A 249,833-nucleotide genomic window follows, 5' to 3' on the forward strand; every position below is an offset into this window, starting at 1 on the left:
CTCCTGAAATCTGGTGCCTTTTAAAATCAACTCCTATTGAAAGTCTTCACTCCCCTAAGAGGAATGGAGGCAAAAAAGGGTCCTGACCCAGTGCTGGGGGCATGCTTATTTCAACCTGCTTTTCTCTTTTTTTTAGTTGCATTGTATTAATTTTTTGTGATTTGCTTTGAATCTCAGTTCTGGGGAGAGTGACAGAATTTAAGACACACAAATAAAATAACAAGAGCATCAGGAGCTGCTGGGCAAAGAGGCTCCTTACTAGGGGTAAAGAACACTAGAAAATGTTCCCATCTTCAACAAGAAAGGTGCTTTGCAACATTGGAACACCTATTTTAAAAATTGTCAATGAATGAAAGATTTTTCACATTTGAGCATGCCTTGTGAAAAATTAGTTTTCTGAAAAAATGTTTTTGCAGGAAAGAAGAGGTATTTTGAACAGAAAAACAAAGACTGGTTTAGCATCTGCACTGCCTCACTCAGATGACAAGTAATATTGGATTTTGGTTTCAGCTGGATGTCATCAGTGTCTAATCTGTTGACCACCTCTTACTACTGTTTCATACAGTTGTTCAAGTGAATGGAAAAACAGATTGGAAGCCTGTGAGGTATTATAGCAATAATTGCCATAAGATCAAGTAGGGTTCCTTCTATGATTCAGGTATGCTAGCAAAAGAAAGAAAGAAAGAAAGAAAGAAAGAAAGACTTAAAACTAAACAGAAGTTGAAATATGAGTTTCTAAATATGTCACCCTAATTCAGTAACAACCAAACTTGCAATATGCCATTTAAAGAACTGAATTTTGAAAGACACAAGTAATTATTACATACAGTGTTGAATTGCAATTCAGATAAAACTCTCTATTCCACAGGGACAAGGCCACAAACAAAAAGGCCCTACATAGTACATCTTGTATCAACTCTATTCAGCTAAACAGGGGATATAGAGGATACTGAAATTAACAAAGGGGAAATAGGACCACAATAGCCAGCCCTGTCTGCTCAGCCTTGATTCCCTCATTGATATTTTTGTACAAAAGGCTGTAAACATACAATCCGAACCATGAATGTGTGGTGGGAGGATTTCTCCTAGAATGAAATGCAAGGCACCTTACAAAATGCTAAAACAGGGTAATATTTTTTTTAAAAAAAAACTGGTAAAAAACACACAAACACCCATCACATTTCAAAAAGTGTAAAGACATTTTTAAAAAATCCAGCACACAGACCTAATAAAAGGACTTCTTGCAACCAATCATTAAATGCCTGTTAGAATCAAAAAAGAATAGAGAAAGGACCAACCTAGCTTCCCATAAAACGGAATTGCACAGATTGGAAGAAGTGAAAGGTCTCTCTCTCTCTCATGTCCTCATCAAATGGGCCTCTGATAGTGGTGAGAGAAAGCTATCCTTCCAGGATTTTAAATCTCTAGCAGGTTAATATAGGGAGATGTGATCTTTTAAATCGTCTGGTTCAAGATTAAAGGCAACCAAATAGATATTACCCAGATGTAGTCTAACAAGTTGGATAGTACTAGTCAGGCATTATGCTCAGCATTTTCCTTGGAATTCTATGCTGTAATCATTACAATATGCAGTCCTCTTCTTAATACAGAGGAACTTTTGGTTATTTCACACTCAGCAGTAATCACTTGTGATTCCTTCCTTTCTTGCTATGTGTAAAAAAAAATTAGTGAGTAGCTCTACACTTATATGTCACATTGCCTGGGTTTGATTCTGAGGGATGGCTATTTTTGTTCAGTAACATCCCACCGACATAGAATTAAGTTGGTTGATATGCAGATCTCATGAAGATTATTTCTTACAATTAAAGCAGAAAACTGGAAAAGAAAATAAAGCTTTGAAGTACCAGCCTCTGTGTATCTACTCACTGAATTAAATTAAGTTTACTTCTAGCTTTGTGGGTATAGAACTGCAGCCACAGGGAAGCATGATAGAATATGTATGCATATATGTATGAACATATAGCTCTCCTTTGTGTTGTCAGATAGAAAGAAATCCAAAATGGCTACCAGTCTCTGAACTTTAAATGCATAAAAAAGCCATAAATCTTGAGAATGCATACTTGGAAACAGCTCCTCTTGGATTCAGTGCCATACAAAGGGGATTTGTAACACATTTAAGTCTAACTGAAAGAGAATAGTTGGTAGCATGAACTTTTACAGACTTGAGCCTATTTTCTCAGATGCACTGAAGTATGGCTCAAGTTTATGAAAGCTCATGCTACCAACTCTGTTTCAGTTAGTCTCAAAGATTGTATTACAAGTTGCATACAAAATTGCATACAATTTTCCAGACTAACACAGGTATGTGTTGGATTCAATGGGTGTTTCTGAGTAACATACATAGACCCTTCCCTCAAAAAAGCGGAAAAGTATACACCTGTATAGTCAAAATCATCTCCAGCTAATTGGAACACCATTTTAAAAATTCTTCCTTTTTCGTTGCTTAAGGTGAAAGCCTTTGGCTTAAGATAACATTTTGCTTCCCTGAAGAAACATTATTGTTATCTTGATTTGGGTTCAGCACTTCCCAGTTCACAAGCCAAAGGCATGGATCTGGGTATAAGGATGTTCCTTATTTCTCTCCTGACCTAGACAGATCACAAGATATGAATCCCAGGCCTATTCTTTTCAAGAGTTCCTCCTAATTCCTTTAAAACAGTGTTCCCAATGATATACACCAGTGTGATGAACATTTTTCATGTATTATTAATACATTTCTTTGTACAGTGTTCCAAAGAGGGAGGTAAAAAAAGTTTTGATTTATTCCATACCTTAAACCCAACGTGACAAAACACTGCGATGACAGCGGGCTGTCTCTTTCTTTTACCAAGATTTGAAAAACTGAACTTAAAAGTCTAGAATTATACTCAGATGCATTTCTCTCTTGTAATATTAACATTTTTTTTATTACCTGAACTATTTCCCCTGTCTCTCTTGACTCCCACAGCAGGGACTCTCATATTATTTCCCGCAGCGTTCCACCTCCACTTTCAGAGACGCGGATTTGAGGAGCTGCCCTACCGTTTATCAAAGCTTTCCCCTTGGTCATCAGAGAGAGAGAGGCTTGTCTAGTTTGGGCTGGTATGAAATTGCCGGCTTCTACTTTTTTCCCCCTGGCTTTTTCTTCTTCCTCTTCTTTGTATTGAGTTATCTGTTCACAGCTGAGTAATCTCACTAGAACTGCTGGGATGATGATCTTCATGCGGCACCTCTGGTAACTAAGCCAAGGGCTTGTAAGAGCAAAGTGTATTTATAGCTAGACACACAAAACTGGGGATGTGGCGGGCAGAGCTACAGGATACGCTGCATTTATCCCACACCTTTGACTGCCACACCTATTCTTTGGCCACCAATGCACCTCTTCCAAGAATAACTACTGTAAGAACTGAAGTTCCTTGTGCTACTTGAGTTTCACATCAACTAAATGCCATCAAATATCCAACATTTTTTTTATTACAGATGCCTAATGGGCCTTTTAAATATAACCCTAGTCATACAAAAGTGGTTTCTCCATGAGAGCTTCCTTACAGAATGGAACAATACTCACTTGGCCCGCCACAGTGCCAGTTCTGCATCTAGGGTCTGGTAGATTCATTCTAGTCCATATGGCTAGATCATTTAGATGTCATCCTTCACTAGCCACATGACAATATACAGTTTCTTCTATGGCGAGAGCAAATGCCTCGATGAATTTTTGTCATTTGCACTATGACTGGTGCAGAACTGCCTGGGAATAAGCCGCATGCAAGTCCATAGAACATATTTCTGGATTTGTACAATTAATTGCTTAATGCATTGATTTATTGTTTAAATTTGTAAGCATTTACAAATGTAAACAAAAATTGTCTTTTGGGAGGAAACACTTATTCATTTTCTATAACACATTCCTGAATCCTACCAATAGTAGCAGAAGCCCTTCTATGAGAGAAAATTAGATCTTCTTCTAGAATATTACCTAACATTCAGTGCATGTTTTGCTAGATTTTACTATGGTGAGTGTCTTCATTTGGGGTTTTGTGCTAGACTGGATTTTTAATTGAATGTTTATTGTACTATTTTTATATGTTTATTCATTCTCTACATTGAACAAAGAACCTGTATAAGCTTTCAGTAAATATAAAATATAAAAATGTAAGCATATCGGATTGGATCCAGACCATAAGAGTTTGAACAGATCCACTGAAATCAACAGATTTAACATTAATCATGACTTTACTATATCTGATCCAGAACATAAGTCTCACGAATGTAAATTCCATTGACTAATGGGACTACTCTAAGTATAGATCCAGCCCATCATAGGTCCTAATTAAGTGGGACAACTTTTAAACTGATCAAAGGGTTTAAAATATGCTAATCTAATTGATCAAAAGACTAGATGTTGCTGCTCTATGTGCAGTGAATAATAGTATTCTTTCTTGTCACACAATTAATTGATCATACCCTGGGGGGAAAGAAGCGTTAGACAGAGGACATTTTGCAATGTTTTACATGAATGAATATGGTGACAAGGCAAACTTAAACAGCAAACTCAAGTTTGTTGTAGGGATATTGGAGCCTTTTGGTAACAGAGATAAATGTTTGGATGGATTTTTTGTCCCCTAACTTTAATAATCTAAAAGTTTACTGTGCAGCACTTCGCTATATAACCCAAAGGCTACAACAATGTACTGAAGGTCACTGTTGCACGTCCTTTCCCTCCCAACACTTCTTCAATAGCCAACAACAAGGTTGGTTCAAGACATTTTGCTGCCTGGGGCACAGAACAAGCTGATACTCCCTACCCATCCCATGTCAGGAAACTGGCTGGATTTGCAGGATGAAAGTCTAGGACGTGTATAGCTCTGTTCTGTAGCACGTACAGCTCTGTTCTGCAGCAGAAAGAAACAGCCATGGAATCCAATAGGAATAACTGGGAGGACTCTGATGCTGGTTCCCAATGTCTGTTGCCTGAAAGGATTGCTTTATTCTGTGTCAATGGCTGAGTTGGCTCTGACTTTTAAAGGGATGTGATAGTAATACCAGTCACAACTATACTGACAGAGGATACAGAATATTGGCTAGTTATGCATCATAGGCACACTTTAGGCAAACATTTAAGAGGATATGTGGTGCAGTGGTTTGAGTATTGGAATATGACTCAGAAAGCATGGTTTGAATCCTCATTCAAACATGAAAACCCACTGGGTGATTTTGGACAAGTCACAAGCTCTCAGCCTCAGAGGATGGCAATGACAAACCCCCTCTGAAGAAACTTGCACAAAAAAACCCCGCTGTAATAGGTTCAGCTTAGAGTCACCATAAGTCAGAAACAACTTGAAGGCACACAACACATACACACATAGATGGTTCCTGGCCCATGTCTAAATCTACTAGCATTTTGATATGGAAGTGAACAATCTTGCTTCTCATCTGACAGACCATATAAAAAGAGTGTGTGTAAATCCCAGCAGCCATTTTGTTCAAGGAATGTTTTTGACAATGTACATTTAGGAGACATTTCCTCTCATACAATCCTCCTTTTTTCAGCTGAGTCCCTAGATCTTAAGCAAACACAGTGGCACATTCTCATAGTCCTTTCATTCAGGTACTCGGAAAAGAACAGTTTATGCAGAGGTGTTTAATAAATCAAAGAGACACTTACAACAATGCGGATTGCTCAGTCTAGGTGATTAGTTTTTTTGTATGCCTCTTTAGTCATTAGAAAAGGAGACCAGAGCATGTGGGCTAGTCTCTGTGTACAAATGACTGATGGAATGGGGAGAGATCAGAAACAATATTGTAGACAACAGATGAACACAGAATATTTAAAAAGCAAGGAGGGAAGAGAGAAGCCCTGCTGAAAGATTAAAGAATAGAAAGAAGTACAAATGAGCAAATCAATTATTGTGTGAAGATTTCTAGGATGTTGTTTAATTCATAGTGGTCTGTGCTATATTAGGTTTCCTCACAGTTTCTTTTTTTATTGATGTTTCTTTTAGCTCCTTCTCTGGCTTCTGATTCTATGGGACTGAGCAATCCTTTGAGGGTAAGTGTTATGAAATGGAGGCCTGATCCTGCCCATCATTTCTGAGAGAATTAACTGGGCTCATTCACATTGTCATATTGATTTCTACAGTGATGAAGAAGTAAGTGATAATAATACAAGAGTTTAGGCATCAGGATGTGGGAGTGAAAGCAGCTGTTCCTCCACAGAGCAGAAACTGAGCAGGGAACCTGAAGTAAACCAAATATACAATTTTGGTTGTAGAGACACCACTACTGGCCCATCTTCCTGTCATTTTATCAGATGCATGCACTGTACAATAAGCACAGTATGGCCCCATGTTCTTGGCTGGGCCGGAGCAAATTTCCGATCTCCGAGGGACCCAAACAAGACAATTCCAGTTCTTTTTTAAAAGAAAACTATAGTGTTTTCAAACCCAGTTTTTGATCCCACTCCTATTGCTTTTGAGAGAATTGTAACAGCCCATCATGTGGCCAAAATCTGAAGTCAGTGTATCGGACAACCTGAATATGGATATCTTTACCATTTAAGTTGTTTTACTTGGTTTTCCAGACATTCTATTCAGTTTAACACTACTTTTCAGTGCAATGCCCATACACATTTGATGGAAAGAACAACCTTTATAAGGGATTGTGGGGAGACATGGCGATAAAACCCTCCTTGATCGGCCCATTCATAAGGTGTGAGGGACATCCCACCTTTACATCCTTTTTGTTTCAGGCTTTTTATTTCTATTTTCCCTTCCATTGGATCTCATGAGTCTGGAGTTTGTCATGATCTACCTCTGACACAGTCAGAAAATGTACTCTTCATACCCATACTGCCATACAGTGTAGCAGCTATGGCAATAGGCTTTCTGCTGCCTATCAGAAGAATACCTCTGCAACACATCTCCCTCTCTGAGGGCAAACATCCCTGCAAATCCTACAGAATCCTACAGCTCCAGAGTCACCATCCCACAATCTGTAAATCCGAATCTTTAACTATTTAGATGCAAAGGGACCTTGCAGCGCCTCTGAAAGACAGCACTAATTGAAAGACAAAAGTTGGTAGCATGAGCTTTCGTAGGTTTAATAATAATAATAATAATAATAATAATAATAAAATTTATTTGTATCCCGCCCCTCTGAAAACAATCAGGGTGGCTAACAAGTTAAAAATACAAAACATATCAAATCCCTAATATCCCCCCCTTAAAAAGGTATTAAATCTAATAGAGAATTAAAATCAGAAGTAGGTTTGAGCCTACTTCTTCTAGTGCATTTGCATACTGATTTTCCAAACAAAGACAACTAACTATTTAGTCACTATGAAGTGACTACAAATCTGATGAACAAACTTACCCACAAAATCCAGTTATTGTAGCAACTTTGGAGATATACATATACATATATATGCTGCCTTTTTGGAACTTGCTCATTGCCATTTCTTTATTAGGGATCAAAAGAATATTCAAAAGCATTTTTAAAATAGTAAAAACAAAACAAAATTATCAAGTACCAGGAAAAACTGAGAAGCAAAATCTCCAATGAGAATCTTTGAAGTTTGGGATTTATTTTGCACTTGGTATTTTTGCACAGGAAGCAGCAAAATGCTATTTTCTGTGCCAAAAAAGTGAGAATTTTGCACAGTAGTTCCAACTACAATATTTTTGGCAAAGAAAACAGCATTTTTCAGCATTTCTGAACAAAAAAAATATGTGAAATAGTTTTTGAAAATGGTGCAGTTTTTGAAAATGTTTTCACAGCGAGATTTCCAAAATTACTCATCACTTCTTTTGGGAATGAAATTTGTGAAGAATTAATTCCCTAATGTTTATGCATTTCTAAAGAAACTGTACATATTGTTACCAGGTCTCTGTCTCTTTGTGTAGTACATATTGTTGTTATTCACAGTTGCACCAAAATCTGCTGAAAGAGTTACTCAGAATCATAATCAAAAAGATACTCTATGATCAGAAAGATTTTTTTCCAATGCAGTAGCAGATATTTTCAAAGGCACCTTGGCAGTTTTGTCATCCAAATCTCATTAAAATTCACTGCATTTCTGTAGGAACTGCTGTAGTCCAATAGCTAGTGCCTATGAAATTGAACAAATCACACACACAAGTATTGAAGTCACTGTTTTGTTTCTCTTTAAGCTTTCTTAGCCACAGGATGTAAATTGAAATATGGCCCTGTCTATCTCTCTGAACTGTTCTGTAACTTACATTCACAAGCAACTGGCTATACATTTGTACCATAGATATTTTTCCAAAGATGCAGGAGCTGTAGTGAGCCATAGGAACTAAATCAAATCAATTAAGATATCAATTTAGTTGTAAAATATCTAATGAAATGGGGCAACTTAATTAAATTCATTTTTAAGATAATTGATTGGTTTGAGTTGTTAATTAAATAAGGATTAATAATTAAATGAGAGACCAACAAATTTTACATTTCCCAGTTGGTTTCTTCATAAATGCAAATGGATATCACACTTTACTTTTCTTCAGGATTTCAATATGGTAGTTTAGCTAATTTCAAGATTAAAAGATCTTGAACCATCTAATAATATGGGCAGATTGGAAGGTGGCAGTTTCTGTGTTCTGTACCTGACACATTAACTGTCCCAGGAAAACGGAGTTTTGAGGCTTTCAACCCTGGGACATTTGCTGGAATAAATACACTAAAAATAAGATCCATTGTGGTGTAGTGGTTTGAATGTTCGACTACAACTCTGGGGACCAGGGTTGGATTCCCTGCTTGGCTGTGGAAATCTACTGGGTGACCTTGGGCACGTAACACACTCTCAGCTCCAAAATATCCCATGATAGGCTTGCCTTAGGGTTGCCCTAGTTGGGAGTGAGTTGAAAGCAGACAACACAACAGCTAATGCTAAAAAATAGGGAGATGAAATTGTAAGAGACAAGAGAGAAAGCAAGCAGATGGTCTTAGATAGGCTGGGTGGGATATGCTAAATTCATTTTGTTATTACCTGTTCTCCCAAGCCCAAGCAGGGATGGTGTGTGTGTGTGATAAATCACAGGTGACATTTTCCAGCTTCATTCTGTTAATGTAGCTATCTAACTTAAAATTAAAGAGAAATTTAAAATCAGCTTAATAGTTAATTAGGCTGCTTAGTAGTTAATAGTTAATATATTTGCATAAGATATTTTAAAGATTTTTTAACTAAGTGCATTAACTTTTTTATACTGATTTATCTATCTGTGGCTGTATATTAAGATAGCAGGCATAGCTTACTCTCGGATTGTTCTGGATCAGGCTGATCAACCACCAAATCTAAAATGTATCTTGTTTATGACAGCCAAACACAGCCTAGATATAAAAATAGATACAAAACCTGTGCTGTGTTATTTGGCCCATAGATCTGAGAAGCTATATTAAAAAATAAATAGACTTCAGCATAACAGATAAAATTTATTAAGAAGTATCTAACTTTTGCAAAGATGTAGCTGAAGTGATGCACAAGGGCATATCTTAATAGAAAGCATAGGAAGTGGCATCACCCAAATATGATCTACATTTCACTTGATCAAAGACTTTGAGAAAAAATAATTAAAAAGTAAAAGCCTTATGCAATGAGATTTCAAATAAAACTTTGGAGGCTGACAAGATGCATCTGGCACAACTTCAAAGTCTTTCAAAGTACATATAATCAATGTTTGTCAATAGCAGTTTTGCATCCTTTAATTTATCTTTCATGGGTATAAAGCATGTTGTTATTAGGATCCAGTCCATACTTTAATTCTGTTTGAGATTTGATGAATCAGGGCGCTATTAAAATTCAGTACACCTCATCTTAGTCAAGGACAGATTACATAAAGTTGTGCTTTGTTACATTCCTTTCATCTTTCTTTCTTTCTAACTAGACAAAGTTACCTTATTTATGGAAACTTCGGTGAGATCGAAAACACAGAAAATTCAATATGGCAGAGAGTACATGTTCCTCTAGGTGAACAAGCCTGTGCTAACAGTTCTATAGACAAGAACTTGGCCATATCTATGCTGGTTTGACTTGATTGATTTACATGACCTTTCTACCACCTTTCTTCCATAGCTAGAGCCCAAAGGAGATCACAACAAGATTTACCGAGTATAGGTAAATATATAAACAGATAAAACTGGACAATATTAGAACATGATTAAACAAAGTAATAATGAATTCATAATATAAAATACCATTGATTTAAAAAATAAAATAAAAATAGAACACTTTTAATAGCAGCCAAATAAAGTTGTTGCCTGCTCCCAGAAGGATAGGCGGTTGCCATCTTAGCATACCTTGAAACAGAGTCTTACAGCCTGGGAGCAGGTTCTCTTTTGTATCCCTTATTGTTCCATTGTCATGCTTTTGACAGTGGCCAGAATGGTATCCTTCCAAAGACATGGTGTCAAAGAGAAAACAATTTTTCTAACAAAATGGCTTTTCAAGATATATAATAGGGAATCCTAGGAATCTTCAGAAGCTTCTTTGAGGGTTCCTTAGTGAAAAGATTAGCAATGTTAAACTAACGTCTCTGGAAATTTGCTTTCCATCCCACCAACCTATCATTTAAAATTTATAGCTACAAGGGATACATTTGAAGTTTTATGAAACAAGGCTGTCCAGTAGACTTGATCAGCACACAGTCTAAATGAAACTGAGGATGCTCTTGAATCTGACAACTTATAGAGATCATAGTAGAGTTATAGAAATGAAAAAGATCTTGGAGGTAAGTGTGTACAAACCTTGCTCAGGTAAGGACTTGCAACCCAAGATGTAACTATACTATCTCTGCCTGTGGCCATCCAGCCTCTAATATCTCTTTTAGGAGGTTCTCTTGCATTTACCTGAAATCTGTTTTCCTCTTATTCAGCCCATTGGTTCCAGACCTGCCCTCTCAAACTGCAGAAAACATCTCTACACCATCTCCTGAATGACAGTGTTTTAGACATTGGAAGACAACAACAATCTCTTCTTTATCTCTCCTTATCTAGGGCAAACATACTTATATGGCCAATAAATCTCTGTCTGCATTGAAATCCCTCAGTACCATCTTACGTGACAACATCTTAGATAGAATATATGCAAATATAGCCAATGAAGCTTTAAAAGCTTGTATAATGAATTTTATACTTTGGAGCTGGCCCAATAAAGATATCACTGTTTGTAGTTTATGAATTTTGTGGTATTTTGCTGCATGGCCAGCAGAGCTACAGCTGAATATATTCAGATCTTTCAATAGTTCTTAGAACTGAGTTTCTGGTTGTCTTACTAATGTGATTGCCCTATTTCCCATTTGTTTATTTAAATATTTATATCTCATTCTATATCACAAGATCTCAGGATAGCCTACAAATAAAATCAATTTACACACACTAAAACAATTTAAACAGATAAAAATAATGTTAAAAGACTTAAGATATTGTTTACTATATCTTAGCTTTACCACCTCAAAAATTTAACAAACATATTTTAAAAATTAAAACAATTTTAACTCATGTGCATTGACTTTTTGGAATAAAGTAATTAGGCCTCAATATTTTAATAAACAGCCATGCTTTTACCTAACTCTGAAATGAAATCAGCATATGCACTCACTGAGCCTACCAAGGCCCCAAACAGACAGGCCAAAATAAAGCTACTTCGGCACACATTGGAGGTATGCTGTTTAATGTTGCATGCATCCTAAGAATCCAGAAGCCACACCAAAGCCACGATCTAGTCCTAAGGACTGGAGTGTAGCTTTGGCGCAGCTTCCGGACTCTTAGGAAGCATGCAACATTTAAACAGCATACCTTCAAAGTGTCCCGAAGCAGCTTTATTTTGGCAGTCTGTATGGGGCCCAAGATACCTTTTTTTTAAAAAGGTGGTACTAAACTGCAGGTCTGCCCTGGAAAAACACAGACTAAAGCAAAACTCTGTGTATAGCCTGGGTTTACTATTGGATCCATCAGTGTGATCTCTATGACATGAAGTGTCTTCTAATCTGATGTATTAGCTAAAATTCTTATCTTGAGAGAGCAGTGATCCATGCTCTGACAGTTGCATATTTTTGACTACTATAACATATTTTACATGGTTCTAAGCATGAGCTTTATAGATTATAGCAAAGCATTTGATTGTACAGATAATTAAAAGTTATGAATGCACTCAAGGACATGGGATGCCAGTAAATCTGATAGTCTTGGTGAGACATTTGTACCAAGGACAAAATGCCACTGTCAGAACTGAATCTGAGAAAAAGAGTGGTTTACAATAGGTAAAGAGGTTAGGCAAAGCTGCATCCTATCAGCATATTTGTTCAACTTATATGCATATGAAAAGCAGAGTTAGAAGCTTATCGCACACAGTATTTTCCCTGTTATGGGAACTGGAAGGGGACTCTCGGGGCTGCACACAACCGGGAGGAAATGGATTTTATTGCACAGCAAATCGTCCTCAAAATGGCCCTCTTCCGTTCCGTGGTTCCAAGCTGTCCCCATTCAGTACTGAGGGGCACCATTTTCCTCAGTCGGAAGACTTCCAACCAGAAAATTTGACACGCCTCAGCACTGAATAGGGACAGCTTGGGGCCAGGGGATGGAACGGGGCCATTTTGAGGAGGATTTGATATGCGATAAATTCCGGTTTTTTCCTGGTCGCATGCAGCCCCGAGAGTCCCCTTCCAGTTCCCATAAGCAGGAAAATACTGTGTGCAATACGCTTCTTAGACTCAGAAGAAGGAGGAGTGAAAATAAGAGGAAAGAACAACAGCAATCTCAGGTATGTGGATGATACTATAGTACTAGTGGAAGACCCTAAAGACCTGAAACAGTTACTGAAGTAGATGAAAGATGAAAGTGCAATGGCAGAATTAATGCTGAAAATAAAGAAAACAAAAATAATGACCACCGAGGGAATACATAAATTCAATCTAGACAATGACAAAATCAAATGGTTAAAGAATTCCCATACCTAGGGTCAAACACTAACCAGAGTGGTGACTGCAGTCAAGGAATGCATAGGGCAGTTATGAAAGAACTAGAGAAGATCCTGAAGAGTAAAGACATATAAATCAGCACTGAAGCCAAAATTGTCCAGGCCATTGTATTCCCTATCACCATGTATGGATGAACAGTAAAGGAAGCAGACGGTAAGGTGTTTTTGTTTGTTTGTTTGTTTGTTTTTTATTTTGTTTTTGTTTGTTTTTTTGAGATGTGGTTCTGGAGAAGAGTGCTTGGGATACTATGGACAGCCAAAAAGACAACAAATGGGTCCTTGAACAGATTAAACCAGAAATCTCCTTGGAAGCCAAATGATCAAACTGAGGCTGTAGTACTTTGGCCACATAATGAGAAAACATGGATCACTAGAAAAAAACAGTAATGCTAAGAAAGCTAGAGGGTAGAAGAAGAAGAGGAAGATCACATGCCAGATGGATGGACTCAATCAGGTGAGTCACAGGCATGGATTTTCAGGATCTGAGCAGAGCAATGGATGATAGGAAATCTTTGAGGTATCTCATCCACAGAGTCATCATGAGTTGGAGTTGACTTAAGGGTAGCTAACACCAACAACAAAAACTTGGAAGACAGTCTGAAAATTACAGTTTATGTGCAATATGGCTTTGATGCCAGCAGGCCTCCCTTTTGGGAGGTCTGTACTGCGCCTGTATTCCACAAGTCACATCTCTGAACCCAGTCCAAGTTTGAGACCATTGGTATATGACGGACCACTTCCACTTCTATGTGTCTGTCCATGTTTTAACATCATTTTTGAGATTCCTCCACCACAAATATCTCCTTAATGTGAAGTTTGCAGAGTATCTGCTAAAAAGACAGCCAGAGTTTCCCCCAACTCCCATTATGGAATGTGCTTCCCAGAAAAATTTGCCACATGCCAACATTGTTTTTGTGCCGTCATCAGTTTAAGAGTTATTCACTTCCCTACACCCAGCCTATTTACATTTGTGCTATTTTAACCCTTATTGCATATTGGTATTTTAATTCCAGCTAGCTAATTTTATAGCTTGGCTGATTTTACATTTTCATTGTTGTATTAGCTTTTAATCATGTTGGCTTTCTATTTTATTTTATCTTTATATCGTTATATAGCTTTGGTATTACGTTTTCAGATCTTGTATCATTGTATCTTTTTAAATTTGCAGAATATCTAGAGGACTTATGTTTTATAAAACACACACACACACACACACACACAATCACTCCTTGAGATCTATTACTGTGCTTCTGTATGTAACTCAAAGGCTGGCTGGAATGTGTTATAATGTGGTGTCAGCTGAACTGGCCCTAACGGAACTAAACTCCCTTATGTCAGTCACTTTGTGCTAGCTGAACCCAGAGAGGACTGAGATCAGCCAGCTGAAGAGCCAAAGAGGAGATGGGAAGGGGGCAGAGTGAGAGAGAAGCCAAGTTAGGCCACATCCAAACCTTGTTCAGTCCCTGTGCCAGCAAATAGTCCAAGATTAGGGTTGGCCTAAGTTATTTCCAACACATGGAAACCAAAGGGAACTGCTTCAGAATCCATGGGTCCCAATTTGTCAGTAAAGCCACACATGAATTTGACTCTATCCTGGAAAGATGGAGGTTTGACTGAGCACAGCTTTAGCCAGCCTATGTTGCCTCAGCCAGCTGTTGGACTTCTTGATGAATTGTACTGATCTAGTTATATCTTCTCTTCTAAGAGTCAGACTAATGAATCTGATAATATACTAAAAACAGGCTGTGCAAATCTGTCGACTTCCAGATGTACTGGACTACAAAGCCACCCACTGTGGCTATATGTCAACAGTTATGGGATTGTGGTACAAGACAGCTGAGGGGAAACAAGCTGGGGAAGGATGATCAAAATGAAAGGAATTACATTTAATATAGATGTAGATGTAGATATAGATGACATAGATCCAAAACACACTTCAGAAATATCCAGTTTGAGACTGCTTTAACTACCCTGGCTCAGTGCTAGGGAATTCTAGTTTATTGTGGCACCAGAGCTCTCTGACAGAGATGGCTAAATGTCTCACAAAACTACAGTTCCCAGAATTCCTTAGCATTGAGCCAGGACAGTTAAAGTGGTCTCAGGCCTCGAACTGACAGGCCTTTCATGATGGCCTCGTCACGTGCTAGGATTACCTCGGGGCAGCGTGCCCGCATGCCCCTCAACCCTAGCACATGACTAGGGCATAACAATGGCAGTGCCCTGTATACATGGGCGCCACCATTGTCATGTAAGCACCACACAGCACCAATGGCACACTTGTTATGCCACCACTGCGGCATAAAAAGAACCCGCTTTTCATGGGTTCTTTTTCTGCTGACAGCAAGCCGCACAGTTTGATAGCTGCGGCTTCCCTCCAGTGGAAAAACAGGTGCTGGCAGGCCGCCCTTTTTGGGTGGTCTGTACAATGCCTACAACTGGATTATTTCTGCAGTATGTTTTGTACCATAGATATAGCTGCAAAAGTCCCTAAATATTTGCCCATGAAAGAGTTATACCCTAGTAGAATTGTCTGACTGAAAACTGAAAGTGTAGTTAATAATTTGCAAGACACAAAACTTTTATTTGACAATATAGGTTGGCTTAACAGAGGAGGGGAAAGGTTTTCACAAAAAGGAAGAAAACCTTGTTAAACCAGGATGGTTAAATGTTTTTTCTGTTTGCCAGTTTTCCCTCTGATTGTTTTTGTGGGGAATACACCTGTTTGTGTAAGTATACTAATTTAACGTAAAAGTTGAAGGTTTTCATGGCTGGCATCCATAGTTTTTTGTGGGTTTTTCGGGCTGTGGCCATGTTCTAAACGAGTTTCTTCCTGACGTTTCGCTAGCATCTGTGGCTGGCATCTTCAGAGAAGATGCCAGCCACAGATGCAAGGTGCCAGCCACAGATGCTAGCGAAACATCAGGAAGAAACTCTTCTAGAACATGGCCACATAGACCGAAAAACCCACAAAAAACCATACCAATTTAAATTTGGTGTTTAAAAGTGGTTGACCATACAATGTCACAGCTGAATCATGTTACTAGCAAGGCTATGCATTGCAATAATCAAGAAGTGTTTTACTTAAAATTTTTACTTTTTGATTTATTTATTGATTGATTTTTTTAATTTCAGTTTTGTGAAAACCTTATTGATTTCAGCCCAGTTTCATCTATACAATAAGAAGAGTAGTTATTTGTTGTTGCTTGTTTAATGAAAGTAAACTAGTTAGAGGTAGAGATATTTTCAAGCCAGACCAAAATGTTGTTCAATTAAATAAGCAATGGTTGGAAGCCAATATTCATGGCAATATTGTAAAAAAATAAATAGAATATACATTTTATACTGACTGAAAATTCATTAGCGTTGCCAATGTGCAAAGTAGTTCTGCTTTCACTAAGAAAGATCACAACAGAATTTGCAGCAGGATATGGATTTTGAGCATTATTAAAGTAATAGGCACTTTTTGGAATAAAAGCTAGGGGGTAAAATGTTGTGATCACTCCATGGCTATATGTTACAAACTGACTATATTTTTGGTCATAACGGTTTGTGCTAAAGAAAAGCACCAGCATAATTCTGATAGTCAAGAGATTTAGCTAAATGAAGTTGTATGAAGAAGATGTTACATGGAGAAACTCAGGATGGCTTTCTTTTCTTTCTTTCTTTTTTTTTTTTTTTTTTTTTTTTTTTTTTTTTTTTTTTGGTGCAGGGGGATAGTTTGTATTTTGCATGTCAAGAGCTTTATGTGAGAAGTCTTGCATCTCTGCCTCTAGCAGAGTTCCAAAGAGTCTTGCCCATTTTTCCTGCTGTTCTGCCAGGACTTTGACCTTAATTGGGATCTCTTGGAGCAAAACCTCCTTCAACAATCCCAATGTAACTGCTATTTCTTTGCGGTGGAGGTCTATTTTAAAATAATACAGAATCCCCAACTGATTCAGAACTAGGTTACTTGTGTTTAGCATGGAGCCAGTCAGATTATATTGCACAAGGGTGGGAATTATGGAGACCTCCAGATGTTTAATTAGCAGCTCTCCGCAGCCCCAAGCAAAACAGCCAAAGGTGAAGAATGTTGGGTGTTGAAGCTCAACAACTTCTGGAGAGCTATACAACTCCAGTGTATTTGTTGCTAGTATGTTTCTGGTTAAATTCTAGGTGCTGGTTTGATTTCAGTGGCTTGCTATCAAAGTGTTTTAATGGACACCAACTCATTGGTTACTCCTGTGAGCCTGCCTGAGAACTCTGTTCCACCTCTGAGGCACCCAGAATCTGGAACAGGTCCAGGGAGGTATGCTGTCCCCATTGTGTGCTTTTAGACAAGTAGCAAAGATTTTTTGATTTCCATGCTATGGATTGTCTTCAAAACATTATTATTGCTGCTTTTAGGCTTCCTGTGAATGGTTTTTAAAACATTTTGGTTAATATATTGTTGTTAGTTACGGTTACCTTGGTTAATTAAAATACACGAATTAGAAATGTCAAAAACGTATAAGCTTTCCCTACTGGTGGCTTCAGTAACCTCTCTCTTGCTTTTGTAACGTGTGCTCTAACATACAGACAAAATGCACAGTTGACATTCTGGTCAGGTGCTGTACTAAGACAATGAACAACTTGATTGTGTTTGTAATATTACTCAGTTTAGAAGCCATTAGCAACTTTTCGTAATACTTTAATATCAGAATAATCATAAAGTTCAGATCTTGAGTCTAAGTAACATGATGGGACTTCTCACAAGCCATTAACATGGCAAGTCCTAGTTAGACCTAGGTACCTGAGTAAGATCCAGGTAGAAATGTGGGATTGGGGCAACAATATCACATATAAAGCAGTGGGATTCTGCCCTTTACATGGTAGGAACAAAATCTAGAACTCATCCCTTCCTTACCACAACGGTTTATCTCATAAGCAATTGTCACTAGCTTTTCTCTTTGTTACATAGTGTAACAATTTAAAGCTACAGTGTAACCCAGGATCATCTGGGCTACCTTTTCTGAATGCTCTTTTTGTGTGTGACAAGTAAGGGGGGTTACATCATCTTCTAATATGAGATAAATCTATATGCACTTCTCAAAGTAATAAGAGAACTGGATCCTTTGATTTTTGCATTTCTCCAAATGTTATGATATAGGTCTCCCAGAAATATATTAAGCAAAATGTATCATCAAAAGGCATATAATGGGTGAAGCCACTTATAAAAACGTGTTGTTAAATTGATTTTGACTTATAAAAACCCTATAAATGAGTGATCACCAAGTCATTATATCATCAACAGCCCTGCTCAGGTCTTGTAAACCAAGAGGCTGTACAGACCAACATTATACGCTGGTCTCAGGGCAGAGTGGGGGTGGGGCATTCACATGACACATGCCCTGATGCTGCCGTGATGCTGCCATCATGCCATGTACCCAGCTGCATGGCAGGCAGCATCACAGAGCTCCTTTGGTGCTGCGGCCAAAAGGAACACCAGAAGGTAGGGCTGCAGCAAAGGCATCCTTTCCATGGTGCAAAAAGGAGTCGCTTTTTGCAGCTCCTTTTTGTACCGCCGAAATGCCAGATTGGGGCCATGGCATGTAGTTGTCATGGCCCCAATCTGGCACTGAAAGGGGCAGTCTGTTTAGCCCCACAGAGCCATGGCTTTCTTGTTTGCATCTGTCCATATGTAATACAGTCTTCCTCTTGCTTTTTCCAATGAGTCAAGTCTTCTCATAATATGTCTGAAGTACGGCAGGCTCCACTAAGTCATTTTGGCTTCTAGGGAGAATTCAGGCTTGATTTGTCTTAGGACCCATTTACTTGTTATTTTAGTAGTCCTTGGTATCTGCAGAACTCTTTTCCAGCACCACAATACAGATGAGTTGATTTTCTTCCTATCAGCCTTCTTCACGGTCTGGCTTCCACAACCATACATAGAAACGGGAAATGTGATGCCATAGGCAATCCTAACTTTAGTTTTCAGTTATATATCTTGACATTTCAGGAACTTGCCTAGTTCTTTCACACATGCCCTTCCAAGTCCTAGTCTTCTTCTGATTTCATGATTGCAGTTTATGTTCTAATTAGTGACTGAACCAAGGTATGGAAAATCCTGAACTCTTTCATGTCTTCATTGTAGATTTTTGCATATACCATACACACACAAAATTCATATGATTTTGTGTGTGTGTGTGTGTGTGTGTGTGTGTTTGTGTGGTATTCAAAGAACATTCACAAACTAACATGAAAATGGAATGGACCAAATTTGAGCTTGACCAAATGAAGCCATTAAAGAAAATGAAACAGACAGTTTTAGTCATTTCTGGAACAGGAGTTCCATTCCCTCCCTTTATATGTCAATGGGAGAGATATGTTTAACATTGCCCTGCATGGATGATTTGACAACAGGTAGTGAGGACTAAATTTGGCCTTACTTCTAAGCATAGTTGCTTAAAAACTGGGCACAAACATTTATGAAACAAATTTGCTCTTAACATTCCATGATCTACCAAGCATGTGTTCTGGGCATGCAAGAAAATATCTTCTGTTGCATTTGCATTGTACTATAAGCCTCCAGAGGAGAAGAGCAAGTTGCCAATTCAGCACTTGCTCATTGATCAAGGGAACCAGATATGCTCTTTTTACAGGATGGGCCTGGGTCTGCCTGAAGCTACAGGATTGCAAAATGTCTTAGCTAGATGCATTAGCAAATGTTACACTGATCTCGTATAGAGGGGAAAATTCTTTCTGACCCCTGAAGGCAATCAGCATATGCCCTGAAGCATGAGAGTTCCCTTACAGCTAAAAAGTCTTAATGGGTTTCCATAAGCTTTAAGTCGAACAGCATAACCTGCACTCTCAGCACAGATAGCAAAATATTTGATGATGCAAAAAGAAAAAAAAAATCTTGTGTCAGGCTCATCGGAAGACTTGCCTTTTACTTCACAAATGAACAGGCTTTGCTAAATGTTTCAGAGTAAAATCTGACCTGTAGAAGAGGCCAAGTACACAGGCTCAGTTTAAACGGTGCAAAGCGTTGTAAGTCTTCACTGTAAAATGAGATAAAATTGTATCCTTTCAGGATGTGGTTCAGAAGCAAAATCTCAGGCATAGCAGCACTACTAGTTCATAAGATTTTCAAAACCATTTTCACTGTACTTTGCACTGCTATGGTCTTATTTAATGCCCTTGTTCTTCCACTAGAAGTCACTACAGGCTTGTTTGCATTGGCCAGGATACTCATGGGGGAGCTGGGAGTATCCTGGCCCTACATCTACCCTAACCTCCCACCATTACTTGGCTCTCTGTTTCCACACCACAGTATCTGTTTGCACAGTCATCCTGCTAAGCTACCTGACACAGCTGCCACAGATTGCTTGCCTCTGAGGTCAGAAAGAGGAGCCCAGAAGTGGTCACATCACTGGACACCTCATTCTGACATTAGAATGAGTGACATGTGGTGGCAGCAGACACACTTGGCAACTCAGCAGAACATCTGTGTAGCCAGCCACTGCAGAACAGAAATGGAGGGCTCCAGATCTTCCCAGAATATCTTTTTTTAAAAAATAAAAATAAATGTATTTTTAGGCTGTTTTACCAGTGTGGTGTAGTGGCTTGAGTGTTGGCCTATGACTCTGGAGACCAGGATTCACTTCCCAGCTCGGCCATGAAACCCACTGGGTGACCTTGGGCAAGTCACACTCTTTCAGTCTTTCAGGCAATGACAAACTTCCTCTGAACAAATTTTGCAAGGAAACCCCCATAATAGGGTTCTCCTTAGGGTTGTCATAAGTCAGAAATGACCTGAAGGCACACAACACACATGCCCTGGTTCTGATGTGGAATGTTCTGGACATCATGCAGCCTACTCGCACTAGAACTGGGTTTGGGACATGTGTTGTTCAAACAGGAAAACCCTAGAACGGGGCAGAAACAGGCCTTTTAGCCCAAGCTGATTCACAATTCAAGTACAAGCCAGACAAAGGAAATACTAGCTCATTCAGAGAGACTCTAAGAGAATAGCTGTGATTGGAGTGTCCAGAACATGATGGGAATGCTACCTTGGCTGGTCTAGCTGTAGAATACGAGGAAGCAACCTACAGGGCATCATGGAGCTGGAGGGCTGGACAGATTAGGAAAAGTCCTGAGTGATGTCGCAAGACTGCTGGTCCTAGAAGTGAGGAAAACCATCACTGGGCAAAAACTCAGCAAAAACTCTTGGGCTGGTGCTGATTTCTGTTTTGTTTCTATGCATTGCATAACTATTATTTGTTATTTGACATTTTTAATTTGTTGCCTGCTTTCTTTATTGTACCCTTTCCTGTATTGTTATGTATTATGTATATGTATTATGGTATTATTTCTTAGATTGTACACCATGGGCAGGTTTACTTTATCTATTTTATTGTTTGTATGTACAGCACTGTATAAATCTACAGCGCTATATAAATAAAGAATAATAATAATAATAATAATAATAATAATAATAATAATAATAATAATAATATGTTTTTGGTTCCCTCTGTGGGCCACTGTGGAACTAACTGGAATTATACTAATATTTATATTGTTGCTGATATAAACCAATTATATTATTCCTGGTTACAGAAATAAATGCAAAAAGATAAAGCTCCTTGGAACTCCTAAATACTATGAATCTACATTTCCCAAAATTTCTAATACTTAACAATAAGCATAAGTGGCAGTTTGTTGACTTGCCTCTTCATGCTGTACTGTGGTCTGCAAACATGAAAGAGCTAATGACCACAAAGGCATAGCCATAAGGACCTCTGAATATATAAAAGTGAATAAATTTATGGCAAGATCTTTCAATATGCTATGCAGAAAATAGAGTGACAACTTCAAGTCTCTTTCACTGGGCAATCCATTTGGCCAAATTCTGGAAGATACAGGGACCACAAAAGGGAATGCCTTAAAAGGGGTAAGCTGGGGGATCATCAGTGTGATTCTACCACTTGAACTGCTAGTAATAAATGCTAGTAATAAAAACACTTCATCACACAGGCACACACATGTGAAGAGAGTAAGAGAGAGTGCCCACTTTCTAATGCTCTGTCACTAGGTTTTGCAAGTTGACATGCTATTAGAAGGGGACGAAACATCCTTTTTTCAAGGATGTTATTTCATCATCATTTATCTTAGTTAAACATTAACATAGTTAGTTGGCCAATGTGCTGGAGAGAGCCCACTGCCAGGAAAAGAGCAGTGTGAAATGCATTGTGAAGATTTAGAAGTTAACAAAAGTTTTTAGATATTTGTTTTGCTTTGTTTAGTTTTCTGTGCCTGCCACACAAAGCACTGGAATGACCTTTCTGAAACTGGGCTGGGTTAATCCCCCCATCAACATCTACCACATTTCCAAATTTTATGTAGATTTGTGGAATAATATAAAAGTTGTAGTGAGTTTTGTTTGTTTTTTTTTCATATACAAATCAATGTGGGAGAATCTGCAATCAGGATTCCAAAATATCAATTTGGCTTTGGGATCTGGATCGGAATAGATTGAGTCCAGATTGATACAGAGTGAATTAGGATAGAAACCAAAGACCCTTGCACAGCTTTACTTTTTATCACATGACCAGGACTGGTTCGATCAAAAATGAGCAAAGACAGCATGCTCAACAACTGTCCTGATTTGCCTTTGCCTCCCTTTCAGGCTGAGAAACTATGACTTGTCCAAGGTCACCCAGTGAATTTCCATGTCTGAGCAGGGATTCAGTCCCTGGTCTCCAGAGTAATAGTTCAATGCTCAAAACACTACACCATGCTGGTATTTGTTCTCCCTAAATTATTTCCCCTAAATTATTGGTTTTGCATTTCAGGATTTGTTGCAAAACATTCACAAAAGGTATTTTGAACATATAATATTTTTGCAATTTTTTTTTTCCTGGCAGGCTGAGAGAAAACATTTTGTATTTTTTCATTATTGTATGCAAGAACTAAATAAGAAAAGATTTATGTCCTTCGGTCAAACATTGCAATCTAAAAATTGGTATTCCTTGCAAGTACTGACCAGGGCTGACTCTGCTTAATTTCCAAGATCAGACAGCCTTTAGGATGTTTAAGCATAGTGATTTTAATCCTGGTGTCATTTGAAGAATGATATAGCTATATAAATTTAAGAAAAGGACCAGTTTAGACTGAATCCACCAAGTGTGCTTTCTCTCTGACCAACTGCCACTTTCAAATTGACAAGTCCCAATTGCAAGTTTGGGGGCACATACCTTTCAGCATTTCACGGGGAACATGTAGCCAAAATATTAATGAGAAAGAAGACACAAGCTAGGAGAGGCTGCTGCATTTTTCTTTTGTCTGGGCCTACTAGGAATGAAAAAAAATCCACCCCTTCCTCTTTACTAACTGAGTGTTAACTGCTTTTGCACTTTGAATTCAACTGGCAGCAGTTGAAGTAAGCTGATGGCAAAATGGAGAAATGGGAGGAGGAAAGAGAATCTGGAACATTTTAAAAGCAGCTGAAAAAGTGGAACGAACGAAGACTGATTAGGACTGTCCCTGCTCAAGTGGGATGATATGGATACATTTACCACCTCGCTGTTTTGGAGTGGTAGGCAGTAGGAAGACAGATGCCAGTGATATCCTACACTACAGGCATAGCAGCCAGGCCAAGCTAAAAGCAAAGTCAGGAATCAGGGCCAAGATCAAAATGTTGTATCTTACAGGAAAGCAAGTCAGTCCAAACAACAGTAACACACAAGATTTTCAGATGGAGGAAAAAATCCAGGAGTAAAAGGTATACTGCCGGCAAAGTCATGCAATCGCACTGAAGGTTTTTAGACACATCACACTTACCCAGGACTTAACCCATGAAGATCCAGAAAGGCTCCAGCAACAAAGTACACGGAGAAGTCCTGGAAATGGTTTCTTGCTGGAGCCTTCCTGGATCTTCAGAAAATCTTCAGTGCAATCACACAATTATCCCAGGAGTATGCATTATTCTTCCCCTTTTCCCCATCTGATAATCTTCACAGAAGCAAGGTCATGCTGTCTGGGGTCAAAGCACAAGCAGAGCAAAGCAATTAACAAACAAAGTTGATCTCATGATGAAAGTAAAACACAGTACAGGGTAATGCACCAGATGTGCAGGCACCACAAATTGCATGGAACTTCAGTCAGGATAAAAATTACTGCTGGCTACTGTGCAGTCCTAAAATTGGAGTTTATATTCCAGAATTACCAGAGCTTCATGAGCATCCAAAGTGAAGATACTGTGGGCTGCCTGACAAATTGAAAGGTTCCTACGGTTGAGAATTGCAACTCGTAGTTCAACATTTTAGTTGGTAGCCTCAAGGCAACCCCATGCTTTCAGTCAGTATCATTCTGGCAGACTATGAGGGGGTCCAGCCTCCTCTTGTGACTGCAGAACTGATCTACCTCTATTTAGAGGTGTAATCTCCAATACTGTTGAAGGCTCAAGTACTTGGAGAGCTGCCACCCTCATGTTCTAGGGGCTCAAATTACTCCTTGCTGGAGAAGTACAAAAATATGACAAAGATATCAATTTCACCACCACTGCCACAATATCACTGTAAGAGGCAGCAAAGAAAATTCAGTGTGTGCCAGTTTTTCCAAGCTGTAATTGTATTTCTTTGTCTGCACTATCCAGACAAAAGTCACCAAATCTCAGAGAATAGAAAGCAATATATATACCAGTGGATGGCTCTAGAGAAAATAGGGCCTGAGCTCTCCCTAGAAGCAAAGATGCCTAAACTCATATCACGAGAGGAAAGGACTCACCAGAAAAGGCTGTAATGCTTGGTAAAGTTGAGGGCAATAGAAAAAGAGAAAAATCACATTCCAGATGGATAGATCAAATCAGAGAAGCCACAGCCATGAATCTGCAAGAGTTCCACAGGGTGCTTGAGGATAGGATGATTTGGAGGTCTCATTCATAGGTTTGCCATGGGTTGAAGTAAACTTAATGGCAGTTAATAACAACAACAGCAACAACAACATGAAAAGGTGAAATTAATATGATTTCAAGTTGCGACATTTTGAAGTAAAACCACTTTTCATATTATATTTTATAATCTCTGCTATAAACAATGTGTTTACTACCCTTACACACACAAATGCACGCACTCATGGAAAACAGCTTCTTCTTGTGTTTTAAATTAAGGATTTTTGTTTTTCATATCTTGGAAAGTAATACATTTTTATAAGTTTCCTCTAAATTTCCTCTAGCTTCAAAATAAAAATTGGCTGCGCTTCTTCTACAGAATTAGCATATTTAACATTTTAGTATTTCGATAACATGGAGCATCCATCCATGGTGGAGAGGACAAACTAGTTTTGTCTAATAAGTGCCAGTACCTTTTCTAGTTCCTTTGATAGACAAGCCCTCCCTCTTCTGGCTATACAGAATATAACAGGCCAGGAGATGGACAAGAAAATTACATGTATCTCACACTTTAAAGCTTGAAGCTTTTTTGTAGCTATGTAGTAGCTTAAAATTTCTCACTATCCATGTTGATATGCTGAATTTATATGCTGGCAATAGCAATAACTGTGCAAAAATCTAAAATAATATATTTTAAAGTGTCAAGAAACAGAAAGTGCACAAAATGATGATGATGACAATGACGACAATGATGATGATATTTATTTCTATCCAGCCTTTTTCCCAGTTCAGGACTCAAAGCAGCTTACAAGTTAAAATTCAAAAGATACAAAAGTTAAAACAAGATTAAACAATTAAAAAAAATGTAAAACATGTATCATTCGACAAACACAATCACACATGTCAGCACAACAATTAGCAGGATCCAGTGCATTGTTTAGGTGAGATGGGCCTTATGTAGGAGATTATTGCACTGCTTTTTTTCCAATCTGGGCAGAGGCTGAGACCAGGCTGGGACCATGTGTTATCACTCAGCTCCATACCCAGATAGGAACCATCCCATACCCAATCAGAACGTCTCCCATTACTTTGCTAAGAATGGAAAAGGAGCATTTTTAGCTAAGTACTGGAGAAATCCCAATCTGGCTAGAGATGGTAACGATCTGGGCATGGAGCTGTGTGATATAACATGGTCCCAGCCTGGATAATTTAAGATCAATTTTCAAAATGGAAATACTTCATTAAAAATAGCAACCTAAACAGCACTTTAATCTGACTTATCTTATTTAGCATTAATACAAGTCCATTTTTCCCCTTTATGCAGCTTTGTGGCATCCTGTCAACATGGTTTGATCAGCTAACTGGTAATCAATATTTCTTCTTCATAACAAGTATTTCATTATATGCACACTGTTTTTTTAGGGAAGCTATACATTAACTGAAAAAGGTGAGCAAAACTAGTGTAATGACACATAAAAATAAGTAGTGTAGGAAATTAAGACTGCAGCCTTGGGGAGTAACTCCCATTGACTTCAAAGGCAATTGCTTTTATGCTAAATTAAAATAAATAAAATAAAATTAGAAATTCTGCATATTTTCTAATGGCATTTTGATGAGACTAACAGAGAAGTGAACTGAAATATTTGTTACTTGTCATAAAAAGGATATCTTTAACTAACATCATCAAAATGTGTTTTTTTAAATGAAAAGTTACTTTTTAATTCAAATCTCAGAATCTTTCGCTCAGCATGGTTACTAATCATGCTGCCTATGGGATATTGGGCATTATATTTCAAAAAAGTAACTTTTCTTTACTTTTGATTTTTTAATATTTTATTTTGCAGTATGTCAAAATATATACAAATATTGGCTACCACTTGACTTGTAAATTAAGATTATGGAGATCCTGGAAATGCTTCTTTTATGGCAGGATATATCTTAAGATGATATAAGGCTCTGCTTTTTTGATTTGTCTATGATTTCATACTATGAATTTCTGTTTTTTTTGGGGGGGGAGGCTAAAAAATAAATGCATGAAGAAAATATGAAACGCAATAATTTTTTAGGTGTTATTGAATAATATTAGAAACTGTTTAGTGATCATTTTTATAACAAAACATTTATAATAGAATTTTTTTATGGATACTTTTTTATTATGTCATTCTTTTTGGATTACTTGCATTTCTTCTCTGCACTTTGTGCTCTCTGCTCTAGTCTATGCAGAAATGTATCACCTATAAATCTTTAACTGTGCCTTCAAACTTTCCACTATGTTTTGGAACTACATTCACTTTAACTCTTCCTTTCTTCACTTTTTGTTGCAATTATGTACTAAATTGCAATGGTGTATATACAGAGGAGGGGGGATATTTTCAAATGTTTCCCTTAATACTGTGGGCCTTATAATGTATTTACAGTGTTAGCCAAGGGACACTCCTGTACTTCCTTCAAGGCCAAGTCAGCAAGGTCAGATAATAGGCTTCTGCAGAAAACTAATCTTGTCAAAGGAAGAGGAAAAATAATAGACATTGTTGAAAGAAGCACTGTATAGCAGAGAAAAAGCAAACATGGGGAAATGTTGGCTTTAACTACAAAAAGAGAAATACATTTGCACAGACTACAGAGAACAGAAACCTGAGGGGAATGTACAGTATAGTGGAAACACTGACAAAACCAAATACTGGATACTGGAAATGATTTCACGGGATAATCTGAACTCAAAAATGAACAGACTGAATAAGAAAACTAACGTAAAAGTAGAACTGATGCCAAAGTGATTGTGGAGGAAAATGAAACTGCTGACATGAATATATAATTAACTAGCCCACAGCTTTATTAAAATGAACAAATCAATAAAATAGCAAGGGCAGGTGTGAAGGCTTGAAATTAACTTATAATACAATCAGCCCTTCTTATACACTGATTTTTTATACACGGATTCAAGCATCCACGGTTTGAAAATATTAAAAAAAAGTATAAATTTCAAATATCAAACGTTGACTTTCCATTTTTTATAAGGACACCATTTTGCTATGTCATTATATTTAATGGGACTTGAGCATACATGGATTTTGTTATACACGGGGGATCTTGGAACCAAACTCCAGAGTATAACAAGGGTCCACTATAAGTACTGTTTGTGGGAGCCAATCTGGCTAGCTACAAACAATATTCATCTGCCACCCCAGCTCAGACCTAAGCTACTAAACTAGCTGTATGCACTGTACTTGTTTAGATAAGAAGCTGAACAAAAGCTGTCAGTCTTTGCAGAGTGACATATGTTCACCAGCTGAGACAGTTCTCCCATTAATAGCAAATGCCCAGCCCTGTAATATGTGCCCATCTCTTGACAATGTTAAGATCATGGACTCTTACCAAGAGGCTCACTCTGTGGTCCATTTCCAGTTGCATGTTGGGCCGCCTGCCAGGAATTGTGACAACCTATATTTACTATCAAATTGGACTGGAATAATTAAATTACAGTACCTGATACCCAAGTAATTTCTTGAAAGAAGAGAAAAAAATGTGTACACTCAGGAATAACATGAAAAGAATCCTTCCTGTGTCCCAAACACTACTACATTAGAGTGACTTTGGGCTTGGCTACATTGTGGATATACACTGAACTCGGCCTGATCTCAGTGCAATCTGTCCAGACAGCATACAGCCAAATCTGTTGAAAAGGTGCTGTTTTAAACTGCTACCCTGTTTTAAGAGAAACTAGTATTTACTCCAGATCAGTTCTCTTGGCTGTCTGGACCCCTGGATCAGATCCAATTGATCCTGCTGAATAGATAGTAAACATGGCACAATATGCCTTACCCTGTGCTGAGCAGGGTAAGGAAGGGATAGTCTTCTTTGAAGCTGCTTTCACTGCTCCCTCATGGGCCAGGCAGCCCTCTGAGGGAGCTTGCCCAACTCTGTCACTTCTGCTGAGGTTAGACTGAAGCATCCATTAATCAACAAGACAGGGAAGAGTGACAGCATTGGCCAGGCTCTCACAGGGAGCTGCTAGGCTAGTGAAGTGGCAGCATCAGTGGGGACAAGGGGACATGCCAGTGGGGTGATGTGGTGTTGGCCTGTCTGGCAAAATAACACAGTATTGCATGGTATTAGATCTGGTGGTGCAATGGCGCAATGGCTAAATGCCTGTACTGCAGCCATTCACATTCAATATCATTGAATATCAAATGTGAGTTCAGTATCAGCCAGGGGCTCCGGGTCAACTCAGCTTGGCATCAATCTGTAGGTCACTAAAATGAGTACCCTGCTTGTTGGGAGCAATTAGCTTACACTTTGTAAACCATTTTTTGCCCCCCTCTGGACATGCTCCATCTTGTCAATATCCCTCCTGAATTGTGGATACAGGTGAGGTCTGACCAAAGCAGAATAGAGTGGTACTATTACTTCCCTCAGTCTAGACACTAAACACCTATTGATGCAACCTAGGATCATATTGGCTCAGTATAAATAATACTGGACTACTTGGATTACTGATCTCAATCTGTTTATCCGGGGAAACTGGATTATCAACTACCGAATAAGACAAACCACTCCACAATTAAAGTTCTAGAGCATTGTTAAAACCTGAATTGCAATACCTCGTTGTAAGAGTTTAAAGACATAACATCAGCACTCTGTGCTTGGGTGGTTATTTCCTCTGGAACCAAGTAGAAAATAAGTGAATGGATCAGAGAATATTGATCAGAAATTTGCTAATTGATTCACAGCTCTCAGCAACATACAAAAATGCAGATGAAAGTATAAGCAGTTTAAAAGATCATCCAAACCTCAAAGCTAATTTCAGGCTTTTAAAGTCAATCTCTGCCTATCAACTATGGGGTAAAGAGAAGGGTCTTTTTTGCACTACACAGAAGAAAGTTACTCTTTGAAAATACATGTAGGATGTCTCATTTAATTTTGTGTAATAGTCACATTCCTGTGACAAATGTCAGATCACTGCATCTTTAAGTGTGTTAAGATTTTTCAGCATTTACAGAGAATGAAGGCTCTGATTCCATAATATGTTAAAATAAGCACATGTATCAGAATTTGTGTGTTAATTATGCACTTAGATTTTTTTTAAAAACGGATGCTTTTACTTTACTAAACCGATGGTTGTTATGAATAATTGAAATGAAAGGAACAGAAGCATTTCTTATATAACAGAAACAAGATCCACAAGGTTATTTAGTGCTAAGGAACTAAATAAAGAGAAGCATTAGAAAAAAAATATAAAGAAAGACTAAGTAATTTTTTACTGGTAACTATACAGATGGAATACATGCATCTGAAAGGAATGTCACCTTTTAGAACACTGAAATATATATATATATATATATATATATATAGAGAGAGAGAGAGAGAGAGAGAGAGAGAGAGAGAGAGAGAGAGAGAAACTCCAGGCTTTTGAGGCCCCTCCCAGCTTAGCAACAGAATCCATACAAAAAGGAAAAAAAACAATATATTAAAGATGTAACTGTAAGCATCTTACTAAAGAGCTAATACCTTAAAAACTCAGACAGACTTACTTCCAAGCAGAAATGCTTAAGAATGCACTGAATCAGCATGTATATGCTGCAGCTGTATCTAGAGTATTCCTCCTGTAAAAAAGGAAAAGGTAACTATCAGGAAAGATCAGTGTTTGTTTTATTTGCTTCCGTCTGAGATAAAATATTAGTTGGAGCTCATAACAACAACAACAGCAGCAGCAGCAGCAGCAGTAAGATTCATATATACTATATACACTCATTTATAAATTTAGAAATGTTAGTAAAAAAATTGAGCCAAAAAACATGAGTTGACTTATCCATGGGTCGATGTAAGTACTGTTCTTTAAAAAAAACATTAAAGGGGCTATCCCATTCTCTGAGTAGAGCAGCAAAATGCAAGAGTTTAATGTGTCCTGGGAGAACCTAAAAGAAGCACTGACCCTCTTTAGGGCCCAAACAGCCAGGCCGAAATAAAGCTGCTTTGGGTCACTTTGGAGGTATGTTTAAATGACGCATGAGTCCTAAGTGGCTGGAAGCTGTGCCAAAGCCAGGCTCCAGTCCTAAGGACTGGAGCACAGATTTGGTGCACCTTTTGGACTCTTAAGATGCATGTGTCATTTAAACAGTATACCTCCAAAATGACCTTAAGCAGTTTTATTTTGGCCTGTCTATTCAGACCCTTTATTTTCTCCACTGTGACACTGCTTCTGGCCTTTTTGAATGCTTGGTGGGAAAATGGTGGCGTTTTGATCCAATCACTTAAGATGTTCCAGGAAGAAAGTTGGTAGTGATATGATAGAATAATCTGATCTATATGGTTACTACATTAAAGGTTGCCACACTGATGCCTAAAGAAGCCTTCACAGTATAAACAGTAGTCATATTTATATATAAAGACTTCACAAGTAAATCACAGCTATCCTAGATCTACCAAATATTAGTAACAGATGAACCTGTTTTTTTCTTGCCAGAAGTAACAAAATTCATGTTTTAATACTAAACACATGCACTGGCACAGTCTAAAGGATTGTGGAAGCTATATCATTCTTTTTGTTAAATGCTTCTGAGGTGGGCAAATAGGCTATATCCACACTGCAGAAACAATCCAGGTTTACCCTGGGAATTGTAGTTTTGTCAGACATTTAGCCTTCTCTGTCAGAGAGCTTTGGTGACACAACAATCTACAATTCCCCGAATTCCATAACATTGAGCCATGGCAGTTAATTTGGTATCAAACTGGATTATTTCTGCAGTGCAGATGCAGCCATACCCATTAAGGCTGAAATCCTATACATATTTGCTCTATAAGGTGAAGTTTGTTGTTGTTGTGTGACTTCGAGTTAGTCCCAATTTATGACAACCCTAAGGCAAACCTATGGTGGGGGTTTCTTGGCAAGATTTGTTCAGAGGGGGTTTGCCATTGCCTTCCCCTGAAGCTGAGCGCATATCACTTGCCCAAGGTCAGCCAGTGGGTTTCATGGCTGAACCAGGAAATGAACCCTGGTCTCCAGAGTCATAACCCAATACTCAAACCGCAATCCCATGCTGATTCTATAAAATGAAGTGGATAGTGACAATTCTTGAACCCAGAGCATTTAACTAGGTAGCAACCAAATATCTGGTCAGCATTCAGACCAGCCAACCAGGCAGCATCTAGACCAGACAACCAACTTGATAGCAGTAATTCCTGCAACTCCAGAAATAAAACAAAATAAGTAGTACTTGGAGCAGAAGGCCTATAGTCTACTTGGGTTATGAGGGAAAGGAGTTGGTGTTAAGGAGTGGCACCAATAAAATAATGTAGCCAAGACATGAGATTGCTTCACTACAATTCATCTGCCCAGGAAGACAGTCTCCTTCTGCCTGCCTGCCTGCCTGCCTGCCTGCCTGCCTGCCTTCCTTCCTTCCTTCCTTCCTTCCTGCCTTCCTTTCTCCCCTCACTTTCTCTCTCTCCCTCCCTCCATCCCTCCCACCCACCCCTATTTTGAATGAAAGAGCTTTCCTACCTTAGATTTGTGAAATCCTCCTGGTTGACCCTTTTTATTAGAACATTTAATGATAATATCAAGGTGTGAATTCTAGATGTGGATCCAAATTAATCAGTTGCAACAACTTACTTCTGTTAAAAACAGCTAATTTAAATGGACTAAATATATTCACCGCTCTCTGATTCTTTAAGCTCTGTGGGTTGAAATCTCACTGATAATTATTGAACAAAAAGACCAAATGAAACAGAAAGAAATGATCAAACACAAATGAACAAAGACCAGCACACTAAAATAGAAGTTCTGACTGGTTTGTGCTATCATGTGGTTAGTTCACATGATGTCACTTCACATTTTATTAGGAACCAATAAAGGCAAGTTAGACCAAAAAAAATCATCATCATTATCAAGGAGAAGTTCTCCAGTGGGGAAGAGACCATAAAGGTGGTCTCAAAGCATCCAAAATCGGATCTATTGTTCAGAAAAGGGAAAGGTCCTGTTTGTTTCATCAGTATGGTAGAATATCTGGATGACATGCAGATGTTAAAAGTACATGTGGAGCCAAAGATATCCTTTACTCATACAAAGTTTAATAAATAAACAGAGGAAAATCTAACTTCTGCACACACACACAAAAAACCCTCCCACACAATGTCAGCTTGAAGTCTGAACTCCAGGCAAACACTCTTTTTGTTTTCCCTATTTCCATTGTATCACATTAAACTTTATTTGCTCAGTGAAGACAATGGCCTTATCTTGGAATGAGATCCTTATTCCTCAGCCCGGCGTGCACTCCTGCAGCACTTTCATATTGCAAAGACTCAACTCTTGTGAAATAATGAGCGAAGAAAAGAAGTCTTGACTTGACATAACGATAAATGAGGTGAAACTTTTTTTTACCGTCAAGAAATCAGGGTTGGCGCATAGAAAAAAAAGAAGGTTCTATTTTAATATGAAATATAAAGCATCCATTGTACAAAAAAGTATATATATATATATATATATATTCATCAGAAGCAAAGGAAGAACAAAGATAAAGGCTGCAACCGAATGAAACAGTTGAGAAAACTAAGATAATGTCGTTGATAATCAGTTCAAGGCAAAGCGTTATCCACCAGGCCATCGGCCCAGCCCTAGGGGAGAGCTTTTAAAAGTGTCCCTGTATGCATTTTCACTCTCCTCATTACCATACCTGCTCTTTGAAACTCACCAGTGGTTCCAACAAACTGCAGTGACACCTGCCGGAAAGAGCAGATGACCCATCTTAATCAACTACTTCTGTGAAAAGTCTATGGAAAGAACTGCCATCCCATCTTCACTTTGCTGTTCTGAAAGGTATTTGTCAATGGGTATCCTGCGCGCCACGAACAAAGATCTGTTTCTGTGCATTGGAAATGTGGAACCATGATCAAAGTTAAGGAGAATCTCCCACTTGTTCCCTTTGTTCATGAATATGTCCCTTCTCTTACAAGGCGACTAAGACTAGAATAATTACCTCTACTTTATCCAGTACTAGTTTTAGTCTACTGATGTTGTTTCTGCAGTGCCCTGAATGGGACTGACATCTTAAAACAGTCTATACACTTTTAGCAGGGCGTTTCCCATGGGAAAAAGGCCATAAGCAAAGTTGCATGCACTTCACAATATTATGTGAACAGTTGGGAGCTATGAACATGATAGTAAATAAGTGTCTTAGAGAAAGTATTCTAAACAATACAGATAAACAGAAGAAAACAGGATTAATTTTTGAAATACAGTCCTAAAGTTCAACTCCAATGTTTCCATTGACTATACTAGAATATAAACTACTCATTAAACTGGAACCTTGCGATTCAGACATGTGTTAGGCAGCCCAGAATATATACTGACACAAAGTAATAGAATAAGTGTAATTTTTAAGCCTAGATTTCAGAATGTCACAATTAAAATTATATAAAAATATTTTTTTAAAATTTATAATATTTTTAGGGGTGAGGCAAAATAAAATTGGTTTTAGCAGATCACGTCCTAAATTCTTATCAAAGTCTTTGTGTGTTGCACATGGGTATTCATGCTCACTTGTTCTCAGCTTCCAATAGAAGTTACCATATCAGTTCTAGACCATAAATATTTCATTATTAATTAGCCTTAGCATGATAAATGATTCACTAGATTGAATAAATATTAGCACTCTACAAATAATTCAAACAAAATATTCAAACAAAGAGAAAGTAGCATGGTAAAAGCGAGTGTATTATAGCATAATTACAAGCATAATTGCAAAGATTAACCTGGAATTTCATTGCTTGCTATGGAATATAGTCAGACACTACCTCTGTGACACTATCTAAAGTAATATGAGTGGGACCTCTAATCTGGTAATCAGTACAATGGCTGTTGCTCACAAATAAGTAACTATAGTACCTCTTATCTGGAATTCTGAAATCCAAAATACTCCAACATCCAAAATTGCCCACATGGATGGCAGAGATAGTGAAACATTTGCTTTTTCACGGTTCAGTTTATACTAATTTTGTTTCATGCACATATTGTTAAAATATTATGTATAAAATTATCTTTAGGCTGTGTGTATATGAAACATACATGAGGTTCATATTAGATTTGAGTCCCATCTCCAACATATCTCATTATGTATACGCAAACATTTCAAATTCCAAAATAATCAAAATACCAAACACTTCTGGTCTCAAGCATTTTAAATAAAGGAAGACTCAACCTGTATAGGATTGCAGCCTTAAAGCTACATTCTTGCTCAATGAGAAACTGATATCGTATAGACAGTATAGAACAACTAATTATTTCTCAGTTTCCTCTATATCATCAGGTTATTATGAAGGTACACATAACTGAGAAAATAGTAATGATTTAATCTAATTCTTCTGAGATGATGGAAACAGATGATTTTATTTTATTTTTTATTTATTTATTTATTTATTTATTTTTATTTATTACCTTTACATCATGCCTTTCCTGCAAGGATCATGAAGTAGTGCAAATGTTATTCTCACAACATTCTTTTGAGGGAACTTAAGTGAAAAGGTAATAATTGGCCCGGGGTGTTTCCAATTCCTTTTCAGTTCTTGTGGATCAGAAATATTTACTGTACAATAATATCTTATAATGGTATCTTATCTTTCATGAAAGGTTCGTCAATAGACTCAGCTGATGATTATTACTATGAATACAGTACTGAAAATGTGCAGACAGAAAGGACTGATTCTGGACTTAGCTTGTATCCTGACTGGTTTCATGAACACTTGAATTATGATGGTATTTTTTGGTCATACTTTTTGGTGGGCAACGGGAAAATCAAACATGGAAGGATACAGGGAAATGGGTCAAGAACTATTTCCAAGGCAAGAGTGCTTTCTGTCCTGTCTCCGTTTGCCATCAACACTATGAAGATTTTCACACCAGCACTTACAATGGGGGAAGCACTGATAAAATGTTGGTAAAACGTCAGGGAAACACATGTGTGTGAAAGCCTGACATGCTTCTGAAACACCAGGGAATCATCCCCTCACCTCTAGCATCCTTGGATCATTCCAACGGAAACTTTGCATTCATAGGAAATTGCTTCTCCGCAAACGAAGAAGTGTGTCAGGCTTTTCACATGTGCACCTCCCTGATGTTTTACTGGCGTTTTATTAGCACTTACCCCACGGTAAGTGCTGATGTGAAAAATTTTTATGTCTACTGGCATTCTTATAGTCTACTGCCAGTTTGGGGAGATAATTACATGAAGCCTATTCTTACTCTCCATATGAGTAGACCCATTGAATCAACGCCCTTTATCTTCGTATTGCCTCAGCATTCAGCAATTGAATCAGTGGTTCCACTTTAGTAGTTACTAAACAATTGGAGTCAGGCCATTGTATTCATTTGTTAAAGAACCTGGACTTCATTTGTATGCGGAACCAGTTCTGGATGTGGAGTTTCTTTGAAGTTGTTGCTGGGGAACAATCCTTGTTTTTTATTAAACAGTTTCATTCATTTCAACTTTCATTCCGTTTAAGGGTCCCTCCTCTCCTTGGAAATGATATGTTTAGGATTAGGATTTTAAACATCTTTTTCTTACATAATCTGAAAATGTAGAAAACTGTTATGCCTTCTAAAATATTTCAGATGTTTTTCAGAGATTATATGGGGCTCAGTCTAGAAATATGGGTACACATGAAGCAGGGGATGCAACAGTAAGAGGCTGATAAAGCTATTATCCACATCTGGATTTAATACCAAGTAGCCATGTATGGCTAAGGGAAATGTGAATAGCACAATCCACTGTGTGATCAATGTTGAGTCCACTAAATTTAGTTTTGAGTGAGTGGAAAAGCTGTTTTTGTCAGGTAAAACTAGGGGAAACTCATCTTTTAGTTAGACTCCATCCCTCATTTTCCAGCCATCAAGCTAGCTATGGCTTATAGGAGCTGTAATTGGATGATACCTTGTGGTCCATATAGGCAAAGATAATTGGATTTGGGTGACAGACTTTAAATTGCCACAGCACATATGCAACAGACTATTTCTAAAATAAACTTCTAATTATAAAAAGCATTTCCTTCTAATAATAAAAGAAAATTATCTCTCTGTATTAGTAAATCCTTGTCAGACTAGGCCGTGCCAGAATAATGGGATTTGTGAAAGGAACAGAAATAGCTATACATGTCACTGTCCTAAACCATATGCAGGATCGAACTGTGAAAAGGGTAAGTGGTATTTTCATAGTGTTTTTTCTATTACATAAATCTGAGTTGTATCTTGTCCTTTACTAACAGGTTCTCTTTAATTATAATTTTTTTACAGTCACATATACACAGCTGTTTAGATTTTAGCAGAATGTAGTAAGTTTTCAGATTAGAAAATTAGTCATTATATTTGAGTTTAATAAATTAATGTGAGTGTTCTTGCAAAGTCAGAATTTCATATTCCTAGATTTTTTTTCAATCATTCTGTAGTCATGGTCACAACTATAGAGTCCTCCACTAGCAATTTACAGAAAAAGAAATCTCTAGAGACCCTATACACATTTCCCCCTGAATTCCTCTCTTTCAGAAATTAGTATTGACAGTACTAAAAGTATACCAGGATTCATAATCTTTGCCTTATATCAGTTTAATGTTTCCAGTACATACTACATGAAGTCAAACCTGAATACTACCAGTACTACTTCCAGTACATACTACATGAAGTCAAACCTGAATTGAACATACAACTATAATATGTACCACACTTCATGACATGAACTTATCAGTTACACAAAATGTTTCTATACCCATGTCAGATATTTTTCTGACATCATTATAGAATCATTCCATAGTCTGGAAGAACTACATGACAAACCTTACTACACAATAGAGCAGAAATATAAAGACACCTGACTATTTCAAGCAGTCCTCATGGGTTAAAGGTAACATAAAGGTAACTTAGAGGGTGTGCAGACCACTCCTAAAGGGCAGCCTGCAGCACAGCGCCTCCAGCTGTGCCAGATCGGGGCACTGGCAACTGCACACCGTGGCCCTGATCTGGCCTTTCCAGGATGCAAAAGGAGCCACAAAAAGTGACTCCTTTTTGCGCCCTGGAAAGGGTGCGATAGCTGCAGTGGCATGGCTTTAACGTGTTCCTTTGGCACTGCATCCTGTGGACGCAGCACCAGAGGAGCGCCGTGACACCATGCACTATGTGGAGTGGCACGTGGCATCACATTACCCTGGGGCAGAGTTGGGGAGTGCATCATGTAACTGCCATGGTTACATCCTATGGAATCCAATGATTTTATTGTACTAGACAAAGGCCATAACAAAGACATTAAAAATATACAAAGTATATGAAATCTAAAAAATTAAGCAAAATGATATTACATACAGTAACAAATATTACTACAGAAAACAGTATAAGATCAAAAATTCAAAATACAGGAGAATTTCTAAAGCAACAAAAGTAAAAGAAAATTAATATTTTGAGTCTCCAAGACAATTTGTGGAGAATTTTAGAGAATATAAGATTATTTCAAATTATGATCAGCTCAAGAAGATAAACTTTAGATAAATTTTCAATGCTCATATGTAACAGGCCAGTGAGGAAATTAGGTGGAATAAAAAAAGCTGAGAAAGAACATGTTCCAGGAATTCCAACTACTTTGCGGCTTCTTTGGTGATTAATTTAGAATTCCTGTTAGAGAAGTCTAATGCTGTGGTTCATAATAAGGGACTATAGTCCAGATTTCCAGAGAGTGCAGCCAGAACAGTTAATGTGGAATAAAGCTGTTATAACTTTCTAGCATAGATGTGATCTAATTCTAATGAACTGGCTAATGTATGCTTAGAACTGACAACATGAAACTTTTTTTCAAGCTACACTATTTAAACTAATATGTAATTTTATATTTATAATGTATTGTGGCTTGTTAGACATTTTAACCTGCTTTCCAGTCAGCTGCCTTTCATTCCAAGCTTGGGAGAAAGGTGGGATGAAAATAAAATGAAATAAGATGGGATAAAATAAAATATCAAATTCTAGTGTATGAATTTGCTCTTAGTCTGTGATTACCACGGGCTAGATCTATATTGTTGAAATGCTGAAATACAGTAATAATAATAATAATAATAATAATAATAATAATAATAATAATAGCAAAAAAATAATAAAATTAAGCCAAAATAAACTTAGTTTTGTTGTTGCATTTACCTGTATCATAGTGAAAAACACATGTGAAAGAATAAAATGCCATAGAGGAGACTGCCTTATAAGCTTAAGAGCTCCTTATTATCGATGCAGTTGCCGACATCCCTACAAAGAACCATTCTGTGACAAAGGTAAGTGCCCAACTGAAAAGAATTGCTATGCTATCAGACACTGGCCATCAGTTCCTAAGGCCTGTTACAGACAGCCAAAATAAAGCTGCTTCGAGTCACTTTGAAGGTATGGTATTTCAATGATATATGCGTCCTAAGAGTCCAAAGGCCGCACCAAAGCCATGCTCCAGTCCTAAGGACTGGAGTGCAGCTTTGGTGAAGCTTCCAGACCCGTAGGGCTCATGCATCATTGAAATACCATACCTCCAAAGTGACTCGAAGCAGCTTTATTTTGGCTGTCTGTAACAGGCCTAAGACAACTTCTGTTAATGCTGTCCTATATTTGTGTTCTAAGAATGTATCAGCCTCTTTGTTCTACCTTAACCTGTTCTGCTTATCATAATTTTTTAAAAAATATTCCTTAAATCTGGCTCTTTCTTTCTCCCTACAGCTTGGGTAGACTTACATGTGTTATACCAATAGGCAGGGAGAACTTAAAGTGACTTTTTCAAAGCCAGCCAGTGAGATTCAGGGCTGATCAGGCATTTGGCCATGCCTTAGCACATGTCGTATCTTTACCTTTTAAGTATCTCTTACTGATTAACTCTTTGTATTGTTCATGCATGCTATAATATCCCTTATATGCCCTATTTTGTTTTATTTTTCTAACCTCTGACAGCACAATCAGCTTGCCAACCAAATCCTTGCAAAAATGGAGGCACCTGTCAGAGGCATCGAATAAGATCCAAGTTCAGTTGTGAATGCCCTGATTCATTCAAAGGAAGGTTTTGTGAAATAGGTAAGGCAATGTGCTGTTTCTTTGTGTGTGTGGTAGGTGGGAGATGGAAGGAGAAAGGGACTGATTCATGCTTTCCCACTGCTAGCAATTTGCCAAGGAAAAGTGGGATATGTGAGTGTTTCTTAGTACTTATGTCACAAAGGCAGAATTTTGTAAAGGTATCTAGTTTTGGGAGCTCCTAAATATCCTAAAGGAACCTGATTCCATCTGCTCTTGGAAGCTAAACAGGGTCAGCCCTGGCTAGCAATTGAATGGCAATCCACCAAATGAATACCAGGGGCTGAAGGCTGTATTTGAGAGAAAGGAACTGGTAAACTGCCTGAGTATTCCCTGCCTAAGAAAACCCTATGAAATGTGTGGGTTTGCCATACATCAGCAAGCAACTTGAAGACCCATACAAACGTGTAGCTTTGGCCACATCTTTGTTGCCACTGACATGGAAGGTTTATTGTAGGGTTTATTACAGCAATTCTTAATGCTAAAAGTCATAACAATTCTCAACAATGCATTGGGTGAAAACAAAGTAGGAAGAGTGGAAGATTTTTGAGAGGTTTTTTTGGTTGTGCAAATTTGGGCAGGATACAGTTCTTTGTGAGAAAATTCATGACGAAATTCCTTTCTCTCTCTCACTATGATGTGAGAGACATAAGAAAAGACTACCAAAACTAAAATTCTGAAAGGAAGATAAATTGGTTAATTTGTTGTAGGACCTGAAGACTGTTTTGAAGAAAATGGGTACACATACAGAGGAAATGTTAGTCAAACAGTGCTCCAGAAAACGTGCCTTCACTGGAATTCTCACCTTCTCTTGGATAGTAATTATAATGCATTTATGGAAGATGCTGACTATCATGACCTTGGTGACCATAACTTCTGCAGGTAATCTGGTGATCATGTGTCTCCTCTCCCACCTTTCATGAATAACACCAGACTGCCATTCATACAGACATTTCTCTCTTCTCACATCATTACTCTCATTAGGAGGTGACCATTGCAAAAATCTTGTTTATTGTCAATACTAATAAGGGTGATGCTCTTGAATGTTACTTCTTTTTGGCATAAACTGACAATATACTGTAATGGATGTGCCAGTGACCTTTGGTTAAAAAAAATGGTCATCTACAATATCATTTAAAATGGCATAGAGCCAGCATGGTATAGTGGTTTAAACATTGGACTAGGATTTTGGGAAACCATGATTTGAATCCAGGTTCAGCCATGAAAACCCATTGGATATCCTGGGCAACTCACACTCTCTCATCCTCAGAATAAGGCAAAGGCAACCCCCTCTGAATAAATCTTGCCAAAAACAAAGCCTGTGACAAGGCACCTTACAGTCACCCGTTATCAAGTCTGGGATTTTATAAAAATACTCACACAAATCCCTAAACCAAAATGCATCTGTGGAGGTAATCAGGTGCCCCTTCTTCCCTAGCATCGCTTGATCATAGAGGCCTTTAAGCAAGTCCTGCATCTATAGTGTGAAGGTATGCCTCCTTATGACCCTAATGGAAAGGCATTATAGGAGATGCCCCTCGGCTGCCATTATCTGAAAGCAGAGAGACCATGTAGGAAGCAAGCCTTAGTTAAGAGTTGCAAACAGGAAGATTCCTTCACACCTATGAGACAGATTTATGACTGGGATATGTTTCACAGATACAAGCCATTCCGGTATCAATAGTTTTCCCATGGCAGAGGATGCCTATGGATCAAGTGATGTGTAAATTTGGTTTTGCTTTGATGTAGGACAACAACCTCCTCTGAATACATGACTAGGAACCTATTTAAGGTTCAGTTTTTCTTTTGTTATGGGTTCCATGTTGGCGGCAGGCAGGCACTCTGTCAGTCTGCTTCTCCTGGCGTAGTTCCACGCACACCTTTCCCTATTTCCCTTCATTGTGTTGCTGCATCAACCTTGATTCCAAGGAAACCATCTCAGGCGAGTATCTACCATTAGAAGGCCTAATGGTCTCTGCCCACTTTTCCTTCCTTTTCTTCTATTAGACTTGAGTAATTGCATGAGTGAATGTGTGTGTGTGTGTGTGTGTGTGTGTGTCCCTGTGCATCAATAAACTAGCTTAAAATTCAAAGACTTTGCTTTTGTGTCAGTTCCTGGAAGCTCTGGTCCGTTTGTATACAGGCTGGGATCCGGTCCCAAAAACGGATTTGTAAGGAACCCGATATTAGTGTGTTGAGCTAATTAATATTCCCCAAAATTTGAGCAATCATGCTTACACACCATAAATTGGAAACTACTTGAAGGTACACAGCAACAATTATTCAGTGGAGGCTGGTGGTTTTGGTGTCAGTGATACAGTGAATCTGCCCCAGATTTAAGTCTGAACTTGAAAAGCGCTATTGACTAGCTGAACACTATTTCTAGATACACTTAGCACTAAAGGCAGGATACAGACCGCCCCTTTCCCCGATGGATCGGGGCCTCAGCTGCCACAGTGGCAGCCCTGGAGGCCCCGATCCACCGCTTTTCCTGGCCTCAGGGAAGTGGCAAAAGCCACTTCCCCAGGGCCTGGAAAGGGGTGTCCTTGAGGCTTCATGTCCCAAGGACACCCCGACAGCGGCGGGGAAAGGGAGAAAAGGGCCACTTGGCCCCTTTCTCTCTGTATAGTTGGTGCGGCCATTTATAGGCCACGCCAGCCATGTGCGCGGCGAAATAGCTCCAAAACGGAGCTCCTTCTGGTGCTGCTGAAAGGGCGCCACAAGTGCCCAGCAGTGGCGCCAAGATGTAAGAGCCGTGCTGTGCCATTTGTACGCAGCGCGGCCGTTGCATCAAAATGGCGGCATCCATGTAGACAGGGTGCCACCATTTTGACATCTTGGTGACATACTAGGGTTGCGGGGCGTATATAAGCAACGCCCCAAGGCAACCCTAGTACGTCACCAGGACGTACTTAAAGGCCCATCTGGACAGGGCCATTGATAGCTTCTTTAAAGTCTGGATTAAAACCTTGAGCAATTCACTGCCACAATGACCTCAGAGTCAGCAACCTCCTCAGCAATTATTGGTTGAGGAAGGGTCTCCTGTGGTTCTGTTTTAGTCTGAACATTCTTCAGTTGTGTTTTCTTTCAGTTCTTCACTTAGTAACTTCTTTTCTTCAATCGTTACACTTTTGTGACTGGTGCATTGGGAAACCTGTCTCCTCCAGGAATCCAGATGGCGATGAAAAGCCTTGGTGCTTTGTCACTGTGAATAACAAATTGAAATGGGACTTCTGTGATATCTCCCTATGCCCAGAATCAGGTAGAGTGGATGTGACACATGTTACAGCTGAAAAATGTAACAGTTATTCAGATCAGCAGTTGTGGATGCCGTGCCATCTACCAACCACTAGAATGCAGCCCACAAAACTGTAGTAACTCTACTAGCATTTTTTAAATAGTGTTATCGAAGCATAGCCCAAGAGTTTAGTGTTACTGTAGAATCTATTATTTGTAAAGCACTTAGAAGTGTGCCAAATAAATAACAGGTCTTGGGATATCTATTGTCAAGAGACATGAGAGAGAATGAAATATGAAACAGTACAGCAGCAAACAAACCATTCACAGAAGGATGGAATAACATTCTACATGAGTCTTTCAGGGATTATACTTGTGCACCGAGAGAACTAGCTTTGATGTTGTAAAGTTCAATTTCTGTTGGGACCTATTTCAGAATTGAAAGGTATCCTTAGGATCATAGAAAGAAGGAATTGGTTCCATTTGAGCTTTCATCACCTGGATACCAGAATATGGTCACGTTTCCTGTAGTTTCTTCCTTCAGTTTTGCTGTTGTCATATCAAAGCCCTATAGCAGGACTAAATGGTGTAAAACCAAAGTCACAGTTGAACAAGGCTGCTAGCACAGTGGAAATTTCATCTCCTTCCCGCCCCTCCTGATCTCCTACAGTTCTCTGTGTTACATGAATGCTACCTCTTTCCAAACCCTCCAGAGGAAATGGCAGAGGGGAAGCTCCCAAGGAGATTACACTGGGAATGGGGAATTCGCTCCTCTCCTCCCGCATGCATTGACAGGAGATCTCAGTAGAGCCACCCCTTGTGATTTGGGCCAATGATCTCTTAAGATTTTTTTTAAAAAAAATTAAATAGCTTTTCTGGATAATCATCTTTCCCATTGATGTTTCAAGTTCATGTTTTATATTTATATTTTAAGTGGGTTGCTTGTGTCACAGCATTGTTCAAAGCATGTCTTAATTATCTCTTAGGCAGTTCAGATGCTTTATCTAACTTATCTTTCCAAACTCATCCAATAAACAAATTTGGAAATCAAGGAGGAACAGATGGGATTAGGAAGGAACTACTAATGGGTAGGGAGCCAGTGTGATGTAGTGGTTTGGATGTTGGGTTAGGACACTGGGAGACCAGGGTTCAAATCCCCCTCAGCCATGAAATCCACTGGGCAACCATGGCCAAGTCACACTCTCTCAGCCTCAGAGAAAGGCAAGTGCAAACCCCCTCTGAAAAAATTCTGCCTAGAAAACCAAATAATAGATTCACTTTAAGGTCACCATAAGTAAGAAGGGCTTAAAGACACACAACAAACTAATGAGTTCTTGGCTTACGTATGTGTAAATGGGGTGAGATACTGTATAAGGTCTGAGAATGCCATTATAACATTTTCAGATCTTTTTATCACCTTTGTATTCCAGCAGAGTTCCCTAAGAATGCAGTCATGTCTTCCAAGAATCCTACAGTGCATAATATACCCAGAACATGTGGAAAACCAGAGACAGGAGGTCCATTAAAGAGAATCTATGGTGGTTCCAAGACAACATCTGGCAAGCATCCATGGCAAGCTTCTCTTCAGAGGAAATTTTCACTAAACCCTTTTTGGCAAAAGGGACACTTCTGTGGAGGAACATTGATAGAGCCATGCTGGGTTCTGACTGCTGCACATTGTATTCTGTAAGCATACACACTATTGACTAGTGATTTGTTTTCCAATGGTACGTTATAATAAGAAAAAAAAATAACTTGCACAAGTCACCAATATCTGAAATGATTAAATGATTCATTTTTAACCCACAAATGAAAATGTGTACATTCTTTATGGATTTGCATTATGCAGACAAGTTCCCACTAGGCAGGCACTTCACCCTAAACAGACACTGCTATAAATGCAGTGCTTGAGAAACCAACCTGACTTTGAGCCTATTGGCTCATCAAGAGATCCAAGATTCAAAGTTCATGCAAAAGCAAACCAATATCATCCTGGAACAGTGGAAATGTATGGAAATAGTTACAACCACTTTATAAAAATGCTTAGAAATATATAATATTTGTATTGTTGTTTAGTGCCTTCAAGTCATTTCCAACTTATGGTGACCCCATCAATGGTCCCCACAATTTTTCTGGGCAAGACTTGTTCAGAGAGGATTTGCATTTGCCTTTCTCTGAAGCTAAAAGAGTGGACCTTGCCTAAGGCCACACAGTGGGTTTTCATAGCTGAGTAGGAATCTGAACTCCTGGTCTCCACAGTCATAGTCCAACACTGAAATCATTACACCACACTGGCTCCCTAATGTATGTGCGTGTGTGCGTGTATACTGCATTCCCAGGGTGGGTCTTGTTCTATTTATCCAATAATTTTACCCACCACTGATTTTCCATGATAAATGATTCATATGTCTCAATGCATAAAAATGATGATTCAGTATGCCTTGTTAAGCGGGGCCAGTTCTACCATAAGACCAAGTGAGTGTTATTCTTAAATGTCAGATGCCTGGAAAAGAGAAGTGGAAGTTGGTGGAAAGACAGAGCTGTGTTTATTTTACACTGTGCCCTCTAAACTAGCTTGCTGATCCTAAGGGGCATGGAGAATGCTGTTTCATTGCCAGTGTGGAAAGTATGATTCAGCTGCCAGCTCAGTCAGTTTTTAGAAGCCACCATATTGTCCTTCCTCTTAGTGGCAAAATTTCTAGGGCCACCTTGATATGTCTTGTATTTTTAACTTGTTAGCCGCCCCGATTGTTCTCAGAGGGGCGGGATACAAATAAATTTTATTTATTTATTTATTTATTTATTTATTATTATTATTTTATATTGTTTTATAGTTTAGGGATAGTCAGATTGTATGCTCTTAATGCTATGTGCTTGTGGTAATTATAAGTGAAGCAAATAGATTGTTTGGCATCTTACAGATTGGTCTAAAGAAACATATGATCTCTCAGTATAAATCCTTAGGGTTGCCACTTGTTTCACATCCAAGCCAACTTGTTCCATTCTTTTGTACCAATTTCTTGCATCTTCAACAGGGCTCTTCCAAAGCTGGCTTCCACTATAGCCATCATGATATTTAGTGGCCTCAGTGTTGGGACTAGGAATCTGGGAGACTGGAATTCAAATCCCTGCTCAGAGACTGAAACACACCAAGTGACCTTGAGCAAGCCATACTCTCTCAGCCGAAATGGAAGGCAATGACAAATCTCTGAAGAAATCTTGCCAAGAAAATCCAAAGATAACCTTAAATTGAACTCATAGATAAGAAACAACAGGTAGATAACAACAGCAATGGTTTGCTGACACAAAGTGCATCTCTGCTGCAGGTTAATTAAGGCACTTTAACACCACTTTAACTGCCATGACTCAATGCTATAGAATTCTGGGATCTGTAGTTTTGTAAGACATTTGGTCAGCTCTCACAGAGAGGTCTGGTGCCCAACAAACTACAAAGCCCAGTATTCCATAGGATGGAACCATGATAGTTAAAGCAGTATTAAACCACATTAATTATGTAGCATAGCAGTTCCCATGATCCCGTAGTCTGATGGGCAAATTTCCCTCTATATTTCAAAAGTGACATTTCATTGATATGCTGGGGCACTATAGCAGTGTAAGTCTAAAAATATTTTTTTAAAAATAGAGAAAGGAGTAAAAGAAGAGATGTTTTTGTACCTATATGAACTTTATGGCACCTATTTTTTTCAGTGTTAAGGGTATGGAAAGAGGACGCTCGTGTGCGTGCGCAACAGCCCAGAAATGGATTTTACTGCACGTCAAAGCATCCCCCAAAAGGCCTCATTTCATTCCGTTGCCCCAACCCGTCCTCCTCCAGTGCTGAGGTGCATGAAATGTTCTGGTCAGAAGTCTTCCGACTGAGCAAAAGGGCACCCATCAGCACTGAAGGAGGACGGCTTGGCACAATGAAACAGAACGGGGCCTTTTGGGGGACGCTTTGACGTGTGGTAAAACCTGTTTCTGGTTGGCCGCGCATGCACACGAGTGTCCTCTTCCCATACCCTTAACACTGAAAAAAATGGGTGCAATAAAGTCCTATGTCTTAGAGTTAAAAATAAACCTATCGGTGAACAGGAATAAAATGTTGAAGCTGGTAGTGGAAATTGCCAAGTCTCAGACAATAGAGATGTTGTTTCAATATTTTAAAAGAACTACAGAAACAAATACTACAAGCCTCTGACACATTTGCACTATGTGAAAGTGTCCCACAAAATAGGAATGTTTTCATGACAGCCAGTTCCAGTAGAGGTGTTGAACTATGCAACCTTATCACCTCTTGCTTCTATAATTTTCACCAGCTGTTATAATAATTATAATATAATAATAAAAAAAATTATTTATATCCCGCCCCTTTGAGGTCATTCGGGGCGGCTAACAGTAATAAAATACAATACATTATACATCAAAATCTACTTCCCTCCTCCCATTAAAAACTTATTAAATCAATTATAATTAAAACCAACAAATTAAAACAACATCAACACATACACATTATTACAAAACAAGACAAGACAAAGCAGTAAACTGCGGTAGCATTCTACTTAAATTATTTGGCTACAGTATGTGTTTTGTATTTTCCTGTTAACAGAACAGAAGCAGGTGTCCTCCACGTGGCCCTTGGAAAACAAGATCTCCACAGCAAAGAGCATCATGAACAGATATTTGATGTAGAAAAGATAATTAAACATGGACACTATACGGAACGGGAGGACATCCCATATAACGACATTGGCAAGTTTCTGATTTCATGGCATGTGTTGTTTAGTCTTCCACACCATTGCCAATGAGGAGGAAAGAACCAAAGGCTAAATTTCAGGGAGAAAATATTGTTGTGTTAGGCAGTGGACAAAGAATTCAAGGAGATGGGAAATGTCATCAAAAGTTTTAACGGATTTGTTTAAAATTTTCTAAAAGCTCATCTTGTTGTTTTTTTTAAAAAACGAAATAATCCAAGTCTTTTAAGGATGATTTTGCTGATTTAAGCATTATCGGTCTTAGAAAAAAATGGTTTGGATATGATCTAGAGAAGCCTACAGAAGTTTAGCTCTAACCCTTTTCAGTCAGTGCAGCTTAACAGAGCTTAGGTTTCATTAAGTGAGCCTCTTCGTATGATAGGCAATATATCTTGTTGGCTGTTGAGTTTACTTAGCTGAGAACATTAGCTAGACTTTTTGTTAATGTTGTGCCTTCTTGCTAGTCAGTTCAGAATAATCTCTTCATCATCATCAGGTACTTTGTCACCAACTCTGTATCTTCACTATGGTTTCCAGGTGTCACATACTCTATTGGACTTCCCCAGTTTAGGGCTTGAAGTCCAGCCCATATTGGGGACACATGAGATGCCCTAAATCCTGTATTTTTGTATATGTTGAGAATGGGTGCCAGTCACACTCGCACCCAGGCCAACTCCTGAACATTTGAGACCCAATAAAATGGTCTTATGTGCCAAATACTGGGGATCCATCTGCTGGGATCTCAGCTGGTGTGGTGCTGCCTTTCTTCCTCCTTCCCAGCCAGAAAAACAGAACAGCCCTAAATTGTCTCAGGTGCTCTTTTCTTAGCCATATGTAGCACCTGGAGTAGGAGGAGTGGGTGCCAGGTGCATTTACAACAGATGGATCCCAGTTTGCGGGCATTTTAGTCTGTACCAAATGCTCTGGGATTGATCTGATATAAACACAGTATGAGCCCGCTTTTGGAAAGATCAGAAGCCAAAGTTGCTCACAGACCATGCATTTAAAATGAAACTAAAAAGCTTAAGACATCATCTATCTGTTCTATTTGTGGCTGGCATCCAGTCTTCCTACTTATTTTAAGTTCTACAGGTTGCTAAGGGAGGAGAATGGAGAATGGCCTATATAAGCCCACCTCATGCCTAAGGAGAGGAGGGCCTCTCACAAGATTTCCAGGCTTCTTGGTGAATTCTCACAAGGGGCCATCTTTTCATAAGATTTGCGATGGGATTTATATAGACCTTCCTCATATGTACTAGCCAGTCTTTGAATCAGAAAACTCTGGTGATCCTATTCACCATCACAGAGGAAAATGTTAGAAATGATATGAGGTATAGAAACAGCATAAAATGAAAGAGTCCAGCTCTCATGTTGTAGCCTTTAGTTGGTTCATTCCCTCAAAATTGACAAAAGCAAGAATCATGGAGTAGTCTATAATGTGCAATTTGCTGGTCTGATTCTGAAAAAGACAAAGAAAAATAAACACCAACCCGTTAAAGAAATGCAGCGGTCTCACATACACAAGTATTCAAATTGCACTTATTGCTTCCCTGATACAATTCAGAATAAATATGTCAATAATACTGCCTCCAAATATTGTCTTCCATTTTGCCTACAGCTTTGCTGAAGCTGAAACCAACAGATGGCCACTGTGCAGTGGAAACAAAATATGTCAAACCAGTATGTTTACCTGATTCAACATTTCCTGACAATACTGAGTGCTACATATCTGGTTGGGGAGAGACAGAAACAAGTGAGTTGCTGATGGGTACTGTGTGGGATTATATTCACTACAATGAACATTTAACCTTGTTAATTTTAGGTGAATATGGTGTTATTTCAATTATGCTTAATAATAATAATAATACTGTTTATTTATAGCCCGCTTTTCCAAGGAGATCAAAGCAGGTTACAACAGCTTAGAACTATTATAGTATCTGGTAAGAGTAGTGTGCTATATTTAATCCAATAATTTAATCATTTTTCTCTAGCATAATTGCTTCATAATATATTTGTCACATCATAAATGACAAATCAATATTTTTGCAGATGTTTCCCCTGAAATCAAAACAAGAGAATCTTTAAAATCTATGTGTTCTACATTAGAATGAAGCAAGATGCAGTTTTTAGGCCGTGCTGGGATTAGCTAGGAATATTTAGCCGAAATATATTTCCTATTTGGTATCTGTATTTGAAGAAACTAATAGCACATACTGGTGTGGACAAGTGCTGTTTAGCCAGAGTGAATCACAAACCTTCTTTCTTCTCCACCCTGTTTCCAGAGCGGGTCTTCAAAAAGTGTTAGAGACCTAATTAAACTTTCAGTTTCTCTACAAAAGAGACAGGCATGGTCATTATCTGTTTGTTCGTTTTATTTATATTTTAAAGCTATCTCTTAAGGATTTTTTTTTTAAAATCCAAATAAGTTCTGTTGTTAAAGAACAAGGCAAACCCACCATCCACCCCCAAATATGGACATGGCACTGTAGCTTAATTATTTCTGGGATCCCTTAGTTAAACCAGTAATGTAGATTTTAGATGGAATTCATCTGGGGACATAAGTCTGTGGGAAGTAGAACTGAGCAGTTTTACAACATCTGTATTCAGCAAGGGGCTGCTGTTACATTACTGCATAGCGGAGCCAGCAAATTTACTTTTGCACATTGAGACCAATGTACAACATGACTGATACACAACAGGACCAATTCACATTGGGACAGTGGCTAGAGAGTGCCAATGCACATTGGTAGAGCCCAATACCTCTTGACAGTGTCCCATTACTCAACTTTGAAATTTACTAAAAGAGATCCTTAGCATCTCTGCAACATAGCTAAGCAAGCATATTGTTACAAAGTGTAGATAGCGATAGAGAATTCCAGCCATTACTTCCACTGTTCATGCTCTTTGCCTTAATTTGCCCTTTAATCTTAGTACTTTATCACATAGCTTTAAAAAGCGACTTACCGCTGCCGAACTGAATTCTAATTCGGGCTACATCCAGATACTATCACACTCGTTTTGCACCAACACCACATGGTGAGTGCAGCCTGAGTAACTTCTTGCCAGAATCTGAGCTCAGCCAACCTCCTTTCAAAGCCAGGAGCTTCCCAGCTTTGCAAATCAGCTGGCTGAGCTTGGATCCTAGCTGGAAGTTATTTGGGCTGCACCTGGCCAGTGGTGTTTGAGGCAAAACACGTGTGGTAGTATCCAGATGCAGCCCAAGTTAGAATTCAATTTGGCAGTGGTAAGTCGCTTTTTAAAGCTGTGCAAGAGCAATAGAGTCCTAGAACATGGTTGGGCATAGTATAATGGCTGACATTGGGCAAGTCACATTCTCTTAGCTTTCCAATAAGGCAATGAAAACATCATATGAATAAATTGTGTCAAGAAAACACCATGATGAGTACACTTTGAGGTTGCTATAAGTCAAAAATAATTTGAAGGCACATAACAACAATAAATGTATACTGGACTTCTCTATCAAGCTCCTTGCATCTGATGAAGTAGCCCATAGTGTATCACACTGCAAGTGTGATTCTTTATGGTGTCACAGGTCTATTTTTCTGGTACACCTGTTTTCACCTAAATTATGATGAGAGTTCTCTGAGAGTAATGTCATAGGATGACGTGCAAGAATATTTTCATCTCAATTAAATACTGCCTTCCTTTAAGGATCTATTCTTCTGGAAGTATAAAGATATCCACTTTAGCCTGTACTCATTTAAAACAAACGACTGATGAAATTTTGCTAGTTTTCGAAATTCCTGGTTGTATGAAATGTGACTAATTTTACAGCTTTTACAGATAAGAAAGGACTGTAAGAACTGGTTTTGAGAACACGGACAGGTGAGGGCAAAGCCAACTACCATTCATTATTTGTGCAGAACAAGTCAATTGGTGGACAGAAGCTGCAGATTACAAAACTCTAAATATATCCCTTACATTTCAAGATGAATGTATTTTACTATATGGATGAGGAGAGGAATAAACTTTGCTGAAAATTTGGATGTGGCAATCTGTTTGAGTAAAAATAAGAAGCAATATTTAGGTCAAATCTTCCTGCAAATTCCTCATCCCTATTTCTGTCACATGCCACTCATCATCTTGATTTAATTCAAAGAATCAAAACAGAGTGAATGAGTCTATATGCTCCCATTTATGGATTCAGAGCCATAACTAGGAAAGAAACCCAGGAACTGTGACAGTATTTTCCAGCCTATTGGTTTGGATAAGTTTTTGATAAGCAGCATCTGGATTTTTGGATGCATATTGAAACTGAACTGCCAAATCTATTCAAGTTCAGCAAAGCCTCTGTGACATACTGTGAGTTCCTTGGAAGGAAGAAATCATTCTTGTGCTTAAAATAAGATAATGAGAGCTTTCTTTTTTTAAAAAATGCATTTTTTCAATTTTGAGTTAATGAGCTGCTGTAAAATTGCAGGTGGACAATACGTCAGTCATGTTCCCAAAAGTACTCTCATGTTTTATGAGCAATATAATCCAATATGAAGTGTATACATCTTTTGATATAATTCATATTGAAAGTAACAAGCATCTGGTATGCAGATTTTGTAGATTATGTGTTGGTAATATGAGTTAATAAAACATAATTCTTGCATGACACAGTCACTTTTTAAAACTAGCACACTCAAACCTACCTATTTTGTCCAAAAGAAAGTGGCTGGTCTGTTTTGATGCTGCAACATTTAAGCATTTTGTTTATCTCCTGCTCTTTTCTCAAGAGTCTGGGGTTAGTTGCAAAACCTCACATACAACACAGGAATTAATTTAAACAGGAAGTTAATATGCCAAAGGCATCCCAGTGAGTTTCATAGCTGATCACAACTTTGAATTTAACAAACATATTGTATCACATTGGCTGTCTGATGCCAAAAAGGGCTGGGTCAACAGTGGGGAAGATCCTAGAAATTCGGAGGGGGGGGGGTAGTAGAAATCATTAATGAAAGGACTCCTTGAAGACACAGAAGGCTTGTTCTTTTGGAGAGATGCTCTTTGGGATTCATCCCATTTCCCTTATATCATAGATCTTGATGCATTTTATGATGGTTCAAGCGACATGGCCTTGGTAGTTTCAGAACCTTTTGAGCCATGCAACACTTACATTGTAACATTTGCATACCACAGATGTAACAAAAATATGTTTCAGTAGATAGGGGTGTGCATCATCTTTAACCCTGTATCCCATCCCATAAAGGCCAAACGAACACCCCTGACGCAACCATCATTCAAAATAGAGCATATTACATTATACATCTTCAGTATATTTAACTGCAATGCCAAACTGCAGCTTTAAAAACTTCCTAGTCATTATTGCTTCCTAGAAATAAAAAATAAATTTAATTGTATATTTTGTTCACCATTCAGCACAGGCATGACTGAAATGCAGATATGAATAATTCTTGTATCATTTGTATATTATTTGGTGCATCCATTCCGCCAGGAGTTTGGATCCAATAATAATATAGGCCGGTTACAGACCGGCACTTTAGTGCGTGACGAGCATGCACTAGGGTTACAAAAGGGCGGTGCTTCCGCACCACCCTAACCCTAGTGCGTGCTCGTCACACACTAAACAGCGGTGGCCCTTCCATACGGCCGCCGCCGTGAGGACGTCACGGCCGCGCCGCCTCTAGACGGGGCAGCGCGGACGTGATGTCCTTGCTCCGCGCCAGGGCGCTTAGTGCGCCCTGAACACAGAGCAGGAAGGAGCTCTGTTTCGGAGCTCTTTCCTGGTTTAGTCCGCTGGGCGCAGCCTTCAAACGGCTGCGGCCAGCGGACTAAAAGAGAAAGGGGCCAAGCGGCCCCTTTCTCTTCTCCCCGCCGCCGCGGGGTGTCCTTGGGGCTTGAAGCCCCAGGGACACCCCTTTTCAGGCTGCGGGGAAGCAGTGTTTTGCTGCTTCCCCGCAGCCTGAAAAGTGGCGGATCGGGGTCTCAGCAGCTGCCGCTCTGCACACTGAGGCCCCGATACTCCGGGGAAAGGGGCGGGTCCAGACCGCCCCAAATGGGCGGTCTATAACCCGCCATAGTCAGATCAGCTTATTTTGCAACAGGAACTTCCAGGTCAATATGGGATAAGTTCATTTCTGGGACAAGGAGATGGCATAGTTTTTCCTGAGTGTCCTCTCCTGGCTGAGGCACTTAAACAGACCTCTTGGAGGAAAACCTGTTAAGAATTCAATTGAATTTGGGCTATGCTGTTGCAGCAATGATGCAAAGAAATAATATTTTATGCCATTTCATCCATATAGTATTTGAACTGTTATGGTTGAACTGTTGTATCAAAGATGGATGAAAATGTGGAAGAGGAACTCAGCTGCTTGTTATGGCACTTTGCTAAACATTGTGGGTAAAGTTCCTCACATCTGCTTTGACTTGGATTCCATGTTCAAAGCAGGATCTAACAAAGAGATATCCAACATTTCATCACACAGTGTGTCCCCCCTCATTTCCATGCATCAGAACATGCGACCACAACAACATAACCTGGTGCATCCATTCTGTCATGAATGTATGTTTGGGTCCAGTAATCATATAGTCACACAATTTGGGCAGCATCTGGTATTGCAGTTCCGCTGCTGACAGATGATATTGCTCTCTCAAATCTCCAGTAAGTATGGTCATACTTGTTGTATAGGTGATATAAGTTCTCTTCTTTTAGATTCACATCTACAGCTGTACACTAAATGGAACTTCCTGCCCTCCACTAGCCACAAAATGGCTATAGGAATACATTCTGGTGCTTAAAGCTTGTCTTTTGGGCTTGGAGAGCATTATGACTTGTAGGATTCCACCTGCATATTCACCAATATCCAAATAAAACGCAACCATTTACTTCTTTACATATACTATCAGAGAGGTTGCTGATATTTTTTAAATTTAACATTAAAAACAACCATACACATATTTATCTATATATCTAACAACGTGTGTACATAAACAATAACAAAACTATAAACATTTTTGTACAATATTCAACTAGAATATTCTCCACCTAAACCAAAGGGTTACCGGTTCTCCCTTCTAAACAGAATACCCTTCAGTTTCAGTTTATCAGTCAGAAAAATGTGGAAGTTGTTGACATTTTGAGCTTGTGCCCAGAGACAATAATGGGGTGGATCAGGACTTTAGCCAAGTCAGATCCAAGTTCTAAAGGGGATGAAGGCAAAATTCTATTGATAAATCTCATTTGTACAAAATTTGTCCTTCACTGATCTAATGAATCAAAAGTATCTCATAATGAATGTAAGGTGACCACAGTCCATTTTGATTCAATATTACTATTGAAAGTCCAACAGGCCAGAATCCTTCTGCATCAATCTGCAGGTTGCAAATCTAACAAAATGCAGATTTTCAACGGCAAAATTTCATTGAGATACCTATGTTGCTAGATTTTCTCCTGTTTATTTCCAAATTCTACTTTTTAATGATTCAGGCAAAACTTTTGTTAAATTTTAAACCTTAAACAGATAATAATATTTTGGGCCCCACAAAAATTCTGTGATCCTGTATATATTGAAAACAAAGGGTTAGCAGTGGGAAGATGAGAAATAAGATTTTCTTTATTTTTCTGGGATTTAACTTGCAGGTGAATCATCTCATCAGCTGTTAGATGCCAGAGTAAAGCTGATTTCCCAGATGCGGTGCAACGCACCAAGTGCATATAATAACAGACTGGATGAAAGCATGCTTTGTGCAGGAAATCTTCAGAGAACAAGAGCTGATACTTGTCAGGTCTGTTGCTTTTTCGGTATTTGAACACTAATTTCTCTTTTAACAAAATGTAAATAGGCTATGCAGAGTAATGTCTGGCAGGGTACTACATATGTATCTGCTTCTTGTATCAGATACATTACAACAACCTCCTTCCTTTCAACATGATGCGAGAGGCATGTCCTTCAAACTAACAGCAGCTCTTCTGGTGACAGGCAAGCCTATGGGGGACTTAGAAGTTGAATTGGTATAAACCATGGAAACATGGGAGAGTTGTCATTCAACAAGGGCTTCTCCTGATATATCTTATTAACATTATCCTCAATCTCCATTTTCCCCCCAAAGCATCCACCTTAATGTTTCTTATCTCCACATGTAGGTTCTTTTCATGTTATGCTGACATAATCTGTATTATTGAATTGGTGCTTTATATCCTTATTGATCAGAACTCTTTATCAAAGTAGTTCAAGGCAGCTTATGAATGAAATCACATAAACCTAGTACACTATAAGATATAAAAAACCATCCCTTTCACTAAATAAATCTGTTGCAGCAAAAACAATAAACGAGTTAGTGCTGTGCTTCTATGCTTCTATGAAAAAAGTTTTGGGTTTTGGATTTCCAGATAAGGAATATTCAACCTGTATGTCTCAAGAAGGTGTTTGGGATGCATTTTGGATTTGGATATTTAAGTTTAACAAGACAGTCAAGGAAGTAAGATTTATTCTTTGAGCAACTTGGAAACTGCTTCCCTTCTTTCCATGTTTCTTGGATGAACATAAACTCATTATACTTCCTACTACTTCCCTGCATTATCTTCTAAAACACGCATACCTGTACTCACGTATCATTATGATGGCTGTCCTCCTCCTACTAAAAACAAGTACTACAATCCTACACATATTCCTCAAAAGTAAATCATATTGCATTCAATTGGGCTTGTGTCTCAAGCAGTTGGATATATAGTAGTGAAGTGGGAATAAAGGGATAAAATGGCAGAAAAAGTGAATGAAGAAGGGAGTTTATTCCACCAATTTCTGGACAGACCACAAATGACTTAGGTGCATTATAGACTGTCCCTTTGGGGCGGCCTGTACCCGCCCCTTTCCCCGACGGTTCGGGGCCTCAGCTGCCACGGCGGCAGCCCTGAAGCCCCGATCCGCCACTTTTCCAGGCTGCGGGAAGCGGCAAAAGGCTTCAAGCCCCAAGGACACTCCAACAGTGGCGGGGAAAGGAGAAAGGGCTGCTCGGCCCCTTTCTCTTTTGTGATGCTGGCGCAGCCGTGTAAAGGCTGCATCAGCACCACAAACCCAGGAAGGAGCTCCGTTTCGGAGCTCCTTCCTGCACGGCGGAAAGGGCGCCACAGGCATCCTTCCGCGGCGCCAGGATGTCACATCTGCGCCACCCCATTTGGAGGCGGTGCAATAGTGATGTCCTAATGGCGGCGCCCATGTAGAATGGGCGCTGCCATTTTGTACGTACTGTGTACGTACTAGGGTCGGGGGCATCTGAAAGAGATGCCCCTGGGCAACCCTAGTACGTACACAATACGTACTAAAAGGCCCTTCTGGAAAGGGTCTTAGTCTCCTTTTTGGTATACTGTAACGTTTTCAGTATTCTTTTATTGTTTTAAATTGCAAATTACCATGGGTGTTTTGACATTGTAAAGGCACATACTAAATCTATCATCTTTCTATTTTATCATGTAAATAAAAAATTATGACTGATTCTAAATCTTCTGACTGAACAATCAGATTTTATTGCTAGTTAAAATTTGTTACTGAAATTAAATGCTTTGTTTTATTTTTACTAGGGAGATTCAGGAGGTCCTCTAACCTGTGTAAAAAATGGATCTTATTATCTCTACGGAATTGTGAGCTGGGGAGACCAATGTGGATTAAAAAACAAACCAGGAGTTTATACCCGTGTGACGAGATTTCTCAATTGGATCCGTACAAAAATTCAACAAGAGTCCAATTAAAAAAAACTTTTTAGAAAAAAAGGAAGGGGAACATGATACATCTTCTGCAAAATATCAGGAATACAAAGGATTTCTCCATACTCTTTTTAAACACCAAAACAGCAATCCTATACTCACTTTGGAATAAGTCCCAATGAACTCAGTAGTATTTATGTCTGGGAAGACATGTAAAGGATTGCACTGTTAGAATGCATTATATCCACTTACCTGAGAGCAATCCTGCTGAATTCAATTGAACTTACAGTTCAGTAAGCATAATAATCTTGTGGTGTAACACAATTTATATAGTTTTTGTGCCTCTTGTATTGTAATTTTACTTTTGCTGTTATATGGCATTTGCCTTTTTACAACATATATACAGTACACCCTGGTGTTCTTTATGAATGAAAGATGGGTTATAAATTTTAAAAATAATTAGAATAAATAAAATTTCCAAAACAGATGCAAAGCACTATAAATTTCAGATTTCACCAAATAATTCAAAATATTCCATGCTTTCCTCAAAATGTAATATCTATTGCCTTGTTTTAGGCTTTAATGTTTTGCCTTAGTTTACACAAGAGCATGTGACCATACTGTCTACATTAGAAGCAATGAAGAAAACACTTGCTTATTTGTTGTTTTTATCTTTTAGTGACAAACTTCACATACATTTTATTCTCCCAAATTAAAAAAAAAGATTAATTCATCTGACAGACTAGCCCACTGTACTCTGAGTGAATTAGCTAAAAATTGAGATTTGAACCTAGATCTTGGCTGGAGGATTCTAAGAGCTGTAGCCCCAAAACTAAGTTGTCTATGTTCTGCCAAAATCTACTGCTTTAGCTACAAAAAACAATATTGTCTCTCTTTCACAGTTTCTCTGACTCAGTCTAATCTGTTTACTCAGTGTCATCCTCTAATGACAGAATACCCTCTTTACAGTCTCACACTCTTTCCTCCACACACACTTACCATAGAATCATAAGAGACCGCAAGGGCCATGCAGTCCATTGTTCCGGGTCCTGTTCCCTGGAGCAGCAGAAAACAAGCTTGTTCCCTCCTCAGTATGACTTCCCTTCAAATATTTAAACAGGGCTATCTTATCACCTCTTAACCTGAAGAACATTTTAAAGAGTCTGATCAACCCTCCCCCCCCCCTTTTTTTGAATGTTCAACTGGAAAGAAATACAGAAAATGAAGGAAAGCTGAAGTTCATCATTTGTTTGTGCCCATAAACGTAGAAACCTTCTGTACATGGAAAGATGCTCCACAGATTTATTTTCAATACAAATAATTTTACTTCAGCAAATCATGATTCATTCATTTTTAGTAAGCTGAGCCTGCCAGTCATCTAATATAAATCTCAATTGCCAATATAATAAATACTAAGTTGCATGATACATACATGTAAAATAACTTACTGTACCCATGCAAAAATACAGAGATCAATATCAAATTACTTGTGTAGGGTTAGTCTCCCCCCCACCTTTTTAATAAGTAAAAGAGACTTTTGATGTCATCCTATATTCTACTGAGGGAGTCCGAACAGCTACATAACCTGCAGAGCAAGCTGAAAAACATATGCGTTTTGCTCTGACAGATGCCTGCGTTTCAGTTCATTTCTTAATTAGTTGCATTTTTCTCCGCTTCACTTGCAGAATCTCTGATGCATCAGGGTTGATTCTGACTTGCTGGGATCTTTCTCTTGTTGTCTGTTCCTGCCAATCAAAATACATTCCAAATATCAGCTATTAATAAATGCTAATGCACAATTCCCATTTACAAAAACTGGGATTAGAAATACTTCACCTGGTATTTTGAACACCAAAAACAAAACCAGCTGACAAAACACTAGTCTAAAGCATTCTTTTTCTGCTTGGTTGCTGTTGACAGATTGTAGTATACTAGGAAAAATCCTGAGTCCTTGAATAAACATTACTAATAATGGTATCTGCATTTTCCTTTATGAGTTTGTGTTTTCCTGAGCTGCCTGTACACTGCTGGCATATATGACATAGTAAGGGCCTCAGGAAGTGTAGAGATAACTACTCCATCATGCATTGAGGTTCTGTATCCTGCATGCTTAAGAAAAAAAGTGATTTCTTCATTCACTTACAGTGTCCAGTTCATACTTGTCCAAAGTTTCTTGAGGTTCCAGCTCCTGGGCATAGCCTAGCTCAGCAGCCCTTCTAGCCATTTCAACTTTGTAAGAACCTGGAGGAGTCCAGCCAATGCCTTTGATCCAGTTCAAATCAGATTTGTACTTGACCTTCAAAACAGATTTAGAATTAACTGCAAAATTCTTTCCAGAATTATATACCTCACACTCTTCAAATCAAATGGAAGACACGTTGTATACAACAGCATCTTGAATTTTTATTTCCCTTGCTGGGAAAAAGATGACTTACTTCTTTCAAAACCTATGGATTCTGTAATACCAGAAGAAAACCATTTCAAAGCAAAATGAATATTCTGAGTATTCTGCATGTTCACTTTTATGTCAATATTTGTTGTTACAAGAAAATAGTCACCAGAATAAAAAGATTGCAGTCCCTTACTAGCATTTTTCACTTTGTTAATGTAAGCCTACACTGTTTCATTCTACCAGCTTTTAAAACCTTTTAATCTTAACACTTTCAGACTAATTTTATGCAAAATTGGTTACTTTGTAGATGTTGTGGGAACAGACTTTGGGTCTGAATATTTTTGATAGAGAGTAAATGCAGCCTTGACTCTAATCCTGGAATGAGGCTCTAGCCTAAAGATGAAAGCTACTTACATCACTCTGCAGTGTGGATGCTTTCTTGGCATGCTTCAGATTCAGTTGATCTGGGTCACAGGTATACTGATGCAGGTGCTGCCTGTAGTTGACATCACTGATCAGCTGCTGACTTTTCTTTGCATGGATAAATCCTGGTTGATCAAGTTGACTTTTGAAATGTGCTCTATTTCTGACAAAATCTCTCTTGTACTGGTTGTCACTCTGGAGGTAGCCCATCTTGAGGAAGTGGGTCATTTTAGGATCATCACTCACATTGCGAAATCCAATTTGGTGACCTCTGTCCCTCAAGAAGGCCTCTTTGTATCTGAACTGTAGAATATTGAGACAAAGGAAGCCTGAGTCCCATATGGAAACATCCCATCCTACTTATTTCATTGTGTATCTATGCACCCACTGCAGTTGATGTGTGCATACTGAACTTTGTGAAACTAAGGTACTGCCTTATATACTCAGGAAGGATAGATTTCTACCTCACAATGAAATAAAATTTCCAGATCTGTAGAATATACATACACCATAACATTGCTGATAGCATACTAAGCACATTATTTTTCTGGACAGGAATCTAGTACTGGCTGAAGGGGAAGTACTCTATAAAGTGTCCAGAGCTCTACTGGCACATAACCAGGACCCATGGGAGATGAGGTTTATCAACGTGTTTTCTCACAACACTTCTTGTTTGTTTGTTTTCTTTAATTTTTCCTCCCATTAAAACAAATGGGAGGAAAGATACTTACAACAGCCCAAGGCCTCAGGGGTGGAGGGCAGATCCAAAACTACTCATGCCTCTCTTTGAAAATGCCCCATTTCAGTATCTACTACTGCCAACAAAACTAACATCCATGGAGCTATTTGTGTATGTGCTTGTAGATTCAAGTATGGATGATATTTCCAGATCAGTGAAGTTACTCTCTGATGATCTTCTACATTATAACAATTTACAAATATTCTCTTAAAAAACTAATGAGGGATGGATGAAAGAATAACAAATTATGTGAAAAAGAGCTCCAGAAATGTTAACTCAGGAAGTGTGAACCATGCCTGAGACCTCATGACATCACTGAAACTGAAGATGCTATTGTGTGGTTCACTGTCACTGATCCCATAATGTTTTGTGTGTGTGGCTAAGTGATTTTGATTTCTGGGTGGCAGGTGGGGGGGGGGGGGGAGGGAGAGGCAGGCCATGTAATACACTGTGAGCAATCTGGAAGAAAGATTGGATACAAATGTAAGGGATAAAAAGAATAACAAATAATAAATAATGTGTCATACATCACTAGCAATTTCTCTGGAAGCTTTAGCTGTTTGGAAAGGTATCGCATCCAATCTCAAATCGTAGCCAGCTGCCCTTGTCTGTTCCCAGGATGTTTTATATAGTTTCTGTATTAAGGGAGGAGAGGAGAGGAGAGGAGAGGAGAGGAGAGGAGAGGAAAGGAAAGGAAAGGAAAGGAAAAGAAGATTGTCATAAATTACTGGTTCTTGAGTCTGTCATGAAGATCTCTGAAATTTGAGTCTAGCCTGGGACTTTCACTTTCACACCTATAAAATATATTAGAACTGAGTCCTAGTGATGAAGAATCCTCAATACCACAATGAGGATTTTGCACTGTATTTCATGCATACATTGATTTGAGTTTATTAGTTTCTGTTAGACACTTTGATGCATCAGCCACATCAATATTGCATTGATATTGCCCCTATTCTGTCTTTTCAAACATCTACTAGTAGCATCTTGGGTTTTGCAGCAAAGGAGTTTCAGTGATACTGTCTCCACAATCTATGACTTCAAACATTTCTAGCTCTAGACCCTCATGGTTTCATTGTATCTAAAATAATGAACTGGTTGATAATATATTAGATATGATTAACGATAGGAACTAGATGCAAATTCAGAAGAGAATACACCAAGTCCCATTTCAATTCCTACATTATAATATCTGAAGTGATTGCGAGCTGTTGCCCATGTAAACACTGCCCTGCCAGAAACAGTTTCTCAGGTTTGGTAATTAGGATTATAATAGGGTTGGGGAGAGTGCATTCGGCAGGCCAAATGCTTTTAGGACCTTGGAACTTAGGAGAGTTCTGATGTCACAAATAGGATCCCATTTATGGCCCCAGAAGCTTTCCCAAGCCTCAAGACTGAAAACAATTTTTCACTGCCAAATGAAGTAGTTTTGCTGCCAAGTGAAGCAGTTTTGTTTCCATAACCTCAAAGCACCTACAACACTGAAAATTCCCAACCCACCAAAAGTTGCTGAAAATGAAACTGGAAGTGACATGATATCACTCCCAGTGGCATTGGGCATAACTATGCAGTTCAGGAGAATCTCCAACTGTCTTAGCTGAATTAATATGGGAGAAAGTTCACAGAGCCATCTAAATAAATAAATAAATAAATAAATAATATGGTCTCTTTAAAATCAACTCCAGACTACTCAATTCTTGAGAATCAACTTATGAGAATTTGGAATTCCAAGCAATTGGAATTTATCATGTGAATAAAGAATCTAGAGGCAGCCATGGTAGCTATAAAATAAAATCCAAAATGCAGGCTCCATATTTGGGTAATATCTACTGTACAACAACCAAAAAGAAAAAGTAAGCACTAGAATTACATGAAAGCTTTCAGGATTGCCAGACTTCTTTATCAGGCAAGATGTTGAAAAAGAACAAACTCAGAGCTTACCGTTGGATTTTATGCTCAAAGTAACTCAGAGCTTACTGTGGGATTTTATGCTCAAAGTAACAGAAGATCAGAAATTTTCTATGCTCTTATTCTCAAGTAACAGCAACTACCCCAGCTCACCCTAACATTAATATTAAGCCATATTAGAGTACCTGATACAATATCTATTGATTCTTCCATTCCACCACATACGGATGTTAAGACCAAGTACTGCAATAGATGCAGGAAATGTATTGGGAGGTTGTGATATTTGTTCCTGTAGTTCTGTGTTTCTGTATTTGTTGTTGTTGTTAAGTGCCCTCAGGTCGACTTTTAATTCTGGCGGCCCTGTGGATGAGGCATCTCCAAGACACCCTATCCTCATCAATTCTGCTCAGTTCCTGCAGATTTAGGGCTGTGCCCTCTTTGACTGAGTCTGTTCATCTGGTGAATGGTCATCCTCTCTTTCTACCACTCTCTATCATTCCAAGCATTATTGTCTTTTCTAGTGAGCCATGTCTTCTCATAAGGCAGGCAAAGGACAACAAAATACAACAGCCTCAATTTAGCATCCAGAGGTAGCCATATTAGTCAGCTTGGCTTCTAGGAAAAGTTCAGATGTGATCATGTAGATTACCACACTATACTCTTCTAGTGCTGCTATTCCACTTTTACTGCTCTGGCTGCTTCCTGTTGCATTCTAAACAATGGCATGAACAATTTTCACTGTAGTGTTCAGTTGTATACTTTTGCACTTTGGAATCTTGTCTAGTTCTTTCAAAGTTGCCCATCCTAATCCTAGGGGGGTTATAGACCGCCGCTTTGAGGTGGTCTGCCACCGCCGCCGTTTGCTCCGTAAGGGAGCCGTCGCAGCCAAACCGTGCGGCTCCGTTATGGAGCAAAAAAGAAGCTCCAAAATGAAGCTTCTTCTTGCGGCGCCCTAATGATGTCGCAAGGCGCCAGGGGCGTATTCGCGACGCCATTAGCGCCGCGACACGTTCGGACGCACAGCGTCCAATACGTAAAGATGGCGGCGCCCGTATGAACAGGGCGCCGCCATCTTGTACGTATTCTATACGTACTAGGGTTAGGGGGGTGCAGAAGCACCGCCCCTTCCTAACCCTAGTACGTATAGAATACGTACTAAATGGCGGTCTGTAACCCGCCCTAGTCTTCAACTGATTTCTTCACTGTAGTTTCTGTTCTAGTCAAGGATTGCTCCAATATATGGGAAGTCTTAGACTATTTCAATGTCCACCTCGTCCATATTGAAGTTGTGAATATCCTCCATGGTCAGTATTTTAGTTTTCTTAATGTTCAATTTTAAATTTCCCTTTGTACTTTCATTTTTGACTTTCCTTAGTTCTTCCACATTTTTGTTATGTTCTCCTAGTATTATGATGCCATCTGCATATCTTAGGTTGTTGATATTCCTTCCTTCAATATTTACCCCTGTTTTTCCTATGATATTTTCTGCATATAAATGGAACAAATCAGGTGCATCCTTGTCTAACTCCATTTCCAACTGGTAACCATTCTGTTTCTCCATATTCTGTTGTAAGTAAAGCCTCTTGTCCTGAGTATAGATTGCACTCCAGGACAATCAAATGTATTTGTACACCCAGATCTCTAAGTACAATCAATAGCTTTTCATGATCTATGCAGTGAAAGGCTTTGTTATAGTCTATAAAGTGCATGTTGTTTTTCTTCTGACATTCTCTGGTGTGCTCCATTATCCATTGTATATTTGCAATTTGATCTTTGTTGCCTCTTTCCTTCCTGAACCCAGCCTGCACCTCTGGAATTTCTCACTCCATATATGGCAGAACTCTTTCTTGAAGAATTGTGAGTATGACCTTGCTTGTGTGTGAAATCAATGCAATGGTCCTGTAGCTGCTCCAAGCTTTTGTGTTACCTTACAGGGGTGTATATTGATCATTTCCAATCTGTGGGTCACTGTTTTGTTTTCCATATTTGCTGGATGTTTAGTTAGAACTAAAGTTGATCCTGTCTCCATAAACTGCAGTTGCTCTATTAGCAGGTTATCTGTTCCTGATGATCTATTCCTCTTAATTGCTCTTAGTGCAACTTTCACTTCACTTTCCAAAATTAAGGGTTCATCTTCATATAATTTTTCTTACAATGTGTTCATCCTTTTATCTCTTTCTGTTACCCCAGACTTTTTGCTATAGTGCAACAATGCATTAGTGACATGATGGCCATAGAAATGACTCTAAGGAAAAAAAATTAAAGGAGAAAATTTGCACTTTAAACTGGGGAAACCATCCCCCAGTTTGTTTGTTTTAAAGTTTGAAGAGTTCTGGTATAGAGCTATGAAACTGCAACAAAATAGCACCTCCAGGATGGAATGAGTGGCAAAAACTGGTGACAAAGTCCCAGAAGCTATACTCCAAAAATGTACATTTCTAGCTTAGAACAATATGAGAGTCTCAAGTCTCATTTCACTGTTTTATCTTTTCTTTTTCTGCCACCCCTTTCTTCCATGTATTTTTACAACACTTGCTTGTTCTGGCAGTCATAAAAACATGCATACATTTTTTTAGCCACTTCCTGAATTTGGAATTTGGATAAAGCTACTAGTCTGGAAATCCACAACTGTACATAACCTGAAATGTGCCACTTTACCATACATAGGCCCCATTCCCACTGGGCATAAAAAGCGGCTTATTTCGCTGCGATTCTGACTCGGATTCTGACCTGAATCTGACCCATCGTTCCCATTAAAAATGGGTGCAAACAGACCCGGGTTTTTTTACCCCTGTTTTTGTTCCCATTGGTATTATCCCTGAGGTAATTTGAAGCGGGTTATTTTGCTCCCCGTTCCCATTGCCCTTTCGGAACCTCTTTTTTTTAAAGCAGCTGTCAATCAAGTGCTTAAGCACTTGACATCACAGCCAATCAGTCGCTGAGGCACTTTTCCCCTCCAGGAAAGAGAGAAGAGGAGCCTCTCTTTGCCCCCAATCCCTTGGCATCCAGCCTCTTCTATGTCTCCCCAGACTCCCTCTGGGAAAGAGAGAAGAGGAGCCTCTCGTTGCCCCCAATCCCTTGGTGTCCAGCCTCTTCTGTGTCTCCCCAGACTCCCTCTGGGAAAGAGAGAAGAGGGGGGCGATCAAGCAGGCATGTACTGCAAAGACCATCTGCTGCTCAGGCGCTCAGGCAGAGGCAAAAAAAATAGTTTAAAATGATGTTCAATGGCTCTCCTCACACATTGGTCTATGAATGTGGAGCAGGGGGGAGGTTGCAGGGGGCGTAATGTGTTTACTGTGTTTGGAGCTCAATGTAGCATGATCGCCTTACTCTGCTTCCCAATCCACCAGGGGAAAGGCTATGCAAATGGGAGAAAATGGCACCAGTAAAGCAGGAAAGAGAACAAGCGGGTGACACCCCCAGGCCAGCCCCTTGAGCATTGCTCCTCCCATCTCCAAGATCCCAAATCACACACCCTTTTGTTCCCATTCATTTGCCCCGAAACAGACTCAGGAGGCACAAGAAAACTCGCTAAAAGCCGCTATTTTTTTTGAACAGGTTTATCAACCAATAATTCGGATTTTTCAGGATAAATCGATTCAGATTTGAATCCCAATGGAAACGATATTGGAGCAATGCAGATCGAATATGCGCTCAAATGGAAACGATGCACCCATGATTCATGTCCTGATCTGCGTTATAAGCCAGTGGGAATGGGGCCATAGCTTTACACATAGCAGCCACTAGCAAGTCCTAGTCATTTCCTCTCTCTCTCTTTCTCTCTCTCTCTCTTTTAAATCTGCCAAAGCCTTTGCCTTGTCATTGAGGATCATTATGCAACATGGGTCCTTTGATTTGAAACGCCATGCATCATTTTACTTTATCACAGTTTGCAGTTTTTGCACTCATCCTCACACATTACATTCATTTGATATACAGCTATCTGTGCAGCTTTCCGAATACCAATGTATGTGTTTTTATGAGCCATAAGGTCAGTCTCTCTCAACAGCTTTCTGTGTGTGGCATCTGATCCAATTGTATATCTACCAAAAACAGTTTCATTTTTAATGAGAGGCCCCCAACTCCTCCATCTCCCCATGCTCTCACTGGCTGTTTCAGTTCAGATACATGCTGATCCATTTGAATGTTTTGTGAAGAAATAGTACATATCAGACTTACAACTGTGACATTCATCTATGTGTGGCAATACAGTTCTAACTGCATGAGCGGTATATCTCACTTATTCTTTTCTTCTAACATGAGAAGAAAGGTTTGTCAAAGTACAATGCAAAATGTACTTCCTGCATCTACTTCTTTTAGAGGCCAGAATCGGCTTTCCAACATTACCCTTTTTTATTTTGAATTCCAGTAATTGATGAAATGCATTGTTTTGGGGGATTTAATGCAGATTAATTTTCTCAAAAAGGACTTTGCTCATCAAATAAATATTAAAATGAATAGGCCTGTTGTGGTTACGTTGTTTGCCAACTAAATATGGGCCATGCAATTATATTATTGGGAAGTGAAGTATGGTCAGAAATATTATAGCATCTGTATTAATGTCTCTCTTCCTTCCTTTCTATTAGATTTACGTACTGCTCCTCATCCCAACAGAACCCAGAAGTGACTAGGGGGACAATCACACTTTAATTCTATTATTGTGTGTGTATAGCTTTGTATGTTTATTTACAAAATAAATTGCCTACAATAAAGAGACATTTTACTTACATCACTAATATGGAGTGCATTAAGACGTGCTCTTATAAAGTCAGGATGGTCAGGAGGAAGAGTATACTTCTGCATGGAGTCCATGTGACCAGCTCGGTATAGCCTCTGTCAAACCAAATAAATAATATTTAACTTACTTTCACAACACCTATAATGATAAAAAAAAATCTATATTTCCGCAAGAATCAAAGTATATGACACATGCAGGACAAAATTATCCCTATACCTATATAGCTGCTCAAAGGGAAAGCATTATCATCACTCAATGTAAAAAAGTAGGATCTATGTCAGTGAAGAAATCTGGAACCTAAATTAGAATTTTTTTTATCCTGAAGGTCATTTGTTCACACAAAATGTAGACAATTTTAGTTTACTGCAAATAGTTCAATGTACTTCTGCAGATCACAAATCTCATGAAATGTCCTGAAAGAACTGTAATGCTCAGATTTCCTCTACAGTGATGCTAACCAAAGTGATGGTCCACAAGTGATTGGCTTCTGGTCCTGGCATGTTTCCCAGAAAGCAACAATTGTAGCCAACAGTCACAAATATGTTACCAGTCCTTGGCACGTTGTTGTTATGTGCCGACAAGTTGCTGTTGTTGTTTGTCTTATGGCAATGCTAAGGCAAATCTATCAGCGGGTTTTCTTGGAAAGATTTGTTTGGAGGGGGCTTGCTACTGACTTCCCCCGAGGCAGTGTGACTTGCCCAAGGTTACTTAAGGTTACCCAGTCCATTGATCACTTCTTCTCCAGATTCCTAGTCCCATACTCAAAGCACTACACTACACACTGGCCCTGGCAAATTAGGGGAAATTCCCAGTTCCTCACAGCAGACAGTTTGAGGTGCACTACTCTATAATAGCTCTAGTTTATACCTTCTGTTTTTATTTAATGAAAGATAAATTCCACTCAGTTCAGAACTGGGTCAGCAATTATAGTCACTCAGTGACTAAAGAATATATATAGGAGATGAGGTGAAATTCTTTGTTTAAAAGCATTCTAAGTGAAGTCATGAAGTTGGTCGCGTACTGAAGTCAGGTCTCAGAGGATCAAAAGTAGAAGAACTTTTGGACATGATTTGCCAACCTCTCAGATTTCTTGGTTCCTTCTGAGCACAGCTGCATTCCTTACAGTAGCTAGAGGGGAAACTGCTAGTACTAGTCTTTTGACTTTGAAAAAGTGCCTTCTTCTACTGCTAAGAAAAGAAACTACTGGAAAGTCTTGAGCTGAAGTATACACAAAAACATAATGCATACACATGATTGCACACATATGCAAAAACAGTTGCATCAACACAGCTGCTTGCAGTTTTGGGCTTTGTTTGGATATGGCTATGGGAAGTGCTCTGATGAGAATACTAGTACTTCACAATTTATCACTACACTAGTGACTGTGACACACAGTCTCAGCATTTCCCTTTTTTGTCCCCATCCAGAAACTAACTAGATAGAACTGTTGTCTTAACTTAGATGGTTAATCAAATGAGTGATTTTTTTAAAGAGTAAGAGGTATTTTAATTAGCATTGTGGCTTTTAAAAAAGAAAAGAAAAAAGGCTGAAATTAATTATCTCCAAAGAGGACCAGTGTGGTGTATTGGTTTGAATGATGGACTACAACTCTGGAAACCAGAGTTTGAAGTGTAACCTTGGGTAAGTCACGCTCTCTCAGCCCCAGAGGAAGGAAAAAGCAACCTCCCTCTGAATAAATCTTGCCAAGAAAAACCTGTGGCAATGTCCCCTTAGGGTCATCATAAGTTGGAAACAACTTGAAGGGACACAAAAATAATGATCTGCAAGTTCAGAAAGTTACCTTTAAAAAGAATTTAATGACATACTGAATCCAGTGGTAATTCAGTAGTAATAGAATGAGTTTCTGGGTTCAGGAGAATCGTTCTACCACTGTTAAGTTATAGATGACTTCATCATGTCATATTCATTTTTCTTAAAATAACTTCCCAAGTTCTGTTGAAGAGATAGGAGCATTTCCATGCAATCCTTTAACTTGTATGCAATTATTAGGACGTTCTCCAGCTTGACTAGTCGAATAGTTATCCAAAGACTCTATGCATTTGCTGTGAGCTCCCCAATTCTCTATTTTCCTGACCTATTTGATTTATGGTGAGGCCAAAGCTTTTACCCTGCACAAGTTTTAGTGTTAAATATAAACCACTGAAACACTAAGGCATATGGGAGGAAAACTTTTAATCTCAGCCTCTGGTTCTAGCTGTAAAGCATCTTCATTCCAGCACTATGAACAAAGTTTATACTACTAAATTTCAAAAACTCTTTCTAGAAATTAGATGCAGTGATATACAGTAGAACACCAACATACTTTGTCAAAATACCAAGGTGTTTTGTCAGGCTATGCATACAAGAGTGTGTGCACATGTGTGTGTGAGAGAGGGAGAGAGACACACAGGGAGAGAAATCCAACTATGCTGACAGCTGAATCTTATTTCAGCAATGGCAATGGACTGTGACCATACCTAAGAGCAGCAAGATATCCTAGGCCCTAGAGGACTGCCAAGTTGGTTGCATAATACACACAGTTAAGTCTCCAAAACTTTGCCATTGCTGCTCACCCTGCCACCCAGCATCCATTACCCAAGACAGTCTCCCAATTCTGCCTAATGATAGGGCCAATATATTTTTGCCAATATTTGTTAGCCACCACATATATGCAAATATTCCATTAAAGCTAAATAATCTTTTCCAGTGCCATTCTTCCAAAAATGATTATACACAGCTGAAAACAATTCATTGATGACTTCCAACATGATTAACCTACCTCATTACACTGAATGTAGCTATTCTTAGCATGAATGAAATCCAAAGAGTCAGTTACTGTGGTGAACCTCAGACTATCTGGTTTCTGTCGGTACTTTGTCTACAAATCCAACAGAAAAGTAAAATATAGGATGCAGTTAAAAACATATCAGGGATTTATATACCAGTACAACAAGCACAGAAACAACATATTTATATATTCACTGTGAGCATATATATAATAGGGGAGTGTGTATGTGGGTAGTTTGCTATGAAACATTTGTGTGTGTGTGTGTGTGTGTGTTCTATACAGAAGTATTTTTGAAATAATTGGGAGAAGCCTTGTATATGTACTCTAAGCTCATGAAATGACTTGTCCAACAGAAATTTAACTTGAACCCAGAGATTCCAGGGGATTTCTTGTTTAAGTAGAATAAGTCAACAGGGAAAAGGCTCCTTTTCGGGGCTTGTATTTTCTGTACAATTGACCAGTATGACTCAAATGTACCATGGCAGTGATGCACACAGAAAATACTTTTTTTCTTTGCCAAATAGACATTTATACTCAAAATATCACTTCTTGTTATATATGGATCTCCAAACTACAGTCACAAGGTTTCTCTATAAGTGATCAGGATAAGCCACTCTCCATACTATTGTCAATTTTCAGTATGCAGTTTTCAAAGCTTAGTATCACCTTCTTAGCATTCCATTGCTGAGTTTGCTGCCTTTATTTATTGCTAGGTGTGTTTGTTGTTTAGAGTCTCCTGATCAGGGTAGAAAATATGCAGCAGGATGTCACAGGTGGACTCCTATCTTGTGTACTGCTCTTTGGTAACACAAGCCCGTTGTATAAACAGGCTCCCACATCAAAAGGAAATGCTAAGCTACATCCATAAGTGTCATGTAACAAGGAGCCTTGATGGTAAACAATTCTTACAGACATTCCATCCCATGAAAGATTTATCAGTACCTCACTGATGAGTTCTCCAGCCTTCTTTACATTTTCTATCTGAGGGGATCTCAGAGCCACCCAGCCAACCCCCTTCATGAAGTTCAGGTCTGATTTGTAGCGAGACTGTGAAATAAAAACAAAACATAAATCCTTAGACTTTATCTCATTTTCCCTTACCTAGATATGACTTCCTGATTTGTATTAACATTTTAATTTTTCTATTTTTCATGCACGCATCAGCTAAACTTCTATGCATTCATCCATTCCTTTCGGAATTAAATAATGGATCATATAAAAGACACAAAGAAAGCTCCCACAACTGAATTAATATAATTGCAAGCAGGAAAATAGTATAACCTCTTAGTGCTGACATTTATTCTATGCTGAAGGCCCAGCTAAGAGATACAAAATATATTTTGTTCAAAATCAATACAAGTATTCAGACTAATTCTGCTTCTTCACTGAATCATCGCATTATCATTTGTTTTTCACAAAAAAACATCCACATTTAATAGCAGACTAAAATATAAAGGGGAGAGCAAGTTAATTCAGCTGCAGTTCAAATGCAATATGATTTGATAGTCATCAGGTACTGGTGAATTTAGAAGAAGCATGAGTCTGAACTAATCGGTCTCTTTGTATGATGAGGATAAGGAACTTTAGGCTATTTCAAACATTTCACAGATACACAGCCAATTTTCCCACTGATCGATATGTCTGGATGATGTTTTCAAAGGTTGGCTTGACACATTTTGGTGCACATCTATAAAAAAATCCTTGGCAAAATTCTAACATATATGTAATTTGTGAAGCAATCCTTAGTTGGAAGGCCAACTGAAACAACAGTTAACATTGTGCTTGTGAACTGAAGATGAAGTCTGCAAGCACTCCAAGATAAACTTGCAGCAGCAGGTCCTTTTAAAATATGCTATCTGGTAGTTAAACATTCAAGTGTAAAACTCTATGTTTCTAGCAAAGCAAAAATGAAAGAAGCATTTTCTTCACACAAAGCTAAGTCCCATATTAATGTATGGCTTCATACTTTGGGATACCCCAGTTTGTGCAACTCACTGCCTTTTTCTCACTGAAGAAAAAGAACAAAGGAATTTGATACATTTGCTCATCTTGGAGGAAGACCCAACAGGGTTTCTTTAGTTTTCTCATTACTTTTCATTGAAGAGATAAAGCATGCAGAGTTCTTTTAAGCAGCATCTTTCAAGTTGCAATGTAGAATTAAGTATGGGATGTTATACCATGGATATGGTACAGGGAAAAAAACTGGATGGAGGCAGGCTTCTGCTTTCATTTAGGTCTGGGATCCAATCAATGATATTTCCTGATATAGTTGTTCTAATAGGCAATCTTCAATTCTAATTTTAATAATATCTTATGGGTTGACTTCTCAATAATATTCTGAGCTCAGAAAAACATCAGAACCCAGAAAACATATGGGGACATGCAAGTCTTGACAGATATATCATTAATTTAAATAGCTGCTGCATCTTATTATTTTATGTTTTTTATATATTTTATATTTTACAATATAATTATCCAGTTCATTGTCGATCAAATGTTACTCAGTGGAATTCTGAATCATCAAGTGATACGGATTTTACACAAGAATGTATAAATCAGTGAGGTACTGTCAGATAATGTGGCATGTTCCAAGTAGTGTCACTTTATGTAACTGTGCTACTGTGATCCTATTTATAACAATTTCATTGAGATGTTAGTTCATTTGGAATTGCTCCCAGAGCACATATAAATACTGGAGCCACATTTTTTTCCTTTTCCTAGAGGCAAACTTCCTTTTTCTCAATTACTGTTATATCTGGTATTTTATGTTCTAGTTCTATGGAAGGGGATTGTGTTGCACCTTTGACTGCTAATGATCTAGGTGTTTGTTTGAATCTTAAAGACTCATTAGATTTTTACTTCAACATTTTTTAAAAATTATTCATAGTTATGTTCCCTCCAGTAGTAGTAACAGCAACAACAGCAGCAAAAATACTAATAATAGTAGGGATAGTGGTGGTGGTAATAATAATAATAATAAGGATTCCATCGACAAGGAGTGCCATATTTATAATACAAACTTTTTTCTCCACCCGTTATTGTTATGAATAATCATTGAACTACATTGCCTTGATTCACTAAAATCCATTACAATGATTTTAGTCACAATAACAATGGTGAATCATCCCATTACCCATGCTACTGCCATTAAGGCTCATGCAGGATCTCTTTTTACCTCACTCTGCAACAAGTGAACTCTCTTTGCCCATTTCATCTTCAAGTCTTCAGGAAGCACTGTGTATTCATGCAGTCTCTTCCTATATTCATGGTCACTCACTAAACTCTGGGCCTTTCGGGCATGTGCTAGGTTGACCATGTCCAAAGGCAGATGGTAATGAGAACTGATATCCCTGGAACCTCTCTTGTACTCCTGTTCACTTTGTAATTTAGCAGCATACAGACAATGTAGAAGATTGGTATCATCCAAAATGCTTTTGGCACCAATGTGCTTCCCTCGCTCCTGAACAAAGTTATGCTTGTATTGAAGCTGTGAAAGAAAGAAAAAAACATTTTCTAGCTTGTAAGTATGCATTTTAGTTCTTGTTAAAAGTAGCTGGAAAAAGCGGGAGAAAATGCAAATCACCAGCACACTTGAGAAAGATAGGAATCCTATTATTAGTAATTTGTTTGTTTGTTTGTTTGCCATTCCATCTTTTCTTTTTATTTTCATGTGCCATTTCATTAATATGGCTGTCAGGCATATTCTAAAAGACAAAGAAGTTTTACTTCATGTACAGCACAACCTTGTGCATGTTGACTCAAAAGTAAACCACACTGAGTTTCAAGAGATATACTCCCAAGTAAACATATCTAGAATTGCAGCCCAAGTGGTCTAAGGCTAGGCAATACATGTTTTTAGATGTTTAGAAAAATAAATAAGGAGTTATGTTATCCTTGTTAGAAGTGCAACCATGCTTAGCATTGAAGAGTCAAGAATGCCTCAGAGAGGGCAATAGCAATAGGGTTAGATAGTCTGAGTGACCCAAAGTGTTCTCCCTTCTATCAATCCTGACATTTCTGTGATGTAAATTGACTCTTAGGGATGCTTTTCCACCTTTTCTCTCCCTATTCACTCTCTCTCAGCTCTTCCCTAGAATAAAGCTAGATTCCTATAATAAAGCCTTTTTCTCTTTGTTTCTCCAAGCCACTGATGTCTTTGATCCTTAACCAGGACTCTAATTGCTGCATGCACACTCTATCAGTCCTTAGATTAAGGGCCAGAAGAAAGGGCCCTTTAAAGCCTTTGTCCAGGCAGCTTGGGAGTGTGGCATTTATACCTCGCACTCTCCCATGCCACCCTGAAGCCACCTGGAAGTTGGGCAGCTGGCCAGACATGGGTGGCTTCAAGACGCTGAAGTAGTGCGGCATTTACATGCACAGCGTTAGCAAAGTACTTCACATATAAAGATTTACATGCCACACATTGTCGCAGCATCTGGAAGCCAGCTTTAGGCTGCAGTGAGGTGGGAAAAGCCGCCCTTTCTCCAGTTGAAAAAGGAGAGGATCTTTTCCGCTCCTTTTTTGGCCAGGAAAAAGGGGGATTAGGACCACAGCATGTGTTCACAGCAGCCTCAATCAGAAGGAATATTTTCAAGCCACCCCTTCTGCTTGTCTGTTCACCCCCAAATCACATATGTATGCTATTCACAGAGACAACATGGAATCATTGTGCAAAGGGATCTTGTAGCACCTTTGAAACTAACTGAAAGAAAGAAGTTTATAGCATTAGCTTTCATAGATTTGAGCCTACTTCCTCAGATTTTCCAGCTAACAAAGACTTCAGCCTACTTCCTCAGATTTTCCAACGAACATGGCTATGTCTTTGAATGGAAACAATGCTTCAAGAATAGCATCCCATCTTCTAGTAAGCACATAACAATATGATACAGCCTGTGCCAAATATATCTAAAACTAGTGCTGTTTCAGCTAAAACCTTCATTCTTTCCAAGGATGGAACAGAAATACTAAGAAAGAAAGAAAGAAAGAAAGAAAGAAAGAAAGAAAGATCAAAGACAAACAAAACAACCTGCACTATTTCACTGATGAGTCAAGAAAAAGAGGCTGTGGTCCTTGATGAATATCCTTTTATTTTTCATTGACTTCATGAACACTGTTGCTGGTCTCAAATCTGGCAACCTTAAACACACTTGCAGCTTCTCATGTTGCTCAGCCTGGACTTAATGCTGGGTATTTTAGGCATTTTATATAAAAGCTGAAAATTCAGTTGTCAGCATTTCTAAATTCACTGGCATAAGGAGTGTCCCCCAAACAATCTAACTGATATAACTGATGTGACCCAAATGGACACATCAGTAATCCAAAGTCTGCACTGTGGTGCATAGTTTAACTTTATGTTTCCTTTAATCATGTCTAGTTGGTATAATATTCAAGGAAATAAAGGAATCAATTATTTGATGGATGGTTATTGTCTTGAATGCTCTGGATAAATTGGAACTGAGTATCTAGAGACATTTTTCTCCACTACAATTCCCGAAGCAAGATCTTCAACATGGCTTGGCTTCTGATTAACAGTGAATCTTTTCTCTCTTTTAAAAAAATTCTCACAAAGACACTCATTCATAAGTAATATATTCTGTCTCACGTCCTTGTCTCACATGATTATGGGGCTGCTTTAATTCAGAAAAATCTGCTTTAGACAATGTATTACATGAAGTTAACAAAAATTAGGCAAGATGGAAGGCTGCATAATTCAACTCACATCGCTGGCAATTTCTCTGGAGGCCTTGGCAGTCTGGAAAGGGATTGCTTCCATTGTCAGTTTGTAGCCTTGAGCACGGAGATTATGCCAAGACTCCCTGTATTTTGCCTAAAGTGGAAATGGCAAGTTTAGATTTCTTGGTTAAAATTTAAAATGTAAGTAAATTAACAAAAGAAAATATCTTTGAGTTACTGCATAGAGTTAGAAAAGCACCTCACATATAAAGATTTTTTTAAATCAGCTGTAGAAAGACCCTATCAAATTCAATGGAATCAAAACAGTGAAATAAAACGTACAACTAAGCCTTTATACAGATAGGGCATGGTCTAATCCTTGCAGAATATGTTTGCTAGGATGAAAGCTCTGGGAGCAGTCATCGATCACATCAGGGCATCTACTAGGGACAGACTTATTTTTGGTCCCTGCAAGTTTGAAATGTATTTAATTCAAAATTCCTATTCATTCCATTTCCTCATCTGATTTTTTATATATAAAGCTGCACAAAAATTACATACCAAATACACATTTTTACTGTACTGCCTTACAAAATCTATGTTTCTAAATATTATTAAATACTAAAATATACATCTTTATTCATAGGCTGGTATATTCTTTGAACTGAGAACTACACTGCAACATTTGGAGAAGTGTAATATTTGAAGATTGATTGTATTCCAGTCCTCAGATTAGACCATGAGGTGTGACTCCGTCCAGTTCACTTTGAAATTTGGACTAACAAAATTCTTGAACGTATTACACATATTTACAAAAATCAGGCCCTTGGCTGTGGCCATGTATTCATTCAGCCAAATCCTGACAAAATAAAGGCAGGATCAGAACTAGAGATAGGGGAACTATGACTAGTTTCCCTCTCTCTACTTCTGATCCTTCCAGTCATTCTGGCTGCACTGATAGCTGTTTTATCTAATGAGATGTAGTCTATGCTCCAGTTTCTCAACGTCCTTTTTGAATTGTGGTGCCTAGAACTGGACACAATATTCCAGTTGGGCCTGACCAAAGCAGAATATAGTGGCACTATTACTTCTCTTGGTCTAGACACTATACTTTTATTGATGCAGCCTAAAATTGCACCGGCCTTTTTAGCTGCCGCATCACACTGTTGGCTCGTGTTCAACTTGTGGTCTTCTTGGACTCCTAGATCCCTTTCACATGTAGTCTCATTCAGCCAGATGTCACCCATCCTATATCTCTGCATTTCATTTTTCCGCCCTAAGTGCAGTACCTTACATTTCTCCCTGTTGAAGTTCATTTGTTAGCTTTGGCTCAGCTTTCTGTTAGCTTTGGCCCAATCATTTTGAATTTTGATCCTGTCCTCTGGAGTATTAGCTACTCCTCCTAATTTGGTGTCATCTACAAATTTGATAAGTATGCCGCAGTTTGATAAGTAAACTGAATCCTGCTGGATTAGGGATGTAAGAATGTGTGTGTGTGTGTGGGGGGGGGGAATCAAAGGTTTCCATATCAACAGGTTAAAATATGAAACTTTTTGTGCATTTATCAAAGATTTTTCCCCCAACATTCCAGTATTTTTCATGAAGACTTTACAAAGGGTTTCATCTATCTATCTATATATGGCAAATTTGGTGTCATCTGCAAATTTGATAAGTATGCTCCCAATTCTTTCATCCAAGTCATTGATAAAGATGTTGAATAGCACTGGGCCCAGGACAGAACCCTGTGGGACCCCAGTGGTCACTTCTCTCCAGAATGAAAAGGAGCCATTGTTGAGCACCCTTTGGGTTCGGCCAGTCAACCAATTGTTGAATTGGAATCAAACTGAGGCATACTTATCAAATTTTCAGATGACATCTGCTTTGGTCAGGCCCCACCTGGAATACTGTGTCCAGTTCTGGGCACCACAACTCAAAAAGGACATTGAGAAACTGGAGCGTGTCCAAAGGAGGGCAATTAAAATGGTGAAGGGTCTGGAAACCACATCCTATGAGGAACGACTTAGGGAGCTGGGGATGTTTAGCCTGGATAAAAAAAGGTTAAGAGGTGATATGATAGCCCTGTTTAAATATTTGAAGGGATGTCATATTGAGGAAGGAACAAGCTTGTTTTCTGCTGCTCCAGAGAACAAGACCCAGAACAATGGATGCAAGCTGCAGGAAAAGAGATTCCACCTCAACATTAGGAGGAACTTCCTGACAGTAAGGGCTGTTCAACAGTGGAACACATTCCCTCGGAGTGTGGTGGAGTCTCCCTCCTTGGAGGTCTTTAAACAGAGGCTGGGTGGCCATCTGTCAGGGATGCTTTGATTGAGATTTCCTGTATGCCAGGGGGTGGGACTGAATGGCCCTTGTGGTCTCTTCCAACTCTATGATTTTATGATTCTATGCCCTGAATATCATCCTATCATAATTAAAATAAAACTGAAGTACTAATCAGAATACTCAATCCACAACTACTTATTACTACACATAAACGGATACACTTTAATGACAGCACTAACTTAAAAAGTCAAAACTAATTTATTTAGCCTGGAAAAATCATCTGCCACACTCAGCAGCAACAATACAAATAAATTAATATACTACTATAATTGGTGCAATAAAGATGTTAAGAAGCACAACTAGAAAGCTAAAAACTCCCAGAGCAGTCAAATATTTTAAATAAATAAATCATCAGTATCCAAATATAAAATGCAATATAAATTTTAAGAGTGTTAGCCAGAGACAAGATGACAGGACAAAACTTTTCAGAGAAATCGGATATTAATAAACTAATAATCAGCAGCCAGCTCCTCAAGAGGGCCAAATATAGAAAACAGCAATCAGATTTCTTATAAGTACCAATTTAAAATGTGCCTGAAGCTAACAGTCCAACTATCCTACATGTGCTAGGAAGCTCTTACGCAATGATTTCACGGTATAAGGAAAACCAAGCACTTACCTCACTGACATTGATTGCATTCATTTTTGCCCTTTCAAATTCAGGATGGCCCAAAATGACTGTGTAATGATGCACAGTGTCCTCTCCTGCTGCTTTGTAGAGACGCTGTCATAGCGTTTTGGGGTTTGTTTGGGTTTTTTGAAGAAGAAGGAGGAGGTGGATGAGGAGGAGAAGGAGAAGTGGTGGTGTAAGAATACATCCCTTCACATTTTGCCAAAATATGCTGAAACACATTTTGTTTAATCAAGATAAATTAAATACATAGCTCTGTAAGTTTTGACACCAAAATGGAAATAATTAGAAAAGTGGAGTGCCTTGGAAGAAAAAAAAATCATCCTGGGATGCATTTCAGAAGGAGCTTTCAGGTACTCTCTAGAAGTTTCAAAATGTTTTTGTTTACTTATGTAAGCCTTATCTGACCTGGTTGTTTCATTTTTCATGTGCATAATGTTAGCTTTGAATAAAAGGTATGCTGAAGGTTGAACTGCTCTCTCTCTCTCTCTATCCTTTCTATGTTATTTCTGCTTCTCGTACCAAAGTTCCTATTAAAGATGTGAAGCCCAGAAACACATCTAATTTGTTAATTCTATAGGTTGAATCTTCCTTATCTGAAATGCTTGGACCAGAAGTGTTTTGGATTTTCCCCCCGATTTTGGAATATTTGGAAGATATATACATGAGATTTGAGTGGACTCAAATCTAAACATGAAATTTGTTTATGTTTCATATACACCTTATACACATAACCTGAAGGAAATTTTATACATAATATTTTTAATAATTTTGTGCATGAAACAAAGTTTGCATACACTGAACCATCAGAAAGCAAAGATGTTACTATTTCTGGCACCCATGTCAACAATTTCAGATTTTGTAGTATTTCAAAATTCCAGAGAAGGGGTATTCAACCTGTATAAACAAGGTTGAATGTATTCTCTCCCCACCACCTCAAAAATTTGTCTTAAAGAATTCAAGGGTTTACACTGAAATGGTTTGGGGAAAAGGCCTACCTAGCCTTCCACATTAATCTCTTCAGAAATTAAACCATTCATCTAAGGCTCTGTTATAATGTATTACCTCCTAAAGAGGGGAGGTTGAAGGGAACTTACTTGAGATGGAGTGTTCTGTGCAACAGTTGTGTAACTTCCCAGGGATGTTGGTTGTATAACTAGCTATGCCACTTCCAGGGAAGTTATGTTGCCTCCCTCAGTCAGGACTTGAAATCACACAGTCCATAAACTGGACCTTTAAGTCTATTTTTTGTACCTTGTAGCATTCAGAGGCTCTCCCTTTTCTGTATAAATCCAGAGTATCATGCTTCCAGAAAGCTCCAGGGAACATAGTTCTCCTCTAAAACAAGGTGTCTCTCTGCACCTAATTTTAGCAAACACTTCTTTTAAAAAATACTTTAAGTGAACTTCTACACTCTTTGTTTTCTTCAACAAGGGCCTACGTAACCCATAGAGGGTTAAGTAGGTGATAAAAATGACCCCCAGACATTCCTATATTGTCTAAACTGATCTTTAGATATCACATTAAAACTGTACTGTTCCATTGAGCTTTCCATTATAAATCCTGTTCCTCGATATCAAAACCTTCCCTGTGAAACATGTATTCTATCAATTTACTTTTTGCTTTGTTTTCTTTTTTGAGGGGGGGGGTGTTAATGACTGCATTACAATTCTCCTTCAGCATTCACTGAGTGAGGAGAGAAACAATTCAGAAGCACATTTCATAAAATCACATAAAGCGTGTGTGTATAAATCTAAACCAAAGCAGAGAAATCCTAATCTCTCTCTCTCTCTCTCTCTCTCTCTCTCTCTCTGTGTGTGTGTGTGTGTGTGAGAGAGAGAGAGAGAGAGAGAGAGAGAGAGAGAAATAACAGATGATCTGTCACTTTCAAACTTCTGCCAGCTCACAGTGGCTAGGACAAGAGATGAAAAGACAGCATTCTCCCAAAACAGGCATAGCAAACCTTTATTTTTCCAAATCATGACTCCAATCTGGAGGGAAATTAGTTTCTTCTCTCATCTGTTATTGATAATGGGGCTGATCACCAGGCCTCTCAAGGCCTTGAAGGGGGCACAGATCAAAGGCTTCTGCTAACCCATCCCTAAGGAGGCCCATTTTGGAAACCTGGAAAATTGCCAGTGGCATATCTACACCTGCAGAGCATTTGGAAGTATTTTAATTGATTAATTTAATTAAGGTTTGTTGTCAAAGGGGGAAAAAAAGGTCTATATTATAAATATACCTCTAGAAGTACTACTTATCTCAGCCTCGGATTCTGAACAGGCAATAATAATAAATATAAGTTCTTGTAAGGGGGGTGCTACAGAAACAGGTCCAGGTCTGATCCCTGGTTTCCTAAGAGCCTCATTTGATGACATCTCTAGGAACATTCAATGTAATTCTAAAAAATGACATGTGCACTTTTTAAAAAAGGAAGTTTCCAGTCTAGCATATGACAGCTCCCAGATGTGGTCTTGATTTTTATTTTTATTTTAATGGTGTCATGTATTTCCAAGGGCCACCTGTATGTTTTTGAAAAATGAGAAGCAAGATTCTTGGCCTCAGGTGCATTAAGTGGGTTCCTGAACAAATTATTCAGCACCATATATGTTAACCATCACTACGACTGTCCTCCTAGTATGCTCCTTCTTTGCATTTCTTTGCATTATGACTGCTTTCAAGTATAAAAAGAAAGCCCCATTGCATGAATTCATATCAAAAAGCTGTTCTGATTTTTGTCGGGCTGTTATTTAGTTTTAAAGAAGAAATATGATTGACAAAATGATACTAAATGTTTGTCCGGGAATAATAATAATAAAGGATCTAACTATGCTAAAGGATAAGTTGACGATGCCTTTCCCCCCCTTTGATGTATTATATTTTTCAGAGCTTGCTTCTCTCCTCCCTCCCTAGCTCATTGCATTTTAAACAGCATATTTTCTGATCCACGTTAGGAGAGAGAAAGCCTACCTCATTAGCAATCATATTGCTGAATTTTGCATGAAGGAGGCCAGGAGAGTCTGTCACCGATGTGTACTTGAAGGAATTCGGTTGCTGGCGGTATTTACTCTGAATTCGCAGACAAAGAAAAAGGAATAAAAGAGCAAAGCTGTGTTGTAAGATAAGGACACTGTATTTCAACTTATATTGGTGATTTTAGCTCCCAGTTTACAATGGGGCCAACCCTAAAGTCTGTTGACCAATATGCCATTGGCCCCATTGGCTATTTAATAAAATCAGCAAAGACCCCATAAAAATAAACACTAGTTGTTATTACCCTTTTTCAAATGTGTCCATGAGCTGTCTTTTAAATGTGGCAGAGGTGACATATGCATCCAGACATTTTTACCTATACCGATGTGGATCAAACATAATACATATCAAGGTGCAAAAGGCAAGCCAGAGCTGAGTTTTAGTGTGAGAAACAGGTTTTAGGTTAGACATCTTTTTTTAGTTTCAATGGCCTTTCATACTACACAATTATAGCACCACAAATGCAATTTAACTGTCATGGCAACATCCAGTGGAATCCAGGGAGTTGTAATTTTAGGGAGGGATGTTTAGAATTCTCAGTCATAAAGTTGTAGTGTCTCAAACCCATAGGATGGACACTCCATAGGATGTTTCTATAACAGTTACACTGGAATCATAGCTCTAGAATCTCTAGAATCTTAAGACCTTTTTCTTTTGCCAAGCTTTCCCCCCATGAGATGTGATATCATGTCCTTTCCCCCTATTTTGTAATTGACTTTTGTAAGGTTTTACAGTTCCTCAACTCAGCTGGCTATGTAATTGTTTTTAACATTATATTTTTATATATTGTTTTTATTGCTATGTATGTACTTTGATGTTGGAATTTTAATCTGTACGCCGCTTTGATCATTACAGAAAAGCGGGATAAAAATAAAATCTATTATTATTATTATTATTATTATTATTATTATTATAACTGTGCGATGTGAAAAGACCACTCTGTGGCCTGAGTATTGCATGTGGTCCCCCATTGGGAATCATACACACTCCACTGTTAATTATCTGTCAGTCTAATACAGTTTACTCATTCTCTGTTGCTACTGCTATGGTAGCAAAGAAAATGCAATCTGAGGCGCGTTACAGACCGCCTAAAAGCGGCGGTGTGCCGGGGCGCCAGTTGCTGCGTCCGGAAACCGCAGCGGCCAAACCACACGATTCCCGGGCACAGCCAAAAAGAAGCGCCAAAATGGCACTTCTTTTTGCGCCCCAGAAGTGGCGCTACGAGGCGCTAGTCGCACACTTGAAGCGTCACTTCTGCCGCGCTACGTCCGGACGCTGTGCATCCGCAACGTCAACATGGCGGGCCCTGTGTGGAACGGGCACCACCATTTTGTGCGCGCTCCACGCGTACTAGGGTTAGGGGCATCAGGAAGTAACGCCCCTTCCTAACCCTAGTACGCGCAGAGCGTGTACTTTATGCCTGTCCGGAACGGGCCCCTGTTAGATGGATGCTTTCTCTATAGGAAAAGATATAAAAACAAAACAAAGACATGTGGTATTGTTGTTGTGTGCCTTCAACCCTAAGGTGACCTATTCATCTGTTTTTGGCAAGTTTCTTCAGAGGGGCCTTGCCTCTGAGTCTGAGTCTGATTACACAAGATCACCCAGTGGGTTTCCATGGCTGAGCCAGGATTCAAATCCTAGTCTCCAATGTGCAACACTCAAACCACTACATGATACTGACTATGAGATGTGTACAAAGCCAAAATTTGTTTCTGTATAAAGTGTCCTCAGAGCTAAAAAAAAATCAATGTAATAAATTGAACAGCTACTTGTACCTGTAAACATGGGAAATTTGCAAACGGAACCAGGCCAAATTAGATAACAGTAGACAGGTATGCATTGCCACACACTGAGATAAAGCAAGATATGTCCCCTGAAAGACATAGTGGTGAAGGTGAAGATCAAGCCTTTCCTGCTTTCCCCAGCACTTTTAAAATAGGAATGTGTGAAAAATCCACTGGTGGATTTATAAAGACATATCCCAGGAGAAATTCCCTAGTCTTAACTCAGACCAGATGTATTTTGCATTCCGTTACCCTAATTGGACGAGATCTCATCTGATCTTGGAAAACTAAGCAGGATCAGCCTTCATTAGAGCTTGGATAAGAGACTGCCAATGAATTCCTCATGCTTAGGCTCAGGGTGACCAGATGTCCTAACCACAAAGGAAGACAAGGTACCACAAAATGTAGGACATTCAAGAAAAAGGTAAAACATTATCAAGTAAAAGCTCAAAACAATAATCTAAATTCATGCTTTTTATTCATGCTGAAAATGGAGGATGTTTTGAAATTCTTCCTAGACAAAAGGTTGAAATGAAGGAGGACATCAGGTCACCCTGCGTAGCATATGTTTCAGAGGAATAAACTGGCAAAACTACCTCTGAGGATTCTCTGCCTAAGAAACCCTATAAAATGCATGGGGTCACCATAAGTCAACAGGTGACTTGAAGGTGCTTACCCACACAAATCTACACATCACCAGCTAAATATTTGATTTTCAAATGTATGTAAAAAGATAACACAAAAGAACAGAATCAATGATGCAGGGAGGCACAGGGGCAACATGCATACAAGCAATGCTTGCAATCTGAAAGACAAACAGGCTTAAAAGTTCTCACATTTTCAACAAATGCACAAAATAAAACAAAAAAGGAATGGATTTTGTCATGTAAGAAAAAATGGTGAGAGGATGATACATGCTAGATGTGGGGGGTGGGCAAAGAAGGAAGCCCACAAAGTGGATTTGATGCATGCTCAAATCTTCATTCTTTAAGCACTTTTATCCCCACTTCTGACCTCAAAGCCTATCTGTGAGGGGGCGGGGAGTCTAAAACTATGGAAGTAAATGTGCAAGAAAGTGGAAAGCTGTTGAAGAATCAGTGTGAATTTTAAAAGTGTGGCTGCCACCCTGTGTCTAGTTTGGTCTTTATTTTGCTTTATTTCAGATCCATCCTTTCACTCTGGAGAAAAACCTGAGATTGTAAAAATGGGGGAGGGGAGAGACAGGGAGAGGAAGCAATTCTCTCTCCAGGCCGCTTATGTAGAGCCACTTGGGTTTTGAAAAATTGTGATTCTATGCCTAATAACAGAACACAGGCTTCCTTTCATCTGGAAAGGAACATTTCCTACTATAAAGCATCACCCTAATGTACCAACCACTTGGGTCCTGATTACAGAAGAGAAACTTTGTGAAAGTAGTTAGCAAGGTCTGCAAAACCTTGAACTCCATTCAGTTCACCTAGGACATGAATTGAGTGATCAAATAAAAAGGGAGGGTGGGGAAAGGAGCCCACCCTTAATCCAGGGAGTTACTTTGCCAGCCCAGTTTTACAGAGACATCTGGCAAACCCTTGTTTGTAGTGGAGAAATCAAACCCCTCTTTTGTTACCTCACTGATGAGTTCAGAAGCTTTCTTCTTTGCTTCAATCTCTAAGGTGCCTGGTACAATACAACCAACTCCTCTCATAAAGTTCAAGTCAGACCGGTATATATTCTACAGGAAACCAATCAAAATTAATTTACAAGATGGAGTATGAGAGGCACTGTAGTCAACTAAATGCATTCATTAGAAGTAACATCTGTCACATAATACTTTAGTATTATTCAACCATATTCAAATGATATTTGTATGTTTACACACAATACATATCTGATTCTAGAAAGAAGGAAAAAAGAATGAATGCCTACAAAATTAAAATAAGATTGGAACACTGAATAAATATATAGAGGTGATACATGGATAATTATGAAGCATGCAAATCAAGAGCAGCTAATTGCTCAAATTAATATGTGTAATATGTGCTCCATGTCCAGATTACATGAAGAACTTGGAACTTACCTCACTCTGTAATTTATAAGCTTTCTTGGCACACTGCAGCCTAACATCTTCAGGCAGGGAAGTATAACTGTGAAGCAGCTGTCTGTATTCTTGCTCATTCACCAAAGATTGGGCTTTTCTGGCATGTACTAAATTTACCATGTCTAACGGTAGGTGGAACTGGGTCTTCTGATGATCAAGACTTTTCTTGTAATTTACCTGTGTAGGAAATAAAATGGAAGGAATATGATGTGAAATAAGAAGCCATATTCTAGCTTAAATTAAAATTTACTCATGAGAAACAATTTGAGAGTCTATGTAATCTACTGACCTTACAATTTTTCATTTATGTTTTAATTTTATTCTGCTTTTCAATGTGCTGAAAACATTTGTTCCAGAGCAATACATAAATATAAATACATCTGGATAATAATGGTTTAGCATCTTAGAACAAACACTCAAGCCAATTTTGTAAGCCTTCTTAACCATTTCAGAATTGTTCGTTGATAGTAAGTGCCCCACAAAGCTTTTGCTCAGACAGTCGCTCTAATAGGGCGGAAATTCGCTTTTTTCCTGTCAACACATTTCTGATCCAACAGTGATCTTGGATTTTCTCTCTTTCCTTCTATTTTCAGAGTTAACACTGGTCTGGCTTTGCACCACATACATCAGGGTGGGCAAATACCTGGGGTCTAGGGCTCACAACTGTGCCTCACCAGATGTCAAAGGACTGCTTCCTCCTGCTGTACCTTCATCCCCTCCAAATATTTTTTTAAAGTTTAATTTATTTTTCCTCATAATATCCTGCACTCTCTGACAGGCAGGGGAGACAATTAAGTCATGTTTTTGCCCTTTTGATGCATTTTACCGTTTGAGCTATTTTAGCCTTAGGACAGGCTTTCTTTAAAACTGGGAAGGCAACTGGTCCATGGCATGAAGAGAAGACAGGGGCTCTACAGACCGCCCCTTTTTGCACCAGATTGGGGCCGTGGCAACCTCACGCCACAGCCCTGATCCAGCCTTTTGAGGACACAAAAAGGAGCCACAAAAAGCAGCTCTTTTTTGTGCCCTTGAAAGGGCACCATAGCCGCGGTGGTACAGCTATATGGCATCCCTTCAGCTCTGTGTCATCTGGACTCAGCACCAGAGGCGCACCATAATGCCATGCACCGTCTAGAGTGGTAAACGGCATCAGGATACCCTGCAGCCCGACTCTGCCCCCAGGATAGCCTTTCAGGCTGGTCTGTAAAGGTCCACAGTAAGCATTTTGTTTCTTTAATAACTAGGATGGGAGGCCCTTGGGATTCCCCTCCCCCACCCAAAAAAGAGAAAAACCAGTCTGGCATGCCTTTTGTCCTCTTCTCATCTCTAATGTACATGGAACCTCCTGTTCAAACAATTTTATTATTTTATTTATACCCTGTCTTTCTACAATATTGTTGAGGATATACTGAAGAAGTGATAGTCATCTAAACAATGCTTATAAGAAATTTGTCATTACATTTTTCAGCTGCCATGCTTAGGGCTACTTACATCACTGTGTAGCAATGCTGCATGCACTGAATGAGAAATGTTCATATCATCCAAGCCACAGGAGCCTATCATCTGTCCTTTTGTCTTTTCAAATGCCTGCTTGTACTTGTACTGAGGTGGGAAATTAAGCAAAACAAAAATATGAGAAAGGAGAGAGAAATCCTATCCACAATTATTTTACATTTGGTTGTCTTTTCAACAAGTGGGTGATTTCACATAGAAGCAAAAGCAGAAAGAACAGTATTCTTATTTTGAGATCAGACTCTTTGTATTAAAGAAACTTACATCACTTATAATTTCAGTAGATGCCTTTGCTGTCTGGAAAGGAATGGCATCCAGTTTCAGTTTATAACCACCATCTCTCATCTTGCTCCAGGATTCTTTGTAGCGGGTCTGTTTGGAAAGAGTAAAAAGGACCAATACATATTTATTGATATCTGAAGCTCTCTCCCATGTAATGTGCACAAATCTATGCCTAGAATAAATCTGTATTAATGCAATGGCCCAAGAAATTTTATTGTCTGAGGCAAAGTACATAGTGGCACTGCCTATGTTTATTTTGCCCACACCTAATACAGAAGTTTACCAGAGTGATAGATTAATAGTTTTTCAACAATGGAGGGGGCAAGCATTCTTGACCACATCTAACGACAGCAAATTAGGATGTAGGGCATATCGTGTTTCACTGACAGTTCTGTTCTGTTGTACTGACACCATTGACATCTTCTTACTATGCCTGACCCACAGGATCTCCTGTGTGAGATTCACCTCACTTTGCCTAATGGGGACTGGTTCCCCTATTTATATTAATGAGTACAACTTCAAGTCAATCACATTTTAAGATTACAAGGGTAAGTAACCTGATGATGAACTTCATTGCTGACAACAGGTGGATCCTAGCAAAAATCAGCTCTGCTTATTTCTCATTGAAATGAGTGGGGCAAATCAGTTAACTTCAGTCCTACAGAAGTGGACAGAAGCTAAATTCAACTTCAAATCAGGCTGCATCCACACTGCAGAAATAATCCAGTTTGACCCCACTTTAACTGCCTTGGCTCAATCCTTTGGAATTCTGGGAACTGTAGTTTTGTGAGACATTTAGGCCTGTTACAGACAGCCAAAATAAAGCTGCTTCGAGTCACAGTAGAGATATGGTGTTTCAATGATGCATGCGTCCTAAGAGTCCAGAAGTCGCACCAAAGCCACACTCCAGCCCTAAGGACTGGAGCGTGGCTTTGGTGTGGCTTCTGGACTCTTAGGACGCATGCATCATTGAAACACCATACCTCCACTGTGACTCGAAGCAGCTTTATTTTGGCTGTCTGTAACAGGCCTTAGCCTTCTCTGACTGAGAGCTCTGGTGCTATAACAAATTACAATTCCCAGAATTCTACAGAATTGAGCCATAGCAGTTAAAGTAGTGTCAAACTGGATTACTTCTGTAGTAGAAATGTAGCCTCAATTGTAGTCTTGATCCAATCCAGTGAGTTTAAACATACAAGTCAGGGCACAATCTAATGAACAGTAATTTCATGCCACTGTTTGAAGGAAACATAACTTAAAGGCTTTTTTAGCTTTCCAGGGATGTCTTAACTTTCGCAGTGACAGCAGTATCTTTGCTTGTTCTCCTCACTTTCCTTTGCTGCACCAAGATGCTCCCAGCATAATGATGGTAATTTTCTTCACTCTTAATGCCCAAGATGCATCTTCATTCCCAGGAATTGTTGGTTGAGGATGGCAATTACAATGGCAGCTGTTAGTTAGCGGCCTTGAATAATAATGCATCTAGAGCATTCTGAAATTAAAAAATTGGTAATCTGCCACTGTGAGTGTAGGTCTGCTGTGGCTGTTGCCACCAATTATGGTAGCTAAAGCCCCCCCCCCCCCAGAGAGAGAGAGAGAGAGAGAGAGAGAGAGAGATCATGGCTGCACCTTTTGATGCTACTTGTCATTCAGTGTCCCAAATTTTCTCCCTCCTCACATGGACATCACCCAAATTTTAATTTCAGTTATTTTCATCACAGCCCTGCCCTAGTTTCCCAGCAATTTTGTGGCATCCTATAAGTGCTTTTGACAAAGCCACAGAACTCATTAATACAGCTTTGTAATGTCAATGGAAAGTGAAATAGGTATCAAAAGACTCATATATTGGGAAGGTAACGGTGTCCCTCTAAGATGTTCTTTTCTAAGATTTTTTAAAATGGGGCCAGAAAGATCTCGTGTGTGTATGTACGTGCCTTCATGTCACCTGTTAACTTAAATCTTACCTCACTGATATTGAGAGCATTCTGTTTAGCTTGAAACATCTCAGGAAGTTCTGCTGTTTGGGTGTAATGATGCTTGATGTTTTCTCCCTGCTCCTTATATAGACGCTATAAAATAAAGACAAATACCACGTAGCAGGGGACAGAAATGCAGTATTAACCTTATTAAAATTGAATAATTAACTCAATAATTAGTCCCTGGAGGACAAGATGATCAGTGTGAGGCTGTCGTACTTTGGCCACATCATGAGAAGGCACAACTCATTGGAAAAAATAATAATACTGGAAAAGATGGAGGGCAGTAGAAAGAGAGGAAGACCACACATCAGATCTATAGATTCAGTCAGGGAGGCCACAGGCCTGAATCTACACAATCTAAGCAGAGCAGTGGATAATAGAAGAGTTTGAAGATGTCTCATCCAGTTAACAACAACAACAAATGGTTATTAGTAATTTTAGTGGGATTATTTAGTTGGATCTGTAATGGCAGGGGGGATCTCTTTTTTTCCTTTTCATTACATTCAGGGGGAATGGTGAGAGCACTACTGTGAGTTAGTTGTGTGTCTTTCTTTTCCTTTCCTTTCCTGCTTTTTTCTTTTCTTCTTTGCTTTTTTCCCTACTGTTTCTTTATCTTTAATTGTATATTATTTTGATAATAAACTAGACTGTCCATACTGAAAACTACTGTAATAAAAATTAATGTTAAAAAAAGAATCCACCTTCCCCATATGAACCTCACTAAGCATTTAAATTTCTTTCTGGGACCCTTATCTGGATTTTACTATCTTCAGTTTACAGATACAAAAAATATGCTGTTTTGATTTATTTCTGATTCCATCGGAAATATACTTGGTCCTATTGCTGATCACTGTTTGAAAAGGTGTGCATACATACACACAATGTGATTATTAGACTATATAATGAAGTATGGTTTTTAAGATAAGCAAAATGCCATTTACGTAGCAGAAATTAATCATAACATTAGCATTAATGTGGTGATATCCAACACAGTTCAAACCTAAAAGGACATAATCAAACTTCTTAATAAGTTCTAATTCAGCAGACTGCACTTGAGCTGTTCTTCAAAATTTGTTTCTTGGAGAATAGCACTTTTTGATCAGCAGGTCAGGGAAACTGAATTATTTCCCACTGGTTTTTGAATGGTGCAGAAACCAAAAGTTTGTCGGGTCCCAAATTTAGACCTGTTCTAGAGTTGCTAGAGTGAAGATTGGAAAGGGCTCTTCTACCTTTTATGGCTGCGTAAAAGAGGAAATTTCAGCAGGTGTTGCTTGTTACCTACTTGTGTGACAAGGAGCACCTGCTGTGATTGCCTCTCCACACAACCATTCCATGGCACAGGAGCCCTCTCCAGTTTTCACTCTGGCAACTCTAGTTTTTCTGAGATAACAACCAGTATGGTACATAGCTGTGAGGCTGTTAAATGGAACAGCTCACTGAGCTTGATTAACTTTCAATTCATTTTTCAATTAATGATGCTGGTGTTCTTTAAAGACATATATGGACTGTGGCCCAGGTAATTAAAGAAAGACCCCCATATCAATCCACCTAGGTATTAAGGTCATCTGAAGGTGTCATGCAGGGTTCTCCACCATTAGGGAGACTTTGGTGCTTCATCTATGGAGTGCTCTCCCCAGACTTCTCCACTGCCTACTATGTTATTCTTTACACATTAGAACTAAATAAGGCACTTAATTTCCCAAGTATTCGGGAGCATTTAACTCTTACTCTGTTTCATTCACTGTGTAGTAATAGCATTTCTACATTTCTATACTCCTTATCAGTGAACTCAGTACTCTCTAAGCAGTTTACAGTCTGTAAGCTAATTGCCCCCAACAAGCTGGGTACTCATTTTTCTGAGCTATATTTTGTAGGCCAGGATGTCCTTGCATGAAATTGAACTGTGCTTTGCAGGTCAGGAAGTTATTGCACTGGGGCTTACTCACGGGGAAGATATATTAGCTATACTAATCACATTGTGAGAATGTCCAAACTTTTAAATTTCAACTGTCCCCATCTACTCTGCCCTTGACTTCACTGCTGGTCAATGCTGACAGTACATGTGTATGATAAGGCAATAATTTTCAAGTAAATGTGAAGATAACTCATCAAGGGAAATTATCAATAGCAATGCACAAGGGAACCCAGTCTAAAAGTAACATTCATCCACAAGTCTTTTTTTTCTTTTTTTTTTTTTTACCCTTGGTACCTTCCAAAAGAAAAAGAAAAAGTTCTCCATGGCACTGATAGGATTAGACATTTCAGATATTAAATTTAAAATTATGTCAGTCAGGGTGAAAATTCTGCTACAGCTGTATATGTGGGTTTCCCATAGGGCTCAATGGAGAATGGAAGGTTTCCATTCTAACTAAAAGTGGGCTTTGTAAGATTCACATGATTAGAACATAAGTTTTTCAGTTCCTGGGAATGATCTCAGTGACAGGGAATGAGAAAGAAAGCCAGTGCTTCAATCAGGTCGTTCAAAGAGGATACCACTCTTATAATCATAATGTATATACATTATAACTTACATCCACAGCCTGGTTATAACTAATTCTAGCCTGGATCATCTCAGGAGTGTCTTTAATACTGGTAAACTTCAAAGCATATGGATGCTGACGGTACTTCTTCTGTTGAGCAGAAAAAGATCAAAGCTGTGAATTTTGTGCAGCTCTTTCATGCTATTTGAAAGAAAAAAATCATAGGTTGCTTGAGATTAGAGTGAATTTGTGAACATAATTATTATTCCTCTTTCCTCAGTTTTATCTCCTAGGAACTTTCAGATTAATATTTGTTTCCATTTAACAATAACCTTTACTGATGTAATAGCAAAGAACTTTCACTTAAATTTAAGGAAAATATTACAAGCTGATCTTCTGCCTACTAAAACACCCAAGGTCCCATGAGTAGAATATGTTTTCCAAATGGTCTGAAACACAAAACTGCATTTTACATTAAGAAGTCTTTCAAAGCAAAATAAAGGCATTCAATAGTAGAGGCAATATTTTTATATATTATCCTAAATGTTATGTTTTCTTTCAGTGATGTAGACAAAAGCCTTCCTCAAGCTTATATTTCAAGCAGAGCAGTAATAATGCTATCAATAAAATGTTTTAGACATTTCACAATATTGCAATTCCAATAAAAATGGAAGGATTATATTAAGAGGGGAAATATCCCATTTTACAGGTTCCATTCAAGTGCAGGTGGGCAAATGCAATGAGCCCATGAGAGAAGTACTACATCTAGAAGATGCAGCGACAGTCCTTGCATGAAAAACTGAAACCGGAAGGGGGAAAACAATATTTAGGAGAGCTGAACTGAAGCTACATGACAGAGGCACTGACTGCTATGGTAGCTAACATTCATCTCTTTTGTTTCACTATAGTCTCTGGTCAATCAGATTCTGAACCAATAAAATACACTACAGGACCCATGAACAAAATGAAATAAGTGTGCACACCATAGACAATGATGCCTCTCTCATCATATTACCTTCATCTCCTTGCCTAGTTTCAGCCTCAGTACACAGAAAAGTCCTTCAAGGAAAACAAATTAACCTAATTCTCAGGGACTGAAGTGCTGGGATCCCACATATTTTAGCAGTGGATAATTAACTTTAGAATCATCAACAAAATCATAACAAAGATTAATTTTAGAATCATCAACACTTTGGAACCATGAACAAAATGCATTGTTGCTCTGGGTTGAAGAGAGCAAGTGAAAAGGAGGGCTAGTGTAAAAGTAGGTCCTTGGTGCTATGAATATACCTTCTGTGGCTTTCTCTTGATTCACTTCATTTAAAAAATGTAAGCTAGTGGGGTAGCAATTGAGCATTGTTTGATTGTCATTATTATTCATGATATCATTTGTCACCTACTTTGTTTTTGCAAAGGCTATATGGACTCCCACTGTTTTGTGTTTGGTATCTGACTTCCCTCTAATTATGAGTCCTATTCCTGGTTTTGAGAGCTTTCATGTGGGAAGCCTTTTTCTTTCCAGTCTTTGAGTGGAAATTATTTTAATTTTATACAGACATTTTACACGCATTATGCGGCAAGTTTTGTTACGTGCTGTCATGAAATCTCACCTCGCTAATGAGTTCTCCTGCCTTCTTAGCCTGCTTCACATTTAATGACCCAGTGGCGATCCATCCGACGCCTTTCATCCAGTTCAAATCTGCTCTGTATCGGTTCTGACAAAAGGAAAAGAAAATGCCCCATTGTTGCTGCTCACACATTAAAAATGCCACCTAAAGAATTCACACATCAGAACACCAGCTGAGCCAAATTAGTGCCTGCGTTTGTTTTATCCACTTTTTTGCAGTTGTGGGTAGGAATGAGGGCGGGAGGAATTAAGAAAAGAGATGGTGATAATGCTAACACAAAACATTTCTGCTATAAGATTTGAAAGAAATACATTTTAAAAGCCTTCTTTTAAAACTTTCTATTACAGCTTGCTAAATGTCTTCTGTTTAAACCAACACTGTAGAGATGCATAATAGAAAAACAGTGCAGGAATGTTTTGCAAGATTTCTCAGTGTGCTTTCTTCCCTGTCCCATTACCTGTAAGGACAACCCACTGTGTTCAATCAGGATTACTCCTAGCTAAGCATGTACCAGCTAAGCAGCCTTGGGGTGGACATTTGGACATAAAAAGGAATCAGTGAATGTGAATATCTGGTGACTCCCATAGTCACTTTTCACATTTCTTGAGTAATACTGGAGGAAGAATTTGTGCGTTTCTCCGTAGCATGGTGGGGGGGGGGAGAGAGATCACTATTATCTGGTGCCTACACAATTCAACTATGGGAGACAAGCATAACTTTCCACTTCAATCATTATATCAGTGTATAAAGATGTTGCATCTTTACAATTTCCTAAGCTGGCCTCATTCTCAGGTTGAATAGAAAATTACACAAAAATAAAATATACATAGTTCCCAGATTCAGTCACTTTTTTGTGGTCTATAAATGGTGCAGACTGGATAGGGCAGCATATCTGAAGGATGCTGGGAGTTCTGCCACAAGTAACGTTTATCCAGTTTTTGGAGTAGACTGAATACAAGTTATACAGTATAACTTACATCACTCTGCAAGCCATAAGCCCACTTGGCCCATTCCATCTTCATGTCAGTAGGGAGGGCAGTGTAACGGTGTGTGATTGTCTTGTATCCCCTGTCTGTGGCCAGATCCTGAGCTTTCTTGGCATGGACAAGATTAATCATATCCATGGAAACATGATACTGATTCTTTACATCCTCAAATGCCTTTTTATACTCCAGGTCACTCTGCATTTTTGATACATGGAGTGAATGAGCCATTTGTGAGTCTTCACTTGCAAATTTCACCCCAATCAACTGTCCTTTCGTCTTCTCATAATTCTCCTTGTATTTTATCTATAAAGGGGGAAATGGGAAATGGGAAAAATGGATCATTCAGGGAACTGAAATAAATTACAGTAATTGGACCAAAGTAATTCACTGACAATGAACCCTCCCTCCCAAAAAAACCACAAAATAATATGGCTGACATTCTCTCCCTCATAAAAAGTACCTGAATCTGATCCTACACACAATATAGCAATGCATTTAAAGGAATATGGACTACTATAGCTGGTCTAGGGGCCAATTTTCTTCTCTAGAGCTGCCTACACGGCCAAGAACAAACAAAAGGGCTGGATATTATTATTGGTTCAACAATTGAGGAGGGGATTGAACCTATTCAAAAGATCGTTCGACACTAATTTCATGCCCCTTTTTAGTCCAGCATAAAAGGGCAGCTCAGAGCATTTGGAGGAGCTACCATAATTGTTGTTGTAATCCCACCTCGATTCACAGGGAGAAGCGGGAAATATAAATAAATATCATCATCCTTTTGAACACAATGAAATTTAACCAGTGGGTTTCTGTGACTCAAATAGGATTTGAACCCTGGTCTCCTAGAGTCTTCGTTCAGCACTCAAGCCTCTGTACTATACTGGCTCTTACCCCCTCCCATTTATACTTAATTAAATTATTATTAAATTTATATTTATGTATTGATGAAACTTAAATGTATTTAAATTTATTTAAATTAATATGATACATATATAAAAGATATGGGGAGTTCTACACACTCACCAAGAAGTGATTTTATTCCTTTTCCTGCAGTTTTCTTATTATTAAGGTTATACTGTTTTAAATATTTTAATCAAATTTAACTTGAATATTTCATTATTGCTGAATTTGTGTGACAAAGTGCATAGTCACTTTTTTAAAAGTCTGAGCGATATTCTTCAAAAAAGCGGGGGCTTGGCAGCACAACCCACCTGCTCTCCTGAATCTAATGCTCAAGTTTTTTTCATTTTCTCCTGCCCTAGTAGCCTTTACCACTGACCAAAAGCAGATTTGGGGGCTGCACAGAAAAAAGGAGGATTGTTCTCCTCTAGATTCTACTAACAGGAGCAATTATATCTGCAGAAGTCATCTCTTTTGTTCTATTCTTTTTTTATATACCCCATCTTTACTGCAAAGTTAGGACTTAAGTCAGTTTACAAATTTTTTAAAAATCAGCAAAGAAAATCACAAGTAATTAAAAATGTTTTATTTTCCTTCTACAAGAACTATGTGACCAATGTAGTGTATTAGAATCAATACTCACATCACTGGCAAGATCCCTCTTTGCTCTGGCTGCCAGGAATGGTATTGCATCAAAATGAAGTTCAAATCCTTTCTCCTTCTGCTTCTCCCAGCTACTCTTGTAGATTTTCTTTAAAAATATGTCAAAACCTCTATTACATTTTGTTATGTTCTGTAGCATAGACATAACCCATATAGTCCAAAAGGAGTCAGATCTTTGCTGATGCAGGTGATATTTAACTTAAGGCAGTGTAAGAATCCCATCTGCTTAGGAGCCTGATTTCAACTATTTTTATTAGACCGCAATTGATTCAGAGCCAATATAATGTCCTCTTCTGATTCTAAATATGAATCAAGATTTGGACATCTGTATCTTTGGGTTTCCCAATGGTTGGCATTGGGGAACCAAAACATCTATACAAAATTGATTTATTAGACTCTTCAGAACAAATCCTTGAAAAATTGAGCCCTAAGAAGATTCAAGGTTCAAAGTTCAAGTACAGCTACATAGAAGAGCACAGCTAAAGACCTGAAGCAATGGTCAAAAGTGAAGTGTACTGAGAAGCAACATGGTGGGCACTGAGCAGGCAGGCACTTAGGCAGGCAGAGATCTGCTGCTACCAGCTACAAGTAGAAATGGAGCATAAAGCTACAGGCCAGAACATTGGCGCGTTACAGACCGCCCAAAAGAGGCGCCTCCTCGGCGCCTCTCTTTGCTGCACAGCTGTGCCGCAGCATACAAATTGCACAGTGCAGCTGCGCAGCAAAAAAGGAGCGCAAAAAAGTGGCTCCTTCTTGCGGCGCCGGAAAACCCCAAAGACAGTACTGTTACGTCGCAGCTGCGCAGCTCCGTCTGGAAGCTGCGCAGCTGCGACATGACAGATACGCGCGCCGTATGTATGGTGCTGCGCAATTGCGGTGCATGCATGACCTGCTAGGGTTGTGGGGCATGTGCATGCGCCGCCCTGAGGCAACCCTAGCACATCGTGGACGCGCTGCAAAGGGCCCGTCTGTAACGCGCCTAAATTTTATTGTGTAGATTTAAAAGGCATTATTCAAATAACTTTAAGACTTATACCATACAAAGACTTATACAAAGGGTCTACAAAGATTTTTCCCATTTCTAGTCTCCCCAAACATATTGCACTACACCACCTCTCACTCCCAGCCAATGGGACTAAAGACACTATGACAAAAACAGTATTTTAGTATGCATCTACACTGTAGAAATAATGCAATTTGACACCACTTTAAGTGCCGTAGGTCTATCCTAAAGAATTCTGAGTGCTTGTGCCTTACCAAACTACAAATCTCAAGGTTCTGTAAAATGGAGCCATGGCAGTTAAAGTGATGTCAAATTGCATTACTTTTACAGTGTAGATGTACCATTATCTATAGCATAGATGTAAACAAATTTAAGAGGTATTCCTTCTCGCTAAGGAATCCTAGCTTACGTCTGTTGGTTTTCTAGCAAGAGTGTCACCTAAGCTATGTTTCCCAAGATCCCTTGTGAAATGGAAAGATGGTTGGTTTAAAAAAAAAACCCTGATAAAATAACAATAAAGTTTAGTAGTGTGAATGTATCCTAATGTACTTTTGTGAAAGGATCAACAATTATGCATAGAAATATTATTAAACAGCATGCAAGTATGCATCTATACCTCACTAATATTTGCAGCATTTATTCTGGCCTGTATGAAGAGAGGTTCATCTTTGCTGATGGTGTAATTGTGAAGAAAATCCTCTTTTCCTGATCTGTATGCAATCTGTACACAAAAGTAAACAATAGCATTAGGCAGATATCATTTTTTAAATGTTAAATTTTAAAATTTTCCAACATCAAGCATAATAGTTCAGATAGATGTAAATTAAAATCTATCTGACTATTAATCTTGAGGCTGGAAAATAAAAATCAAAGTCCAACCTAAAACTAAGGGTAACAAAACATTTCTCAAATACTCATGATATCTGTCTATCTATACCCTTACTTCAAACTGGAATTCTCATTTGCCAAAAGCTTCAACTATTCTGATATTTTCCACCATCATAACAACAGCAGGGAAAAAACTTCAAGAGGTAGTTGTGTCCAGCTAGTGCATGTGCATTCTGCTAGTACAAGCAAACATCAGATTTAGAATCAGATTTAGAATTCTTTTTAATGCATACAGAATTTAATTGTTATTTTATGGGGAGGGTAGAATTTGGGGTTATTGAGTAGTGATATTTTATTATGTATTAGATTTTTTTTACTGTAAGCCGCCTTTATCCTAATTGGAGTAGGTGGGATACAAATAAAGTTATTGTTGTTGTTGATGATGATGTTGTTGTTAAACACCATGCTGGGAGGTTTATGAATACACTTGTGATACAGCTTGCACAGTGGTTTTATCAATGGATAGGGCCATCGAAATCGCAAGAATCAAAATAGCATGCAGCAGAATGACACCATCAGATACAATTATTTGTTTAAATGTTATAAAAACTGTCGGCAGTCCATATTAGCTTCTCTCATTTTCACTATGTTTCCTTATTATATGGAGGCCAAGCATTAGTGTAAAAGGAATGAAATACACACACATACACACAATGAACATGTACAAGTTAAACAATAAAAAAGGTTTTCAAATTAAATCATCTGATCTAGGTATACTGTAAAAAAGGCAGCACAGTTTTAACATTACTCAGAAGAACCTCACTGAGGAAAGAACAACTACAGAAGTCCATGCAGATGTTCTAAAAGATCCAATTTAATATTTCTCTCTCTAGTTAGGTATATGACCTTTATCACCATAGTATCTGAAACCTGGTCAGCACGTGTCTTGACACCCTTTGGGTTTAAAGGTTTTCTACCTGTGGAAGTACAGGTAGTTCAAAAAAATCTTAGAAGTACACCTCAAACCTATGTAAAGCAATGGCAAATGTTCATGGCTGGATCCTATTGCTTTTTCAGTGGTGGTCCCTGTCCCCAAGAATTACCAGTTTTAATGATAAAAAAAAATCAGTGTGGAGAAAAAGTAAAGTAGGAACTCACATCACTCTGCAGTTCCTGGCTTTTCTTCGCATGTTTGATCTGGGAACTGTCTGCCACACTTGTGAACTTTAGAGCATCAGCCTTTTGTCTGTACTTTTTCTAATTAAAATACATTTTTAAAAGAAAAGAAAAGAAAAGATGAGTCAGATATCGCTGCCATATTCTCAAAGGTTAAAAATGGAGATGTGATGCCTTTCACTTACTACCAGTATAAAGCAATAGCAATTGAAGTTTTTTATATGGGCTCCAACTCAGAAATAAAGCAGTATCAGAGAGACCAAATGTGGGCTGAGTGTGTATAGTAGGAAGATCATTCCATTCCACACATCTTTTAAATAATAATAATAATAATAATAATAAGTCACTAATTAATATAAACACTATTCTGGATACTTTTACCTATGTGGATTGGATACCAACTTGGTTCTATAAGCTTTTCCCCATATATAAATGGGAGAGGTGGGATACAAATAAATAAATATATTATTATTGTTGTTGTTATTATTATTATTACACTATTCTGGAAATGTCCATGTGTTTGCACAATAATAATAATAATAATAATAATATATTTAGTTATTTGTATCCCGCCTCTCCCTTTCAAGGATCAAGGCGGATAACAGCAAACCAAATATAACAATTACATAAATAATAATAAAATATTCCTTAATCTCCTTAACCCTCCCTCCTTTTCTTAAAATTACAAACAAAACATACCAACTTCAGTAACAATTCCGGTACAACAAAGTTCCACCAAGATTGCAGCAAATATTTGGAACAAAAGTTTGCCCGGAGTGACCATCGGGGGGGGGGGGGGTAATAGACATATCAGTAGATCTGATTCTTGTTTCAGAGGTAAGTCTGGGAAAGCCCGCCAGAAGGTATCTGTTTCCATCGCCTTTTATTCAAAGATGTAATATGGCAGATCTCCTCCAGCAGGTCATTCCAAATTTTTGGAGCGCCAGTTGAAAAAGTCCTCTGGGAAGTCACCGCCAGCCTGGTTTTCTTTGGCTGTAGTAGGTTCTTACCAGAGGACCTGAGTGTGTGGGAAGGATTGTATGGGAGGAGGCATTCCCCCAAGTATGCTGGACCCAGGCCATGTAGGGCTTTATAGGTAATAACCAACACCTTGTACTGTGTCTGGAAGCTAATATGCAGCTAGTGTAAAGATTTCAAAATAGGTGTAATATGGTCATATTTAGATTTACCTACAACCAATCTGGCTGCCATATTTTGGACCAGTTGCAGCTTCCGAACGTGGCAAAACGATTGCCCCATGTAGAGCCCATTACAGAAATCAAGACGAGAGGTTACCAGTGAATGTACAACCGTTTCTAGGTCCCCCCATTTCAGGTAGGGTCGCAGCTGGCATATCAGCCAAAGCTGATAACAAGCACTGCTGGCCATCACATCAATCTGAGATGACAGTTGAAGCAACGAATCCAGAAATACCCCCAAGCTGCGAACACAGTCCTTTAAAGGAAGCGTGACCCGTCCAGGACTGGTGAACATATCTTCGTACCTAGTGTACTGATAACACCCCACCCCATGTCTCCAGATGATCTCACCCAGCGGCTTCATGTAAATATTAAGCAGCATGGGAGACAGGATGGCGATCTGAGGGACACATGATGATAGCTCTCTTTGTGTGTGTGCGTGTGTGTGTGTGTATGTGTGCGCAGAGAGAGGCAGGAAATAAAAGCATGTTTATCCAATAATATAAGACTTTGGAAACATGATTGTAATGATACCTTAGATGATTAGATTATACTTTTAGGGACACACCTAGCAGCTCTTTCTTGTTATAGACTAGAATAAGCATGGGCATAAAAGAGGACTATAATTGTTTGCATACTCTGTATTCTCAGTTTGGATTGGAGAGCCTGCATCTGAAAGTTTTATTGGGGAAAAAGTTTTCAAATGAGCAGATAACATTTTGGCAATAAAAAACTGTAGGCACAGGTAGCCAGATCAGAACAAAAATGGGGGAGGGACAGAGAAATAAAATCTCTTTAAACATCCCCTCTTCTTTCCCAGGCTAGGATCTAAATCCCCCTGAAGTATACTAGTCTAGAGTAAGATAAAAAAGATGTAGCTGCTAGTTATAATTTAAAATATTGTCTAGTTTGTCCTGAGTCTGACAAAATGGCAAAGAAAGACACCTGAATTTTCCCAGATAGTAGTTTTAAATATTCCCATGTTAAACAGTGACACACATACCCTCTCCTAGTACCTGCTCTATATGAAGTTTTCAAAACCAAAAAAGCAGCCCTGAGAAGTTGAGAATACGCATTTCTTTACAACATCTGTGAGAAATGCTCAACATAGCTTAATAGCATGAGCTGTTTCTGAACAAGGCCTTCTCTTGAACTTGTTGCTGTCAAAAACACTATAAGAAAAAAAGGATATCACAGCTTTTTCACAGCAAAGTCTGTGGATAAAGGAGAGGCAAACTCTTTTATGTACTTTACTTGATTCTCTTGTGCTAACAACTCCTCAATCGAACGCAGCAATCAACGCCACAGTATGTATTTGTATGTATGCTTCTATGTGGGATTTCTGCCAGGAAATATTCTATTTTAGAGTTTCATTGATAGGCGAACATAGCCCCTCTCACCCTGTGACTTTCTCAGCTGCAGACAAGGCTGAGATTTGTTTATTTTTTATTAGAGTGCATCACACTTCAAAGAGCTGCTTATTGTTCTACATGCAAGACCTGGAGAAGAGGGAAGCATATTAGAAACACATGGTTTGTAAAGATTACATGCAGCCCAATGTGAAGTTTACAATGAGAGCAACAAAATGCCAGTTCTTGGCTGGAAATAAGAACATCCAAGTAGCCTTCAACTGATATGCCTTTTACATAGTTCAGAAATAAAGAATCATTTCAGCCAATCATCACTGCATTCAGTATTTTTGGCAGTGAGTATTTATGGGGCAAACCCCAGCAGTAGATGTCATTTCCCTTCCTTGAATGGTATTAGATCTGAGCACTGCTTTTTCCTTCTGTTTCTCCTTCAGAGTAACAGTGTTGCCAGATGTCAGCATTCTACAACATCAGAATATAATTCTTGATAACTCTAAAATGATCTTAACTAGCTACTCTTCATACTTGGAGTCTTTTGCCATTTCCACTTCTAATTTTCAGTTTTTTTCATACAAACTTGCACAACCTGTGGTCCAACAAGACAATACAAAACAACATGATATAAAACATTTTCCCAGGACTCAGACTCAGATATTACCAGATTGTTAATGTTTTTCACCTTCCGTAAAGATCCTGACAGACTTGATCATGCTAGAGAGCAAAATCTAGAAACTGACCTCACTGGAAAGTTCTCCTGCTTTCTTTGCTTGCTCAATATTGAGACTTCCGTCTGCTATCCATCCAACTCCCTTCATCCAGGTAAGATCTGTCTTGTACTGAAGCTGAAGGGGAAAAAGAAAGCTTTTTACTTGTTACTGAAAACTATGGCTAGATTATTAAAAAATACACAGATGGATTCACTGATATCTCCAAAATAAATGTGAATTTACCAGACAAACAATGGTAAATTGTATCATACCTACAATTTTCTTCCACAGATAATGATAACTGTACTAATGTTTTGGTGGAAGAAATTTTTCTCCCTTCGATGTCCTTCCACTGAAAGTTGATATTTTCTCTTATAAGTAATTTAAAATGAATTAAATTCTGAGTTATCAAAACATTTGAGTTAATGCACACAAAAGAGTTTGGTTACAATAGATCACTGATAAAAATCTGAGTTACTAAAAATAATAATCAACAGATTTTCCCAACATCCCTGCAGTCATCAGCATTCTATAATGAAGAAGAGAATAGCTAGGTTCCTACCTCACTCTGTAACCCATAGGCCTTTTTGGCCCATTGTGTCTTTAGATCTTCTGGAACCACAGTATACTCGTGGATTTTCTTCCTATAGTCAAGGTCACTAGCTAGAGCCTGGGCCTTTTTGGCATGTTGAATGTTGATCATATCCATTGGTAAGTGAAAATGTGTTTTGTTCTTCTCAAAGTCCTTTTTGTATGCAATCTAAGTAATATCAAAATATTGCATTCACCATAATATAAAAGAGTATGGGTAAAAACACAAGACGTATATTAAGACCTACATTTAATCTGTTAACAAAGCCTCTCACAAAGCATTTACTTTCCTCCTCATTATCTGTCTAGCTGGAAGTATTTTAGCAGCATTAGCATTGGAAGGATGGTGAAACAGGGCTGGAGAAATATTTTTGGTGTGAAGTTGCAGCAATATGTCTACAGTAAAGAATGCAATAAAAATTGAACTGCAAAAGAATGGGATTCTACACTAGACTACTATACTGTAGCTCTGTAAGTCTGCCTACAACAGGCAAGGTAAACAGGAGCTGTCCCCTATAGGCCACGTGTGAGTAGCAAAACAGAGAGAAAGGGGGAAAGCAGATAAGCCTGTTTCACTAGTTACCACCAACATGTTTTTTTTAAAAAAAAAACATAAATCTATAGGTATGACAAGCAGAATGGAAATCATAAGAAAGATAAACAGTGGTAAATGAAAAAATCATCTTTGGGTGCATTTTGGAAGAAGCTTTCAAGTGGTCTCTCAAGGTTCAGAATGTTTTTTGTTTATTAATGCAAGGCTTCCCTGACATGGTTGTTTCATTTCATTGGTGCATATTGTTCAGTTTTGAATAAGAAGTCTGCAGAAACATTCTGACCTGCTTTTCTTTTTTGTGGTGGAAGAACCTATTCCCATACTTTCTATGTTACCTCTGCATAAAAAGAAATACCCAGAAATACATCTACTTTGTTAACTGAGGTACATCTCTATAGCTATTGCTTACATTCTCATTTCTTCACATGCAGCTTTTTTCAAAATGCTTGCCTGGTTAAGGGTTAGATTTCTGGTACCTTTAGAATTTGGACTTAGACCACTGGCAGTACAACTCTATAATCATGCTGACAAAAAAGAAAACCCTACTAATTTCAACAAGGTTTACACCTAAAGAAGTATGTATATGAAGAATAAGTGCTTAATAATTAATTTTAAGCACAGATTTCAGTGAAATTTCCCTCAGAAAATAATAATAATAATAATAATAATTTATATTCCGCTTAATCTCAGGGAATCCAAGCGGATTACAACAGTAAAAATCATACAGTTAAAAAGAGATGCATTAAAATTCCAAGATCCCCAATCCTCCCTCCAAACATAAAAACATCATCAAACTCTAAAAAAGGATTAAACCAAAGAAAGTTAAAAGCATTAATATACATATGGTATATAAAAATGGTGTGGTGCATCTGAAAGGAGATTAGGAATGCACATTGAATTCAAGCATACTAGTCCTTTCTTAGCCCTCCCTAATCCAAAATATTTGCCCCTCCTTTTTACTGTATTAACCACATTTCACCAATATCTGCACTGGTGCAAGTTATCAATCTTTCCCAAGTTGCCTTTCACTACAACAATTGACTGTCCAGGTCAGTATCCATACTGAAGAATTATTCCCAAATTGTGAGAATGGAAGTTTTATAATTAAAAATGTGTTTTTAAAATAATGAGGAATAATTTACCTCACTACTCATTTTAGCTACTTGCAAAGAATGCAGAAGTCTTGAATCCTTGTTTGCCAGTGCTTTGCCTTTTGTTTTCTCATATTCTTCTCTGTATTTAATCTTTAAAGATAAAATACGTAATGGTTATTCAAATGAAACACAGCTATAGCATGAGAATGCCATTGTGGAGACTGGTATTTTGAACATTCTGAGTTCTTAACAATATGCTTGATGACACCTAGACATTATATCTTTCATTCACTGTTAGTTGAGCTGAATGATTTCATGCATATCAAACTCTTGATTAACTTAATTTTTATTTCATCTTGAAAATGCTCTTTCTAAAAGAACTCTTTTTTTGTTTTCCTTACTGACATAAACTGCAAGACAACAATTTGAATTATTCTTTCATGTTTTCTGTTCAACAATTCACTTTTTGTTTATATTTTTAACTATGACAAAAAAAAAAAAAATTCCATAGAACTCAAGAAAGACAGAGAGATTACAGTGGAAAACAGGACATTCTTCAACAATTGAAAGGACAATAAATTAATCCAGTATCAACAAAATGCCTTTGAAATACATGTAACTGAAATATACTGTAGAATTAAATGATTTTTAAAAAATATTGTGAAATGGATGGAGACACAAGATTCTATTAAGCATGAAGGTTCGACCTATTTTAATCAGCATTCTGAATTTTCCAGTGGAGAAATATATTCACTGTTTTTATTCTATTTTACTTTTCGAAAGCCACTTTCAAATACCAAGGTTAGTCAGAAGTTTTAAAAAACGCTAGAACAACTCTCCAACAGTTTATCACACATCCTGACAGATAAATTTTAAATGAAATCTGCAATTTAAAACCCCCAAGGCAACATGTTTTCATTTCACTGTATTATTGTTGACTTCTTTTAGTACAATGTCCTAGATAAATAAGTATAACCTACATCACTGGCAAGATCCCTTGAAGCTTTGGCAGCAAGCAAAGACATGGAATCCAACTTCATTTCAAAGCCACGGCCCTTGCTTTTCTGCCAGCCTTCTTTGTACTTAATCTAGGGGGAAAATACAGTAATATATGAATAGCATGAATAGAGATAAGCAAGAAAAAGTAAACTATAACATAAGAAAGTGTAGTATATGTGACCTATAGGTCTGATAAAAATATGGATATTCAAGTATGCTATCCCATGAAAGCCACAGATAAAATACTTAAGTGTGTAGTATCAAAGAACTATAAAGCAGGAAGTGGTTTATAAAACATCTGCAAGAAGAAGATGCTACAAATGTAAAGACAGCATTTCTACCCAATTCAGATTAGTTTTCCATGGTTCATGAAACATAGGGAACAAATTTAGTAAAATGATAGGTGATCAACTGGCAGAAAGGAGGGGGGAGGAGAGGCAGGCATCCAACTAATGCTTGAAACTACCAATGTATTAACTGATGACTACTTTAAAACTGATGACTACTTTAAAACAACTGTATAATGGTGTCATATTCCTTTTCTGGTACACAAGTTTAAAAAATTCAAAATATATTCTATGAGTGAGTTGAAAACTGGGTATCACTGATGTAATTTTTGGTGTGTACAAATCTGTGTCATAAGCTGAAGATACATCTAAAACAACCTTACAGCAGAATGGAATAATATAAAGTTTTCTAACGTAGTCCATGTTAATTAATAATTATTAATTGTTAACAACTCACTAACAAGGTCTATGGGTTTATCTATACTGTAGAAATAATGCAGTTTGACACCACTTTGATGTAGCTCCATTTTATGAAATCTTGGTATTTGTATTTTTAGAAGGTCTTTTGCTGTCTCTGCCAAAGAGTGCTGGTGCCCTGCAAAATTTAAAAAAAACAGGTTTCTGTAGAATGCAGCCACGACAGTTAAAGCGGTATCAAACTGCATTATTTCTACAGTGTAGATGCAACCTATGCATATTTATTTAGAAGCAAATCTCACTGTACTGAGTGGGTCTTACTCGCAGGTAAATATTCACAGAATGGCTGGCTATAATACACAAATGTACATCCTTACATTACTTTTCCTTACCTCACTGTATAATTCTGCATTGGCTTTGGCCTTGACTAATTGTGGTACATCCTGAGGCAAAGTATAGTGTGTTTTGGTTTTTTCATACTGGGCCCGGTAGTTCAGCTGCCAAAGAGTCAAAAACGCATTCATTATATCAAATATAATGATAGTTAAGTACAAGAGGACTGTTTGAACACTTTAATTTGAAGCTTCAACAATTTGTAGGGAGGCCATTCTAATTCTCTTAACGTGGCTCAAGAGATCCCTAAATAGTTTCCATATTATACTAATTGCCATTTTACAAGCTGAAATATATCAATGGAAAATATAATGAACAATTTCAATGAGAAATAATTTTCCATATCTCAGACTGCATTATTGAATAAATAATAGAAAATAATATCAGGTAGGATGGAAAGCAAAGATCACAATAATATCAGGTTTATTCCTTCTATGAGTTTCCAGAGGAATTTGGACAGGATAAATTCCATCAAAATGAATGGTGGTTTAAACTATTAATTGTTTAATTTGCAATTGGGCACAACTATATTTCTTCTGATTAAAATCAATATAAACAAATCACAGAGGGCTTGTTTTTATTTAGTTAGTGATATTAAGTCTGTTGTGAACTGTTTCGCTAAAAAGCCCATGTGATGGACTTCACCTCCATACCCACAGCCCTCCACTCAAAACCCGAAAAACCTCTCCACAGAGGAGGTGAGGATGATTTTTAGGCTACCATCCTACCTAACATGCTAGTTTTCTATATGCAGAGATTTAGGAATTTTGTTTGTATTGTAGGCGGGTGGTGGTGGTGGAGAATGGAGAAATGTTATATGATACTCCAACTATAATCTGAAGTGGTACAGTCAAAAACAGTGACCTCAGTTAAAATTAAGTCTTTGAGTTAATATAAATCTAACACCATCTAATGCTACATGAACTGTGAGTACTGTATTATTTGTCAACGTATTGGCTGCATTAAAAGGAAATTTCCTGCAGGGGTGGTCACCATTTACTTAATTCTTTGAAATATTGGATTTGCACCACTACAAATGTGACTTGGAGTCTAGGGATTTAAGTGATCATGACTGTCAAGACCTGCTAAGGTGTAAAATTGGACTTAAATACTCTTAAACAGGAAAATTAAAGGTGTTGTATGATCTCAGTGCCTCCTTCTTCCTCACTACTATCATTGATCCCTATTCACTGGCCCTGTTTTTTCTGGTTTAACAGGTCTTGACAGTCATGATCACTGCAATCCTTAGACTCCAAGTCACATTTGTTTTGGTGCAAATCGAATATTTCAAAAAATTAAGTAAGTGGTTACCACTCCTGTGGGAAGTTTCCTTTTAAAAGCACAACTCAAGGCTTTCATTAATATGGCTAAATACAGTATAATTGAGAATATTCAAAGCAACTCCTCAGAGGAAGAAGACAAGATGATCCAAGACATCTGCTCCTTTTTCTTGTTCCTGTCAGAAGGAAGAGAAATAGCAGGGGGAAAGAATGGATAGTGATGATAGCAGCTAGGAAGAAGGAAGCATGATCAGGTTTTGGAAAAGCGGGATACAAATAAACTATATTATTATTATTATTATTATTATTATTATTATTATTATTATTATTATTGTATGCCATGTTTACTTTAAGTCCAATGTCAGATCTTTATGTATAAGAACAGAAACTTTTTCATATACTCAAAGAAATGTTTAGCTGTAACATGGAAGCTCTGGGATTTGTGGGGGACTGCTGGTTGGAGGCTCAAATATGCCTAAACTAACCACACAGCACAATATGCCTGTTTGTTATTGTCCTTGTGTGCCTTCATGCCATTTCCGACTTATGGCGACTCTAAGGTGAACCCATCATGGGGTTTCCTTGGCAAGATTTGTTCAGAGACTGTTTGCCATTGCTTTCCCCTGAGGCTGAGAGCATGTGATGTGCCCTAGTGGGTTTCATGGCTAAGCAGGGAATCAAATCCTGATCTTCAGAGTTGCAGTCCAACACTAGGACCACTACAACACACATGTAGTGGTTCAAGTACTGACCAATGGCAAGAAGACTTACATCACTGAGCTGCTGTGCACTGATTTTCGCTTGAATGATCTGAGGTGTGGCAGTAACTGAACTGTATTTAAGTTTGTCTATACTTTGCCGATAGTTTACCTATATTAAAAACAAACACATCACATTACAAAAGCACAACTCAAGGCTATCATTAATATGGCTAAATACACTATAACTGAGAATATCCAAAGCAGTCAACTAGATAAATAAACCAAATAGCTTTTTCTTATTATTTAGTTTCCATGAAGAGGGAGCGGTTTTAATGCAAAATCTTCCACCTTTCCTTCCGTCTCCTGTTAGCTTTTACTTTCAAACACTTTAACTGGGAGAGCCTTATCAACTCTGTTAAAGGTTTTAACATGCAAGCAATATAAAGAAAAAATGAAACAGAAGTTATGTTTGCTGAGTGTCAGAGAAAATATTAATAAGGCAAAAATGTTATTTCAAAGCCAGTAACTGATAAAGTCAGAGCCTACTAACTTGCTGCTCTATGAAGGAAAGAGCAACAAACCTAACCTACACAAAGCAAGATATTAAATCCACATCATGCAAGATAAAATGTTCACATTATGCACATTATTTAAGATAATGCAAGGTTTTCCTTTAAGCCTATTTCTCTGAAAAATCTCCATGTCACTCTACAGGAGACAATTATTATTCTCGGCAGGACTTAATTAACATTCAATCTAGTTAATTACCTCCTTATGAAATGCTACTGCCTAAAAGCAGTTCATTTAGACAGTTTTTGTTCTGAGAGAAGGCAACTATGGGCCTCAAATGGTATCTGATTGGTATAAGTTATCAATATAATTGAAACATTTCATTCAATGCATCTGTTCAGCTATCCAGTTCTTGATTCAGCAATGATCTGGGGGTGTTAAATGAAGGGCTCTCCCTCTCTCTCTCTCTCTCTCTCTCTCTGTATGTATTTTAGTGAAACTCCAGTTTTGTTTTTTTGTCCCATGCAAAAACCTTAGCTAAAGGGCCCGTAAATTTATCTTTTATGAAAAATGATATGCTGAAGACAACCATAACTGCAAAATGATAGGACAATACTTATTGTCCAAGAGAATCATCTTAACACTTCTCTGTTGTGATGGCTTCAGCATACTCTTGTAATCATTATTTTTAAAAATAATATTTCAAGTCACTAGGTGCTAGAACCCATGTTCTGTACGTAAAAGTTCACAACTTTTGTTTCTAAACACCATTATAGTACAATTTACATCATGAATGATGAGAGTAGTAATCTGATACCTTCCAGAGACCTATAATAAATAAATAATAAATTTTATTTCTATACCACTATTCCTCAATGATCACAGCGGTGTACAAGATATATAAAAACAATATAAAACGACAAAAGCCCCTCCAACCCCCCCCCACATATACAATATAAAAACAGTTAAAACATCATAAAAACCCCAATACACATAGCTGACAAGAGAAAATGCATATGTACATCGCTAGAAGGGGAGAAGGATCACAAAAGAGATCATGGGGGAAAAGCCTGGCGAAAAAGGAAGGTCTTCAGAGTCCTATGGCTGGAGAAGGCTGGTGAAGACAATACTGATGCTCTGGAGAGCATGGGGAAGAATTTCACCAAGTTCTTCCTAGCTATTTGTGTGCGTGTGTGTGTGTGTGTGTGTGTGTTTATTTTGCAGTGATGAAGCCCTTGAAGATCCCCATGGTGCCAATGCAGCCCCTGAATCTCTGACAGTTGTTCATCCCTGTATTTAGGAAAGGAATTTAGGCCTTTCCATTATATATCCATTAAGCTAAAATTACCATACTTGTGATGTTTGCATAATTCTACATGAAGACAGGGCATATGTACACTAAAACATAATTTGATTGTACAGTCATGCCTTTAACTTCCCAAGGCCAGTCACACACACACACACAACACCAAATGCAAGTGAGGAAAAGCATGCGCTATGATCAGATGCCTTTTTGTTTGTTTGTTTGAGGAGACATAGCTTCTAAAGGAGTGCTAAGAGTAATGAATGAAATAAATAAACCTTAGCTAAGATTCACCCAGGGCATGATCCTAAGCATCTTTTCTAAACTATGTAGGTCCAACTCTGGCCAATGCCTAATTGGAAGCTTGCCTAAGAATCGCATGTATAACACCCCGAGTTTCATTATGAGGAAAAGAAAGCTACAAACATAATATATAAATAAGGTATTTACTGTAAGAAACATTCATTAAATCAGCTCAAAACTAATGTAACTCTCACCATGTAAATATGCACTTATATTATAGCTGTACAAACCTCTGGATTACAACAAGGAGATCAGGGCAGGACTGACATGAATACATCTTAATATAGCAGGTTCTATATCACATTTCAGTTCCCACGAGAATTTACCAGCCTACCAGTTGAAAAACAAATTTCCCTTCTCTCTTGGGAGCTGTGCTTGTCACTGCGATTAAATTTATACTGTGAATCATACTCCATGCAGGCCTTGAATCATACTCCCTCTTACGGGCATGGTGAACTATGCAAGCAACAAGGGTGAGAATTCAGAAGGCTATTTACATCTTTCAAAGGGACCAGCTTCCTTGTTGTTTGATATGAAGGAGCGAGCGTAGCTGGGTAATTGTAGTCAACATCATCGTGTGTATAATCAGATTTATAGGCTATCTGGAATACAAGAAGAACAAAAAGAATCAACATTTTTTATAAGCTGTCATTTGTTTTGAATAATTATCAGATGAGAAAAAAACCTCATAAAAACAGTAATATTAATATTAAACACAAGCAACAAAGTAAGTTTAGTGTTGTCAGTGCCAAGGAGAAAGAAATTATTTGCATAGTTTAACTGCTAATTGATTCTTTTCCGGCTGTACAATTAATCCACTGCCAACTGTAGAAGCATTAACGTAACTTCCACCTGTGACACATTCCTTTTATCTTTCTGCTTAGTTTTTGAGCTTCTTATAGATCTGTAAATAATGCACTTCAAGACATGGTAAGGAATGAAATGGAATCTTAGTAAACCCAGTAAAAAATAAACCAAGTTTAGTTATTTAAACTGTCCTTGCACAAATGACCTGAGCCTAGAAAGAGTTTTGTAACCTTATCTCTTGTTGAAAAAATAAGGCAGCTATTTCCCAACCACAACCAAAATAATAGACTCAGGAGATTATCACACATAACTATGCCTGACAGGATAAACACAGCTTTAACCCGTCCATGATGGATCTTACTGTATTCCCTGTAGGCAACCTGTGTGCAACCTGGTCTTATCCCATAGCTTTTTAAGAACAGGATTTTCCAGCTCTTGAAAAGTTATGGGATAAGCCTGGGCTGCATACTGGCTGCCTATGGAGAATGCAGTAAGATCTGTCATTGATGGGTTAAACATGTATCTATCCCGTTGGGGATAGTCACATGCAATAATCTCCTTTGTCTTCTTAAGAACCAGGCTCAAGGCATGTTACCACTGTATGGATCAACTGATTGATCAGATTGGCGGGATACAGACGGGCAGGGGAAGACGTCTTGGAGGTGTATTCTGCTGAATACGGAGCCTCCAGACCGCCCGCCCTGGGGGCGTGGCTCAGGAGATGGGGCTTCCACATGGGGGGCAGTGAAGACGCCTCACCTGGGGCCGTTTCTGACCCGCAGTTTCCAAACCGCCACCTTGGAGGACGCTGCAAAGAGAGAGGCAGCTTCCTCACGGGCGGCCAAAAACGGGGCTTTTTTTTTCCTTTGCCGGCTGGCGGATGCGCAGCTGCGCAGCTGCAGCGCTAAGCAGTGGTGGCAGAAAGCCTATGTGCATATTTAAAGTGCCCAAGCCCCTTTAAAACTTTCCCCCCCGCTCTGCCCAAGAACAATGGTGGTCTCCTGCCAGCTGGTGATCAGCTGGTGTTGGCATCCTTGTCCTCTTGCACTTTGCCAGTGTCACCAGCATCATGGATGCCTCCTCTCCTTTGGTCCCCGCGCTCCTGCTGAATCTGCAATGCACAGCCACAGCTGTCTCCGCTGCCACCGCTGTCCCCCTGCCATCCCCCATCACCTCTCTTGTACATATGTAAATATTTAAAGTTTTAGTGGTTTTTATTGTTAGGTGAAAATGGCACAGGAATGTGTGTAGGGGCTCACTTTAAAGTCCAAACTTTCCAAGCAGCGCATGCGTACATGTTGCTCTAGGGTTAGGGTTAGGGATAGGGTTAGGGTTACGAGTCTTAAAATGCGCTGCAGCTGTGCTGCAGCTTCCACACCTTCATGGCAGCTGACGCTGCAATTAAAGCCTGACTGCAAACTGCGCATGTTCCAGGACCCCGACTCATTATGCGATGCAGCTGACTCGGAGCTTTTAAATGGGCAACTTAAATTAGCGGCGTAGCAATTCTGGTGTACCGGTGCAGCAGCTTACAGACGGAGCTGCGCAGCTGCGCATCAAACGGAAAAGAAGCGGAGAAAAGCAGCACCTTTTTAATGCCCCTTCTTCCCGCTTGGGGCGTGCGGGGGGCGTGTTCATGGCGGCATTCAGGTAAGGCCCGTCTGAAGGCTCTACCTTCATGACGTCATGAATACACCCCTTTTTGCCCGTCTGTATCCCGCCTTAGTGAGTGATTATATCCAAAAGGGAAAGCTACCTGCTACAAAAAAATCAGAAGTTACATTACACAATGATCCAGAAACATTATGAAGTCAAGCTGTCCACTCACTGAAAGTTCATTATCAATACACAGAGTGATTCTAAAGGAATGGTGCAAAACAGAGTAAGAACAGCTTGACTTTACTTATTTGTTTTTATGTTGTTCAAAGCTGTTCCAAAATGGATTCTATTTTACCTTCCAGTGTGTGAGAAAAGCAGCATATAAATCCTTGAAATAAATAAATAAATTTCCATCCACCTTTTTATTGTCCCAGTGAACCTAGGTCTATCCTTCATTTAATACTATCAAGAAGGAATATCAATACTATTTAAGCATTTACAACAGTATGAGTTCAAACAACTTACATTGCTTGCCAGACTCCCAACCTTCATGGCATGCAGTGTGCGTCTGTCCATGCCAACTCCTTCATAATGACCTTTCTGGTTCTGGTAATGTTCTCTGTATTTCAACTGCACACAAGAAAAGAGAGAAGAAAAACAATCTGACAAACATAAACTATATATGTACTGAAACAAGTGAGCAAAGAACTAAAATTGTATTATTTTAAAAGTTATGGACATACCCTTGATTTTATTTTAGTGCCAAAGTAATAGATATGTCAATACTCCTGCATTTATTGGGGGGGGGGGGGGCATTGTAGAAAACAATGTAACACTACAAGACTGTATACACAGTAGTTATGATTGACTCCATATGTCTTTTGAAAATATTTTAGCTTTTCTGCATCCAGTACAAAATGACTACATTTGATATTTTTAGTTTCATATTTAATTCTTAGAATCCATTGGTTTTAATAGCATAAGATTTTCTAAACTATATCCAGACCAATGTAGCTATTCTGACATCTTCTGTTCATGGGTTTTGGAATTACACTGCACAATACAACCCACTGTCTAACAAAATGTTATTCATATACCTTCTGTTATAAGCAGATGATTTGGTCTATATCCTGCTCTATAAGGGTACCTAATAGAAGAGGCCATTAAGCAACAGCCATAAGATATGAATTAAATGAGACATGAAATAATTATTTTAAACAATTAACAGGCATTGTTTGATTGGATTAGCAATGAATTGTATGTAATCTCCTTCCCCTGAAAAGATTTTTATATTCTAACTCCCAATGCTGCTTTTACCCAGGCTTCCTTCTCTTATCTGGAATTCACATATGTACAAACTGTGATTCCAGCAGAGACTAAGTTAAGCTTTCACAGAACTGCAAGTAAACAGCTATGGACTTACATCACTGGTGTATTTTGAGATCTTGCTAGCATTCCTGAACTGTGGGGTTTCACAGTAGTTAATGCTGTGTCCTTTGCTGTTCTCCAGATCCTTCTTATATTCCACCTTAAAAATTGTAATTTACAACAGTGAGAAGTAAATATATATTCATTAACTGCAGTAATAGCAAGCAAAAAGAAATAACACTGTGTATTATGAAAATGAGTATAAGTAAGCAGCAAAGCAAAGAAACCAAACATAGACTGTGATGCAATAAGAAGCTATAATAGCTGAGATTATAAATTTATTGTTTTTGAATTTATTTTTATTTTAAAAGCCTTTGTCCTTGTATTTCCTCGGGGGGGGGGGAAACTCTAGGAGGCAAACAGAGAAGATCAGCAATACTTAAAACATTAAAAGCCCAAATTAATATTGAATGAATGTGTAAAAATAATTGTTAACCATCAGGACTAGAAAAGGATAACAACCAAGAGCTATTTAAACTTTTTAACCATTTCCCTCCTTGAGGAGCAACATTTTTATATATTCCTTAAAAGTACCAGATCATTCTATGCTAGCACCAGGCTGCACAAGAAAGGCTCTACAGTGGACAATGTGGCTGCATGCATAACTTTACAAGAAAAAGCACTGCTTCAGATGATGTGGGGGAGGGGGAATATACAGAAGAAAACAGTGCTTATATTTCACAAGCAGTACACTTATGGATATTGCCCAGTTGTCCCAATTGGGTCCTACTGGCACTGGGTGGTGCTAAAGTAACCATAACCTAACAAAAAAGCAAACATTTCTCATGATATTCCAACCAGTACTGTTGCTCCCTTTAAAAAAATCAGAGACAGGAAAACCAATTTTAGGCTCTGGTTTGTTAGGGAAGTAATACACTAAGAGTTCACTCTGGATATAAAAGGAAGCGCTCAGTTTCTGAATATTTTCACTTCATCTGCTATTATCCAATCAGGGGAAATATGTACAAGAACACAGCTGATGGAGATAAGCCAGAGTTCTCAGATAAACAAATTTGAAGTTTGAAGTTTGAACTTTATTATTATCTCTTAATGTGGTCAGTTTGAGTTGGATATTGACTTTGGTCCAAAACACATTGCCGAAATAACCCAATTTGAGATCGCTTTACCTGCCCTGGCTCAATGCTAGAAAATTCTGGAAACTGTAATGTGAGACACTGAGTCTTCTCTGACAGAGAGTCTAGTGCCACAATAAACTACAATTCCCAGGATTCTTTAGCACTAAGCTAGAGCCGATAAAGTGGTCTCAAACTGGATTATTTCTGCAATGTGTTTTGGACCTTACTCATGTACACATTAAATGCCTAGGTGCTTAAATGAGGCATCACAAACTTGTTATTTTGTTTTCAGTGGACCTTTGGTAAGCATGGGAAGTCTGGATCAAATCCTTGGTTGCTCAGCATGCAATCAGGATTAAATTTTCTCTGCATAGCCTCTGTGCAGTAAAGATATGGGGTGCATTTTGCTGCAAGTAAGGCTAGCCTAAGTGTATTGGAAAAATGCCATTTAATTCGAACTGTTAAAGGCTTGTTATCATCCTATATCTACTTCACTGGGCATAAACCCTACTAAATTCAGTAGGATTATTTTTGACTGAATATAGATAGGTTTGCAGTTTAATTTTTGTGGGTTGCAAATTATAAGATTTTTACTTAAGTATGTGTGACACATCAAAGAATCTGTCTCATCAAATTTTACTAGAAGCAAAATTCAAGGTGGATACAGAAGCTAAAGACAAAACATCAAAGATATATCAAAAGAAAATATCTGATAAAATAGCCTTCCAGGGCTCTGGGAAGGTGTGTGAGGAGATCACATCAGTAAGGGTCCCACCAAATGCATATTTTCTGAGATTTAATAACTGAAAACAAGGACATGCTTGGAGCTGCAGTCCAGTTGGAGGGGTACACAGTTCCCATTCCTACTCTGATTATCTAAAAACCAAGATTGTCATTGTTGTGTGCCTTCAAGTAGTTTCCAACTTATGGTGACCCTAAGGCAAACTTATCACAGGGTTTTTCTTGGCAAGATTTGTTCAGGGAGGTTACCTAGTAGGTTTCCATGGCCAAGTGGGAATTCAACCCCTGGTTTCCAGAGTCAATGTCCAATGCTCAAAATAATACAGTTCACTCTAAAGGCCAAGGCACTTTTTATTAATGATATACAAGAGAGAGAAAATTCCTGAAACAGGTTGTGAAGAACATAACTGAGATGTTACTACAATGTACTCAAACAGTAGAAAGTAAATAAATTTTCTGTATATCACAAATCTCACAGCATTTGATTTTCTTACCTCACTATATAGCTTGTTCACATCCTGGGCTTGTTTAAGAACCAAGTTTTCTTGGGCTGAGAGAGAATGATAGTGGGCTGCTCCTTTCATCTGTGAAAAGTCTTTTTTGTATTTTATCTGAAAACAAAAAGAAAGGGTCAGAGCACCATGGAGCAGCTACTGGGTAACTATCTTTCCATTTCCTTGACTGCTTGTCAAAGATCAGTGCAGCCAGAACTTAGAGAAGTTACTTACGTGCTGGCTGGGGGATTTGGGGAGTTTATTATTACATCTCTACTCAGAGTTAGATGTTTACATATAAAAAACTACCCTATGAGAATAGAAAGCCTATATAAAGAGATGCCATAAACAAACAACAATTAAACTTCTTGAAGGACTACGGCAAGAGTGCAAAAAAAGTTACTCTGTTGTCCCATGGGCAAATAAGGTGGAATTTTTTTTTTACTTTTTTACTTTCAGTGAATAACTATTCTGAAGCCCTCAAGAGCCTTATTCTTTTTATAGGATTCCACTGGTTGTTCAAAGAATATGACACAAAAGAACCTATTAAGAAAATTATTGCATCTCGCCCATGTTGACTGATACTTCTTGTTTCATACATACATCACTAGCCAGGTCATTTGCCTTCTTTGCATTTAGATATGCTGGTGTGATCATAGCAGGGAAACTCCCTTTTCCTCTGTGTTCTTCATATTCATCCATATAATCCTGGAAAACATTCAATATTCAATTATTTCTTTGTAACTTTTCTATTTTTTGTTATCTCTGGATTGTTTCCAGTGCTTCTAAACAATATGGTTCACTATTTCCACTTATTGTACTATAATGGAGAAAGCAGGAGAGAATAAGGCTAAGTTAAAAACATGTTAAAATGTAATTCTGTATAATACTATTAAAACGTAAAATACTTGAGAGGTGTACTTCAGAGATGATAGTTCATATTGAACAGAGTGACCTTTCTAAAGCTTTCAGAAATGTTTGTAGATAACACAAATATCTTCAAGTGATCTCTTCTTGTTACATCTAATTTTCATATTTGTGCACTGTAATAAGGTCATTTTGATAGGTTTTTACAATTTTTCTAACAAACAACAAACCTGTAGCTAGAATGGTATGTCTGCTTAGGACACAAACATTAATAATAATAATAATAATAATAATAATAATAATAATAATATGTTTTATTTATATACCACTATTCCAAAGATCATAGCGGTGAACAGCAAGTAAGCTAATTAGCAAGTAAGCTAATTTGCCCCCAACAGTCTGGGTACTCATTTTAGCGACCTCGGAAGGATGGAAGCCTGAGTCGAGCTTGGGCCCTTTTGCTGGTCTTGAACTCGCAACCTTCTGGTTTCGAGTGAATGGCTGCAGTACAGGCATTTAACCACTGCACCACCAGGGCTTAAGTCTTAAGGTGCTTTGTCTAACAACCATGAAGGAACAGTGAATACAAAAGAAATATGAAACTGATTTTGTCTTGTTATAATTGTGGTGAAATACTTATTTCAGAAAAGAGAAATAATGTTTTGGGCACAGAAAAATAGCCCTCATTACTAGGGCTGTCCATGGGGCTCCCAATTCAGTAATTCAGAACTGGGCCTAAGTTTCTCTGGATCACTCCAGATCCAATTAAATCCAGACTGCACAAGCAAATCAAGATTGGGAAACAAATTATTACTTCTTCCTCATTTGTCCTGTGAAACCAAAACTTATTATAACCATTTTTCTTGTTGTTGTTGCCTTTAAGTCATTTCTGACTCATGGTGACCCTAAGGCAAAGCTATCATGGAGTTTTCTAAGCGGAATTTGTTCAGATGGACACTGTCTTTAGCCTCCTCTGAGGCTGAGACAGTGGGATTTGATTAAAGTCACCCAGTAGGTTTCCATGGCTGATCGGGGATCCGAACTCTGGTCTCCCGGTATCCTATTCCAGCACTCAAGCCACTACATTACGCCGGCTCTCAATCTATATTCGATCTACCAACTTAAGGATCTGGGTGATGAACAAGGAATGTTTTATCATCATTCCAAATGATGCAGAAAAATTAGTTGAGCAACTGTGGAAGTTTAGGGGAACACTTTAGCCCAGCCAGGAGATCTTGGAGGGCTGCATCCAGTGCTACACACACTCCCACCAAAAAAATTTTTTTGTTGCCCCCAAATTCCTTCTAGTGGACATGGGGAGCATTTTCATCATGTTTTTGTCCAGGTATAGGAAAGGCCTTTTTTAAAACTTACTTGCTTACTTTTAAAGAAAAGTCATATACTTTTAACTTTCTATTTTTTTAAAAAACAACCTCTCCTAGACCTAAATCCCTCCCCAAAGATAGTGGAAATGCCCCCTACAAACTACTTTGGGAGGAGACAAAAATTGCATTTGGAGACAAAGATTGTTTTTGAAAATTATTGCAAGAGTTTTGTTTGACACATGGGGGGGGGGGGCACAAGGCCTCCAAACCTGGTGAAAATCCCCTACACACTCCTAGCAGACATTTTGGAGAAAAACAATTTTTAAAAAATATTATTATTTTACTTCTGGGGAGCCCTGTGGGCCACAAAAACAGCCCTAGGGGGACGCATGTGGCCTTCAAACTGCATTTTGCCTGCTCTGAATGAATACGAACTACCAATGAATTGTGTTACTCCTCCTAAAGTAGTATGTTGGGTTTTGCTTGCATTGAAAACTTCCCTCTCAGGACCCCCGACGCCCCCTCCCATCTATTCCAGAGCTGCCTAACAAATTAGCAAGAAAGGCAAACAGAAGATTCAACTAGGTTATTCAACAAGACATTCCATGCTACTCTTGGGATACACACTCATAGAGAACCCTTAGAAGCAGCATTTTACAGAAGGAATATAGGGGTATAAAGGAAAGATATTGACAGTGAGTTCTGTTCTGCTAGCAAAACTACACTCATGTTAGTCAGGAGGCAAGTTATTAAGTTTAGAAGTGGTTGGAATGAGAATGAATAGGAGTATATTCTATTGTTTCTTACCTGACCAAACTGATCTATATTTTCTTTTGCGGCACCAACAGTCTGACTTGCTTTCCCTTTCATCTCTTTTTCGTATCTTTGATGATACTTAACCTGAAACCATTGAAGCAAAATAATGAGTTTATTATGCTCATCTCACAACCCAAGATCATGTAGATCTATGGTCGCAAGGACAATATTTTTGAGTTTTAAAAACTTATAGCTCATTCTCCATACAAATTACCCATAGTGAAAAGACATCTGCACTGGTTCCAAATCCCAAGGAGACAAATATGAGAAAAGAAGTTATGGCAAGACCAGCTATACCATTAGACAGAATGAGAAAACAATCTCAAGCAGCAGGTGCTGGGGAAAGCACCAAAACACCTCCTGTCAATAGGAGCAAATGCTGAGATCATCAGTGACACCCTCCACCACCACTACTCTCAGCTGGATATTCTAAGTAAAACAGGTGACCCAGTGATCTGGGCCAGCCTTGGTAAAAAATACAACTCTTAAACCATGAATGTCTTTAAAAAGTTATCATCAGCAATTATTTTTAGGTCCTGAAGCAAACCAGTAACCAATCTACCACTGCCAAAATATATGTTCCATGAATTCTAATCACTACTGGCTATCTGCTATTTGAAAGATGCATTTTGGACCATCTCTATTTTTCAAACTATCTTCAAGATCTACCCCAATCAGAACATATTACAAGGCAAAATGTAACTAGTATGAATCATAGTTGCAAAAGTAGCAATGTCACTCAGATAGTGTGTGCGTTGTGTGCCTTCAAGTCATTACCTCTAAAGTCCAATGCTCAAACCACTATGCCACACGAGCTCTCAAAGTCATTATCCTCCAAGTAAAGGACTACAGGTGTGCCAAATACCACTCGTATTGTTATTGTTATATTTATATTATATTATTTTTTCTAGTCCAGGGTTTCAGTGTTTTTGCTCTTCTCTTATTTCTAAACATCGGTTTTAGCAGTAGTTGTAATTGTTGTCACAGTAATAGTGATAGTCTTGGCTTCACAGTTTATCAGGCATTACTGTACTGACTAAAGTTTGGAGCTGGCATTTATTTATATTCTATCTGTGAATCTGGGAATCAGTCAGGTATTGTCAGATAATATAGCATACTGCAAGTAGTATGAATTTTTTTAACTATGGTATTGCAATCCCATTCTGTTGTTGATGATGATAACAGCAACTACTACAATAACAGCAACAACAGCTTATACAACCCATTGTCACTTATTTTTTGCTGTGGGTTCCATTGTTACAGCAATGCCTGGAATTTAGAAAATGTGGTCTTAATTTTTGCACAATATAGTCCATATTTTGTTCCGTTTATAACAATACAAAAAGAGAGTATTCTTTTAAGTTGAAACTTACATCACTAGCTAGTTCATTGGCTCGTTTAGCAATCTGGTATGCTGGTGTGATCATAGCAGGAAAGCTGCCTTTCCCTCTCTGTTGTTCATACTCTTCTGTGTATTTTAACTGAGAAAAAATGAAAAAAAATTGAATCACATATATAGTCATCTCTGGGGGAGGAAAAGGAGATGAATGCAAGCTAATTTCTTCTTCTGGTCTGCTTACATCACTCATGAGTTGCCCTCCGGACTTAGCATGAAGTATATCTGGAGTATCCACAACACTAGTAAATTTGGAAACACGGTCTTCATGCCCTCGTTTATATTCCACCTAGGGAAAGGAATGAAGACAAAGAATATTTTAAACTATTTAGATTTAGAATAGGTAAAAAAGAGGTAATTCTGCTCCAGGAAGGTAAGGAAAACAAATGTCATTGTCCTAAGCAAGGTTATTTTGACAGACTGATTTAACCTTTTGAGAAAATGGTCAAATACCACAAAAAATTTCACATTTGGGGACTTTTACTAAAAATCTCACACACAAACACTTTTTTTAACTGGGAAAAAAATCAGGGTTTTGTAATTTTTTAAAAAAAAATCAGAAAGTATAGAAATTTTTAAAAAGCATCAGAAATATGCAAGAACTCTTGTTATCTTGCTCAACAGGGAGAAAACATTTGAAATTGTTTGTCCTTGTTGGAGGCGGAGGAGAATTAAGCAAAGATTTGCACCTCTGTTTGTCACACAGCATCGACTTAAGCTGTGAAATTCATGGAGGTTACAGTAATTAATGACTGCTAGACAAGGTAACAGTGTCCACTTCCAGTCTCTATAGTCAGTTGCCAAGGAACATGGGAAGTAGGGTCCATTTTCATTCTAGTTCTTCTGGTGAATATCCCATATGTAACTGGCTGATCACTATATAAACAAAATATTGGACTAGGTGAGCCTGTGGTCTGATCCAGCATGGTTTTTCTTATGTTCATAACTGCTATCATATAGCCCAGTTTGGGAGTCAAATTTCACAAAAGTGAATGCTATTTAAGCAATGCTAATTCTTTTGTCATAATATTTAGCCCTGAATATCAATTACTTGGTTACATATGCAAAAGAAGTAGCACCTTGCATCGATGAAAAGAACCTAGAATTACAACATATCCTGTTATTTTTCAAAATAAATAGCAGTGGAGCAGTAAGTGTATTACATTTCAGTCTAAAAGCCTATTAAAGTCAACTAATGACTTCAAACTCAATGTAAACTTTGATTTTTGAAAAAAAAACTTGGATGAAGACAGCTTTATTTAATACCAGACCTGCATATTTCATCAATTGCAATTTCAGATGCTTTCATTTTCAATTTATGTTGAATAAATTCAACTGCTATGTTTGACTTATTCTTGAAATAAGTTTGGGGACATTCTGTTCTTGTACTGTGAACTGCATGCGTGCCATTAATTATAACAGTATACGTGTTGCAAATGTTTTGTTCTAAGAAGAAAGTGACCAGGTACACAGAAAAAAGAGAACAATTTAAATACATATATCCATGGCTGTTTATCAGGTTTATATAATCATTTCTTCATATCATCAGTATTTTTGGTTGTGAAGCATAAAAAGTAACCCTGAGGTATGTTTCTCTTTCCTGTTTTCTAGTAGCCCTATTTTGGTTCAACACCTTTCAAAACTCAGCCATGAGACTGCTCTTAGCATATAGGATGCTCAAACTAGCAGTGGCTGGCAGATTCCATGTCAGTGGAACAGTGAATGAATTCACTATTAAACATTAAAGGAGCTGTCCAAGGTGCTGAACCTATTACACTTTTAAAGAGAAATTCGCATGCCTACTGACATGGAAACTACCTCTGATTACAACTTGTGCTCAAAAGATGATGATGATAATGATGGCTGCCACAAAGAACTCACATTACTGGATAGCTGAGTTGCCTTCTTGGCCATCTGATAAGCTGGAGTGATCAAAGCAGGAAAGCTTCCCTTCCCCTTCTGCTGCTCACCCTCCTCTGTATATTTCACCTAGGAAAAAAAGTATGCAAGCAGAGGTCACTCCCCTTCTAGGCCATGTGAGGACCAAGGCCAAAGGCCATAATACATTTTCTATATTTTGGCTGTCCAATAAAGGTGTCATCCCCCCCTCCCGATTTTGGATTTTCTTGCATTTTGCTGTATAGATAACATGGCTACCTCTGAATATGTTTCCTCAAGGAAGTTCCAGAAATAACTTCTCTTTGTATCCTCCCCTGCTTTAGTCTTTTGTACCCTAAATAACCTCTCCCGAGGGTAGGGTGAGATGAGGCATAAAAGGATGTTGAGTAAGGAAAGAATTGTCCAAAATCAGACATGAGATTTGCAGTTTTCAAGGATTATCTCATGTCCCACAATCCCATCAAGCCCTTCCCAAATTGTGCAGGACAGGCCATGACACTCTGCAAAGCCTCTCTGTAGGTATAATCTTATAGCTGCTAGGGGAAGGAAGGAACAGGAAACTTTCTTTCCATGCGTTTCCTTAAACTAGCATACATGATATTCAAGCCCAAGCCAATGTATATATCCATATGATTTTCTACCACAAACAGACCTCTTATAAAATGCACTTACATCATGAAGAGTGTTTTGTGCTTGAGCTACTCTCACCATCTCGGAGTCTGAATACCAGGATTTGCCTTCTTCATATAATTCATGGTAGGCTTTCTAAAGATAGCACATTGTATGGTGAGTTATGGACATAATGATAAAAATTATGGACTTCATATTTCTAAAAATATGGGAGTTAGGTCTTTAACTAGGTGGCATTCATAACATTATAGTTTGATGTAACGATATTGCTTTTTCTGCCTATCCCACACCACTCCTGTGGATTTTCTCTACACTTCTGAAGTGCATGTGTAAGTTCAAAAGATGTTTCTGTGGAAAATGTCCAATGAGTCCCTTCATTTTGGTATCTACATGCTACCCATGAAATTCTGGCCTCTAGTCCCAATACTGAAATGTGGAAAGGTAATTTTTTCCAAAGTCAGCTAAACACAGAGAAATGTACTGACACATTTTATTTCAGTTGAATACTTACATTCTAATTAATTTGATTCTGATCAAGCTGTCAGGTTTCAGGGCCAATTGTTGGTCCACCTGAGTAAAGTAGACATTCACTGAATGGGAATGTAGTGAATCAACACTTAAATAAATTTCACTGATTCAGTGGACTAACCATTGGATTTAGTCAGGACTAGTAAATGGTTTTAAACCTGTGAAGGCTTAATCCTTAATCCACCAAATGTCCCAATTTAGCAGAGACAGATCCAATTAATTCTGTTTGGCCCACTTTTTCAACAGACTATGACTCAGTTTCTCTCTTCTGTTCCCATTTTGCTCCCTACTTAAATTGCTCCCATTTGAGTTCCATGTTCAAAAGAATTTGCACTCAATTAATTCAATGGGGAGGGGGGAAGAAAGGGTGAAATTTTGCAGTAGGTTCAGGCAAAAGCAAACTACTGCAGCGTCACCTAGCTTCCATGTTCTTTCTGATTAATAATTTGTATCATTTTGACCACGCATGTCCTGGTTTTCATCTGTGAAATATTTTGAGGACATGGTGTAGCCAGTCTATCAAAGGAATGTAATATGATTGCAGAATAGTTCAATATTTAATTTTTGATGGCACATAAGAACAGCTGGAATTTCTTTCTTTAGTAACTGCACTGCTTTTTTAGTGGTCCATAATCCTTAGATATCAGTCCAACTTCTGGTGGGTTGCTAAATCATTTCACTCTGAAAATAGTGAGGTCACTAACATACCAAGCAAATTTTATGATTGACCAGGGGCTTTATCTCCTTCTCTCCAGTATTTTTAGCATAAGATGAGGACAATTTCTTTCTTTCTCTTGTTTTTCTTTATAGAGCTGTAAATATCTAGCAAATAAATATCTAGCTAAGAAACACTGAAGAGAAATTAGGGCATACATAATGACAGAAATAAGTGCCTTGGTCACAGGCAAATGGGTGAAGGACTGCAAAAGGATATGTGGGGATATATATCATCTAAGATTTTACATGAAGGCATACCAATGTCTCAATCAAAGCGTAAAAAGCATTATCTTGGCGTCATTCTCAAAAAACCAAATGGTTTTACACTGAAAGAGCATTCTGGATCAGCTCACACAGTATCTGAGGAGTCAAAATAATTGGGAATGCATGGTAAAAGCCAAATGAGAACAGGTATGGATTATTTGTGTGATTTAAATAAAGATGCAGTGAAATATAAATTAAGAGTTCACAAAAAGAAGATCATAGGCTGGGTGTTCACAAGTACACATGTTCTTGGTGCAAGTCTCTCACCTGATTATTAAACTGTTGCATTTTATGTTCAGCTTCGATATCTTTGGATTTCACATCCCAGTGAAAAACAGATTTGAACTTTTCGCCCTCTTCTCGATACTTTACCTATACAAAGCCCAAAAAGAAGAAAAACTCCAGTACTAAAAGCACTGTACACTATATACAAGTTAAGGCTATTTTTCAAAGGATAATTGTAGTGTACTCTCAATGAATATTCAGCCACTGACATTAGAAAGTACATATTTAACGATTTGGAAATCTTTTTTTTTTTAAGTCAGGTTTGGGGAGATGTTATGTTGAAATTTATTTCAGAATATTGAGTGCCTATCTTCATATCTAAGGATGGATCTACACTACTAAAAAATAACAACCTGTATTCACCTCAGTTCCATTGTTGTTGGAACACATGATGTATAGTATAACCTTTTTCGCAGTGAAAGCACTTGTTTTAAACTCACTTTTTACTCTCCAGTTTCTCAGGAGGAAAAAATGCATCCTGCTGGTGTGGCATTGGGAGGGGAGTAGTTGGGGAGTGGGAAAAATTGGTGGGTGGCATCCTCCATCCAGCAAATGTTTCATCTTGGGTTTTTTTGTTTGGGTTGTTGTTGTTGTTGTTGTTGTTGTTGTTGTTGTTGTTTGTTTTTGTTTTTTGCTCTTTTGCAATGCTTCCACCCAAGGAACAATTCTAGCCCCTGTTTTCCTACAGGCACAGATTCAAATCAAAAGTTTGTTTCCATCTCACATCAAAGTCTGGGTGTTGATTTCAGAAAGACACATAATCTCAGATACTTGGAGGGGGAAAACATTCCTAATCTAAGTCCCTTGTATACAAAATATGAATGAGAGAACTCATGAACCACTCTTTGGACTTCAGATTTCCTTGTGCAAATGAAAGGATCCAGACATGTTTAGGTGACAAAGAGAGGCAAAAGTGACCTTTGATTTTTCTAGCACACATGCAGAGGCACACATACTCGAAGTAACAAGATCTCCTATTGCAGCCATCAAACAGAAATAGAAATTGTTGCTAATCCCATTCTATATTAGATCTGACACATGTAGTTCAAAAAGGAATATACCTGTTGTAGTTGTTATAGCTTCAGCCAAAGAAACCTCAGTGTTGGGATTTTTATAAGTATTTGAGAAATTCTCAAAAGTTTTCATGTTAAAGTACAATAGAAATAACGGAAGTAAAGACATGAGGACAAGACTTCCCACAATTCATGGAAAATAGAAAGCAAAATAATATTTAAAAATACAATAATCATATCCAGTTCTAATCATTCTTCAGGACTCATCATTCAATGTACAATTACCTAGGAGTAATGTCACTAAATACAGATGCTTTCTGACTTCACATGCATAGGATTTCCTGTGTCTACTTAGAAAACTGGGATGGCATATAAAATGGAAATCCAGAAAGATGGAAAGATGTAGCTGGCAGCAAAGTTACCATTTTTGAAAGTATAGAAGTATTTCAGACAATTTCTTGGAGCTTTAAAGTGGGGGTAAATTCTAGTGGCCCCCTGACATTTCACCAGATTTACTCAGCGTAACCATGTAAAATGAACTTGACTATATTTTTTTAGAAACTCAGATCCAAGTGCTAGGTTCATCAGAGGTTTAAAAAGTCTTTTTTTGTTTAGCGAACCTGGGTTCAGATTCTAATGAATCTGCAGACATTCTGTGGTTTGGTGTCAAAGACTTGACAGTTTCAGATGAGTTTTCCTTTGAGTTTTCTGGTTCATTTGAAATGAAAATTCAAAGGAGGACTTGGACTGTGAAACAAAGCTACAGAAAACGTTTGCATGAACTCCTTCCTGTGAACTTAACATACTTCGCACATCCCAGATCAGCATCCCTCGCAATTTTTTGGTGCAGAAAGATGTGGATTTTCTGTTATATTAGCTGAGGGAGCCACTAAGAGGTCTTTTGATTCTTATTTAGGCAAGACTTTTTAAAACGCATGATCTGAATGTTTTTTAAATGAATAGAAAATAAGGCTGAAGTTCAACTTGGATTTTTCAGTATTGTAACATAAGTAATAATCTCTCAGCTCCAACCATTCCTTAACACTTGCAGGTATAAAGATCCAAATAGTGTGTCTATGTTCAGAAGAGCACTACTACTTGCTTTAATGTTGAGGATTGCTCTGAATGTATAGCCATTTTCTCTGTGTGTGTAATTGTCCCCAGCACTGATATGGGAAGCACTGTGATGCTGCTTTGAATCAGATTGATATTGTTTTATCCTCTGAGTTTACAATACAGTTCCACCATGGGGCCCTGCCTGGAGATTTTCGAGCTTACTATTTGGGTTAGCACAGAATTTCAACTGGTTAAAGCCTGGAAATAGAAACTATATAAGTTCTGATGTGTTTGTCAGTAAATCCCTAGCTATTTCATCCTTGCACATGAGCATGAATAATTACAGTAGTTTTCTCCCCACTGCAAGAGAAAATAAATATCTCTTCATAGTATTCACACTGTGTTCGAACATCCCATCTTCATGTGACCAATAAAACGATTTTATTAAAAAAAATATGTTTTTTCTCTACAAAATGATTTGTCTTCAACACTTTGAATACAAGGGGGAAATTATGCAAAATTCTTGTTGGGCTATTTTTTTCTCTCTTCCCAACAGGTTTTTCCAAGCTGTTGGGAAACCCATTTTTCAACCTGGGAACAAATAATTAAGAATGTCCTGTCCATGCCTATACTTAAATGATGCAGAGCCACCCTAATGTTAGGGGTAGGATTAGAATTAGAGTACTAGAAAACAGAAGAATATGCACCATGTGGATTGCCTGACACATCTGCATCTGACACCATGTGGCTTGCCTGACATTTCTGCATCTGTACTACAGAAATAATCCAATCTGACACGACTAACTATCATAGCTCAATGCTAGGGAATTCTGGGAAATTGTTGTGGCACCAGAGCTCTCCCATAAAGGAGGCTAAATGTCTCCCAAAACTACAATTCCCAGATTTCCACAGCACTTCGCCAAGGCAGTTAAACTCGTATCAAACTGAATTATTTCTGCAGTGTGGCCACAGCCTAAATTAACCCACTGCCTTCATGGGTAATGGAAGATGCTGTCCTATTGCCAAAACAACTGCCATTCCAGCTAGCTTCTGAAATGCATGAAATGCAGAGGGGTCATCTTGTCATTTGCCACAGGCAACAAAATGTCTTTATGTGCATCTTGGGCTTTCACATAATATCTGTGTTATCCAAATTGCCCTTTTCTCTTTAACAACCTTCAAAAAGAAATATGCTGAAGCAAAATTAGGAGCCATAGTGGTGCAGTGGTTAAATGCCAATACTGCAGCCGCTCACTCATCCACAAGGTTGTGAGTTCAATCCCAGCCAGGGGCTCAGGGTCAACTCAGCCTTGCATCCTTGTGTAGGTCGCTAAAATAAATACCTAGCTTGTAGGGGGCAATTAGCTTACACATTGTAAACCACTTAAGGAGTGCTTAAGTGCACTGATAAGCAGTATAGAAATGTATTTGCTATTGCTATTATTAAAAAATGAAGGCTCATCTTCATGAAAATCATAAACACCCAATGCTACAAAAGGGCAGGGCTTGGTGATTAGATTTTTTGGGGACCACTCAATTTCTGAAATTCTTCGATAGTTTGATCTCTGGTTCTGATCATGTACATGGCTATAGGAATCGTTGCCCTCACTGTAAAAGGATTAGTGTGCCTAATTGTGCATATAACTATTTCAAGTAGGGCACAGAGTTATTAGAAATGAAACTGGTAAAAGATGGTGCCTAGATAATAGCAAAAGTGTGAAACAGTAGGTTTGAAAAATTCTACCTAGCCATGAAAAAATGTAGGTCCAAGAGGGACTGATATGGCCTTTAATTACAGTAGTCTCAAAAGAAAATGGCTATTATGTTATTGTTACAGATGAATATAAAACACATTAATTCTTAAAAGATCTTACCTCACTTATAGCTTCAGACTGCTTTTTCACATTTATATTTATTGGTGTCTCGAAAACACTTGTGAATGTATTGTTTTTTGGATTATGTCTATAAAAGAAAGTAGGATCAGTGTTAGAGTAATTTAATAAAAAACACTCAAAATCACTCTTCCATATATATTTAACAAAATCATTTTTTTAGAAATACTAATTCTGAATAAAAACTTTACAGTTTTTAATTAAATTTTTATTTTGAGTAATTGTCTACATAAACAGTAAATAAACTTTAACAATCATCCTGGTAGTATTAGAATTCAAAGACATGACCATCTTAGTGTGGAATATCAGTATGCAAAGGGATCTTGTAGCACCTTTGAGACTAACTAACAGAAAGAAGTTGTAGCATAAGCTTCTATACACTAGTCTACTTCCTCAAATGCATGTGATTTCAATAACAAAAGAAAATAATGATATTGACATACAGAAGATGTATTTAAAAGGAACTGATTATGGCACCTTTAAAAAAAAATTCTCGATAACTTGAAGAGACTATGGGGGGATACAGATGGGCGGCTCCATGCTGCCTGTCTTTACCCCCCATCAGCGCCATGCAAACCATACCACATGGCACCGACGCACTCCCTAAAAAGAAGCTGCCTAGAGTGGCTTCTTTTTAGAAGCGCCATAATGGCACTTGCATGCCTTGACGACAACGCAACCGGCAAGTACCATTTGGGTGTGAGGATGCCCACACATTTTTGTGTGGGCGGGGCCATGGCAAGATGGCGCATGGGAGCCGTTAGTAGGTCTGGGCACATATGGACGCCCAGCCCTACTGAGCCCTAAAATCGCCCCCAACACGGCGCTTTGCACCAGTCTGTATCGGGCCTATATTTTCTTATTTTTCCCCATTTTATCAACTATTCATATATTAACTCTTAATCATTTATAATAGCTAGCACTGAAAATGCAGAAACCATTACTTCAAATTTTGACTATTAAAAATGTAGAAAAACTAAAGTGGTCTAATTTTTTTTAAGGGATTGGCCTCACAAAAATAATTTGGAGAATATCTGCAACCCATTGCCCACCCAGCTGCCATAGCCAAATACTGGGTGCCCATCTTGGGGCCAGGAACAAATTTTTTCATGCCAATAGAAGATTATAGAGATGGTGTGGTGTTTGTTTGTTTTTTAAACTTAACTAGGGTGAAACACATTGATGCATAGATACAGTGTCTCTGGCTGCATCTGCAGTGCAGAAATAACCCAGTTTTACAGCACTTTAACTGGCATGGCTTAATGCTAGGGAATTCTGGAAACTGTAATTTGTAGTGGCAGCAGAGGTCTCTAGCAGAGAAGGTTAAATGTCTCACAAAACTACAATTCCCAGAATTAAACAGCAGAGAGCCATGGCAGTTAAACTGGTGTCACACTGGATTAATTCTGCAGTCCAGATGCAGCCTCTGTCAATATTCTTTTGTTACTGTAAGCGTATACTTTTGTTGTGTATATGCAATACCCTAATGGTGTGTGCATTGGGTGCTCTCATCTATAACACTACATTACTATTATCATGGACTACTGTAGAATACAATTGCTACTCAGCTGTCACAGCTTCATAAGATTACCAAGCAGGTACAATAAGAGAAACAAATTAAGGGCTAGAAATTAGCAAACTGAACTACTCAGAAGACTGGGCAACAATTGGGGTGGATTAACCAGGCCTAATCTGCCAATCCCACTTAAACTGGCAACTGCAATTAGGTAGTACAGCAAGTAACTACCAATGTCAAACACAGGCAGTTGTTTTTTCAGAGCTATAGCATTGGTTTAAGATGTGAGAAAGCCAGGTAAATCCCCTCCAATTTCCAACTATATGGCTTTGGAAGGGTATGATTAAGCATGATGAAGAATATCCATAAATAAGGTCTCCACGGTTTTATTTTAAATCTGAATAGCTGCCACAGAAGGGGGTGATTCATATTGGTGCTGAGACACAGAATATATTCACCCTCTTGCTCATGTTATCATCTGATGAACCAAATTCAAGAAGCTGCTAATTAATTCATATGCACATATGTACTGTAAATGTCACAACTGGAATATGCTCGCCAGTATAATGTAGTGGTTTGAGCACTGGACTATGACTCTGGAAACCAGGGTTCAATAGTGTTGGTACCTTTCTAAAGGATGGTATTCAAAAATCAGGCCACCACAGCAAAGAAAGCCCTTGCCCATATCTTCAAACAATTGTTCCCACTAATGAAAAACAGAGGGTGGATTAGCAGACCTCATTCCTCAGGAAAGTATATACTGGGAGTAGTACTGTCTTACGTATCAAGCTCCCAAGCCATATAGAACTTTCCATGTCATCACAAGCCCACAAAAACTCTACAACTATTTGGGAATCGCTTGGCCCTGTTGTTATTGGACTTCAACTCACAGCAAACTCTGGCCAGGATACGTACTGGTGAACATCATCTGGAAAGACATATAATTCCTACCCATGCTGTACCTCATGGAAGCTAATCTCACAATCCCAGGGTCATTTTTGTTTGCTTACTTGTTCACTTGTATGGCAAATTTTGGGAAGGATATTGTTTTGAACCACACATTAGGAATATGCCAGCAAACACAGATATTGCTTCTAGTAAGCTCATAAGTCTAGAAGTTCCTATAACTCTGTACTCTTTTTGAAAAGGGCAAGAAAACAATGTGAACAGTAAAAACAGTTTAACTAGCATTGAGGGAATAACGACAGCAATCATCTGGACATGTCATTATCAGAATTCAGTCCAGTCAGATCCTGATAATGAATTTTATAGCCATAATAATATTTGTTAGTTATAAGACCAAAGACATACTTACGCTTGACAGTAAGGCCTTTTTTGGTGGCTGACAAAGTTATTTACGGTTAACATCATCTTACAGACCTCACAGTGAAAGCAGGCTTTGTGCCACGTCTGGAAATAGCAAGGACAAGAATACAGTGAAAGTTGCTTCTGTGTCAGATTTCATTAGTCTGCTTTTAAAAAAACTACAAGTGATTATTCTTGGCAGTTCAATAAATAACTATATCAAAAAGCAGATGCCAATGATCTATTTCTCTCATGTAACCTTTAAGAGATATAAAATGTTCTGCCAAATAACAAGGTCAACAAAGTTCAGTTTTGACATCCAAGTCAACCAACATTTATAAAGATTAGGATAGTTTAAGATATTTTCAATTTATTTCAATTTATATAGATACTATTTATCTATTCAAAGAGCACTAATGGGTATATTATATCAGGGTTGTTGTTTTTTTTTTCCATTATGTCCAAGAACAAAAATACTGACCTGATCAATACAGTTAATCTTCTCTGCAGGATAAACCCCATAGCCACATCTGGCACAAGCCTGAATATTCATCTTGAAATTATCCGAGAGATTCTTTAAACAAAAAAATCAAAATTTCAGAAGATACAATAATACAAAAAAGAAAATGCTTTGCTTTGTAAGAAACACACTCCAATCTGCCCACAGTTCAGCCCTGCTGCTTCCCTGTTGCTGTGCTTGTTTCAAACTCAGCTGTTGTCTGGTTTTTAAAGCTGCCACTTACTAAGAGGGGTTATTTTGGCAACTGTGTAAGAGTTCATGGGAGGGAAAGCAACAGGAGAATTCAGTGATACCTTTCTCTAAATAGAAGAGTGAACTCACAGAGAAACATCATGGTCATATGAGTGAGAGCTTCTAATTGTTAATATTTACACTATGGCATTTGAGGCTTAGTTACCAGAACTTCAAGACAAACTTCTAAATATATGTTGCTTCATCTTCAGAATATTATTTATTAGCTGACAGTCACTATTAAGGAAAGAAGAACAATAATAGAATCATAGAGTTGGAAGAAGCCCTGGTCACTGCAGGATCTCCAGCTAGAGCATAGCTGTCCAGCCTCTTACTGAAGACATCCAGAGAAGGAGACCCCACCATCTGTCTAGGCAATTGGTTCCATTGCCAAATCAATCTCACTGGCAAGAAGTTCCTTCTAATGATCCATTGAAATCTACCCTCCTGTAAATTAAAAACATTAGACCTAGTTCTACCCTCTGATGCAGCAAAGAACAAGCCTTCACCATCCTCTCGATGGTTACCCTTGAGGTATTAAAGGTTTGATTATGTCACACCTTAGTCATCTCTTCACTAGCTGAACATGCCCAGCTCCTTCAACCTCTGCTGATATATTTTGTTTTCCTTACTTCATATCAACTTCATTGCCCTTCTCTGAACTTGCTCCAACCTGTCTATATCTTTCTTAAAATGAGGTGCCCAGAACTGTACACAGTACTCTAGATAAGGCCAGACCAACACAGAATATAGAGAGACAGTTATTTCCAACAACTTGGAAACCATGGTTCTATTAATGTAGGCTCAGATAGTATTTCCCTTCTTTGCTGCAGCAATGCACTGGTGCCTTAACTAATGATCAACAATAATCTCAAGGTCCCTTTCACTTGTGGTACTGCTGAGCCAAGCATTCCCCCATCCTGTAGCTGTGCTATAGGTTTTTGTGGCCTAAATGTAGAATTTTGCATTTTCCTGTTTGTAGAAATGGCAGATTTTTTTTTTTAAACATCTTGGGGAATGTGGGCCCTTCCTACTTACAGAAATGTGCGCATCGGGTAATTTATGAATGAGGGTGGTGTTAATGTTAGAAATATATGCATAGCTAAATTAACTGAAATCAATTCTTTCATTTCATATTTAAGTAGAACATATACTGTACTTGTTAATAGCTATTTCTTGATTGTCAACCATGACTGTCATGATTTTTGACTGTCCCTTATTGCTGTTTCGAAAACCTGACAATACTATTCTGAAGTCAGCATGCCACCGTTTCTGGGGTGTATTGAAAGAGATTATCTGTATGGCAGAAGGAATCTAGTGAATTCTGCATACAATGCCCATTCCTTCAGAATATGACTTCAGAAAGAGAAGACTATCCATTGTTATATAGATTAGGAACCAAGCGTAAGAGGACAAAGGAGCTTCAACCTCTCTTCCCCTGCACACACACACACACACCCCGCTACTGCAGAACACCAAGAGCATCGCTCCATTTTTTGTCCTTAGGACATGCAAGATTCTGGAGGCAGTTTTGGGCAGACAATTGTGAGTGTAAGTGGAAGATAGGAAAGACACTACAGTGAGGTTGAATGAATAAAACCACCTTCTAAATAAAACAATGGAGGAGAGATTGTGTGAAATACTCTCAGAGTACAGTGGGTCCTCGGTATCAGCTGGGGTTTAGCTCCAGAATCCCCTGTGGATACCAAAATCCATGGATGCTCAAGTCCAATTAAATACAATGTCCTAGTAAAATGGTATCCCATATTTTTTTTAAAAAATGGCAAAATCAAGGTTTGCTTTTTTGGAATTTATATATTTTTGAATATTTTAAAACGTGGATGTTTGAATCCATGGATAAATAATTCATGGATATGGAGGGCTGACTGTACAAGCTTTAAGACTAGAGAGTGATGAGCTGAATTCCATTCCAGGACTATATCAGACTTAAGAGATTTCTACTCTCTTGTTAATGCTGGTTAACTGATTCTTTGGACTCTGCTCCTATTTTTGTTTGCAGACTCAATAAGTTGTCATCACTTTCTTTTTACAATAATTAAGGTATGTCTATTTTACATTAAAACCAGAAATTTAACAAAGGATGAATTCACTTTTGCAGTGCAATTACACCCCTATTCAGGCATTTGTCAATGTGCATGTATGGCTATGCTGCCCTACCACTTAATATCAGTATCAGATACACCAGCATCATTCCAGATCTTCACAAAGCAGCCACAAAGGTATGTAGTCTCTGTGACTTCCTATTTGAGTTCATGGGTTCCCAGTCAGAACAGCTCTATAACATTCAAACGCAGCTATAAAGGCCCTATGCTCAACACACAAAGGTCTGGCACATGATTTTAGGAGAGGAGTGAACAAAGTAGCATCTGTGGTCCTCACACAGCCCCCAGGGCCATTTTTGTGGGTCCCAGTGCATTCCAGGGGTCAAACATTTGCTCCAAAATGTGGAGGCCATTTCCACCACATTTGGGGCCCCTGGGGCCCCTAGAACAAAAATAATTTTTGCACAAAAAAATTTAACACCCCCCTCTTTTTTTGGCCTCCAAATGTCCCGAGGTGCATTTCCACCACATTTTACTGTCCCTGAGAAATTTTAGGCCCAGAATAAACCTTTTTTTACACCCTGAATTGAACAGACTTTTACTTCCTTCCTATTGTTAAAAAAAAAAGCTTCTCTTCAGTCTAAAATGGGTCGGGAAGGCCCGAAACATGGTGAAAATACCCCAGTGACACTGAGAGGGCATTTGGGGGCAAAAAATATTGTTGTTGTTTGTTGTTATTATTTTGCAGGAGCAAGTGTAGTGGAAGGGGTGCAGCTCCCCAAGGTCTCCTGGGGCTAGCCTTCCACAGTTGCCTACCTCCATTTTAAGATGTAGGGCTTACATGCGAATCCAAGTTCCTTTGCCATCAATCACCTTGCATCTTTGCAATAATATTTATAATTCTGAAAGTGTGGCCTCACCAAATGGTAAGAGAAAGAACTAGACATCCTTCAAGTGCTGGCTCTTGCTATTTTCCAAGCATCTTGCTGCCTCATACTTTTGTGAAGTGTTTTGACACAATTATGAGGAGGATTAGCAAAGCGTCTCCTGTAGTCCAAGCCTGTGGCTTGTAGCATTTGAGTCTATTTTTTACGAGATAAATAAAAGTAATCATTTTTGCTACATTTTTGCTACTATTGACAAACAGGAAAGTTAAAAAAATAACTTTTTTTTTTACCATGTAATGATAATGACAATAAAGTACAGGCCTCCCTCAGTAAACCAAGCAGAGGTATTCCCAGGTGTTACTTCTTTAACAGAAAATTATGGTTCCAGTGGCAGAAATAACAAGGGAAGAGTGGAAATAGGTTCCTATCCTACACAATAACAAAAAAGAAAAGCAGTTCAACCTGTTTCAGTGACCTTTTTATTCATAACTAACAATATGCATGTGTAAACAGAAACAACCTGGCAAGTAAACCTTCCTTGACTAAACAAAACTCATTGAATACTTGGCGGCTTCTTTCAAAACGCATCCAGGCATTTTCTTTCACTGTCCTGCACTTCTCTTATGTTTTCCATTTTGGTGGCTAAATTTGCAGATCTGGCCCCCTTTAAAACCACACATACACACATGCTGCAGGTAGCTGGAGACACAGACTAATCGGGTTTTCCTCGTTGTTTCTGTTTTGCTGTCCATTCATGTTCAGCAAGGGATCCTGCAACAGCTACTATTTATCTTGCCAGTAGTAGGCAGGCACACAGTACAGCTAGTCTTGTAAGCCGCCTTGGGTCCCTTCCTAGGAGAAAGGTGGCACAGAAATGAAATAAATAATAAATACAGTCATATTAGCCAGTATAGAAACCCAGTATTTCCCAGTCCTAGCTTGACTGCATTGTTTATTGTATGCAGACATGCTGCTGCAACCTGACACAGAAAGTCTTGTGTTTTCTCAGCCTTCTTTCACCATCCTCCCAATGTAAATGCTGCTAAAAACATCCAGCTAGACAGAAGATGAGTAGGAAAATGGAGATCTGGGTGGGCATAGATAGACTTTGTAAAATGGAGCTTCTTTGTCAAAGGATTTGTTAGCGAAGGTATGCCTGTACATTGGGGGCCTTGGATCTATAACTGGGATTACTTTCTAAAAATAAATTCTGGTTACATTTTGGTAAGTTTTCTGAATTGTTCTTATGGTTTATTTTCCTGTAACCTATTAAAGAAATTCTTGTAAGAATTTTATTTTTTTACAATGCCATTTTTATTCAGTCTTCAGAGTATCACAGTGGTAGTTTTTGTGGGTTTTTCGGGCTATGTGGCCATGTTCTATAAGAGTTTATTCCTGAGGTTTCTCCAGCATCTTCAGGGAAGGAACACAGTGGTGTTTGTTTGTTTTTCTGGGTAACTTTTTATAAACAGTGCCCAACTATAAACTCATAAACGTGGTTGGTTAGTTGGTTTTTAGAGATGAATGCCCAAAGGCGGCAAACTTCAGCAAATATTAAATTCCAGTACCTAGGCTGCACTGGAGACCAGGGTTCAAATACCCACTTGGTCATGGAAAGCTACTGTCACAGACTCTCAGCCTCAGAAAACCTTGTGATAGGGTCACATTAAATCAGAAAGTCACACACTCTCAGCCTCAGAAAACCTTGTGTTGGGTTTGGTTTAAGTTGACAAGTCACACACTTTCAGCTTCAGAAAACTTCATGATGGGTTCATTTTAAATCAGAAAGTCACACACTCTCAGCCTCAGAAAACCTTGTTTTAGGGTCACTTTAAATCAGAAAGTCACACACTCTCAGCCTCAGAAAACTTCATGATGATGGGTTCACTTTAAATTTCCAAGTCACATGCTCTCAACCCCAAAAAAATCCTCACAATGATGAGTTCATTTTAAATTGGCAAGTCACACACTCTCAGCCCAAGAACAACCCAGGCCTTGTCAACAGTGCAGAAATGACACACTTTGAGACCAGCTCAGATGCCAGGCCTCGAGGCTGTGGCAATCTGGGACCTTTTTGAGACAATCCAGCCTTCTGACAGCCTCCACACACACAAACACACACAGCACTACAAATCCCAGAACTGCATTGCATGGGGCCTTATTTCTGCCCTGGAGGCATAAAGCTGAAGCGCGTGGCAAAGTCAGGCCAGAGGCTTCTCAGAAGGGCCTGTGTTGTGTGACCTAGTAGGCCTCGCATGGTCCCACAAAATGGCACCCGCCCGAGGCGCCTTTAACTTCCTTCGCCTCTGGAGGCGGGAGGCTTCGGGGCAGCCAGGCAGGGAGGGAGGGCAGGGCCAGGGACTAGGCAGCTCCCTTTTGGTTTCGCTTCCCCTTCCCTTCCACGTAACGGAGCCCTGGGGAAGCAGCAGCAGTAGCAGCAGCAGCAGGACCTCCTAGCTGGCGAGGCTTGGAGGCAAGTATTCCCCCGCTACACTAAAGGAGCCTCACAAAACTATCGTCCCCAGGATTCCAGATTGGGACACCAGAGTCTCCTTCTCCAAGTTTGGGAAGTACCAAAAACACGCTACTGCAGAAATAATCCACTTTGAGACCGCTTTAACTGCCCAGGCTCAATGCTAGGGAATCCTGGGAACTGTAGTTTTGGGAGGCATTTGGCCTTCTCTGTCAGAGAGAGCTCTGGTGCCACAATGAACTACAATTCCCAGGATTCCCTGGCATTGAGCCAGTCTCAAACTGCATTACTATAAGTTTTGGATTTATAGTATAAATATAATGCTTTCCAAACCCAGTGAATGAGAGACTGATATCACAATCTTCTTCTTCTTCCTATTATTATTATTGTTATTCTATTGATATTGTGGTTTTATATGGGGAGCTGCTTTCAGCTTTTTGTATGTGTTTATCTCAATCTTGTACTGTCTTAATTTGGTCAGTAATTTCCAATCTCTTACTGTAATTTGTTTTAATTGTCTTGTGAGCTGCCTTGGGTCCCTTTTTGGGGAAAAGGCGGCATAAAACGAAATCAATATAATATATTATTATTATCATCATCATTATTATTTTCCCAGCAGGCAATGGACCGCAAATTATGTCGTTTCTATGCTGGCAGGCTTTCGCATGACAGGGATGCTGTTTGGTTTTTGTTTTTAAAGAGTTTTAAACTTTAAATTTTAATGACGTAATGTTTTTAATCGTTTGAATTGTTTCATTGTATTTTAAAATTGTTTTTTGCATGTTTTTAGTGTTTTAACTTGGACTGTTTTAGATTTGTAAGCCACCTTGAGTCCCTGTACTGGGAGGAAGGTGAGATATAAATAAACATAGTAACAACAACAACAACAATAATAATAAAGCAGACACAAATCCTCCTTGCATATCTTCCCTGAGGCCTTGCCCTTCAACAACAGAACAATACACAGATTAACATGGAAATCAACCCTCCTAACCTAGAGTAACACACACTATATATATATATATATATACACACACACACACACACACACACATTTCCATGCCAGCATTCTCTGAAGATGCCGGTGAAAACGTCAGGAATAAACTCTTCTAGAACATGGCCATATAGCCTGAAAAACCCACAAAAACTATTACTATTATTATTGTTATTATTATTTATCCCAATGTTGTCCACTGCAGCAGCAGCACCTTTCTCCTGTTCTAGACTTGCCATTTTTGCTCTCTGCAAGCAGTGGTAAAAAGCATTGCCTGCTGTCAAACAAAACATTCTCATCTTCTTTTCAGGCTGACCACATGTCCTCACTGCAAAGAAGAATAAGGCACTGCAAAAATGGAGGACCTTCTCGAGCAAAATGGAGGACCTGCCCAAATAAAAGCTCAAAACCTTCCTAGAAATGTAAATTCAAACTACTTTGTCATGCTCAAAAGGGAGGACATTTTGGAATTCCTCCTGGACAGAAGGTGGAAATGGAGGACAGGTCCTGGAAAAGGAGGCTGTGATTCTGTCAGCATTAATGGGGCATCTACACTGTAGAAGTAACACAGTTTGACGCCACTTTAAGTGCTGTCGCTCCATCCTATGAAATCTGGGGATTTGTAGTTTTACGAGGTCGACTTCCTTGCCAAAGTGCTGGTGACTCACAAATCCCAGGATTCTGTAGAATGGAGCAAAGGCAGTTAAAGTGGTATCAAATTGCATTGTTTCTACAGTGCAAATGCACCCTAAATCCAGAGAGACCAGACGTCTTCCTTTTCCAGGACCTGTCCTACATTTCAACCTTCTGTCCTGGAGGAATTCCAAAACATCCTCCATTTTGAGCACAAGTAAGAAGCATGAATTTACATTCTTATGAGTGTTATTAGCTTTTATTTGGTCAGGCCCTACATTTTTCTTGCCTGTCCTACATTTTGCAGTGCCTTGTCCTCCTTTGCAGTTATGACATCTGGTCACGCCGCCTAAATCCCCTCCTAGGAGAACGTAGCTTGGTAAATTTTGGCCTTTGGGCAGCTGCCAGATGGCACAGCTGCAGCTTATCTCATTGCTGGTGTCTGCTGACCTGTGCAGTTTTTTGCCTGTTATGCAGAAGTTTAAAATGCTAGGGAGAAAAAAAAATATTTATTTAATTTTGTACCCCAGTGTTTGTGTTATCTCCTTCCACGTCTGTAGATGACTGCACAAGGAAGAGGGGTTTTGTCTCTCACACTTGCATATCCAGCCCACCTTGTGCATTTTGGAAACTATATTCTAGGGTTTTGATGTATGTAGAGAGATCTTGAAGCATCTTTGAGACCAACTGAAAGAAAGAAGTTGGCCACATGAGCCTTGGTAGACTAAAGTCTACTTCCTTGAATGCATCTCTTTAGTTTTAAATTCAAAAGCAAAATTTGAGCACCTGAAATCAGAGTATAAAATTTTCAGGAACACTGAAATGGTATGAAATTTCTTTCAGTTCTAATATCAAAGTTATTTAATTCTAAATGGGAAAATAGGTGGTTAAAAGCTAATGACATTTTATGAGTGTTGAGTAGGAATGTTGAATTATGTCATTTGTTTATCCAAATAGATGGCAGAAAACATTTCTGATGCTGTGTCACGACAGATGGATGAATACGAAGAAAGAGGCTCTGGTGATGAAGTAGATGCAAAACCGACCAGGGAGGATCGATTCTCAATCTTTCCAAAGTAAAAAAAAAAAGAAAACGTTTATTTTGTCAAACTCCTGTGCATGCTTTTGTCTCATTGCTTTGGCACACTGTGTGTGAATAAACCATTCTTTGGAGGCTAGATTTCATATTTACTCTAGATCCACTGAAAGCATTATAACAGGAAAACATACTTCCAAAAATGTTTTTCATATTTACCCTTAATTTCAAATACAATATAATCTCATTTTTGTGAACTACACAACACATAGGAAAGTTCTATTTACATAGCATTAGATAATCAAAGGACAACATACTGTACTTGGAATGTTGATTAATACAAAATACATGTTGGTGAACACTTTTATTAAGCTCACTGGAAGTTAAATTTTTTAAATTAGTAGCCAGCATTGTGTAGTGGTTTGAGTGTTGGACTAGGATTCTGGAGAACAGGGTTTGAAAGGGTTTTCATGGCTCAGCCGTGAAAACCAACTAGGCAAGTCACATTCTCTCAGCATCAGAGGAAGCCAAAAGCAAACCTCCTCTGAACAAATCGTGCCAAGAAACCCCATGATAGCTTCACCTGAGAGTCGCCATAAATCAGAAATGACTAGAATGCATTACAACAACCAAGTTCCTGTTACAAAGTTCAAATCATATATTGCATTCACACACTGCAACTCCCAACTATCCTAATCTAGCCAGTGATCAGTGATTATGAGAGTTGCAGTTCAATGACATCCACCCCTTTGCATGCCTGCATTACAGCTTCATTAAGAGAATATACTTCTGGAGCTTAAAAGCACATATTTGAAACCTGAGGTTATGAGAATATTTGGATGACTATCTATCTGTTCCTCCCAACTTTTAAAAAACCTTGTGTGTTCTGAAATGACCACTGATTTGCCATTATCTTCATCTGATGTATAGTTGGCCTATTAAAATCAAATTAGATAGCCAGGTACAATGAACAGCTTTTTTCTGTATTGCCTCTATAAATTTAATGGTCTTTCTGAAAAGAGATATATTTAGCTTTTTCCCTGATGGAGTTTTAAATGGCATTCAAAAGCCTTTTGATTTCTTTCTATCTTTGGTTAAAATTATAGGCTGAATTTTTAACTACAGCTGCACTCTGCTTTGAATCCAAACATCTTTTTAGGAAGTTTAAGGGTGGAACAGACTGTCGCAAAAGGGCGGATTCGGGCTGCCCCAGCACTGCTCAGCCTGGTGGCACAGCAACCACATGCCACAGCTCTAATCCGGCCTGGAGCCGGCCCAAATAAAAGCAAAAAGGATCTGCTCCTAAAAATCCACCTTAGGCGGCCCGGCCAAAACCCCAGGGCGGCTTCAAGCTACAGCGTGTGGAGTGTAAACGCTGTGCCCCCAGAGCGTCTTGAAGCCGCTCACGTCTGGTCAGCCAGGGTGGCCTCCAGACATCTTGGGGGCATACGGCATCTAAACGCCATGCCCCCAAGCCACATGGAAGCCAGCGTTACCAGCTGGTTGTTCCAGCCCTTAGTCTGCATTTAAAATTGTTTTATTCTGTTGTTCAAATTTTACAGTTACTGATGTGTTTTTAATAATAATTCTATTAATATTTTTAAAAAAATTAATAATAATAATAATAAACTGTTTATTTATATACCGCTTTTCCTCGAGATCAAAGCGGTTCACATTTGATAAAACTATGACATGTGTCATAATACAATATAAAAACAGTTAAAAACATTCAGTTACAATTACAACTATTCAATAGAATTATCTAAAAACAACAATTTAAATAATCAAAACTGTAAACTATCAAGTATCTTAATCTAATAGGGGAGTACTTTCTCTAAAGAGAGTCGGGGGGTATGCTTGCTGGAAGAGATAGGTTTCCAATGCCTTTTTAAAGGCTTCCAATGTACCGCTAAGGCGTATCTCTTCCAGGAGTGCGTTCCAAAGAGTAGGTGCTGTCGATGTGTAAGCTCTTTGATGGGTTGTTGCCAGTCTCACCCTAGGGTGTTCGAGTAGCAATTTCCCCATTGTTCTAAGGGTGCAGGGCGGATTGTGTAGGGAGAGGCATTCCCTCAAGTAACTCAGGCCCAAGCCATGTAGGGCTTTAAAGGTAATAACCAACACTTTGTACTGGGACCAGAAGCGAATTGGCAGCCAGTGAAGGGATTTTAACACGGGTGTTATATGATCCGACCTAGATGTACCCGTGACCAATCTGGCTGCAGCATTTTGAATCAGCTGAAGCTTTCGAACCTGGTACAAAGGTAGCCCCATGAAAAGCGCATTACAGAAATCCAAACGAGAGGTTACCGGTGCATGTACTACAGTTTCTAGGTCCTTTCGATCCAAAACAATAAAAAGAACATGTATTTAAAATTCCATACATACATATGATCCATACACATCCATTTACATCCATCTTCTATATTATCTAATCCATTTTACTATTTTTTCTTCTGTACAGTCCGTCCTTGCCTTACGTGGGGGATCCATTCCGGATCCCGCCACATAAGGCGAATTCCGCCAATGCTCGAGCCCCATTGGAAATAATGGGGCTCATGCGCGGCGGCGCAGGGGCGCAACGGGCGCACGCGCCCATTCAATTGAATGGGATGCGCCGCCCCTTCTGCCCCGTGTGCGCCCCGCGGCTTGAGCACATGTGCTCAAGGCCCTGTATGGCGTGCCTGCATATGGCGTGGGCGCACTGTACTTAACTTCCCCTACTAGTAGTACTCAATGGTATAACTATTTTTTCTAAACTGGTCTTAAATTGTCATATATAAATTCTAATTCTAACTTAATAAAAGGATTAATACTTTATCATCCTCCTATATATATATAGTCCATTAATTCAGCAAATCATTTTTATGAATAGATCCCATTGATCACTTACATATTCCATTATCTGTTTCCAATTTTTTACATATTTCCCTAATTTTTCATTTCTGATAAGACAAGTCAATTTATCCAATTTTGCCATCTCTACTAGCTTTAATAACCATTCTTCTGTTGGTGGTTCTAAAAATTCTTTCCATTTTTGAGCCATTAGTAACCTACCTACTCCTGTCATATAGTAAATCACTCTAGTATTTTTTTATTAATTTCTTCATCAGTCATTCCTAATAAATATACTTCTAGTTTCATTTGAAACTTGAAATTTAAAATTTTCTCAATTATTTGATGCATGCAGCTCCAAAATACTTATGTATTTTTTAATGGTACTGATTTTAAGATACCTTTGGAAAACTTTTGTTTATAAATCCTTAAAATAAGTACAGTTCGCCCTCTGTATCCACAGATTCTTTATCCACGGATTCAAGCATCCAAGGATTGAAAATATTTTTTAAAAGTATAAATTCCAAATGGCAAACCTTGATTTTGCCATTTTATGTAAGGGACACTATTTTAGTATTGCATTGTATTTAATGGGACTTGAGCATCTCATGGTTTTGGTATCCACGGCAGGGTCCTGGAACCAGCCCCCAGTTGATACTAAGGGCCCATTCTAAATGAAAGGCTTCTACTTTTTAGGTAGATGGGAGACCTAACAATTCTATTGTATACTTTTATTACAAACTAGCTAACATTTTTATTCCGTAGAAGGAGAGGGACAATAAAGCCTTCAGTTGCTATGTAGAAGGAAGAATTATGGACTCTAGTCCTTGCTCTACATGGTAGCTGTTGCTCTTGGCTTATAGACTACCGATGGCTAGCTCATGCCAGCAAACAACCCTTTTCTTATCAATCACATGAGTTTACAGGAACCAGGTGCTTTCCCTACAAATGTGTTTGCTAGCAAGGGAGGAAACAGCTTTGCTACTGTACACAATCTCTTTCTTCGCCTTTTTTTTCTTCTTTAAGGTGATCTGGGAAATTGATAGGAACAAGAGGGATGATGTGTTGATAGTTACATTCTTATACAGTGGGCCCTTGATTTCCACTGGAGTTTGGTTTTAGGACTCCTGTAGATACCAAATGCAGCGGCATAGAAATGGTGTCGCTTTTATAAAATGCATAAATATATACAGCGCGCCCGCTCCATACATGGGTGCGCCATACACGGCTTCCACTTTATGCGGAACCTGCAGTGCAATACAGGTAATGGTGTGTGCGCCTGTGTGCATGCGCCCCACATCACCGCAACCATAAGCCCCATTCTATTGAATCGGGCTTGATTTTACGTGGTATTTGCCTTGCGGGGGGCACGGAACGGATCCCTGCGTAAGGCAAGGCAGCACAGTTTTTAAACCATGAATGGTTGAATCCATAGATAAGGAATCCATGGATATGGAGGGCTGACTGTATTAACCTGATGTTGTATTCAATATATATATATATATATATATATATATATATATATATATATAGGCATCTGTGGTCCTCCTCATGATGCTGAGTTGCAGTTACTAGCATCTCTTGATGCTGGCTATGATGGCTAGGGCTGCTAAGAATTCAAGGCCAATAATATCTGTGTGGCCAGAGCTGCCAACCCTTGGTTTAGAGGTTAAAGTGTTATGGCCTGTATCCTATTTAACTCCCCTTAGAGAAGACTCATTTAATCAACGAATTTAGTGTTATATTTCTCTGGAAATGTAATCAGAAGGTTTTAAACTATTTTTTCAAAAAGAATCACTTACAATAAGCCATCCATAACAACCCCAACTAGATGCTAACAAATGACTTGTACATTGTCCTCGCTTCCCCTGTTTCCTCCCCTTCAGTAGTAACCATCTTTTCCATCCGCTGTGGCAGAAGTGAGCAAAGTGCAAACTCCCAGATAAGGTTGGACTGCAGTTCCCAGAAGTGCTGGCAAGGATTTATGGGAGTTCCAGCGTGGCAGTGTCTGGAGGACTGCACTTTCCCCACCCATGTTCTATGGTTTTATCAAATATGTTTCTTCCGGTAAGCAGTCCTTTTATTTCGGGGGAATAGTGCTTGAAAAAGTTAGAGGTAAGGGAGATGGAGGAGCAAAATCATTATATATCCCTGTTTTTGTCTCTGATATATGTCTCAAGAAAGACATATACAGTGGGCCCTCTCCTTAAACAGGATATCCGTTCTGGATCCCCCTGCGTGAGGGAAAATCCGGCTGTACTTGAGCCCCATAGGAAATAATGGGGCTCATGCATGTGGTGGAGTATGTGCGGCATTGTTTCCCTCCCCAAGTGGCTTCCGTGTAAGCTGCGTAAAATGCATCCGCGCAAGGCATGGGTGCACTGTACAGTCAGCTCTTAGTATCCACAGGGGATCTATTCTGGACCCCCGCGGATACCAAAATCCTGGATGCTCAGATTCCCTTGTCCCCAATGGTGGCACATGCACAACCCTGCACCATCATTGGGGACAAAGGGATGGGTGGGTGGGCTGCGTGGAGGGGGGTCAACATGGGATTCCCAGCATGCCGATGGGAGGGAAGTGGTGAGCATGGGGAAAGGGAGCCCCGACTTCTCTGTTCCCCGGCAGGTGACAGTGCACCCTGTAAGCCACTTGCCTGCTCCTCCTTGCTCTACGGTGGTGGTGACCTCCTGGGTCCCCCTACCAGCAGAGGGCTCCTCGGAAGAGAGGGAGAAAGAGGGAAGGATGGCAGCCCTACCCACTGCAATCAGCACCGCTGCTGCCGCCACCTCCCTTGGCAACCCTCTCCCCCTGCCCGAATGGAAGGAGGCCAGACTCAGAAGAAGAGACCAGCAGGAGGCAGAGAAGGGGGTCACCAAAGGAGGTCGCTGAAGGCAGCAGGCAGGGTTTCCTCCCTTCCAAGGAGTTCTCTACCGGGAGGGAGACCCAGGAGGTCACTGCCGGAGAATGAGGAGGAGCAGGCAAGTGGCTTCCAGGGCACACTGTCGTCCGGAGGGGAGTAGAGAGGTCAGGGCTTTTCTCCCCTCTCTTGCCACTGCTCTCCTGTCAGCCCACTGGAAGTCTTGCATTGACCCCACCCCACAGCCCTCCCGCCCTACCATCCCTTTGTCCCTAATGGTGGCGTAGTCTCATCCATGCGCCACTATTGGGGACAATGCAGGCTTGCTGTCCACGGACACTCAAATCTGCGTATGGCAAGTCTGTGTATACCGAGATTGGACTGTATAGAAATGACAGGCGAGGTCCCTTATTGCATACTATCTTGACCTCTAGAGAGGCTGTAGAATAAAACCAATGAGGACACCGAAACTTCCCAGTACACTGTGTCACTGCCCATAAAGTGGTTCTTGTAGAGCAAAGAAGATAGAAAGGGAGACTAAAGCAAATTAATGCTTCATTAATCAAGAGGTTTGTCACCAGAAGTTTAAATCTAGTTATTGGATTATTATGACAACTATCTGTGTTAATTGGCTTACCCTGTGGCAGGACATATATGTTATCAGCAATAGTCTTGTGACTGGCCAGTGTTAATAATGTAAATGTCCTCATCAGCACTTTCTGCATTTTAATTGCTTCCTGGATTCATTTTTTGCATCTTCCATCTCTGTTAACTAGTAACTGTGTTAATTATTAACTAATACGTGCACACATAACACAGCCACACAAAACTGAAATTACAGATACAGTAATAATCTGTGTATTTGATGAAGTAGTTCATAGTCCACAAATGCTTATTTTATTATTGTTAATCTATATTTTAGTGGAAGAAACAGGCAAAACTACCTCTGAGTATTCTTTCCTTAAGAAAACCCTATGAGGTTCATGGGGTCGCCACAAGTCAATGGAAACTTGAAGGCACATACACACACAGTCTATCTATCGTTCTTGCTTACGAGTATCAAGTAGAATGAAAAATATTAGTGCTCTATTTTTATACCAGTCTTAAAATACTGTGTCATTTCCTTTTAGAACAATAGGCCTGTTACAGACAGCCAAAATAAAGCTGCTTCGAGTCACAGTGGAGGTATGGTGTTTCAATGATGCATGCATCCTAAGAGTCCAGAAGTCGCACCAAAGCCACGCTCCAGACTGGAGCATGGCTTTGGTGTGGCTTCTGGACTCTTAGGATGCATGCATCATTGAAACACCATACCTCCACTGTGACTCGAAGCAGCTTTATTTTGGCTGTCTGTAACAGGCCTTAGTTTTGTTTTTTTCCTAAGGAAATTAATTTTAAGAAACCTATATATGTTATTCCCACTAGATGGCAGACAGAGACAATTTTTGTTTGTTAGATACCCATATAGTGAGCCAAATGATATCTTTGAGATACAATTCCTCTTTACCTGTCACATGTAAACAGTCGTTGCTTGGTCCGGGGATGGAAAAATGTCCCCCAGTTAATGTTAGACCAGGTTACATCAATGCCTTTCTCCCCAGTAGCCAGCAACAAGGAGTTATAGAACAGGTTGCCCACAATACTGAGGTTAGTGTATTACATCTCTTGATATTCTTGAAACGGCAGTGCCCAAAAGATAGTGGTGGTGGTGCTGGTGGAGATGATAGTTAGGAAATGGGGAAGATTACTGTATTAATTCCATTCTTATCTAATTTCAGTACATGTCATAATTACTACATGCTTGAGTATCCCTTATCTGAAATGCTTGGGACCAGAAGTGTTTTGTATTTTGGATTATTTCAGATTTTAGAATATTTGCATATATATAGTGAGATAATTTTAGAGATGAGACCCAAGTCTAAACATGAAATGTATGTATGGTTCGTATAGACATAGCCCGGAGGTAATTTTTACACAATATTCTTAATACTTGTCCACCTGAAGCAAGAGTTTGGGTACACTGAACTATCAGAAAGCAAAGGTGTCACTATCTCAGCCACCCATGTGAACAATTTAGAATTTTTGAGTATTTCAGATGTCCAGATAAGGGATACTCAGCTTGTGCTTTATTTAGAAACCAACAAAACCTTTGTATGTTTTCTGGGACACACAACACAAATATCCTAGCATAATTAAAGATTGAAACAAATGGGCAAAATCCAATTTTAGTCCCATCCAGAGGGAATTCAGTGGGAAGTTAATGGAACATGAATAAATGGTGATTAACAACTCCTGTTCAGTTCAGTAGGTGTATTCTAGCTGGGACAAAAACCAGTGTGTGTTGTGTTGAAGCCTATGAAGAAGAACATTTAGCAAGTCATGAACTTTAGAAATTTTATGTTGTAGGTAAGTTGCATTATTAATCAGACTAGCTTAAGATCATCTTGTTCCAGGCAAAATAGCAGTGGAACAGAGACACGCCATGTTTGTCACAATAATCGGCAGGCCATATGTTGTATGTATCCAAGTATATTTAAATCAATACAATTACATAGGAAGAATTGTCTTTATATTGTGGCCCATATGTTGACTGTGACATATGTTGAGCAACCATTGATATGCCTCATGCTGCCATTCTAAATATACTTAAGAAATAAATTATTTTAAGGCAACAGGACTTTTGCCTCAGTAACGCTGATGTCTTCTTTGCTGTCCTTTTAGCACCAAGATAACATACAATCTACTTTCTCATTTTTGACTGCTGCCTTTTATTTTTCTTACCATTAACTATTTTAGGTGAAGAAGTTAAATGTTTTTTTAAATTTTTTTATTAAATTTTAAAAACACTACACTATCATAAAATACCATAACATACATTACCAAAGGAATTTCCACCACAACATACATCATCTCCTACTTTACATTAACATTCTATCGTTATTTAATCTAATTGATCTATTTGGCGATGATGGCCATCCATTGCTTCCCTCTTTCTATTCCATCAACTCGATACCTTCCCTTATTCCTTTCTCTATTACCTTCCTCCTCAAATACCCACTCTTCCCTTTTCCTCTCTTCCTTTCTTTCCTTCTTCTCTCTCTTCTTCCTCTCTCTCATTCACCCTCAGTTCATTAACTCTTCAACTCTCTTACTCTTCCAAATTCACTTACTCTGACCTTCAATCATTTTCTTATACTCTCTACATTCGTACATTACTTCCTTTCCATCATCTGCCAATTTGTCTTTCCCTCTATTGTTGACTTTCTATCACTAATACGTATTGCAAATTAAATGTTAAATAATTTATTATCTGTATTGTGTAACATTGCCTAGGAATCTGATTGTATTAAGTATAGGCATGAAAATATTTTGTGCAGATAAATAAATTAGGCCCATCTGCGCTTACTGTATATACTCATTTATAAGTATAGAAAAATTGACCCAAAAAACTTGAGTTGATTTATCCACGAGTCAATGGTCAATGTAACTACAGTTGTCCCTCCATATCCACTAGGGTTAGGGGCAGAAGACCCCCGTGAATATGGAAAAACCGCAAATAACAAAAACACCATGTTTTTACTGAGAGGACACGTCTCTAGGTATCTCTGGGTCCTCCAGTGCAACTCTGTGGTTGATGTCTGACAGACACTGACCATAGAACTGCTCTGGAGGAGCTACAAAGGCCTAGTAGAGCATTCTCTCTTTAACTTTTAGTTAAATTTGACCATAGAGTTGCACTGGAGGACCTAGATATTCCTAGAGAGAACATATTAATCAAATCTGTGAATAATCAAAGCTACAAATATCAGTATCAAAGCCGCAAATATGGAGGGATGACTGTACTGTTCTCTCTCTCTCTCTCTCTCTCTCTCACACACACACACACACACACACACACACACATTTATATGTGTGTGTGTGTGTGTCTATACACACACACATAACCATCCCCTAGTAAAAGGCAGCAGTTTAACTCCCTTTTCCTCTCTCATTCATCCAGCCTTTAGTACAAGCACAAGTAGTCATGCCTGCCTGAATTTTTTAAATTCTTAGGCATTGTTTTCCTATGCTTCAGCCTTTATATTCATTACATGCCCTTAAGTTTTACCCTCAATTTATCCACCGGTCATATCAAAATCCATTATTTTGGCTCCAAAACCTGCCCTTGACTTATCTATGAGATCGACTTAAAGTCAAGTATATGTGGTAAGTACACACTAAGCTGGCAATTTTGTTGCACCTGTAGCATGGGCACACATCTCCTTGCATAAATGTACAAAAATCTTAAAAACTGAGAATACATGTGTGGTGTGTCATTCATGTCACACTCTATAGTGGTAGTTCCCAAAGTGTGCTCTTTAAGGGACTTTGGATTTCAGCTCCCAGAACCTCAGACTATTGTCCAACATGACTGAGGCTTCTGGGAGCTGAAGTCCAAAATCTCTTAAAGGGCATAGTTTGGGGACCACTGCTCTATAGGATACTCCCATTTGAAAAATGAGACATGTGCTCCTGCTGCTTCCAAACAGTATACAGAAATCCAAGTTTGATGAGTGTGTGAACCTTAAGCCCATTTATGTCCAGTGAGTTTGCTATATCCAGTTGTATCATTCCACTAGCCCAGAAGATATTTCACTCATGGTATCTAGTTCTGGATCATAAGAAAACAGGGAATCCAGCCAGTTTCTAGCTGTGTTGTCAGTTTCATATGCAGTAGCATGTTTGTTGTTAACTGCCCTCGAGTCCATCCCAACTCATGGTGAACTTTTGTATGAGACATCTCCAAGCCCCTCTGTCCTCCACTGCTCTGCATAGGTCCTACAGATTCAGGTCCAAAGCATTCACTCCAGTTGAGACCACTTTAACTGCCCTGGATCAATGCTAGGGAATTATATGTAGTTTTGTGAGACATTTAGCCTTCTTTGTCAGAGAGCTCTGGTGTCACAATAAATTGCAAGTCCCAGGATTCCCTAGCAGTGTCCCGGGTCAGTTAAAACTGTCTCAAACTGGATTGTTTCTGCAGTGTGTTTTGGGCCTCAGACTTGTAACCTCCCTAACTGAGTCTATGGTGGGATACAAACCGCCATATAGTACGTATCCTATACGTACAAGATGGCGGCGCCCCTTCTACATGGGCGCCGCCATCTTTACATACTGGACGCATAGCGTCCAGACGTGTCGTGGCGCCTATGACGTCGCGAGTCCGCGCCAGGCGCCTCGCGACGTCATAGAGGCGCCGCAAGAAGAAGCTCCGAAATGGAGCTTCTTTTTTGCTCCGCGCGGGAGCCGCGCGGTTTGACTGCTGCAGCTCCCGCGCGGAGCAAACGGCGGCGGCGGGGAAGCGCCGCAAAGCGGCGGTTTGTATCCCGCCCAAATATCTGGCATGCTGCCTTGCACTCTTTCTACTATCCTCTAACTTTCCTATCATTGTATTTTCTAATGAGTCTTCTCATGATGTGGCCATGTTTGTCTTTTTGGTATCCTCAGCATGTTATCCTCCGCACTCTTTTCCAGCATCACATCTCAAACAAATTGATTTTCTTCTTGTCTGCTATTTTTACTTTCCAGCGCCCACATACATACATAGAAATGGGGAATACAATGCCCTGAATGAGTCTAAGTTTAGTGCTCAGTTATATAGCTTGAGGATCTTGTATAATTCTTTCATAGCTGCCCTTCCCATTCCTAGTCTTCTTCTGATTTCTTGATTGTAGTCTCTGTTCTGATTAGTGTTTGGACCTAGGTATGGGAACTATTTAACTAATATAATTTCCTCATTGTCTAAATTGAATTTATGTAGATTCTCTGTGGTCATTATTTTGTTTTCTTTATGATCAGCAGTAAGCCTGTCTTTGCATTTTCTTTGACCTTCTTCAATAATTGCCCAAGTCTGTGATGTTTTCCACTAGTATTACGGTGTCATCTGCATATCTTACATGGTATATGTTCCTCCCTTCTATCTTCACTCCTTCTTCTGAGTGTAAACCTGCCCTTCGTTTGATATTTTCTACATACAACTTGAAAATGTAGGGAGATAAAATGTAGCCTTACCTAACCCATTTGCCAATCGGGAACCTGTTTTTTCTATATTCTGTTTTTTCTATATTCTGTCCTAAGTACAGATTTCTCATCAGTACTATCAGATGTAGGGGCACTCTTATTTCTTTAAGAGCCATTTAGCTTTTCATGATCACAACCAGAAACCAAAAGGACAAATGTGCTATACTGATTGTACAGTTGGGAAAAACAACAGAACACTGTTCACAGCCTTTTTTCTTTACTAATATATTGTACTTTGTCCAGTATCTTTTTGAGTTTCCTGTATTCTGATCCACAACTGCAAGTACATGTTTTAAAGTCCATGTATAACAGACAATAGTTTTGGTCTTTGCTGTTGCTATTCTGGGGCTTTTCTGTCTTTGCAAAGTCTTGAGCCAAATTGCATGACTTGCAGATTGTTCCCGAAGAGAAAGAAGCTAGAAGACCATTCTGTTCCAAGGGCCTGGAATTCTTTTTACAAAGTCTAATAACTGCTTATGATGACAGCTTTTGAGATGTAACGGAAGATAGAAGATACTATGCCAGCTTATTCCTGTTCTTTGTCTGTCTTCCTCCATCTCTTCCTTGGTAGTTAATTCCTCCCACTTTTGATAGCTGGCAAATTCCTGTCATCTCATAGAGAAGCAAAACATTCATAGAAAAAGACTAGGAAGAATTTAGCTAAAAACTAGTGCATATATGCCTCCCCATCTAGATGTGTTCTTCATTTCACATTGTTCTTTACAAAATGAACTCACTGCTAAGGGGTAGCACTACCATTTTTAAACACACAGAATCACTCCAAGGAATCTTTGACCAACTCAGTTTTCTGATACATTCTAATGATTAGAACCCAATGTTGTATGTAGTTCCAAATAAGCTTATTCAGTTAATTGTTCCTGCAAGATTATTTGTATGTATTAAAAGGTGTGGTAAAACATGAGAAAGTCTACATTTAAAAGTGATTTACAGCGTGCTTAACTTCACAATCATTTACATTGTATTATGTGTACAGTATTTTATATGCTGTCTAGTTAAATTTATGTTTCACTTTTTGTCTTGCAAGGTGCACATTTTTATTATATTTTAAAATACATTAATATATTTAAATTTTAACTGGTCTTTCTCCCAATATGAAAGCCAAAAGAGTTTACAGTATTAGTCCAGTTTGAAATGTTTCTCCCCAGACCATAGATGTGATGAAGCAGTTTTATTGTATGTTTCACATAAAGTATTGTGGCTCCCAGTTATTTGTATGAGTATGCCACAGTGTTTGATTAGTAATTCATCCAGTTTACTTACTATATAGTTCAGATTACTTTGTGAAAAATGCCTTATCTAACTGTTCTCCAACTCTCCTATTGGACTTTGAACAGCCAACTTATTTACAAGGATATCTGAGTGGGTAGGGGTTGTATTAGGAGAGGAAAAATGTTTCTGTAATTATATACTCAGATACACACAGTTAGAAAACATCTAAAATGGAATGAACAAAATCAGCTGTAATTAGACAAGACAATATTAATAAACAGAGACACAAGTAAAGATATATTGATTTAAATAGATTGAAAGTGAGTTTTAATAGAAAATTGTTTCAGGATTTTCTGGAAAATTACTTTGATCAATTGTAAGGATATATATCAAAGGTAAGTGATGGCTTTTAAGGATGGTATTGTCCTGTTTCAAAAGCAGATTAGTGCACTTCTCTCTTAGGTGCTTCAGTTTCTGCATTATCACCACACAACAGTAATAGGAACACTGATGCAAAGATATGTTTTCTGCCTGTCAGCAGGAGTGGAAGAGACCTAAATGACCTCAGCTACATGTTAGACCATAGTTAAGAGGTTTCAATGGCTCTATAGAAAAGTCCAGTGTGACCCGTTGCTGACACAGACAAAATCCTTGGGTCTGTGAACACACCATAGCCTGGTTCACTGTCCATTGTAGTACAGTATTAACCGGTGGGATGCTGCCATTATTAGAGAAGATTTAAATCTGTTCATCAAGACAGTGAACGTATCCTTCAGATGCAGAGTGGTGTACCACTTGATGAAGAGCCAAGGTATTGTATCCTCTTTGCCTCTTCTCTGCCCAGTTTGAGAAAACTGAATTTTAACTATTAAGTATAATGAACTAAGAAAATACAAATTCAGTAATTATGTTATAGCAATTTACTGACAATCCCCAGTCATTTTGCAGAATAACATTTTTCAGAAAAGTCTTAAAATAGGTCAGCAGAGCATAGAAAATGTGTTAGCAGGCTAGCAAACACGATAGGTATAGAAGTAAAAATACATATTTCTGCTTCAGTAAGAAAGAGACCCAAAGTATTTTGGGAAGGATGAAGGTCTGTCCCGTTATTTCCTTCACCCCTCCTACGCTGGCTGTCATTTGATTACACTGCAGAAGATGACTGAAGTACTTGTCAAGTTAATGTAGAGCTTTTATGTCAAGATAGCCTTTCATATAGTTAGTAAAAAAGCATTATCAGGCTTCTGTGATGAATCCTAATTAAAGAGGTCTATGAAATATGAGGCCCAAGGCTTAACTAGTACTTTTTGGGCCTTAGGTAAATTGAACATGCATGGCGTAAGATGCCATATTATAGTTAGAGACTATGATGCTTTCATCTAAAAATGATTCTTTAATGGTGCAGTACTTTATGTTTCTATTTGGAAGGATCGTAACAAAGCCAGTACCCATGATTTAGCATGTCTGTCTTGCATATGGATATTGTACAATACATAGATGCATAGGACATGTCAGATACTTATATTTATGTGTGAGTGTGTATGTGTACTTTTTAAGTCACCTGTCAGCATCAGAATAATAGAATCATAGAAGAGACCACGAGAGCCATCCAGTCCTACCCCCTGCAATGCAGGAGTACATAATCAAAGCACTCCTGACAGATAGCCATCCAGCTTCTGCTCAAAAACCTCCAAAGAAGGAGACTTCTCTTAGATGAGGAATATTCGGAAAGGTGTGTGTGTGTGCGTGTGTGTCTTTTAGATACACATTCTCTTCTATGTATTGTACAGTCCTCTCCTTATAGAATGATGAATGGATTAGAATGTTTTGCTTATAATTTTGTTGCACTTTAAAAGTGTCAGTGAATCTGACTGTTGAATGTGGCCCTGACCATGTGGTGGTAGCTGTATTTCTGTTGCATTTAGCTATGCTTTTAGCTCTGCATGTACCCATGTTGCTCATTTTTCTGGCTGTTATTATGAATTTCTGTTGCATAACTTGATGGTTATTTGAGAATAACTCCATTTAATGTCAGCTTGCCTGCTTGTATTTCTATCAGTTATTTTTTACATGTGGAAAAACAAGCAGTATATTCGGCAGTGTTAGGCTCTCCCAGAAAATAAACAGCATATTAAAGTTTCAGGATCTAAAGAGCCAAACATTAATGGGTGAGCAGTAATTAATGTGCCCCATACCTATCACAATGACTGGTAGAAATGTGCATAATTGTTCTAAAATACACACACACAAGCTCTTTCCTTATTACTGCCTGTTCATAAACATATGCAAGTGCCTTCTTGCTTCTCTTATATCAATAATTTTATAGTGTACTTTCTGGCCCTATTTAGCAGAGGGCAAACCATTGTGTTGGCACAGTTGATTGATGAAAATTGCAGTTCTAGAACACTAACAACATGTACAACTTCATGATCAGGCAGTTCTCAGTTGCTGATCTAAACTGTAGATATTTTTTAAATCACAACTAAGGAATCAATTTAGCACCTCACAGTTTCTCAGTCCTTTCTTATTCTTCATTTTATAGCAAGCAAAATCATTTTACTAGTATTCACCATTTGAATGTATGAATGCTTTCTTGGTGTTTTTTTTTTTCTCCTGTCACTAGCCAGAGAGACCAAAATGCAATAGATCTTTCCTATGAGCTTGAAAGGGGTAGGATGTCATCACTTCATTATTTTGCACAAAGGATACTAAAACTTGTGAGTTATATGTAGAGAGAGCAGCTTTAGGCAATACTACACTGCTTCAGATCTGTAATAGGGCCTTTCTTTAGAGAACCTGGAGCTTTGACTGTTTCACCCATTAACTTTAATGCAGAAAACATAGAGGGAAGCATACTAGCCCTTCTAAGAAGTGAAAGAAGCCTGTAAAATTTCAAACACATAGATGTGTAAGGAGAGCCTTTATATATTGGATTCATTTTAAAAAGTTTTTGTTTTACTATTTCAGGGGCGCCCCCAGGCAGTTTAAATTCCCTCTGAAATATTCTATGGATAGTGTGAAAAGTAGGGAGTTGATGATGAACAGCCATTTAAGATCTAGGCCTGTCTTTTGCTCAGAACTGGTGCAAGAATCACAGGTGTGTGCTTGTCCTTGACAAGAATGAATTCTTTCTTGGGAGAATTTACACTATGTAATGCTCGGAAACATACTAAAGAGAGGCTTAGTTTGGGGTGCTTCCCATTTTTTAAAGGAAAATTTGCTATGTTCTTTGTGTGTCTTGTATCTGTAAATACAAACATACACCCCTGCCTCCTGTTAGAATAAAACTTGCTGCAGCTGTAGAACATGCTAACTCCTAAAGCATCTTAAAGAATTACCAGCACCCTGATCTTTAAGCTTGAAAAGTTGGTAAGGGCCCTTTTCCTGACTGTTTAATGCATCGTGGCTTCACTATAAAACAAATGCACTTCTTCAGTACTTTAAAATTCCCCTACTTTACAGCTCTCTGAGTGCTCCCCTCCCACATGATTTCAGACAGAAAGTGCTGGGGTTTTTTTTAATATGAAGTGTTTGTACCTTTTGCCAAAAGTGGTCCCAGAGAGGCTTACAGATAGCTGATTTGATGGTTCTTGCCCTTCTGGGGACAGAGAGGGAGAGTACAGTTCCGCTGCAGCTAAGTCCAAGTACAATAGAGAGGTAGGTGCCTGGCTGCTCTTTTTCTCAGTTGGAAAGCTGGAAAATGCAGCTCTTGGAAGCAGCTGGAGCCCAGGCACTAGTTGTGCCTGGCTGTTCTCCTTCTTCCTTTTTCATGCTAGCATGCCAACTCTTCGGAGAAGGGGTAGCCAAAGTGGAAAGGCCTGTTTATTTTCTCTCCCCACCTCTTGCCTCAGCTAAGTTCCCTGGCTGTTTGCCCCTATTTTAACTTGCTAACAAGCACCACCGTTAGCAAGAACTTGGTGCACTGCCCTCCCTATACCTATGGCTAGGAAGAAAGTATTGGAATAGCTTTGCTCAGGTTGTAAGAATGTGGTAAAACTCCACACACCAAACTGGGCAGCTGGTGTCAGTAGCCATACACTGAGCAGATTATCTCCCAGTTAATGATGGCTTTTAAACTCTTGTTGGAAGCCTTAAGCACTATTGCCGCCCTCACAGCAGGAAAAAAAACCTGTGAAAATGCTGAAATAGCTCCCAATAATGTATGATTCCATATGAGGCCTTTATTCATAAACTGATCTCTTCTACATAGGCTTCAGTCATCAGCGTCATCTGCTTGTAACCATGCTTTGTTTTTCTGCCACTTTCCTCTTTTTTTCTTCCTGTGGACACTGTTAAGCAGGGGAAAATGGAAGAGCTCCACATTGTTTTTGAGTTGTAATGTGAAGAGTCCTTCCTCTGGAATGCCCAAGTACATGCTATATCCTTTCCAAAAACATTGGAATTGAAAGGTGTGTTTGTTTGTTTGGTTGGTTGTTGTGGTTGTTGTTGTTTGCTTTTTAAAAGTTGATTCCTTTAAATTATTGACAGCCCTGAGTAGCTATCACAGAATCTCCTCCACTTGATCTCCACTCTTTGCCTCCTGCTCAGTTTTCATTGCATGGAGAGCTGGAATGGTGAGGCATGATTAGGTTACCTGATGTATATGTGCCCTTCCAAAATGGGTCTTTAGAACAGTTTGCTTTGCTTGAGAAACCTTGAATGCATCACCTTGAATGATAGCCAAAGAGAACCAGTTTAATATTCAGGCTTTGTCCAAAGCAAATGCCCAGCCAAATGTTCTCTGTCAATGACAAGAAAGATTATGTGGCAGAAGTGGGTAGTTCCTTTCCACCATATCCAGACTATTAGCACATGTTTGCATTGGGACTAAACTAAAGCATACATACAGTGGGTCCTTTGTATCAGTAGCGGTTTGATTCTGGGGGCCCACATGGATGCTAAACGCTGACAGTCACACCCTGTATTATTCATTGGCAGTGATGTGAATGCACATGCTTCAGCCTGTGCATATTCATTGAATAATATGGGGCATGGCTGTGTGTAGCTGGTCAAATTTGTGGGTTGGAAGCCCACCAATAGGTAAGACCCACTGCAATATTTTAAATACATATGATATATAAGGAACAGCCTCCTTTATTCCCAGATTTAGGGAAAAGGTGAGGCATAAATAAAGTGAACCGTCAACTGTAAAGTAAAAAAGAAAGAAAAAAGAATGGAACAAAAGAAACAGCCTGCAATCTAGTTAATTGCAGACAGGATTGGAGCCTTTGGAAATACCCAATAACACCAAAAGGCAGTTCCTAAAAAGTAATCTAAGATGTGATTGGTTTATGGAAATATGTTGGAGTGTTTCAGTAATGTTGGAAGAACCAGCAAGAGTTACTTGTAGTTGATGAAGCCCACAGAATTCATAAAAGTTATCTATTGTCATAAACTTCTCCATTTTAGTAAGTAGGAACAAAAACCTGCAAATAGAGTACTTTTTTGCAATTGAAATGTAGTGTATCATCCTCCTTGCTAAATAACATGAAAGTGCTGAACGAAATATCAAAAAAACATACATCAGTGATACATTTTGATTATTTATGAATCGGTTACTTTATAACTTTTGCTGTAATTTCCTGCATGTAAATCAGGAAATTCCAAACCTTGCTGCATGCATTGTAAATTTTCTTCTTTAATATCCTGCCAAGCATTGGACAAGTACCAAATATTTATCACAATTATCTAGGTGCCTCCCAGTAATATGTGTCTGAGTCCTAATGGTTCTTAATGTAGGGACTCTCCAGTACTGTCAGGAAACTTTCCCCAAATCAAGGAAATAAATTTGGGAAAGGTTGAGCATGTGATAAATAATCAAGTGTAGTTGTAAGCAAATAGAGAAGGGAAATAGAAGGAGCAGATCAAAAACTGGAACTTTTTTTACCAGAAACATTTTTAACAGTTGTTCTATTACTTTATTCTGCAACAGTAATGAAATAGATATGTTGTAACTTTAAAAAGTAAGTCAGTGTGGGTAACATGGTTACTTATAATGTGTAACTTTAAATCTGTGCAAAATATTTGTAACCATAGCTCTATTGACATGTTTCTCAAGTACATGTGTGTGTTCAAGTAAGAGTGGGGCCATTCTGCTCCACTAACACAATATCCTTTAGCCAATTTAGACTTCCATGCAATAAGCACAAACGTATGGAAATGAAGATCTGTCCATGAGCAGTTGTTCACGAATTGTGCATTCTTCTCAGATCCCCATGCTCAAGACATCAGAGGCAAGGTATCTAGGCATGTGTTGTCAGCATAATGTCAGCAGTGCAGCCCACTCCTGCTTGAATTCATTAATGCCCTGCATATGAGTAAAGCATAATCTCTGGATTAAAAGAAGCATTCCCGGGTGTTCCTAAGACTTCAGGGTTTTTTTATAGTTTAGCTGGGGCTCTGATTCCTACTAGTCATGGCAGCTCCTGTGAAAAACAGATTTCTTATATCTGAAGATGATAGATAGATAGATAGATAGATAGATAGATAGATAGATAGATAGATAGATAGTATTCCTGAAATGTACATGGGTGATGGTTGCTTGTATTCTAGAGAAGATTGTGTTGTCTTTAGGCATTATAGAATCACCTTTTGAAATACAGTATGTGAGGATTAAGACTGTGGAGGACAAAGAGAATGAAGAAACACACAGGTGCACTGAAAGTTCTCGACTAGCTCCAGTTCTTATCAGTTCTTGTGAGAACTACTGTGTTGGTTAACCATATTAATAAAAAAAATTTCATATTATTAATTTCTATTCTTGCCCAACCAGAGACATTTTCTTGCCTGGAAATCATAGAGACCAGTATTGTGGATCCTTATTTCCTTCTGTTTCTGGAGAGAGTGTGAGTACTGTAACCGCATTAGCATACGTCCTAGTTCACCCTCTAGAACGCTAAAATCCTTACAGCCCAGGCAGCCCTTTAGGGAAAGTATGTGAAGTAAGGAAGGAACAATGGTGAAGACAATTTTTCGGCATTCCCACTCAGAACATGGTTCTCACAGTGGGATCCTTTTCATGAGACGTGGGTAGTATATATAACTCCACCTCCCTATGAAGCTATACTTCAACTTCAGTTATGTACAGTGGTGCACCTAGTGTACTTGACACCCAGCACAGATCATTTTGAATACCGCCTCTTCTGTACAACAACATTATTTTCAGTAATAATCATGATATGAATCAAATAACAGAAAAGAAACTCGGACAGTGAAAATTCTTTCATTGAACTTTGTATATACAACCATGCAAGTAAAAATAAATAGAACTATAACAATGCCTTTGCACTTTATTCCTTGCCTTTCTCCAGTAATAATTCCAAGTCTTTGCTGGGGTTTTTTGTTTGTTTGTTTGTTTTTTATGGTAGTATGGTGTCATTTGCATGCCTTACTTTTCCTTCCTCCAATTTTCATGTCTCTTTCCTTCAAGTCTTATTCAGCTTTCTGTAGGATAAATTTAGTGTATAAATTAGATTGGGTGATAAAATGCAGCCTTTCCTCACCTTCTTGCAGAACAGTGACAAACTGTTCTGTTTTCTCTGTATTCTGACTTGACAGTGACATCTTGTCCTGATTATAAGCTATGCACTAGCACAGTCATTTCTTTAAAATCAATCCATAGCTTTACATGAGCTACATAGTCAAAGGCTTTGCTATAATCTATAAAGCACAATGTGATTTGATTTTCATCTGAAATTCTTTGGTGCAATCCATTATTTAATGTTTGTTTGTAATATTATCTCTTCCTTTCCTCAACCCAGCTTGGACATGTGGCATGACTTCATTGGGTCGGGGTCTTGTGGGGCTTGTTATTTTTATTGTTGTATATTGTATTCACTTTGCTGTTACCCGCCTCGATCCTCAAAGCAGAAGAGGCGGGATATAAATAAATATGTATTATTATTATTATTATTATTATTATTATTATTATTTGGTAAAGGTCTCCGTTTTTAGCATCATTTTTCTTGCATGGGAGATTAATGCAGTGCTTGGTGGTGCAATCCCTGGTGTCACCTATCTTGGGGACTGGAATGTATACTGAGTGTTTCCAGTCTATGGACCATCACTTTGTTTTTCATATTTGTTGGTAGATTTTAGTTAGTTTGAGTGAATTCTGTCTCTGTAGCTTGAAACAGCTCTGTTGGTATGTCATCTGTTCCTAGTGATTTTTTCTCTCTCAAGTGCCTTGAGTGCAGTTCCTAGTTCACTTACTAAATCATGGATTCAACGTCAAATGATTCTTCCTTAAATGAATCTGTCATCCTTTCATCTTTTATATAGTTCTGTATTGTATTGTTTCTATTGTTGCTGTTTTTAATTTCTTCTTGAACATGTAGTGTGTTCTCCTGCTGATGACATAGCATCCCCACTCTTGGTATAAATTTTCCTTTGACTTCTCAGATCTTGCAGAAGAGATATCTTGTTATAACTTCTTTTTCTCTGCAGTGACTGTGTAAACTTTTGCACTGTCCATTGTTTTAACTGTGTTTTGTTTTATCTAAAATTATGATCTGTTTTGAGGCTTGTCTTGTGTAAGGTCACCCAGTGGGTTTTTATGCTCAAGCAGAAAATCGAACTTTGATCTCCAGAGTCATAGTCCAAACCCCCACTACACCATGCTGGCTCTCTAGACAGATGCTAGGTAGTTTAGTCTCAAAAGCCTTTTTAGTTGTTTTGCCTCTGTCAAAGTAAAGTTTTCCCAACAATGTGAGTGCCCAAACTCTGTCTAACCAGAAACGAATGAACAAACCTTGTAAGCTTTTGCTGGCTCTGTTCTTGCTCCGTAGACCAAGATAGATATAAGACCTTTACATAAGGTGTTTTCATTTTCTTTATCATAAATTGATAAAATCAGTAAAGTACAGTGGCCCCTTCATTTGGGATTTGGTTCCAGGACCCACTGTGGATACCAAAATCCATGGATGCTCAGTTCCCATTATATAGAATTACACAGCAAAATTGTGTCCCTTATATAAAATGACAAAATCAAAGTTTAGGGATTTCTAAATTATTTTTTAAAAAAAATATTTTCAAGCTATTGATGGTGGAATCCATGGAGACAGAGGGCCAATTGTACTTTGAAAGCACACATTTTGCTCATTTCGTTAATCCAATCAAGAGCCTCCATGCAAAGTTGAATTCAAGTGAATCTTCTGAATGTAGCCTTACCAAAATGTGCACTAACCATAGGCTAATATTTTGAAATATTTGAATATGAACATTTAGTTACTTTTCCACAGAAAAAAGAAGAATGTACATGAACAACAGCCAGAGTCTAGTAGCCAATATCGAATTGTTACTCCAACATTCCGGTATCTTATGGACTACAAGAAAGTTGGCAAATGCATTATTATAAACAATAAGAACTTTGCAGAAGACACAGGTATGTGCTCTTGTATTGTCTATAATGTAATTCTGTATTGTGATCCTGTATTGTAGATTTAGAGTTTTACTGAATTTTGTGGGGTTTGCTGTCACCTTTTAACTTTAGTAAGGGAAGGTAGGGGTTAAGCAAACAAAAGGCTAAATCTAAATTTGTTCACAATTGCCATGTATCATGGATGCTTCTTCGTTTCCTCTTAAACAGCAGTCAGCAGAGATTTTGATCAGTAAAACAGTGTCTTACCATTACATAGGTCTAAAGCCAGCATTGTTTGGGTTTATGAATACAAAATGAACTATTGTGTGGGTACTACTCAGAATCCCATCTGGATAATAAATAAATAAATAAATTTGTTATTTATAAAATTACTTAATCAAATAAATATTAAATAAATAAATATAAAGTCTCTGTTTTGAAATGTTTTTTTCTTACATTGATCAGTTGGCCATTTGCAACGTTGTAAATACATATACTTCAGATTGTCAGTTCTGGCTATCTTTTTGTCTTATCAGGCATGGGCATACGGAATGGCACCGATAAAGATGCTGGTGACCTGCAAAAATGTTTTCAAAGCATAGGGTTTGATGTTTCTATCCATAATGATCTCAGCTGTGATGATATGGAGAGAATACTTGGTGAAGGTAATAAAAGAAAGAAAGATGATATTGATTTAGACACCATCTTCGCACGTGCCCGTCTACACGGCATGCACCATGATGATGCTTGTCGTGTACAGTGCCTATGGTGCCTCTTTCAGGACACAAAAAGAAGCCCCTTTTCAGGGCTTCTTTTTGCTCCTTCTGGAGATTGCAGTGTGTAATTGTCACGGCCTCAATCAGGGGCGAAAAGGGGCGGCTGCAGGTCGCCCCAAAGAGGAGGTCTGTATAGCCCCTAAGTCTAAAATTATATAGTGACAAAGAAAACTATTTACTTTGGGTGTCTTGGTTTGATATCTTAGCCCTTTGCTGTTTTATTTAAATAGCATTTCATTGGTCACTTGGAAAGCTGAACTCTTTTAGGCTTCTTTTAGACATCCTTTAGACTGCTGCAGTCTTAGGGGCTATACAGACAGGTGGCTAAAAGCTGCCCGTCTTTGCCCCTGGTCGGTACCACAGCAGCCGCATGCTGCGGCACCAACTCATTCCCTTAAAAGAAGCCGCTTCTTTGAAGGGGCGCCATAGGTGTGCTCACATACCATGACACATACCATACCATACCCTTCTGGTCAGCACCATTTGGGCACTCTGATGCCCGTGTGTCATCATGGCATGCCCCATATTTACGGGTGCACGTCAAGATGGCACATGGGCGGCGAAAGTAGGGCTGGATGCGTGTAACCTTTCAGCCCTATCTAGCCCTACTTTCGGGCCCAGGCTGGCACAAAGTGCTGATCTGTTTAGGGCCTTAGTTATAACCAATCAGAATAAGCACCACAGTAGACCACTTCTTGGTTCCAAGTAAGCATGTGTAGAATTGAAATGTGCTCTTCTTTTTAAATGTCTCTTAATTATATAGAAAAAGACAGTCCTGCTCAGACCAGCCATTAAGGCCGGCCTTGGGGCGGAGTCAGGGTGTCACGTCCAGATGACGCACACCCAACTCTGCCGCCCAGGGTGCCATGACACTGTGCGCTGCTCCACACTGCACACGGCGTCGTGACACTCCTCCACCGCTGCATCCATATGACACAGTACTATATAGCCGCAGCTATCATGCTTTTCCCAGGGCACAAAAAGGAGCTGCATTTTTCAGCTCCTTTTCGCACCCTTGAAAGGTTTGATTGGGGCCGCGGCCCCGATCCAGCTGAAGAAGGGGCAGCTGGAGGCCGCTTCTTCGGGACTGTTTGTACAGCCCCATAATTTTTTCTTATGTGGAGTTGAGTGGAATTTCACATTGACAGAAAGTGTGTTTGATTCATAGTTGCACTTGAAAACCATAGCGATGCAGCTTGTTTTGCCTGTATATTACTGAGTCATGGAGAAGAGGGTCTTATCTATGGCACTGATGGAGCGATGGCAATCAAGAATTTGACTGGTCTTTTCAGAGGAGACAAGTGCCAAAGCCTCGTTGGAAAGCCTAAATTATTTTTCATTCAGGTAAGAAGGTTTTCATGCTGGCTGACATATACTAGGTAGAATCTATTCTGAAATGCCACTCCTTTGAGAAACTCCCATCCATCCTGAACTCCCTTCTCTTCTAGTATTCCTGACCATTGGATCACCCCCAGTATTTCCCTAATTTTACTGAAATGAGCTCTCCAGGCTCTTTCTGTTTAGGTTGGGGTTTTGTTTTCAGTAGCATTTGAGCAAAAAAAAATTGTGTGTTATGCCAAAAGAACAAAACAAAAAGGGTGTTCTTGCACAAATACATTTGTTTGCCAAAAAACAGCACAAAATTAATTATTTTGTGGAGGTAGGATAAGTATTTGAAAATTCCTGTTCGTGAGCATCAAATAAAGATTTCTAAGTGTGATCTACTCTAATCACATAAAACCAAAACTGCAATTAATAAGCTAAAACTCAGGTTTTCAAATCTACTTGAACCTAGTCATGAACTTTAAGAGACTAACTGTGCTAATCTCTTTCTGGAAGCTTTGAAAAATCTAAAACTTTCCTTTGTCAGACAAGCACACAGCCGCCAAGCACATTAATGGAGTGCATTCTTCTGGTTCTTCCTTTGTGCTGCTGCCCAAGCTTTGTGCTGTGATGTTTTTTCACCATGTTATCTAGAAGAACTTTATCAAAAGTAGCTAATTTTATTAGTACTATAGATTGGCTGTGGCTTTCCATGCTCTCCCACCAGTCTGAATAATCAATACTAGCCTGGGCAGAGCAATATTCTAACTTAGTGTATGACAGCTTCATAGGTCAACTGCAATAACTATGCAACATGCCTTGATTCTCCAGGCATTTCGTACCTCACAGGTCTCGGTTGTTAACTTGGTACTGTACATACTAATAGAAAGGGTCCCCATCTCCTTAATTGTTATGTGTGTCTGATAACTGGGATGGGAAAGAATATTGTAGAATGTAAAAAGAAAAGTCAATGTATGTGCAACTTTAGCACTTACCTCACTGTTTTGATAGGACTTGTATTTCCTCAGCAACCATGTCTATTCAATTATAAGTCATTAAGGTGCATTATTCAGTTTATAAGGCATAGTTGCAAGTTTTGTTATTACATGAATCTGTCACAGAGCCATCATATAATCCCAGTATGAACATGTCAGAGTCTTAATTTTTTTTCGGGGGGAGGTCTTTTCTCTTAATCCCATCATCCTCATAAATTCATCTAGTGAGGACAAAAGAGAAAGTCTTCTCAGTGGCTGCTCCCAGGCTATGTAATTCCCTTCCATGGGAGACTAAGATGGCCTCCACTCTGCTCTCTTTTCATCGTTTTTATTCAAACAGATGTTTAATGACTAATTAGTTGCAGGGAGTCTTTTCAAAGCAGTGTGTAAACAGCATATTTATCTTTAGTATTACTTTTTAAATGATTTTATACTTTTTAAAATTAAATAGTGTTGCTATATAACTTGTTTAATTGTGATCTGATTTTTTATTATCAAGCTTTTAGATTTTTCTTGCTGTAAGCCATCTTGGGTCCCATTATGGGAAAAAGGTTGGGTATTACATAAATTAATTGATAAATTGCCAGTAAAATATGTGTGATTTATACACACAAACATTATTTTCCCACTGTTAATATTATGGTTTCAGGCATGTCAAGGTTCTGAGTTTGATGCCGGGATTCAGACTGATTCAGGTTGTTCCAATCGCTGTCTGGAAATCGACGCTAATCCAAGATACAAGATTCCAGTGGAGGCAGATTTTTTGTATGCATATTCCACTGTGCCAGGTATGGTTAGAGAATGTAAAAACTTGATATAAAGATGTGCAAGAGGAAAACCCAGTGCTAATTATTGGGGGAAACACAGACATTTGAAAAACTAGAGTTTAAAATATAAGTGGGTAGGTATTTTTTCTTCACATTAAACATTTAGCCAGACTTGTAAATGTGAAGCATTGTAATGGCATTTGTGTGTCTTCTTTTATCGTCCTCTCCTTTTTTCCTTTCTTTTTTTAACCTACTTAAACAAAGAGGCAAAGCCTGGAAGATGCACAAGTGTACTGGAAATAAGTATAATTCACTTGCTGTTTAAAGCAAAATTAAAATATGCAAAATATATCTAATTGAAAAATAGACTTTCACAGACATTGAATGATTCTTAACACACATAAATCTATATATGCTAGGGCTACCTCATACTGATATAGATCAAACATCAGTCAGACTGTGTGGCTAATGTACACACCAGCTTCCAGGGCTAGTCAACACATTCCAAAAATGCCTTTCACACATTCTGTACCTTTTATTCTCTGCCAAACACTCGGATAGGGCTAAGATGTATTTAGGAATATAAATGCATTAGGCCTGACCAATGTGCTCATCAGTGTCTCCTGCAGTGGCCAAACCTGTGTCCTGAGGAAAACCCAGAAGAGAACTTTAGGAAGCCATCTCCTACTACTATGCAAAATGGTTCTTAGCTATCATGGCTGGCAATCATGAGCTGAGCTGTTTTCCAAGGATTTATCTAATCTCCTTGGAACTATCATAAATACTCAACTATAATGCCGTATATAAGTCAAGGGCAGATTTTTGGGGCCAAAATTAGGGATTTTGATGTGACCCAGGGGTAGATCTTAGGGTCTCAGTACCCTTCCTTCTCCTCTGCAGCCTGGCTGTCTCTTCAGGAGAGGAGGAGGGAGTGTAAGTGTTTGCCCCCCAACCTTTCCCCAGCCTGGTTGTGGGGAGACAACCAGGCTGGGGAAGAGACTCAAGGGGTAAGCTTATTACCGTATTGACCTGTGTATAAGTTGAACCAGGTTTTTTTGGGTCAATTTTTTACAAAGGTTTTTTGACATACACAAGTATATACAATATCTATATAGTAATGGCTATTGCCACATTATCTTGCAATCTATTTTATAAGCTCATTGTGCTTTATATAAAAGAACTTGAAAGAGACTGCCAAGGAAGTTTGTTAGATGACACTCATCCATTTTGAAAGTAAATTTCTATCTCAAATCACAGTTCTGTCTTTTTCTCAGGTCTCTTCCTAGTTCTTGTGTTTTTAAGCTAAAAGACCCAAACTCCTAAACAAGAATTTATATGTAATGACAGTGTTCAATGCCAGGATCATTTCACTTGCCACAAGCCAGTAAAAAGCTGCATGATCAAAGGGAGTTTCTCTCCTTTTCCTTCTTCCTCTCCTTCTCCCTCCCCACACATGTCTTGAACAGGTAAGATAGTCATACCATTTCAAGCTTTCCTGTTTAGTAATTTGAAGTCTTCAGCATTTTATATACTTTTTGTACTAGTACTTTGTTATTTTTGCTGGTGATTTTTTTTCTGTAACCCTATTTCACCCTTCATTGCAATAACCAATGTCTGTTGTTTTATCTGTTGTTCTTACTTATAGGTTATTATTCCTGGAGGAATCCTGGGAAAGGTTCCTGGTTTGTGCAGTCTCTTTGCTCAGTTCTGAGTGAGCATGGCAAAGAGCTGGAGATCCTGCAGATTCTGACCATGGTTAACTACAGGGTAGCCAGAAACTATGAATCCCAGTCTGAAGATCCTCGGTTCAGTGAGAAGAAGCAGGTTCCATGTGTAGTCTCCATGCTCACTAAAGAACTTTATTTTTGAAATTTCACCTGTGGAAGCCAATAAAGCACCATTGATGCCTTATGTTCTTTCTTTCTGTGGTGAGAATTGAATGTACAAGGGCACAGCAGTGAACTTTTAAATCAAAGCACTTCAAAGCAAAAGACAACTCTGGATGTAGAGCTTCAATTAGATATGATCCTTTTGAAATACGCAATACCAATATTATCTCAGTTGATTATTACATCTGCAATGTCTTGCTAATGTGTGCATAGGCCAATTTTGATAGACCATGATATTCTCTGTTGTTTCTGTTCACACTGAAATGAACAGTGTTAATACTTCTCTTGCTTGATGTTTGGAGTCTCTTCTTTTGGAAACCTTTCATACCAAACCTGGTATTAATAATTTTTATTTCTGTTTCCATACTGCACTACTACATGGAAATAATAAAGTTTGCTTCTCAAACCAGTATCTAAATGTGAGGGAAAGAGGATGTGATTTATACAAGATCGTGACCAGAGTATGCCTCAATTTTTAGTAAGTAAATGGTGGATAATATAATTAATATTTCGATTATCAGAGGATATTGCCATTCAGCATACCTTGCTTGGTCTCACTATCAGTAAGTTTACTCTAAGTTTGGCAAAGAGAAGTATCTGACCCTCCTGACAAGAACCACTTTATTTATTCATGATATAGAATTCCTATTATTTAAATATGTTTCTACTAGGAAATACTTGAAATACTACTTTTTATCTGATATGGAGAAAAAATCCTTTGGGGACTTACGTAGAGATGAAAGGTGCAGTCTATTCAGTGCATTAACAGTTCAATAGTGAAGGTGGATTCTGTAGTTTATAAATATTACAGGAAATGATGAGGTTGTCAGACTACTTATTCATAATGACTTATGTTGAAATAAGTGAAACTCGCAAACTAGGGGGAAAGTCCAGCAGAGTACCACTTCTAACCTTCTCCCTGCAGCCAAGGACCCCCAAAAACTCTGCTCCTGCATAATGTCCAGCACTTCCATTTTGAGAGGAGGAGAACAAGGGCATAAAAATCCCTCTCCCAATTTGCATTCATGAAAATTGTTTTGTCAGTGGACTAATGTAATAGACTTCACCCTGTGCAATCCTATTTTGTTGCAATTAGTTATAGGGATGCGCAAAGTATAGCCCACATCCTGCATGTGGCCCTCAGTAGCCATCCAACCCTTGCCTTTTCTTTATGGAGCCATTTGAGCAATTTCAACATGTATGGGTGGCCATCTGACTGCTTTTACACTGTGGGAAGCCTTTTCCCAAAACCACAAGTGACTTCCAGTCATTTTCTAGTTGGGCAAAAACATTCAAATATCAAACAGGCCCGGGACAGCCCAGATGTTTGTGATATTTCTTCGCACAGCCTCTGCAAAGCACAGGAGTATACTTTAGCAAAGTAAAAAAGGAGGTGTGGGCCAAGGGAGTAGGTGCATCCTTTGCTGGCCTGGAGGAGGCATGTGGAGCCCTCAGAACCTGAGCTAGTTGCCTACTACTGTACTGCTGTTGAGGAATCAGAATTTTCTCTTCCGAATATTATAGTATTGTTAGAGTTCATTGGAAGACAGAAAGAAATGAGTTTTGATCTTGCTCCCACAAATCAGTTGCTCTTCCACTGGTTCTTTGCTCTCCTGATTTTATAATTAGTGTTATATAATAATTCTGTACAATTCTCCAGAGGTATAGTGGTTGTTGATACCTACATTCCTCTCATATATTAGCCAATGCCATTTTCATTTTATATAGAACACAATCAGGCTCATGTGATTCCCCCAAGACCATTTTTGACACTTCCAGGGTTTTCCCATATCCTCAAATATCTTATTAAACAGAATCATTTTCTTGGTATGTTAGAGATTAGGCTGTTTAAAATAATCTTGGCACACAGTTTCTAGAAATGGGATTTACATCACACAAAATCATGGTTGAAATCTACTCTTTATGTAGTTTTCTACTTCATATGAAGATGTAAATGCTGGTGAAAACTACTTAAGATTTATTAGGGATAAACTAAGCATTTCAGTTCAGATTGGGACTATATCAACCACTGCAAGAAGAGATTCTCACTGAATATCTGTGCCTTTAAAAACTCAATTCCATCATGAAAGGCATGGTTGCCATGCTTTATAGCATGATGCAGAAGTAAAGCAGTAGGCTCCCATGTGTACTGATGACTTCAGAACTTTCTATGCATCAGGAATGTTGTGATTTGTCTGAATGTAGCCTAACAAGGTTTTTTTCTCCCACATTTATGTAAGTGTCTTGAGAATAACTTATTAACTTTTAACACCAGAACAACAGGAATTTTGTCTTGGAATTAGTAGTGAAATGTTCTTTGGTAATCACGACATTATTTTTGACAATTAAGCACTGCAGAATTCTTTGGATTTTATGTAGCCGTCTGATTATCAATAGGCATCGTAATACTGTACTTTTTCTAGCATTTCAAAACATCTGTTTTTCCTTTTTTGCTTTATAAAAAAGTTAGTTTTTATCTTGATCTTCTGGTTAATCAGCTCTATACAAACCACAGTGCTGTGAAAAAGGACCTTTGTTCTTCAGGGAAGAAAATCAGAATTGCAATATCTATATATAATTAGTGAAAATATCGCTATTTATACATTATATTTTTTTACTATTAGAGAGCAACATAGGTTCTCCCAAAATATGGTAGTGAATTCTGTGCAGAAACAGATAATGTAACAAATAAAGATACTTTTCTGACAAATCTGCTTATTTATTTATTTATTTATTTATTTATTTATTTTAATCCTTGGGTAGAGAACACCAAAACTGCAATGAGAGCTCTCATCCACAAAAATTATGGATAGTCCTCTGTCTTGCTTGGTAGAGTAAATCCCCATAGTATTTCTTCCAAAAGTTTCCCTGTTATGTAGTTTTGTGTGTTTCCTTTTAAATATGTTTGCTTCTAGAGCTGTCTTCTCTTTTTACAATGCTCAGAGAGGATCTTGTCTTTGTCAAAGACCGGATATGTTACCTTTTGGATTATGAGTCCCAGGCCTGGGCATGTACATCTGGTGTATTCTTAAGAGTTCTACTCAAAAAAAAAAAAAATGGCTGGCATCTTGTGGTATCTTGTTGATGGGAAATGCTCGCATAACCTGGGGTTATCTTCTTGACATTACATAATGAAGTATTCACTACTTCCTTGACAACAACCAAACACACAGACAGATACACACAAAGGCAGTTTTCAAACAATGGAGGTGCTGTCATGGCCGTTTACTGGCCAAGTAGGAGGAGGCAACTAGGCAGCACCATCCTAGATGTAGTTTTGCAGCTGGTAAGAGCTGACATCTCTCTCCCAGATTTCTAGCAAGGGGCTAGAGATGCAGGAGATTGACCTCAGTTCTCATCCCCCAGCAGCACAACTGCAGCCACATGGTTCCTGGTTACCACTCCCAACTGCAACCAGTAAGCAGGTATCCATCCAGGGGATTTAGCAAATTCAGGCAAGGTGTTACAAACCAAACAGGAGGAAAAAAATGAAGATGTTAGTCATAAGCCTGCATTCTGCTGTTTCTGTTCTTAGTTCAGATGGTGGGGCGCATCTCAACAGGCTAGTAAACAAGCATGGCACTGTCCCAGAGCTTACAAGCTGACTTCTGGTGTTGGGAACAGTACAGAGGTGTGCAAATCATAAAGTTCAAAGGGAAGTCTAATACAAAAACCTATCTGCTCTACCATCCTATTTTGGGCTAGCCAGATAGTTTCAGTAAACTCATAAGCAGGGTATGATCGCAATGGCTGTTAACAAAATCTCAAGGTTTCATTTTGTTGACACCATCTGCTGGACCAATCAACCTTCCATTTGTCATCTGTGTTTTGTATGTTTTCCAGCGATGGAGATGGAAACATCCTATAACATGGGTTGATTCCATCTCTTGCTCCGAAATAGGCAGGAAAAACAGACTTGAAGGAGTCAATGCCACCAGAGGGAGCAACCCCCACCATCCCTCAGTCTTTTTGCTGCCTCGCTCCGAGTAGGCTGTGTTTTTCCTTTTCTCCTCCTTCTTTGTGTTAAAGACTTTAATATTTCTTCTAATATTTCTTCTGTTCTTCTTCTATTCATAATCTGTTCTCTCCTGCCTTGATAACTACCTGCAAAAACAGCTATGTTTTTTTCTTGCTCTATCCCTTTGACTTTCTAACGGCTGAAGCAAAGCCAGGCAGGGAGAGACAGTTCAGAAGCTGCTATGTTGTAAGCCAACTAGGCCCAACTCCAGCATTAAAGAATAAGAAGATAGCCCAGCCACGTCTGGCTGAAGCCAGGTGCGGACGGAGGGGGGAAATTCCTCTGTCCTGGACCAGATGCGCTCCGCTGCAATCTCCAACCCCGGCAAGGGGTCTGCCCAGTGAGATGGACATCCAGAAAGGAATTGGTGCGGTGGAGGAGGGAATATTCCCTGTCCTTAAGCAAAAGGCGCCACACCACAGTCACCAGCCCCAGAAGGGGTTTGGGCGGTGAGATGGACAACCTGAGAGGACCTTGGCGCGGCTGGAGGAGGAAGAACCACCTGTCCTTGGCCAGATTGAGCCCCACTGCAGACATCAAACCCGGCAAGAGGTTTGGGCAGTGAGAGACTACTTCTAATCCTATGTTTGTGGGTTAAGATTTACCCCAGAAGTTTGTTCCTGCCTTGCCTTGCCTTGCCAGTTTTCAAAGAGATTTCAGTTACCTCAAAAGTATGACTGGAGAGTTTGTTTCTGGCTTGCATTGCCAGTTTTAAAAGAGTTTCTGGCTTGTATTGCCAGTTTAAAACAGACCTCAGTTAGCACAAAAGTACAAATGGAGAGTTTGTCTATGGCTTGCATTGCCAGTTTAAAGGAGGCCTCAGTTGCACAGAAGTGCAAATGGACAGTTTCCCTCCAAAACCAACTGCCACCTCCTCCTTCTCTCCTGATCCTCTCGGACTGAAGGGATCAGAGAGGGTTAACAAAAGGATTTTTCAGGTGCATCATCCCCTAGTTGGATGTTTCAGTCACTCCTTTGGGAGAATTTGTCTAAACAATTTATTTATTGTGCTTCCCTTAAAAAAAAAAAAGAGGCAGAGCTACAACTTAAGGTGCAGCAGCCATTTTGATTAAGGACACCAAGTCAAGTCAAAAGAAGGAAGGCCTGCTGCTTCTGCTCCAGTCTGCCGCTCTTAAAACAAAACAAAATATTAAACGGAGTTCGTTCCTCAGAAGAGGAATGTGATCGATCTATCTATCTATCTATCTATCTATCTATCTATCTATCTATCTATCTATAATTATAAATTTAAAAAATACAAATAAAAATGAGGGCCTTTCAGTGGCTCCTGAAAGCTCCTGAAATCTCTTAGACTTTTGGGGTCTGATGATCTTTTATTATTACTGTATTTGTTTTTATGGTATTATTGTATAAGACAATTAATATATTGGAGTTTAATGACACCTCGGTGCAATTAAAGCTGGAGATCCTGATCTTCCTGAAGGGAAGGATGTTCCTCCCCCTCCAATCCTGGGCCTTCAACACCAAATACTCCATTTTCATACAGATTTTATGAAGGTCATAAGGCCTCCATAGCTTGTTATTGTGAGACCAAATCCAATAGCTCTGTGTGTGTGTGTGTGTGTACAGTTACAGCTCACCTCAATTTGTTATGGGAATCAACAGATCCCACTTGTGGTTGCCATAGTTTATGCTCAATGAAACTTGTTTCTCCTGTTGTCATTTTTTCTAGAGCTGTGTGTGGCCTACAGCGCTTGTTAAAAACAAGCAAAAAGCACTTGAGGTCAAAATAAAGTTCTACTAGAACATTAACAAATGGTTTAAGATAGTGGCTATTTCAGGAGACACTAGCCTAAATGTGATTTGATACAATCCAAGACCACAACTGGTTTAGTTCCAGTACAACAACAGATTTGATCAAAGAAATTGACACATAGATGTCCATTACAAACAAAATCTGACATTTCCACCTCTTACTGGGGACAAATTGTTTAGAAGAAAGTCTCTTGGCTAAGGACAACAAAAAGACCTTACCGTCTTTTATTTTTTTAAAAAGGGTTATTTCCTATAATATATTCCTCAAATGAAGAATGAAAGCAAGGCCCTGACTTTCCTGTATTGTCTAAATATGATCATGGAGAGCCTTTAGAGATCAAGATTGCTCTGATGCAGGGACTCCATCTTCTGACTGGCCATTTTGCAGTGTTACTACACAATGGTTAAGATTTTTAAATAACATTTTCGAGGCCACCCCTCCACTCCAATTAATCTACAAGAAACGGTCTTGATTTGCCACAAGGCAAAAGTGACTTTTCTTAGACCAGGGCCTTCAATCCTAGAGACACTCTTCAGAGCTGTCTTCACAAAGGCATCAGGTAAGAGTGGGTTAAATCTGCCACATTACACCTAATTCTGTGTCTGTTAATAAGCTTATCATTTACCCTGACAGGTAATGGCAAAACTGCACTTCTAACCAATGGATGACTCATTATAAGCCCTGGGTTTCTCCCATTTATACTCAAGCTTGACGAGACACACATTCCCTCTCTCTTTCACACACATACATATACAGTATACATGTGTATATGTGTATATATATATATATATATATATATATATATATATACACTGATAAAAGAACAGATAAACAGTCATAAACAGCATCCTCCTTGGCAATTAGGGCTGCTTCAACTGCTTCATTTTCTCAAGGGCTGACCTTATGTGGGCTAAAGATTTTATGAGATCCCTCATAATCAGGTGAACATAAACAAAACTGCTGGCATGTGGATGCCTGTTCTAAACAAATTTGATAATTTGATTGGTGATAAACTCTTTCAACAATCACTGGATACAATATTGATAAAAATTAATGATAAGGGAAAATCATTTGCTTTTTCACATAAAAATAAAAAATGAGGTCCCTTCACCAGGGACAATCCTCCTTTTTTCCCCATAGATACAGTTATGATACTTGTTTTACAAGAGACAATAGGTTTGGCAGACAGTGGCCTGAGCTTAGTTACCAGCCTTACCATCAGTCCCAGGCACTGCTTCACCTGAGCCTACAACAACAATGTAAGTGACAATACCTATCTTGTCAAACAATGACACAAATAGCCTCAGTCCTGGCTGATTGGTGCTAAAGGGTGGGAGGAGGACTGCAGTCTTTCTTTCATCTTTCATAACAAATTCAGCAGACCTATGGGTCCTCTGAACTCTAAAAATTTGCTCACATATATATATATACCATTCTCATCACTATTTCATTGCTTCCTCAAGATACAGGAAAGCAAAGATTCATTGGCTGATACTAAAAGCCACAAGACGTCTGATCAATATTGGGACAATTAAAAAACTATAAAAACAAAGAGGCTTGTTCCAATCTTCTTTAATTCTACATTTAAAACAAAATTTAGAGTGTGGTGCTAGAGCTAAAATGGGTCAATTGGTTTATTTTAAAAAAACAGGTTCAGACTGGAGATTCTCCAGAAAACCCTGGAAGCACTTCAATTCCATGATTTTGTGTGTCCCTGTTCTTAGTTGTAGTTGTTTCTGCATCCCAATCCACCTACCTCATCACAATTATCTACACACTGCTTACCAGGGAAAGCTTTTTCCATACAAGGCTCTACCATTCAGTCTGTTGTTTTCTTCAGTGACACTCACTACACTGATAGGGAAACATTGAAACAGTGAGAACTTCATGTATACCCATAACTTCACAATGTCCTGATCAGATCTGTTTCTCTTCCATAAGACGTAATAGGTGTCGAGTTGTGCTTTCCTTCCTCTCCAGAAATGGTTTTCTGCTAACTCATGAAAAGAACAACCTAGTTCCATTTCAGAAGCTACAACACTTTGGAGTGGTTGTAGATGCGTTGCTGACCAGAATCTACCTGACCAAACTGTCAGGGATTAGAAGGGTTAAAACACAGCACACAGGGAAATGCTTGATGTGTGTGTTTGGCCATGAGAATTCAGCAGAAGGACAAGGCTGAACAACACAGCTGAAGCTCATTGGCTCAAGGACTCTTCAGTGTCCAAGTGCACGTAGCCATGGATGATGAAACATGTGTCTGGATTGCACGGGAGACACATGACATGGTTACACACCTGAACTCACTGGGTTTGGGAGACCACATGGTCTGGAGACTGTATAAACCCAGGGGTTGCAAGGGATAGCTCGTGGGTTTGAAGTAGGAGTTGGATTGGAATGGTTTGGAGTTTTAGAGATCTGGTTTTGTATTATAGCACTGTGAATAAAGAGCACTTTGGAGATTTTGTTTCTCTGGTGGTTTATCAGAAGAAGCTACAGCATCAGTTTGCTGTGTGTCCCCGGAGGTTCCTGCATTGCTGCAGTTCCAGGAAGACATCCAGTTGCTGTCACCCCAATTGGACTTTGGAGCCACGCTTCGGCTTCTGGAAATTGCCAGCTCTGCTCCAAGGGTCTGATTTAACCCCAGGACTCGTTTGAGTTGCTGATAGTGGTTGTTGGACCCCAGCAGTTGCGCTGACACAAACAAAGGGTAAGATCCATGAAGAACACCTTCAAGCAGGTAGGTTGTTCTCAGTTATCTGACCTAGTGTTACTGGCGCACCTACAGTACCTGATCTGCTTCAATTAATAGTTTGTCATGAACACGAGGAGCCTAGAGTGGTTCCTCTAGCTATTTCAAAAATAGATGTCACAGATAAATCACTTGTTCTGACATATACCAAATAAGTTCAAATCCCTTTGAACAGTGGTTGTTGCTGCCAATCGACAAGGATTGTCTGATTTGGCCCCTGATGGAGTTCCAAATAATGGTGGAGGCCAGCTTAGGACAATGCTAATCATTTTGTTACTCCCGATAACCAATATGAATAAATAAAAAAATACGACCAACAATCTCTACTCCACAATATAAATTGGCTTCAATTAAAACCAATAGTGTTTGTTTTCAACCACAACTACTAACAGCTCAATTCTGATTCAAATTGACAAGTTAACATTAAGGGTTCATGTACACCAAATGACTGACCCAATCCAGGTCACTCATGACAAAATCAACATTTCTAATAACTTGATTCAAGAAATGATTTCAACATTTTTAAATGCTCTGCGAGTTTGTTTTCTATCTTCAGCTGTAATAATGACTGAGGGATGGTAGGGGTTGCTCCCTCTGGTGGCGACTCCTTCAAGTCTGTTTTACCTGCCTATTTCGGAGCAAGAGATGGAATCAACCCACGTTATAGGATATTCCCAACTACATCACTGAAAACGAACATCTCACAGGTAAGACCCAATGTTCCTTTTTCATACATCCTCCTGTGAAGGCTCAAGAGACTTTTTTCTTTAAAAACCAGTGACAATCTCTAAATAGCTTTTTAAAAACTCTTTTCTCCCACTAATGCACAATAATTGGCAACAGCATGCATTGTGGTGAGTTAAATATAGGAATAAAAATAGAGGAATGTGTAGGAATGTGTATAATCATTTATAGCATGTAGGTCTCTTACATGTGTATGCATGCACACCCTTATAATGTAGTTCTAAAGAAATTACCAAAATATAACATCTTTTGAAATAAAACAGGTGTTCCATACCAAAAAAAAAGTCCAGCTCAGTGGGAAATGCTGGAAGAACAGAGCCAACTGATTTCTTCCCCCTATGTCATGTCAAATAGGTAATGGAAGGGTGAGAATCATGTTCTTCCAGATGTTTTTGGATGCCAACTCTCACAGTCCTTGATGACAGCCCATGGTGAAGAATACTGGGAATTACAGTCCAATCACATCTGGAGGGACATGATTCCACCTCTGGCCTGTATCAGTATAAATTGTTTCTGTAGAGATAGTCATACATCTGACTTGTAATTTTGCAGTAGCTGGAAGCCAAATGTCAGAGTTTTCAGACTGAGATTTCAATTTCCAACTAAATTTTAGGGACATTTTCATGTGAAGTTGAAAAGCTCTAATGATGATTCTTGGTTTTATCTACTAAGTAACTCAGTTGCAATCTTACTGATGTCTATTGAAAAAGTAAACCCTATTAAATTTAATAAGGCTTATTACCATATGAATGTGTGTATGGGATTGCAGTTTAAATTGATGACTGACAGTTTTATCACTTTGAAATCACCAGGTCAAGAAAGCAAACTGGGACTTTTATTGTTTACACATGAATCTAATAAATTAGTCTGTTTTGCTTATTTAAAAAACATCCTGTTGTGGAGTAGCTAAGCTGATACGCAGCACAGGTTCTCTTTTATTGGTGAAACCTCAGAGCAAGGCACCCAGTTTATGTCCTCATAATCCTTAATCCTGTTTCCTTTCTGTGGTGATTTTCAGAAAATCAAACCAGTCATTTAAGCAGTATTTAAAAAAACATTGCAGAGGGAAAATGAAGGAAATGAAATCCTTCCAAGCTGCATGCTCTGAATTCATTGTATGATTATCACATCTATTTACCAAACTTTTCAAATAGACATTAAAAACATGCTGCCATTTCTTGGGTTTTCCCTCTCTAAACCCTTTCAGCTCAGCCATAATTAAGGGTGCATAACTTGGGTATTTCCTTATGACTCATAGTTATGGGCAGTGTTTTGAGGACTGATGAAACAAGACACTCTGTGCATATGCAGCATTAAATGAAGCAATCCTGTTCTCATGCATTCTACAATATCGTGGTTTAGTTAGACATTGCTCATTTTTCAGCATCGCAATCACCCAGTGCCTGTAAGTATCCTTGCAGACTTTCATATATATTTGTTAAAGTTAGCATGCAAAGTTTTAGAAGAGCTGGGAGTTAGTAGGTGCAATTTAATTTGATCAGGTTGCTTTCTTTAGTGAATTTGCAAGGAGGAGGCTTGTTAGATCTTTTTTGTTTCCAAGAGGCTTAACAAATGCCTTGTTTAAAAGTCTGCGAACAAAGTGAAGGAGACCCAGATACTGTTCTTTAATCTGAGCAAGAGATGTGCCACTGGAGTGCTTTTAAACAAAAAAAATGCATGAAAATGTGTTGGAATTAAACTTCCCACTTCTTCATCAAACTATATTTTGCAGGTAAATACAGTTCATGCTGTAAATTTGTAAGTGTATTTCTGCACATGATGTAAGTGTATTTCTTCCCTTTAAATTTAATTGCTTTCCCCTTGTTGCTATTTATTTTAAAATATTTTAGACTGCCCTATATCTTCTAGGGTCCTGGTATGTTGTACAAAGGGCATTAGTGAAATGAATCAAAATTAAAGCTTCATTTAACACAACTTTGGTTTCATCTTAGATGTAAAGACTTCACAAAGATTTCCAAAGGCAAGTTGTATAACTGTCCAAATCTAAAAGGCAACCTGGAAAGGCATTATGCTTTCTTTAGCTTTTTGAAATATTTGTCTGGCAATCTTAAACTGTACAATAAAATCAAATGTGTTAGTAAAAACATATCCATCATTTGTGCCATGCTTTCTCTAGGGTGTCAGAATCATAGATGTATGGTAAACTACTGGCAGGATGCAGTGAAGGTTTATTCAGAAGAGAGTCCTATTGATTTCAGTGGATCATCTTTCTGTATCAGGTAGGTTGCAGGATTGAAACCTTAGAGACGTCTCATCTAAAAAGATGACTTGGAACAATATTTGTTAGAATCTTGTTACTTAATATAACTTAGTATTGAAGGCTCGGTAGGAAACACAGGACAGTGCAAAAGGAGTGGTATAGACCAGTATTTGAAGTAATTCAGCATGATTGCAAACCAAAGACTTAGATAAACTGAACACATATTCTTGACTGTCAAGGGAAGTAATATACATTTGCCAGATTAGAAAACAACTGAATAAACCTTTGTTGGTTACAAGAAAAGCAGAAGTGCAAAATGAAGCTGGTTTTTCCAGGAACGGAAGGCTGTCTTCACTCCTGGCTCCTGAAAATATGAAATAGCCTGGCTAAAATTCTCTTCTGAAATAGCATTCTCCAGACACATTATTCAGTAGCTACAAAGTGATTAAAACAAGACATGAAGACTGAAAATGTGGTCTGGGGTGGTGTGGTGAGGGGAGAATGAGACTGCAAGTATGTTACTTTGCTGTTATAGCCATTAAAATAGGTGCCTCTATTTTTCCACTTGAAACAAGATCAGCTTGAGTGAGGAAGGAGAATTAAGATTCATAGTGCAACGCAAGAAGAGAAGAGAACATTGTCATCCTTGTCCCCACCACTGCTGCAAAATCAATCAATAGTCAGACACTCCTGACTACTGTTAGCAACTGTGTTTGGAAAACTTTGGTGCTGATTCCTATTATGCTGGGATTTAAATACATGTGGCAAGAATTAAATTTAAGCCCTACAAGATTTGTGATAGCCAGAACTTTCAACCTTCAGTTTGGGATCTAACCTTGAAAACCTTAACTCTATTGCAAGTACCTAAGAGGACCACTGTGATCTTGGCCTGAAATATATGCCACCATTGAACTGAGTTGTAATGGATTTTGTGTTTGTGGAACCCAGAACATAAAAGTCCAGAAGACTACTGATCTCCAAATGTACCTGCTTGTGCACATTTTCTCCAGAGTTTTGATCATGGGACTAGTCTGAAGTGTTATTTTGTTGTTGTTTTTTTTTATAGTAATCTTTATTAAATTATATACAAATTAAAAGAGGAATACAACAATGCTTAATTTTAGTGAACTTAATCCTTCTATTTCACCCTCTATACCCTCCACCCCCCCTTTCTATTACTCCTATTATTATTGTTGCTTTCTTATAGCTATGCTTTCTACATTCCGCTAAAAAATCTTCTAGTTTAATTTCCCTTTATCTCCTTTAAGTCCACCCTCTTTAGCTTATTTACTAAGACTAGACAGTTTAACATACATCTTCAGCTTCTTCTACAGCAACGGGTTAAGTCACCCTTTCCCTATGTTATATCTATGTTCTTCCAAATTTCTATTTCGTATTGTATAATTCCCTCAGATTTGTCCATATTTTATTTTCTTCTTCCAATTCTTCACCCTTTAACTTCATAGTCATGATATCCATTTCAATTACATTTAAACATTTCTCTAACCAGTCCTCTATCTTCAGGGTTTCCTCCTTTCTCCAATATTTTGCTAAAATAATTCTTGCCGATGTTATTAAGTAGAGCAAAGGTTTCAACTTTTGTCTTAATATTTTCCCCTCTACTATGTTTAGCAAATATATTTCTGGTAATAATGGGAAATCCAATTGTTTTTCTTTATCCTCTTGTGCACTTCTATCCAAAATTTCTTTATCTTGGGGCATGTCCACCACACATGAAAAAAACTTCCCACACTTTTTCCACACTTCCAACAATTCGCTTTCTCTCTTTTATATATTTTTGCCAATCTACTGGGGGTTATATACCACCTATATAGCATCTTATAAAAATTTTCTTTTATGTCTGAACATAGTGTAAATCTTAGATCTTTTCCCCACGCTCTTTCCCACATTTCAATTTGAATATTTTTACCTAAATTTTGTGCCCATTGTATCATACAATGTTTTACTCTTTCCTGTTCCAATTCTAATTTTAGTATTAATTTATAAAATTTCGATAATCTTTTCCCTCCTTTGTCTAATATTACTAAGTCTAATTCTGTGTTTTTGTTCGTTATTCCAAATTGTTTCATATCTAATTTATATTTGTTCCTAAGTTGATAATATAAATACCAATTAATTTCATTTCCTTCTTTATTTAATTCTTCCATCGTTTTCATTATTAATTCTCCCTTTTCCTCTTTTAGAATATCCTTGTATCTATACCAATCCCTTCCTTCTATTTTCCCTTTTTTTAATATTGCCTCATGTGGGGAAACCCAATCAGGTAGTACTCTATACATTTTTTCTTTATATAGCATCCATACTTTCCATAGTGTTTTCCTCAATATATGGTCTTTGAACTCTTTGTTGATTTCTGTTTTCCCCCACCACATATATGCGTGCCATCCAAATCGTAGATTAAATCCTTCCAAATTTAGCAAGTATTCGTCTTTTAAATCTATCCAACTATTAACCCAATCTAAGCAACTTGCATAAAAATATAGTTTTAAGTTTGGCATCCCTAAACCCCCTCTTTCTCTAGCATCAATTAGCGTTGTCCATTTTATCCTTGCTTTCCTCCCGGCCCAGATGAATCTTCGAAGGTCTTTCTCCCATGCCGCGAAAATTTTTTCATTGTGTATTATCGGTAAATTTTGGAATAAGAATAAAATTTTGGGTAAAATACACATTTTTACGATTGCAATTTTCCCTAGCAAAGATAGTTGTAGATTGGACCATTTCCTCATATTTTCTTTGATTTCTTGCCAACCTTTTTTATAATTATTATCGAATAATTCATTATTCTTACTTGTTACTTGGATTCCTAAATATTTAACTTTCTTTTGGACTTTAATTCCTATACTTCTTGTAATTTCTCCTGTTTTCTTTTTATCATATTGCATGTTATTATCACTGATTTTTCTTTATTTATTTTAAATCCTGCTTGTTCTCCAAATTCATTTATAATTTTTAGGGTTTTAGACATGTTTTCTAGGGGATTTTCTATAACTAACATGACATCATCTGCATATGCTCTTATCCTAATTTCCCTTCCTTTGATTCTCGTGCCTTGTATTGATTTTTCCTCTCTTATTTTATTACATAATACCTCCAAACACATAATGAATATTAAAGGTGATAAAGGGCAACCTTGCCTTGTTCCTTTTTTTATTTTACATTCTTTGGTTCTTATTCCATTGACTACTATTCTGGCCGATTGTTCCTTATAAATTTCTGTCACCCATTTTAACATGTTTTCTCCTATATTTAATCTCTTAAACAATTTTAACATAAACTCCCAATTTAAATTATCGAAGGCTTTTTCTGCATCGAGAAATAACATTGCTACTTCCTTACCCGGGTTTTTATCATAGTATTCAATTAAATCTATTATAACTCTTATGTTTTGCTTAATTTGTCTGCCTGGTAAAAATCCACATTGATCTTTCTTAATCCAATCTTTTAATACTAATTTTAATCTTTCCGCTAGGATGGTTGCAAATATTTTGTAATCTGTATTCAATAACGATATTGGTCTATAATTATTCGGATAATTTGGATCTTTGCCTTCTTTTGGTATTAGGGATATATTAGCTTCTCTCCATGTATTGGGTATTCCTTCCTCTAATATATTATTGAATACTTTTTCTAAGGGTTCTAATAATTCCTCTTCAAAAATTTTATAATAATCAATCGTGTATCCATCCGGACCTGGGGCTTTCCCTTTTTTCCCCTTCCTTATTGCTTCTTTTATCTCTTCTTTTGTTATCCTTTGATTTATTTTTTCTTTAATATCTGTCTTAATCTTAATTTCATCTATTTTACCTATATATTCTTCTATTTTCCCTTTTCTCCCCTTGGTATTGCCATATAAATCCTTATAGTAATTCAAAAAGATTTCTCTGATTTTTAATTGCTCTGTTGTCACCTTTTGATTATCTATCATAGGCGGGATACAGACGGGCAAAAAGGGGTGTATTCATGACGTCATGAAGGTAGAGCCTTCAGACGGGCTTTACCTGAATGCCGTCATGAACACGCCCCCCGCACGCCCCAAGCGGGAAGAGGCGGCATTAAAAAGGTGCTGCTTTTCCCCGCTTCTTTTTGATTTGCGGCGTACGTGCGCAGCTCCGTATGTAAGCTGCTGCACCGGTACGCCCGAATTGCTACGCCGCAAATATAAGTTGCCTGTTTAAAAGCTCCGTGTCAGCTGCGTCGCATAATGGGTCGGGGTCCGGGACATGCGCGGTTTGCAGTCAAGCTTTAATTGCAACGTCCGCTGCCATGCAGCTGTGGAAGCTGCGGCACAGCTGCGGCGCATTTTAAGGCTCGTAACCCTAACCCTAGAGCCACTTGTGCGCATGCGTTGCTGGAATCGCGGGAAGTTGTAAGTTTTGCCGGCGGATGTTTTGGTTGGAGAAAGTGATAAGGGAAAGTTTGGAATTTAAAGTGACCCCCTACACACATTCCTGCGCCATTTTCACCCGGGAACGGGCACAGTTCCGCTGCTCCTGGCACAGCTGTGCGGCGGCTCCCCTTTGCCACCAGGCAGGATGGCTCAGCCATCCACCAGCACCCCGAAAAAAGGCAGGGGGACGTCTTGGTCTCATGCGGAGACGGCTGACCTCATAGCTATATGGTCCCAGCCAAACATTTTGCAGAAACTGGAGCAGTCCTACCTGAATGCTGACACATATCGAGAAGTGGAAGAAGCCATGAGAGCTGCTGCACCGGTACACCAGAATTGCTACGCCGCTAATTTAAGTTGCCCATTTAAAAGCTCCGTCGCATAATGAGTTGGGGTCTTGGAACATGCGCAGTTTGCAGTCAGGCTTTAATTGCAACGTCCGCTGCCATGCAGGTGTGGAAGCTGCAGCACAGCTGCAGCGCATTTTAAGACTCCTAACCCTAACCCTAACCCTAGAGCAACATGTACGCATGCGCTGCTTGGAAAGTTTGGATTTTAAAGTGCACCCCTACACACATTCCTGTGCCATTTTCACCTAACAATAAAAAACCCCTAAAACTGTAAATATTTACATATGTACAAGGGAGGTGATGGGGGATGGCAGGGGGACAGCGGTGGCAGCGGAGACAGCTGTGGCTGTGCATTGCAGATTCAGCAGGAGCGCGGGGACCAAAGGAGAGGAGGCATCTGTGATGCTGGTGACACTGGCAAAGTGCAAGCGGGCAAGGATGCCAACACCAGCTGATCACCAGCTGGCAGGAGACCACCATTGTTCTTGGGCAGAAAAGTTTTAAAGGGGCCTGGGCACTTTAAATGCGCACATAGGCTTTTTGCCGCCGCTGCTTAGCGCTGTAGCTGCGCAGCTGCGCATCCACCAGCCGGCAAAAGAAAAAAAAAACACACAAATTTTTTTAAAAATAAACTTTTTTATTCACAATAATAACAATAAAAATCTTATTTACAATATTTACAAAGGGAAGGGGGAGGGTGAAGGGGGTGGTGGTGAAGGGGGGATGGCAGAGAGGGCAGGGGAGGGAAGCTGCTTCAGGGAGGGGGAGGAGGCGGTGGGGCGGGCAGCCGGCAGAGGAGTTCCTGCAGGGTCTCTTCGATGGAGGAGACTCTCTCCGCCAGCTTGTCCACCTTCTCCTCCAGGGCAGCGAACCTCCTCTCCATCCGGTTCTCTGTGGGGGGAAAAGAAAGAGGATGGTTAGGGTCAGCCTGTGGAGCCCATCACCCACTCCCACGCGCAGGGTTTCTGGGTGCCCCCTCTCCCTTCCCTGGGTTCACCTCCGCACTTACCTTGCTGCCGGGCTTGGAGGACCCGATCCAGGGTCCTGGCATCGAGGGCCAAGTCCCCTGGCTCCCCTGGCAGGCGGCGGCTCGGGCCAGGCTCCTCGGCGGCGGCAACAGCAGCAAGGACTTCAAGCCCTGCAAAAGAGGAAGGAAAGGCCCAACTTACCATGCTGGCATGGCAGACGAGGGCACAAGTGTCGTGGGGGCTGCAGTCAGGCAACCCCCACCCCTCACCCTAGGGACCTACCTGCCGCCAGAGGAGCCTGCTCTGGCTGCGGAGGGGCCACAGCAGCTGGTCCTGGCTGTGGCCCACCCTCGGGGACATCCTCGTCCCCCGAGGATGGTGGAGAGGGCGACCTGGCACGGTGCCCTCCCTCCCTCCGCCTCCGCCTCGGCCGCACGCCTGCAGAAGGGAAGAGGAGGGATGGCATTGGCACCATGCAGGAAGGAGAGGAGGGCAAGGGAAGGGTCAAGGAGGGGAGGACAGGGCATGGCAAGAGCTCTGGCTTACCTGGAGGACGGCGATCTTCCGGTCTGGGCCGATCTCCCCTGATCCACAGGTCCTTCAGCCGCTCAAAGAATGGTGGCCGCCTGTCAACCGGGGGGTGCTCCCCGAAGTCTTCGAGGGTTTCGAAGAAAGATGCCTTCAGAGTTTTAAACTTTACTCTGCACTGATGCATCTTTCTTCGAAACCCTCGCTCTTCGAGGGCACGGGACGCCTGGAGAAAATACCCCCGGTTCGGCTTGTTGGTGCTGGCCATCACCCTTCGAGCGGCTGCCTGTGGCATCAGGGAGTCCAGGAGGATCCCGACCTCCTCATCGGTCCAGTAGGCCATGCGGATTGGGACCTTCCTGCGTAGCTCTGCCATCTTGATCGCCGTCCTGGGGTCTTGCACAGTTGCGCACGGGTATATATGGGCACCTGTGGCTCAGGGCCGTTAGGCCAAGGTGGTCCTAGGCCAATGAAAGCTTTCAGAGGAGCAGTTTGAATCTGTCCCCCAATAGATGCCCTCTGGGTGCCCTATTGATACATTCAAATGGGCCATTAGGAAAGCTTGAATTTGAGGGGGATTGATACATTGTCAAAGGGGCAATTGGCAGTTGGAGCTGATGTATCTTTTTCACCCAGGAAAACAGGCGCCAGGAGACCTTTTGTGTGTGTGTGTTTGTGTGTGTCCCCCTCAGGCACGTGGCAAAACATGCCCACAGCACAGATCAGGAATGATAGGCAGACTCAAACTGTGGATAATGGGATACATTTATTCATGTGCTTATGCTATTACAGTACAATGCACTCTGACATCACAGATGATGGCACAGGAGCCATCCTTCAGATTCTCCTTGTCAGAAAAAAATCTGCCAGGGCATTCCTCACAGTCTCCCCTGCTTTCTTCTTCTGTTTCTCTTGAGCCTCTGTGATTGGTGCCAGGGTGGGCAGCGCAAAACAGCGCCTATATCGCATGCCCTCATCCAGGACCCTGCCCTTGGTCTCACAGATGTTGTGCAGAATGACACATGATGCCAGGATGGGCACCACGTTCCCCTCTGCCACCTTTGTTCTTGGGCAGAGCGGGGAAAAAAGTTTTAAAGGGGCTTGGGCGCTTTAAATGTGCCCATAGGCTTTCTGCCGCCGCTGCTTAGCGCTGTAGATGCGCAGCTGCGCATCCGCCAGCCGGCAAAAGAAAAAAAAAGCCGCAGCTTGGGCCGCCCGTGCGGAAGCTGCCCCTTTCTTTGCGGCGTCCTCCGAGGCGGCGGTATGGAAGCTACGGGTCCGAAACGGACCCAGGTGAGGCGTCTTCACTGCCCCCCGTGTGGAAGCCCCGACACCTGAAGCACGCCCCCGGGGCGGGCCGTCTGGAAGCTCCGCATTGAGCTAAATACACCTCCAAGACGTCTTCTCCTGCCCGTCTGTAGCCCGCCATAGTTACTATTTGTCTTTCCTCTTTCATTTTCTTAACTTTATAAGCTAAAAACGTCCCTGCCTTATTCGCATGTTCAAAATATCTCTGTTTTGTGAATTTCATTTTCTTCACTACTTCATCTGCCGTTTTTATATTAAATTGGTTTTTTAAAATTTTTAATTCCTTTTCTACTTTCTTATTGTTTGGTTTTTTTATTTTCTCCTTTTCTTTCTCCTGTATTTTTTCTGATAATATTTTAATTTCCATTCTTTTCTTTTTATTCTTCTCCGCTTTTTTCTTTATCAAGTGCCCTCTAATTACTGCCTTGGCTGCATCCCAAATTATGTTTATCTTGGTATCCTTCTCCGTATTTTCTTTAAAAAAGAATTTTATTTGTTTCCTTATTTCCCCTTCTATCTTTTTATCCTTTAATAGTTGCTCATCTAATCTCCATCTATAATCCTTTTCGTTTTGTATTAGTTCCATCCAAATTTGATTATGATCCGAATTTTTATTAATCCTAATTTTAGTTTCTTTTACTTCTTCGACAAATTGTCTCGAAATTATAAACATATCTATTCTAGAAGCCGAATTGTGTGGAATTGAAAAGAAAGTGTAGTCTTTAATTTTCTCATTTTTATGTCTCCATATATCTATCAGCGAAAGAGTGTCTAACATTCCAAAAAAGCTTTCCGGTAATTTCCCTTGTTTTTCCTCAATTTTTTTTTTTTGTGATATTCTATCTAGTTGCGGATTCACTACCCCATTCCAGTCCCCCATTAATATATACGAATCATAATTTAGTTCCTTTATTCTTTTGGACAATCTTTTATAGAATCTTGCTTTCTTTTCGGTGGGACCATAAATTCCTAACACCAGTGTTCTTTTCTCATTAACTGTAATTTCAATCCCGATATATCGTCCTTCCTTATCATTCAAAACTTCTAACACTGGTATCTTATTTTTTACATAAATTGCAACCCCATTCCTTTTCTTTGGTCCTGCCGAAATAAATACCTCCCCCAATTTTGGATTTTTAAAGTATTTTTCCTCTTTCTTTTTTATTTTGGTTTCCTGTATACTACATATTTCCCAATTTTGCTTTTCTAATTCATGATATATTTTTTTCCTTTTATATGGTGAGTTCATTCCTTTTATGTTCCATGATAGGAACTTCATCCTTCACCGATCCTTATGTTTCTTCTTCTCCTTTGTCGATTTCTCCTCCTGCTCCCTCCCAGTCTTTTCTTTCCTCTATTACAATATAAACGTTCTCCTTCAACAATCTGGCTTCTTCTTCCCACTCCAAGTCCACTCCTCCAATTGCTCCTTCCATTTGTTCGTCTTCAGCTGAATCTTTTTCTTTCTCTTGATCTGTTCTTTCTTCTTCTGCTTTCTCTTCCAGGCCTTTCCTTCCTGTTTCTTCTTGTTGTTTCTTTTCCTCTTCCTGTTCCTTTTCTTTCTTCCTTTGTTCTTCTTTCATTTCTCTATCCATCTTCTCTTCTTCTTTAAACCATCTGTTGTAAAAGATTTTTGCTTTCTCTATCGAATCAATCTTGTAATATCTCTGCCTCCATGTGAAGGATATACCTTCCATTGGTTCCCATTTGTACCTTATATTCTTTATCTGTAACATTCTCGTCAGGTTGGCGTAATCTCTTCTTTTCCTTAATATCTCACCAGGTACATCTTTAAAGATTTTGATTTCCGCACCGTCGATTGTAACTCTCTTGGCATAGCTTTCTTGTATCACTCTATCTTTTATCCTTTCTCTCGTGAAATATACAACTATGTCTCTAGGCAAGTTTCGATTCCTTGCAGCAGCCGAATTGACTCTGAAAATCTTATCCACGTCCAGATCTAAATATTCAGGTGTACAGTCTATCAATTTTGCTAATACCGGGACCACTTTCTCATATAAATTTTCATTATACTTCTCTTTTAGACCTCTAATTTTTACACATTTCCTTCTGTCTTTTGCCTCCTTCATCTTACTTATTTCTTTTTCATGTGTTTGTGTTATCATTATTTCCTGTGTCACTCTCTCCAACTCCTCTGTTCTCAATTCTAGCTTATTCGTCTTCTTTTTTACTTCTTTTACGTCCTCTGAGAGACCTTTCATCGTTTCTTTCAATTCCTCCATATCTCTTTTAAAATCTTGTCTTAATTCATCTCTTGAGTCCTTGATTTCCTTACGTATATTTGTTTCAATCTTTTGAATTGCTTCCAGTATCCTCGAATCTGGATCCACTCTTTTTAATTCTAGGGAGGGTCTTCTGACCATGTTTTGTTTCAGTTCTGCTTGCTGTAACATTTTTCTTTCCTTTTCTTTTTCACTTCCTCTTGTTACAATTGTTCTTTGCATTTTATTTATTATTTTTGTATTTATTCCACCTATCCACTAGGCGTCGCTCTATAATTGTTATTTAGCACGTTATTTTCTCTAGTTTCTCTTGCTGTGCCTCCTTTATCTAACTTCCTACTTTGCCTTGCAGTTATACCTCCCGTCCTTTTGGTGGCGTTTAACTTACTTCTTAATATCCTCACTACCCTCTTGCCGTCTCTCTTTGTTTCCCACTCCAATACCTCACTTCCTCTCAAGCTCACTTCCTTCTTTACATGTGGATCCCGACCTTGAAAACGCCGAGCATTCTACCCTGCCATCCCCCAGACCTCTTTGTAAGTCCAGTTTTTCACAGTTTTCTTCTTCCTTCTTTAATTTCTCCTATTTATCTCCTTTGTTCTTCTTCTTCCATCGACTTCTCTTCCTTCTCCGCTGTCGTCTACTTCTCCTCCTCGTCCGCTGTCGTCTACTTCTCCTCCTCGTCCGCTGTCGTCTACTTCTCCTCCTCGTCCGCTGTCGTCTACTTCTCCTCCTCGTCCGCTGTCGTCTACTTCTCCTCCTCGACCGCTGTCGTCTACTTCTCCTCCTCGTCCGCTGTCGTCTACTTCTCCTCCTCGTCCGCTGTCGTCTACTTCTCCTCCTCGTCCGCTGTCGTCTACTTCTCCTCCTCGTCCGCTGTCGTCTACTTCTCCTCCTCGTCCGCTGTCGTCTACTTCTCCTCCTCGTCCGCTATCGTCTACTTCTCCTCCTCGTCCGCTGTCATCTACTTCTCCTCCTCGTCCGCTGTCGTCTACTTCTCCTCCTTGTCCGCTGTCGTCTGAAGTGTTATTTTGGAAACAATGGGGCCCAGATGGTATATGATATATGTGCCTGGCTTTCCTTTTTTACTTATCCTTCTCCATTGACCCACCCACCCCCTGCTATAGTCTTTGTCTTCTATCTCTTCTTTCAGAGCATCCTAGTATATTGAATTATATTTACTTGTCGAAGTTATGCATAAATTGTTAACTCAATTCTTCAATAAAATTCCAGCTGTTCCTCCTTATCGCTCTCCTTTTCTGCGCTATCCCTTCCATAAAGTTAAATTAGAAATTAACAAAGGCTGTCTGTAAAAATATATTATATCCCTTCTGACATAATGTTTCTTCTGTGATCTCTAATATCTCTACTGCCTCTTTTTCTCTGCATATCCTGCTTAATCTGGTTTGAAAGCACAGCTAGCAGTGTTTCTGCAAGTCAGAGATGATCAGCCAATGGCAATAAGGCAGGAGAATCTGAAGGTGCATGGACACCATTTTGTTAACTTAGGGGCTATACAGACGGCCCCAAAGGGGTGGTCTGCCGCCGCCCCTTTACTGGCCGGATCAGGGCCATGGCGACCTCATTCCGCAGCCCCAATCTGGCCTCTGGAGAGCACAAAAAGCTGCTCCTTTTTGCGCCCTCCAAGGGATGCCATAGCCCCGGTGACGCAGCTTTATGACACCCCTTCAGTGCTGCATCATGTGGATGCAACATCTGAGGGACATCATGATGGCGTGCACCATATGGACCAACATGCACCAAAATGGCACCCTGGGGGCAGGGTTAGTGAATCCAGCGTGTGGACACTGCGCCCTAACTCAGCCCACAAGCCGGCACAAAGTGCCAGTCTATAGCAGACCTTTAACAACAGTTTTGAATTGTCACTCAACACATCAGTTGAGAACATTTCAGCTGAAAAACCACTGGCATCAAATAGTTGACACTTCTTTTCTGGTAGCTAACTCTCAAAAGGTCACTGTTGGTGTTGTCTCCAGTGCAAAAGCAGAGAAGAGGGTTTTGTTCCAATTAGCAACCAATTGGAGATAAGCCCTTTCCTATTGCTAGCACTGGAGGGGAAAGGTTGAGCCTGGGAAAGAAACAGGTGGATGCTGGGAAACCTCCTTTGCACGTTAGGATCTTGTCTAGTTCTTTCATAGCTGTCCTTCCCAGTTCTACTCTTCTTCTAATTTCCTGACTGCAATCACTATTCTGATTGATCCAATAAAGTGAAGTGGAAACTGCAATAAGAGATATTGAGAAGAAAAAATCACCAGGATTTATTGATTGTGAAATTAATATTTAATCTGCATTGTTGCTTTAAAAGTTTTAAATATTGCAATAAAATGCTGCATGGGAAAAGGAATTCCAGCAAAATGCCCTTCCCTTTTTGCTACCAAGTGCTCTGAAATTTTAAATGAATACCCTCACAGAGCTTCCAGTTCTACTGGAGTGAGTAGAGACCCAAGAGGAGCCCTCTTGGATCAGGGCACACAGTGGCTAGTCAGATGCCGATAGAAATCTAAAGAGGGTTCTATCATGAATCAAAGTGAGGTAATCACTGGAGGAAGATATTGGAGGAGAAAACCATGTGCTCTGCACTCTGCCTAGAATCCCCAAGCTGAGATGCTGCCCCATTGTCAGTGCTGAAGAAAGATTCCACTGGAATGGAGGGTGCACCATCTTCTTCATGATCTCAGGCAAGAAAATATTCTGGGTTACTTATGTGGGAAGTTGGATATGAGTGCAATAGCACTTTTCTTATGCAGACACTCTACTGGTTTAATGGACCATGTTTGGCTAATGTGTGTGCTGAAAATAATTAGGCACTAAACTCTGAAACCTGCACACCCCTTAACCATAGCTGTTGTTCCTAAGACCATATGTCATACTATTCTCCCACACTTCCTTCCCTTCTATCCAGTTTGGAAATCAAAATCCTTTTCACAGAACAAACAATGTTTAGGAAATGTCTTTATATTTTCAAGGTTCAGTTTTGCTTTTTGGAAGATGAGGGTAAAACCAATCATTTTTTGCAACCAGCATATGATATCATGAAATCTGATTTTTCTGGTCCTATCCAGCACATTAAAAATAGCAACTATTTTTGTAGGATGAGAGTGCTGGAGAAATAAAATTCTGCTGTTGTTAATTGGGTTTATTAATTGTATCCTTTAGCAGAGAAATTTAACAGTTTTTTAAAAGGTTTTGTTATTGTTGTTGGTTTTGTTTACACATGAGGCTGGTCTACATTCATTTTTGGATTTGGGTACGCTAGTTAATGAAGTTAATAGTTAATAAGCATTGGTCATTATTAGCTATGTTGCTTGATTACAGCTTCTGTATATCTCAGAGTGGAAGAAACAGATTTCCGGTCACTTACGGAACAGACAAGGTGTGGCTTATACAAAGTCCTAAATTATGATAGCACCTGAATCAAAATGGTCTTTAACACTCACTATTTGTTTTTTTGTCAGGTTGAAATAACAAGCAAAATGGATTCTCCAAGAACGAACATTATAGGTACAAGACTGAATAATACCAAACCATATATGTTTACGTAGCATTTTCATGTTTGTTGTTAATCAGGATACAGAGAATTCAGGAGTGGGGAGGATGCTGCCTTTGGGAGATTCAGGGGTGAATCTTCTGTAGAACTCTATGTTTTAAAAATAAAATTGAATTCTGTATATTTTTATTTTGTCAGGAAATTATGCTTATGAAGAAGTCTGCAAGCATGGTTTCTTCATAAAATCACCTCCAGTCCATCTTTTCGCTAATCAGGTACAATTAGCAAAATGATAAGCTTACTTCAGCAATGCCATAAACAGTGATCTATTATATTTAACCACCTGCATTTTATCAAAAACATCTTCTTTTTTCTGTCCACAGACTTCCTGGAAAAAGAGATACTTTATCCTTTCCAAGACGATCAAAAATGGTTATGTCCTGAGGTATCTTAAAGGTCAACAACTAAAGGGCTATATTGAAATTAATGAGTATGTATCTGATGAGATCTAACAAGATTTCTTTTAACCAAGTCACTGAGTATTTCAAATATGAACCACCTTATGCCTAAAATGTAATTCTGCCTTCATTTTGCACTAGGTTATTTTGCACTAGGTTATATGATTGATTTAGTAGTTCAATCAGGTTATTTTAGACGCAGAAATTATTGATCTTGCAGAGTTCTTCTCCACTCCCCAACTAGATAGTGAGATTTGCACAAAGTCATTTTCAGATGGCACCAGTGAATGGTCTAGGAGATATCTGCCTTAAAGAATCCCCCATTCTTAAGAGAGGTTCAAACAAATGCACCCATCCACTAGAAGCCCATAAGACTAGATTGCAGGATGCACTATCCCTAATTCCCTCTCATTTGTGCATTTATCGACCAATCAATCAACCATTACAACTCCATAAAGCACATGCTACTAAACCTGTTAAATGTCACTGGTTCATAAGGGTGATATTTACACTGCTTCAAAAAAGAGAAGTACATTCAGCAAAAACTTCAGAAATCAGTTAGCTAATAAGGCTCATTTGTGTTTGGGGAAAAGATGTAGACCCTGTCATGAAAACACACAAATAATTGCCTAAGCCCCCAGTCTAGACAAATGGTGTGTCTACATGGACTAAAGAAAATGGTCTCACCTAATTCTCACAGCAAGCTGTCAAAACAACATACAGGGCAAATGGGACTGAATCTGGACCTCAGGGCTTTAATCTAGAGAAAATAAAATGGGGATTTATCTTGGTTTTGAGCAGAAAATCTGGTTTTTTGCATGTGCATGTGGACTGGATCATAGTGATGTCATTGTGAGGCCGGGGAAAAAGTTCAGAAATACATACATTCACATGGATGCGGGGGGCAGGGGGTGGGGGACCCACAGTGGCCATGGGAATGTGGTTGTATATCCTGCAACCCGGAGTGAGAACTGTGTGGGCAGTTTTTCCAAATTTGCCTCAGTGTGTGTGGTGATCATGTAGACAAGCCCATGGTTACTGCTTATTTGGGTAATCTGAAGGTAAACTGAATTTTCCTGTCATTATATGAGTACCTAAATCTTATTGACACCCCTGGAATATAAATTAGTTGAAATCAGTTGTCACACTAAAACTGAATGATGGGTGGTTTGGGAGATATAAAACAAATCCTTCTTTATACAGAGAGTTATACAAACAGTAGAATTTGCTACCACAAGATGTAGGAAGGGCACAGATGTAGCTGGCTTTCAAGTTGAATTACGCAAATTTATGAAACATAAGTTATTCATCAGCTAGTGATCCTCATGGGATATATTAACTTCAGCATCAGAGGCAATATGCTCCAGTATATCAGTTGCTGGGGAACATGGGCAGTGAACTCATGCCTTGCTCATGGTTTCTCATAGGCAACTGAGCGGCCATGCTTTGAACAGGATGCTGGATTAGAAAGAATGTTGATCTAACCTAACATTACTCTTTCTTATATTCCTTTGTCATATTTTATTGAGATCACAGTATTATAAGCTTTTGGTGCAATTACTTGTTCCATGTTTGTCTCCAGAATTAAATGATACATTGACAATGCAATTAGTTCTTGCCCTTATATTTTGTTTGTTATGTGCCATAAAGTATGGCTTTAGCTCATGGTGACTTTATGAATAAATTACCACATAATTTTTGTTTTATTTTTATTTTCTAAAAAAAATGAATATTTGTTCTAAATATCCAGCATTTGCCATGTATAATAACTTGCAGTACTGCCTGAAATACCATGCACATGCCATTAAAGACTGCCCAAAAGAAAGTGTCAGTGTCTGGTTTCAAACGACAGAAGGAGAGAATGAACCAGGAACAATTCTGTGTGGTACAAATGGCTTCACACATTGACCTGAATCTTGCTGGTTACCAATTGAATCAGTGTTGAATGACTAGTCAACGCATTGGTAAATACTATTGATTCAGTGGGTCTACTCTAATTGAGACTAATAATAGGATTCAGACTCTTGTCTGTCAAGTCCCACAAACAAACAATACATTTTCCATATAAAAGACATAGCATAAAGGACTGCATTGTTTTCAAAGAGATGAAATGCAACAAACCAAACCCAGGCTATGCACATTTAATAGTAACAGCTGCGTGGGAAAGGATGTATGTCACTGGTTAATTTTTATGTGCTCCCTGGCAAAATAAATAAATAAAAATAAGTAGAACCAACTTTCTTGCTTTGTAGGAATATCTCTTATCTGAAATGCTGAAGTATTTTGGATTTTATTTATTTATTTATTTATTTATTTATTTATTTATTTTGGAATACCTGTATATGCATATGTGCACATAATGAGATATCTGGGACCCAATTCTGAACATAGAATTTATTTGTATTTCATGTTACATCTTATCCACATAGCCAAGGAAATTTGTATGCAATATTTTTAATAGTTTTGTGCATGAAACAAAGCTTGTATTCAATGAACCATCAGAAAAAAAGAGTGTCATAATCTAATCCACCCATGAAAAAAAGTTTGGTTTTTGGAGAATTTTGGATTTTGGAATTCTGGATAAAGGAGAATCAACTTGTAATGTAAATTCAATATTATCTTTAAAAAAAAACACCATTCAGAATCTTTATTTCTAAATATTTTTTTAAAATTAAAGAAAAATGTCCATACCAACTTTTATAAATCTGTATCTTTTATATATGTATATGTATGTATTTATGTAACAGGACTTCAAAAATTGAAATTGGCATAGGTGACAGTGAGAAAATGGCAGTGGTGAAGAAGATGTTTAAATGCCAGCCCACAGAAGTCATGACCATCAGAACAGAGAACAGGGATTTCTACCTTATTGGAACAGATAGGTAAGGATACTTTTCTTTTAAGAGATATGGGTAGAATTTTCAAATTTACAAGATAATATTAAATTCTACAATTCTATTAATACAAGGACCTCAAACGTGGTCAAATCAAGAAATAACTGCTGAAGTCTTCACACGTTTTATAAAAAATAAAGATTCATAGAATTATAGAGTTGGAAGAGATCACAAGGGCCATCCAGTCCAACCCTCCTGCCATGCAGGAAATCTCAATCAAAGCATCCCCGACAGATGGCCATCCAGCCCCTGTTTAAAGACCTCCAAGGAGGAAGATTCCACTGCACTCCGAGGGAATGTGTTCCACTGTCGAACAGCCCTTACTGTCAGGAAGTTCCTTCTAATGTTGAGGTGGAGGCTCTTTTCCTGTAACTTGTATCCATTGTTTTGTAAAGTTCAGGGCATAGGACTGGAAAAGGTAAAGAGGATGGGATAGAATATCCTTTATTGCCCTTGGGATGCTAGCCACACTCTCAGTCCAGAATTAGAGCAGTTCAAGCACTGAGAGAGAGGGGGGGGGAGCTTTTCTCACCAAGTCATTTGTAGCAAAAACGGTGATTGTTCAATCCAGTCCAGGGTCATCACAAGGCAGCAGTCAGTCCAGCACAGCAGGTTCAAAGGGAAAATGCAGTGGTTTATTGGTTGGTATTATTCTGTTTAATTTATTGTTGTTTTAACTAGTTATTGTGGTTTTAAATTAGATATGCAGTTTAATAACTTTTTAAGGGGGGAGGGAAATATATTGTTTTTGTGCTGTATGTCATTTTAATGTTGTAAACCGCCCGGATTGGTTCGCCACAGGGCGGTATATAAATAAAAAATTATTATTATTATTATTATTATTATTATTATTAAAATCCAAAAGAGTAATCCAGGTCCAGGTAGAGTTCCAGGCAATCAGCCAACGTACAAGGCAACAGAGAGGCATCTCCCAATCATACTGGACTGAGGGAGATACTGGGCTATTTCTAGCCCATCTGGGTCTCACATGTGCTCCCTGTTAGCAGCTTGCTTCCTATCTCACTGCAGGGAATGCCACTGCATCTCTTTTTCCTAGTGTCTCTCTGTGAGTGTAGGCACTGATAAGTCTAGCTTGGGTAGAGGGAAACTTAGCTTTTGGGACCTCGGTCCTGGCACTGGCTGCAGGCTCACCTCCAGGGCCTGCTGGAGTAACTACAGCCCTGAGTCTCAGCCTCTTCTTCAGATTCAAGAGGACATGCCTGGGCAAGACACTAAAATACATCTGCTTTTATTTAAGCTGCCATTGCAAAGTACTTGGGTGAAGGGGGAGAGAGCTGTCCAAAGCAATATGCTCCAGCTTGGCCTCAGATTGGCCATGATGTTGGGCAAACATACCAAGCTGAACCCAGTGAAATGGTGCAGTGGTGTCTACATGGGCCTGCCAGGCCAACACCACATCAGTCCCCTATGGAGCGGCCACTGCCACTGTCACTTCCTCATTGACAGAAGCTCTGACAGGAGCTCTGTGGATGCTCCAGTCCCATTAAATATAATAGCAGAGCAAAATGGTGTCCCTTATATAAAATGGAAAATCAAGGTTTGCTATCTGGAATTTATACTTTTGGGGAATATTTTCAAGTCGTGGATACTTGAATCCGTGGATAAGGAGGTTGACTGTATAACTGTGAGGGGAATGAAAGCAAGAGGTGTTTTAGCTTGCTGAAACAATTTAGCTGTCCTAAAAGAAGCATTTTTGGCTAAAGAAACAGTTTTCTGAGATAAACAAGAAACCTAAGTCTCTCAAAAACTTTGTTAAAGCATGAGCTTTCATGGACTATAGACCACTTCATCAAAAGCATGAAGAGTTATGCACCATGTCAGTTATGTACTATACAGTTAGATAGAAAGAATGTCCAAACAGTGAGGTCAGGGGGAAGTTCAAGAAGCAAAAAGAGCTGACAGTGAAACTGCTCTTCATAAACAGCCTTTAAGAAACTGTTCCAGGTGTAAAGAAAATTCTACCTTGAGAAGAGAAATATTAGTGTTTTGTTTTCAGTAGAATCAACCACAGCAGAATAACTGATACAACTCCTTGGGAGAAAGACCTTAGGTGTACTTGTACTATTCAGTTATATTTGTTTCTTACCAATATAATTGCCATGGCTCCAATCTAAGGAATCCTGATATTTGTAGTTTGGTGAGGCTTCTCTGCTACATTTCTCTAGTCCAGAGGAATGGACTAAAATCCAAGCACTTTATCAAACTACAAACAACAGGGTTTCGTACTATGGAGCTACAGCAATTAAAAGCACTATCAAACTGATGTAACACTTGTATTTTTAGGAAGACCTTGTAAAATTTGTTTTTGGAAACTGAAAAGTTAGTCTCAAAAAGAAATTTTTCCAAGTTTTGCCCCCAGCCCCTCCCTTACTTTTTATAATCTTGAGAAAGAGAAGACAGCACTGCTTGAAAAAAAGATGATACAAATCCTGTTAAGCATCTTTACTGAAAACTTGTCTCCTTTTCCGGGACACTGAATATCTTCTCCTGCCTCAACAAACAGTGTGACATTGAAACAAAACCAGTCTGGCCTCAAATCAAACAAATGCCCTTTGTGTGATTCTTCCACCCCTTAACTTTGAACTGTGCCAATTTCCTCAATAGTTAATGGAACACATTTTAGAATCTGTTTTATATACAGCGTATTTTAAGTAAGGACTTGTAAACAAATACTAGTTTTAAAAAAAGTTGAAAGTCAGATTAGTTGGCAGAATCCTCCCTCCTCTCTCACTTCAAGAAAGTGACTTATGCCATTCTTCAGAGTATTATGTAAATTTTAATTCTGGCCTATAGACAGAGAAATAAAACTCTCTGAGAGCCTAGCATTTTGCTGCCAACAGCATAAACCTGCACTGGTTCAGAGCTACCTGTTTTAAGAGCAGCGGGTCTGCTCACCAAAATGTAAAGTCACGTCAAGTTTCCTCAGATCCTGCTTCCCACTGATAACACAGAGCAAAATGTAGATGTTGGCACAGAGTTCCATGTTCCATGTTCCCCAAATCCAGTCACACTGCTGATTTCCCCATCCCTGTCATCCCCAACCAGAGATGTATCTACACTGTAGAAATAATGCAGTTTGACATTAGTTTAAGCACTGTAGCTTCATTCAGTGGAATCCTGGGATTTGTAGTTTTACAAGGTCTTTAGCTTTCTCTGCTACCTCTTCATTGACGCCCGCTTGGCGTGGGGGAGAGGCTTGTGCACCCTAATGATGTTGTGAGCTATGCTGGCGGTGGTATAATAGCCACCGGCAAGGCCTCCCATGCCAGACAGGTCACAACCAAAGGGTCTGACCAAGAGCGCCAAAGGGCAGGATGGGCTCTCTAGCCTTATGGCAACCATCCTAGGAGAAGGAAAACTCTAATCCCAAACCCGGGCAGATGGTGTTCGTCTAACCCTGCAAGGTCAACCATCTCAGAGAAGGAAACTCTAATCAAACCTACGACCCGAGGACCTCGCTGCCACTGTCCATGCTTGTCAAGGCCTCAGCAGACAAACCTCTGGTTTAAAGGGTGAGGCCAGTTCTGTGCACGCTGCGCTCCACCAGAAAAATCCATTGCACAGACTCGAAGGACACATCCAATCTCCGAAAAAGCCCTGTAGCGATAGGCGAGGGACGAAACGGCAGGTGTAAAGATGCACTGGAAGCCGCAAACCCAACGCTGCATGCAGGCGGTTCAGGACTTTGGTAGCTCGAGACTGACCGGGGATGATAGTCTTGTTCAGCAGCATCCTGAATGACCAAGCAGCCTTTTTTAAGGAGAGCACTGCTTGCTCCATATGGAGAGGGGCCTAAAGAAAGCTCATCCCCAACAACCCGGTTGGCTAGCCACGGCCAACGGGAATCTTCTGATGCAGTCAAACAAAGACAAAGAGACAAAGGCGCACACCAGCCTCCAAAGGTGCAAACAGACTAACGCTTGCATGCTGGAACATCAGAACCATGCAAGATTCTGCGGACAGTGGAGGTCCTGAGCGTCGTTCTGCTTTGATAGCCCGTGAATTGTCACGACTTAACATCAACATTGCTGCTCTTAGTGAAGTTCATCTCCATGAGAAAGGCAGCTTTAAAGTACACGGTGCCGGCTACACACTCTATTGGTCTGGCAAACCCAAAACTGAAAAACATCTTTCAGGTGTAGGCTTCATGATCAAAAACTCCATCACCCCCAAACTCGAAACCTTGCCAACAGGACACTCTGATCGCATTATCTCCTTACACCTCCCACATGTTGTTCTCTTCAGTATATATGCCCCAACTATGCAAGCCGAACCTGCGGAGAAAGACAAATTCTACTCAGACCTACGCCACCTTATACAAAAAGTCCCTGCAGAAGACAAAATCATTATCCTAGGTGACTTCAGTGCCAGAGTAGGAAAGAACTTTGAAGCCTGGAAAGGTGTTTTAGGCAAGCATGGTGTTGGAAACTGTAACGATAACGGATGTCTCCTGCTAGAATTTTGTGCAGAACAGCAGGGACGTAGCCAAGGGGGGGGGGGGGGTTCTTGGGGTCTGGACCCCCCCCCCTTCCATTAGAAAAATGAATGGTGTGTGCTGCTGCACCACCGCACCCAAGCCCCATTATAATGGTGGCACTTAGTCTGGACCCCCCCCCTTCCTAAAATCCTAGCTCCGTCCCTGAGAACAGCAGCTGACTATTACAAACACCATCTTTCAGCAGAAAGACAGCCTGAAGACAACCTGGATGCACCCCAGATCCAAGCACTGGCACCTCATTGACTACATCCTAGTGCGCCAGAGAAATATTCGCGATGTCCGTCATACCCGAGTGATGCCCAGTGCAGAATGTCAAACAGATCATCGCCTAGTAAGATGTAAACTAAATCTTCATTTTAAGTTTAAACCTAAGAGGGGTGGCATCCTAAAGAGAAGACTCCAAGTCAACAATCTTCAACAAGCTGCCATGAGAGACAACTTTCAGGCAAATCTGCAAACAAAACTTGAAGACCACCCTATAGACTCTTCTCCTACAGTGCTTTGGCAACATATCAAAAACAGCATCCTGCAGTTTGCGGAAGAATCCTTAGGGTTCTCCCTCAAGAAAAACCAAGACTGGTTTGATGAAAACAACCAAGAGATCCAAGAGCTGTTGGCAAAGAAGAGAACTGCCTACCAGGCACACCTCGCCCAGCCATCCTGCCATGTAAGAAAAGCAGCCTTTCGCCTCGAATGTAGTCAACGCCAACACAAACTCAGAGACATTCAGAACAAGTGGTGGATCAATTTAGCAGAAAAGACACAACGTTGTGCAGATCTGGGTGATTCCAGAGGATTTTATGATGCTCTTAAAGCAGTGTTTGGACCTACATATCAGACCCAAAGCTCCCTATACAGTTCAGATGGTCAAACACTAATCACAGATAAAGCTTCCATTCTGGATCGATGGGCTGAACACTTCCAAAGCCTCTTTAGTGCCAACCGAGTAGTCCAAGATTCAGCTATTCAACAGTTGACACAACAACCGATGAAGAAAGAATTGGACATAGCTCCCACTTTGGAAGAAACCGTTAAGGCCATACAGCAGATGAAAAACGGCAAGGCTGCTGGGATTGATGGAATTCCACCTGAAGCTTGGAAACATGGAGGTCATGCACTCCATGTTAAACTCCACAAACTCCTTGTGAGTTGCTGGGGAAAAGGCGAACTGCCATCAGATCTCTGAGATGCAGTCATCATCACCCTGTACAAGAAAAAAGGAGCAAAATCGGATTGCTCGAACTACCGAGGTATAACACTGCTCTCAATTGTTGGAAAAATCCTCGCAAGGATACTGCTGAACAGATTAGTTCCTGCCATTGCTGAAGAACTTCTTCCCGAAAGCCAATGTGGCTTCAGAGCTAATAGGAGCACTACAGACATGGTATTTGCCCTCAGACAACTGCAAGAGAAATGTAGAGAGCAGAACCAAGGACTCTATGTAACATTTGTCGACCTCACCAAAGCCTTCGACACTGTGAGTAGAAAAGGTCTGTGGCAGATCCTGGAACGACTAGGATGCCCCCCCCCCCCCAAATTCCTCCAAATGATCATCCTGCTACATGAAGGCCAGCAAGGTCAAGTCAGATATGGCGATGCTCTCTCGGAGCCCTTTCTAATAACTAATGGTGTAAAACAAGGTTGTATTCGTGCTCCAACTTTATTTACAATCTTCTTCAGCATGATGCTCCAAAGGGCTACGGCAGATCTCAAAGAAGAAGATGGCATTTACATATGCTACCATACTGATGGTAGCCTGTTTAACTTAAGCCGCCTGAGGGCCCACACTAAGACTCTAAACTATCTAGTCCGTGAGCTGCTTTTTGCTGATGATGCTGCCCTCGTTGCCCATACGGAAGCAGCTCTGCAACGCCTAACATCTTGTTTTGCTACAGCTGCAGAACTCTTTGGACTGGAAGTCAGTCTGAAGAAAATGGGAGTTGTCTACCAGCCTGCACCACAGGAAGAACACTACCATCCCCACATCACCGTAGGCACATCTGTGCTTAAGTCTGTCCAGCAGTTCACCTAATTGGGAAGCATCATCTCCTCAGATGCCAAGATTGATAAAGAGATCGATCACAGACTGGCAAACGCATATAGCGCATTCGGAAGGCTTCACAAAAGAGTCTGGCGAAACAAACACTTGAGGCGAAGCACAAAAATCAGTGTGTATAGAGCCATTGTACTGTCTATTCTCCTCTATGGGTCTGAAACATGGGTCACCTATCGCCAACACCTACGACTCCTTGAACACTTTCATCAGCGCTGTCAACGCACAATTCTAAATATACACTGGACTGACTATGTGACAAATGTTGCTGTCCTCGAGCAAGCAGGAATCACCAGCATGGAGCCCTGGTGGCACAGTGGTTAAATGCCTGTACTGCAGCCATTCACTCAAAACCACAAGGTTGCGAGTTCAAGACCAGCAAAAGGGCCCAAGGCTTGCATCTTTCCGAGGTCGCTAAAATGAGTATCCAGGGGGGCAAATTAGCTTACTTGCTAATTAGCTTACTTGCTGTTCACCGCTATGATCTTTGGAATAGCGGTATATAAATAAAACAAATTATTATTATTATTATTATTATTATTATTATTATGCTATTGAGGACACAGCTGCGCTGGGCAGGACACGTTTCTAGGATGAAGGACCATCGCCTCCCCAAAATAGTATTCTACGGTGAACTCGCCACGGGTCAGTGTAAGAAGGGCGCCCCAAAGAAGAGATACAAGGACTCCCTGAAACAACATCTCAGGCTTGGCCAGATAGATCACCAACAATGGTCCTCCCTGGCCTCGCATAGGGAGGCATGGAGACGCACTATCCATGACGCTGCAGCCTTCTTCGAAAGCTCACGCCGAACGAGCCTCGATGAGAAACGACAATGTAGAAAGAACCGCAACCTGGAAACATCACCCAAGGAGACTTTCTGCTGTGCTTTCTGCAACCAGACCTGTTTATCTCAAATTGGCCTTTTTAGTCACCAATGCGCTTGTACAAAGCGCGGGATGAGTCCTTCCTGAATCTTCGTTCGTGAAGCAAAGCCAGAGAGAGAGAGCTTTCTCTGCCAAATAATACTGGCCCCTCACTAAATGCACATCCCAAGATTCTGTAGGATGGAGTTATGGCTGTTAAAGTGGTGTCAAACTGCATTATTTCTAAAGTGCAGAGGCACTCCAGGCCTTCATGCATTCAGCAAAATGCATTGGCACATAACATGCACAGAAGGAAGTGTCTTATTGATTTAATAAATTGCTTAATTAATTAGGTAAGATTTATTTAACTTGATGATTCTATTTAGAAGAAAAGCTGAAGGCTTATAGAATGCTTAATTTTGGGTAACTGGAAAAAAAAATCTTTGCTTTTGTTGTGAAAGATTTATGACTGTGATATTTAGACCAGGGCTGGTAACTCTCCAGATGTCATTGAACTCCAGTTCTCATCAGCTCTGGCTAGGCCGACTATTGATGAGATATGATGGGATCAATCCTACAGGTTGAGTCCAAAATGCTTGGACCAGAAGTGTTTTGGATTTTGGTTTTGTTGTGTTTGTTTGTTTAATTTTGGAATACCTGTATTTGTATATATGTACATAATGAGATATCTTGGAAACAAGCAGTAGCATCACAGGGGAGGGGGTTGCGGACCGCACCAGGTGACACCACTGAAAGAGGGATGACACCACCTCCCTACCATGTGCCACAGCAGGGAGGCATGCAGCAGAGAGGAAGAGGGGCCACCTCCTCCCATTTCCTTGCCCCATGCAGCTTTACTTTAGAGTAAAGCCACGCAAGACTAGGAGGGAGAGGACCCGGCTTCCCCCTGTCCTGTACCACATGGCTTTAATCATGAGTAAAGTCATGTGGGACAGGGTGTTGGGAGTGGGCCCTATTGGCTTCACCTCAAAACCCTGCCCCAAAAGCGCCAACCCCGCACCGACGCCACTGGAGAGAGGACCCAGGTCTAAACACAAAATTCATTTCTTTTGTTTACACCTTGTGCTCATAGCTTGAAGGTAATTTTATGCAATATGTTTAATAATTTTGTGCATGAAACAAAGTTTATGTAACAACAGAAAGCAAAGATTCCAGTATCTCAGCCACCCATGAAATAAGTTTTGGTTTTTGGAGTATTTCGGATTTCAAAATTCCAGAGGGATCTAGAGGGATGAAGGTTCTCCACCCCAACTTTAGATGTTCCGTGAGCAATATCACTTATGGTAAAGCCTGGAAAAGTAACCTTTTTGCACTGCACCTTTCAAGAATTTAAGAGTAATAATTTCCAAAAAGTAACTTTTCCAAATTTTGATTAGGATATAAAGGAGCAGGAACTCTTTAGAAATTCCTGATTATCTTGAAGGTACTCTTTTGTATGAGTGTGCTTAAAAGGTCTGACATTTTTTACAGAGAGAAAAAAATAACTTCATACTTATGTCTTTTTCTGTTCCTGTTTTCTTAAATCACAAACTCATAACTCCAGCAAAAGCACTGAGGATTGGGCCAACTTCCTATTTGCAACTTGCAATGAAAAAGAGGTAAATAAATGCCATGTTATTTTGATTGATGCATATGTGCAATTAGCATTATTAAACTATTATCAGAAATTCTGTTGAAAGTCAATAGAGTAGAAATTTCCACCTATATAAATGAACAGAATTATGGAAAGGAAAAAGTTGGCCAGCCCAGCAGTTCAGAGTGTCCTAAACCTGAGTATCCTGCAAACCTGTCCTCCAACTGCCCCAGTTTATCAGGGACAGTCGCAGTTAATCCTCTGCTGTCCTACTTTCTCAGTTGCTTTTAAAATGTCCCAGTTTCCCTATTAGTCATTGGTTTAACAGCTGCAAACTGAGTTTATATTGGAAAAAAAGTTTGAACTCATCTGAAGGGAGACGAAAGGGAAGGATGGAGTCTTGGCCTGCCCATCAGGCATATTTGATTCCCTCCATTCTTTTTCAGGCTTGTCTAAACTGGCTTGTCTAAACTTGATACATAAGTTCCAGGGATTCTGTGCTTAAAGCTGTAGTTTTTCATGTCATTCTCCATTAGTAACTATTTGTTTGTTTGTTTGTTTGTTTATGGTATTTATACCCCACCCTTCAGCCCTAAAGGCTATCAGAGCGGCTTACAATTATTATTTTTAATTAGACGGTTCCCTGCCCTCAGGTTTACAATCTAAAAGACATGACACAAAAGGAGAAGGGAATGGTGGTGGGAAAGGGGATGAAGTCCAGTGGTTATTCTCTTTCTCTGAGGCCTGGACCAAGGCAGATGGAATGGACCAAGGCAGATGGAACTTTTGCCTTCTTGTTGCCTGGTTGCAGGCATACTCAGGTGATGGTCGGCCACACATGTCCCTGTTTTACATCACTAACATTTGGAAGTTATGTACAAGCCAATAACAGACTGACATGGATCAGAGGAGCAGAGTTACTATCAAGAATTGCTGTACCTCTAGGAAACCATTCCCTACACAAGTCAGGGAAACCTAGCTCAATTAATTAAAACAGACAAACATAAATTACAGTAGACTCATTTTCAATCCTGCTGCTTTAGTGACATTGATTCCATGCATTTTTACTCAATGACACAAGTAACACACAAAATGTGGATGATAATGGAAAGAGCATGCATGCAAGGGAAACGGTGTTGGACGTACAGCAAATACAACATCCAAAATACACATCACATTGACAACTTTAGTAGGCCATCCAAAAGGCACAAAATATGTTATGCTAGCTTCTAAAGCTCACTGGGTTTTTCATCAAAGGTGTTAAAAGTCATAAAGGTGATGGTGTTGGGATCACAGGCCTGCATTCAGATGTTTGTTTAAGGTGGTTTTAAGGTAGTCTTGTGGGATATTTGATACAGATAAAAACCATGCCTCTTCTTGCTAATGAGGGTACTGAGGACAAAGGCAGGAAATGAAAAGCAACAAACCTTAGCAGTCAACAAACTAAATTCCTTGGAGACCTAGGCTGCCACTGTCTTTGCCTCTGTGAGTCTACAAACCACTTTCTAGGCAGCATACAGTGAATTTCTCAAGAACCCTTTGCACTGCCATATCTGGAGATACGTTTGTGCACTGTTACAGTGGGGAAAAAGTTGCCAAGTGGGACCCCAATTCAAATTATTCTACCAGTGTTGAAGTTTAAAAGCCTCAGAGAGTCACATACTACAGTATTTGCTCCTTCTAAGTTAGAATTGTCCTATTGTTGCTAGGTCTGTTATCTTCAGTTCCCTATGTGTGTATTGAGGGAGTGTGGGAAAGACTAGTAAGCAGAATTCATCCATTTTTGCTTCAGCTCTGGGCTCCTAGGTGCGAGCCAGTATGGTGTATTGGTATGAGTTTTTGACTAGGACACTAGGAGACCAGGGTTCAAATCCCTGTCTAGCCATGAAAACCACTGGGTGATCTTGGACAAGTCATTCTCACTCTGAGAGGAAGCAATGGAAAACCCCCTCTGAACAAATATAGCTAAGAAAACCCCACAACAGGGTTGGCATAAGTTTGAAAATTGACTGGAAGGCACACAACACTCATATGCTGGGAAAGCTTGTGAGAGGAGTGAGAGCTTGTGGAAGGTGTGGAACAAATTGCACCATTTTGAACCACTGATAATATGGCCATGAATGTTCCAATAGGATAATGGCCATTGTATTTATTATTTCATTTTTAAAATATTCAATTCAGAACAGAGTTGAATCCCTAGGGCCAAAATTATCAGAATGAAATGGATCTAGATATTTCATTGCCCAGCATTCTGGATTTAAGATATGGATGGATGTTTATTAAGTAGCTGATACATCATCTACATCAGGGGTAGGCAACCTGCGGCCCGCGGGCCGGATGCAGCCCGGCGAGGCCTTGGGACCGGCCCCAGCCCGGTCCTGCCGCCGATTGCCACCGGGGCCTTTGGGGGGCAATTGTCTATAGAAGCCTCAGAAACATGCATTTATATTAACGTTTTTTAAAAAATCAGCAAATTTTTTCGCGTGTCCTCCATTTTTTAAAAAAAAGTGTCTTCCATTTGAAAATTTTGTCCTACATTTGTCCTGGTTTATTTATATATTTAATTTTTTTTAAAAAAAATATTTAATTATTTATTTTTTTGGCTTCAGCCCCCCAGTTGTCTGAGGGACAGCAACCTGGCCCCCGGCTCAAAAAGACTGCCTACCCCTGATCTACATTAACTGTCAGAAGGGATAAAGAGTTGTGTCTATGAGGTGTTTTTATTAATGTCACATGGAAATTGCTATGTTGTTTCAGCTCTTAAGTCAAGAACCCAGAATTCGGTCAAAATCTTCACCTGCATGTCTTGATGAAAAACACATTGCTACTGTTACCCAAGATGACCAGTGCCCTGGCAATCAATGTGTAGTGAGTACGATTTATATTAATTTTTTTAATGTTTGCATCTACTTGATCTGTAGAAACAATTCATAGCACAGGGGCATCTTCAACAAAATGGTGAGTGTGAAAGTTCAGAGTTTCTGTGAGGCAGCCATACCCTTTGCCAGCAACATCTCTCCATTTCTCTTTTCCATTCAGATTTTCCATTCTTTCCTCAACATTGAAGCTTATCGCATCGCGTTCCGAGAACGTTATTGGAACCCGATTGGAACAGAACACTTTTAACTTTACCGCACGTTTATGTCCCCATCGGGTTCCCATCGCGTTCTACATACCCCTCAAAGCGTTCCATATGTGTTCCTCGGAGGGAACGGATGAGAAAGTGATCCAAGCTTGTGGAAACGTTTTTAAAACGGTCCAAGAAATGTGAGAGCGGTAATGTAACCGTTCTTACTTCCGTTCTCATGATCTGCCTTGTTTTGATTGGCTGAACGGACTTCCCTCCCTGCATTCCTCCCCATTCCTAGAGCGTCGGTTTTCTTGCTCTCCCTGGGACTCATCGAGTAAAATAAATAGAGAAAAAAAATCAAGCCCCACCATTTGTGAGGGCTATGTGTAGATAGATGTGTGTATAATTATGGTATTATATATATGTATATGGAAAACTCTCTCTCTCTCTCGCTCTGTCTCTATCTCTATATATATACAAACATATGTATATACAACATATATATATATATATATATATATATATGAAACATGTGAAATATGTAATAAATAGAAAACATGTTTTATACACACACACACATATAAATGACATCTATATAGATTAGTAATATCAATGTTTGTATATATAGATAACTGGCAATATATATGTATATTTATATATTATAGCTATATTACATATATATGTATATGTGTGTATGTGTAATATATATTATATATATATATATATAATATATGTGTGTGTGTAATATATATATTATGTATATATTACATATTTATGTGTGTGTGTGTGTGTGTTTGTCTATATGTGTATATAAAAAATCAAGGCAGTGTTTGAAAACAATTTTTTTCTGGGAAATCCTTTCCTTCTGTGCATGTGGTACTCATGGACAATAATACACTGTATGTCATCTTTATGTATGGTCATAAAGATGATTGTAGTAGTTTTTTTGCATTAATGATTAGTTGTCACAATACATGATGGACGAGATAATAAATAAAACAATGTGGTTGAGGTATCATTTCAGTAATAATGGGCCAAAACTTAGTACTGCAGCAAATAGGTCCAATACGATCAAAAGCTGTATTACTGGTATGTTGTACGTGGTGCGTAAAATATGTAAAGTGTTGATGATTGTTGACTTCTTATCTTGCACCTTTCTTAGATTTTCATGTCATCCATAATATGTAACCTTATCTTAGTAGTTAAAAAGATCCTGACATGGAGCTTTTTTTTAGGAAAGTGAAATTAACTAAATTTATCACAACAATCCTCAAGATGAATTGTGTGTTAATGGATGGTCATGACCACGGTATTCCCTGATGACATGGATCAGAATACTATGCTTTCATTGTAAAAATGGAGTTTTTTGCATGTCGAGGAGGTAATATAATAATGTAAGGTTGAAAAAACATGAGCCAGCAGAGGCTGGTTACAACAAAATTGTATGGGGACGGTATATTTTGTGTCTTTTTAATTCTTTCTTCACATCCATAATGAAGCATTTTCTAGCATCATGGAGTAGGAAGAGTCCACAAGGGCCATCCAGTCCAACACCATGCCATGCAGGAAATCACAATCAAAGCAATCCTGACACATGGCCATCCAGTCTCTGTGGGAAGACAAAAAGAGTTTCTTTGGGCATGCGGAAATTGGATATCCACATTTCATTATCCCAATTTTGGAGGACTTCTGTGCTCCACCAGTTGGAACGCTCGCGGGGTCTCACCCACCAGCGAGGGATGCGAGGCCAGGTGGACATCCATGCGAGACAAGTGGTAATATTTACATTTCCACTGCCAGCTAAAATTAACAATTTTCTTAAAGCAGCTTTTCGTCGCTTCAAGAGAAATAGAGTTTTTGCAGTGTGACTTCTTCTCCTCCGTCTTTGCTCTTCATCAATCTTTATAATACTGCACAGTAGCTCCAAAAACACTTCCTTAGACGCCAACTTTACACCCCACAAAAGGTCACCTGATTCAGTTCCGGGTGAAAAGGAACAGTAGAGTGATTACGTCATCATTACAAGGTCCTCCGAAATAAATACGCATGCGCGAATATTGAAACGTTCTCATACTTATCACGCTTCCTATAAGGACAAATGCGGTAAATTGTGTTCCCGTTACGTTCTCGGAACGCTTTACATTTTCGAATGCGATAATATCCGTTCCCATAACGTTACATCTTGAAATGTTTTCGGAACAGAATAGAAACGTTTCAGGCACTGATGCGATAACCTTCATTCAGTCAGCATTCATTGCCCAATGAAAATATTCATTCCTCCTGAATCTGTTTGGTAGGTTTTTTTTCCCTAAAATCCTTTGGGATATTTTCCTCCTAAATATATTTTGGAACTTTGATCACAGTTCTGTATAAAGATTCATACTTGGAGAATGAGTTTGCTCTTGTCATAGAATTATATAGTGCTGTGCCCAATTTTGCTCCCAAGTCCCCCGATAAATATATAAATTGGGCACAGCACTGGAAAGAGCAGGTGTGTTTTACATGGATGTTTGTCCATGTAATTACATATTTTCCAAATTCTCACAGATGAAAACCAGGACATGTGTGGTCAAGCAACAGAAGAGTTATTAATGAGGAAGAGCACAGTCTATGGGAGGCTGCAGTAATTTGCTTTGTTCTCAGTCTACTGAGAAGGGCAAGATTTCACCTGCTCCTCACTTCTCATTCCTGCTAATTGAGTGTAAACTACTTTTGCACTTTGAACTCAGATTGCAGCAACTGAAGCAAGCTGACTACACAGAGGAAAACTAAGGGAGAAAATAAAAATTACACATTTTAAAAAGAACTGAAAAAGTGAGATGACAGAGGATTAATTGGAACTGTCCCTGCCAGATGAAGACAGTTGGATGTATGAGTCACTCCTCTGTGATCATGGCTTCCAAATGCATTCTCACTTCTGAACAATATTTCACTACATTGCCAACCTGAAGCTTGCAATCATTTCAGCTTCTTACCCCTACTTCAGATTTCCATGGACTTGATCCAGACAGTAAGACTGTATGCATGCTGAAAAGTACTTTTTTAAAAAGTGACTATTTTCCCCAGTAGTCCACCAACTTTCCCACAAGTTGTGAAGCCATAGTTAGCTCAAACTGAAGTTATAAGCAATTATATGCAGCCTAAGTGGGCCTTTGACAGCTTGTGCTCAATGCTTTGGTCTAGAATTTTAAATATTTTGCTCTCTTTCTTTTCCACATTTGTAAAACTTTGAATGTTAAATGATATCTCAAGTACTTGATTTGTTTACATGTCATCTCTCACCAAGAAGCCTGTGTCCATTTTCTAGCAAGCAGTTTTAATTAATCATCTGTACAATTGTTCTTTTAATGGTTTGTTTTTATTTTAATGTTAATTCATGTTAATTAATTTTAATTTTAACTTATTTAATTAATTTTAATGTTTTCTTTTTAAATCAGTGCTCTTCTTTTTTTAATTTGTTGGGCTGTTAGGAGTTAGAAACTGCTTCCAAGAAAAGGCCAACATCAGAACCTATTCATCAAGTCCCCTCTGAAACGGACCATATTTATGAGTCACCAAGAAAACTTCTGCTACGTCTAGTGAGTGCAGAAAATGGAGCTGAATAAATGTTGTGGACCATTTCCAGCATCTACTGCAGCACTTTCCTGAATCATGCAGTGGGAATAGTTCCATGAACAGTGACTGCGGTGCAAAACAGACTGCCCCAATACAGCGGTGTTCTGGCAGTTTGCTGCTCTAAAAAGAACCGGCAAAATGGTGCTCCTTTTTAGAGCAGCAAAAAGCTGTGCTTGCCATCACAGTGGCAGCTTTTTGTTGATTCATTGGTGCAGCGTGTCTAAACGCTGTGCCAAAGAAATAGCGTGAAGCTGCCTAGGCATGATCAGGCGTGCAGCATGACCCTGGCATCAGGGAGGAGTCAGGGCGGCCAGCAAGCAGTCGCCACACCTACACTCCAGCCTCATGCCAGCATTTAGTGCCAGTCTGTTTTGCCCTTCAGTTAATGTTTTAGAATCGATTAGCCGCTGCCAATGAAAACTGTATTAAAAATGGATCTCCTATGTCAATAATTACTCTTTCCAAACCTTTCATCTCTTCTAAAAAAAACAAACAGGTGCATATTTGGAAAGTAAATTAACATCAGTGAGTTGTTGGGAGAAGTTTCACACACCCAGCTTCCAACAACTCAAGCTCACATTTTCCATAATGACTACCTGGTATAAATTCTCATAGAATCCTATAGTCATATGCCCTCAATTATATGCAGCCTTTAGCTTATATGATTCTATCACTCATTCATTTTTATTAAATGTACCCACAGTTCTTATCACAATGGTATTAGGTATATTTTCTACAGCTCTTTTTTCCTATGGTACAATATACTTCTCAAAGTGGTGATATACATCACATTCATTTCTTTTGTTTCTTTGTTTTGTTGGGGAAGCCAATAACCTTGTTCTATGTGAATGGGTTTTGTTTCAAAAGAAGAAGGACTTTGTGCACTGTCCATTTTAACAATTGTCCCTATATATAGAACAAAGAGTAATTACACTTTTCTTTAATTTTAGCGACAGCTAGAACATACTCCACTTGACAAACAGTCAGGGGAGGACTATGATATGGAGGGACATTATGCTACCCCAAGGAGTGTTCTAGCCAAGGTAACATAAATGCCATGACTTTTTCTGTTCTCTACTTTAGTGATTCAATTTTTACATTCTTTTTCAGCATGTAGCATTCTACGATTTATGTGCAAACTCTTTCTGTTACCACAAATATCTCATTACCTTAACAGATTTTACACATTAGGGTGACATCCTGTTTGTGGCACTAATGACTACTGCTACAACTGCTAAGTGTATTATCATAACAATTATTTTTTATAAAAATATATATAGCATTAACATGATTTTTAAATTTCATTATGTCAGCCTAAGTCCATTTTATGCCTGCATATGTCCTTTTTAAAAGTCATTATGACAGCTGGTGCTCTCTTCCACCCTGTGCAACATCCTAAGGCCACTCCCAGGACATATCTTTGCACTATGATAGCCCCTCTTCCACATCAACATAGGCTGGATCCTTCTGGAGGGCATATACATCAATACTATATGTTGTCTGAATTTGAAGTGCTGTCTTAAGTGTCTCATTTGCAGACAAAATCATGTATTTTTATGACAGATGTGGTATAGATTCTATTAGAAACATATTCTTTTCTGGATCTATTTTAATGTGGCTTTAGAGTCAGGCAAATAACTTAAACTCACTTGATCTTGCTGCTGGATACAGTTCACTAGGAGAAAATAGGGGGAATCTTTTCCTGTTGATTTTTAGGACCTCTTAGTGTATAGTGATACTATCAAGAATGCTTTCCTTTTCAGACAGAAACAGGTTTGGAGTAGGGAGATTCTTTTATATTGTTTTAGTCCAGTGGCAGATAAAGTGCAACATTGCAAAAGTTGTCAGGTGGAAACTGCTGCTCGCCCTAGCCACTTTTAGGTGTGAGGAGATCTGGGAACTGCAGTCTGATAACATCAATCAGTAAATCAATTCATTTATTTGTATCCTGCATTCTTCCCAAAAGTGTGGCTCAAATTGGCTTACAGAATAAAAAGAAATACAAGTAATACAACATATTATATTGCTAAAAACATACAAAAAGTTAAAATTAAAATAATATTAAACTGTCTAGACCTAAAACCATATAAAACATTAATTTAAAAGTATACATAAAGACATGGATTGAAAATACTACTGCACTAAAACAAAAAGCCCATTGTATAAAACCAGTTCCCTGATGCCTGCTGGAATAGAAATGTCTTCACTTGGTGACAGAAGGACAGCAAGGACAGATCCAGCCCTTCCTGAGGAAGGAAATTTGTAGAGTGCGGTAGCAGATACTGAGAAGGCCCTCTCCTGTATTCTCACCAAATGTGCCTGTGAAAAGAGGTGTCTCCCACAGTGATCTCGGAGTTAGGGCAGACTTGTATGGGTAGGTATGTTCCTTTGAATAACTGAACACAAGTGTTAAAGGCCATTATAAATCACAACCAGCACCTTAAATTGTTTGGCACTTATGAGTAGCCAACAAATAACAAAGGAATCATAGGTTGTCTGTACCCAGACCCTGTTGAAAATTTGGCTGCCAGTCTTTGGACAAGCTGAAATTTCGAGAGTCTTCAAAGGCAGCCCACATAAGAGTGCATGACAATAATTCCAACAGGATGTAACTAAGACATATGTCACTATGGCCAAATCAAGACATCCCAAGGAACAGGCATATTTGATGTACTAGTTTGAATTGTACAAATGCATTCTTAACCTCAACTGAAACCTGAACATCCAGGTTCAAGACTGAGTCCAAGAGTAAACCTAAACCGTTAACTGTATTTTCAGAGGGAATGTAACCCCATGCATCAAAGTTTTGGTTCCTGTTCCCTTATCTGCCTTGTGACTAGCCAAGATCACTTCTCTCTTGCCTAAATTAAGCTTCAGTTTGTTCACTCTCATCCAGTCTGTTTTATTGAATATAACTAATAAAACAAGACAATCCCTGCCAACAGGCTTATGACCTGAAAGACATGACAGAAAAGCAATTAGGAGGCAAGTGGGGAGGGGGAGGCAAGCCCAGGCACCACTTCTTAAATTAACTGGAACTTCTTACAATAACCAGCTGGAAGAGAAACAGTTCAGTGGCAGGATTAGTCTGATGAAATGGAAAAAGTAAAGGTAAATGTTTTCCCTTGACATGAATGTCCAGTTGTAATCAACTGTAGGGGGTGGTGTTCATCTCCAATACTAAGCTGAAGATCCAGCATTATCCAAAGACAACTCCAGTGGTCATGTGGCCAGCATATCTGCATAGAATGCTGTTACCTTCCCACTGAAGTGATACCTATTTATCTACTTGCATTTGCATGCTTTTGAGCTGCTAGGTTGACAGAAGCTGGGATTAGTGATGGGAGCTCATCCTATCATGTGGCACTTTGGCCTTTAACTGCCAACCTTCCAATCATCAGAATGAGTGTATTAACCACTAAGCCACCACATCTGGGGAGTAGCTGGGGGGGGGGGGTTCTCCACCATAGCTGGGGAGGGGGACCAAAATGGGGATACTGTTCCTTAAAGGTTTCCTCACCAATTAAATTTTCCTTTAATTCCTAAATTTCTAGTTTTGCAGTAACTTAAAACTTCAACTGAGCAACTGATACAGCTTGCCACCAAGTAATAGCTGAGGAAGGAGCCTAGTGCATCCCCCCTCCCAGTCTTTTTTGTCTCTAAACTGACACTCAGGGTCTGTACAGAAACTGAATGAATGTATTTTGGTGGTTTAGTCTTTGATGAAAATAAAGCAATGAGATTATCTTATTTTGTTCTCAGTGAGACACCAGTTTTATCCAAACTGACATGTATATTAAGGAGCTCAGTAAAAAGCATTCTTTGTGAGCACCAAGTTTAATGCATGCTGGATTTTATATATTTCTGTGTGTAAATAAACTGTATATGGTTTTATGCCCAAAAGTTGGATGGTGTTATTGCTGAATTTAGCAGCTCAGATGAAGAACAACACAACAACAGTGGAGTATATATGACTATGAAAGACTTGTAAGTAATCTAGCACTCCTACATTTGTTTGGAGGAAAGATTTATGGATTTCCCTTGCAAAGTTATTTCTAGATAATCATAGGTTCACCTATATTTAATCATAGGCATAGCACACTAGACTTCCATGTCAATGGGGCTGTGACTCCAGATTTTAGTCCAAAGTTTGAAGGAGATATCAAAATACAGAATACACATATACTCAATATAGCTTTAGCATTTTGGACTACTTTAAATTTTGTACAAAAAACACTAACATGGGACCCACCAGCTACCATTGACCAGAGCAAGAACATTTTTCCTTCCTGGGAGATCTTGCTGTTCATCCCAGTCACCATCACACTTCTGGCACAAGAGCCTTTTCAAGGGATGTTCCATTGTGAAAGCACAAAACTAGAATCTATTATAATTAAACTCTATTGAATTCAAATTCAGAAAACATTGGAGTTTTCTTTGTTCTATAGGGCGTACCATTTCCAAATCAATGTGGCAGTAATTTCTTTATTGGGCTGATATCCGAAAAAAATGTGTGTGGTTTCCAGATTTCCTCATCTCTTAATCAAGTGAAATATCATCAAAAATGAGATAGTATTATTACTAGTAACATCTGAACTGAGCTAGTGAACTAAATGTGTTGTTAATTATATGGCTTCTGTTGAAATTAAAATTGAACAAAGATGTTCTCAGTTTGTGCTAGGTTATTTATATAAGACATGAGCCTTTTGCCTTGGAATTTCCCTAGGATGGCATACCCTGCAGTAGTAGGCACGAAACCACCAATTATAACCAGGTGCTGTAGGCTATATTTCAGGGAAGGACCTGACAAAACTACCTCAGAGTATTCCTTGCCATTCTCACCGTAATTCCTCACCATAAGTCAACAGGTGACTTGAAGGCACATACCCACACAGTCTTGTTTTAGTTTAGACAAGCCATACCTAGATTTGAAACACTTCAGCAATAATTCTGTCCTTGAAATTGGAATGCTTTGGATGTTCCAGTGGAACTGTACACCTTTCAAAGGCAGTGAGTAGGGGCATATTGACCTTCCTTATGCTTGAGTGGACACAGAACAAAAAAATTCCTGGGAACTTTGCCCAGACATATATGGTCAATGTGGGTGCATATTGTGAAAACACAACAGCTGACTTTAGCCTAGACCACTGAACTTTAATACTATTAATAGCCACGGAATCTGCACTTACAAAAACTGTAAACATATGGGATGTCCGCAGAAGTGTAGCTGTAGAGGGTGGGGTGGGAACAAAATGAGAGCATGCCCTCCCCAAATAAAGTTTCTGTCTCTCCGCCATCAAATTATCTTTTAGTCCCTAGGCTTCTCAAATTGCAGATAGTGAGATCTGGAAAAGCATTCACATCCAGAACTTTTATATTTGCTATTTCAGTGGAAATTATCGCACTGCCATTTTCTCCCGATCTGGGCACAGGCTGAGACAGTTTAAAAAGGGATGTTATCACACAGCTTTGTGCCCTGATCAGAAGCATCCTGTACTTCTCCTGTACTGAGCTAAAAATGATTCTTATAAGTTCATTGCTCAGTACGGGAGAAGCCCTGATCGGGTACAGGATGCCTCCAAACTGGACACGAAGCTGTGCACTAACATCCATTTTTACATGGTCTTAGCCCATGTCCAGATTGATGAAAAAAGCAGTATGATAATGTCCAGTATTGCCTTGTTATCATTGTCCTGGCTGAGGTTTTTTCCTAGGTGTTGTTGCATACTTTTCAAGTCTTTCCCAACTTATGGTGACCCTAAGGCAAACCTATCATGGGGTTTTCTTCACAAGATTTCTTCAGAGGTGGCTTGTCATTGCCTTCATCTGAGGCTAAGAGCATGTGACATGTCCAAGGTCATACCTAGACTATAAATTTTCCTTAAAAGGCAGGATTTTTATTTGGAGGCAATGCCCTCATTTGCTTCCCACCCCATAGCCACACTCCTCATTGTCTATATGCAATCTTTCCCATGCCTTGTTTTCTTTTCAAGGCTTATGTTCAAGGCAAAGCCTACCTTGTGTGCATGTAGGTTTTGTGCAGAAAGGATGGACAATGTGGATATCTTGCCGAGACCAGGATGTGTCCTCCTTCTCCCTTTCTTCTCCCTTTCTTCTCCATCCTTGAACCTATTACCATATATAACAGTTATGTGTTTTTAGTTATCTTCCCAGATACTTTTTTTACAGTATGAGAGATGGTGCATTTCTTTTTACTTGTGATATAATTTAATTTAAAGGAGTCTAGCATTGTCAAAAGAAAAACCTCAGTCTGCATCAACAGATGATAAATTGCCAACCATTCTGCCAATCAAGGAAAACAGTAGGAGTTCACAAGTGACAGAGGGCAGCCCTTTGAAACCAACAGTCCCACCCAGGAAAATCAAAACAGAAAAAGCACCCAAAATATCATGTCTATCTGTGGTTCAGTTGTCCATAATTCTTGAGTAAGTATGTTTTGAATATGTCATATTTTTCTGGATTTATTATTAAAATGCCTCAAAGCTCAAGGAAAACATTTCTGTTTAAATCAGTTTTGCTTTGTTTCAGTACCTAAGTGATAAAATCAGTCTTGTATTTAATAACAAGTATCTGAAGTTAGTGCTTTTGTCTGCTGAGTGAACCAGGAAAGAATCTTTAGTTTCCTCAACGTGATCTTATGGAAATCACTAAAGCAGAGACTGGATTTGGTTCCATTGACTCAAGTACTTTGCAGAAGAACAGGAGAAATGGCTATGGTTCTTGTTTCTTCCATAGTTTGATTTTGTTGGGAAATAAGAACTTCTACACATACTACTCTACAAGCATGTTTTGAACTTTGAAACCATCTGACATGTACAGTTTGAGCTCAGCTTATGTCAGTGTTGACCAAGACTTGCAGTAGTTGACTGCTACTATTACTGGGCTCCTTGTCCCCCATTTGTGACTCATAGCATCAAGGTACAAGGTACAGTGTAATGACACAAGTGCCCAACAGCTGTATGGAGATTTTGGGAGGCATGTAAATCTTGTCTTGGTTTGTCCTTATTCAATAAACAGAAAAATGTCCCCTCATGTTCTTGCTGCAAGATTTTGAAAAAAAAATGTCAGGCTCCAAGAGTTTTTGCACATTTTTGAGACTGTTTTTATACATATTCTATAAAATGTGCAAATTTGGAAAACGAGGTCACAGTTGCTTTGCTTCAATGGCTAATAACAGTAATACATTGGATAGGTTGTCTGTGTCTTTGTGATCACTGTCATGACTTTAGATACTTGCTTTGCATGTGTGCTTGGGGAAGAGAACATAATATTGACAAAGATGGTTTTGTGCAAAGGGTTTTTTGTTTGCTTGTTTGTTTTACAAATTCTGGGGGGGAAAGGAATGGGGACTGAAAGCATTTGATGTCTTGTTCTTGCTCTGAAAGTGAGATTTCTCATGGAGTACTTGATAGGGCTGCCAGATCTCAGGGCCTAGCCCTGAGGCCCCAGTTTTCATGAGGCATCACCAGCCAGGAGACAAGGGTGCAAAGTCTCCAGTTTTGGGGCACTCCATAGGCAGGATTACACTAACGTTAAGGTTAATGCAATGGCTCTCAAACCTTTTACCATTGTGACACCCTTTATGTTTGCATCCAGACATTGCACACACACACAGCATTTGATGTACTGTATATGAATAAATATATTTTGTTTGGTGTGCATCTTTTTGTTTGCACTTTCATGTATTTTCATATTTTAACATCTTAGGAAGGAATAGTAATCCCCTTCCTTCTCCCTCAGGCAGAACCTCCAAGTGTCTTCCTTGCCTTTTCTCTTCTCTCTAAGGACAGAAAAGGTTTGGACTCCCACTTCACAGTTGAGAATCACTGGCCTAACCTGGGACACCTTGAATGTTTGGGAAAGGGAATGAATTATGGAACAAATGTGGGGAGTGGAGGGGGAAATAGAGATGGACTTTACTTGTAGTAAAGTTGTGGGCATGCATTGTCTGGGCCTATAATTCAGCTACAACAGAGAAATTGACTGCTTATCTACCGTATTTTTCCCACTTAGGAAAGCAATATTACTAGTGCCTGCTTACAGTAGCGCCTCATCTGGTTCATTAGATATACAATTTAGACTTCACAAAACATGTTATTTTCTCTCTTAGTAAAATCACAGATCATACTGAACTGCAAGAGATGGATTTTGTCCTTCCACAGAATGACTTTACCAATTGCCTGACACTTACAGAAGCTTCTGGATATATATGGTAAGGCCTTTAAAATTTATGGTGCTTTTCATGATGTCACCTGAAGTATTTTTTAATAATTACTTTATTTTTAATGGGGTGTCTCATGGTGTTTTGAAGTTTTCCAGTGAAACTTAAATAAATGTGTTCTTCAGCCATTGTTAGTATGTCTGGTTGAGGAAACGCATGGCTTGTTTTCAACAATGCCATTTCACCATAGAACATTCTTTTACAAGAAATAGCTCCAACTAATATGTAATTTATTCATTTATTGAGCTAAACTGATTTGATTTCGAAACCTCCAGCCTACCTACTGTATGAATCACCCCTGCTTTTGTGCATTAGCCTATGTTACATAAAATCTGTTGTAGCTCAAAGTAGCACTGATACCATTACCAGCATTAATGCCTTTTCCCAGTTGTGCAATGGTGCAGAAATAATGCAGTATAACACCACTTTAAGTGCTGCAGTTCCATCCTATGGAATCCTGGGGTTTGTATTTTTGAAAGGTCTTTGGCCTTCTCTGCCAAAGAGTGCTGGTGCCTCACAGAACTACAACTCCCAGGATTCTGTAGGATGGAGCCATGACAGTTAAAGTGTTGTCAAACTGCATTATTTCTACAGTATAGATGCACCTCAAAAAATAGTCAGGGTCCAATTTTCTACTTGTTTTGAAAGTATGTTAAGAATATTTCATTTCAATAGCCATTTTTAAATTAACCTTGTAGCTTATTTATAAGGGATGTTAAATGGAATTTGTTGTTTTTAATGTTTGTTGTTGTCATGATAATAATAAATAATAAAACTTTTATTTATACCCCACTTTTCTGCTACAAGGGCAATCAAAACGGCTTGTGCTTTCAAGTTGTCTCCAGAGTATGGTGATCTCATCATAAGGTTTTCTTGGCAAGATTTATTCAGAGTAGATTTGCCACTTTTAGGCTGAGCAACTATAACTTGCCCAAGGTTACCCAGTGGGTTGCAATAACTGAATGAAGACTTGAACCCAGATTGCCCAGAGTCCTAGTCCAACACTCAGACCACTGCACCAGACTGGCTTCCCTTTTAAAAAGTTATCATTGTTTTATTACAATTTTATTAATGGTTAGTCTTTTGAGGTTTCCCTCAGGAAAGAAATGGGATGTATATTTTAAAACAAGCAAAACAACATTAACCTAAGAATATGTGCTATGATGTGATTGCCAAGTCTACAACAAGCATATAGTAAATCAACAATAAATAGTATGCTATAATTAAAGTATCCTGCCTTTGAATAGCACTTGCTGAGAAGCATGGATGTGTGGGTGCTGATGTGCTCTTATCCTGCTTATGGGTTTCTTGTGGATACTGCAGAAATAGAATAATAGACTAGAAAGGGCTTTGATCTGATCCAGCACAGATTTCCTTGGGTTCCTGTGTTTATTTTGAACCCAGGGGAGCTAGTGTGTATTTCTTCAAGAGGCTGCTTGCTCTATTCCTGCCTTCCACAACCTGGTTCACTCAAGATATACTGGAATGCAATAGCCTGTTAGTTGGGGATGGTAGCAGTTCAACACATATGGAGGGTACCAAATTTGGAAAATACCAAGTGAGAGCAGGAGGTAGATAGGAATCTACAGCCACAGCTCCAAGATATTTCCTGTTGATAAGCAACAGTATCTGACTTGTGTTATTAAACAATAGGAACAGCTAAATAGCTTCCATCTAACAAAACAGTTTTATCCATTTACTACATCAGTGGTTTACTCCCAAGGAATTGTATAGTGAATTGCAGTATTAATTGTTGTGGTTGTGCCTTCAAGTTGTTTCCAGATTATGGAGACCCTAAGGTGAATTTGTCACAGGGTTTTCTTGACAAGATTTGTTCAGAGTGGATTTGCCTTTGCCTTCTTCTGAGGCTAAGAATGTGCGACCTGCATAAGATTACCGAGTGCATTTTCATGGCCAAGTAGGGATTTGAACTCTGGTCTCCCGTAGTCCACCACTTAAAGCACTACACAATACTGGTGCTCACATTATTAGTTAGACCACTGAAATCAAGAATTATGGAGGAACGCATGGAATGGATTCTCGTATTATAGGACTGTGATCTTGGTTCTGCTATGGAAAAACAAATTCTAAGCCAAGTAGCATCCTGTTCCTTAGTTCATAGGGCATATTCGCACCCTAAGTCACTGCTGTTCAATTTTTTCCAATTGATGGAATATTCTGAAATTAAGAATATTCTGAAATTCTGAATTCTGTCCATCATTGCCCTACATCCTGATACAGAACAGAAAGGTGTTTCTTCAAACATATTGAGAATTGGTACTTAGTGGCTTAGGCTTTAAAAAGCTGAGAAAGCCATCATTTTAGTATCTGTTGAGATGCTAGCATAATCTTCTCAGATCATTCTCATGTATGTTAGTTGAAAAGCTAAAATAAAACTGATGGGAGCATAAATTTTACAGTCCTTGTGGACCACAAGATGTCACACTTTCTCTACCACAGTTTGTTTCCTGTGATAAAAGCAAACAGGCTGGCCTTCCTTTTAATAGATAATTTCAATATTTATTTACTTTGTCAATAAAACATCAAGAATCAGAACAATCCTGGCAATCTGAAAAATCAAAATAAATGCATAGATAGAACTACAGAGATCATAAAGAGTAGATATATCTTCTCTAACCAAGCCTTCCACAGTGCATGGAACTGAATTGTTCTATCTCTCTCTCAATAGATACACACATGCACACAGACAAAGAGAGACACTGTATGAGCCAAGAAAACGCTCTCAAGGCCAACAGCAGGGACCAGGGGGAAGAATGCCCTAATCCATGAGTTTGGTCCTCAGCTTCTTCCCATCTCCCTCCCACAACTACTGTCCACATCTAGCTTTCCCATCTGTTCCTGATGGCCACAGGCACTGCTATCATAGAATCATAGAGTTGGAAAAGACCACAAGGGCCATCCAGCCCGACCCCCTGCCATGCAGGAACTCTCAATCAAATTGTTATATTAACTGAATGCTGTTGGCCATTGTATGACGTGCTCATGCACAGTTTCAAGAACATGCATGGCAACCAGGTTTAGAGCCAGACAGACCACAAGATATAGTTGTGAAGTTAGTTGGTCAGGCAGTGGGACAGTAACATATCATGTCAGGACCACCCCAGTTCAAGTCTACAGGAAATGATATGCATTATTTGAGAGGCATTTTAATTGAAAAAGAAAAGCATTGAACCTCTGTACTGCCTTTTAACTCCGCAAAAGATGAGGAGAAATGACTTTGTTTGCTTATTGTTTGTTTGTCTGCAGCAGAAGCTAAGACATTGAAACCATCCATTTCTCCCCATGCATTTCAGAGTTGATAGACAGTATGGAAGTTGATGCTCTCCTTCAAGTATTAGTATTAAGAACTGATGAAAAGTAGGAGGGCCAAACAGATAGACTGCATGGAGACCAGCAGTGTCTAAAGTTCCTTCCCTGCTGTGCCTCCCCTTCTACACTCTCTTCTCAGTTGCAAGACTGACTCTCTCAGCTCTGCTTTGATGTACTTCACACACATGCTGCACACTGTGCACAAGAAGCCATTCTTTCAGGTCCTGGCAGTGATAGGAGGAAATGCTTCTCAGTAAGTGTCAGAAATGACATCCCCTATCATAGAATATTGATGGGCATGTTTACAACAATGAGACTAACCAAACAACTAACTAACAACTAAAGGCCCAAGATGCCTAAGATTCTGAGCATTAAAAACATCAGACTGGAGGACAACTGTTACTGACATCTACCAAACAAGGGGCAAGGATCACTGGATTTAAGTTACAGGAACAGGAATCAATCTTTAAATGTACCTTTACAATAGTGTCACAAGGGAGCAATATCAGAGTATATCTTAATTATGCATTTTTTAAAAAAGAGATTGTTTAAATAGAGGGTATGTTATCTTAAATCTTGTAACTCAGTGCAACTTGCATAGGGCTACAATAACATAATAAAATTTCTTAGCAAAATACTTGATCCATAGGCATCTATGTGTTTGGGCTTTCAGATGAACCAGCTAAAGAGAACAGCCACAAATTAGCTGCTGGCATTTCTATTGGACTTACTATATTGTTCCATTTGCTCTTGGAGGTATAGACAAAGCTAGAGGGTTGAATCCTTTCTATTATTTATCTACATCACACCTTTTGAGGGTAGACCCACCAGAATATGACTAAGAAAATGCTTCAAAAGGGGGGAGCAAATTTTGTAGAGTTAATTCAAGAGCTCTGACAAAGAAGATAAATTAATATGCTGGAATCATAATAATTTTGTGTCATTATCCACATAAATCATCGGTTGCTAACTCTTCACAATGGTAGCTTCTACTGGACAAAGAGGAGACTTCCATGACAATTTGTCCCTCCTTTGAGTTCTGTCCTGAAAAACACGATGGCAGAAGCAGCAATATTCGGGGAGGGGGGATTGTATATATTGACTGTGGGACCCCAGGCCAGTTCTGGTTTTTTGAAAATTGCCAAAAGCTGCTGCCAATCAAGTGTCCTTCATGGCACTTCATTGCAGTGGTTCAGAATTAAACATTTTTATGATTTCTCATTTTCATCTACATATGGCCAAAACAAAAAATTGTGTCTCATAATACAAAGCAGAGCTGCAATTCAAGATCGCTATACAATCCTACTTAGATATCATTTCTCCACTTGAAACTGTCTGAATTTTAATTGATTTTTACTGTTTGTCTGAATTCATTAAGTAGCTATCAGAGTCATTTTGTCATCTCCAGATAAGAAAGTGTCACAGAGGTGAACAAGTATCCTTATCAGTTCATGTTTGTTGTCTTGTCTGTGATCCACCACAGTGTCTCCGAGTGGAATGACCCACATCACTTAGGTTGTATTTTTCACCAAGGGGATTACGTAGTGGCTATGAATGACATGCAGGTCATGAACATGGATGAAATTTCTTTGTTTACAAGCCGATCCACAAGAAAAGAGGTAAGGACTCCCTATTCCACTTATTAATGCTACAGAACCAAGCAGTGACTAGTGTATTGGGCGTTATTCCTAGAGCTTGTCTAGTCATAATGTTCAGGCAAAGATATCACAAATAATTTCATGTTTTACCATTAATGCTATTAGTCGCAAGGTAGTAAGTGGTAGCATAACTCCCATTATAAGCTCCTCACTTTAATTTAAGCATAGGCCTGTTACAGACTGCCAAAATAAAGCTGCTTCGGGTCTCTTTGTATGCTATTTAAATGATGCATGGGTCCTAAGAGTCCGGAGGTCACGCCAAAGCCACACTCCAATCCTAAGCACTGGAGTACAGCTTTGGTGCAGCTTCCGGATTCTTAGGATGCACGTATCATTTAAACAGCATACATCCAAAGAGACCCGAAGCAGCTTTATTTTGGCAGTCTGTAACAGGCCATAGTTTCACTGAAGCTAGCTAGGAAGTCTCTTCTTAAAGCCTGAGCTATAGAAAGCAAAGGAGAAGAAAATGCTGCTAAGCAATAAGCTCTTTACTAAATTAGTTTCTTTGAATGGTCTAAAAAGCTTTAATGCAGGTAAAAGCATCAATAGCAGAAATAATGGTTTCAAGAAATATTTGCAAACATTCTAGCTTCTGAGGAGGAGGATCAGCCTTGTGGCACACCATCTATGTGAGAAGAATAATTTGAGCTAGTAGATAAATTTCATTTGAGTGGCAGAGCTCAAAAGACAGCATAGTCTATTCCATTGGTAAAAAGGGAAAGGTCATAGAATCATAAAATTGGAAGAGACCACAAGAGCCATCCAGTTCAGCACCCTGCCATGCAGGAAATCACAATCAAAGCATCCCTGACAGATGGCCATCCAATCTCTGTTTGAAGACCTCCAAAGAAGGAGATTCCACCACACTCCAAGGGAGTATCTTCCACTGTCAAACAGCTCTTACTGTCAGGAAGTTCCTCCTAATGTTGAGGTGGAATTTCTTTTCCTGTAGCTTTCATCCATTGTTCCGTGTTCTAGTGGTAAAAAGGGAAAGATACATATACATAGCTGCTGAACATCTGTGGCAGATGGAAATTGTTCAGGAGGTTGAGCAACTGAAGGAAAGGAACAGTAAATTGATATAGTGGGGAACTGAGCAAAGCATCAGGGAACTAATGGCTGGAGAGTCAAATAACAGTAGATGTGAGTAGAAGAATAGTTTGCCTATTCTTGTGGACTGAGAGATTAGAAAGAAAAGGATTATATTGGACAGAAAAATGAAGAGGAACTGAGATATTATGGCTACCACTTGATTTCACATTTTTATTAGGAACAACCAGCAAATCTTATTCTTTTAATCTTTGTATCTAACCATATTTCTAACCTTCCATTTTTATTTTTTATTGAATTTAAAAATCATTATAACATTATTAGCCTATAGTAGTAACACAAAATACTGTGTCATTAGCAGCCCTCAATGTGGCTTGTTTTTGTTTTTTTGCCCACATCAGAGAGGAATGGTTGGCCATACTGGCTGAAAGAACAGGCTTTCCATATGTTTACATTTACTCTGTGCTACATTCATTTACCAGTACCTTCTGCAAAATGGGTATCTGTAATCATTCCTGTTTTGTATACATTGGTTAATCCTGAATGCAGTTTGGCTTTAAGCCCATAACTCCACATTTTTACCTTTATCTTGTACAATGGTAAATCCTCCATTAGCGGGGTAGGACAGCTGGCTTTCTCACTGCCAAAACTGTCACAACATGATCTATAAGGGAATCATGAACATTAACCATAGGCCTCCAATTCTCCAGCAGCTGATCAAGATGCTAGTCACAGCCTTTCACTGAAAGACACAATACTGGCTATGTTTGGTAGAGAAGAGGAGATCTAGAAGTCTAGTGTATTCCCCTAAATTTGGCACGGGAGGCCAGACACATCACTGTATTCTGTTCCCATCTGCCTAGTTCTAGCATAAAGTGGAGAGGGTCTGATGGAAGACCCTGTGATGGAAGAAGAGGGAAGAAAGAGAGAAGGACAAAATTTACTTCTTTCCTGCCTTGTGTTACTGGTGTTTGTTATTGCAAACAATTTTCTGCAGGGGTGTAGTTGTGGGTGAGAGAAATAAGAATTCTGCGCTTTTAATGAAATTTACTCCATTTCTGGCATTCATTGCAGTAATAGCAATAGCAAGTACATTTCTATAATGCTTACCAGTGCACTTAAGTACTCCCTAAGTGGTTTACAATGTGTAAGCCAATTGCCTCCAACAAGCTTAAAAGTAACTTAAAATTTCAACCCGGCATTTAGAAATAGAGTTTATAAATCTAAAAAAGGGGGCAGGCAGCATTACCAAGGGAATACAAACACAGAACATAAGAGTTCTGGTTGTGAACAGTTTTCAGTGTCTCACTCTCTACAGTACTAGAAATTTGGAGAGTGAAGGAAAAATCATGGGAGGCAGAATATTCATCCTTCGTTTCTTGTAGCTATACTTCTACCTGCCAGGCTTCCTTTTGCTGTTGTACTTGAACTGGTACTGAGAAGCAAGGAAAGGCCATCGAAGAGAAAATGTAGTTTCTCTCTCGCATCCTTATGCACTGTTTTTCTTCTAAACATAGACCTCTGTCCCAAGCCATCCTTTATGTGTGATCAGGGCAGATGCATGAACAGATTAATTAGTTTACTTATTTAATATCCCACCTTCGTCCCAGAGGATTACAACATTAAAACATACCACAGTGAAAACCCATGAATTATAAGCTATCATATTAAAACCAAGCTGGAAAACTTTTAAAAAACATTTTTGGCTAAGGAAGGCAAAAGTGGTTTCAACCATGGGTCCTCTTTAGCAATGGGAGTTGTTCCATAGAGTCAGCTATTATTCTTGCTGACATAAAGATCACCCAGAATTTGAAAACATTGTTTTGCTGACCGTGCTGGCTGGCAGGAATTCACAGAGTTGGAGTACAAAGGAGTGTTGTTGTTTTTAACCAAACTGATATGCCACCTTATGATCTCCTCTGGCTTCCACTACTAAAGAAGGACCATGGTTCAATGGTAGAGTACCTGATTTGTACATTGAAGGCCCTCACTGCAATCTCTGGCATCTCCATTTGAAAGCTTGGGTTGATGGCAGGTAATGTGAAAGACCTGAGACAGGATAGCTGCTGAAACTTTTCAGGAGGCCAGGGAGTGGACACTTGTGGCCTTCAGATAATGTAGTCTAACAACATCTAGAAGACACAATGTAGACAACACTGAATAAGACAAATAGTCTTAACTGAATTAGTCTGATCTCAGTTTAGGTCAGCTTCTCATGTGCTGCCAGCTGTATCTGCCACTGCTTTGATTCCTTCTGCGATCATCTGGATACTCACGACAATGACAGTGGCAGTTGTTGGTTCTTTCTGCTACCTCTGTGGATCTGGCTAGTACAAGTATTTATTGAGACTAAAGCTTGTGAAAGTTACTTTTTGATTACCAAAATGTAACTGTTCCAAGCTCTGGTTGAGACCACCTGCTGCAAGACTTGGCTGCCTTTGGATTTTTTCATGACCTCTATCTTCTATCAATCTATTGAATTTATACCCTGCCTTTCTCCCAGGATGGTATCCAATGTGGCTTTCAGAGGTTTAAAAGATTAAGTTAAAATCTTATTTTACAAAAATTAAAAAGAACTAAATAACAATATATATTTAAAAAAAAAAACATGGTTGAAACAGATAAAAACGCTTTTAAAGCAAAATACCAAGATTCAGATATTGCTTGAATTCATAAAACTCTCTGGAGGATTAAATAATCTAAGGCTGCACATTATGTATTGAAAAGGTGTGTTTTTACAGCCACAGTCTGCCTTTTAAAGTTGATAAAAACAACATCTTACTAACATAAAGAAGAGGTGGCCCTGTAATCACAAAATATAATGACCATTTCATCTCCCTTTTTTAAAAAAGGTGAAGCTGACAATACATCGTCTCCCAGATTCAGATATTTTACATGCCAGGGGATGCAAGTGTTCCTAATGGAGAAAAGACACAAGGTAAGTGTGCATGACAAGCTTTCTTTGCTTCATTTAATGCAAAGTGTAAATAGATTTAGTTTGTTTAGAAAATAGTGCTTGGATAAGTCTTAAATTTATGTATCCTTATTTAACTTTCATGTAATTCCAGTCTCTTCTAGAACTTGGTTTGATTTACTCTGCGGTGAAAATTTCATCCGTTCTTTTACATCCATGTTGTTGTGTGCCTTCAAGTCATTTCTGACTTCCAGCAACCCTAAGACAAACCTGCCATTCAGTTTCCTTGGCAAGATTTGTTTGGAGAAAATTTTTCCTTTGCCTTCACCTGAGACTGAGAGCATGTACTGTATTTTCTGGCATATAAGACTACTTTTTAACCCAGGAAAATCTTCCTAAAAGTCGGGGGTCATCTTATACGCCGGGTGTCATCTTACAGGGCAGGTGCTGAAACTTCCAAGCCAGATTGGAGAATCTGTGGTCGCCGCATATGGTGGAGGGAGCTCAAAAACGACCGTGGCTGCATCCCCACCATATGCGATGACCGTATGAAAGCAGCAAGGGCAGCACTGTATAAGTACGGTAGAAGAAAATCCACTCACCAGGATTCATGGAAGTGACTTAACATGGTCCTGATGTTGAGGTGATGGGGTGCCTCACTGGGAAGGTGTAAGTGAAGGCCAGAGCAAGCTGCAGGCGTCTGGGATGCCCGGGATGTGGAAAAAAGAGCTGTGTTTGCACTACTGCTCTGATAGTCTTGGAGACAGGGAGGGCTGGGCAGGCAGGGAGAGCTGACCAATCCAAGCAGGCTAAGAACCCGCATGTCATAAGCATTTGAATTAAAATTACTGTATTGAAATCAAATCTGATGTTATTTTAAAAAAATTATTTGGTGTACGTTGGAAGAGCGGTAGTCTTATACAGCGAGTAAATCCCAAACTCTATATTTTAACTGGAAAAGTTGGGGGTCGTCTTATATGCCCAGTAGTCTTATAGGCCGGAAAATATGGTAACTTGCCAAAGGTCACCCAGTGGGATTCATGGCCGAGCAGGGAATCGAACGTTGGTGTCCAGAGTTGTAGTCCAGTGCTCAAACTACTACACCACACTGGCTCCTGAGTCATAGAAATATAGAATGATAGATTTGGAAGCGATGTCAAGGGCCATCAAGTCCTCCTCTACCTTAAAGTAATTACCCTCCAGCTGAACACAGTGGCCAAAAATAAGCCTTATGAGGATGTGCAAGGGAGATTCAGTGAGTATAAAAAGAGTTAAGTCACATTTCTCCTGTCAGGGATGATGGGAGTTGTAGCTCTTCACCTCTGGCTCGAACTCACCACCTTGTTACGCACCGGCGCTGACCAGTTTTGGCCAGTGGTTAAAGCTTTGCTCTAAAGCAGCAGAGTTACAGAGAATAGGCTGAAGACCCTGACAAACTCTCCAAGCCTTCTCACTCTTGCTTCCACAGAAGTCTTCACACTTCTTCAGGATCCAGCTGGCTCTTGTATCTTCACTCAAGACACCAGACAACTCAGTAGTCTTATATAAAAGGTCTACTTTATTCTACTATATACAGCTCCAAAACTATCCAATACAACTTCTCACTACTACCCAACTACTACCCACAAAATACATTGGGATTCATAGCCATTATTATAGTCCTTGCAAAATACCACCCACTGTTGTCTGTTTCCACCCAGTGGGCGTGTACATCCACTCTCATTGGTTCTCTTGGTTCAACCCACAATTAATGATTTCATCATCTCAGCCTTGACCACTTAACAATTCTCAGGTGTGTTCAATTATCCACTTTGCATTTCTGTCCTTGGCATTTAGGACTTGTTAATTACATTACCTTTTACACCTGTGTGGCTTCTAATTGCTTCTGCTGAGTCACCCTGACTCTCACATACATGTTTTATTTCTTTCACTGTATATCCCATGTTGCTTTTTCCTTAACATCTCCATCCATCCACCAATTCTCTCCTGCAAAGCATAACCTTGTGTTTGCATTACCTCAACAAAGCTAAGTTTGGAAAAATATATTTTGCTAAGATCACAGCTAGTTCAGCTGTATAACTACACAAAGCATCATTTATTAGATTGCACATATGCAGGCAGAATTTGCCATTGTTTTTTTTAAAATTCCTTGCATAATGTCTACTTTTTAAATATAACAACAACCATAATGTCATTGTCATCATCATCCTCTCTTTACAACAATATGTATTCATATCAAGCCTTTTCCTCCAAGCTGTCTGCACTGTCATTATCTTCCTAATTAAGATTTAGGGCCAGAAAGGCCTAGAAATAGAATGTGTTACATACTAAAGAAAAAGAAATAGAAAACAGCTTGTTTCTAAATTTTAGGGATGTCATGTTTTTAAAACTAATGGAATTATAGTGACAGGCTAAATAGTCTGAATGCACAGTGAAATGTACTGGAAACTGGATCAATTTCTAAATGAAGAGTGCTTGTTAGGGTGCACTGACTATTTCCACATGTGTCAATATAAATTTTAAACATTCCATGTGTTAATTGATAGATCAGTTTAGAACTAATTAATGTCAGTTAAATAGATAGAATACATTTCACTTCAGAGGGAAATACTGTGGCCAGGTGATGTCTGTGCCCCCTTGATCTAGTAACCCTAACTGTTGATGGGAAGCTTCAGCACTCACCTTGTCACTTTCTACAATTCTTGGTTTTTAAACTAAATTCTAACTGGATAGGCTTCCAAATAGAGGATGCCTGGTTCTCTGTAGAACAGGTCAATGGCCATTCTAATGAGTGCTCAGAAAATACATATAGTCAGTACAGTATTTATTATTACAGTCCACAGATTCATTGATACAAACAAACAACAAACGAAAATGTACATATCAGATAGGATACAATTTAATATTTTATAAATACAATAAAATTGACATACAGTGGGCCTTTGGTATCCACTGGAGTTTGGTTCCAGGGCCCCCCATGGATACCAAAATCAGTGGATGCTCAAGTCCCATTAAATATAATAGCATACAAATGGTACCCCTTATATAAAATGGCAACATCAAGGTTTGGTGTTTGGAACTTCTATAGATTTTTTAATATATATATTCAAACTGTGGACAGTTGAATCGGCAGATAAGGAATCCATGGATATAGAGGGCTGACTGCATTCAATAAAAACTTTTTAGGAACTCTGGCCTATTTTGGTATTTCCTGCTCTCTAATCTTAATAATAAAAAATAGGAATTTAGCAACAAATAGGGTGACATTAGAACATCTATCTTCTAATACAGCAATTCTCACTGCTCTAATAGAACTTTAACATAAAATTTATTCAATCAGTCAAATAGATGGCTTAATAGAGGAGAGATCAAATATTTGTGACAGTAATAAAAAATACAAGATAACGTGACATAATTTCAATATGTGACATAGGTTCATAGTTTGCCGACAAGGGCAGAATGTCAAAGAGAGGGGTAGCCCAGTGTACCTACCGTAAAGCAATTCTGAATGGAAAGCATTACATCTGGTCTTAATAAATAGTATGCTGTAATTAGGATGCCATGGCTTTTGTGGTTAAGACACCAATTCTATCAGAAGATCAAAAGATTAGCAAGTCAAGGCCCGAGTGCTGCATGATGAGATGAGCTCTTGTCACTACTTCCAGCTTCTGCTTTTGCAGTTCAAAAGCATGCAAATGCAAGTAGATATATAGGTACCACTTCGGTGGGAAAGTAACAGTGTTTGGTGCAGTCATGCTGGCCACATGACCACCAGAGCAATGCTGGCTCTTCGGCTTAGAAATGGAGATGAGCACCGCCCCCTACAGTCAGTTATGACTAGACTTTCATGTCAAGAGACTACCTTTACCTTTAATTAGGAACAGTCAAATTCTTTATATAGTCTGCCAGAAGAAAAGATCCCACATAACGAATAATCAAAGCACTATATGAACATGGAGAAAGAGAATGAGCCCAAAGATTGCCAAAGGCAATAGTCTTACTATTTATTTAACTAATTTTAATACCGTATTACTACCCAGGTTAGTGAGCAGAACTGATGAAAGGCCAATTGTGGCCACTTTGGGGGTTAAAATATATATAGTCAACTATAAGTAGGGATATTTATCAAAACCCATAGAGTGGGATGAATTGGGCATGGATAGGGACCTACAATATCTCATGCACTGGGTACTGAAGAATTTCAATCTCAAAGAAGAGTTTAGCAGCCATTTTGGAATTGCTGTTCCAGAACACAACAGTTTGTAAAATCCAGTCCAGAAATTTGGCAGAATCAAGTTCCAGAATCTCATTTCCTTTGAGCACTTTCGTAAAAAGCGCTTTAACAAATATACTTTTTTGTTTTTTTCTGTTGCAGAATCTTCACTGAGCAAGATGCCGGGCCAAGCATGAACAAAGAATCAGTCTGACATAGATTTGACAGTGGTTAATGCACACATAAATGAGGCAATGAAAACACTAGGACTTTCTTTCAGCAGTGTTTGTAGCATTGCTTCAACAATATTGTGTGATGATCTTCTTCATCCTTGGCTTACCTTCGGCAGACATATTGTTGTGCAAGGCATCATTTACTTTCTTGAAACATTGGCTGGAGTGTATTGAAGAGACTGTCTTCCTTTGCAAATATCCAAAAGCAATAGTAGAGAAGAGTCTTTCACCCTGTGAATACCTAAATGTGTATAGCAAAGTCTTTCTTGGAGAGACTGTATTGGTGACACTGATAGTTAGCTCTTTCTTCAGACCTTCATTCTGCACTCTTTCTGAAAGAGAGACAAACCTGCCATCATGAATCTAATTTATATCTCCCCACTAGAGTATCAAATAGCTGTGCTGCAAAACACACCTAAACACTGAAAGCCAAGCTGGAGACCATCCTGTGAATTCTCTTTGGGTGGATATGCAACCTACCTTTTAAACTTATATTTATTTTGGATATTGTCTTATGTTAAATTTTATAGGGATAGCCTGTTCAGTCTGTTCCAGTAGAACTAAAATAATGTCCTGTGGTATCTAACAGATTTATTTGAGAATGATTGTGCATGGATTATAAATAATAAATGATAACAGTAAAATAAATCTATTATCTTAAAAGGCTCACAGGACTTATTCATATTCATATGGTTAAAATAATTTCTAGATGATTTATCAAGCAAACATAGGGTAGTTTCTGTGATCATGTGACAACTTCACAATTTACGTATGTGGAAGGCATTCTTATTGAGATCAAGAATATTGAATTCCATAGCATTGAGCCATAGCAGTTCAAGTGGTGTCAAACCAGATTGTTTCTGCAGTGCAGATGCAAATGCAGCCCTAATAAAATTTCTGCCCAAAATCCAATGGTTGGGTCCAACTAGATTAGACCAATTGAATCAATGGGAATATTGTAACACTCTAGCACCCATATAAATTCCTTTGGTTCAGTGAGTTTCTTCTAGTTGGAACTAACTAATTATCCATATTTCATGTTATGCTATTCCAATGTAGACATCTTTAGAAATGCTCTCCTTCATAATAAGATGTATTTTCATTTTATCCTTGTTATGTATTAATAATATGCCATAAATATATTAGCAATAAAATTTAGAAACATATCAAAGCTTTGCTTCTCTTTACTGATTCTTGTTAATACAAAACCAAAACCTGAATCCACCCTCATCCAATTTGTGGTGTCGTGCCTGAAATGACAGATCAATAATACTCAGCAAAGCTCAAATCGATGGCAGAAAACCTTAATGTGCAGGAACCATTATGTGGAAAAAGTCTATTCTGTGTTGTCAAGTCATATAGGATTATAAAAGGCAGACATCAATAAATTGAACTCTACTCAGAAATGGACCTGCAATGTACTTGTTGAGAACAGACAACACATGTATTTTTGAACCACTGAAAGTTTCCAGTCTTCAAAGACTGTCTATATACAAAGCATTATAACAAGTGGACAACGCTCAGGTTAGGAGGCCATACCCTCTGCTGCCTTCCCAACCTGAAAAACAAAACATTCCCTAAAAAAGTATTTCACCCAAATCACTTCTCAATGCCTCCCTTGGAAACTTGGAAGGCTGTTTCACTGGGTGCCTAGCCTGGGCTATTTTAGGCCAGAATGGGATTTTCTCCATCAAGAAGTGATTAGAAGAATAATTGCTGGGTCACTTCCCATTAATAAAAAAGGCCTCCCCTGGCCTAAAACTGCTTGAGCAAAACATGATAAATTGCCCCACAACAAACAAACAAATAAATAAAATAATCAGGGTTGCTGGAAGGTCATGGGGAGTAACAAAACAAAGCAAAACTAAAAGTTTTCCACAACACTGATTACTATAGCCATGCTAACTTTTTCTCTACATATGTAGAAAATGACTGCATTTATAAGAATAATAAAAAGGAAAAATAATTACAACAACAACAAATGCTGATCCTTTCCTATGACTATATCTCATTTAAACAATGTATGCATATTGTATTCCTAAGCACACTAGAATAAATTATACTGAATTTAACACTTTTTGTGTACAATTATTACTACTACTACTACTACTACTACTACTACTACTTATATCTTGTCTTTCTCCCAATATAGAGACTCAAGGTAGCAAACAGCAAACTTAAAACAATACAAAAGCATTAAAATGTATAAATCTAAAATCTAAAAAACAATAATTTAAAAAGTGACAATAGTTACGCATTAAAATGTAACATGTTAAAAATTCTTTACTTACAGTGCTTAAAGTCACAGGAATCCTGTGAAAGTGGGAGGGGGGAAAACCTCAAATAAAAAACTACTCTTTTTTAACCTTAGGGAACACCTATCTAGGAATCTTTGGGTCCACCATCTTAACTCGATGGCCAACATCTGGCAGAAGTTGACCACAGAATTGCACTGAAGAACCCACGAATGCCTAGAGAAGTGTTTCCTCTAGAAATCTCTAGTTGTTTCAGTGTGAGTCTATGGGCAACTTCTGGCAGAGTCACATTGGAGGACCTAGATATTCTTAGAGAGAACATATTAATCAAATCCATGAATAATCAAATCCACAAAAATCAAAGCTGCAAATGTGGAGAGCAGAGTGTAATTAGGAAGAGGCTGAATACTTTTTTTCTTTCTCTTGGGACTTTCCAAGGCTAGAAAAGTGGCACTTTAACAGGATAAAAGTGTCTTTGGCCAGTACATATCACAAAACGTCATGTCCATCTTGCTGTTGCCTTGCATTCTATTCATTACTGTTGTGCACCTTTTCATTAATGGACAAAACCCATCAGTAGGCTCTCAGTCTCACTGTCTTCATGTGATGAGGTCCCTTCTGCTGCAGTTCCACTTCTTAGGCAGTCACATGGGAATGAATGGGCTTGATTTTGCTTTTCTTCCCTTCTCCCCCAAAGCAGTTCCCAAGCAGCCTCAGAAGGGGAAAGGAGTAGTGGTCACAGCTGCCAAGAGTTTCTTAAAGCTGGCTGCTGTGTGCACAACCACACAGCAGCCAAGTTGAGGAGGCAATTGGTTTGGTGGTCATCATTTGTCCCCCACTTCCTCCCAAAGTATGTGGCTGCTATATGAATGTGGATAGCAGTTCAGGCTTCAGGATTGCAGCTGCCAACAGACTTCTGGAGGCGTCTGCTGTGTGCACATTCACACAGCTGGCTTTGGGAGGTGCTTGGCTCAGTAGTGATTGCTTATGTCACTCCAATTCCTCCCGAAAGGCAGCATTTGGCAGTAGAGAAAACAGATGGATCACCAAAGCAGTGCCAAAGTGCTATTGAGGAAAGTGCGATAAGAATAGGGTTGCCATAACCCGGCTGCAACAGGGATTTTCCCAGTTTTGGCGGCACCGAGCCCCTTCCATCCCGGGTGCCGCCAAAAACCGGGACAACCCTGGTTGCAGCCAGGTTGGCTGCGGCCTGCGGGGCCTCGCTGCCCTCCTCCTCCTCCACCGCGCATGGCTGTGCGGAGGAGGCAGAGGGAGAGGAGGGCAGCGAGGCCTGGAGCAGAGGAGGCGAGGTGGAGGCAGCGCCTCCTGCGCGCAGCCGCGCCACCCGCCCCACCTCCCCGCGGCCTCCTCCCTCCTTCCCAGCCTCTGAGGAGGCCTCGGCCCCCTTAGAGGCTGGGAAGGAGGAGGAGGCCGCCTGCACACGGCCCCGCCGGCTCCTTCTCGGCCTCCTCAGAGGCTGGGAAGGAGGAGGAGGCCGTTTGTGGGTGGCCCCGCAGGCTCCTTCCCAGCCTCTGAGGAGGCCTCGGCCAGGAAGGAGGAGGAGGCCTCCCACCCGCGCCCCCGCGGGCTCCTCCTTGGCCTCCTCAGAGGCTGGGAAGGAGGAGGAGGCTGTTTGCAGGCGGCCCCGCGGGCTCCTTCCTGGCCTCTGAGGAGGCCTCAGCCCCCTTAGAGGCCAGGAAGGAGGGATGAGGCTGCCCACGATCGCGGTGATCGCAGGTGGCCCCACTGGCTCTTTCCCGGCCTCTAAGGAGGCCTCGGCCCCCTCAGAGGCCGGGAAGGAGCGCGGGGGGGGGGGTGTCCTGCATTTTTTCTTTTAAAAATGTCCTACATTTGTCCCGGTTTGGACATCCTGACTTATGGCAACCCTAGATAAGAAATAATACCAAACCAATATGCTTCTATTCTTAAACTAGCACCATTGTGGCAGGACAGCTGGCTGGTGTGATAAAGGCCTTGGATGTGGTCCTTTTGTCACTCTAGCAGTTTAAATGATGAAACCTCTCTGCAAGATAGCTTATTCTTTTAAGTAAAAGCAAGGACTTGCAAGTTTCAACTTATGTAGCTATTAGGTGTTCATGTCTTCCAAGAGAACTTATTAGTTATTGCTTTATTTTGGTGGCTAGTGGTTCCAATGTCAGCGGGACTGTAAATCCATCCCTGTTTTAGTCTGATATCTCCTTTAAAGTACTAACTCATGGCCAGAAAGGATTCACCATCCTCCTAAAATTGGAGACACTAAGATCCACTGTGGTCAGGATAATTTCAGACACTTAAAATTTACCACTACATCGCTAGAGGCCTTATTTCAGCTCCATTGTGCCTTTATCCCAATAACTGGGGAGAAATCCTTCTTCCATTTCCATTGCCAGTGCTCTATCTTCTGAGGGAGAAAAGACTAGCCAGGCACAGACCATATCTCCTTGAAAAAAACGTTGTGGAAACTTTTTTGGCTCGTGGTTAGTGGTATGCAACACGGTCTGCACCTAAAATCTGCTAATCTAGGAGGGAAATGTCAGCAATTGATGTGTTCTGCTGCAAGCAAACTGAGTATCTTGAAAATCACTTCATTAATTAAATGGTTCTGCTTAGCTGCTTCACTGCTCAACCCTTACAAATATTTATTTGTTGTTGTTGTTGTTGTTGTTGTTGTTCCTAGTGTGGAAGTTGCAACTTTAATTTCAGGTACAAATTAAACTTTCAGTTATGTTTTCCTCAATTGTTTCTTCAACCCACCCATACCTTTTGGCTTCTCGCCAACTGTTAAAGTTCACTAGTATGATAATTATTACTCTGAGGATTTCATTTGTTTCAGTTGCTTGGTGATGGGATGAAGTATATTCATGCATTTGCCGGATCTGCAGTTTTGTGAATGTACTGGGGTGCTTCTGAGAATTTACAGCTGTCATCCAGAATTGCTCCTTGGAGCTCACTGGTGCCCGTTTAGAGCTTGGCATCTGAAAGAGGGGTTAAATCAGGAGACTGGCAAAGTCAAAAATAGAATGGAAAGCAGCTGTGCATTTGGCAGAGCATTGAGTTTGGGATGTGTTTGGGATGTAAATCAGGAGATTGTTTATTCATTCCTCTTTCTCTAACTTTTTCTCTCAGAAAGAAAGAGACAAACTGGAGGGAGAGAAGGAGGGAGAGAGATAGAAAGGGAAACAAATACAATTAATCATAATTAATATAAAAAGTTCTACCTCTGTCACAGACATTTACAACATAGTCTGTTGCAGATACTGGGGAAAATGCTCATTAGGACAAAGAATGTGGCAGAATGGGGAAAGACAAAGTATGAAAAACTAAATTAAAAATACAGCAGAGAGGAGAGATTAAAGGGGAAACTGGAGACTTTTTTCAGATCTCCTACTTTCCTACTTCGGCTTACTGGTAAAAGTTTATAATATGATGCATACCAAAGGAAAAGTGGTCTAAGAGTTTCTCCCCTTCCATCAATGATAATGGAAGGGGGGTGTCATCCCCTGTGATTGGTCATCTGATTAATTTTTGACTGTCAAAGATAATATTTTCCCTATACAATGCCTAATTAGCTTTTCATGATTTGGTTCTATGAGACAAGGCATGGTGATGGGGCCATTGGCTTAGATGACTCTAAAAGAGTTGATGAATTGATGGAGCATGCTCTATAAATGACTATTAGTCTTGAGGGCTATTGCCACCAACTTTGAAGCCCCTGGTGAACATGAATGGAAGGGTGCTGCTACACAAGTGTTTTGCTTGTGTGAGCTTCTCATGGGCAACTAAGCCCTGTGGGGGGAGAATGCTGAAATGGATAGGCCTTTAGTCCAGCAGAGCTTTTCTTATACCTTGGTATGGTTCTTAATGTTTTACTTGCTTTCTTTTCTTCCTTACACTGACACCTTGGTGAAATCACCTTTTTTACTATTATTTCTATAATCATGGACTCAACTAAGAGGCTGTACAGACCACCGATAAATGCCAGCATCGGGGTGGAGTGGTGGTGTGGCGACCACACACTGAATGCCCCGACTCTGCCCCCTTACCGGTGTGATGCCACGTGCCCCACCACACATCCCATCGCACAGTGGGAGGCATCACAGCATGTAGTCCAATACTCAATCCTAATCGGTCTTTAATAGCATTTTTAGAAGCGATAATTCAAAAATTCACTTTTGCAGGTTGTAAACTTTGCTCTCTGAGAGGCTGAATAATTTCCTGCTGTTTTGCTGACATTTTTAAAATATGAAAAATGGAAACAAGCCAAAGTGGGCAAATATTTCCCCACACTTTTCTTTTTACATAAGCGCTTATTTTGGGCTATGTACCTTTTTCTATCACCTCCATGATACTGCAGCTCATGCGGATCTGAGAGAGTGGAAAACTTAGGTTGGTGCCAAGGTCCTCATCAACTACTTGATAACAAGATGGGATTGTATAATAACTCTCAAAGAATCAAAGTCATGAGAAGCAGAAAAGGCATTTCAGGTCACTTCATCTGTCCCACTGCCTTTTCAGAACTAGAGAGTGATTTTTTTTAGTGCAACACACTATTTTTTTTAAAAAAAGTCCAAGCATTAATGCATCTTCCAGACCCATGACAAAAATGATGGCTATCAAAGGGCATTTTTGTCAACAATGGCAGCAGAGTAACAACTTTTCCATTGGACACAACAGATGAATGCTATATTTATTCCCTGTCTCCCCTCTGTTTCTTTTAATTTCTTGGTCTGGATTTTGATCTGGATTTAATGGGTATCTTTTCGTACAGCTTCCTTTTGCCCATCTACCCACCCCTTCCACATTGTTGTATGTCTTCACGTCATTCCTGACCTATGGCAACACTAAGGGAAACTTATCACAAGGTTTTCTTGGCAGAATTTTCTCAGAGTGGATTTGCCCTTGCTGTCCTCTGATGCTGAGAGAATGTGACTTGCCCAAGGTCACCCAGTAGCTTTCCATGGTCAGGTGGGGATTCAGACCTTGTCCTGGTCTCCCAGTGTCCCTAGTCCAACACTCAAATCACTACACCATGCTGGCTCTCACCTCTTCCAAAGACATCCAGAAAGCCAAACCATAAATTCCAGAATCTGTACTAGGGTAAATGGTGCTGGGAGTTTTGGCTGCCCTCATCACTGTAGATGGGTCTATCCATGAATGGTCAGGGATTTAATAAAATAATTTTTAGTTATGATAGTGATAGTGAGGATCTTTGTCTCTCTCACTTGAATTCACCAGATGGCATCCCACAGTCTCTCAGAATGAACAAAGAGCCTGTGAAAAGCTAAACAATTTTTGACTAGAGAGTTGGGTAGGGTTGAAAATTTAATGTAATTATATTTGAGGGACTAAGAGCCTGGGCAACCTTGAAACCAGAGAAGCCCACTGTTGTTTTCCCCCACTGTGTACATGAAATAGATTTTAGAAAGGCTAGACTACTTTTAGAAAGGCTAGTGCACTATTACTTCCCCTTCCCTTCAAAAGCCAAAACATACCAAAGCCTCTGTGGCTTGCTCCCTCCACATCTCACTATTTAGAAAAAATAGGATATGTTTGACCAGTTTCCAAAGTGTAATATTGTTTTCTTAGAGATACTTATAAATTATTATATCTGGGTTTGAAACTGGTGGCTCAGTAATATGTACTTCAGAAGATGTACTTCAGAAGATAAAACAAAAAAATTATTATGTAGGACAGGAGAGGAAAAGATGGATTGTGGGAATAAAGAGAGATGATACTGAGGTCCAAAGGCTTCCTGTCTACATTTTGGTTCAGATGTTTTAGCATGCTCTTGGAACTGTGATGACTGTTTCACACATGAAATGGATCATTCAGTTGTGCTATTCTTGAATAATGACGTGAGAATACAATATGAATATATTTTCCAAAAGTGCTGCCAAATTTCTTTACATCAGGTCACTGGCAGGACTGTATAAAAATTATTTAAATTTTGCTCTAAAGTACTCATAAAATTAAGCATTTTACTTGTAGCAGAGGCCATCTTTGCAATTGCTTTATTTCTACCATACATTTCAATGCAATGTGTTTATGTTTCACTGAGCTGTTTAATGAGCCAGGATGAAGCAAATAGCAGCAATCTCCAAAGGAAAACAGGCCATATTAACAAAGCATGAAGGTGCCATTTCTGCACAAATTGTAACTGGAAATAAAAAGAGCAGCTTAAAACAACCATGAAGTAGAGAGCTTTGTTTGATGAACAATAATAATAATAATAAGCTTTATTTTGTATACCGCTTTTCCGTAGACGATCAAAGCGGTTTCCAATATCAGATTAACAATACATAACACATCATGACTCTGCTTCTCTCCCCTCAAGATGGTGGTTGGGAGGAGGGCTCTTCTTCTTGCAAGAGGTCCAAACTGAGCCAGTAGTCAAGTAGTTAGCTTATTTTTTATTACATTTCTGTACTGTCCAGTAAAAAAATCAATAATATGCTAACCACTCAACTTATTGATGCAATTGATTATTGATTGCTTTTCTGTATAGACCCATTGGGAACCAGTATGGTATAGTGTTGGGCTACAGTTGTAGAGAGCAGCAGTTGATTTACCACTCAGCTATAGAAACCCACTGAGTGAGCTTGGGGAAGTCACACAAGTCTCAGACCCCAAAACCCCTTGATAGGGTTGCCTTGGGATCTCCATAAGTCAAAAACTATTTGAAGGCATGCAACAATAACTGCCCAAAGTGGATGTGGTATGTGAAGTACATCAGCCTTTGTCAAGGCTGGACTCTAGAGTATTACAGTCCATGATAGAGAATCAGTTATCCAGATACTGAAGAGAGAAATACTTTGTGAGCCTCAGTCTTCACTGCTCCCAGACTAGTTACTTTTGGCTTCTGTAACTCTTCTGTTAACATTACCCAATATTGCTATGCAACTATCATCTTGCTCTTTCACATGCCCAGTTGTAAACCCATCATTTGAACAACCTACATATGAGCAACTGGAACAACTGAGACATAAAACTGTCTGTCAGCATGTTTTCTGCTTATTGCAAAGGTAAAGGTAGTTCCTTGACGTGAATGTCTAGTTGTAACTGACTGTAGGGGGTGGTGCTCATCTCTGTTACTAAGCCAGAGCCAGGATTATCCAAGGACTGCTCATCTGCACTGAACACTGGTATCTTCCCACCAAAGTGGTACCTATTTATCTACTTGAATTGACATGCTTTCAAACTGCTAGGTTGGTAGAAGCTGGGACTAGTGACAGGAGCTCACCCCATCATGCAAGCACTCAAGTCTCGAACCGCCAACCTTCTGATCTTCTGATCATCAGAACTGGAATCTTAACCACTAAGCCACCACACCCCTTCTGCTTATTGTACACGTTTATTAAAGGGTAATTGAGAGGAAATTAGTTGTGAATACGTGCTTGACTGTTTCAAACTGAATTATTTTGTTTACTCATGTACTCTTTACAAGTTAACTAACCTTTTGTACATTTAGTCAAAGTGATAAAATCGTGTTTTAATATAATGCATGTTAAAAATGTCTGTTTTATGAATAATGGTGTTTTTTACTTGCTACCATTGTGATGATCATGTTAACAACAAGAAAAGTTGATCAGGAATAAATCTGTCCGAGCTAATTGGAATGAACATCACTATCCATTTCTGCATAAAGAGATATAAAGAAATCTTGTAGCACCTTTAAGAATGAGAGAAGAAAAAGTATAGAGGAAGCTTTAATGGACTCCAGTCCACTTCGTCAGATGCAGAGTGAAGCCCCTGTGGACAGACAGACATACCAATGTGTGGTAGGCGAAGGGAAGAAAAAGAAAAAGAAATATGCAGCATTATAGGTACAGATCCTGAACCCAGATCAAGAATTTCCTCCACTATACATGTTTACTTGCATATCTTGGCCTGTATGTAAGAGCTATCTTCCACCTGTAATTATTCTTCAGTCATCATTTAGAATGACCTGTCACTACATCACTATGCTCATAAGTTCTGCATTTTTTCACTATTCACCCCCAACACCCCCCATACTATATTGAGCAGCTGTGAGAAGCAGACCCTGGTGTCATTTGGTACTACCAGGAGAGTCTTACCAGATGTTATCAAGGCCTGAGAGGATCAATGAATATTCACACTCTCAGGAAAATTTTCCAAGTGTAGTGCTTTCAGTGCAGGCATTGTACACAGCGAATCAACGGCAGCTGATGGTTCCATGTCTGTAGGGTAGTGAAAATACTCCAGCTTTTTAGTTAACATTTTAAAGGTTTGATCCAAGGTAGTAAATCCTATCCACAAAACAGATTCAATAACTTGGATGCCTTCTTTAAAGTGATCTAAAACCCAGAGGAGAATCACTGCACCACTGATGGGGAACCATCAGTGCCATGATTGTGAGAATTTCCCCCCATTCATCAGCCTAGCAGAAGTGTTCCACCCCAGCTGAAGATTTTAGGTCACCCTTAAGGAAAACTAGACATGTAGCACATAGCAATCATTGAATCTCAAGGTGACCAGTGCTTGGATGAATGGCCACAATTGGTGTACAAGCCAAAGCTGGAAAAAGGATTCAGGAGTACCCCCCGACTACATACCTGATGCTTCAGGAGAGGGGGTGGCCGACCTGTCCAGAACAGGTGGCCTCACAAGGATTCCATATTTCAACGTTTAGGCTTAGAGCCTGTCCAAATTATTTTTTAAAAATCAAGGTTTCTCACTACAAAAGGCATCATTTTGCATCCATTGAGACTTCCTAGAAAAGCATTTTCATTCCACATGGACCTCTCCAGTTGGAGAGCCAGGAGGGAAGATGAAAGAAGCTGGGTAGGCAATTTGGTCAAATCACATTTAAATTTCATAATGCTGTGGAAAACTGGCCAGTGAGAGATCTCTTTTCTCTTTTTGCTCACTATTGGCTCTGGAGACCTGGATGGGCATGCTTCTTTTTAAAAAGTGCAGTTTTACAAAAATCTTATTCTTCTAGCTTAGACACCATGTGCTCCTTCTCCCATCCAGAATACAAAAAGATTCAAAACTACCTAATTGAACTGATTGAAAAATGAAACTTTTGCTACAATCTATCCTATCTACAATCACATCTTTTAGGCAGGAATAAAATAGTTGTTTTTCCCCCAGAATTGCTTTGGATAGTCTGTGAAAAGGTGTATACACACACACACACACACACACACAACAACAACAACAACAACTCAAGAACTTGAGCAATAGGTAGAACAGCAAACAAGAATTTTTCCTCTGTCAGTTTCCACCCTCAATATATTGGCCATCAGTGTATCCAGGATCTTGTCCAGGACTTGCATGGAGACATCTGAATCAGATGTAGCAGAGAAAAAGAAGAATGTCATTGTCATACTGATGATACTTTGCTCTATATTTTCTAATGTGACTCCATATACTTCATATAAATATTAAACAGCACCGTGAACAAGATGGTATCCTGCAGCATAGTAACTTGGTAAGTGCCTTGAATGTGTATGGGAGAATCAGAAGAAGATGTTTCAGAATTGCAGCCCAACACATCTGAAAGATACCAGGTTATGGAAAGCTCTTCTTTTATGACCTTGAAATCATTATGAAAAGACAAGTTATTTGAAATCTTCCCTTTACGACATATCTTTGACTTGTATCTGTGAATAATTTGCAACCTTGAAAGAGAAATTCTGTTTCTTCTGAATCCTACAGCCTTTCAGTCTGTTGGCAGTTACCTGTTTGCCCAAAAAATGACTTTTCGATATGCAGGATGTTTACTTGGGATCCATAAGAGCCAAGTCATTCTGCCAATTCAGTTTTAGGGTTTTTCTTTTCAGGCCTTTTTAAAAAAAGTATGTTTCACCTGCAAGTTCATGACAAAAAACAGGTGAACAATAAAGTCTTGGCTCAGGACCTGTCCAACACAGAACTGTCTTGCTTCAGCAGTGGGATTTTGCTGTCAACTAGAAACAGCTGTCTTTTACTGTAGAAGCCAATTGGACAAAAAAAAGGAGAAATTTTGGGTTTCCATCTTTAGTGGTGCACTAGATAAATGTTCCAATTACAGTGCACCTGTGTCATACGCGGGTGCGCCATACACGACTTCCAGCATATGCTAGAAGCCATGCTGGAAAGACTTCTCCCGTGGTGCGCCAGGTGCACGCTGCGAGAATGAGCCCCATTGTTTCTAATGGGGCTTGAGTTTACGCGGTTTTTCCATAACACGGCGGGATCTGAAATGGATCCCTCGCGTAAAGGAAGGGCCAACTGTAATTCTTTAACTGGCATTACAAATTAATCTTGTTTCTGAACTCACAATTACAAAAACCTAGAAATGCTGCCCTTTACATATCATGTTTTATTACCCCACTCAATGGTTACGAACCATTGTTGCCACGAACGTTCTAAGAGGAGAAAAAACCAACGTAACTGTTGAGGATAGGTTATAAATCAGGAATGGGAAATGTTGGACATCAAATCCCATCAACTCTAAATAGCCTATCAAAGGTGTGGGATGGTGGGGGTTGCTATCCAGAAACATCTGGCAGGTCACACATACTTCCTACTTTCATAAATAGTGCTCCTATGGCCATATAAAACACAACAGACCACGTGATAAAACTTTTTGAAATATGTTCAGGCTGTCATAACTCTGGATGTTTGCCCAGTGAGATATTCACACAGAAATATTTTTCAGACAAAAAAATGAGGGTGACACACACTTCAGATTAGAAAAAGACAGAGTTTAACCTCACAAGATGCATATAAGTTGTTTCTGCCCTTCTTAACTAGAGAAAATTAACAGCAAGTTCAAGGAAAATGATGCTTTAGCTATACATTCAGGTGAGACTCATAACAAAAAGTTGAAATATATTTTCACTTCCTAATAGTAATAACGCTGTCTAAAATTCATCCAACCTGTCACATGTTCTTGTAGTGGGCCATTCCATCTCACACTTCCATTTTGTCTTTGTTTTTAAACAGACATTCAGCATGCTATGGCTGCTAAGCATGCTCAGTCTTTGCTAATTTTTTGTTCTTTGGCATACACGTAGATCTTTGACTTTTAGCTTTAGATTCTTTTGAAAGATGTTTTGTCCTTGTGCAAACTCCTCAAGGAACCATCCACATCCCAGTCAAACCTAGGTGCCTGGTTCTTGTTGATGTACATCTTCCAAAATCCCTAACCATTGGCTATGCTGGTTGGGACTTCTGAGAGTTAAATATATGGGGATCGAAGTCTGAAAACTACAGATCTGGGTAGGAGTGGGGGAGGGAGAAAAAGAATCCTCTTATTGATATAAGTGGTTTTCCAGAGCTCTTTGCAACTCCAGTTCAGTGGTCTAAGAGACCATTTCCATGATTAATCATTTTGCTTAGCAGGTTCCAGATGGCTCAATATTAATCATGATATTAATCATGAGTTTTAAATCATAAAAGCAATTTTTCCAAAGTAATGTATCCAAGTTAAAGAGAAAAATGGCAGACTGTTAAACATGAAGGTGGGCGATACACTGAAAGATTGTAGTCAATGCATGCACTCAAAAGGCTGGTACACAGCTAGCATACACCTCTGTACTTCAGTGATGCACAAGCAAAATTGTAACACCCTGCTCCCTTCAAAGTGTTTGGTCTACTGATAGGAAGAAAATTCTCCTCCAGATTTATTGGCTAGATAAACTGTGTTGGCACTCAGCTTTAACCAAGACAGAAGCATAGGCTAAAACATAACAAATGGTCTTGCTGATTCCTGCCAATCACAATAGGACTTTTCCAAGATTCTTCAGTCTAGACAACTCCTTTTGTGTACTCATTTATTCTAGGTAGCCTTGTCACTTTCAAATTCAGCCAAGAGGAAACACCTGATTCATACCTTCTTCTAATTCTTGGGATGGCAGGATAGACCAATCCACCATTTATGGGTGTTACCCCACACATTGTTCACAAGGCAGGAGTCCAAAGTTATATTCTGTTAGTTTTTTCTCCATTGGACTCAACTTCCCTTAAGTTTTTATTTACCTGCCCTACACAACCACCGCAGGCAATCCTTCTTCGATCGATCAGGTTAACAGACAGGATCTTCCTACTCAAGCTTGTAGTCTGCAAAAACGTTTGCACAATTAAATGTCCCCTTTATTGAAATTGCTGGCTGCTTTCTGTTTCAAAACTGCGCCACATTACCACTTTCTCCAGTGTAAAGGGGTCTGGTGAAAAGAGGTGACTAAAATTTGTTTTAAGAACTATTTGTCATTTAAAT

General features: G+C 39.1%; 4 protein-coding genes across 8 annotated transcripts; 3 read left to right on the forward strand and 1 right to left on the reverse strand.

The window, feature by feature from the left end:
• Positions 1 to 15,617: 15,617 nt before the first annotated feature.
• On the forward strand, positions 15,618 to 57,971 carry LOC149318515 (factor VII-activating protease-like). Its single transcript, XM_089509932.1, has 13 exons — positions 15,618 to 15,717; positions 26,164 to 26,203; positions 35,473 to 35,586; positions 36,912 to 37,022; positions 39,012 to 39,128; positions 39,787 to 39,906; positions 40,614 to 40,785; positions 43,071 to 43,165; positions 44,571 to 44,826; positions 47,747 to 47,889; positions 49,510 to 49,644; positions 55,498 to 55,643; positions 57,436 to 57,971. Exons 1-13 carry the CDS (start codon positions 15,649 to 15,651, stop codon positions 57,601 to 57,603), a joined length of 1,686 nt encoding a protein of 561 aa, XP_089366058.1. The 5' UTR covers positions 15,618 to 15,648; the 3' UTR covers positions 57,604 to 57,971.
• A 20-nt stretch (positions 57,972 to 57,991) lies between these two features.
• Positions 57,992 to 133,600, reverse strand: NRAP (nebulin related anchoring protein). Of its 3 annotated transcripts, XM_089509929.1 has the most exons (42): positions 133,373 to 133,600; positions 132,902 to 132,996; positions 130,053 to 130,140; positions 126,092 to 126,196; positions 124,358 to 124,450; positions 123,668 to 123,775; positions 121,971 to 122,075; positions 121,764 to 121,871; positions 120,382 to 120,474; positions 117,986 to 118,090; positions 117,383 to 117,499; positions 115,067 to 115,171; positions 114,169 to 114,273; positions 111,735 to 111,839; positions 109,192 to 109,290; positions 107,140 to 107,244; positions 106,025 to 106,132; positions 105,093 to 105,194; positions 103,369 to 103,566; positions 102,837 to 102,941; positions 99,513 to 99,611; positions 98,143 to 98,247; positions 96,504 to 96,611; positions 94,949 to 95,260; positions 93,954 to 94,058; positions 92,395 to 92,493; positions 89,849 to 89,953; positions 87,867 to 87,974; positions 87,582 to 87,692; positions 86,070 to 86,267; positions 85,620 to 85,724; positions 82,164 to 82,262; positions 79,182 to 79,286; positions 76,266 to 76,373; positions 73,722 to 74,033; positions 71,489 to 71,593; positions 70,538 to 70,636; positions 67,749 to 67,853; positions 61,640 to 61,747; positions 60,365 to 60,676; positions 59,702 to 59,854; positions 57,992 to 59,303 (listed from the first exon to the last, which is right to left on the reverse strand). In XM_089509929.1, the coding sequence occupies exons 1-42, from the start codon at positions 133,442 to 133,444 to the stop codon at positions 59,202 to 59,204; spliced, it is 5,184 nt and encodes a 1,727-aa protein (XP_089366055.1). In that variant the 5' UTR covers positions 133,445 to 133,600; the 3' UTR covers positions 57,992 to 59,201. The 3 variants fall into 3 exon arrangements, with proteins under 3 accessions (XP_089366055.1, XP_089366056.1, XP_089366057.1); XM_089509930.1 differs by lacking the exon at positions 124,358 to 124,450; XM_089509931.1 differs by lacking the exon at positions 109,192 to 109,290.
• Positions 133,601 to 141,653: 8,053 nt separating this feature from the next.
• LOC149318517 (caspase-7-like) lies at positions 141,654 to 172,528 on the forward strand. Of its 2 annotated transcripts, XM_089509933.1 has the most exons (6): positions 141,654 to 141,768; positions 163,950 to 164,092; positions 164,605 to 164,733; positions 166,013 to 166,188; positions 167,812 to 167,950; positions 169,575 to 172,528. In XM_089509933.1, exons 1-6 carry the CDS (start codon positions 141,686 to 141,688, stop codon positions 169,796 to 169,798), a joined length of 894 nt encoding a protein of 297 aa, XP_089366059.1. In that variant the 5' UTR covers positions 141,654 to 141,685; the 3' UTR covers positions 169,799 to 172,528. The 2 variants fall into 2 exon arrangements, with proteins under 2 accessions (XP_089366059.1, XP_089366060.1); XM_089509934.1 differs by lacking the exon at positions 164,605 to 164,733.
• An 8,729-nt stretch (positions 172,529 to 181,257) lies between these two features.
• Positions 181,258 to 236,443, forward strand: LOC149318518 (pleckstrin homology domain-containing family S member 1-like). 2 transcript variants are annotated; one of them, XM_089507805.1, is made up of 15 exons: positions 181,258 to 181,349; positions 194,612 to 194,657; positions 194,842 to 194,918; positions 195,027 to 195,133; positions 197,849 to 197,983; positions 206,998 to 207,052; positions 209,785 to 209,895; positions 213,568 to 213,675; positions 214,663 to 214,755; positions 217,617 to 217,699; positions 219,952 to 220,158; positions 221,844 to 221,945; positions 226,768 to 226,903; positions 230,845 to 230,930; positions 235,282 to 236,443. In XM_089507805.1, the coding sequence occupies exons 2-14, from the start codon at positions 194,630 to 194,632 to the stop codon at positions 230,911 to 230,913; spliced, it is 1,311 nt and encodes a 436-aa protein (XP_089363931.1). In that variant the 5' UTR covers positions 181,258 to 181,349; positions 194,612 to 194,629; the 3' UTR covers positions 230,914 to 230,930; positions 235,282 to 236,443. The 2 variants fall into 2 exon arrangements, with proteins under 2 accessions (XP_089363931.1, XP_089363932.1); XM_089507806.1 differs by lacking the exons at positions 181,258 to 181,349; positions 194,612 to 194,657; positions 194,842 to 194,918 and having other exon boundaries at positions 195,061 to 195,133; positions 197,875 to 197,983.
• The last annotated feature ends 13,390 nt before the right edge of the window (positions 236,444 to 249,833 follow it).

This window comes from Sceloporus occidentalis, unplaced genomic scaffold (genome assembly GCF_023333645.1).
Source record: "Sceloporus occidentalis isolate IW3139 unplaced genomic scaffold, rSceOcc1.0.p SCAF_2, whole genome shotgun sequence".
Lineage (NCBI taxonomy): Eukaryota > Metazoa > Chordata > Lepidosauria > Squamata > Phrynosomatidae > Sceloporus > Sceloporus occidentalis.

Excerpts from the sequence above, each read along its gene's own strand:
- LOC149318515 (XM_089509932.1), top strand. The coding sequence starts at position 15,649 with ATGGTTAAATGTTTTTTCTGTTTGCCAGTTTTCCCTCTGATTGTTTTT. Across the intron at positions 43,166-44,570 it reads CTCCCTATGCCCAGAATCAG|CAGAGTTCCCTAAGAATGCA; the intron begins GTAGAGTGGATG and ends TTTGTATTCCAG. Across the intron at positions 44,827-47,746 it reads ACTGCTGCACATTGTATTCT|AACAGAAGCAGGTGTCCTCC; the intron begins GTAAGCATACAC and ends TCCTGTTAACAG.
- NRAP (XM_089509929.1), bottom strand. The coding sequence starts at position 133,444 with ATGAATATTCAGGCTTGTGCCAGATGTGGCTATGGGGTTTATCCTGCA. Across the intron at positions 118,091-120,381 it reads ATATAGATCAGTTTGGTCAG|GATTATATGGATGAATATGA; the intron begins GTAAGAAACAAT and ends AATGTTTTCCAG. Across the intron at positions 86,268-87,581 it reads CAGCATTGCTACACAGTGAT|GTAAATTACAAGAAAAGTCT; the intron begins GTAAGTAGCCCT and ends TTTCCTACACAG.
- LOC149318517 (XM_089509933.1), top strand. The coding sequence starts at position 141,686 with ATGGATGAATACGAAGAAAGAGGCTCTGGTGATGAAGTAGATGCAAAA. Across the intron at positions 164,093-164,604 it reads GAACTTTGCAGAAGACACAG|GCATGGGCATACGGAATGGC; the intron begins GTATGTGCTCTT and ends TTGTCTTATCAG. Across the intron at positions 167,951-169,574 it reads TGCATATTCCACTGTGCCAG|GTTATTATTCCTGGAGGAAT; the intron begins GTATGGTTAGAG and ends TCTTACTTATAG.
- LOC149318518 (XM_089507805.1), top strand. The coding sequence starts at position 194,630 with ATGGATTCTCCAAGAACGAACATTATAG. Across the intron at positions 197,984-206,997 it reads TACCTTATTGGAACAGATAG|CAAAAGCACTGAGGATTGGG; the intron begins GTAAGGATACTT and ends TCATAACTCCAG. Across the intron at positions 214,756-217,616 it reads CAAGGAGTGTTCTAGCCAAG|TTGGATGGTGTTATTGCTGA; the intron begins GTAACATAAATG and ends TATGCCCAAAAG.